We start from the raw sequence: 288,358 nt of genomic DNA, 5'->3' as shown, positions 1-288,358 counted from the left end.
TCGACTTTATATATTACACCTTAATCGTTTTTGCGACACACAGGAACAATGCTGTGCTATTAATGATGTGACTATCAAAAATATGTTTTGAACACTCTTTCTTTGTCCAACATTAACAAAGCTTCTTTATCTGCAGGCTTCTGTCTCCCAAGCTCTTCTCCACATTCTCCTGTGTAATCTAATACGCATGGTACATCATGTGTTTTGCTAAAAGGAACAAAAATACTTAGCAGTAGTTATGCTTTAATACCTCTTTCAGAACTGAACGCCTGGCTAAGGATATTGTAAAAGACATTGGCTACTGTGACATCATGGTCCTGTGTGTGCTTAAAGGAGGTTACAAGTTCTGTGCTGATCTCGTAGAACACCTGAAGAACATCAGTCGAAATTCAGATAGATTCATCTCTATGAAGGTTGATTTCATCAGACTAAAAAGTTACAAGGTAAGTTATTTGTTCTGTTTTCATGATAAGACCTTGAGAATGATCAACTTTATGGAATAAAGGAATTAATACAATGAAAGTGACAACTGTAGTTTTTTTTAATTTGCAAGATATTGCAACCTGTTATTCAAGTAGTATTCTGTGAGGTGGGGGGTGGGGCTTCTGCTATCTATTTTCACCTATATGGAAAGATGCTTCAGGAATGATTTGTGGGTTTTTTTGTTGTTGTAAAGTGGAGTGGTTATTTCCTGGTGCCCAGCTTCACAAGTGAGTGTGTTAAGAAAGCCTGGTGAACACCAGGGTGTCTCTGCCCTGGTTGTTACTGTTGACCCTGGGGACTTGTGCGAGGATGTCCAGCTGGGAGAGGAGAGTCCTGCAGTCATGGCCATGAGGTAGAGAAGGGAAGGAAGCCCATAGGGACAATGAGTCGGCAAGTGGGATAGACAAGCCCAGGGAACTTGCAGTGGAAGGCCCTTCCATCAGTCTGTGCCCAGCTCTCTTGGCCACCACTGAACTGAATTGAAGGAGATTATTCTCCAAAGACATCATCCCCTTAGCCTTTCCCTCTTCTCTCTATGATGTTACCTTTTGTGATGCTTTTTGATTCAATGTATGTAAATTACTAACACTGGCTTCACAATCAGGTGAGGAGCTGTTGGAGTCGAAACAATGAAAGTATTCACATTGATTAAACTGCCTTGCGCATTTAATTCCCTGTTTGAATTGGCTTTCTACCGCTCCATGACAAAATCACCATGAACCTAGAGGCTTAAACCAGCACTCACTGATCTTATAGTTCCTCTAGTTCAGAACCCCGGGCATGGGTTCTCTGCTCAAAGTCTTCCCAGGCTGAAATCAAGGTGTCAGCCGGGACTTTGGTCTCATCTGAGGTTTGGAGTCCTTTTCCAAGATAACTGGCTTTTGGCAGAATTCAGGTTCTGTTTCCCTGCTGCCTCTAGGCTGGAGACCTCTCAGCTCCCAGAGGCTGCCCTGGGCCTTTACCTGGAGACTCCCCCTGGCAGTCCACAGCATGGAGGGAGACCCTCTTTCAAAGGCCAACCTGGTTAGGGCAGGCCTAGCCAGGATAAGCTCCCTTCTGATGAACTCAGAGTCAGTTCAGCAGTGTCCTGATCATGGTAGTGGATTCTCTTGGTATTTACAAGTCTCATCCACACTCAAGTGGAGGAGAATATAAAGGATGTGTATACCAGGGGAGAGGAATGGGGTGGGGACATCTTAGAATTTTGCCCACCCCTCTCTGTGACTCAGTTTTCTCAGCTATAGAACAGCTGGCAAATGATTTCTAATTTCTCAGGCCAGGATAAAGCTGTCTTTTGCAGACACCTTAACCATAATTTACTGTTGCCATTGTCTCTTTGAAAACCTTTTCTCTCTTTAGGTTCCTTTCATCCTGGATTAAGTAGCTGTGCTTCCTTCTTATAAGCTTTTTTTTTTTTTAAAGCTCATTTACTTGGCTCTGATCCTCAATATATTTTTCCAAGCAAACAGGTTACTAAAATTTTTTTTAAATCTTTTTAAAATTAAAGTCAGCTTTATTGAGGTATAATTTACATGCAAGGGAATTCATCTCTTTTAGTTTATAGTTCTGAGGTTTGACAATAGCATGTGGTCATGTAAATCACCACAGTCAAGATATAGAACAGTTTCTTACCCCAAGAAAAATAACCTTGTGTTCTTTGAAGTCAACCGCTTCCCTAACTCCCAGGCCCTGGCAACCACTGATATATTTTCTGTACTTAGAGTTTTGCTCTTTCCAGAATACCATATAATGTAATCATATGCCATGTAGTCTTAGTAAATCTAAATCTTAGCATAATTCATTTGAGATTCATTCATGTCATTACATGTACCAGCAGTTCATTTCTTCTTTTGTCAAGTAGGATTTCACTATGTGCATATACCACAGTATCAGCTAAAAGATATTTAGTTTATTTCCTTGTCAAGGTCAGTACGAACAAAGCTGCTACAAATATTCACACACAGGTTTTTGTGTGTACTTATGTCTTAGATTCTCTTGAGATTGCTGGTCATATGATGAGTGTATAAAAAAAATTGCCAAACTCTTTTCCTAAGGTTGAATAATTTTCCATTCCCACCTGCAGTAGATAAGATTGGCAACTCTTTCACATTTTCAGCAGCACTTAGTATTGCCAATTTTTTCTTTATTTTTTGTTTATTTTTTTATCTTACTCATTCCAATAGGTAATGGTATCTCATTTTGGTTTTAATTTGCTTTTCCCCATTGAATGATAATATTGACGATAATTTTATTTGCCTATTTGCTATTCATCATGCCCCTTTGATGAAGTGTTTATTCAAATACCTTCCTCCTTGTTAAAACTGGGTGGCTTATTTTCTTATCGTTGAATTTTGAAAGTCCTTTATATATTTTTGGCCACAAATACTTATTAGATAAAGGAATATATATATTTGAGTGTATTTTGAATACATTTTCCAGCTGGCGGGTTGCTTTTTCATTTTTATAACTGCTTTTTATTCAAAGAGCATGCTTTAAAAATTTTTATAAACTCCAGTTATCAATTTTTTCTTTTGTAAATTATGTTTTTTTTTAATGTATCTATGTAACCTGTGCCTAATTCAAGGCCACAAAGATGTTCTCTGTTTTCTTTGAGAAGTTTCATGATTTTAGATTTAAAACTAGGTCTGTGGTTCATATTGTGTTAGTTCATATGGCAGAGGTCAAGGTTCTCTCTTTTTTTTCAAGTGAATGTCCAGTTATCCCAGGATCATTTGACTATCAACTGACTGTGTGTGAGTCTATTTTGGAACATTCTCTCCAGTTCTGTGCAGGTCTGTGCTTGTGCTTTGGTCAGTGTCCTGCTGTGTAGATCATTGTAGCTGTACAATGAGTCTGAGAACCAGGTAGCATGTGTTCTCCCAACTTTGTTCTTTTTTTTATAACTGTTTTAGTTATCCTACTTTATTGCCTTTCCATATACATTTTAAATGTTGATTTCTGCAAAATAACCTGTTAGAATTTTTGTTGTTTTGACTCTGCAGATCAATTTAGGGAGAATTAAAATCTTAACATTATTTAGTCTTCAATCCATGGACAAGGTATACTTTCCAACTTATGTAGGTCTTATTTAATATCAGTTGTTTTCTAGTTTTCAAGAGTCAGATCTTAGACGTACCTCTTAGGCTTATACCTAAATGTTTAATTTTTGGTCCTATTATAATTGATAAGTTTTTCTTTGAATTTTAATTTCCAATTGTTTATTGCTTGTATATATTGTAGAAATACTGTTGATTTTATATATTGAAAACTGACTTTTCAAAATTCTTATTAATGCCAACAGTGTTTTTGTAGATTCCTTTGGATTTTTTATAAAGAAAATAATTTCTTCTGTGAATAGAGATGGTTTTACTTCTTCCTTTCTAATTTATATAGTTTTAATTTCTCTTTATTGCCTTATTGTACTGGCTAGTAGTTTCTACACAATATGACCAGTGTTGCTGAAACTAACAATGTTACAGCATTGTAATCCATGTCAGATGAAATAAAATTGCTATAATCTCTCACTGTCCATTTCTTTAAAAATCCTATCTATTTTGTCAATGTGTTAACCTAGAGGCACACATTCTAACATTTATTAGTAGTCATTAACACTTACTAACACTTAATACTGCTGTTCACTCATGTTTATGTTATACTAGTTCAGAACAGACATTTGTAATTCTAAAACTCCAATAATATTGTGATCATTATTGCTGCATCTAGACTGATATTTTCAAATCAACATATTTTTCCTGGGAATATGGATGTGGGGACCCTCACCCAGGGTTCTGATGGAGGAAGACAATGCTAGACTTAAAATCTTCTCCAGCCTCATCCTTTCTACACACTGTGTATTTTAGCTTTCATCCCCACACTTGCATCTTGTAGGACGCAGGAATGATGTGGTGTCTTTCTCTTCCCTTCTAACCAAATGTCTATCACCAGAGTGACAGACCATCTCCTAAGAGATTACCTGACACAAATATCCATAGAAATGGTGGAAAAATCATAAGCATAGTCTAGGGTACAAAGGGAACAGTTTTTTTTTCTCATAGCACATAAACTGTCCTCATCCAGAGATGAATTAATTGCTGTGTCTGGTTAGGCTTGAGAGGACCTTCTTTAACATACTTGAGCAATTTCAACATTCCTGAGGGCAGAGACCTATTATAAAAACCAGACTAATAAACATCACCAAATAAGGGGAGCAGGACTAGGTCATTTTCCTCTGAGGCTGCTTGGTGCTCCTGCATACCTTCAAACCTATTCACAGGGAGCAGACATCTCCAAAACATCTCATCAGGAACAATGGCCACTGAAGTTTTCTTTTTCCTCCTTTAGAAATTTCTGGAGGGAGATCAGGAGTCTGTGTACTGTTATGGATTCTGGTAAAAAGCAATGGGTAGTTTTACCCTCTCCTACCTTTCTGCTCTGTGGTTCTTTTTAAATTTCTTTTTTGATGGGGGAAAAAGATAAAGTTCAGTTAACTTGGAGGCACAATTTCTCTCCTGGCAGCCATCACAGTAGGAGCTCTTTCCCCAGGAGGGTCTCATTGTTCGATGCCCTTCCCTGTTTACTAAGGGACCTTCCTGGGGCATCGATGGCTCCAAACATCTCAGGGCCTCAGGCAATGTGACTTTTCCTTTTGTTAAATTCCCATAAGACAGGAAACAAATTTACATGAATGATAGCAATCTAGACAAAGATATTTAGAAATTAGCATTGGGCTAATTCATTGCAGGGGGGCAACTTTTTCCTATTCTTTAATGAAAATGAGGGCATTGGCAACCTGAATTCCTTAATATTCAAGTTTTTCTTACCCCCTTTCTCTTTTTCTGCTTCCTTCTGTCTTTCCACTAACGTTTATTCAGCACTTGCAATATGAATATATTGTCTCATTTAGTCTTAACTACAAATCCTGCCAACATATCTCTCATCTCTTCTTTTATTGATGAAGAAAAGGAGGCTCAGATAAGATAACTGGCTTGCCTAGTGCGACGCAGCAATAACCAGGAGAAATGGCCTCAGAGCCCAGACTCACCAGCCTTTCAAGCCTGTGCCCTTTGCAGCACATCGACATTTCCGGCAGAATTTTCATGTCAATATGTTTGTTAACACTGATAAAGGAGTTAGTTATATTTTCTCCTAAAATACATGTCAGAGAAACATTAAGTACCCGCATACAATTATTTTGCTCATTAGGTAATAATTTGTCTTTATAAAATGATGACCTTAATTGAGAAAGTCTACAAGTTGTATGTGAGAGAGAACGAATTACATGTATGACATCTCATAGGCACATAAGTGGCTACAGTTTGTAACTTATAAGATCAACAAATTTGTGCAAGTATTCAGTATTTATTTAAAAAAATGATCAAATGCCATTTTTTTCTCATCAGGGTGTATTTAGCTATGAGGCCTAGTTTTTCAGCTGCTCTAATCCAAGGATGCATTACATCTCATGAATGCCTTTTTGTGTTAGCACTACATTACACATTTGAAAATTTTTTTCCTACACTAATACATTCATGTGGATTAACAGATCAAAAAGAGAGAATTTGATCGTGGCAATTTTATGGAATAGACAACTTGAAAACCCCTTGCTACAAAAATGCTATGTGAAATATAATTTAAAGGCCTTTTCAATGCTTGCTGGAGTTCACAACAAGGGAAAGGGTACCTTAGCGGCAGAAATGAAGTATCTGAGAATCAAAGTGTAAGTGTGCACTGTGGCCTCCCAGGAGTAGGGTTGCGGAGGAGTGTTGGCCTCAGTAATCAGGTTCCCACATCCATGCAGAGGAGACAGATGATAGAGCTTTGGCCCCACATGAAATGGGCAGTTCAGTGAGACCCTCATGTAAAGCCCGTGCCTTCAAAGATGTTTTCGCCCTTGGTGAAAAAAGCCACCCATTAGTAATGAGAGATGCAAAGAAACCGGCTTGTCCTTCTTCACCTGGGCTGTAGTGGAAAAGTAAACTATACCCCTTGGGAATTTTTAAACATGAATATGTACCACATGCGAATTTGAGATTTTTAATTTACTTTACCTGCACAGCTTGGGAAACCCCCACCAGAGTATTTACTATTAAAATTGATTGCAGGCTGAAATAACCCCCACCCGGGCGCCTGGTAGAAGCAAGTTGCGAACCAGTCTAGAGGGAGCACCACGACCTAGGCAGGGCTCTTACAGATAAGCTTCACTTAACTTGCACTCACAAACCCAAAGCAAAAAGCATGAAAGCAATCCACATGGGCAAGATCGGCTACCTAAAATAAATAGCAGAAATAGATAAGCAAACTGTCTTAAAAAGAATATAAAATGATTCTATTTAATATGGCTAAAGACATAAATGTCAGTATTTAAAGAAAAAGTAAGATAACATGAGAAGAAAAGATAAAAGGACTTTTAGAGCCCTGACCAGTATGGCTCAGTGGGTTGGGTGGTTCCCCGCAAGGCAAAAGTTTGCTGATTTGACTCCTGGTCAGGGCACACACCTACCTGGGTTGAGGGTTTGGCCCCTGGTAAGGGCATGAATGATAGGCAACCAATCTATGTTTCTCTCTGACATCAATGTTTCTCTCTCTGTCCCTTCCCCTCACTCTAAAATAAATACCATATTTTGCTGTGTATAATGCACACTTTTTTGCCCAAATTTTTGAGGGAAAAATAAGGACATATATTATATATGGAAATTAGTACTAAAACACTGGTGTGCATTATACACAGCAAAATATGGTAAATAAAATCTTTTAAAAAAGAATTTTTAAAAGTAATGAATGTCTAGCAATGAAAAAGGTAATAACTGAATGGATAAGATATGCAACAACAAATCAAGCAACAGGATATGCAGAAGATTGAATATTATTATGGATGTGAATTTTGAACTAGAAGATAAAGCAGAGAAAAATTATTCAGAAAGCAGCATGGATATAAGAGAAGGAAAATAGGAGATATGAAAGACTGAATAAAAAGACCCAAAATATGTCAATGGGAATTCTAATAAGGAAAGACTATAGAGAATTGAGTAATTTTTTATAAGTTAAGGCCTAATCATATTCTAGAGTTGATAAATATTCAGATTCAGGAAGTATAGTGAGACTAGACACGACAGTCGAACTAAGAAAAAAAGTCAAATAATAGATTGTAAAGGCAAACAAGGACGAAAGAAAAATTGCCTCTGTAGGTGTTACCACTATGCAATCAGCAGTCTTATCAAAGGCAATCATGGAAATCAGAAGGCAGGGTGTAGTATTGTCAACATACTGAGAGAAAGTAACTGTTAACTCAAGTGTGAGTGCCAGTGAACGACATCAGTAGTCTCATTCTGAAAGTTTCCTGGGAGCAGATGCTGGCTAAAAGCACCTTCTGAGGGGTATATTTTAGTAAGAATAAAATTGAACCCAAAAGAATGAATGTGATACAAAGAAGTTAACAAGCATGTAGGTAAATCAGAAAAGTTTTGATTATTTAAAATAATAGTTGATGAAACAATAATAGTGATTATGATGCATTTTGGTGGTAAAACAAAGAAGAATTAAAATACCAGTTCTACTCAGTTGTAAATGATCACAGTAAAACATTCTACTGTCCTTTTACTCTTTAGGAGAAGCATAGAGATGTTCATGACTTGGGAACTTTAACTTAGGCATACCTTTAAAAGGTTAAGGGTATCCAACGAAAGAATAGAAATATTGTGTATGTTATGTTTAACCTCCAAGTAGGTAGAGGATGAAAAGTAATAAGGAAAACTTAAAACTTGATTGATTTTTTAATAGTAGACAGAAAATGAGAAACAATTAAGTAGCCTCATTATACCCATTCTACAGAGAAGGAACTGAAACCTGAAATGTTAAGTAACATGTGCAAAGTCAAAGGGCTTGTAAATGGAGGATCTAATATTCAAATCCAAGTTCAACTCCAGAGCCCACGACTGAGAGCATTAAAACATGCTGTCTCTGTAGAGATGTGTTGATGTGTTGGGATGTATTAGGCTGAAGGAGGAAATTTTCACCAGATGAATCAGGATTATTTTTCTGTGAACTTAATTTTGATCCTTACTGAACCTGGTTAAGCCAGCTCCCATAATTCCTCGAAGAATGGCAATATCTCTAAATAAACAACTGCTCGTTTTTCTGAGATATTTTGTTACATTAGTAAACTATGGAGAATTACCTTCCAAGAAAATAAATAATATTGACACTTGGTTTTCCTGTAAGTTACGGGAGACTAGAAATTTCTTTTCCTCTTTCCCCCTACACCATGGAGGTTTCCCACAGATATGAACCTTGGTGACACTTGCTGCCTCTCTGGGTTCACTTCAAACTGCCACTCTTGGGAAACCAAACCCAGCAGAAGTGCACAGAAACCCCTGAGAGACAAGCTCCCTACCAACTCCCAAGGGTCTAGGAACCTGAATCAAAGAGAAACAGAGGTAATTCAGCTGCCCCTTGGCTACCCAGTTTAGTGTGTTTTGACAAAGCTGTTTTGGGGAAGGGATGGGAGGCCTTTTGGAATATCTATGCTAAGGGGCTTGGGAACAGAGAACTACAAGGATTTCAGAAGTTGGCAGGGAGTGGATGTCAGCCCATGACTTCTCAGCCATCCTGGTGACAAATTTTTGTATGGGGATGCCAACTTTTCCCCCCTTTATTCCCTCTTAAACGTCACCCTCAATTAAAGGTTTATTATATACAATCCAGTGTGAGGATAAATTACAAGTCAGGATGCAGTACTTAACATTTCTTTGCTTTCCACCAATTTTGCTCTGAGCAAAATAAAATCTTCATTGAACTTTGAGGCTTTAAAAACTAAAGAGAAGTTTTATTTTAAGCAGCTGCAGTTGCCCGAGATCCCTCCCCTATGCTGTTGGAACATGCACTGCTTTGTATTAATTGATACTTCCTGTCTGTTGGCAGCACCAAGAAAACGCTTTCTGGAGATAAAATACAATCCAAAATGTGGCTGCAGTAAGACTGAGATTTGCCATGCCAGGGATGTGAGCCCCTGGGGAAGCTGGCATCTCCATTAAAGAGGCTCATGAGAGCTAAGGGTTGGCCACAAACCTAATCCCTTGAGAGAAAAGCTAAAATATATGCTTTTTCTCTCTCATTCCCATAGTTCAGAACTAAGGGTCTACAGCAATGATTGATGATCTATGCTAATGAGGACAGATAAGCTAGACTGAGCATCCTTCGTTTTAGTGAGTAGTTTTTACTTTGCTCTACTAGAGGACTCTCACTGAACTTCTTTCATGTGATAGGGGACCTTGAGATGAATGACCCCTTTTCTTTTAGAGACAGAAAGCCCACCTTTTTCAGAGTCCCATCTTGTACATAGATGAGGAGAAGGACTCCTCATCTTTGGAGACAGACAGGTGGAAATGAGAGGTCCCCTGTTCTTTGGGGTTGCTGAATGGGTCCAAGACAGGTATATGTCTGTGCATGTTTATTTATAATTTATATATGTCTCTCTCTATATATAATTTGTGTGTATGTGTATATATATTGTCTTTATAATAACTAATAATGTTTCTTTCTTTATTTATTTTTGTTTTTTAATTGTTGTTCAATTACAGTTGTCCCCATTACTCTCTCCTGCCCTACCCACTGCCACTTCCCACCTTCAATTCTCCCCTCCATTGCGCCATTGCCTTTGTCCATGGGTCCTTTATACATGTTCCTTGATGACCCTTTCCATTCTTTGTCCTGTTATCCTCCTTCCCCCTCTCCTCTGGTCACTGTCTGTTTGTTCTTTATTTCCATGTCTCTGGTTATATTTTGCTCGATTGTTTGTTTTGTTGACTAAGTTCCACTTATAGGTGAGATCATATGGTATTTGTCCTTCACTGCCTGGCTTATTTTACTTAGCATAATGCTCTTCAGTTCCATCCATGCTGTCATGAAGGGTAGGAGTTCATTCTTTCTTTCTGCTGAGTAGTATTCCATTGTGTTCAGTGTACCACAGTTTTTTGATCCACTGATTTACTGATGGGAACTTAGGCTGTTTCCAGCACTTGGCTATTGTAAATTGTGCTGCAATGAATACTGGGGTACACAGGTTCTTTTGAATTGGGTTTTTAGGATTCTTAGGGTGTAATCCCAGCTGTTTGTGTGTATATATATATATTTTTTTTAAGTAGAAAGGGAGGAAAACTAAAGGAATAGGAAAGAGAAGATAAGAGACCAAAGAAATTATAAAACTTTCCACATTTCATTAAATTTAAGACATAATAGATTTTAAAGTACGCCATTATTTACATACCACTAAAAAAAGAAAAACTGCTATAAATTAAACCATGACCTGACATGGATTATAAGATGCATCCTGCTTTGGGGTACGTTAAAATGGGAAAAAATATACCACTTGAAACTGATGAACTGGTAGTTCCCCCCTTTTTTTGCAACATCATTTGCAGGTGTTCAAATAGCTGAAATGTGACAGCAAAGATTGTCTTTGAACTTTGGTTATTCTTTAATCTTGGGTCCTGTAATATTATCCCAGTGCTCTTTTGCAAATGGTGGGGTATTCCTTTGAGGCTGCAGATTTTTTCCACTTAGTATCTAAAAAATTTTTAACTTCCTCATACTACTTTTTCAAACTTCAAAGGGAAAGATAGATACTAAAGAATAAATCAGAGAGAGGCCTGGGTGGTTTGAATCAATCCACATAAATTCTTAAAATTAATCAACAGCATTTATGAAAACCAGAACATAATTTCTTTGCAACCTCTGGAAATAGATGCTGAACCATCTGTCATGGTCATACGTGTCCTGAAGCAAAGAGTGTTGACATGACCTGTTTTGTCTTTGACCTTTAGTCCTTAAGATATATTTACTACTAGCTTTCAGCATGAATGGGTGAAAAAAATTGGCATGAGGCAAATCTCTATTTCAGCTTAGAAGAAATCATTTAGCTTTTCCTAGATAGTTCTAGGAAAGTTATTTTACTTTGAGATTTTTGATTCAATTGAATAAAAGATTTTTTAAAAAGTCAAACCATAGCCTATTTTTATTTATTTTTCAATTTTATTTTTCAATTGCAGTTTACATTTACTATGATTTTGTATTAGTTTCAGGTGTAGAGCATTGCAGTTAGACAATCATGTACAAAGCCTGTTTTTATAATGAGGTGAATGGTGGGGCTTATAGCAACATTTTTAGTTATCATTCTTTACTATTTTTATTTTGTAAATATCTATACATTTTATTATTACACATTCTTCATTTTAATCCTCACCCAAGAACATTTTTTATTACTTTCAAGGGAGAGAGGAAAGAGGAGAGAACGTGAGAAAGAAATGTTTACGTGACAGACAAATATCAATTGGTTGCCTACCATAGGTGCCTGGACCGGAGACCAGAACTCACACCTAGGTACATGACTAGGTCGAACCCGTAATATTTCAATTACCGCAGAATAACCTAACCAACTGAGCCATACTGGCTAGGGCTTAATATACATTCTTTGTACTCAGATGCAGTTGTCTATAAAGATACTTATTAAAGAATTTATCTTTTCTTATGAAAAGCAAACACTGAGAGGGCAAGTAAGAGAATAATGCAGAAGTAATTATTAAATTACTGAGGCAGACAAATTTTCAGAGACCACTCTGGAGATAAAGCTGTGCTTAAATCAGTGACTGCCACAGGCTGGGGTTGAATCTGGGCTAAGGAACATGACCCAGCCTGGAGTGGGGTGTGTTGGGAGCACACTCTGCTACCAGTGCAAGTTGAAGTCCAGTGCAGCACACAGTTAAGAGATGGGATGAAAGATGACACCTTTAAGAGCTACAAAAACTAGGCTGGTTGTATCAGCAAGCTTGTGTTTTACTATTGGTTTGACTATTAGTAAAATCTAATATTCACTGAGTACTTTTATATTATGGCCTACTATTGTTCTAAATGCATTATAAGTATTAACTCATTATACCCCCCACAAGACCCCTATGAAGTTGGTGCTACTAGTACCCCTTTTTATAGGTGAGGACATAGAAGCCAGAGAGGTTAGTTGGAGCCCCTAGAACACATGACTAGAAAGTGGAAGTTGATCAGACTCCCAAACTAGGGCCTTTAACTTCAACACTGTTGCTGCCTGTTGAAGCTATGGGTGAGAAAAAGGGTCTCAATGCCTAGGAGGTGGACAAGCAGGAGAAGGGAGCTTCCCAATTTTCTAGGAGTGCTGGGTGAATTTCCGGGAAGGGGCTTGGACCTTAAAGACAGGACAAGGCAAATACCCAGCACACATGAAGGCCTCTGGATCTTGAGAACAAGGCAGAGCGCCAAAGCCAACAGGAGAGGCAAATACTGAGTCATGGGGCATTAGGCTCTGTTGCCTGCCAACTGTTCCAGAGTTCCAATCCCATCTAACTTTGGGTTTGTTTCTAGAGATTTGCTGAGGCTGAGCTAGTAGATGAGGTGGGGGCTAGGGTGAAGTGACTTTCCTATTAGGAGAGAAGATTGCTGAACCTGGGAACTAGGCAGGACCTACCTGGCCCACCAGACAGTGTGCGCAGAGCAGTACTGATCCCATCAAATGCATCATGGTTCCAATTATAGCTCATGTCCCTGTATTGCCCCATTTAGCTTTCTCATGCATGCTCTGGTCCCTGGAACTTAGCATGCTGCATCTATATAATAAGAATGCTGTTAATCATTTTCATTTATTTGTACCAGTCCTTTCCCAAGAAGGACACAATGTGGTATTTTAAAATTATGTTCATATATTAATTATATATTACTATATTATAATACATTGATTATATAGTAGTTATATATTAATATATTATTATGTTATAATATATAATTAATATAGTAATGTATTAATTATATAATTTATTTTTTTTGGCATAAAACTAATTGCAAGCAGCAAAAATCCTTGCCCTTACTTTATGTTAGGGCTATTTTTAACCAACATTTTGTAACCAACATAAAATATAAAACCTAGCATCAAGGCCATAAAAGTCTATAAAATTACAAATTCCATATGTATTTTATGAAACACATGGGCTTTTTATGCTAAGAGAGTTACCAGGAAATCATTTGGATTTAGAGGGGAAAAAATAGTTGGATATAGTAAAATCACTCAGGCAAAGTATTTATGGGAAATTAATCACTTTAAAAATCTTTCATGATGGTCATTGTGCTATAATATGGTTTGAAGTTAATGTTTTTTTTCTCATTTTAGATTATGTAATGAGTTATTTTATGGCATGCATTTTCATTATTAAATATAATATTATTGTTAGCAATTTAGGTAATGTCAATTTATATTAAAATGTTTGAGACTCATAGCTTTCAAGGACAAGAATTATTTAATTTTATTTTTTATGAATTTGGCATTCAGTTAGAAGAAGTTTTGAAAATCTTTCTTTTTTTTAATTTATCTAGCATTATTTTCTTCTCAGCAACAGAAATGGAATCCAAACAGACATTGAAAAATTAGAGAATAATACCATGAAAACAGTATGACTCTTGGTGAGAAAAAGGGCACAATAATACATGAAGGGCCCTGTAGCTCATGCCACCAGAGAAATGACTGGGAAGAAATGCCTCAGGGAAAGGCTGGCCAGTCACAGTAGACCTGGAGTCTGATGAATCAGCAATGCCTTTGCTTAAAATGTCAGTCTAATACAGTAGCGGGAAGTGCTGGTAGGGATGTGTTATGCAGAAGCCCCAAATTACTTTCTGCTCTCTCCTAAGCTTCTGCTGAAAGTACTGAAATGGACTTCAGTGTCCTACTGACTTCTGCATGTTGTTTTTGTTGAAGACTTTCTTCAAATTAGGAAAGGTACTAACTGGAAGGGACAGTCAAAGCTGCTCCAACTAGAATTCTGGTACGGGAGCACTTCTGAAGTTCACCATGGCCCGTGTTTAAGAGATCTAAGAAGTGCAAATGTATTCTGTTACCTCTCCTCCTCCTATTAAGATAATTTCTTAACATGTAACTAGGTTTTTTCCCTTATTCCACTGCTTTCTGAGCCCAAGTCACCCAGAAGGATACTAGTTATGCCTGTTGCTTAATTCCTTAAATTACTTTTAACTGTTGTTGAATTACAGAAAGAAAAATACTGGATTATGAAGGAAACACATCCTAGCTTTCTATCTTTATGTAAAGCAAAATCCACTCACTTTTAATGCAGATCAATTTGGACCAGCAAACAGGAATAAAGCCTTAGATGTTTTTAGATAGTGTTGCTGTAAGGATTAGAATTGTTAGTAATTTTAGAAGATGAATGAGTATATTTTCATTGGAAAACCATTATGTAAATTCAGTTTGTTTCTTTTATTGGATAAATTTAAACACATTTTAAATGGATTAATGTAGGCTTTTCCCAAAGATAATGATTTTTCTGTAAGCATCATTAAGCTATTACCTACATACAAAATACATATAGAATAGAATAAATAGAATAGAATAAATATCTCTAAATTACTTATACAAATTCTTAAATTCAGATCTCTTCATACAGGGTAGTTTCCTCCTGCTGAGTGAAGCCCTCTGTGTAGAGCTCAGTTCCAGGCTTTTTTCTCTAGAGCTATAAAGTTCAGAAAACACATCTCAGAGATATGACTCCAGGACCATTATATTTTCTCCAGGAGTTTGCTTGTATCAGACTGAATATGCCATGGAGGCAATTGGGCATGCAGGCACCTGTTTAGAAATTTAGCAAATGATAGTGTTTTGCTTGCAGCAGAATGACACAATATCCACAAGCTTCTTGATGAAGTCTTTTTTTCCAAAAAAATTTATGAGCTCACTGAGGACATGGCTTGCAGTGTGGCCAGCATAACTTCTGATGCTAATGTTCTGACTGATGAACTGAGAGGCTTGTTGCTCAAAGGTATTTATTACAGTATCAGGAGCCAATTCCTTGTGACTGGTTGGTTATAGCACTGTGTGATATCAAATGAAGTTATACACAGTTTGAAGGAAAACGTCCCTTTGGTGTCTCACTGCTCTCCACTGGCTGAGATAAGCATTATGGCTTTCAGCAATATCAAAGTGACCCTAGCCGAAGTCATGGGGGATGGAAAGCCACATGCATTGGAAATAATGATGCAACAGCCATGTCAACGTTCAAACAAAACTATAAAGGAGAAGTGACTCTGAAGTCAGCACTTGCTTAGCTATCGGAGTCCTCAGTAAGACCATGGATATGAGCAAACTTTCTGCTGAAAAAGTGAAAATTGCCACACTAATGAAAAAGAATGGAAAGATGGTCATTAGTCATCAGAGGGCTCAAACAGAAGGAAGAGGAACAGTTGATCAAAAAACATGAAGAAGAAGAAGCTAAGGGTGAGCATGAGAAGAAAGAAAGAGAACCAAAAGAAAACAATAAATAGAAGATGAAATTGAGGGCTTTATAACTTGTTTGGGCATCATGTCAATGGGAAAGCTGTCCTCTTCCACACTGAGAAAGCATTAGTTTTCTTAACCTGCACGGTGGAAAAGTAAGATGTTATCATCTGATTGAGCCCTTGATCTTTCTGTCAAGTTGAATGATGATTGCTCTTCATGGACCTTTTAATTCCCCTCTCTCTTCTTTGGGAATAAAACTTGGAAAGAATGGAAATGGTGAAGGAAAAACAAGGATCTTTCTACTATAATAGAACCATGCATGGGATTTTTAAAAGCTAAGTTATATCTATTCATATAATATATGATTGATTGATTCATATAATAATATCCATTCATCGACTACTGTGTAAAGTGCTTTATTAAGTGCTTTGCAAATATTAATACCAACCACAACCTGATGAGTTAGGTAACTATTATTATCCCCATTTTACCTATGAGAAAAGTGAGCCACAGAGAGCTTTAAAAGCTATTCCAAGATCACAGAACAGGTTGAGACTAAAACTGAGATGCAAAACTAGGCAGCCTGACTCAACAGCATGAAGGCCTGGCAAGGTCTCCACAATGCCTCCCAGAAGAAGGACCCCATGACTACAGTTCACTTGGACAGGCACTCAGTGTTCTGTCCTTTTCTTTCTTCTTTTATAAAATGATGAAGATCAGTAGGATCCCTGACAGTTTTGAATTTATATAACCTTTAAAATTATGGAATATCTGTAAAAATGGCAGATTGATGACACACATTTGATTTGCATTTCTCCACTAAAATGACATTTAAATTACATACACACACACACACACATATATATATATAGATAGATAGATAGAGAGAGAGAGAGAGAGAGAGAGAGAGAGAAAGATATAACAGTTTCCAAGATAATAGACCTAATGGCATGGAGGTGAACAGGATCCAAGTGCCTGCAGCACAGGGACAGCAAATAGCAAGTTAAGCAGGTTCTTGAGAGATTCGTTGCTCTGGAAAGTCAGGTGTAGCAGATAGTGGGCTGATGCCTATACAGACCATTTAGACTTCTGGTCACCCTACCTCACCTTGTCCGAAGTTAGGTAACTGCTTTCCTCCCCTCTCAACTAGCCCTCACCATCCCCCCATCTACTGTTGCAGGAAATTGAAGATTTATTTTTCAAAAAAAAATTAAGCAAAGAGGTACAAAAATGTGGACACCAAGTAAAGCAGAGGCCTGGGAGAATTGAGCTCAACTTTCTATATAAGATTTGGGAATATCATCCCCTACCTTAACAGCCCAGGACTATGACCACTGCCACTCCTACCTATGAGGTTTGAGAGTGAATATTCTTCTTTGAAGAAACTGGATGGTCCTGAAGTAAAGACCTCCACATGTTATTTATTGCCTTTGGGAGTTCTCCACTGAAAAAGACATGACCCCTCAGGGAACCCTGTAGAAAATACATCTGTTATTCTCTGACCTTAATGGATACATAACTCTTTCCAATCAGCTTTTCTGGTATCTTTTAAATAGGAAAAAAAAAAACCAAGAAAAACAGTCTCTAACATGGATGAGAAAGACCACACAAAACAGAACAAAAAACACATAAAGGGAACTCTAAGAAAAAAGAGATAAAGGAGGGAGAAGAAAACTTCAAAATATTTTATTTAACAATATTAAACATAAGAGACAAAATAAGATATTATATCTCTAAAGCCACAGCAAGACTCTGTAACAGAAACAGATGAGTAAGAGGAGAATAACATTTCTTGGAAGTCAAAAATATGTGCACTGCATCAGATACTCTTGCTTGCCCCTTTAACGGTCATCTCTGCGCCTGACCACAATTTCTGTCTCCCAGTACTGAGATTACTGATGCCAACGACTTGCTTTTCCAGCCTCCTTTGCACGTAAGAACTGGGCATTCAACACAGTAAAGGGAAGCCCACTGCATTGTATTCCCATAGGGAATGGTTTGTTTCCCTAATGAAAAACAAACAAACCCTGTGAGGAAATCTCTCTTGTTGTATCAAGATGTTTTGTCATAAAGTGACCCCTGGAACTGTGGCAATTGTGGGACCTCACTAAAACAAGTAAATGGCTTAGCTAATTACTGAGGATGGCGGAGAGGTAGGGGATACAGCCTGGTCCTCCAGGGCACCACTGAGCTCAGGAACTTACTTTGACCCTGATAGGACAGGGTAATGGGAAGAGGAACATATAGCAGTTAGACCATAAGGAAAGGTCCAAAGTTTAGGTTAAGGAGACATGAAGCCTTGTCAGAAAATAGGAGATGATGATACTGGAGGCTCTATGAGCACAAAATAGCCATACTTCAATCATTGAACAAAGAATATTGATCAAGTCCTGATGTAGGTGCTAGTGAGACAGGAGTAAACAAAATAAATTTCTTCCCATTCTGGAGTTCACATTCTAGGTAAAACAGACAGGAAATTAAAAATAAAACAAAAACAGGAACTATGAAATGTATCAAATAGTGAAAAATATTGTAGGGAATAATAAAGTTGGGTCAGAGAGATAAGATGGGTTAAAGTGTGTTGTGGGTGCAGTGGTCAGGGAACATAGTCTCTAACTGGGAGTCATTATAGTCTCTAACTGGGAGTCATTTAAAGCAGAGACTTGAAATTAACAGGAGAGCAAACCGTGTAGACAAGGAAAGCAAGTTCTGGGCAGAAGAAATAGCAACTGCAGTGGTCATTAGGTGAAAAAGTGCTTGGTATATCTGAAGAAAATCCAGAAAAGAGTAGCAAGGGAAGAATAACAGCAGATGATGTCAAAGAAGTAATGAAGGATAGAACCATGTTAAATCTGGCAGGCAAAATGTGGACTTTGCTTTTTGCTCTGAAGAGGTGGTATAGTCTTATGAGTGTTTTAGAAAACAAGTCTGTCTGTTGTGTTGAGAATGGAATGAATGGGGTAAAGGTTTAAGGAGGGACATTTGGAGGGTCTTTGCCATAATCATGGTATAATAGCTTGAACCAGGGTGGTTACTGAACAGGTGAGGAGAAGTATTTGTATTCTGTATGTATCTTACAGCAAAACCAGAACCATTAGCCAGATTGGCTGGTGGATTTACTGTTGCTTGTCAAGAATGACTCCAAAGCTTTGGGCCTGAGAAAAAGTAAGAACTGAGGTGCCATTTACTAAAATACAAGAGAGTGTAAAAAAGAGGTTTAGAAAGGAAAACAAATGTGGATATTTAACTTTATAAAAAACTTTGGACTTCTGGTCAAGATGAAGGTGTAGGTAAACATGCTCTGCCTCCTTGTGCAACCACAAAAAGGAATTACAACTAAATCTCAAAACAACCCAGAAGTATCAGAAAATTGAACTGTATGGAAATCTGACAACCAAGGATTTAAAGAAGCCACATTCATCCAGATGAAGAGGGGCAACGGAGATGCAGGTAAAGGGTGGAGAGGAGAGGAGAAGCTGTGTGGTGAGGAGAGGCAGCAGCAGCAGTGGTGGCAGTGGCAGAACAGGCATGGGTAGTCCCACAATGATGTGTGATGGGTAAAAATCAGGAGGGATACCTTGGGATCAAGCGATTCCAACCCCAGGCCAGACCTCACAGCCCATGGTTTCAGTTCTGGGAAGCTAAATCCCCATAACTTCTGGCTATAAAAACCAGTGGGTGTTGGGGCAGCAGAAGAAACCTCTGGATTTTTCAGAAAACTTCACTTAAAGGGCTGACACAGTCTTAAAACATAGGTAAACCCACCCACTCTGGGACTCAACACCAGGGAAACAGCTGGAAGGACACCAGTTGCATATGGGAAGTGGGTAAAGTGCCTGCAAATGGGGTGAGTGCAGGGTGAACTTCCAGATGCCAGGCAGTGACACAGTCCCCTCTCCAAGCCCTCCCCTGACACAGATCCACAAATTGGTGATGCTGGTTGCCCCAACCCTGGTGATTACCTAAGGCTCCACCCCACATAATTAACAGGTGCCTTTTACAGGGAGTCAAAGCAGCTCTATCTAATACAAAGAAACAAACACAGCGAGGCTGCCAAATTGAGAAGACAAATGAAACAACAGAATGAAATGCAAAAAAAAGAACTAAATGAAATGGAGATAGCCACCCTATCAGATACAGAGTTCAAAACATTGGTGATTAGAATGCTCAGAGAACTCAGTGAGTATGGCAACAACATAAAGGAAGAAATGAAGGTTACACTAAGTGAAATAAAGAAAAATCTACAGGGAACCAATTATAAGGGAAAGGAAGCTGGGATTCAAATCAATGATTTGGAACATTAGGAAGAAAGAAATATTTCAACCAGAACAGAAAGCAGAAACAAAAATTTAAAAAAAAACAAGAATGGTATAAAAAGACTCTCAGACATCTCCAAGCATGCCAACATCTGAATCATAGGGATGCCAGAAGGATAAGAGGAAGAGCAAGTAATTGAAAACTTACTTGGAAAAATAATGAGAGAAAACTTCCCTAATTTGGCAAAGGACATAGGCACAGAAATCCAGGAAGTACAGAGAGTCCCAAACAAGTTGGATCCAAAGAACACCACATCAACATACATCATAATTAAAATGCCAAAGGTTAAAGATAAAGAGAAAACCTAAAAGGACCAAGAGAAAAGCAAATAGTTACCTACAAAGGAGTTCCCATAAGACTGGCAGTCAATTTCTCAAAAGAAACTTTGCAGACAAGAAAGGACTGGCAGGAAATATTCAAAGTGATGAAAAGCATGGACCTACATACAACCTAGATTACTCTATCTAGCAAAACTATGATTTAGAATGGAATGGCAGATAAAGGGCTTCCCAGACAAGGTAAAGCTAAAGAAGTTCATCATCATCAAGCTATCAGTACATGAATTGTTAGCAGGGGTTTCCAACCTGTGGCCCATAGGCTACATGCAGCCCAGGATGGCTATGAATGTGGCCCAACACAAAATCATAAATTTACTTAAAATACTGAGATTTTTGTGTGTGTGATTATGTGTCATAATGTATTTAATGTGTGCTCCAAGACAATTCTTCTTCTTCCAATGGTACAGAGATGCCAAAAGGTTGGACACCCCTGTAAGGGATTTATTTAAGAAAAAGAAGATCAAAGCTATGAACATTAAAAAGGCAACAAATTCACAGCTATCAACAACTGAATCTAAAACAAAACAAAACAAAACAAAACAAAAACAAACTAAGCGAACAACCAGAACAAGAACAGGATCATGGGCATGGAGATCATTTGGAGGGTTATCAGCTGGGAAGGGGAAGGGGAAGAATGAGGGGAAAAGTGCAGGGAATAAGAAGTATAAATGGTAGGTAAAAAATAGGCAGGAGGAGGTTAAAAAAAGTACAGGGAATGGAGAAGCCAAAAAACTTATGTGCATGACCCATGGACGTGAACAAAGTGAGGGTTTTGCTGGAGGGAAGGATGGTACCTGGTGGAGGGAGGCAAAAGAGGAAAAAGTGGGACAAATGTAGTAATCAATAATACATACTAAAAAAAACCCTTTATGTTTGTTTTTGCACTGTTTCCTCTTGAACATCCAAGATAAGCAGTCAGTTGCATATAGCAACCTGGAGTTCAAGGAATGTGTTGCAGATGAAGGTAGTGCAGCAGGTCCTCGAAAGATGTCGTTTTATTATGATGTGAATAAGAGATAAAGAATCTGTTTCTCAGGCCACTGTGTGGAGTTTCCAGGTTCTCCCCATGTCTGCATAAGTTTTCTGTGGGTTCTTGGTTTCCTCCTACATTCCAAAGATGTGCAGTTAGGTGAACCATCGTGTCTAAATTTTCCTAGGTTAAGTGAGCATGGGTATACATGTTTAGCCCTGTGATGAAAGGGTGACCAGTCCAGGGTTGAGGGCCGCACCCTGAGCCCTTAGCTGCTGGAATAGACTCAGGCCACCCATGACTTGAACTGGAATAACAGGATGGGAAAATTAGCTTACTTGTTTTTATTAATTGTTCTTAAATGTATGCAGTGCTCACATTGATTTCAGTGTTTAATATTGGAAGTACTTGGGGTCTTTATTTAGAAATTTGGTAATATTTTTGTGACCAAAAATATGCCATCGGTTAAGTAACTCTTGTTTATATCAATTAGCTTGTGGTAAAATTGGCATACATAGTTCTGCTTAAAATTGCAGTTTCCAAGAACCTATAAAGATTGTTAAGTGAGGACTTATTGTTATGTGAAAGTGGTCAATATATAGTAGGGACTTAAAGCCATGATACAGGATCTGGTTACGTGGGGAGCGAGAATAAAAGGAGAAGTTATCTAAGGACTGAGCCCTGGGGCATCCCAATAATTAAAAAGTAGGAGGACAAGAAAAAACTAGCAAAGGATCCTCAAAAGGAGCAGCTTAGGGAAGCAGCTGATAGATCAAACAGGAATACTGAAAAATTGACCACCAGATTGAGCAAGGTCCAATTTGGTAGTAACCTTGACAAGGGCCCAGGTGTCTTTAGGATCAAAGAGGGAAGGACAGTGTCAGCAAATGATGATCTGTCAGCAAAAGCAGCTAATCTAGATAACCAGTCACAGGAAGTAGAGTGCAACCTTGAAAATGACTCCTTGCCCGGGAGGTGTGAGCAATTCTAACATTGCCTATGGATATATGGAAGCCAAAGGTGGGAAAGTATCATTCAAAGGAAAATGAGAAGCTCTGGTTTTACCATTTAAGTTGAATAGGTATGCTCTTTGCAGCTCATATTTATTCGGAAGCATGGTAAAGGAAGCTCTATGACCCATTTTTTCTGTCCAATTCTCAGAAGTCTTTGAAAAGGCAAGCATAAGAAAGAAAAAGAAAAGAATATGAAACCATAAGCACAAACTTTCAAATTCAAATGCATCATATACAAATTCCAATATTATATTCTAATTTTGATACCAAGTTAATGAATCATTTAGATCTTAATATTCTTCCTCTGTAAGATAAGGCCAATTAATCATGCTTATCTCATGAGATTTGATGAGCAATAAATTGGCATATGGAAGGCCAGTAGTACAGAATCATGCAAACAGATGGTCAATAAATTCAACTATTGCTATTATCAATATTATTAGATCCATATTAGGCCTGAGGTAAAGGCCACTCACTGTGGTGTGGAAAAAGATGAAGTATTTGTTGACATGAACCTTGTTGGAGAAGGGGCTGGCTGTGCTTGCAGTTTTAACAAAATTCTTTGAAAGGCATTTATTATGACCTAGACCTTGTAAGAAGCAGAGCAGGGCTCAAAGCCATATTTTTTTGATATATTCCAAAACAAATTTCACTGACTTCTCTTAAACTCTGCTGTTTAAACCAGATCCTAGCATGTGTAAGGTTAAGATAATACCACACCCCTGGGATACTGAGGGCAGAGAAGAGAACACCTTGCTGCCTAAGAATGCAGCCTGCCAAGAAATACATCTGTGTGAGGCACTAATGGCCCTGTAAGCTCACCTTCATTCTATGTGTTCAATCTAAACCTATGTATTCTTACTTTCGAACATGATTGCACAGGATTTTGGTTTTGTTCTCACTAGTTCACCAACTAGAAAGCAGATAGCAAATGCATAAGACATCATTTTGTGAAAGCACATCATGACTTTCTTTTTGTTTTCACAGTAACTCAGACCAAATTGAAATATTTCTAGTAGAAATAATCACATTCTTCACACTTGAATAGAATATTTGAAAATTGAGCAAATGGGTTCTTTGTCCTAAAACAATGTTTACTTGTAGCTATTATTAACTTCATTTTCTTAAATGTATGAATTTGAGTCCTGGGTCTGTGATTCATTTTTTCTAGCAGACCTGATTATGAAACTTTAAGGCATGAAGAACTTCAGCCAAGAGATTCACAGGGCAGTGTTAGTTTTGTATTACAGTCCATGGTCATTTGATTTATCAACATAAAAGAATAATTCAACCAAATGGGTATTCCCAGAAGTCAAGTAGTTTCCCCAGAGGAAAAAGAAATTTTTTTTCAGTTCCCAAATTTTTAAATCTCCTAATTCTATTTAAAAATAACCATGGAAATACTTTTCCTTCACATTTGACTCAAGGAAAGATTGTTTTGTACATCTTGAATGTCCAGTGGATATGTTTCCTGACCTTCACTTACATGCATTCTAGTTCTTATGTTGGAGGTAAATAGATTGTAAATTTGCTTTAAAATCATTGCCCTAGTAGTCTTCCTTTTATTAGCATCTAACTATAATCTGAGTGAAAATACATCCTAATAGGGGCATTGAAAATCACTTAAAGTCATTTCAGCCAGAAATGACAGAGCCTAAACACTTAGATTAGATGCATTAGCCTGTCTTAATTATAACCTCTCTTTATTGTGAAGATTGCACCAGAATTTTACTTAACAAATTCTCTGAGCATGAAGAATTGTCAGTTTGGGGCTGAAATATATTTAAGTATTTGGAGACACAGGAAGAAGCATGTCAGTGATACCACCCAACAGAAAACTTTATTACAACTAAAACTGTGTAATGGATGAATCATCTCATAAACCTAAATGAATACACATGAAGTTACTTAAAGAGTCAAGCTAAAAGGAGCAATAAGTTTGCTTGACATTATTTCCTGACAGCATTATACTCCCATCTCTTTGCTAACCTAACTTTGAATGCAATGAAGTGATGCCAGTTACAGTGTTAACCTTCTTCAGCTCAGAGTTTACTAGGTGACTGCCTTGGAAGCTGTGCGGCCCTAGAAAAGTTAGCGTTTTCTCCATAAAGTGTCTGAAATCTCAATAGCAAATGGTATTAGAACTTCTAGATGCCATATTGAAATGCTTTACATTTGATTTAGTGGAAATATTTCACTATACTGAATATTTTTAACTCATATTTGGGTTCAAAAAATATGAATGGCATTTTCTCTTTTTATTATAACTCTACAGTTTTTGCTTTAGTAAAAGCCTTTCAAGAATTCCATGTAGCGAAGTGACATATCTTATTTATCATTTAAGAGGATCACTCAGGAATCTATGTTCAGAACAGAATGAAGGGGATAGGCAGAATCAAGGAGACTAGTTTAGAGGTTTCTGAGTAATCCAGGTGAGATACAGCACAGCTGTATAGCAGCTGTGTAGGTGGTGAGAAGTGACAGGTTCTGGGTACATTTTGAGGTAGAATCATGGATAGTGAATGTAAATGGAAACTGAATAAGAGTTTTCAAGGAGGACTCTTAAGATTTGGGACTCAGGCACCAATTAAAAGAAAATCTTTGTAAAATGTATCTGCTAAAGATCTTATATTCACACATAAAGAATTCTTACAACTCATTAATAAGAGGATAAACCATTTTTTAAGGCAAAAGATTTGACTAGGCATTCCAACATAGGAAGACTCCCAGAATCATTAGCCAGCAGGAAAATGCAAATCAAAGCCACAGTGAGATGCCTTTTTTACACCATTAGAATGCCTATAAACAAAAAGTCAGAGAGTGACAAGTGTTGGAGAGAATGTTGAGCAATTGGAACCCTTATACACTGCTGGTGGGAATGTAAAATATGTAGCCACTTCAAAAAACTTTTTGACAGTTTCTTATAAAGTTAAACACGTACTAGATGATCCAACAGTCCTATTCCCAGGTATTTATACAAGTGAAATGAAACCATTTTTTACACAAAGACTTGTATACAAATGTTCATAAAACTTTATTCTTAATAACTCAAACTAGAAACAATCCAAATGTCTATGATAAGATAACAAAACTGGGGCCCTGGCCAGTGTAGCTCAGTGGATTGAGTGCAGGCCTGTGAACCAAAGCATCGCTGGTTCAGTCCCCAGTCAGGGCACATGCCTGCAACCCCCAGTATGGGTTGTGCTAGAAGCAACTGCACATTGATGTTTCACTCTCTCTCTTTCTCCCTCCCTTCCCCATCTCTCTAAAATGAATAAATAAAGTCTTAAAAAAAGATAACGAAACTGGGACCCATTCATGGGTAGACTATTACACAGCAATAAAAAGGAATGAGTTACATGCAAGGAATAATACAACAGCATGGACAAATTCAAATGCATTATGCTAAGTAAGAGCCAGACTTGGAAAATCTACATACTATGTAATTTCATGTAAATGAAATTAAAGAAAAAACAAAACTATCATAACAAAAGAGATTAGTGTTTGCTAGAAGCTGCCGTTGGAAGGGAGGGGAGGGTAATGGGCGTATTCTGTATCATGATTGTAGAGATGGAGACATGACTGTGTATGTTTGTCAAAACTGACTGAATTGTCTGCTCAAAAAAATATATATATATATAAATTAAACCTCAAAGGAGCTGTTTTTTGAAAAGCAGTGCTAAATATTACTGTCTTTTTTTTTTTTTTTGCCTTTCCTGGTGTGGCTCATTTGGTTGGGCATTCTACCACAAAACAAAGTGTCACTGATTTGATTCCCAGTCAAGCCACATGCCTGGGCCGCACATCTCGTCCCTGGTCAGGGCATGTACTGACTGATGTTTCTCTCACACATTGATGTTCCTCTCCCTGTCTTTCTCCCTCCCTTCCCCTCTCTCTAAAAATAAATAAATAGAATCTGAAATAAGTAAATAAACAAACAAACATGATTGCCTTTTTTGAGGTTAGCACATTTTAATTGGTTGGGATTTGATAAATAAATGCACAGCTGTACTGCGCATAAGAAGTCTTGGGGGAAAACAAAACAAACCCAGCCCTCCGGGCGTGTCTTTTCAGCTGTACATTAGAGACCATAGTTCTGTAGTTAGTGATTTTTTACATCTGAAAAGGCAGGTCTAATAGGTATTTTTGTAAATCATATTGAATTTTAATTGCTTCAAGTTCAGTTTTTATTTAATGGAATCCGATGGTGATTCATTTTGTAAAGTAATTCAATCCCACTTATTTGATTTATTTCTATTTTATAGACTTGTATCATTGAATACCAATTTTTATTAAAGCTGGATGTATTTAAAATTATATATTCTTGAGGGGAGAAAAATGCTTGCTCTCATACTGACAACCAGAAATTCTAGTTTCTTATTTATTTCATACTCAACAGACATTGATTGTGGTATTTACTGTGATCATACATTGTTTTTTTACATTAATTTTTAATCTCCCACAGCCTGTTAAAATAGGTATCATTATGCCCATTATACATAGAATGAGATAAAAATTTTGAGTTGTCAATGACTTGCTCATGGTCACCTTGCTTGTAACTGGAAAAATCAGAATTAAATCTTAGATATTCTGGCTTTATGTTCTTTCCTCAGCCAAAGCTGACTTATTCCCCTGGTCCTTAAAATATATGTAAGTTGTGCTGAATGTTCAACCTCTACCATTGTTCAGCACACAGGGCAAATTTATGCATTTTATTGGAATATATTTGCATGGAAACCCAACAATATTAATAAAGTCTGGCCTTGGGTATTGGGAAAGATACAACTGCTGAGCTAGCCCCCAACCTAATTTCACTGAAGTGTTAAGGGCGTCATGGGCTTCCAGGAGGAGGCAAGGTAAAAACAGATGGCATTTTCCATGTAGAAGGTAAAATACAGCATGAGAACATTTGAAATTTATATTTAGTGTTAGGTATACCCTATTAGTCTTTCACTACTAGAAAAAAGTGATTTTGTTCTAGAAGATATAAATATTAAGAAGAAATACATGTAATATTTTTAAATCCATCCATTCAATCTATACTTGCAGACAGTGGGTATATCAATGATTCTGCTAGATCCCGTGAATTCAGGAAAACATAAGCCATACACAATCCTCTTCCTTAAGGGGCCTTTAGCTAAATAAAGAAACAGATGTGCAAACAAATGAATGCTGAACAGTGAGAGTGTAGGTAATGGGTATTTTTATAATAAAAAGACAGCTTGCATCCTACCTACTTATTAAAGGCCCCACAATATTGCATTCTAATCTCTGAGGTATATAGTCTTATCTCCATTTAAAATATGAGATGACTGAGGTTCAGGAAGATTAGAGGCCCCATGTAGGGTTGATCACCCCAAGAAGGGAGTTTATGTTTAAAGCAGGGGTCCTCTGTCCTACAAACTCACCCCACCCAGAGATCTTCTATTTTTCTCAAAGTAGCTGGAATAGAAGGGGCTATTAGCAAGAGAGATTCTCTGCGAGCGCTCACCCCACATCCACACTCCACATTGGTTACCAGGGCCAGAGTGGGAACAGACCCAGTGAGGTGCACGGCAGCCCAGGGCGTGTTCCAGCACTCAGCCCCTTCCCCACCACTTCAAGCCCTGGCTCCACCAGCAGTCCGGAGGGGAAAAACCAGACACTTTTCACTTGATAGCATATTTCTTCCTGCCTGAGATTATGGAAAATATCAAAATATGTAAAGAAACATTTTTAAACATTAAATAGATTGCCTTGAAACACACTGTGGTGGTCTTCCAACTCTTTATTCAATACATAGCAGAAGGCACGTTCAATTAAATGCAATTGGATAAAAATGTACTGAAGATGTTCTGCACCACAGTGGAGGGGACACAGCCCTCCATGAAGCCCTGGGCCTCAGAAGATCTTACTGCAAGTCAATGAGACTTCATTCTAAAAGGCCCTATTCATCATTCACTTTCAATGTCCTGGAACAAATCCTAGAAAGCAGTGTTGCCCTCAAGTAAAATTTTCCCACATTTAGCGTTCGAAACACTTGGTTGCTAGAAAACTCTCTAAAGAAATTTTACTGAAAATCAAACTCTTAGGGCAAAGGTTATGACATTTTATTGCCTGGTTCCAAAATGAAATAACCTTTTGTTCTGTGTCCTTTATTTATTCTGGGTTAGAATACTTTACTTTGAAATACATTTGGTTGTAGTTTTAAAATGAAAGATGACAAAAAGAAGACAATCACTGCAAAGATTTTTTTTAAATTGTTAGATATTATATTTGAAAGAATTTAACTTCTGCAGTGGTGTTGGAAGCTGCCCAGGATTTTCAGAACTCAAATGAAATGATGTCATGACTCCAAAAATGACCATGTTACTGTATTCAAAGAAATAATTCTTTGAAGAATTTGCCCTGAAATGATTCAAGTCAAATGCTTTTATCCTGCGGAAATTCTAACGCATACAACTTTCTCTCCCTCGGTCTCCATTTCCTGGGTAACTTTCCATTTTTACACTTATTTACACTACCCTATTTTCTGCAAAGTGTTCATGCAACATTTCTGTTCAGGAAAGTAAGACATAAGCTGCTTTATATTCTAAATGGATATAACTATAACATAACTATATGCTTAAATTCCAAAGAAATTCATTTAAGGAAAGATAAATGAGCAATTAAGCCAGGGAGAGAGCCAACATCTCCTGACATCTTGTCCTTTTCTCCTCTCCTTTGACCCCATGCCTTTCAGAACTAGAGCCTGCGATGCTCAAGTGGAAGCAAGCAGCTGGTATCTCTCAGGATTGCTAAGGAAAATTTCTTACCTGTGAACTTTGTAGCCACTCTTGCTCCCATGAAATGAGATCTTGTAGGAATTTCACTTTTATTTCCTTGACAAATAAAATTGTTCCAATTCATTGGTTTATTAGTAGAAATACCGAGGATATCAAACAAGAAAAGACAACTTTTAGTGTTCCCTCTGTGTGGTCTATATTCTGTCCACTTACCAAGGGAGATATGATTTTCTTTGTTTTACGTGGCAAGACATGTTCATTTATACAAGTGGTTTTTGTCTAGGAGTGTGTGTGTGTGTGTGTTAGGTAAGCATTTAAATTATAACACATTTCAAGATTCTTATATTTCTTCATATTTATCAGGATCCTTATAAATGGGTGACCCAGGCCTCTCTTGATGTCGAAGAGGACCTGTCAGTCAAAATGCAATCAGCACTGTAATGAGGCATATATACAAAGTGCGGGAGCAGAAAGGGGTTTGGGGAGACTTCCTGAGCTGAGGAATGAACAAGGAGTAAGGCTCTCCATGGATACAAGAGACGATGGAGAGCTTGGGGCTGAGAAAGCAGCATTTACAACTGTAAGGAACAGGAGGAAACTTGATTTGGGATGGATGGATGACCACGTACATGGATATGGTAGGAAGCAGATCTGCAGAGATGAGCCCGGTCTGCTTGTGAGGAATTTGCCCTGACACTCTGGGTCTGGAGGATGAGAAACCATGGAAGGATTTTAAGCAGGGAATTGATATAATCAGCTGTGGCATAGAAAGTCATACTGAGGGTGGTGGACCATTACAGGCAAAAGAGACTAGGGATGGGGAGGCTTCATCCCTAGGATAGACTCCAGTTAGGAGTCTATTGTAATAATCCAGGCAAGACATGATGAGGGCCTTGAACTAAGGTGAAGTTGGAGGGGAAATCTCAGATACAACAGGCTTAGCTTGAGTTTTTGTGGAAATATCTTATAAAGTAGATATAATAACTCTTACTTTGGAGAATTATCATCAGAATCACATGAGATAATGATCACCACTGGTGAGCTTTCCATAAAAACCCAAAGAACAGGTTTTCAGAGCTTCCAGGTCAGTGAACCTGAGTGCATCCATGTGCCATCCCACTTGGCCCAAAATTCCATGTCCTGTGTTCAGAACCTTGCACTGCGTAACACTTTGTCTGGCCATTGATTCATATCCTTCAATATCCTTTGTGATAAACCAGTAATCTAGTGAGGAAGCTGGCTTCCTGAGTTCTGTGCACTGCTCTGGCAAATTGAGCAAATCCATAGGGAGGGTAGCAGGAACCTCTGATTTTTAGCAGAAGCAAAACCTAAATTTCCCATTGGCATCTGATGTAAAAACAACCTTGTGAAACTGAACCCTTAACCTGTGGAATCTGATGGTATCTCCAGAAAGCTAGTGTCAGTTGAGTTTAATTGTAGGATAACCTGCTGGTGTCACTGTGGTGACAGGAGAAAGCTGTCTAAGTTCCAGTGTCACTCTCTTTGGTCCAAAGCGTGAAGAAAAATGTGAAAGTCAAGTTCCCCTGAGACTTCTAGGACCAGTCTCCTTTCCTAAGAGAGGCAGTTTGTACAGGATTAGATTTATGAGTTCTAGATTCTAGCCCTGGTTCTGATGTGACTGAGCTTAAATTACAAGGTCTTGGACACAAGTTGACTAGATCTGTCATCTGTGAAAGGACAGAACTGGACAATTGCTAGAATTCACTCCAGCTCCAAGATTCCAGCAACAAACACTTTTCGCAGTGACTGGCTGTAGCTAAAGTGCAGTCTGTGGCCACAGAGCAGATAAAAATAAACTGGGGCCTTGCAAAGGTGAGCCCTTTGGCCTTGGTCCACAGCTTTATCACCTGGCTGATCAAACAAACCAAGCAGAGATTATTGCCTAAGTAAAAATGTGAACTGTTGCTTTGTAAAACAGCAATTTAAACCTTAAGAAAAACAGTTCTGGGGCAATCGTATTGCTCTACCATCCAGCAAAATGGGCAGCTTCCTTGAGTAATCCCTCTATTACTCTAAGCCATCACTTTTCTTTTTTCACCATCTTTTGCTGCAGCAATTTTTCACTGCCAAAAGCAGCTCCAACTCAGGTGACCACCAGCCTACCAAACACCACCCACTCCATGTATAAAGGATACTGAAAGTGCATTGATATTCCCAGGAGGAAGCCCAGGATTTGGCCCTTGTGAACAGACACCACACCTCTAGACCATCTCCACTGGGGGAGTGGGAGGTTTATAGATGTTCAGGAAGAGAAATTCGCTACAAATGCAAAGTGTTTCAACACAGCCATAAGACATTATAGGTGTGACTAGAGCAACAATATGGGAAAGATTAGAAATGCTCTGTTTTAGCTTTTAAACAACATATTTTAGTGTGTATTAGTAAGGCTAGGCATGACACCCATTTCTCTTAAAAAGCAACTTTCCATCTATAACTTCTGTTTTTATCTTACAGTTACAACATGGACATGGTCTTACCCGGCTTCCCTTACTCTTCTAATCACTGACATTATGCTAAAAAAAAAGAAATACCCACTTAGTTTTTTCCCTACACAATTGCAGTTTCCTTTTTTCTAACAGTCTTTATGTTACCCTGCTTGGCCATTCAAGAAACATGAGCCTGACAAATGAGAGATTTTATTTTATTTTTTATTAAATTAAACTTATTGGGGTGACAAATGGGGGTATTTTAACTGTGACATTATGATCAATTACACATCCATAAAGGAACCAATATAGACTTTTCTGTTAAATTCTGTGATGATGTCTGAGGCATCGGATTCTGAAGCATTTTAGAAGACTAGACACCTTTCCAATGCCAAAATGTGATTTCCAGGTTATAACTTCTTTGTGCTTTGATAATTTGAGGTTTGACCTTGAGACTAGAAATATCCAATACCTATTAGTGACAGGTGGCCATGAAATAATTCCTTTTTTAGGGAGGTTCTTCCTTTTTAAAAATGGTCTTTATGTATAAGTTTTATTTACATAAAATGTTTATCCCAAGTCATTATAAAAATGCTCATGCTAGTTATTGGTTCTTTAATGCTAAAGATAAACATGTACAAAATTTAGCAACTAAAATCCATACTCACTGGGCTTGCAAACAATGTTACATAGATTTGCTGATTTGATTTGTAGGAGAAACAATTAATTTTTTTTAGTCCAATGAATGGATTTGATGACAATATTTAAAAAGAATAAAGAGATGTATATCCTAAGAGCATATTTTTCTTCACCAGGTTACTCTATTATCATTGGTTAGCACATTCTTCACTCTCTGTCTCCTCTCAGGATTCTAGAAGGGTCTGAAGTGTTGACTCTCTGTTAATTGACCAGAGTAAGAGAGAACTTCTCTGGAGCTGCAGAAGATTATGGGGAAAATTCACTTGCAAAGATACCAAGTTATCAAGGTGATGTAAAAAGTCCGTCACAAAGCCATGATTCAGAGTTGCTGGTTTTGGGGTTTCCACCCCTTTCTGAACCCAGGCATGAAATGGCATGTGAACCACACCCCCAAATCTCGAGGGGGATCTGGGTCCCCACCACCACTATGTTCCATTTCTTACATCTCCTCAGTACTGGTTTAGGCTGTCACAAGAATTTATATTGGAACAAGACTCTGAAGAGGCAAATATTTAAATTCTCTCTCAACTTAGTAATGCGAAAAATGATGTAAAATAAATGCTGTGGTTTTCAGAGGGGCGGTTAGGTGGCATCAGGTAAACTGTGGCATTTTGCCTGTCAGTGGGCAGTAAGAATCTCTAGTAGATAGGAATCCACACTCTCCATGTCTATGTAATAAAGAGAATCTATGAAGGCAACATTATTGTTTAATTCAGAATGTTTCCTGCAACATAGCTGGCTATTATCTGATGAAATTACAGCATCTCATTGTTGTGGTAACATATTTTAAATGACTATCATTTGCCATAGTCATCCGTCTCTATCATCTTGAAGTCTGGGGTTTTTTAAGACTCATGTTGTAGTTTTCTCTCTTTCTCTCTATGTAAAATATATGGTTCAAATATGGCATCTCTAACGATAGCATCATAGAGTTCACTTTTTGGTTAGCTAGAAACCGGTATGTTTTAGGAGTGCTCTGCTGGATTTCTACACAGTGGATAAATGATTGTTTCGTATAACCAGTTTTTACCCGCTAAGTTTCATGGAGACTATGAAGGCTTTTGCTAGTGGTGGCAGCTCACCTGCCTGGTCCCACTCACACAGTGTGGCTGGGACAGTCATGCGCAGTTCCAACAGTATGACCCCTGCCCAGTGCCCTTTTTTAATCCAGAGGACTTCTCAACTGCAGAGTCACAAAGGAGTCCCTTTTCTTGAAATAAAGTAAGACAAAACTACTTTTTAACCTCACAAGAAGACTACTAAGCCCAACTTTTGTGGAAAGAAAGCACTGATAAATAACATTATAAACTGAAACTGTGGGAGACAAACTGAAGTGGCTCCCAGCCCCAGAAGCCCTGACTGTGCTAGTCTGTCCCCTCCATCCACTCCACTCCTCTCACAGGGGGTCCACATTGTCCCTCAGTCACAGTAGTTGATCTCAGGGTAGGTACAAGGCAAAATTGAGACTTCAAGTACACCTGGCTGCAGTCGTTGGTCCAAGAAGTACACGTGTGATCCAAACCAGACCAAGCAAGTCTTCCTTGCAGGTTTTCACACTGGAGTTTCCAGGGAAGATTCCTTTCCTCTTGGGTGATGAGATCATTAGGATGTGAGCCTGCAGCTGAAGTGGAAGCAGAGACAGAAGATAGAGAGTCTTGAGGCCATCTGGGTCCCTCTACCTCACTGGCCCTCAGACCGCCCTGTGTCCTCTCTGCCTAAGTGTGGTTGTTCCACTCTTCCTTTACCTCAATCACCTTCTGTTTAAATTCACTCAAATGAGATTCCTATCACTTGCCCTTGAGAAAGTCCTGAGTTGAACACATCGAAAGGATGACAGTGTAGTGATTGCAGGAGGAAGGAAGGTCTAAGGGGACTAAATGGTAATGGGAAAAAATATAAAAACAATCCAGAAAAGTACAGTTAAAAACGAAAAAAAGAGTATAATGTCACTTTAAGTGGTTGGTAAGCATCTGTTATGTGCATATATTTACAGGTTTGTTAAATAATCCTCTATTATTGAACAGTTAAATTGCTTAGTCTTCTTGCATCATAAGCAATGTCATGATAAACATCCTTATTCATAAAATGATGTTCATGTCTCTGATCATTTCATTATACTTGCTCCTAAAACTGCAGGTACTTTAATAGCTTTCAATGTGTTATCACCAGATTTCCAGGTTACAGTTGTATTTAATGTGTATGCCCCACTGCACCTCACAAAAGGTCTGTTTTTTTTCCTCATTGTCACCACCTCAGGATATGATCATTCAGTTTCTTTCACATGTTTCTCAATTTTACAGGCAAAAAGTGCTACCTCATTGGGTTTTTTTTTTTGGTTTGACATCTTGGAAAAAATAGGTCATTGTTATGAAGAAGGCTGGACAGCCATCACGATTTACAGTGTCATGCTCACGGTTCTCTTCATTACCGCACTGTCCTCCATGGCTGACTCACTCACTCTATCAAAGAGCTCACAGTTTCCTGCCTTCAGAGGGTTTTGTCAAAACATCATGTTGCCTCATTTTAATCCCAAATACCAACAACCTTCTTCATTCTGGGAGGAGGGGATGATAAATCACCAAGTAAATATCCTAAGAGATGATACAAGGCAGAAGGAGTATTTTCACTTTATTTTGTTTGGTTTTGTTAAGTTTAGACTTGGTGACCGAGGGGATGGGAAAAAGCCTTTAACTGGCCTGGAAACCAACTCAAGGGAGACTTTCTTTTGACTGAGATTGCTGTTGATTTTTTTTAATGCACTCAGAGTTGTTTGTCTTTTGGTATGGAGTTGGAATGACCTTGAACTTCACAGAGGCACTTTTCAGGACTCTTCCACGTCATCTTTTTGCAAAGCATTTGCAATGCTTGACCGCCCAGTGCTCCTCACAACAGACTGAATGACACACTTTCTGTCTTTCCTCTGTAGTGGTTCCAAATAGGGTGCATTTGTTCTCATCTTTTTCTCCCCTTCCATTAGCACAGACTAAAACTAGCATTACATTGTCAGATTTTGAATTTAGTGAACTCTGGGGTTCTCTTCAAGAGGTTCCAAGTGAAAACAGGCCACATCCCATAATTAAAGGCTTGAAGAAGCAACCTTTAGAGCACATACTACTGACTTCTGTCATCCAGGACCAAAGCCCTCTGTGCACATGTGGTGTGAGTGTGATGTGCCCAGAGTTCGCTGATGCTTCAGATTTTTCACTGGGTCAGTGCAGTAAAAGAAAGAAGAAGGAGGTGCTATTTTCCTCTTACTTTTAGATTAAGTATGCATTGACCTAGTTTTCAGTGGTCTGAAAATTACGATGTGTAAATTTTTAATACAGTAATATTAATACATCATTATTGTTGATATAATAAGTTTAAAAGGTTGTATTAAGGCATATTGATTTTCATTTTTAATCATATATATATTTTTTGCCAGCCTCAACTCCAACTCTCTTAGAGGTTTTCTTTCACTTGTATTCCATTACTATATCTTTTCCCTAAGCTTACATCAACCTCATTCCCACCCTCCTCCCCCCATATACCATGTATATAGAAAATGACTATTTATTTTAATAAGAAAGCTTAGAAATTTCTAAAAGGAAGCAAAAACTTATATGAATATAGAAATAAAGTGGTTTTATTTAACCTTGGTATAAGTCACAACTTCCCTAGACCTCAGTTTTCACATTTATACCAGGAGAGGGATTGAATTTTTTTATGGTGGCATCCAGTTTTATAATCAGAAGACAACGTACAGGTAAACCCTTCTCTTTACTTCAGATCTGTCTGTGGAGCCAGGCTCCCAGCTCTTTCTTTCATAAACTAGTAGGTATTTCCCTTCTCTTTCTGGATTTTAACCTGATTCCCCTCTAGTTAACCTGATTCACCCACTAATAGGAACAGGCAGCAGTGTTAATTACTGACTTCTCCTGGTGCCAATTCTGAGCCAGAAAATACATGTGAGGTTCAAAAAGATGGATTAATTTGCTGTGAAGCACATAGTTCAGGGATGGTTGAGCCTAGACTTGAACCCATTTTATCAAGCTCCAAAGCTATGATCTTAACCACTGTGTTATGCTATCTTCCAGTAGGCTTGTGGTTATCAAATATGTTAAGTGGTAACTTCCATAAAACCTCAAAAGCAGAGCTCCTCTGGGTACAGCAGAGTGGGAACCTGGCTGTCCACCACTTTGCCTTATCTACAAGGCTAGGTTGGATCACAGCGCTTTCACAGAACCCCAAGCTACGTGAAGTTGAAAAGAAACCACTACACTCCCACGATTAGACATGACCATGACAAAGCAAAGCCCACTTTGCCTTCTCTCCAGAGTCTCTGGGTGAAGATCAGCTGATCACTGTCCACAGAGCCAGAGGCCCAAGAGCATGACTCGCAGCTTAAGCAGCAGCTCCACCAACCAGCAGAGCCGCCTTATTTTAATGCTTCCTTTCAGGGCCACAGTAACATTATCAGGAGACAGGCAGTTTCAGCACTTCCTCTGTCTTGACCCCATCATGTTTCCAATAGACACGATAATGCAGGAGCGTACAGGCTTTCATTTTTAAGCACCACTTCCATTACCATTGCAAAATTGATTATTATTAATTTATATCATTTTCGTGAAGTTCAACATAATGGTTGAGAGAGAAGTTTGCTGTGAGCAAGCCTGGCTTCCCATTCTGGCCCTGCCAATTTCTGAGTGAGCTTGGGCCACCTATTTAATTGATTCCATTTTTCTCATCTAGAAAATAAGTATGTAAAACCCAACACAATATCTATCAAAACAAAGATTGGCTATTACTACTGTTACTTTAAGTTAACAAAACATATTCTTTTAGTTATAAAAAAATGAGAAGAACCAGTGTTTTTAAAAAATTTCCTTAGCATGTATGGTTACCTAATTATTAATAGATGAACCCATGAAACTATTTCTCCTTAGTTTCTTTCTAAATGTCATTTGAATTTTTTTTATTATCACCACAGTACGTCTAGTTAACATCTATCACCTCACATAGTTACAATTGTTTTTCTTCTTATTATGAGAACTTTTAGGATCTACTCTCTTAGCATGATGTAATGTATAGCATGGTGACTATAGTTAATAACAATGCTGTATCACATATTTGAAAGTTGCATTTGAATTTTAAGTGAGTTACTTTCTCAAATATCACCATCATATGGTATAGAAAGTGCTTCTTTTTCCTGTTCATCAGATGTGCATGACAAAGACAAACGGTAGATGATCAGGGTTTGGGTGGGTTTTATTATCTGTTAATCCAGGGGTTTTAAGAGAATTTGGAAACTCCTTCTCAACCCTCTCAGCCAAATAAAACGCAGAGTTATAAAAGTCAAATATTCTGTTTGGCAGGTTTGAGAATCTTTACTGTATCCTGAATATGTAGGCATGTCTGCCAGTGGTCACAAAATGTGCTTTTAGGTTTTAAATGCTCCAGCGATAACTAATGCTTTAACAGAATCTGAAATGTCAGTTTTGTAACTGACATTTTGTAACTGACAAAATGAAGGATATTGCCTTCATTGCCTCTTGCCTCCTGAGATACCTCTGTCTCTTCACACTTGTGAACCAGTGTGTTTATAGTACCTGAGATGTGTTGCTGAATTTCAGTTGTGGAGTTAGTTGTGCTGGAAAGGCAGGCAGGCACAGAATCATGGCTGCATCACCTAGTTGGTCCCAGTGGCATTTATCATAAGTTAAATGGGAGAAGTAAGTTTATATTGATGGTGGGAGGAAAAATAATAGTGCATAGCCAATCTGAGCAGATGAGAATCAGGGATGACTGTGCAGAAGAAACAGATGGTGATGAGTAAAGAGAAGCAGGGTAGAAGGTTTACATAAAAAGTGACAATTACAACTTGGGTGACTTTAATGAATTTAAAAGGCCCACCTGAAAGAGGTTTGACTTGTTGGTCTCTATGGTGGAAATGGACTTGAGGATTTGGAGCAAGTTCTGAGAACTTTTGGCTACAGTAAAATGTAAATTATTGAACATAATCAAATATGTTTATTAATTTTTTTAAAACTGAGCTTTTTGAAAAAAACTTACAAATACTGAAATCTGGTGTGAAATACTCTTTGAACATGGCCAATCAGCAGGAGAGTGAGGTTTTTTTCATTTTCCATTGTCAGCACCTTGCTCTGAGCCCACCTGCTTGGCACCTATAATGGATCTGTGGGTAGTTTACAGTTCAGGGGCTATTATAAATAAAGCTTCTATGAATAACCATAACAGGTCTCTATAAGGGCATATGCTTTCTTTTATCTTAGTTAAAAGCTAAGCGTGAATAGCTAGACTTTACAGTAGATGCATATTTAATTTTCTAGGAAACTAACTGTTCCCTAAAGTGACTGTTTTTTTATATCCCACCAGCCTTGTGTGAGTTCCATGTTCTCTACATCCTCGCCGACACTCAGTGTGGTTATTAAGTTTAGCCATTCAAAGAAATAGAGGTGTCTTGTTGTGGTGTTAATTAATATTTCCCTAATGATTGCTCACTATTCATATGTCTTTTTTAGAGAGATGTCTATTTAAGTCTTTGGCCAATTTTTGCTTTAAACATTTCACCCCACCCAGAATCTTCCAGGCTCTAATGAAAAAGCAGTTCAATCTTCTAATATTAGGGCTCAATGTAGTCAAATGAATCAGATAAGGAACAGTGTTCATATGACCCTCCATCTTCTCTCTTTCCTGCCACCTCTGGCTCAAACTTATTCTCCTGGCCATCCCAGTCCCCTTACAAATCAAAGGTCCTTATGCTCATCAGTCAATGACAACAAATATTTGACAGAGGCGACGAGAAGGAAGATTAGGTATTTTGTGTATTAGCAGTATCTATATGCAAGAAACAGACAGCCCACATGCCATGTTCCATAGCTGCTGGCCCCTTTAGGCCACATTTTGGGGACATTCTGACATTCTCAGCACAGAGATCATCAGATCTGGAGCCTCAGTTGAATGTCTGATTGAGGAGTTTTCCTTCAATCATTCAGCAAGAACGGAAAGTGAAAGCCACCCTCCATGGTGGGTTTTCATTCCTCGTTGGCGATCTAGAATAAGGTACACTACAGTAGCCTTTTGCATAGAACCCTACATCTCCTGTATTTAAGAAGGTACAACCACTCTAAGTCAGACACAGCTGTGGACAACTTCCATCTCCCACTGCACCTCCAGGCTTCCACTAACACATTGGTACAGCAGAGCCTCATTTCCTTCGGTGTCCTGGAACTTCCTTTCACTGTGATTATAAAAACACTTCCTGGGGAATAATTTATTTCTCAGGAGCATTAATGGAGTCCAGATTCTGTTTGTATAATACGAACAGACAGATGTGCAGTATTTTGTGTTACTTTTAGATGAGCAATGCTGTTTACACAGAATTTTTCCAAGACCACCCAACTCCATTCACATGTAGCCTTCAGCTACTTCCAAGCCCTGGCCTCCAGAGGAAAAGGGAAAATTTAATAACTCAGAGCCCCGCCCAGTTTTGAAGACATGACTTAATACTGAAGGAATCTGCAAGCCTACACTGCCAATCAACATGCCTACATCAAATAAACCATCTTTTCTTATTCTAAAATATATAAGGTGGCTCTAGAAGCATTCTACTCTGTGACCTCCTTACATATTACCCGTGTTAAATTAGATATCTGGAGAGGGTTGAGCAAGGACTAAATCTAAAAAATAATAATAGTAAGTGAAACATTTGACTTTTGACTCTCCTCAAGCCTTCTACTTTTGGTTTTATTTCGCATAAATCGCCTTTGCTCATAGCTCTCTATTATGCCTAAAGATATTGCTAATAATTTTTTTTACATAAAAAGTTTGCTTTATTTTTCATAGTATTTGCCAACTTTGGCAATATGTTTGCTCTTCACATGAACTCCGAAAAGCAAGTAAGGCAGGCAGTCCTAGCTCCATTTTCCAGAGGAAGTCAATGACAAATCAGGCCAGTCTGCCAAGGTCTCTCAGTGAGTAAATGGTTAAGGCAATTATAATGGCTGATCATAATCATTTCTTCTTTTCTTGTATGATCATGTTTAATCTGAAAACTATTGCCTAGTTTCAAATTTGATTGTTTTGAGTTGCACAGACATGCCATTATAGATGTATAATAAATATATTATGTTGTAACTTTGGTTTGCCAAGATGTAAAGCTACATCAATGCCTATTATTTCTAAGCCTTATTTGAATTTTAGTCAGTGATTTGCATAGAAACTGTGAACCAGGAAATAGTATTCTAGGTTTCTTCTGTAAATACTGATCCATTTTAGTTACATCAATAACTAGGAGTTACATAACCAAGTGTGGAAAGAGTGGAAAAGTCATTTGCATAAAAGTTAAGACACCTGGTGCTATGCCCGGCTCTGTCATTAATTTTCTGGCACACCCTCCCCTTTCTCTAATATGAATAATAAAAGAGGAAAATTGGATTCAGCAAATATTTATCAGGGGTCTACTGTGGGGGAAACATTTTATAAATGACATTTAATTTAAACCTCACAACAATTCTAACAGGTTGTTATTGTCCCTATTTTACAGAAATAGGACAATTATCAGGGAGCTTAAAGAAGGGGCAAGGCAGCCCCTTTCCTTAATACGCCATGTTCCTTTCTGCATGAAAGGCCCAGCTCAGTGATGGGGGTCCTATAAAATGCATGACAAAGTCCCTATCCACAAGTGAATTTCAAAATTGCAGAAGATTCAGAGGGAATGAGTGAGGGATAGCTAATATAACAAGGAGGAAACAGGAGCTGCATGAGCTGGTGCTAAATGCAAAGGAAGGACACTGGCAGAAGAAATCAGTTCCAGCTAACAGTGGTGGGGGGGTGGTGAGCATCAGATGACAATTTATCATGAAAGTTGACCTTTATTTGTATATGTCAAGAAGATTATGATTCTGAGAGGCAGAGATATAGCAGAAAAACATTCTGGGTGGAAGAAGCATTGTAAGACACAAAGATGATAAAAAGCATGGTGTGCCCTGGATGCAGCCAGCTTGTTGGCTTGGGTGGAACTTAGACCCTGGTGACTCTGAGTGTGGTTTATGGGACCTGCTCTATCGCCATCACCTGGGAGCTTGTTAGAAATGCAGGTTCTCAGGCTGCTCCCCACACAGGACCACAGTCTGCAGAGGTGACTCAAGTGCACATTATGAAGCACTAGGGAAGATAAAATATAGTAGCAAGTCACACAGAAAGCTAGATTCTGATCAGACTCAAGAGAGAAGCTCTGGAATGTATGGGTAGGTGGAGGCTTGGGAGCAAGACAGAGGATTAATCTCTACTGAACCTTCAGCTCCATCACTTTCCAATTGTGGGGCCTTGAGCAAAGTTACTTAAGAAAGGCACTTAAATTAAAGTGGTAACAGTACCTGTTACCTCATAGGATTTTTTAATGGGTTTTATTTTTTAGAGAAGTGTCAGGTTCACAGCAAAATTGTCCCCACACACCCACCGCCTCCCCCACTATCAAATCCTGCCCCAGAGTGGTATGTGTTACAACTGATGAACTTGACATCTCATGACCACCCAAAGTCCAAAATTTATATTAGGGTTCCCTCTTGGTGTACATTCCATGAGTTTGGACAAATGTATAATGACATGTATCCATCACTGTGGCCTCATGGAGTACTTTCACTACCCTAAAAGTCATCTGTGCCCCACTTATTCATCCTTTCCTCCCCCAACCCTGGGCAACCACTGATCTTTTTATTGTCTCCATAGTTTTGCCTTTTCCAGAATGTTATATGCTTGGGCTCATATAGTATGTAGCCTTTTCAACTTGACTTCTTTTACTTAGTAGTATGCATTTAAGGTTCCCCCAAGTCCTGTCATGGCCTGATAGCTCATTTCTTTTTAACAGAGTAATATTCCATTGTTTGTATGTATCACAGTTTATTTATCCATTCACCTACTAAAGGCCATCTTAATTTCTTCCAAGTTTTGGCAATTATGAATGAAACTGCTATAAATAGCCATGGGTAGGTTTTTTTATGGAGATAAGGTTTCAGTTCCTTGGGGAAATGTGAAAGAGCATGATTGCTTGATCATACCTCACAGAATTTTGTTAGGATTCCTGTAAGTTATATGCCTATTTAGCATCATACCTGGCACTTAGTAAGTTCTCAATAAATGGTTCTCAGAGTGAGGCTTGCCCCTGATATTTAAGGGGCTCAGAGCAAGAGTAAAAATGCAGATCTACAACCATATGACTAAATAGTTAACTTTATACTTTAAGTATTTAACTTGAAAACTTTATAGCTTTGTCCATGGCCAGCTCATGTTTCTGTCCAGATCACCTGAGCAGAGCCACCTGTCTGCTGGGCAGGGCAGGGCCTATGTTGGGCCTAGAACCAGCTCCTGGGGGTGACTGAGCCTGCCTGAACCATGCACAAGACTGACCTGGTTAAGCTCTTCAGAGGTCTGGGGCAGCTAAGATCTTCTCTGGGCATAGCTTTCCAAGTCAGATGCCTCCTTCCAACTCAAACTCTACCTTCTGAATTGAGAGACAGGAGGGAACATAGGAGTTATCTGGGGAGTCTGGTCTCTTATTCACCTGCTTGGCCAATTTAGGGTGGCCAACTTGAAAAATATCAGCTGCTCTTTGGTATCCCAAGATAACTCTGTACTTTTCTCCACCACCTCCTCCCCACCAAAAACTTAGCCATGAAAGAGGGGTGGGGCAGGAAACAAGGCCCAGTTCATCATATATGTGCTTATTGTAGAATTCCCATGAAATCAAACTCTTATAGAAGCTTCCAGAAAACCTCCTTATAAGACCAAAAAGAAAATAGCAAATGTCTTTGTGTTTCAGTATCTGTGATGTTCGGGGCCATCACAGGGTGGTCCTGCCCACTGTGATAACTTTATTTTGAGAGCATGGCCATGGGCCAAAAATGTTTTGAGCTGAGAAGTGACACAAGATAACAGAACTTTTTAGACCCAGAGTGCCATTGGTTGGGAATGAAGACAGATGCAGTCTAGTGCCAAAAAGCAGTGTGTGAGGTTTCCCCAGTGTGGGCCCGTCCAGTGGCCCATCCTGTTCACCATCCCATCCCCTGACAACCTTTAAAAAGATTCAGTAGAACTGGTTTAAGATATCATTACTGTTGAACAACACTTTTTCTTTGATTACTTTTTTGAGAGTTATAAATCCGTCCCAGGTTTTTTAGGGGGAAAATGTGTGGAAAAAATGGTCTAAGAAAAAGTCACCCCTGATTTATGGTGGTGTTGGTACACATTTTAAAACAAAAATTGTACTGAAGTCTTGTGGGGCCATTCAGATGTGTTCAGAGGCTCAACTTGTTTACCCTTCTCATCCATAATTTTAAAATATAATTTAAACTGAAACAAGTCCATACCAAAGGACTTGTCCGTTCAAAACAGAAGGATATCCTGCTTTGAGACTGCAAACAGAGTTCATATAAAGCAAAGTCACTGAATCTGTTTTTAAACTGAGTTTCCTCTTTACTGGGGTCTAAGTTGAAGTAAAGAACTATTTTATTCTCCCTCCTCCACACCCCCCCTTTTTAATGATCCTGCATTATTCCTACTAGCCTTTAGCTTCTTCATGTGATTGCAGTCCCTTATTCTGACCCACATCACTTTATTTTTCATAAGAAAAGTGCCTTTCTCTGTTGGGTGGGGATTACTCTTAGCTAACTAGTACTGCTTTCAGAGACTGGGTGGAGCAGAATACCAATCAGAACAGAATAATAAATTGCTGTCAATAAACAGAAAACCATGTTGTCTTTGAATAAAGTCATATCAAGTTTGCAAAATTAGACAGAGCACATTGGGGAAATGCAAAATGTATGTGTACTTTCAAATGGGCTAAACTGTATATGCTAAGATATTTTTTTCTGGTTAAAATGCTAGTTTGAATTTAAAATGTATCCTTTACTAATCATGAAATGAATTCTTGGTATTGAAATATCTTAATGCAAAATTTTATATTTTTAGTGTTCAGAATTCTTGTGTATTCTTGTATCCAAGTGTTTTAAAATGTAGAGGAGGTTGTTTAGGAACTGAGATAATAAAATAAAAATCATGAGGAAAAAAAGTGTAGTTTGGGTGGGAATCCCTCAGACATAACAAAGGAAGGTCAGTTTTGTTTTTTTTAAGTCTTCCCATCTGCTGAGTTACTCAAGTCAGCTTCATTTATGTCCCTCTTACTTGAGTTTCATAGATATTTGTCATGTATATTTATAATTTTTGTTTGTTCTTTGTCTACCACTGGGCATGAAGCTCCTTCAGGCTTTAGGACAGCTGGAGAAAGAACTTAAAGCAAAGAAAACTAAGTTCTGAGTATTAGAAATATAGTTAACACATATACTAAGATGCTTAAAATCTAACATCTCAGCAAACACTGGATACCACAATGTGCCAGCCCCTGGGTCTACAGTTAGGATCAAAACAAGGCTGCTATGCTGAAGGGCTTCTTATTCCATTGGCAACTGCTGCATACACAGAACATTCCATTTGGACATTGTCTATTAACATGCAGATATGCATAGAGTGTTTACTGATATGCAGATGAAGTCCTGGGGACTCCAGAAAAGCTTGATGATGCCTGAACTGAGTCTTGAAGAAAGAGTAAGAATTACCCTTGTGAAGAAAGATGGAGAGGTGTGGCAGGAACTACCGTGAGCTAAGACATAGAGGATACAGCAGTGTGTTGTGTGCCAGAACAGGCACTGGTGTGATGTGACATGATGAATTTTTCATTAATAATATTTTCTAAAATTCTCAAATATTGACTTTTCCTGAAAATTAGCATGATATTGCAGTCAAGGTTATTTTGTTTACAGGTAGTATAAACCTATTTTAAATGAGCATAAGCTAAAATGGTGGATTTATAGAAAGGAATTGGGGTATCTCATGATCCGCAAAGTAAATATGCAGCCAGTCTTGGAAGAATACCAGCATTCCAGCCATTAATTCTCATGTTCTACCACGGGTCGCATGCTGCCATCTTGTAGAGCAGTTTCAAGGTTAACTCCTTGCTTAACTGACTATAATAAATGGCTCCATGGAATAACAAACATGATCTGATAAGAGATTCTAGGTTCAAAAGTAGATCAGAGCATGATCTTCAGGTGGCTTCTGTCTATTGAGGAAAAGGATAGAAACAGCAAAGTGGAATGGTACAAAGTATACCCACCAAGTGGTCCACATTAAAGCTTTAGATACCACAGCATCCCCCCAAAACACACAGACAGGGTTGTTTTTAACCAAGCCTCTCACCAGAATACAGAGTGGCGAAGACATTACACATGTCCTTCTTACACGTGACCACATGCTTCCTGTGATGTGGTCAGCCTCAGTAAGCCCACCCACAGAGTACATGGCATGCACATATTAGTAATGTACTGAGTGAGCTGAGCTAAGGGTATATCACAAGCTGATGTTAGAAAACTGAGGTACATGTGCAAGCTTTTCAAGACTAGAGGTAGATGGTAAGACACAGGGCCTACTTTATGTTCTGTTTATTATTATGTGTCAGGCACTTTTCTAAGTGCATAGTGCATATTCTTTTAGTTCTTCCAATAATCCCATAAATTAGAACTATTAATATACTCTTTTTATAGATAAGGAAACCCAAGCACTGATCAGTACTGAAAAGTGACTTCCTCAGTGTCCTACAACTATTAGAAGGTGGGGCTGTGACTGGAAACCAAGTCCCAGAGTACAGGGGACACCAGCCGCCTCTGTACTTCATATAAATAGTATTCTTTCTCATAACTCACCCCATACAGGGTGTCAGAATGAGTCTGTAAACATAAATAACCTCAGAAGCAAATGGATAATTAAATGAATAAGAAACCCAAAAGAAAGTGAGTCCATTTCAAAGGAAGAAAACATGGTAGTTTTCAAGCTTGTTTTGCCCATACCATCTTCCTTTCAATTCAATCAATATAAACAGAAATAGTAGAGCTGGTCTGGTTGAAGCACTGATGCACTGTGCACTGATGCACTGTGCTCTCCACTCTGGACTCAGCAGCTTAAAGGACTAAGGGGCTCAGTTAACAGTCATATCCTACATCAACCACTGGTTGAAAACCTGGGATACTAGAATTAATTCACCTGTCCTTTTTGACTTGGTATCAAGTATTAGAGTAAAAGAATTTTTTTAGCAGTTTGCAACATTTTAATTAGTTTGATCATTAAAATTTCTAATAATGAACTGGTTTGGTATTGTTTTGCATTCCTATCCATTTTATATAATCTACATGACCTCATTAGGCACAGGAGAATAGCTGAGAGGAAGGATTAGGCTGAAAAGCTGGGAGCAGGAAACAAAATTAAGGCATCTGTGGACTATGAGAATATTGAGAAAGCTTTGGTATGTATAGATCTTAAAGCAAGTAAGTTCTGACTCTGGAAATGAATAGCTGAGAGAGCGGTTCTTTTGTTTGTTTTCTTGACTTTTCCCCTTCAAGTTCCTCAAAAGGACAGGAATCCAGGATATTTATTCTTCCTCTGTTATATTCTCCCTAAACGTTGTCTACGCAGTCCAAATTCTCTGCATGAGGCATCACCACATCTGCTGGGCTATTTGATGTGCTTCTTCTTTTTTCTTTTTGTACCTGGAAATCAGGTCACCTAAGCTCATATAGTTTCAAAATATTTTTTGCAAGGATGCCTAGACTCAATGACAGAGGTTTCCTTTACTACTTAAATAAATCCACACCACTTTTATCAATACTTCTACCAAAATGTTGGTTTCTCCTAGTCATTTCAACTCATGTATTTACTTCATTAATACAACCAGGACCCACTTTTTCTCTGTGTTACTCTCAAAGATGTATAATGTGCTTCTTTCTTCTAGGAATATTGGGGGTGCAGGGTTTCACCAGAATAACGTGGAGGCAGACAATTCTAGGATTGAACTGGATTTCTTCACTTACTAGCTACATCTCTTTGGGCAAATAACTTAAACTCTCATTGCCTCAAATTTCTCATCTGTTAATTGGAGATTAAATAATATTTATTCTGAACTCTACTGAACCTTACTTAGCACAACAGATAAATCCAGTCATACGCAAACTGTTTAGACCATAGGAGAAAAAATAAAGAGGGAAATCCAAGGTGGTGGAGTAGGTAGAAGCTGCACTCACCTTCTCCCATGACCACATCAAAATTACATCTAAATTACAGAAAAATCAACCTAAAGAACCAGCTGAACACTAGCTGAACAGAAATCCTTTAACTAAGGTTATAAAGAAGTCACACTGAGATTTGTAAGAGGGGTGGAGATGAGAATGGACAGACCACGCACACACATGCAGTGGTTGAGAATCTGAAGGGATATCTCAGCTGCAAAGTTTCACCTGGAGGAATGAGGGCTCTCAGCCCCACACTGGCTTCCCAGCCCAGAGCACCAGCCCAGCCCAGTGACAAAAGGAACCCACATAACATCACACTGTGGAAATCAGTAGGGATTTTGCTTGCCTCAGAAGATAGAAGGCTGCTAGAAACCCAGGTGTCCTCTTCAATGGCCAACACATAATTCACTCACAGACACTCACCCTGGGCTCCATCAGAGGAACAGCAAGCTCAGGGGGATGCCAGAGTCATACAAAGAGAGACTAAGTTGTGTAGCTTCAGGGCAAGGGCTAAAAGGACAGCCTTCCAATGTCCTTGTATGGGGTTCTCCTACTACATGGTATATGGGCACCATCTTTCCTGGGATAAGCACTCTCCCAGCAGGCAGTGGTCTGACACTGGCTCCACCCTAAGGCCCCACGCTAACCAGCTTGAACATGGCTGAATATGGGGGCCATCTTCTCGTACTGCCTCCAGGCATCACCCATTTTTGTGTGGAGTCCTTCCCACACATGACGTTAGCCTGGTGAACTACACTAGCTCCTTCCTGATGACTCCCTGAGGTTCTGCCCTAAGCTGCTCACACACTGCCAGAGGCTCTGTCAGTGGTGGCTACTGCCCATGTTGCATTCCTTCTTTAAAAGTTTCCAGGAATTCTGATCAAGCTCTGGAGTGCCAGAGCTACAGGTAGAAACTGAGTTGTCTAGCTTCCCACAGGGCAAGGGCCATCTTCCCACAGGTTACCTGTCTTGTGTTAAGCCTTCAGTCCATACAGCCAAATCTTATCTGCTTTAGCCTGGTGAACTCTACCAGCTCTACCCTGATGACTCCCTGGCACTGCCTGTACCACAGTCATCCAGGTGGGTGGTGGCTGGCCTTAGTATACCTGAGACTTTTGCTGAGTGATCTCAAACCCAGCTCAGGTGCTGAGCCTGAAACAGTATTAAACTGGTAAACACCACTTGCCCCTACCTGGTGACTCTTTGAGAAGTAGCCACTTGCAGCTCATATATAGCCCAAGGCTCCTACAGTGGTTGAGCCTAACCAGTAGGCAGCATCAAGTATTGGGTGCCTTGAGCCTTTTGCTCACCTGCCCTAGGATCAGTAGGGGTGGCCAATGTCCTCAATTCACAGCTTGACCCCTCCCACATGCAGCCAGGTCCAGCAGAGGCAACTATAAATCATGGATCACTTTGTAGTCCATAACAGGTAGCCTAGAACTGATAACTGGCAGGGTCTGACATTTACCTGCATGAGACTCCCAGGAGATCCCAGAACAAACACAACCAGAGGATTGTTTGAGACTACAACAGAGTACCACGCAATTAGCTCCACAAGCAGTACACTAAAAGAGAGGTCTCAGTAGGCACTGAATCCTGCTGGGGAAAATTCCATTTCATGGGGTCAGCTCCTGCACAGTAGGTCAGATACTATTGTGGCCAATCCTCACAACCAGCCATCCTGAGGATCAACCCCACTCAAAGATGTGCCAACAGCAGTCAACTACAATGGGAGGGATCACATAAACCCACAAGGGACACTTCTGAAGCACTCAACCAACATGATCAGGGAGACTGCAAGACTGTCTCACAGGACACGTACTACATAAGGCCACCCTACCCAGACTGGGAGACATAACAGATCTACTTAATACACAGAAACAAACACAGACAGGCAGCCGAAATTGAGACAAAGAAACGCCTCCAATGAAAGCACAGGAGAAATCTCCAGAAAAAGAACTAAATAAAATGGAGGCACATGATCTACCTAATACAGAGTTCAAAACAATGATTATAAGGATGCTCAAGAAACTTAATGAGAATGTCAAAATCAGAACAAAAGACATAGAAACCATAAAAAAGAACTAGTCAGAAATGAAGAATACAATAACTGCAGTGAGGAATACACTAGAAGAAATGAACAGCAGATCAATAAAATAGAGGCTCAAATCAACAATTTGTGAGCAGAAAACACCCAATTGGAAGAGCAAAAAGAAAGAAGAATTTTGAAAAATGAGATGAGGATAGTTTAAGGAAACTCTAGGACAACATCAAATATAACAACATTCATAAGAGTACCAGAAGGAAAAGAAAGAGACCAAGGGATTCAAAACCTATTTGAAGACATAATGACAGAAAACTTTTCTAACTTAGTGAAGAAAATGACACACAAGTCCAAGAAGCACAGAGAATCTCAAACAAGATGAACCTAAAGAGTCCTCCACCCAGACACATCATAATTAAAATGGTAAAGGTTTAAAAAAAGAATTCTAAAAGACACAAGAGAAAGGCAGTTGGTTTCCTACAAGGGAGCTCTCATAAGACTATCAGCTGTTTTCTCAACACATCTCTTCAGGCCAGAAGGGAGTGGCATGAAATATTCAAAGTGATGAAAAGCAAGGGCCTACCACCAAAGCTGTTCTACTCAGTAAATCTATCATTTAAAATGGAAGGAGACATACAGGGCTTCCCAGACAAGAAAAAGCTAAAGGAGTTCATAATCACTAAAGCAGTATTGTAAGAAATGATAAAGGGACATTTTTAAAAAGAAGAAATGGAATATATGAGATGAATAATAACATGGCAATAAAGACATACCTATCAATTATCACTTTAAATGTAAATGCTGTAATCCAAAGACATAGGATAGCTGAATGGATAAGAAAACGAAACCCATATATATGCTGTCTACAAGAGACCCACCTCAGATCGAAAGACACACATGGACCTAAAGGGATAGAAAATGATATTTTGTGCAAATTGAAACAAAAAAAAAAAGAGAGAAAGCTGGGATAGCAATGCTTATATCAGGCAAAATAGACTAAAACAAGGTTGTAAAAAGAGACAAGGAAGGACATTACATAATGATAAAGGGATTAATCCAAGAAGAGAATATAACCTTTGTAAACGTTTATGTATTTAATATAGGTGAACCTAAATATAGAAAGGAAATATTGATGGACATAAAGACAGAGGTTAACAATAATATAGCCATAGTAGGAAATTTAACACTCACATTGATGTCACTATATAGATTTTCCAGATGGAAAATCAACAAAGAAGTAGCAGCCTTAAATGACACATTACACCAGATGGATTTAATTAATTTATTTAGCATTTCACCCCAAAGTAGCAGAATATGCATTCTTTTCTAGTGCACATGGAACATTTTCCATGATAGATCACATGTTAAGCTACAAAATAAGTCTCAACAAATTTAAGGAGATTGAAATCATATCAAGCACCTTCTCTGACCACAATGGTATGAAACTAGAAATCAGTTATAAGAAAAAAAAGAAAACACAGAAACATATGGAAGCTAAATAACATAAACAGAACAACCAAAAATGTACGAGACGCAACAAAAGCAGTCCTAAGAGGGAAATTTATAGAAATACAGGCCTGCCTCAAGAAGAGGAAAAATCTCAAATAAACAATCTAACCTTACATGTAAAGGAACTAGAAAAAGAACAGCAAATAAAGCCCAAAATGAGTAGAAGAAAGAAAATAATAATGAAACCAGACAAGAAATAAATGAAGAGTCTAAACAATACAAGAGATCAATGAAACGAAGAGCTAGTACTTTAAAAAGATACATAAGACAGACAAACCTTTAATCAGACTCATCTAGAAAAAAAGAGAGAGGACCCAAATAAATATAATCAGAAATAAAAGAGAAGTGATGACTGACACCAAAGAAATACAAAGGATTATAAGAAAATACTATGAACAATTATATGCCAACCAGATAAATTCCTAGAAACATACAACTTTCCCAGATCAAATCAAGAAGAAAGAGAAAATGTGAACAGACCAGTTACAACCATCAACATTAATACGGTAATCAAAAAACTCCCAACAAAAAAAGTTCTGGAATGGATTGCTTCACAGGTGAATTTTCCCAAACATTCAAAGAAGAATTAACACCTATTCTCAAACTATTCCAAGAAAATTCAAAAGGAAGCAAGTCTCCAAAATTCATTTACAAGGCCAACATTATCATGATTCCAAAATCTGACAAAGACATTATACAAAAAGAAAATTATAGGCCAATATTCCTTATGAATATAGATGCAAAAATCCTCAACAAAATATTAGCAAGCTGAATACAGCAATACATCAATAAGATCATACACCATGATCAACTGGGATTTATTCCTGGGATGCAAGTTTGATTCAATATCTGCATTCAATTAACATGGTATATCACATAAACAAAATGAAGAATAAAAATCATATGATCATTTCTATAGATGCAGAAAAAGCATTTGACAAAATCCAGCCCTCATTTATGATTTTTTTTAAAAACCCTCAGCAATATGGGAATAGAGAGAACATACCTGAACATATTAAAAGCCATATATAGCAAACCTGCAGCTAACATCATATTCAATAGAAAAAAGTTTTAAGTGGTTCCTTAAGATCAGAAACAAGACTTCCAGCCAAGATGGAGTCATAGGTAGACATACTGTGCTTCCTCTCAAAACCAAAAGAAGGACAACAACAATTTAGAAACAAAAAATCAACCAGTACTAACAGAAAATTGAACTATATGGAAGTCCAACAATCAAGGAGTTAAAGAAGAAACATTCATCCAGACCAGTGGAAGGGGTAGAGTCCGGCAGCCAGGTGGAGAGGACTTGTGGCAAAGTGGTGGCTAGCGGACCCCAGGTGCACAGGCAGCAAGGGGCAGACCCAGTGAGGTGGTGGATTGTGGACAGGCATGGAGTACAAGGCAGCTGGTGGAACAAAAGGTCCCACATTCATGGGCAGATAAACCAGGTGAAACTGGGAAGCGAGACAGACCACTCAACCCAGGGTCCCAGCACCAGGAAATAAAGCCTCAAAACACCAATTAAAAACACCTGTGGGGGGTTGAGGTGCCAGGAGAAACTTCCAGCCTCACAGGAGAATTTGTTGGAGACACCCACAGGGTCCTAGAATGTATACAAGCCCACCCACACAGGAATCAGTGCCAGAAGGGCCCAATTTGCTTGGTGGAAGTGGCGGAAGAGACTGAAATCCAGCAGAGAGTGAAGAAAGCACCATTGTTCCCTCTCAGACCCCTCCCCCACATACTATGTTTCAACCCAGAGACTGGATTGCCCCACCCAGGTAAACACCTAAGGCTCCTCCCCTCACTACATAGCAGGTGCATCAAGACAAAAAAAAAAAAATGGCTCAAATGGAAGAACAAATCAAAGCTCCAGAACAAAAAACAACTAAGCCATGAAGAGATAGCCAAGCTATCAGATGCACAGTTCAAAGTATTGGTGATCAGGATGCTCACAGAATTGGTCGAATTTGGTCGCAAATTGGATGAACAAATGAAGGCTACGCTAAGTGAAATAAAGAAAAATGTACAGAGAACCAATAGTGATAGGTAGGAAACTGGGACTCAAATCAATGGAGTGGACCAGAAGGAAGAAAGAAACAATCAAACAGAAAAGAATGAAGAAACAAGAATACAAAAAATGAGGAGAGGCTTAGGAACCTCCAGGACATCTTTAAATGTTCCAACATCCAAATTATTGAGGTACCAGAAGGAGAAGAGGAAGAGCAACAAGTGGAAAACTCATTTGAACAAATAATAAAGGAGAACTTTCACAATCTGGCAAAAAATAGACTTCCAGGAAGTCCAGGAAGCTCAGAGAGTCCCAAAGAAGTTGGGCCCAAGGAGGAACACACCAAGGCACATCATCATTACATTAGCCAAGATTCAAATGAAGGAGAGAATCTTAGAAGCAACAAGGGATAAGGAGACAGTCACCTACAAATGAGTGCCCATCAAACTCAGCTGATTTCTCAAAAGAAGCCTTACAGGCAAGAAGGGGCTGGAAAGAAGTATTCCAAGTCATGAAAGGCAGGGACCTACATCCAAGATTACTCTATCCAGCAAAGCTTTCATTTAGAATGGAAGGGCAGACAAAGTGCTTCTCAGATAAGGTCAAGTTGAAGGAGTTCATCATCACCAAGTCCTTATTATATGAAATGTAAAGGGACTTATCTAAGAAAAAGAAGATAAAAAACATGTACAGTAAAATGACAGCAAACTCACAACTATTAACAACCACTCGTGAAACAAAAACAAAAAGAAACTGGGCAAACAGAACAGGAACAGAACCACAGAAATGGAGATAACATGGAGGGTTATCAACAGGGGAGTGGGAATGGGGAGAGAGGGGGAAAAGATACAGAGAATAAGTAGCAAAGATGGTAGGTAGAAAATACATAGGGGGAGGGTGAGAATAGTATGGGAAATGTAGAAGCTAAAGAACTTGTAAGTGTGATACATGGACATGAACTAAAAAGGGGAAATGCGGGTGGGAGAGAGTGTTCAGGGTGGAGGGGAGTGAAGGGAGCAAATAGGACAACCGTAATAGCATAATCAATAAACTATATTAAAAAAGATCAGAAACAAGACAAGGACATCCACTTGCACAACTCTTATTCAACATAGTACTGGAAGTTCTAGCCACAGTATTCATATCTATTCAGAAGATGTCTATTCAGGTAAGAATAGAGAGCCCAGAAATAAACCCATGTCTATATGGTCAACTGACATATGACAAAGGATGCAAGAACATACAATGGGGTAAAGAAAGTTTATTCAATAAATGGTGTTGGCAAAATTAGATATATATAAAATTGAAACTACTTTCTTATACTGTGTACAAGAATAAACTCAAAGTGAATTAAAGACTTAAATATAAGACTTGAAATCATAAAAGTTTTAGAAGAAAACATAGGCCGCAAACTCTCTTACATTTCTCTCAGCAATATTTTTCTGATATATCTCAGGCAAGGAAAACAAAAGAAAAATTTAAAAATTTGACTACATCAAACTAAAAAGTCTTTGTACAGCAAAGAAAATCATCAACAAAATGAAAAGACAACCTACTGAATGGAAGAAAATATATGCCAATGATACATCTGATAAGGGGTTAATGTCCAAAATTTATAAAAGACTCATACAACTCAACACCAAAATAAAATCCCCAAACAATCCAAATAAAATCAGACAGAAGACCTAAATACTCACCTCCAAAGAGGACATAAAGATGGCCAGTAGACATATGAAAAGATGTTCAGTATCACTAATCATCAGAGAAATGCAAATTAAGACCACAATGAAATATCACCTCACACCTGTCAGAATGGCCATCATCAATAAATCAATAAACAGCAAGTGCCGTCAAGGATGTGGAGAAAGGGGAACACTCGTGTACTGTTGGGGTGAATGCAGATTGGTGCAGCCAGTGTGGAAAACAGTATGGAGAGTCCTCAAAAAATTAAAAATGGAACTGCCTTATGACCCATCAGTTCCACTTCTGGGTATATATCCAAAAAACCAAAAACACTAATTCAAAAGGAAATACGCACTCCTATATTTATTGCAACATTATTTGCAACAGCTGTGATATGGAAGCAACCCAAGGCCCATCAGACACATGGGTAAAAAAGTAGTGGTACACATATACCATGAAATATTACTTAGCCATAAAAATAATGAAATCTTACCATTTGTGACACAGTGGATGGACCCAGAGAGTATTATGCTAAGAGAAATAAGTCAGACAGAGAAAGACAAATACCATATGATTTCACTTATATGTGAAACCTAAAGAGCAAAACAAACAAGCAAAATAGGAACATACTCATAGATTCAGAGGACAGGCTGATAGTTACCAGAGTGGAAGGGAGTTTGCGCATGGGATGAAAAAATAGAAGGGATGAAGAAGTACAGATTGGCAGTTACAAAATATTCATGGGGATGTAAAACTCAACATAGAGAATGTAGTCGATAATATTGTAATAACTATGTGTGGTGCCAGGTGGGTACCTGAATCAGGGGGATCTCTTTGTAAGTTAACGCAGAATAATATTGAATGCTGACTATAATTTTAAAATAAAATTAAAAAAACAGAAAAGTATATAAAGAACCACTCTACTCATTATATGAGGCCAATACTACTTTGCTTTAAAACTATAGGCCAATCTTATGAAAATAAGATGAACAGTCCCAAATAAAATATTATCAAGTCAAAACTAATGACATTACAAACCAGTAGGGAAAAAGTAAATGATTCAATAAATGTTATGACGACAATTGACTGTATACATACTTGGAAAATATAAGGTCCAGAAGAATTAAGGACAAATCTAATATTAAGAACATGTTATATATAAACTTGGACTAAGTAAAACCTTCTGAAATAGGACTTGCTTGGCAATACTGTGTGACTTAGAGCACGTTATTTAGCTTTCCGATGTAGTGGGTGTTTTTAGTTTTCAATCAATAGAATGGAGATGATAATGGAAGTATTGTGAAATATACTATGATCTGGCAAAGTATAAACCTAATTTATTACATTAAACTTTCTGGTTTAATAGTTGTATACAGTTCTGCATAACTCATTCCTCTGGGGGGTACTGAAATCCTATTTTTTCCTCTTGCTATTAAGAACATATTTGAACCTAATATGCAAAAATTCTCCTTATGTTTACTACCATGATAACTCCTATATCAACTCCTATATTTCGGCACACCTCTAAAAAATTTTCTCCTTTGACATTTTTGACAAGTTCTTGACCTATTGACATGATTGTTTGTAGATATATGCTTATATATGCCTGTACAAAAACAGAAAAGGTCTGGGAATTCCAGGTATTCTTTGATTTTCTCCTTTTTTGATCTCTTCTCATAACATGAAAATTATTGGTTTTTTCCAACTTAGTGGGCCACTTTCGAGCACTCTCTCCACTTCTCTGCAGTAAGGAGTGAATGCTTTACCAAGCAGAAATGAAAACATTTTAAGGTCATTTATTTTTTCTCTTGAGCAAAGAGGTAAAAGACAAAAATCTGTTTCATTGGTAACACTGTTATATTGGTTGTTTGGCTGTTTTTTCCCTTCCCAGATGACCAGTTCTATGACAAAGTGAGTCTGTATCTACATCGGCACTCACTTTCAAGAGAGGAAATCCAATTCAAACCAACCCAAAACACATTCCTAAGGAAGTAAATTGGCTTTTGTAGGTGGAAAGTTCAGGGTTGGATATATCTTCAGGCATACTGGTTTGCATGGTTAAGGCCTAGCCTCACCTGATCCATATGGAATGAACTCCTCCCAGAAAAAGGTGGGGCCTTCATTCCACACTTTGTACACTTGGTGCCTACGTCATCATCTGCTCCCTTAGGCTATCGTATACATCAAGAGGTTGCAACATTCCAGCAATCTTTCTTGGTCATAGAGCCAATTGTCTGTAGGATATCTGCTACAGTTCTTTGAATGTGTCTCCATAATGAGGCTAGAAAACAACTTGTTTTCTGTTTCCTGTTTAGCCCCCATGTTATTCTATTGTGATATTCATTAAGTAACAATCCATATTTGGTTATTGTGCACGCATGAGTTTGATGAGAACAGGATGACATACCACACATAAACATTGTGAAAGCAAATGCTCATAATCTCTTGTGGGATTTGAGTGAAAAGTCATCTACAGACGGCTCTGGGTCTCATTTTCCTGGGACTGCAGTAGGTTCCTGAGGCTTTGCCATCCATGTCTGAAAGTCTCAGTGTGGGAGTTCTTGATCCGTGGCCTGTTAGAATTGCCCTGGACATCAGCTGAGGGAAAGGACTCGTGCTAGTATGGAGTAGAGGAGGCCTCTAATTGCTTTGGAAACCACAGTCTACTTGTTATCCACTGCAGAGCTATGATCGTGACATATTGGCACGGTTGGCAAATGCTTGGCCCACTCCTGGGGCTCCCGTGGCCCCACCCACCCCAGGAAATTCTGGGATTATGACTGTCATCTCCAATTCCATCAGCCTCAGGAGAGTTTGTGGTACTTTCCAGATTTGTGTTCCAAAATTAGGTTGGTTTGTTCTCTCTCCACTCCTTGCATCCCCTCTCTCCATGGTCTCTCCTTCAGCCATTAGAATGATTTGTCTAACGCACAGGAGCAGCAAGTGGCTGTTGGTAACCATAGGCAACCACGAACCTGCACTAGCTATTTGTGCTGTACCACTGTTTGTAAGGCACAATCTAGCCACTAGTTGGGAAGATGGGAAAATGTGCTCTGTGGGTTATCTTGTACAGTAAAACATCGGCTTCTCTTTTTTTAGAATGACCAGTCCATGGGTGAGATGCAGATCATTGGAGGCTATGACCTTTCAACGCTGGCTGGGAAGGTTTGTAAATGTAACTGTTCAGTTCACATTGATGTCTGATGTTGTGGGGAGATCAGTGACCTTCATGTCAAGTCAGCACTTGCAATACATTTCAGACACTCTCCAGGGTTTGCTAATTCATGCAAATGGGTGTGTGAACTCTTTTAATGATTTCTCCTTTATAAAACTCTCCTTTTATAATGCTTCCAGAACGTGATGCAGACTGTATCTTTCATCTGCGAGCTTCTTTCCAATCTCATTTCAGACAGCCTCATATTACATACCCCCTTGAGTCTCCTTGCTCTTTGTTTTCTACTCACCATTTCAGGTACCTCCTGAAAAGGAAGCTTTTCTTTTCTTTGTCTGCTTTATGCCTCTCATCCATGCCTAAGAACCCAGGCACTTCAGCAAGACATTTAATAAACAGGTTTGTTGAAATGTATAAAGTTTGGGCAGAGAATAAAAAAGATTTTTGTGACAACCCATTTTTCAGCCATTGGCCTTTTTCCCCTATTAAAATGATCTAACCCATTAGATTATAGGGGAAAAACCTTCAGTTTTAATATGGAATTCCAAAACTCACCAATGCCTAGTAATCAAGTGAAAAAAGTGTTTGAATTCCGACATAAGTGCATGCATCAGAAGGAGGAGTTGTGTCATAAAGCAGACACTCTTTGTGGCAATGTGACCTGAAACTAAATTTTTGCTGTAAATGAAAGCAATGCAGAATTTGTTTTTGTTCAGCTCTACTGACATATCTTGTATTCATTGTCTCTGAACAGCTTCAGCTTTCTAAATAAAATGGCTCCGTCTGTTACACAAGTTTAATCTCTCATATTTGTGGTTGTTATTGTTGTGCAACACCTGGATGGTGAACAGGAGCACCAGTCACATTTAATGAAAAAATGAATAATAACACAAGAGACACTCCAATGCTAAAAGGACTCTCTCTACAAAACAGCTTACTTCCACCAACTCTGAAGGCCACATAGTGGCATCCAAGTGTTAAATTATTATCTAGTAGTAAATTACATTCCATAGAAATTGAAATTACCTTGTTAATGTATTACTAGGCTACCATTTGGTGTTACTCCTTCAGTGCATAAAATAACATCCTAGAAAGCTAAAATGCTCCAAACAATTTCCATAAAGTCATAATTTTTAACGCCCTTGAAGTGGTCTTTAAATGATGTCATTTTATTTTTTTATCTTTTAACTTACCTTTATCTTTATGAAATGTATCATTTTATCAATATTCAAAAATCTGCACATAGTTCAGAATCTCTATAATGTATCAGTGCATATGTTTAATTGACATGTGTGATATTAGATCACCCAACTTCAACATTATGTTTTTTTAATATATTTTATTGATTGTGCCATTAAAGTTGTTCTATTCCCCTCTTCATTCCCCTCTACCCTGCACACCCCTCCCCCACCATTACCCCCTTTAGTTTATGACCACGTGTCTCAAGTTCTTTAGATTCTATTTTTCCCATACTATTCTTGCCCTCCCCCCTATCTATTTTCTACCTACCATCTATGCTACTTATTTTCTGTACCTTCTCCCTCCTTCACCTCCTCCCACTCCCCTGTTGCTAACCCTCCTTGAGATCTTCATTTCTATGGTTCTGCTCCTGATCTAGCTGTCCTCTTAGTTTGCTTTTGTTTTAGGTATGGTTCTTAATAACTGTGAGTTTGCTGTCCTGTCACTGTTCATCTTTTTATCTTCTTTTTCTTAGGTAAGTCCCTTTAACATTTCATATAATAAAGGTGATGACGAACTCCTTGAATTTGACCTTATCTGAGAAGCACTTTATCTTCCCTTCCATTCTAAATGAAAGCTTTGCTGGATAGATCAATCTTGGATATAGGTCTTTGGATTCCATGACTTGGAATACCTCTTTCCAGCCCCTTCTTGCCTGTAAGGTGTCTTTTGAGAAATCAGCTGGCAGTCTGATGGGAACTCCTTTGTAGGTGACTGTCCCCTTGTGTCTTGCTGCTTCTAGGATTCTCTCCTTCATTTTTATCTTGGCTAATGTAATGATGATGTGCCTTGGTGTGTTTCTCCTTGGGTCCAACTGCTTTCGAACTCTCTGAGCTTCCTGGATTTCCTGGAAGTCTATTTCCTTTGCCAGATTGGGGAAGTTCTCCTTTATTATTTGTTCAAATGAGTTTTCCACTCATGGCTGTTCCTCTTCCCCTTCTGGTACCCCTATAATTCAGATGCTGGAACGTTTAAAGATGTCCTGAAGGTTCCTAAACCTTTCCTCATTTTTTTGAATTCTTGTTTCTTCATCCTTTTCTGTTTGGTCATTTTTTTCCTCCTTCTTATCTACTCCTTTGATTTGAGTCCCAGTTACCTTTCCATTATTATTGGTTTCCTGTGTATTTCCATTCATTTCAATTAGTTTAGCCTTCATATGTTCCTCTAATTTGTGTCTAAAATCAGCCAGTTCTGTGAGCATCCTGATCCCCAGTGTTTTGAACTGTGCATCTGAAAGTTTGGCTATTTCTTCATCGCTTAGATTTATCGGCTCTGAGTTGTTCTTGAGCCATAATGTTTTGATATGTTCATGCCTGTTACATATGAGGAGCTGAGCCTTAGGTGTTCACCAGGGCAGGGCCACCCAGGTCACTGGTTTGTGATGCTGTATGTGGGGGCAGGGTCAGAGAGGGACAATAGCAGTCCCCTCTGCTGCTTCCCATTGCTGGGGCCTACGTGGCCCATCTCACTGCTCGCTCCTTCACCAGTTTATCTGCACGCGAATGTGTGACCATGGTTAGCCCTCAGTGGGTCCACCAGCTGCTACTCCACACCTGGGATCCGCCCACAGCTGCCAGTGTGCCTGGGTCGCGTGCCCGTGTAGGTCCGGTGGATCTTTCCTGCCCAACCCTGCTCTGCTGCTGGCTCTGCCCCTCTTACTGGTTTGGCTGAAGGGTTCGTTGTTGTCAGACTTTCATATAGTTCAATTTTCTGTGATTTGGCTTCATTTTTGTTGCTAAAACTTTGTTGTTTTTAAACTTGGTTGTTCGAGAAGTCACAGTGTGTCCACCTACGCCTCCATCTTGGCGGAAGTATCAACATTATGTTTTTGTCAAATGCAGAACTAAAAATCAAAAATAAAGTTAGATTGCAGCCTGTAACACTGTGGAAATATATCATCAGTATTCCTGAAGGTCAAAAATTGGCAAGTGATACTGAACACAGCTCAATATTAAACTACATTCGTTTTATGTTTTTGTATGCAAATGTTAGTTGAATAAAAAGTACTGCCTTTATTTAGGAAAAGATGAGGCAAACATAACTTAAGTCATTACACCAAGCTATATTATGACTGTACTTTTTTCTCCTAAGATCTGAAGTCAAAGCTCAGGTTATTAGGTTTATGAATAGCAACTGTATTCTAAGTTAATGCACATTTTTTTAATTGAGATACAATTGACGTATACCATTATATTAGTTGCAGATGTACAACATAATGATTCAATATTTGTATATAGTATGATCACCACAATAAGTCTATTTAACAACTAGTTAACATGGTAAGACATTTTAGTACTTTGTTGTGAGATGTTGCCTCTTACAGGTTTATTACACAAGAGAAATATACCTTGTGCTTTTACCATGGGGTCTGTCAGAACAGCAACTCTAAGAATCTCAAATGAATGCCTCCATGAAAAAAATTGCACATAAAATGGTCATCCTTCTGTCCTTCCTTCTAAAATCCTCTTCGGTTTCCTTTCAGAGTGACTTCCCTCTTGTGTGAGCAGTGGAGTCCCTTCCTCTAAGACATAGAAAAGAGGTCAAGGAAAGGGTACTTTCTTACTGGGAGTAGAATGAGCACAAGGGCTGACAGCGCTGTGCCTCAGTATCCCCTTCTATAACTACTACAAAGACCTTCAACCACCACCATAAGAAAATAGAGATCATGGAATTTCACATAGGAGAGATGGAAAACCAGCCAGCAGTGAGAATGACAGGAGTCAGCTTTAACCTTTGTTAGCATGACAGATGTTTCTTTCAGGTTACCAGGTACTATTCCATGATATCTTTACACTCTCCATGAGTACAGAGAGGCCTTTCTATATATGTTTCAACATATGCCAAGTAAGACCCCTTCAGCTTAGAACACACTGGGTTGATATTTCCAAGATGAATCAACTGTCACAACAGCTTAAGGTTAAAGATCCTGCAGCTCATAGTGCCTAGGCTCACATCAGATGGAATGCTGAGTATGCAAGTGTAGACCACACTCTGTGCCTTCAGCTATATCTTGAATCTGCCTAGTTCTCTTTATCTCCTTGGTAATCTCCCAAGTCTAGACCTTTGGTACTCAAAGGAGTCAGCAAACTTTTCAGGTAAGGACCAGATAATGAGTCTTTTAGGTTTTGTGGGGCATATAGTGTCTGTTACAACTGCTTAACTCTGCCCTCATAGCATGAAAGCAGCCATAGATAACATGGAAACAAGTGACCATTTTTCAATAAAATTTTATTTACAGCAGGCCAGATTTGGGCAGTGGGCCACAGTTTGCCAACCTTTGATCTAGGAACGAGCAAGGTCAATACCATCTACAAGCTTAGTAGAAATGTAGTGTCTCAGATCCCTCCCAAGATCTTCTGAATTAAAGTCATTTTAGCAATATCCTTAGAGGATTCTTATGGAATTGAGGGTTTTAGAAGCACTGGTCTTCTAGGGCAAGGCCACCACCATCCCTCCTCTGGGTTGCTATGACAGACTGACTTGTCTCCTTGAACTCCAGCCTTTATTTAACTTGTACCACCCTTCAAACCATTTTCTACAAAGCAGTCAGGGGGATCTTCTTAAAATACATATTGGATCACATCACTTGGCTACCAAAAACCTTTCAGCAGCCTCTCAGTTAGGGTTATCAGACCTGGCAAAAACAATGAAAAAACAGAATACAAAGTTAAATTTGATTTTCAAATAAACTGTGAAAACATTTTTAGTATAAGTATGTCCCACACAATATTTGGAACATACTTAAAATAAAAGGTTAGTTGTAATTTATTTGAAATTCAAATGTAACTGGCTGTTCTGTATTTTACCTGTCAGCCCCACACCCAGTGCTCCACATTATAATCCAAATTCCTTACGGCAGCTTGCAAGACCTGTGTGATCTGGCCTCATCTCCTTCCCAACATCATCAAATGCCCCCAAATGCCATCCTAACCTCCTCACAGTGCTATAACCACACTGGCTAAGCACCTTTTTGCCAAGACCTTGGAATAGGCTCCACCTGGAACCTATTCTCCTCCTAGCCTTCAGGTCTCAGCCTAAAGGAACACCTTCTCTAACTGTCTAAAATGAGCACACGCTCTTTACACAATACTCTCTTCTTGACCTTCAAGAAATCCAAAGATGGAATGATTCCTTGGGGCTGTCATTGCCTTAGTGAGAAAAGGAAGAGGTTTCCCTTGGGGCCAGAAGTTCTGGGAATAACGCAGAAGGGGGAGGAAGAACAGCATGGACTGAAGGGAGAGATAGCAGAGCCAGAGGACGAGTGTGGACCATGTGACTAAAGGACATTAGTCAGAAACAGAGAAATAAAAATTTCAAATGCTGAATGTGTGAATTGCATTTGGTCTGTAAAATATATTGAATTTCTCAACAAAGAGAAATTCATTTGACTTGCTCAGAAAAGCAAAGAGGAGCCACAAAAGTTGTTGAGCAGAGGTGATATCAGGAAGCTGCGTTTGGGGGAAATGAACCTGGCAGGAGGGTAGAACTGACAGAAGGAAGGGAGGGAAACTACAAGTAGAGAGGCCAGCCAGGAGGTAGTGTGTGTGGAGCAAACCCTAGTGTATAATTGACCTACATGCGCAAAGGAGTAGTGTCCTCCAGGAAGCAGAGACAGAGTTGAATGATTAAATGAAGGCAGGAGGTTTTCAAATTTGTTTATGAAAGAACTTTTAGAAACATGGGAAAATCGCTTACCTGTGTAATTTTCCATGCTATGAGTTAGAGGTAGTACAAGCCCCCAACTTTCCTGTGTAACTCTTAAACCCTCTAAAGACATGTCAGTTAAAAGATTTAGAAGAGGGACACCCTAGACAGCCCCCACGCATGCACCTTTCTTTCTTCTATCTTTTCTTTCTTTCCTTTTTTCTCTTTCTTTCTTTCTTTCTTTCTTTCTTTCTTTCTTTCTTGCTTGCTTGCTTGCTTGCTTGCTCCTTTTTTTTGTTTTTTTGGAAGCAAAGAGAGAGAAGCTCACAAGGGAGGCTGGCTGAGTCATGGTTCTAAATAGGTCATGGCTGTTGAATAAAGGGAGCCCTCAATGATGAAGTTAAATGGCCTCTTTGCTCACAATGTTAAAAGCATTTTGCTCAGTGAGTTTAAACTGTCCCTGCACCATACTCTCTGGCTGATTTTTTTCAAAGTAGATTTAATCCTGGCACTTCATAAAATTTGTGTAAAGCAAGATTTTATTCATGTTCAAGGGAAATCTCAGAAAGGATGGAATAAAACCAAATGCATAGAAACAAGCTCAGACCTGGCAACAAGAGAACACAGATGTGCAGGTTAAGTGCAAGATTCAGGAGACATGTCCCCCTGCCCCCAAATAAGTTTCTAATCAAATGCCAGAATGAAACATTGGAACTTGCCAAAATTTCCTACTTGGCTGCCTTTACTCTTGAAACCATTCCTTTTTATTGCATCTGACTAGGCTGAGAAAAATAATGGAAATGCCCACCGAGTGATGATTCTGGCAATTTTGTGAATTATTGCATAAAATGAAATACTAAACTACATTCCTTTCTCCATGGGGTTTATACTCGCACTCCTACTCATGCTACACATCCTACTCTTCACCCTACTGCCATCCCTCTGCTTGGTTTGACCACAGCCAAAAAACTGCACTGCTGAGGATTAGACCGTGATACACTAGTCATTTTGCAGTCTGAAAGAGTAAAAGTAGGAATAACCTACTTAAGAAAACCATTTAGATTTGTATAGTTCTTTCCTTCTCTTTTTGTTCCTTTAGTAAGCTCGATGTGATAAGATTCAATTAGGATGTGCAGTAGCACAGAAAGAACACACTTCAGAGATTCCCCATAGAATCTTGCCAGTGGCCCCCAGGCTGCAGATTTTACCGGCTTTCTGGGAGGAAATGAGCTAGATATAGTGAGATGACTAAGACAGAAGCTGGTGAACATCTCAGATTCAGTGATCAGAGTTATCAAATTGCAAGTGTTCAAGAGACACTGTGTTCTGAAGAAATTTCCAAGGCTGCCCACTCAAAAAAAAAAAAAGAGAGAGAGAGAGACAGAATTTTAGGAGATTTCTGAGAACAAAATTAAAAACAGTAGACATTAAGTATAGCTCAATTAAGGAGGAGTTGTACATCATTAAGGAAAAATGTATCAAAAGTATAATGAACTAGAGAAAGTAAAAAAATTGGCTCAAAATTGTTGATTTGTTCCACAGGCATTTCTTGAGCAACTACTGTATACCTGTCCCCATATTATATATCTGTCGTTTAAAGATGAGTTGGTTAGTCTTTGTTCCTTGTCTCATGGTGTTAATCTTGGTGCATGAGAATATAAAAAGATTAGTTCTTTTTGGACACTTGTGAAAATGCTTCCAATTTGGAATAGCTGCTTTCCCTTTCCTCTGTGGCTACTTCTTGTTTCAAATGACAGAGTCAAGCTTCCAAAGGGGCGAAAGGCATTGCTTTGGTTAGAGGTGAGCTTTCACATAACATTTGGGCCACTGAAAAATCCAGGTAGTGGCATATATTGCTAATGAAAGAATTTGAAAACATAGTGTAATGATCTATAAAGGAAAATAAATATATATGTAATGACTGCTCTATATCTCACTAAATAACTCTAGATATTTCCATAGTTCCTTTTCAAAAGCAGTCAGTTTGTCTAAATCAGCATTGCCTGCCCTTCATGTATGAACCCACCAAATAATTTTACTTTTTAATACTGTTCAATATGGTACATAACAGAGAGGGCTTTGTATTGTTACAGATATCATCAACCCATTCCTTAATCCTCCAAAATCCTCCGAGAAATATAGTTAAACCATAACTAACTAATGTTTCCTCATAATAATCCTTCCAAGAAAGAAAAGCTTACTTAAAAAAATAATAGAGGATTGTTTCAGCATAAAACACTGCAAAATGATAGAAAAACCAATTAAGAATTCCAAGAAAAGTATAAACAAGATCTAAAAGGAGATATAATTATAGTACACTGCTTGACTCTTTATTGGGAAAAAATGTTAGCAGCATAAAAACAGTCACACCCTGGCTGTTGTGGCTCAGTTAGTTGGCTGGAGTATCATCCCATAACCGAAAGGTTGAGGGTTTGATTCCCAGTCAGGGCACATACCTAAGTTGCAGGTCCCCGGTATAGATGCATATGATCCCCAGCCCAGCTTCTCTCTCTTCCTTCCTCTCTCTCTAAAAAGCAATGAAAGCCCTGACTGGTGTGGCTCAGTGGGTTGAGTGCCAGCCTGCAAACGCAAAGGTTGTCAGTTTGATTCTGTCCGGGCACAGGCCTTGGTTGCAGGTCGGGTCCCTAGTTGGGAGCATGTGAAAGGCAACTACTCACACATCAATGTTTCTGTCCCTCTCTTTCTCCCTCCCTGTCCCTCTCCCTGAAGGTAAATAAATAAAATTCTTTAAAAAATTAAAAAATAAAAAGCAATGAAAATATGTCTTCCAGTAGGTATTTAAAAAAAATTTTTTTAAAGATAGTCATAACAAGGTAACTGCATTGGGGGTTTGGGGGAAGGAAGTGAGTTAGTGTGAAAGAACTAAACTCCCATCTATTATATAACATAGTAAATAGGTAATGTCTAAAATTATTAAAGTGAAAAATAGAAGTACAGAAAAATAGAGTATTCTAAATTAAAAGAGAATTAAAAATCCAGTGCATGGTCTTAGATTGACAAACAAGCAACAAAATCCATTTTAGTGACAACTGGGAAATTTAAATATGTACTAAGGTTTACATGATATTAAGAAATTGCCATTTTTGTAAAGTATGATAATATTTAGCTATGCATAATAAAGGCTATCATAACTTTCATGCATTTTAAAGTACATAAGCAATGTATTCTAAGTACATAAGCATTTTTAAATATTTTAAACAGGGACCCATCAGCAGTTAGAAAAAAACTTTCCTATTTGGTTTTGAGCATGCATATATATTACCTGGATTTTAAAATGTGTTGAAGTTATTTTGACAATATATCTCTGGACTAGGACACTTCCAAGCTCCCTCTCCAGCCACCACTGTATCTTACAGTTGAAGCTAATCCTTTCAAAGATGACTTTTGTTTTGCAATGGTTCTGAACTTCCAAAAAACAGATTTAATCACATTCAGTCCATTTTACTTAATTAGTCAAGAATGCAGAGTAACAGAGTTTAGAAAGGTTATTCGTTATCAAATTAAAACAAAAAGAGACTGTGGTCTAGGAAATTAAATTAACCAAGTCTTCTTCAAGTATTCTGGTTGGTTAATAGACACAGTTGGTAAGTCTAGATTAAACTAAAACTGTGCATCTTAACTAACTGTTATGGGTTGGTGGTTAAGACAGAGACAATGTGCTTAGAATGCCAAGGGGACTCCTATGTCAGTGTGATTTTCAGGGCAGAGAGCATACTCAGAACATGTCCTACTTTAAACATTGACAAAATTATCTTACATTTTAATGATAAAATTAAGAGTTTTAAAAACAGATTGAATGAATACAATACCAAATACCTCAGAGAAAAACATTTCCAGAAAGAATTTCACCTCAAAATGCTTTTGACACATAAAGTAATATGGTGCAAATTTAACAGTTTTTATTGGTTGGTTAACATTTTACTCACTTAAATCTCTTTTGCATTAGCTATATGTAAGATACGTAAAGTGTAAGGCTTGATCCAATTTTTTAAACTATTATATGAATCATTGGGGTAAATGAAAACTCATCTAGAGGAAGAAACCATTACATTGAGGGAGTATCCACACCATTAAGTTAATTGGAATGGCATATTAACACAGTCGTATTTTAATTTGGTGAGACAGTATTGACACGTAACTACTAATCCATTTAATTGGTTGATTTTAACTCATTAATAAGTGTAATTAGTTATTATTCCTTAATTCAACACATAATTACTTAGTACCTATATACAGGTATTTATGCCCAAGACTGAGAATAGAGTAATAAGCAAGACAAACATGACTCCCACCCTCATGGACTTTATACTCTAGTGAGTAAGACAGGTATCAAATAAAAATTTTAAATGAAGCATAATCAGTGTCCTTGGGAGAGAAGGCAATGAATATCTTAAGAGCACTGAGTAAGGAATCTAACCATGTCTCTGAAAATATAAACTAGACACCTATCTATCCCGACCCCCTTCTTCAGGGTTGAGAATTTGAAAGTACGGAATCCTCACTGATGTTGGTGGCTCTGCAGGAATAGGGCTGTCCCATCTGAATGCATAACACCTCTACAGAACACTCTCTCCATTAGCAATGCAGTTCATGTTGGCTTTGTTCTCCTGGAAAATGCAAAGTAAGCTTTGTACCCCAGAGAATGCTGGGTGGAGCACTTGCCAGAATTACGAAGGTGGAATGAGTATGGATAGCTCTTCAGACAGGCAACCGGGTCAAAGATAAGCCTGCTTTTAACCTAAATATAGATATTAATAAATATTGAAGCACTAAGTAATTCCAGAGTCTGTTAAAAAGGATCTGGAACACATAGATTACCGCTAAGCATTTACTTGTGTTAGATGGATGGCGGGGGGACCAAATAAGCAAATCGCAAAGTTCCAATTGTAAGCAAAATGTATGTTTAACTTGTGAGCCAGATTTGCCTTTGATTCTAAATAACTGGTGTTTTTTGTTTTGTTTTGTTTTTCAGAATGTCCTCATTGTTGAGGTAAGCCATTATTGAGGTAAACTTTTAAAATCCATATTTGGAAGTCAAAAGGACCAACAGTGAGTTTAAAATAAAGAACTTTTTATCTAATAGGCCAAGGATTTACTGAATTTTCTCTGTGCACATGGCTCCTCAAATTAATTGATCAGGAGCCAGCTAGAATCACTGACTTGAAATAACTTAATGAGAAAGCTTTTTAATATTTAATTTCACACATGTCCAAATGGGTTATTATTGGTTATTTGTGAATCAGACATTTTTACAGAAGAGAAAACTAACCCACAAAACCAGATTTATTTAATAGTTAAGCCAAGGTTAGAACTCACTGCACCCTCAAGTCAATGTTCTTTCTAAGGAACTCTAATGACTTTAAGCAATTCTGCCTTCAGCATCCAAATCATAATCAATTAAAAAATAGCAGTCCAAAGGAAAGCTATGAATTGACTTAATTGGTTCTGTTTAAAAAAAAGAAGAGAGGGAGAAGGGAAGGAAGAGGAGAGAAAGAGAGAAAAAAGGAAGGGATGGAGGGAGGGAGAGAGAAAGAGAAAAAAAACAGGCCCTGTGGCAGCAGTGGACTCACACGCAAATGTCCATGTTTCTTTCCTTCAAGAGCACACCTGCCTTATCAGCTGGCACGAATCTAGGGGAGCTGTTTTCACGCCTTTGTTACACAATTGCCTGTGTGCCATATGTATCTGCAGTTCTGGCTCGGACATAATCATGAAGTAGACCCTCTAACCAAATGAATTGCCCAACTCTGGCTAAATCCAGACCTCTTGTTTTGATAATCAACTCCTGACAGCTGATTTCTGTCCTGAGGACAATAAATTTCTGCTGCCCATTCTACTCTAATTGCGCAGCAGCTCATCAGCAGAGATGAGCCTCAGCTCACTGCAGGCTCGCACCCTCAGAATTCAAGGGCTGTCACCAGCTGCTGTCCAGACACATCTCACTTCCCAGCCATAGAATTCCCAATTGAGTGGGGAGGGCAAGGGGGAGGTGTTTATCCATTCAGTGTATTCAGATGTACATCCCATGTCCATGAAAATTTATGCATCCTGTATTGTTATATAACCTCAGGGCCAAATGTAGTCCTTGAAGGCGTGTGAGCGAGTCCGAATGTACTCAATAAGGAGCCCCACATGCTCTCCAAAGGCTGAATTTAGCCCTTCAACCCAGCCCAAGGACTCGAGGAAATACTCACCAATGTATTTTCCCAAACCCAGCTTCCAAAAGGAAGCACCTGTCTAAAAAATAGAACTAATTCTGCCTCCTACTTTGAGTCCAAGTTGATTGCAATTCTAATCACGATGCATTATTAATAAGGAATATAATTATCTGTCTGAATGAAAAATCTATTATGCTGCCCAAATGTATTTGGTTGAATTTGTCTGTTCTCTTTGCAAAGGATGTCGTGGGAACGGGGAGGACCATGAAAGCGCTACTCAGCAGCATAGAGAAATACAAACCTAACATGGTTAAGGTGGCCAGGTAAGTAAAATACACATCATCATTGTTTCTGTCTTTCCAAACCAGCCCAAGAGGGATGCTAACACAGGATGCTCTTTTCAGAGAGTGCAGTGTGTTCCACCAGTGACCTTTTGCTCTGGGGTGTTACGGTTTGACCATACTATACACACAGCCCATTTGACTGCTGGCCCGAAAGAGGAAAGAGAAGTGGATGTGCTTTGCTATGGCTGAGCTCCTCTATATGTGCTTCTAGCTGTTTCCAGGAGCAGCTGGCTGGGACTTGGTACCAGTGCCCCCTTCCTTGCTAGAATCACTGAGGTGGTATGCAGTAGCAGAAGCATGAGGTAGGGGGCCTATGACGATACCCCATACGCGCAAGGAGGAAAATACATATTTTAAATACATATTTTAATGATGTTTAATTCAATTTGCAATTCACAGAGATTTTGTTTGGATCACTAAAACTCTTTTTTTAATGGTAGTTTGCTGGTGAAGAGAACACCTAGAAGTGGTGGCTTTAGACCTGACTGTAAGTGTTTTTGGTTTTTGTTTGTTAAGGGGTTGATTGGTGGTGGTGGTTTGTATTTAAGAAATTCCTATTTGATGACATTCTGTGTGAAGTGGAAGCTGAATAGGCTTGATAGACCCATGGATTTCCCCCTGGTCTCCTCAGCTTTGCTAGTGAAGCTAGAACTCTACAAGAGGGGCTTAAATTTTCTAATTGGCTTCTTTCACAGGCACTCAGTCGTGTGCATGAATATTTCGATTTGTAGGTTTTCCATAGCACCTTAACTCCAAAAAGCTCAAATAATAGGTTTCAGGTGGTGGAGGGAGACTTGACCTCTCTAGACTGACTCCGATGTAGGGGATCCCTGCCTTCACCACTGTCCCCAGCAATCACACATGGACAGGTAGTTGTAAAGGTTTAGAGGTATTTTCATACCATATCCAGGAACTATCACCAAACAATGCACAATGCTGACCTTCAGGGAGCCTGAGTTTTAGCACACAGAAGGGGAAATCCCCCCACCACCTCTAAACAAAAGTTCACTAACACAAAGAATGAAATGCATAGCATAGCAAAGATAGTCAATGTTGTAGTAACTTTGTATCATGACAGATAGTAACTAGACTTATTTTATTCATTTTGTAATGTATGAAAACATCAAACCACTATATTGTATGCCTGAAACTAATATAATATTGTATGTCAACTATAATTCAATTAAACATGTAAAAATAAAATATAACTTCACAGAAACAAAACAATAACAGGGGATTAGCAGAGTAAATATCTATAGATACTATCTTTACACTTGTCTTCAGGCATGTGTTCTGGAAGACTTCTTATCTAGGGCAGAAGGATAAACTAGCAGCTTGATTATTTATTATTCTAACACTGGAGGTGATTTTTTTTCACTTACATAGACAGAGTTCAACTTGAATTTTATAACTTACATTTGCTCTAAAGCTTCTCTGATAATTTGGCCACAGTTCTGATTAGCAAGCTGAACAAACATTACAGCAAGAAAAACATGCTCTATGGATGGGTAATGTGCCAGTGATGTTTAGCCAGTGACTCGCTTTTACAAAACAAGTTTCATTCCTATGCAGGATGTATTAAATCTAGACAATGTCAGTTTGGGGCAGAGAGACACAATAGTGTGTTTCTATCCAGTTACTGGCTCAGAAAATATAATCTGGATGTAGTTAAAGTTGGACAAGATTAGTAAACAGAAATCTAAGGAAATAATGTAAGACACTGTATAGAAAAGGTTTCAACTGAAACTGAAAGACATTCACTTCAGACATCCAGTTAATTACAAATTTCTTGTGTCACTTATACTAACAACATTAATAACAAAGTAATGACAGCAAATAACAATAAATAATAGTAAGAGGTTATGATGTGCCCCAACACTGTTCTAAGAGCTACACAGAGATGTAGCTCTTATTTAAAATAGGTGCTACACCTATTTAAAATAGGTGCTACACCTATTTAAAATAGGTGCTATTGTCATGCCCACTTTGCAGACAAGGAACTTGAACATAACCAAGTTAAATAGCTTGCCAAGGTCATATAGCTTTAGGTTTCGAGTCAGTATTGAACCAGGCAGTCCGGTTCCAATCACTGCTCTTGTGCTTGCACATCTGCAATTGCAAACAGAAGAGTGGGAATTGCACCCATTTCTCAGCTGGAGATAGGTCACTCTGGTTCCCATCCTTCCCCTCCAAGTCCTCCTGTAATTCTGAGACAGCTCTTCAGGTTTGGCTTTCCCAACCTTCTCCTCCAGGCCTGAGTTGCCACACCTATTCTGGGGTTTGCATTGCTCACTCTGAAGTCATTCTTATTGTTATATCCAGGGTTTCTTGGGGTTGGCTAATATTCTTTTACCTAGCTCAGAATCTCTGTTTCTTCTTTTTCACAGATTTCTTAGGCTTTGTACTTTTTGTTCCTTTCTCCTAATTGACTCTTTCCTCTATGCTCAATGACATCTTTTCTTCTCCTCTGATTATTTTTTTCAAGAACCTACAGTTTGGAGAATCAAGTGGGCTTCCTAACACTGACACATGATGTCATCCCCCAGAAAATAAGTTTCTCCCTGCTAGCATGTCCAGTGAGCATGAACAAGTTGGTTTCTGCCTGTGAAAGCATCTTTGGTCACAGGGATCACAATGGTGGTGGGCAGTACTGTGGAGGTCACTTTCTCTGCACTGTGCCACTGTAACTCCCCACAGCTGCACTGAAGTACAATTTCATAAGAGTAAGCAAGTACATCTTCATCTGCAGCACTGTGATAAACAAACATAGATTCCAAATAACTAGAAGGAGTTTGAAAAATTACTGTACCAAAAATACATTTATTCTGTTTCAAGACCTTCAAAAAGGACAGCTCTGGTCTGCGTCTTAAGGATCGTTTTCAATAAAAATCATCTTCCTGTCCATAAATTTCTCTTTTGATTAACCAAAGTACCTTCTACTGCATTTAAATCCATTTCCTCTCCTTCCGTTCTTCATAGAGGTAAATAGCTAATTACTGTCACCTGCATTCTGTACACACATTCTCTTCCTCGAGCTCAACCATCCCATTTCCTTTCACATTGCCTTCCCAGTTTTACTTCCAAGCCCTTTATCCCGTCAAGGACACTGAATACAGTGCTAAGATAGCCTCTCAGTTGCAACTGCCTGCACACCTATGCATGTAGTGCGGTATCGTCATACCTTCTGTGTGAACTGCACTTTGTGCTGTCAGAAGGAAGGCAGCATTTTGTGTATCCTTTGTCATTCCACCTTTGGAACAACAAGGGTACATGACTAACGCAGGCATATTTCTAACTCTCCACTGGGCTGCCTGTGCCCTTTCTCAGCTCTGGATACCAGGAGTACAGTCCTTCTTCATTATATGCTGTTTGCCTTGTCTCCCTGAGTACTCACTCCGGTCCAGGTTCCCGCTAGGTTCATCCTATGCATTGCTTATCACTTTCCTCATTGCTTCTGCCTAAATGAAAAGTCCTTAATGTTGAAGTGTCACCAAGAACATATGGTGGCTTTATACTTATGTTATCTAAATTTTATTTCTTTGTTTTCTCATTCTCTTTGCTCAGATGCTGGATTTGAGATTCCAAACTTATTTGTGGTGGGTTATGCCTTAGATTACAATGAATACTTCAGAGATCTCAATGTAAGTCTTGCATGTAAGTCCCTACCTCCTTCCCATTCACAAGAACTTGACAGACCCATCATTTAACAAATTATTGAAATAGGAGTAATGATGGCTACCATTTATTGAGCAGCTTCTGTGTCAGGAATGTTAAACTCAATTCACCCCCCACTACCCTGCAAGTTAAGAATTAGGGTGATAGAAGCAATTATTATTATCTCTAATTTATTTATTTTTTGGTACTTTTTTGTTTTTTCTTTTCGGTTATCCCTGTTTATACTAAAGAAATAAGGAAGATAAAAACAGAACTACTGATATTGATTTTATTCAAGCCATTGACTATCTCCACCCGCCCACAGTAATAGTCAATATTCTACAAACAGTTTTGTATCAATGCTTGAAATCTAGCAGGTCCAATTAGAGTGCCATGCAGCTAGCTCATAACCCTTCCCAATTCGGGGTCGGGAGGAAAGAGAGAGAGAGACATTGATTTGTTGTTCCACTTATTTATGCATTCATTGCTTGCTTCTTGCATGTGCCCAGACCAGAGATCAAACCCACGACCCTGGTATATCAGGATGATGTGCTAACCAACATATATAGATGTGGACCCCCCAGCTGTGGGACCCTGTCCATTACTGAACGATGTAGAAGTAGACATCTTGTCTAAAATGGACCAATTTGTCTCTCTCTCCTAAAAATTAGAAATTTAAACCAAAATTACAGGGACCAAAGGGGTAAGCAATGGGCTAAGGTCTGGGGCCACCCCTGTTTCTGCCTTCCAGCTCCTTCATTGCTCAGCCCTTTCTTCGCTTCTATGAGCTCAGTATCTCACCAACAAATCCCCTATTTTGCTTAGGCTAGCCTGACTTCGTTTCTGTTGCTTACAATCAAAATATTCATGACACATTTTTGATACCCAAAAAGGGTCAAATAAGAGTCAATATTATTTGTATTATGGCTATTTCTCCATTCATCCTAGTGATTGTAATTTTACTGGTAGACTTCTATCTCTGTCACAGCTAAGCATACTGTTCCCTCAGAATTTCTGGTTGTTATCCTAGGGAGCCAAATTCAGCAAAAGGCTCAAAACTGAAACAATGAAGAAATTTTTATCAAGAATTTGAGTGGGTCTCTTTAGATTTCCCACACATACACATATACACACGTAAATACACACATATATTTAAAATAACAGTAATGAATTACAAGGTGATAGTCTGTTATTATTGTATATTATTTTCTGCACCTCATATTTTGTTAAGAAATGGATGCATTATTAAATGCTTTATTGTTTCAGCATATATGCGTGATCAATGAGAAAGGCAAAGAAAAATATCGAGTGTAAAGAAGTCAATTCTCACCCTTGAATCTTCAGATAACATCAGACTTAGAACTACATTCAGAAAGCCACCGCATACAGTCTGTCTCCCCAGGCGTTTTCACTCAGCAGAAAAGAAAAAATGTTTTAGTGAGAGAGTTTTCTTTTCTGGGATTATAACAAAAAATATCAAAAGTGCTTAAGAAAAGGAAAACAACGTTTTTATCTGACTGGTTCCAAATTAAACACCCTTTGTACTCCTGCAACACCTTTTGTTTTGACACAGTCATTGTGCTCGAACACTTTACCCCCACCTGGTTACTCAAATACTTCTCACTGAACTGTTTGTTTTTTTTAATATACTCAAGTACTATTTTGCAGTCTTAAGAAACTGGAAACTTTTAAGTTAAGCTCTGATCCCACACACTGGAAATTCAGCTGAATTCCCATACTGAAAAAGGAGAGAAAGGACAATTTAATATAAATTTTTGTTTGCGCTTTTCTGACAGGCCATTATTATCTGCTTTGACAAAGCCTTTCTGAACCACAGCATACAATGAATGTTAATGATGTTATGAAATAGGCCTTGCTTAGTGCTCTTGATTGGAGCTTCCGGTATGTGATAACAGTATGTCATGGATGCATGGATGTACTCAACTGTGCTTAATACTCTGAATTTTAATTAAGAAAAATACAATGGCAGCAAAGCCCTCATTTCTAAGTGGCATCCTTTTATTCATGTGGGACATGAGCAAATGGCAGGATTTGGGGGAGGGGCAAGTGTTTTTAATGCTGAAAACTAAGTACAAATAAATTTTTCCTCTTATTTGCACCGAAGGAAAACCATTATTATGTGTTATCCTAAACAGGAACACAAAGGTTGAATTATTATTTTGAGTGGCCTTATAAGACTGATCATACAGTCCAAGGCACTATAGAAAAAAAAAGCATACTCAAGAAAGTTTTTTCTGATTAATATTCTTTCCTTTCCCCCTGTGTTATGAGATGTTTTTTAATTTATGGGAATTTTAATTGAAAATAAACCTGAGTGCCAATAGAGCTGTTTTTTTCTCACTTCCTAAAAGGAGCAAATGGAAAATAAATAACTCAGCAGCCTTTGTTTTGTTCTGAACTGTATGTGGCATATTATTATCAGGTTCTAGCTTCCTTTAAACTAATAAAGACTAAGAAACCATGTTATGTTTCATAACTGCTTACTGTTTTTCTTCCGCCTTCATATTTTTATATACTTTCAGCCATTAAAATGTGTGTGAGCTGGTAGCTTAAATATACTACTGCATATATTTTCCCCATGGCTTTATTTTTGTTAACCTGGAAAAAATCCAATATATGCACCAGTATAAGCAAACGATTAAGCTAGTCTTAATCTGCTGCTTTTTTTTCTCCTTAAGTTTGTTTGTAAGAACAAGGAATTTTAGTCCTGGAAGAAGATTTTCCTGCATATTTTTGTTCCAGCCAGAGAAGAAAATAAACCACGCCCAGATATCCTCAGGGGGAAACCAGCAGCAGGAATTCCTTCTAGCTTTGCTGCATAGAACAACCAGAATCAAAATTATGAACTGATAATTCTAACTGACCTATTTCTTGATCTATAAAAAGTAATGCTCTAAACATAATAATAATTTTATTATGCCACATTTATATCCTAAAATAATCCAGACATGTTTAATTTTAAATTTAAAATTACCCATAAAGTATGATTTATTAAAATATTTTCTTTAAATTTTTGGATTTTAGTAACCATCTATCATTTTTGAGGGCTTTATATTTATTTGATTAAAAAGGAAACTATACAAGATTTTGAGGACTTGCACTAGTTGATGCTGAAAAAGAAAAAATTATTAAATAAACAAGAAATTTAGATTCTTGCAATACTTTTCTATCAGATAATATTTTGAAAGTGATATCCAAGAATGTCATCTTGGGAAAAAGAGCATTTCCTTTTCTCTTGCAAAATCTAATCTATTTAATACCACTGAGTTTATTCAACCTACACCAAAAATGTAAAAGCTTATTACCTAATTAATAACTGCTAAATTCATTAAGTTTGTGTTCCAAAACTGATAAGTAGGTGGAAAAAGATTGTGTGGTATGTTTTACTGGAAAAATTTGGATTTAGTTATGAGAATTCATAATACTTTTTCTATAGTCATACCATAACAACATTAGTACTACTTTGGAATCTTCCAAATACATCAAAGCCCCTCATTGTAAATTGGACCTTTCTTTCTGGACAGTACTGTATCACATGTTGAACTATGTAGCAACCCCCAATGTGAACTGCAAATACAGTTGACTCTTGAACAATAAGGTTAGAACTGCTCGGGTCCACTCACCTAAAGATTTTTTTTAATATGTATATTGTAAAACATTTTTGGAGATTTGTGACAATTTGAAAAAATTCTCAGATGGACCTGATGCTTTTCTTAATAATGTTTTCTCTAGCTTACTTTATTGTAAGAATATGGTAAATAATGTAAGAGGTCTGTCCAGAAAAACTCCAACCATTGTTAATAGAACCAGAATGGTTTGCATGACATCACTGTAACCTGACAGCCAAGAAGAGTGGAATGCGCATGCGTGAACAATGATGACTTCACTATACTAGTTAGTAGGGGCAGTAGATGCCCTTGAGTAAGCATGTGTACTATGTGTCTATTGTACTCAAAATGACTGAGTGAGTAGAGCAACAAATCTGCAACCAATTTTGCATTAAGCTTGAACAATCTTCCATGGAAACTATTCAGATGATTCAAAAGGACACAACTATAGGCAACTGGTGATTGGCAGCTTCATCACAACAACGTACCCACTCATGCATCACGTCCTGTGCAGAGTTCTTTGGTGAAACATCAAATCACTCAGGTGATTCAGCCCCACTACAGCCCAGATTTGGCACCCTGCAACTTCTGGCTTTTACCAAAACTAAAATCATCTTTGAAAGGGAAGAGATTTCAGACTGTCTGATAAGATTCAGGATAATACAATGGGCCTGCCGATGGCAATTGAGAGAACTGCGTGAGGTCCCGAGGTGCCTACTTTGAATGGGACTGAGTCATCATTGTCCTGTGTACAGTATTCCTTGTATATTGTATTTCTTCAATAATTGTCTTTTTTTCATAATACATGGCTGGATACCTTTTGGTCAGACCCCACTGTATAACACACAAAATATGTGTTCATCAGCCGTTTATGTTATCAGTAAAGCTTTTGGTCAACAGTAAGCTATTAATAGTTAAGTTTTAGGGGAGTCAAAAGTTATACATGGATTTTCAACTGTAAGGGGGTTGCTGCTCCTATCCCCAGCAATATTCAAGGGTCTACTGTAGTCAGATCCTGATGTAACCTGTTTAACTTTTGGATGTCTTCAGGTATAGCATGTTTGCCATGTTTCAGGCCTTCTGGGACTGAAAACAGCCCTCCAGAGCACAAGGGAGAGAGAAGGTAACCTATCCCACCTCCGGAGACCTGGTGTCATGCAAATATTTCCTCACTTAGGAGATAGAGGCAGTATGTTCTGGCATATTGAAGCCCTAAAGCACATTCTCCACCCAGATGTCTGGTAAATTTGAACAAAAATAGCACTGGGGGGGTTTACTTATTTTGCTAAAGTTACTTCGGGATTCCCCAGATGCTGTTTGAAGGCTGGAGGCAGGCTACTTTTACGAAGGGAAAAGGGATGATAGTGAAAAGGAAGTTGTTTGCACATTTATGCTAGGAGTTGTGCAGAGAGGAAAGAGGGTGTACATGGAGAGGGATGCACTGTTTCCCGGCCCAGATCCTCTTATTGATGCTGAATCCTATGAAAAGAAGTAGACCAGGATGCCAGCTGAATGAGCTGTTTTCATGGTAGCCTCTGTGCCACACGGTGGGGCAGACAGGTCATTCTCCATGTTTCATTGAGGATCATGGCACAGCTCTGGTGCAGGAAGCAGTGAGAAAACAGCTCCATTCCGGGATCCCAAGGATTTTGCAGTTTGGAGGGCACTCTGGGCTGGAAAGTGTATCAACATCCAAGATACTTAACAAGATACCACCCTCCAAAGGTTTCATGGGCCAGAGGCATCCACAAGGAGACTAGAACTGCCCGTGAGAGGAAAGTTAATGGATTTAAGTGAGAAGTCTCTGAGCATCCCAGAAGCACAGCTACTGCATATGGTTGTACTGCCTGTGCTGTTGGCGCTCTGCACAAGGACACCTGGCTGAGGGAAGCACCAAGGTGCTGACACCCTGCCCACGCTCTACTTGTGAAGCCATGAACCCTGGCTGAGGACTGTATCAGCCCTCTAGAAGAAGTGGCTTTTTCTAAAAGGGGTATCTTTGTCTAATCCACTAAAAAATTGTTTTGTTTTGTCTGGTTGGTTGGTTTTTGTTTTTTGTAATTTGTCGGCCAGAACGAGGTTGATTTTTTGTGCCAAAGTGGGGTTCTCTCAGAAGTAAGTAGGGAAGAGCATAAATGCAGGGTGGGGTACTGAAGTCCTGCATTTTCCAAGAGGGAGAAACAAGCTTGAACTAATGTCACCGTGACCTCATTTGTTTCCAGAGCCTAGTGGGTGTTGACTAATGAAGAAGCTGTGAGTAAAGATGGTAAGTGTAGACAACTCATTCGAAAGCTGGCTGTAAAAAGAAGAGGCATGTAACCATTGCCAGAGGGCTTCTAAAAGATGGAAGAGATCTGTGCATTTTTATTTGCTGTAGAGAACATAAAAACAAACGTGGGGGAAAAAACTATACAAAGTGTGTATTTGTTATGGATTGCTGTGTCACACTAACCCTAAAACTGAGTGACTTCAACCAACCGTATTATTTATTATCTTTCCTGGTTTACAAGAGCTGGGAATACAGGGAGGGCACGGTGGGAATGGTCTGTTTCTGCTCCGTGGTGTTGCTTCAGCTGGAAGACTCGAAGGCTGGGAGGCTAAACTATCCAATGTGACAGCCATTAGCCAGATGTAGTTCTTAAATTTAAATTATCTAAAGTTCAATAAAACTTGAAATTTAGTCCCTCAGACTCATGTGTGGTAAGTTATCACATTAGACAGCACAAACAGGAAATTTCTATGATCACAGAAAGTCCTACAAGGATCTGCTCTGGAGGCTTGTCCAGTGGTTGATACGAGCTGTTAGCTGGAATCTTAGATGAGGCTGTCAGTTGGGATTTTTATGTGTGTTCTCTCCTTGTTTGGGCTTCCTCACAACATGGTGGCTGGGTTCCAAAAGCAAGTGCAGAGAGAGACAGAGACAGAGAAGCAGGTCGACACATTGCCTTTTATATGCCAGGCTCACTCCCACCGCTTTGTTAGTCAAGGCAGTTACAAAGGTTTGTCTGCGTTCAAGGGGAGGGATCACCGCTCAGCAGGAGAATAGCAGCATCACACCATGAGGAGATCAGGTGGAACGAGATACACACTGCTGTGGCCATATTCAGAAAACTGAAGATGAAATCTGCCTCAGAAAGGTTATGTTCCCTGCATATTTTTCTACTAATCAGATTAGTGAAGGAGTTGATTATTCAGTGGTCACAATGCATCATTGAAAACATGCCTGCTGACACAGCTTCTTAAAAACTACAAATACTACCTGGCCACAAGGAAAAATGTGAGACAACATACAGAAGAACACCAGATAATAGCACACCTTGATTATAAAGATAGAAATACCTGTTTGCACACTTTACTTTTATTAAGATGGTTAGGTGTGAAACATAAAAAATATAGTTAGTTTTTGCTTGCCAAGTGTTCCATAAATGTAACTTCATAAGGAAATTTTTAAAGTACTTCTACTTTTATTAGAATAAATTGCATAATAATTTTGTCAAGAAACTCAACCAGGATGAAAGCACCTTAAAACATAATAAATACAACTAGGTGAACTGAACCTAGTTCAGATATATATATACACACAATCTGGATTTATTGTGTTATATATATATATAATCTTATACTTAAAAGCAGTAATCAAACCAATTAATAAACATTTTTAAAACAAGAGATTACTGAATACCAACCAATAGGGCTTTACAATGAGAACTGCTCATTCCGATTTATCTAATCTAATGTTGAGTGACAGAGTTGGTTGACCAGAAAAAAACATTGATGTAATATTGTCTTACCTTTATTTTACCAAGGCTTTTCATTTCTGCCAGGTGAAGAATATTCATCAACAGCCTGAGAAAATGACTTACACTACATAGCTAAAAAACTATAAAAAGATTTCTCAAAAATGTGCTTTTGGGGTGTAGAAGGAAGTGGATGGAGGGTCATAGAAGTGATGGTGCAAACCTCTCAAAGTCCTTTCAACCATATCAACCTATTAAGATTTTCTAAATGAGCCAGTAAAAGACATTTCTCTCTCATGTTTAAAATATACATGCTGATGAATTTGTCTATGTCACAACACACTTGATAAACAATCTTGAGGATTATCAAAAGCCAAACGTCTCCCAAGACGTGTTTAAATTGATTGGCCCCAATGCAGGGTGTTTTGGGGTTTTTTTAGGTATTGTTGACATATAGCATTTACTAGTTACAGGTGAACAATATAATAATTAAACATTTGTATAGATCTCAATAGGTATAGTTACCATCTATCACCATACAAAGTTACAAATTTACTTTTTCTTACAATGAGAACTTGCAAGATTTACTCTCTCTAGCAGCTTTCAAATATGCAATGCAGTGATGTTATCTATAGTCACCATGCTGCACATCACATCCCCAGGACATGTCCATTTTATGACTGGCAGTTTGTACCTCTGGACCCCCTTTACCCATTTCACCCCTCCAAACCTCGCTGACCTCAGGCAACAACAAATATGTTCTCTGAATCAGTTTTATATTGTTTTGATTGTTCACTTGTTCTGTTTTTTAGATTCTACATGTAAATGAAATCATACAGTATTCACCTTTCTCTGTCTGACTTATTTCACTTAGCATAATACTCTCTTGTCACAAATGGTAAGATTTTACTCTGTTTATGGCTGAGTAATATTCCATTGTATATATTTACCACATCATTTTGTTATCCATTCATCCATCAATGGCCACTTAGGTTGTTTTCATCTCTTGGCTTTTGTAAATAATGTGGCAATGAACATGGGGGGGTGCAGATACCTTTTTGAATTAGTGTCTTCATTTTCTTTAAATACCCAGAAGTGAAATTGCTGGGTCATATGGCAATCCTGTTTTCATTTTATTTTAGGAACCTCCATACCGTATTCTCCAATGCAGTTTTATACTCACACACTGTGTATTTAATCACTGTTCACTTCAATGGCATCTGTCTTCAGTACCGTTCAAATGGCATCATTTTCAACATCATGACTTAAATCATATTTTAAATACATATATTTAAGTTTCCATTCAGTAAGGAATCCACATTTTCTCATTTTTAACACTGTTTATTACACATACCACAACGTTGTTTAATTAAGAGAGCTGCTAAACTTTGCTTAATTGTGGTTGCACCCTATGACTCATCAGCTTTTTTTTCCCTATTTTAAATTCAGTTCAACAACATCTGGTAGCTTATACAAGGAGAGAGGATGTTCTTTACAATCCATGATTTTTCTGGACAACATGTTTCTGCAGTTGGCAGACTTCCATTTTTCTCTTAGTTGCTTTCTTCATGTAGTCCAATTTAGGCATCTTATTTTTTTTCCTAAATATGTGTAATTACCATCAGTCATGTGCTGGAATTTGGTCTAATCTCGCATAATAAACTTCATAATAATTGGTTCCTAAATCTCTTTTATTAATATCTTCTGAGTTGGTCCAACCTTGAAAAGGGAAAATGAGGAATAATTGTGAATTAATTAGAAGACAGCAAAAATATCAGCCATGTACAATTTACATGCAGAGTAGCATTTCTTTTAGGGAATTTTTATTATGAAATCTTTTTAGTCTCTTTGATAAGCATTAACAAGAAGATAAGGATCAGATGTTGCAAAATGTATCTCTAGATACTATTTTTCCCTACCCAGATGTTTTTCACATCCTTTCTGACTCACAGTCCTTCAGACAAAGATAAACTATGCCTGATAGTCACACTACTGAAGGTTCTTGAAATATGTCCCTGGGTTTTTAAATATTTCTGCTTTAGTCTGGTCTTCTTTTATCTTGGAAATGAGAATGGGGGAAATAGTCTTGTTCTCTCCAACAGGAATTACATTCACTTAAATAAGATTCTTTGAAATTTTTCTACTACTGTTTCCTCAAGCAGAAAAAAACACAACATTAGCTCCAGCTATTTACCCTCCATCTGTTTGCATTTGCATTTTGCTGAGGAAAAAGAAGGACTTCGGGAGTTTAAAAACGCACTGTGATCAAACTGGGCAGACAACAAGATAATAATTGACTCCAGATACTTAAGAGTATCAAATGACTTTTAGAAAAAAAGATGTTGACATCCAATATAGATTAATATTGATTATCGAAAAGATGCTGTTCAAAAAACGCTATTTAATACTTTTCTTTGCATGAAACTATTCTAACTTTCAAATAAATGGATGGTTCATTTGAATATTTGGTGGTGTGCAGAGTTTTAATAAATATAATATTTCTACTTTGTCTTTCAATTTTTATTTCTGAATATTTCACTAAAGAATAAGTATGTTCCTTGAGCCCAAGAACAAAAAGTTGGTTTAAAATTTTTGTTTTGAAGAGAAACTTTGAGATACAGCAAAATAGTTTTAGGTCTTGACATAGTTTCAAATGTTGGTGATGTTTCCAAAAGTCACCAGTAGTTCCACTCCCCCATTTCCACCCTCACCGAGTCCTGAAATCCACTCATTCTTCTCTGGGCAACACAGTACCTACCTGAGGTTGAGAAATTGCTGTTTCCTTCAGCACTATCCACAATAGCGGTGGGAGAGGTGGAAGCAACCAAATTGCCCACGGATGAATGATAGATAAGCAAAACATGTTATTACATACAATGAGGTAATATTAGTCATCCTAAAAAAGAAGGAAAATCCGTCACATGCTACAACACAGATCAGTCTTGAGAACATTGCGCTCAGGGAAACAGACCAGTCACGAAAAGGCAAATGTTGTGTGATTCCATTTATATCAGGTACCTAGAGTAGCAAAGTCATAGAAACACAAAGTAGAATGGCGGTTGCCTGTAGCTAGAAGAGCAGTGAAGGGGGATTATTTAATGGGCACAGAGTTTCTGTTTTGCGACATGAAATGAGTTCTGCGGATGGATGTTGTGCTTGATGTACTTAAAAATGCCACTGAAATGTACACTTAAAAATTGTTAAGATGGAAATTGTATGTCATGGGTTTTATCACAATTATTAATAAATTAAAAATGTGTTATTATTTCCTCAGAAAGATTTTTAATTAGAAAAGTTGATTTTACTTTAAAATTTCCCATCGTGGGGAGATAGGAACAAAAATCTTCCTCTGTCTCCAAGTGCCTTAAAAATAACAGATGTCTCTATTTCTTCTTTACTGGCTTCAAAGTTGTTACCTAATTTTTCCTGTCAAAACCCGACTGGGTTTTAGAAGTACTCAGATTTCAGGCAGAAGGATTTTTAGAATTGAAATTTAGAAAGAATTCTGCTCTGTATTTCTTTAAAAGGTTTGGAGACTTGCCATTAGCCCCCACCCTCACTCACCTAGAGAAATGTAAATTCTCGTGAAATGTGACGCGTGATTAGTTTTTAGATAAAGAGAAAGGGACTTGGAAAGAAGGGAATAATGGTACGCGGTACAGACAGACACCAGAGCATCTTCCAGGATTCTCCCAGTTGCTCTGCATGTCTCTCGTGCCCAGCCAGTGCACTGTGAGCCGTTTGTGTTGTGTGGGTGTTTAAGGGAGAGTCAAAAATGAGTGAAATCTCAATTTTGAATACTCCCACGTGCAACATGTAATAATCTGACATTTAGTCCACTTCCTAACCTACTGCTGGTACAAACAGACGTTAGGCAGCTGAGTATATTTGTTCTGCACTGCAGTCTGTAGGCAGGAAGGCTGAAAGTGACCTTCATCAAAGTGTTTCTATGCTCCCTCCACTTGCTGCCCTCAGCCAGGGTCTTTCATAAGTCTAAATTTTATTTATGCAGGAAGGGCAATGGTTTCTCCACCTTCCAAATATACTGAGTATTTTACCTATGGATTAGTTCCTAGTTTGGGGGGATTTGAGTAGCCCTCCCAGGAAAGTTCCTAATAGTATGCAGTTTCACTCATTCGTGTAACAAATATTTATTATTTAATATAAACTAGGCATTGTCCCTTAACAATACTTGTCTATTTAATATAAGCCTTTAATATCTGAGATATTGGCCCTTTATTAATTAAGAGACTATCTTGAGAATGACTTTCTATACTTAAACCAAACAATGATCTTGACCACCAACTCAATGCTAGATATATAATGAGACATGTTTTTAAAAATTACACAGACTCGCCCTGACTAGTGTGGCTCAGTTGTTTGGGTGTTGTTCTGCAAAGCAAAAGGTTGCTGGTTCGATTCCCAGTCAGGGTGTATGTCTGGTTGCGGGTTGGGTCTTTGGTTGGGGCATATATGAGAAGCAACCGATCAATATTTCTATTTTAAATCAATGTTTCTCTCCCTTTTGTTCTCTCTGTCTTCCCTTTACTTTATAAATAGATAAATAATTTTTTTAATTGCATAGATTTTTGAGTCACTGGGAATAAAGAAACCAGCTATCTTCCAAGTGTGATACTTCCTAAAGTACATTTGGAAGGGCTGGTCCAAGCTTGCTCGCAGAAGTCTAACCTGGCCTTGAGCACTGACACCTATGACCCAGCTCTACCCCCAGGCAGGCACGTACAGGCCCCCAGACAGGAGCAACATGCAGACAACCTCCAGACTGGTCCTGCTGGGTGCTGGTGCCTCCAGGGCTGAGGTCGGTCCTGACTGATCAGCTGTTTTCTGGCCACCTGGCCTTGGCCTGCAGAGACTCTGTCTGCTCACCTTGCTTCTAGACCTGAGATCACCCCACAGGACAGGCCCCTTGGCTTCTTAGTATCCCCAGCCTGCTCCTGGCTTTGTGCCCTGCCTCCAGAGTCCACTGCTGCTCAATGCTATGCTTGACAGTTGTGACTAATAGGGGGCAGGTCATCCTTTCAGCTCCAGAACAATCTCCCATCTACCTCATTCCAGCCTATCTGACTCAAACCAAGGCATTTTCTTCCCAGCCCCAGCAACCCAGATCTTCCTTACAGTGTGAGTTTGCTTCCTAAAGTCTAAAAGCTAATAGAGAAAGAAGTTTCCTTCATATAATGGTAACAGATTTACTAGAAATTACTCTATAGTTTTAATCACCTTTCACTGTCTATGTTAGTGACACATTATTTAACCTCTCTGGAATTCACACTTAAAATGAGGGAGCTGAACTAACTCTGTACCTCCATCTCTCAGACTAAAACACTAGAATCAGAGTTAAAAGCACAATCTTTGGAGATATGCAGGTTCGTGTATGAGTCCAGATTTCTTACTTACTGACTGTGAATGATGCACAAGCAGCTTAACTTCTCAGTTAAATACAGAAAATATTTACCCCCTAGTATTGTTGTGATAATTAAATGAAATGATATATGTAAAATTCTTAGCACTTAGTATTAATCAATACAGTTATATATAATATACAAATACATGGTTGTATGTAAATACTTAGTGCTGACCTTTTTCTTGTACTTCAATTCGGAACATTCCCTTCAGCTCCATCTCAATCCTTGCATCTACCTCACATTAAAAATAATTAGTGAAAGCCCTGGCTCGTGTAGCTCAGTGGATTGAGCACGGGCCTGCAAACCAAAAGATCAGGGTTTGATTCCCAGTCAGAGCACATGCCTGGGTTGCAGGCCAGTTCCCAGCAGGGGATGCACCAGAATCAACCATACATTGATATTTCTCTCCTTCTCTCCTTCCCTTCCCTTCTAAAGATAAATAAATAAAATTTTTAAAAATTAGTAAATATTTCTATGTCCAAGTAATGTCTGCCTGAACCTTAATTTTGTTACGAGGGTCCAAAAATCTTAGTTGTTGAAATTATACTAGTCAAAATTATGGTTAAAATAATTGTGGTGCTGTTCTAACTTGAACGGATGGCTTGTTTTATTTTAAAGTAAAAGTTATCTTAGCAACTATCTTTAAACTGACTATAGTTAAAATTTTTTTAAAGAACTTTCAGTTTTTAATCAGAAAGCCAAAACAACTTGGAAAATTGTTTTCACACTGGGAAGAAACCACCAGAGGGGCCGGGTCTCCGCTAGTTTAGGGCCATGAGTTTGTGAACATGCTCTTGACAGCAGTCTTCAAGGAAGTGCACCAACAGTGAGGGGAACAAAGAGAATTTTGATCTTAGCATGATTCTAAGCCATAACTTCAACAATTAAGAAGTAACAGGTTCCACTCTTCCAGTCAGAGGCAAAGAAGTAAATACTGAAGCCAAAACTCTGAACGCAAGAAGTTCTGACATATATGACATTGAGCTATAATTCGGGGCCCCAGTGGGTCCTCTCTAGGCCTTCCATTGCTCATACAGAAGGCCAGGACAATCAGTCCTATCATAGAATAGCTATGATTAATATTAGTTAATAAAGGAAAGGTAGATCTATTGACAATAGTAAACATCAAGATGCTATAATCATTTGCGAAAATAAGATGGCTGAGATGCCTACCTCAATCAGGAGCTGCTCTCCTCTCTGAGGCAAGGCCACAGAACTGCTAGCATTTGGAAATAACAAACGTCCTGGAATTCATAGAAGGTCCAGGGCATAATTGCTCAATATGAGACAGATCAGGCAAGGTCACACTGTGAACAGAGGCTCTAGAAGTAAATGCTGACGTGCAGACAACAGGCTGTTCATGCATTCCTACTGTGGTCAACAGATCAATGGTCTCCCAGGGATATCCGTGCTTTACGAGGTAAAAGGGACATCACAGCTGTGATTACATTAAGGCTTTGAGGTGGGGAGATTCTCTTGGATTGTCCAGGTAAACTCAATGTAATGATGAAGGTCCTTATTTGGGAAAAGCAGGGAGTCAGGATGAGAGAAGGAGATACAAAGGCAGAAGGAGGGGATCAGAGGGTGAGAAACTTGAAGCTGCTCCACTGCTTGCTCTGAAGACAGAAAAGAGGGAACCACCTGGGAAATGCAGGAGGCCTCGGAACTGGGAAGGGCAAGGAGGTGGACTCTCCACTAGACTAGAAGGAATTCTCCACTAAAAAAAATGCAGCTTGATTTTAGCCTAGCAAAAGCTGTTTTGGACTTCTGGTTCCAGAACTGCAATATAATAAATTTGTGTTGTTGTAAGTCACTAAATCCGTGGTGATTTGTTGTAGCAACCTATGAAACTAATACACTTACTATATAAGGTCCGGCAAGAGTAAGGCCTGCTTGAGTGTGGTTGGCAGGATAATAATATGGGTATAATAATTTATAGTTTTAAACTGAACATTTCACCTAAAATATCATATGGTGTGCTTGAGTGTGATATTGTTATGTTACAGAATTACATGCCTATGATTTTGTAATAAGAGTTTATAATAAAAAAGGGGTGTTATTTGTGCCAGACCCATATACCAGTACTAAGTGCCAGAGAGTCAAAGATGAGAAGACACATTTTTCCTCTGGGTATTTGTTCAACAAATATTTATATATTGGTTGCTCAAAATTGCATGGTATCTAATATTTATTTATTAAGGGCCCATTATGTGTCAGAAAGGATGTTAGGTGCTTTGAGTGCATTTCTCTGACCCTCCTGCCCATACTATTATATACATTGCTAATATTTATTGAGCACCATGTGCTAGACACTGTCTCAAACACTTAACTTATATTATCATATTTAATACTTAAATTCTTTGATATAGATCACAATTATTCTTCCCCATTTTACATAAGAAGAAACAGCCTTAGGAAGGTTGAAAGTAGTTTCTCAGGGTCAAACTGCTAGAAAGTGATAAAAATTTAAATTGATCTACCTCCAGAGCCTGCTTTGCATTTTCCCCATTATGTAGATGAGTAAACTGAGGCTCAGAAAAGTTGAATTATTTACCAAAGCCAGACAGCAGATAAACGGTAGGGCCAAAACTGCTTCATCATCCACTGACTAGCTCTGACTTCCACTGCACACCTCTCCCACCTTTCCTGAGCCTTCCGACTCTAGTCCAGAACTTTTCAGGAAACAACGTGCCATGTAGTAACCAGATCCCTCCTAGCCTGATACTCAGTTGACCAGTTCTGATACAGAGATTTGGGGGCAGGGTATCCCAGGGTGGATGGCCCAAGTCCTCCTTGTTGTCTTCATCTCCTTTTAAACTGGGACTAGTTGAACTGCCCTGATAACGCTTTCCTCCTTTGGAGGAGAAGCCATTATTCTGATAAAGTCCCTTTTCCCCTTCTCCCTCCACTCTTGCCATAATCCCTTTAGGACCAAGAGTTCTCCATACAAAATTCTCCATGCAGGTCCTAGAAAGCTTTGGTTTTCAGAACTGGGAATATCCAGATTAACATAACCTCCAAACTGTGAATCTGCAAACACTCGTGGGGATTGAGGAGGAAGGAGGAAGGAGGAAGGAGGCTCAGCTGCTCCACTGCCTTCAACACCTTCACTCTCACCGTATCCTCACCTCTCCCTCCATGTGTCCTTGCTGGTGGACACGCAGCAGACCACAGAGCCAGCGCTTTGACCTAAGCTTCTTGGCTTTCCATGGGAAAAAACATGGGTTAAAGGAAAAGTAAAGAAAGACAATAAGGGATAAAAGGACTAAATAAATGCACATACCAATTTCTAAACATATCCGTTTCTACACTTCAAGTATCTGATTCTGGTAAGAAATGCAGTTTTGGAGAAGAAAAACAATAAGGTGCTCCAGACTAATTGGTTCAAACACATGCTAAGTACCTAAGAAATATTTTTTAATTGAACTGGTTTATTCAAAATAAAATGATGTGCTAGTCTGGCCTATTGTAATCTAGACACACCCCCTTTCCCCACCACCAGCCCCCTCTCAACAGGAGGGAGTCTGTCTAGTCCTTCAGTAGAGACATTTTCCTTATTGAAACCCAAACTCTGTTCTTGTCCAACCTCTCTCCCCCACACACACACCGCCCCTACCCGCCAGCTACCTTACTCCTTCCCCTTAGTTCTGGTTTACAGCTCGAGGGAAATGCCTGGTCCCTGACTGATCAAAGGAGAAAGCGGATGAGGACGATTACCCAAGGCTGTCCTCTCAGGGGTTCCTCCCTTGGCTCGGGAGCCCTTGGCCTGACTGCTCCAGGTGAGGCCCAGCTGAAGTCTGTGCCTTACAAAGTGGTAGCCAGGAATGTCCACAATAAAAACAGTCCCATAACCACAGAATGGCCTTGGGTCTTTGCAGGGTGAGCCCGCCCAGAAGTGGCGTCAGGCATAGGAAGGCTGCCTGAGTCTCAGCAGAGCACAAGGAGTAACACATGGAGGCCTGTTTCTCTCTCGAGTCGGTGACAGGGCAGCAGGTCCCCAGTGGCTTCCTTCACTGGTTGAAACATCTATAAAACTTTGATTATTTACTGCTTCTGAGAATTTCTAGGCCTCCTTATGTTTGAATGGCATGCGGAGTGCTGATTTTTCTCCTGGAACTGTCAAGACAGAACACCACTCTAAAATACACACTCTGAGTATGTCTTGCTCATGGTACCTGTGGAGCCCAGCAGGAACATGGTAAGAAGCCCATCACCAACCTTGACTGGTTTTTATGTAGCCTGGTAACAGCATTATGGTCACTGAATTGTTGTTAGTGTGTGCTGGGAAACAAGGCCAGTAATCTCATTGTTCTGCCTGTAACTGGTTTTGTTCCTTAGCTATCAAATCAGGGCAGATTCTTCAGATTCTCAAATGTCAGACAGCCAGCTGCCTCAAGATATGACAGGAATGTTTTTAAGGTTGGTTTCTCTCCATGACATCATTTCTCATTACTCGTTGATACATACCGTCCTGACCAGTCAGACTCGCCAGTTTTCTGCCCATGTTCATGACTCTCACTCATTGCCCCTTTGTCCTTTAGCACAAGTGGTATGTATTTCCACAGAATGCATTTTACTTTCTCTCTACCCATGCACATCCCTCTCATCTACGTCAATGTAGAACAGGGCACACTTTCAGAAACCCTGTTGGATTACTCCCACCCTACCCTGATTAGCCCTTGGTCATGTCTCTCTGTTCTTCTGTGTGCTGGATCCATTAGGTAAGTGGCCATGTTAGTCCATTGGAGCTTGAATTTATGTAATCCTGTGTATCCCCAGGGAAACTTGAAAAAGGGAGGAATCATCTCTTCTATTTCTTTCCTGTCACATCCCTGCCAAGACATTCATTAGTACTGCTTTCAGTTTTCAGTTAAGTTCTTAACAAATCATTTTTACTGGGTGTGCTCTTTTATACAGGCAGAGAGATGAGACCTCAGTTTTCCTCTTGACTCTGTCTCAAGCCACCTGAGTGGTATTAGCCAAGGCACTACACCTCCCTGACACTCGGCCTCTCAACAATAAAATAAAGAGGTGGCTGAATGATCTCTAAAGTCTCTTTCAACTGTGACAGGTGTGGCTCAGTTGGTTGGAGCATCGTCCCATAAACCTAAAGGTCACAGGTTTGATTCTTGGTCAGGGCACATGCCTGGGTTGCAGGTTCAGACTGCAGTCAGGTCATATGCAAGAAGCAACCAATTGATGTTTCTCACATCAATGTTTCTCTTTCCCTTGTTCCTGCCCTTCCCCTCTATCATAAATCATTAACCGTGTCTTCAGGTAAGGATCTAAATAAATAAATAAATAAAGTTCTCTTTTAGTTCTAAAGTTCTCTTTCTCTATGTCTATATATTTCTGTCTTGATGATGTTCCCTGCAACCTGAACAATCAGAAACACTCTGTGGGCAGTGCCTGGCTTTCTGAGAAGATTCACAGAGAATTTCTTGGTGTCCAGTTAACTGTCAACCATGGAAGTAAGCTGTCTTGTTGGGGCTGCAGCTCCAAATACTTTCTCCTCTCAGACTCACACAGAAGAATGCTGGATCCCCTACAGAAACCAACATGAGCTTTTTTCCTGTTTCTCTTTTGTGTCTCCTCAAATCACTCACCATCTTGGGAGCCCTCTCCATGTTTACTCAAAATATGCTTCTCTCATGTAAGATCCTAGTGATGCTGTTTCATCACTGATATTGGGTGAGGCAGTTACCTGCACAGGTAGAATGCTGCCCAGCAAAGTGGGTTCATGGGAAGCCCTGAGCATTTCATGAGCTTGGGTAAGTTGCTTAAACTCTGCCTCAGTCTCCTCATCTATAAAATGAGACTAATAATGGTACCCACTTTACAACATTCTCATGAGGGTTCAAGCAATTAGAACTGGGCCTGTTGCATAGTAAGTGGTCAGTAGGGGTTAGCTCTCATCATTATCATTATGACTATCATTATCATTATCATCATGGCGCTATATTAAACCAACTCCCAGAAGGGCTTTCCCTACATGAGGATGGAAGCTCAGACAGGGTGGAGAGGTGAGGTCACATTAGAGCCAGCTGTCTTGCCAGGAAGCAGAGAAGCCCAGGTGCCACATTGTAGTATTTTTAGCAGTGATAGTGAATCATGAGCATTTAATGTCAGAAAGACTTAAAATTGAAATAGCTTCTAACACCTCTCTAGTATTTTTAACACACTATTTTATCCAGGCATAACAAAAGAATAGTTTTAATTATATCTTGCTCTGTAAGGGAAGGAAAAAAACCAAACACTTGCCATCTCTCTTCTTTTTATGTGTGTCTTTCATTCTAAACAAAAAGCAGGCCTCTAAAATGACGGCATGACTGGAGTGTCTCTTGGTCAGGTGGAATCTGCCTCCTGGGCCTTGTTTAGCCCAGTGTTATTACAGGAAATGAATGCATTGTACTGAAGCTGTTTGTCACCCCATTGTTTCTCAGGCCCAAGCCAGTGTGGGACTGTTTGTACTCCAGCAGACACAGCAGCCATTATGTCCCTGCAACATCCTTCATGCAGCTGTGAACACCGGTGCCCAAGCCAGTTTATCTGCAGCGGCATCCCTCAGAAAGGGATCGTGAGCAACATCCTAAGTCAGGGCCCTACTTTGCTGTGGAAATATCCTGACCTCTCCAACATTCCTCCTCCCACTTGGCCAAGAAAAACAAGCAAATAGAGACCCACTTTGCTGTGTGTACCTCTGGGGCATGTGGGGTAGTGATTTCCAATCTCTACATGGAATCTCCATTCACAACTCCCTCACCCAGAGTAGGAAACAGTAAAGCCCCTTGCAGGAGATGGCTTTTCCCTAAGGCAACGGAGTCTAACGACTGCAACGCTCTGTGTCCCCACTGCCGATAAAGTTCAGGGGTGCCCACCCTGGCCATTTAACTCTCTGATAGACCAACCTGTGATGTGACTCCATGAGACCATGTGATTCTCTTAGGTTTCCTTTAGCCCACCTACCACAGGACACATATTTAAATAATCAGGATGAGAAATACTGGCTTCCAGGCTAGAAATGAGTATCAGGGAAGACCAAGGGAGTGGATTCAGAGGTGGGCATTTATTTCAGGTCTCAGAAATTTCACCAACTACCTCTGAGTGTTTAGAAGTGACAGCCTTTGGTCCTCACCTTGAGGCTTGGGTTGGCAAGGGCAGCCCATTCTTAGGCACGGTGCCTACAATTTTGGTTGATAAACGATGGTGTTTGAAGGCTTGGTTGTATAAAGTGAACCAGCCATCTGGGGTTTTCCTAGAACTACTGGACAGAACATTTATCACAAGGAACTGCCATAAGTTAAATATTTCCCATAAAGTGTATGTGTGTATGGATATGTATTTACATAGAAATATAAAACTGTATGAAGTTACCAGGATAAATATCTAACAAACACAATTTATCAACCTTGGTCAATAAATTTTGAAGTAGAAGTCGTTTAGAACATGACATATAAATACAAATACCTGGATGTAAGTTAAATTTTTTTGCTGGCTAAACCCCATTTTCACTGTTAAATATGACTGGTGTTTATTACCAGGATAAGAGGAAACAAATTTAACTTGCTCCTGACTTTTTAAAAAGAGTCTGGAGCCTTCTGGGCTTATGCTTAGCTTCTGTACAGCAGTTTTGGTGTGAAAGGCTTGAAGGGAACCAAAGTTTTGCCACCTGAAGCTTCCTGGGGGGATATTGATTTAAAGCTGTTTATTAAGAAACAAGACTCAGAAAGAAATTTTGACCCTCCCCTCTTGCCTGCCTAGGAGATTCAGGCAGAGAGCAACCTGCTTCAGGGTCTGGTAAATAAGAGGGCTTCAGGCAGAACTGTTACCTAGATGCCTCCTGTGTTGCACCATGCCTGAGTCACCAAGCATGGATTTGCCTAGCATGGACGTTCTTCTCTTCCTCAACTGGCTGTAAATCGCCTTGTCTCACTTCTGAAATCGAACATACCATCCCCGTTTCTTTCTCCTTTGCCCAAAATGTCTTTTTTTTGTCCAGTTTTCTTTCAGAAGACAACCACTGTCCAGTTTCTTTTGAATTTTTTTAAATGTGTTATATATAACATAAATAAAAACGTACTGTTCTGCACCTTTCTTCTTTTGTAGTTTTACTTAATTTTTTATTTTTTAATTTTTATAGAATTTGTTTGGATGACATTGGTTAATGAAGTTATATTGGTTTCAAGTATATGATTCCATAATACATCATCTGTATGCTGTTTTGTGTGTTCACCACCCAAAGTCTCCTTCCATCACCATTTATCCCTCCTTTATCCTCTTCTACTTTCTCAATCCCTCTTCCCCTCTGCTAATCACCACACCGTGGTCTGTGTCTATAAGGTTTTTTTTCCTTTGCCTCATCCCTCCGCCTTTTTCTCCCAACCCCCAAATCCCCTCCACTCTAACAGGTGTCAGTCTGTTCTCTGTGTCTATGAATCTGTTTCTGTTTTGTCTGTCAATTTATTTGTTCATTAAATTATACATATAAGTGAAATCATATGGTATTTTTTTTTGTCTGACTGGCTTATTTCACTTAGCACAATACTCTCCAGGTCTACCCATGCTGTTATAAGAGGTAAAAATTTCTCTTTTTTTTAAATATATGTAACAACTAAATAGTATCCCATCATGTAAGTGTACCACAGCTTTTTTATCCATTCATCTACTGATGGACACTGGTACTACTTTTAAACCTTGGCTATTGTAAATAACACTACAATGAACATGTAGGTGTATGTATTCTTTCAAATTAGTGTTTCATGTTTCTTCAGATATATTCCCAGAAGTGGACTTGTTACAGTAGGTAGTTAGTTATTACAAAGAAAGAGAGCAAATGATGTCAGACATTAAGCCTGATTAACTAGGAAATAACAGCCTCCCAGATACTCCAGGGAATAGCCACATTGCCTCACCAAAGGGATTAATGTCTCACCATCCCTTCAAGTAAGGAGAAAGGACTGGCTTTCCAATCACCTTAGGGAACAACCAGTCCTTTCACCCAGGTTACTAAGAAGATGGATAAACAACAAGGGGGAAATTCCTCTGCTGAGGCATGCATAATAGAAGCCAGATGACAAACTATGAGAATGTACAGTAGGAGCCAAAATGGTGACCATAAAGGGGAGGAGTCTAGCCTGGGAAAAGCTCAGATAGGATAAAGGCATGAAACCCCAGAAGATCCAGGAAAAGGATTGGTTAAGGGAAGGCCCCAGGAAGATCCGGAAAGAAATTGGATAGCTTGAAAGAAAGCCTGCTCTCTTCCTAGCCCATGGAAATATAATCAAAGCTTAACAAAGGCCTGTCCTGACAGTACCCATGCATGCTTCCTCTCTCTATAGCAGCCAAGCCGACCAAGGCATATTGCTGGCCATGGGCTGGACAAGAACAGAGACTAACCTAGACTACTGAAGCCTCAGATGCAGCAAGTATGGGTCCTGGCTTGGTGGGGACAAGTGTGGGCCTGCAGCCCCAGAGGCAGTACTTCTTCCACAGCAATACAGAGCTGAGCCACCTGGCAATGGGTGAGACATCGGGCATGGTGCACTGAAGGCAGTCCTTTGTTTTTGCACAATAAATCTTACTGCAACACCTCAAATCTTTCTATCTGTGTGTCCTTGAAATGCATTTACTGCAATAATGTGGAAGAATGCTATTTCCTCCAGCAACAGAATCACTGAGTCATAAGACAGTTGCATTTTTAATGTGCTGAGGAAATACCATACTGCTTTCCACAGTGGCTGTACCAGTCTGCATTCCCACCAACAGTGCACAAGGGTTCCCTTTTCTCCACATCCTCACCAGCACTTGTTTGTTGATTTATTGATGATAGCCCAAAATGTCTTATACCTCACTGTCTTTGGAATGTTCATGCTTATGTGAATTCCCAATATGCATATATTAAAACTTCTGTTAATCTGTTTTGGTTAATTTGATGAGTAGCCCAGCCAAAAGAACTTAGAACTAGGGGAAAATGTATTAATATGTTTTTACCCCCAACAGTGTAATGAGCCTTGACAGAAGTCACTGGCTGAAACATGGCTAACTTCTTGGACTGCTGCAGTTGAGAGATCATGGACATCTACCCACATCTGGTAGAGGTGGTAAGCATTTCACCCTGTCAGCATATCTAATCATTTGTCTGCAGGGTTTGGTGGAATTTGGAAATGGTAAGTTCTTTTCTCTCTTCTAAATTTAAGTTGGCAAGAGAAAATATTTATGAATGTTGTTCTTGGGCAAATGCACTTCTGGTAAAAACTTAGTTTGAGTACCCTTATATTGATCCCATTCCTTCCAGAGCTGCTCTCTCTGCCTCCTGGATGATGTATATGCATCTGGTGGGCAGCCTGGTAGTCTGTGGATCCAAGTTTAGGGGATCTTAAACTCTATTATGTTCAAAGAGGGGAAAATACATGATTCCCTGTGTTTAGGACAGCTGTTGAGACACAGGGCTTCCCATCTTTCTTAGACTGTCTCTGGGAATAGACTGTGAGGGATATCTTTTGCTTTATGCTCTTTATGAAAGCATTTTGCTTGCCTAGTTAGTACATAAAATACTTATTGATTTGGATTGCTGTTAAAATTCTACTGTCTCTGAGTGGATGATAGATGTTTTCAATTGAAAAAATTTTTAAATTAAAAAATTTCAGAGAGCTCTCACATTGATATAATAACTAGCCATTAAGACACACTTAATGGCTGGTTAATGGCTAGTTAAGGGTGGAATTTCTGTCTTTCCATTAAGATGGAAGGACAGAAATTAGAACAAAAATCAAAGTCTACTCAAACCCTTTCCTAATACCTTCAGATATTTGCAGATATTGTAACAAATTAGGACATTGAAAACACAATTGCCCAGCACTTCAGAAGAAAAAGAAAATAACAAATACAACAAAATATAACATGGCTTAAAACTTTTAAATTTGCTATTTAGTTTTCTGGGTTTTACAGATGCTAGTTGAGTTAATTAACAAGAAATTTAATGGGAAAAAAGGCCGAGGGGAAAGTTAGAGATTTCCCAAAAAAGTGAAAAAAAATTATGTTTATAGAGATACAAGTTTCTAAGAATTGGTATATCTGAACAAGTTTTAAAGGATTTAATGACTGATAAGAAATTTGACAAAATTGGAAGTTTATTTTTTAAAGTCCAATAGTAATTTTGAAAAAGTTGTCAAGGAGAAATAAAAAATTTTGAAACTACTCTATAATTACTCGTAATTCTGTTTATTTTTATCTGTTTACAATATGTTTGCCTATGTTTATATATGCATAGTATGATGTTTTCTGTCCTGATGATATTACTAGTTTATACTATTTAATTGGCTCAAAAATTAAGTATTTATATAAATTAGGAAATAGAAACTAACACAAGTGCTTTTTAAGATTGTATGATCTGGGAAAATATTTGGTATTAAAGCTAGTTTAAGTTTTATTTCATTAAATAGACATGTTTTTTTAAGATTTACTAATATCAACTATGCTATGTTTTGTTTTACCTGTATTTACAAAAATAAGTTTATGTTATCTCTGTTACAAAATTTGTGAAGAAAATAGAGTGACTGGGTAATAATCTGAAATTGCATAGAATTGTTAAGAATTAATGAGTAAACATAAATAAAATAAAAGGTTTTCGATAAAACTTTTCAGTAATAATTATGTTATATGATATATGTGCTTAAATGTAATTTACCAAATTCTTTTGGTAACTTGAAATTTTACAGCTTTACTAAGTTAAATGATAAAAATTATTGAATATCTAGATATTTCAAAATAACATTCTATACTGAAACATTAACTGTTGGGTTATTCTAAGTTTACTTATTTTTGGCTTGTTATTACAGAGAAACTAAAAGATAAATTTGAATCTCATAATGAAGATGGGTTGCACTTTCTTAAAAATATATATGTCTTAAGAAGTCATGAATATATTTGCCCATGAAAGAGCTAATGATTCTAAAGATTATAGCATGTATTTATAAATTTGCAAATTTGAAGAATGCTGATTGTTTACATTTTAGTTGTTACCAGAAATTAAAATTTCTGAGTTTAGAATTCTTATTAAAATGGACAAAAAGTATGTTTTGGTATTAGAGGATATAAGGTACACTTTTAAAGAGTTAAAAGAATATTTTTATTAACATTGGTTATTCCTGAATAAGTTTGGAAGAGGCAAAGTAAAAGGACAGTGGAAAGTTGTGAAAGGGTTTTGAAAGAAATATTGAGAGAAAATTTTATATATGAATAAGATTGGAATAAATATAATTGAGTAAATAAATATAAATATCAAAAGTAAGCTAATATAGAATCAGAATTTGGTTCTTTTTCAGTCAAGGGGCCAAAGTGTCTTTTTTGTATTATTATTCTGCTCCAGGTATTATAAAAAAATGTTTTACATAGAAAACTAAGTTTTTATGTTCTATTAAGTTTTTTTGTGTTGTCTCAATCAGTTGGTTCATTACTTAAGAAAACAATTTTCTCAATCCTAAGAATTAAAGTTTTGCTAACCTGTATTTATGTTCGATACCTTTTATTGTCACTTTGGGTGAATAGATAATTTAATATTGTTTCATAATGATACATGATCTTTTTGGTAAAGTATGTTTGGCAAACTTCCCAGGATTCAAATTGTAGGAGATGTTTTCTTAACCTGAAAATGGCTTTGGGTTATTCCAGTGGGCCCCTGGAATACATCAAAGATTTGTTCTCTCTTTATTAAAAAAAATTTTTTAAATAAATTAAGCCAATTCGATATGCTAAAATTATATGGGAAGATTTGTCAAGTAAATAATAATGTTATTAATAAAATGAATGTTCTAGAGATTACATAAAAATCTTTAAATCACCCTGGCTGGTGTAGCTCAGTGGATTGAGCACGGGCCTTCAAACCAAAGAATCGAGGTTTGATACCCAGTCAGGGCACATGCCTGTGTTGCGGGCCAGTTCCCAGCAGGAGACACCTGAGAGGCAACCATACATTGATATTTCTCTCCCTCTCTCCTTCCCTTACCCTCTAATGATAAATAAATAAAATCTTTTAAAAAACTCCAAATCTACAAAGTTTTGATATATTTTCATTTGTAGTTCTAATTGTTATCTTAATATACTGTTACAGAAAAGCAAATTTATTTGTTAATTGAATTATAATCAGATGTATAACCATGTGTCATGTTAAATTTTGCCATTGACAGTCACCGTTTTACTCCAATGCTTTTGTAAGTATTTATCTTTATAAAGAAACATGGAGAGGACTAACTTACTCTAAAACACAGGTTTCTGAAAATAAATTTTAAGATTACATCTTTAAACTGGATGAAGATTTATAGAACTGTAAGGAATAACTGGATTCATAAAATGCTGACAAATGATCAGGATAAACAAGAATTGATTATATGGGACTGAGTGAACTGAGGATGATTATAATTTTATGACTTATTTGAAATATTGCTGGTCTTTTCAATTGTGCTTTTTCTCCCCAAATATAAGAAAACATGTTGTTCTTAGAGCAATTTGGTAAATGATAGCTTTGTAAGCAGTGATGATACATATTTTTCTTTTTACTTGATCTCTTCACACTTTGAAAACTCTTAATGAGTATTCTTTTTAAAGAAATATGTTTGTTTGCATAAATTCAATAACAACCTGTTCTTTTTTTTTTATATATTTTTTTTTTTTTTTTTTTTTTTTTTTTTCGCTGGTTTTTTTTTTTTTTTTTTAATTTTTATTTTTTTTTTTTCTTTTTTTCCTTCTCCTCCCCCCCCCCCCCCCCCCCCCCCCACCACTACCCCTTCTGTTTTTTTTGCTCTCTGGCTTTTTCTTCCCCTCTCTTCCTCCCCCATATCTTCTCCTCTCTCTGTTTTTACGTTTTTTTTTACCTCCCCCCCCCATCCCCCCCCCCCCCTCCCCTGTTGCTAACCCTCCTTGAGATCTTCATTTCTATGTTTCCACTCCTGAATCTAGCTGTCCTTTTAGTTTGCTTTTGTTTTAGGTGTGGTTGTTAATAACTGTGAGTTTGTTGTCCTTTCACTGTTCATGTTTCTTTAACTTCTTATTCTTCGATAAGTCCCTTTAACATTTCATATAATAAGGGCTTGGTGATGATGAACTCCTTGAATTTGGTCTTATCTGAGAAGCACCTTATCTGTCCTTCCGTTCTAAATGAAAGTTTTGCTGGGTAGAGCAATCTTGGTTGTAGGTCTTTAGATTTCATGACTTGGAATATTTCTTTCCAGCCCCTTCTTGCCTGTAAGGTCTCTTTTGAGAAATCTGCTGACAGCCTGATGGGGACTCCTTTGTAGGTGATTGTCCCCTTAGCTCTTGCTGCTTCCAGGATTCTCTCCTTCATTTTAATTTTGGCTAATGTAATTATGATATGCCTTGGTGTGTTTCTTCTTGAGTCCAACTTTTTTGGTACTCTCTGGGCTTCTTGGATTTCTTGGAAGTCTATTTCCTTTGCCAGATTGGGGAAATTTTCTTTTATTATTTGTTCAAATAGTTTTTCCACTGGTGGTTGTGTCTTTCCCCCTTCTGGTACCCCCTATAATTCGGATATTGGAGCGTTTAAAGATGTCCTGGAGGTTCCTAAGACTCTCCTCATTTCTTTGAATTCTTGCTCCTTGACTCTTTTCTGTTTGGCCCTTATTTGGTTTCTTCTGGTCCACTCCATTGATTTGAGTCCCAGTTTCCTTTTCATCTCTATGGGTTTCCTGTGGAATTCCATTCATTTCCCTTAATTTAGCCTTCATATGTTTCTCTAATTTGTGGCTATAATCCACCAGATCTATGAGGAAGCTGATGACCAGTGTTTTAAACTGTGCATCTGAGAGTTTTGCTATTTCTTCGTCACTTAGATTTATGTCTGGGGCTTTGAGTTCTCCCTGCGACATTTTTGGTCTGTTCTGGCCCTTTAAGTGGGAGAAGCGGCACCTTGGAGTCCCAGGTCGCTGGGGCCGGGGTTCCTTTGTTTAATAACAGGACACAATTGGTAATTGGCTTTATTTACAAGACTTTGACTGGAATGCCATGTTTGAAAGACATGCACAAACTCTGGGTGTCACCAGAAAGCTTTAAAGAATTAAGACTGACTTTGGAGGCTGATCAAGTCCCTTTGTAAAAACAGCCTGGTACCTGGATTACATGTTAAGCAACAGTATTTCCAGGTAAGAAATGGAGGTTTCTTCTTTGGGAGCTGGCAAAAGAAGAACCTCAACACATTCAGAGACGCTTCAAGAACCTGAGGAAGCCACCACAATCTATAGGTATTGCAAAGTCTTGTGGCAATTATGTGGTTTGACTTCTTAGCCTTAGAGGCTAATTAAAGTTAAATCTGGAGATTTCCTATGAAATTTCAGCAAAATGAGTTTAAAAGAGCCTGCATAATCAATTAGTATTCTTGTTGTGTTTATGAAAATAATCAGGCCAAATTTATTGAAACTAGACTTATGCAGTAAAATAGTCTCAATTTGACTTTCTTTTTTTTTAAAAAGACTTTTTTGACTTCATTTTTTAAAAAAAGAGGGTGATTTTAGAGAGAAATTACTGAACTATAGTTATTTTTTTAATTTTTAGAAAGAAAGGGAGGGAAGGAGAAAGAGAGTGAATCAAATGTGTGGTTGCCTCTTGTGCCCCACTAATGGGGACCTGGCCCACAACCCAGGCATGTGCCCTGACTGGAAATTGAACCAGTGACCCTTTGGTTTGCAGGCCTACATTCAACCCCTGAGCTATACTAGCCAGGAAGTGAATTATAGTTTTTAGTGAAATCACATTTCAGTAAATTTGTGGATATTGGATTCTAATGAAGTTGTCTTAAGTTTTTATTTTTCACCTATAAATTGAACTAGATCCTGAATATTTCAAGTTTTAAAAAAATATTTGACTATTACTCTCTGAACTGTTTCATTTTTCTCCCACCATGTGACTTGGAACTACTGAGAAGTAAAACTATTTTTGCTGAAATTACATGACCTAAACTTCAGAAAAATTGCCACAGCAGCTTATGCTTAAACAATCTCAGTGACTAACGCTGTGTAAACCATGCAGAATTTACCTGAGAATGTGATGACATCACCAGAGACATTCAAACTTCAGACCAGGAGAAACTATCTGAATGTCACTGCCTGTCTTCATCCCAGCACAAAAAGCTGAGCCTTTTAAAAATCTTCTTGACCGACATCCTTAGAGACTCAGAAACTGGTTTACAATTTGCTCTGATCATTAACCTTTGTTTTTATTTTTGTGTTCATAGACATACCCCTTATTAAATACCTGGTTGCTTTAATTGACCACTGATCCCAGGGACCACGATACTCTGCAATTCCTCTGCTAAAAGAAATCCTTTTCCTTCTGCCCACAACAAATGCAGCTGGCAGAAGTTGCTCTTCATTTCCAGCCCCTGAATGCTGTCTCTCTTGTAGCCAACAGAAAAGTGTGTAAAGATGTTCATGGAAAACTCATTCCCATAAAAGTTTTTCCTGAGACAACTATTTTTTTTCTGATCAGGAAAGGATTCTCTTAATAATGAAGATACTGATTTATTATCAACTCTTCCCTCCCCACTGATATTTGAGGCTTGGAATGGCCATAAAAATAAATTCACAAAGAAAACTAAGGATTACTCACTAATTATATTCCTTTCCCACTCATCCTCATTGCCAAGTAATCTCCAGTTTTGCCTCCTTCCTTCCTACCTACCTTCTTTCCTTCCTTTCTTCCTTCCCCTCTTCTTCCTTCTTTTCTTTGTTTCATAGTTTATTAAAAAGTTGAAGGGGGCAGCAAAGAACAAGAACATATTAGACTTTAAAATAAACATGTTAATGTGGTTCCCTACAGGGAGTGTTCCTTCATCTAGTGATCATGGTAATATGAGGTACGCTTGCTTTGAGCAAGTGTCTAGATAGCAGTAAGTTGAGCAAGGCTGGAGGTTGAGCCAAATCAATGTACCTATCTAATGTAATTATTGTTCTTAAGGGTTTACAATGAAAAAGTAAATTTAAACAAACATAAAACATTTCAATGAAAAAAATCTATGAAATAAAATTAATAGAAATCCATTGTTCAGAATATATTTTCAAAACACTCTAAATTAAAATTCCTCAAATATTTTTTCTCACAGCCTCTCAGCCCCCAAATAAGAACTTTGAAAAGCTATGCACTTTCTCTTCTGTTTTAAAGACATCAAAAACTTTGTGACACTTTGCCTCCTCACACAACCAAAAGAAGAACAACAAAGATAGTAAAAAAAAAAAAAAAACCAGAACTGCTAGAAAATCACACTATATGGAAGTCCAACAACCAAGGAGTTAAAGAAAAAACATTCATTCAGACTGGTAAGAGGGGAAGAGATGGCATCGCCATAAGTGAGGTAAAGAGGATGTGCAACAAGGCAGCACCTAGAGAACTCGGTGGGTGAGACTGAAGCTGGTAGACCAGGTGGACTAACATTTGCATGTGGATAAACAAGGAGGGACAACTGGAGAGAGAGACAGACTGCACAACCCAGGATTTTAGTGCAGGAAACTAAAGCCTCAAAACTTCAGACTGAAAAAACCTATGGGGGTTGAGGTGGTGGAAGAAACTTCCAGCCTCACAAGAGAGTTTGTTGGAGAGACTCACAGGGTCCTAGAATGTACACAAGACTACTCACCCAGAAATAAGCACAAGAAGGGCCAAATTTGCTAGTGGTTCACAGGAAAAGTGACTGAAAGCCAACTGAGAGCCAAGCAAGCAGCATTGTTCCCTCTCTGACCCTCCCCCCACATACAGTAACACAATGCAGTGATGTGGGTTGCCCAGCCCTAGCGAATACCTAAGGCCCTGCCCCATACAGTGTAACGTGTGTGCCAAGATGAAGATATATGGCCAAATAAAGCAATAGATCAAAGCTCCAAAAAAAGAACTAAGCAATGAAGAGATAGCCAACTTATCAGATGCAGAGTTTGAAACACTGGTATTCAGGATGCTCACAGAAATGGTTGAGTATGATTGCAAAATAGAAGAAAAAGTGAAGGCTATGCAAAGTGAAATAAAAATATATACAGGGAACCAACAGTAATGGAAAGGAAATCAGGAATCATCAAATCAATGGTTTGGAGCAGAAGGAAGAAATAAACATTCAACCAGAACAGAATGAAGAAGCAAAAATTCCAAAAAATGAGGAGAGGCTTACGAACCTCCAGGACAACCTAAACATTCCAACATCTGAATCACAAGTGTGCCAGAAGGAGAAGAGGAAGAGCAAGTAACTAGAAACTTATTTGAAAAAATAATAGCCCTAGCTGGTGTGGCTCAGTGGATTGAGCACTGGCCTATGAACTGAAGGGTCACTGGTTCAATTCCCAGTCAGGGCACATGCCTGGGTTGCTGGCCAGGTCTCTGGTTGGGGGTGTGCAACAGGAAACCAGTTGATGTTTCTTTTCCTCTCTTCCCTTCCCCCTTCCTCTTAAAAATAAGTAAATAAAATCTTTTTAAAAAAATAATAATAAAGAAGGACTTCCCCAATCTGGCAAAGCAAATAGACTTTCAGGAAGTCCAGGAAGTTCAGAGAGTTCCAAAGAAGTTGAACCCAAAGAAGCACACACCAAGGCACATCATAATGACATTACCCAAGATGAAAGATAAGGAGAGAATCTTGAAAGCAGCAAGAGAAAAGGAGACAGTTACTTACAAAGGAGTTCCCATAAGAGTAGCAGCTGATTTCTCAAAAGAAAACTCGCAGGCAAGAAGGGGCTGGAAAGAAGTACTCAAAGTCATGAAAGGCAAGGACCTACATCCAAGATTACTTTAACCAGCAAAGCTATCATTTAGAATGGAAGAGCAGATAAAGTGCTTCCCAGAGAAGATCAAGTTAATGGAGGGCATCACCACCAAGCTCTTTATTATAATTTCATATAATAAAAGTTCCTTTATTATAGGAAATGTTAAAGGGACTTATCTAAGGAAAAGAAGATGATCAAAAATGTGAACAGTAAAGTAGCAGCAAACTCACAGCTATCAACAACTGAACCTAAAAAAATAAAATAAAAACAATCTAAGCAAACAACAAGAACAGGAACAGAATCACAGAAATGGAGATCACACAGAGGGTTATCAGTGGGGAGATAGAGGGAGGTGAATAGGTGAAAGGTACAGGGAATAAGAAGCATAAATGGTAGATAGAAAATAGACAGGGGGAGGTTAAGAATAGTATAGGAAATGGAGAATCAAAAGAACTTATATGTATGACTCATGGACATGAACTAAGGAAGGGGGATGCTAATGGGAGGGTGGGTGCAAGGCAGAGGGGAATAAAGGGGAGAAAAGGGGACAACTGTAATAGCATAATCAATAAAATATACTTAAAATTTTTTTCAATATATGTTTAAATAGTTGTCAAAGATGTAATTTTTAGCAGATTGTAAATGTTAATATATTAAACCAAAAGTACATAGTACTTTAAAATATAGCTGATGGAACCTAAGAATTTGGACAGTTTGACACTCATTTTCATCTACTTAAAAAATATATGAGCCCTGGCTGGGTAGTTTAGTTAGTTAGAGCATTGTTCTAACATGCCGTGTGGGTTCAATCTCCAGTCAGGGCACATACAAGAAGAAACCAATGAATGCATAAATAAGTGAAACAACAAATCAATGTTTCTCTCTCTCCCCTTTAATATATATAAATAGAAATATACACGAAAAATGTATTTAATATTTAGAAATGATATCTTTTATTTTTCTTCTTGAACTAAACCCATTCCACTTCTCCACACAATTCTATGCTAATGCTACTTATTTTTATTCTTAAAAGTCTTTTATTAATCATACTATCATGCTTCTCCGTGACAAAATAGGTTTACAAATGGCTTCTGGCTAGAATATGGAAGGAGGCTGAGACATATATGTATGGTATAAGGAACTGAAATATCCCCAGGAAGCAGTCTCCAACTTGGTTCACCTTGTTCATTGTGGGAGGAGCACACAGCTTGGTGTCTGGGACATATATGATTCATTCCCAGTATCAGCACTGAGAAATATTCATTTTACCAATGAGGAAAGCAAAGGTTGCAAAGCTTTGAGAAATTGAATTGAGGGTTAGGAATAGAGTTTGGATCTGGCAGACTCTGGATCCTGGGCTCTTTTCAGCACAACACAATTCTCCTTAGGAAGCAAATTCAAGGTTAGGGCATCTTTAGGTCTTTTCACATGTGCTGACCTTTGGCTCCTATGTGCAGCACCCTCTCCCTGCCAGCCTTTCACCTTGCCTCAACATCAGGCAAGGGCTCAAGGCTACAGATAAGCCAGAACAAAGTATCTCACCTTTCACAAAGGCTTCACACCCGAATCCATAGTTAGTCATGGTCTTCCAAGCATACTGTGTCCATTTATAGAAAAAGAATCAGATAAGAAAGGGAATTTCCTGAAGAGAAGGGAAAAGGAAATCTAGGGATATCACGTGGGCACGTAAGGAGTTCCTTTGACCCATTCCATTCACATGTGGAATACTTGCTTTATTAAGCAAACTTGAACTTTTGCCTTGGAAACATTGACAACCAGTAGTATAAAAAAGGAGCATGGCGGGCCTTCAGAAAGGGGTCTCCTGTACATCATTTGAAGCTTGGTTGCTAAGGAATTAGCTGTACATCTTGTATTTGATCAATAGCTATGACTCCAGATCATTGGGTTTTGTGTTTCTCTTAATGCTTAATGAGATTTTCTTTTTTAAAAATTTAAATCCGCACTTGAGGATATGCTAATTGATTTTAAAGAGAGAGAAAGGGTAGGTGGAGAGAGAGAGAAACATTGATGTGAGAGAGAAATATCCATTGGTTGCCTCCCATACTTGCTCTGACTGGGGATCGAAGCCACAGCCTAGGTGACTGGGAGAGATTGAACCTGCAACCTTTTGGTGTACAGGAAGATGCTCCAACCAACGGAGCCACCTGGCCAGGGCTCTAATGATTTTCTTTAAAACCACATTAGCAATCCCAGCATACTGTCATTTGAAATAACAACAATAACCATAGCAAACCCTTATATTTAAAATGTATGAGATATTAAGTTAATTTTAGCCTCACAATTACCCTATGAACTGGTTACTATTGTATGCCCAATTCGCAGATGAGGAAACTGTAGTATGAGAGATTAAGTGTTTTCCCCAAAGTCACAAGGTTAGTAAGTGATTGATCCAGTATTCAAACCTAGGCAATTGGGCTATAGCCTGTATTCTTAGAAACTCTAGGAAAGATATAGTACTCTGAATTAGAAAGACATCCAATATAGAAAAAATATCAAATGCATCATCAGAAATATAACAGCTATGGTGGTATCACAGTGTCAGCATGTTAATTTTCTTCTTGCCTTTGCTGAAGTTGTTGTTTTAAAAATCAAATTCAGAGTCAGGTATCCTTAAGATGAAGTAAGTAACAGCTGGTCCCTAGGATTAACTACTTTTCACAATCTCTGTATTTAGGTCTGATTTGCAAATTAGCACTCACAGTGACTCCTAGCCTATATTGGCCAGCCCAGTGATGTAAAATACTAGATCCTTCTTGCTGTTAGCAACCAAAGAAGGGTTGGTAAAGTCAGCAACAGATAAGACTTGAGGCAAGAGGGAAAAGCTAGAGTTCATTGGTATCACTTACATCATTTGCTTGCAGGAGACAAGGAGTTAAGTTTACTCAAGAAAAGAGAAACATTATTATTCCTATTATTCCTATTCTCTGTCCTGTCCTGAAATATTTCCCCAGTAACTCATTTGAAACCAAACTACAGCATTTCTGGCTTCAAAGGCTCACTCTAAAAGCTCTTTAGACTTCTGATTAAATATTATGGGTTTAACACAAGCTTAATAAATGTGATAAAATGTCGGGAATTTTAAAAAAATTAAAAGTCCAAAAGACAGAATGAGTGATATGTTAACATCTCTTTGGATTTAAAAGGAAATGAATAGACGAGACAATATGCAGAATGGAGAACCCAGCCATTCAAATGCCTCCAAGGGAGACAACAAAGAGAGGCGGGTGAGTTTTGAACCAGCAAGAAATATGGAAGGTTGTGTGAGGTATGAAACTAAAACTGTGGATGAAGGACTGCATGCACAGTGCAATTTCTCTCATTTTCCTTGTACAGCCAAGCAAACTGGCTTCCTCCCTACAAACACAAACAGAGGAAACAAATTATTTTCAATCTGAGTCTCCAGAATAAAAAGTACATGTTAGTCACCTACCACAAAGTTCCCAAACCATAAATATCATGGGGACATCAAAAATATAGAGGAGATCCTAAAAATTTTTCAGAGGAAAAATATATAAAATAATTCACTTAAGAAGTATCGGGATCCAAAACAGCATTGAACTTCTTATAATAATAGAAGTTAGAAGTCAATGGATCACTGCCTTCAAAAATCTGAGGAATTATTTTCTGACGTAGAGTTTTCTATCCAGCCAAAATATTAACCAAGTATAAATACAAAAGGAGACTCAAAAAACAAAATTTATTTATAAAAAATTGTGCATTTATTTTTACAGGTTTGAACTTTGGTTACCTTCAAAGTACTCTCCATTTGATGCAGTACAACTATCAAGACGTTTTTTCCACTGCTCAAAACAGTTTTTGAACTCGTCAACTTTGATGCTGTTTAGTGCTTCTGCCATTTTTGTTTGTTTCAAATCTTTTACATCAGCTAAATTGTTCCCTTTGAGGACTATTTTCACTGGGGAAACAAAAAAGTCATTCTGGTGAGATGGGGTGAATAGGGAGGATGGGGCACAGAGGTCATGCTGTTTTTAGTCAAAATTGCTGAACACTCAGCGTGGTGTGCATAGGTGCACTTGTGAATCACCCACCATTAAAAAAATTTCACCGGAGCCAAATGCAGCCTCTCACAACAATTCCAGATGGTACACTGATACAGATGAGTTCCTAGAACACTGACCTAGCAGGGGGAAGCCTATACTACAAGAGGCCCATGCTCCAGAAGATAATTTGGTTTTTTGGGGAGTCCCCCAATAAAAAAATTTCTTGTTAGATATATGAGCATATAAATCCTAAAATGTTTTATCTTTTGTGCACTCTTTTTTCCTTTTATAAAATTAACTTTATTGTATTATTTTCATTACCATTTAGTCCTCTTATACCTCCTCCCTCTACCCATAATCATCACACTGTTGTCCATGTCCATGAGTTCGTTTTCCTTTTTTGCTTGATTCTTCTACCCCCTAACCTCCCTTCCCAATTGCTGTCATCCTGCTATGAATCTCTCTATTTTGCTTATTAGTTCAGTTTTTTCATTAGATTCCACATATGGATGAAATAATATGGTATTTGCCTTTCTCTGATTGGCTTACTTCACTTAGCACAATGTTCTTCAGGTCTATCCATACTGTTGCTGAGTAGTACTCCATTGTATAGATGACCCATAGTTGTTTTGTTCATTCATCTACTGATGGACACGGACTGCTTCCATATCTTGATGAGTATAAACAATGCTGCAGTGAACATAGGGGTGTTTGTGTTCTTTTGAATTAGTGTTTGGATTTCCTTTGAATATATTCCCAGGAGTGGGATTGCTAGGGCAAAAGGTATATCCTTTTTTAATTTTTTGAGGTATCTTCATACTGCTTTTCATAGTGGCTGCACCAATCTGCATTCCCACCAACAGGGCAAAAATGTTCCCCTTTCTCCATATCCTCATGAGCACTCGTCTATTGATTTGTTTATGATGGCCATTCTGACAGGTGTGAGGTGATTTCTCATTGTGGTTTTAATTTGCATTTCTCTGATGACTAGTGACATTGAGCATCTTTTCATGACTATTGGTCATCTGCATATCCTCTTTGGAGAAGTGTCTATTCAGGTTCTTTGCCCATTTTTTAATTGTTTTTGTGTGTGTGGGGGGGTTGTGTATTGAGTTTTGTAAGTTCTTTATAAATTTTGGATATTAACCCCTTATCACATGTATTGGCGAGTATGTTCTCCCATTCTGTGGGTTGCTTTTGTTTTATTCTTTTTGATGTTGTCCTTTGCTGTGTAAAAACTTTTTAGCTTGCTGTCGTCATATTTGTTTATTTTTGTTTTGTTTCCCTTGCCTGGGGAGATACATCCAATAAAATATTGCTGAGTTATGTCCAAGATTTTGCTGCCTATGTTTTCTTCTACAGTGTTTATGGTTTGATGTCTAACATTTAACTCTTTAATCTGTGGTGAATTTCTTTTTGTGTGTGGTGTAAGAAGGTTGTCTAGTTTCATTTTTATGCATGTATCTGCCCAGTTTTCCTAATGCCATTTATTGAATAAACTATCTAGCCTGTTCATTGTGTGTGCTTGCTTCCTCTGTCAAATATTAATGTGGGGTTATTTCTGGGGTCTCTATTCTGTTCCATTGTCATATGTGTCTGTTTTTATACCAGTACCATGCTGTTTTAATTACTATGGCCTTATTGTATAGTTTGATATCAGATAGCGTGATTTCTCCAACTTTGTTCTTCTTTCTCAGGATTTCTATTGCTATGTGGGGCCTTCTGTGGTTCCCTAGAAAATTTTGTAATGTTTGTTCTACTTCTGTGAAATACATCATTGGAATCTTGATACGAGTTGTGTTGAATCTATTCCCAATTGATCATGCGTATGATCTTTTTGACTCATTGCTGTTCATGTGTTTTTTATCAAAAAACGCTGGTGTTTTTTAGAAAAATAAGAAAGAAACCCAAGCAACAGAAATTATAAGGACCAGAAGATTCAACACAGAATGACATCTGTACAGGAGGCCTTGGTTGGAACATGAGGAGAGAAGGCCTTAGGCAACAGGTTTCTTGGGGAAAAAAACAAAACTAATCTACCTGCTTGGATGGAAAATAGAATTGTGAGGCATATTACAGAGCTATTGGAATATTCAGAATTAATGATTGTATAAGTTAAGAGAAAAATTTAAAGTCAATAAGTCTAGAAATATTTTTAAAAACTGAATAGGAGAGAGAATATAATCATGCTATTTTACTTAGCCCAAAAAATTACATAATCATAATAATGTAAGCTCTAAATGTTGTTTTACTAAAAAGTTATGATATAAATAAAGAAGAATGTGAATTACTATTAGATTTCTAAAACTATGCTCATGAATTACTTTAATAAAAACAAAGATTAACTGACCTTAAAAGGCAGAGCACACATGCCATTCCCAGCATGTCAGATGGCAGAGGCCATGTTCATGTTCGCTAAGCCTGCAGGGACTGCTGTACATGGGGAAGAAAACAATACTGGAGAAACAAGTCTCTTGGGGTGAGCCAGTAAAGTGTAACATTCATAAGACAAAATGCATAAAAATGAGAAAAACCAAAGTGCTCAAAGAAAAGGTAACCAGCAGTTTGTACTTAGCTTAATTACTGAAATAATCACAGAGCACTTTACAAGGTAATTCAAGAAATAGTTAAGGTAATTTGAAGAGTTTACTTTCATTCTATATACTAATATATGTATATAAAAGTAGCATATTTTATATATGAATATATGCATATTTATTTGTAGTCAGTTATATATGTATATGCACATATATTTCGCATAAATTTCATGTATTTCCAAAATGTTTGCAGTGTTTGGTATTATTGTGATTGATGTTATTTTGAATGATCTTAGATTTCCCCTATGTTCTAGTACTATAATAATTTAAAAAACACAACTTTTTTCTTGTTTTATAGATTTTTTAAAATTACAATTTACTTTCAGTATTATTTTGTATAGGTGTAGCATGGTAGTTAAACAATTATATACTTTACAAAGTGTTCCCCACATTATTCCCAGTACCCATCTGGCACCATACGCAGCTACTACAATATTATCGACCACATTCCCTATGCTGTCCTTTCCATCCCCATTACCATTCTGTAACAACCACTTTGTACTTCTTAATCCCTTTGCCTCTTTCACCCAGTCCCCTGACCTCACTGTCCTAGCAACCACCAGTTCACTCTCTGCATCTATAAGTCTGTTTCCATTTTTCAATTTTGTTTATTCATTTATTGTGAGGAAAAACACAATTTTTGGCAGTTTTATAACTTTATTCAACAATCAGCAGTTAGGTCTCACTGACATTAATTGCTTGTAGATTTTTTAAAGTGGACACAGGTACATAGGTGACACATGTATAGAGCTTGTTTGTTGAATTGTCATCCTCTTTATGGTTTCTGGACAACCACACCTGATAGCAATATGGGACATTCCTGTTCCTTTGGCTCTGATGAGCCTGGTGTCAGAATGTAAATCTGGACCTCCCATCTCTTCATGGAAAATTTCTGGACCTCTTCGAGTGGCCAAGGGGCACACTTGTTGAAAGTCCCTCCAGGGCCATTGATGGTCAGATGACCCTTCTTCTTGCCATCTTACTTGTGGGAGCCATTAAGCCAGGCCCAAGTTTGAAAGAGAGCCAGGCAGAAAACAATCTTAAGTGAGTTCTTTTTGTATGCCTGTGTGTTTTCTGTTTACTTTTCCTCTTGTATTTCTCAAATTAAAACATTAAAAATTGGAAGAGACAGGAGATTGAATTAAGATGGTTAGCTGAGCACAGATGCCTAAAAATGACAGAAAAAGATCACATGTTTAACATCATAAAACCACAATATGACTGGAAGCCAAAATGAGATATTCTTGCTGGATCAAAAATAAGAAAAAATTCCTAAATAAGAGAAGGCAGGCAGGATTGGGAGAGTAGAGGAAGACGTTTTTCAAAAATTAAAAGGCTGTTGTAGAAAGAAGAAATCATTCTGGAATGTTCCAAGCCTTCAATCCCAAACTTGGAGGTGGCAGTTACAAGGAACAAGAGTGGAGCCTGGAGGCAAACCTATGGGTGACTGGTTATGGATGTCAGGTCGAACAAGCTCTTACCCCTCCGTGTCAAGTAGAGATGTCTGCCTACAGGCCAGAGCAATGAATGTGAGTTTTGGACGTATCCAGAACTAATGGGAAATCCCTTTTCCCAGATGACTAACTACTGACACACCCAACCTGACAGTAGGTAGGTCCACCACTCCCATCTGAGAATGCCAGGAAGCAGAGAAAGCATTCCCAGAAAAGCTACCAGGAGATTCCAGCTGCGGCAATGAGCTCACAGTTAAGAATGGTCAATCACCTGAGAAAAACTAATATTCTGCAGGGTCGATGTTCCCTCCCCACCCCAAGGACACAAGGGTAGTGTTCTCAGAAAAATAAGAGAAGATATTGTATGCCTGAAACTGAACGGAACCTTTTTTTTAAAAAAATAGTTATTTTATTGACAGTTGTCCCAATTTTCCCCATTTGTCCCCCCCCACCCAGAACCCCTCACTTCCTCTAGAAATCTCCCCTCCTTTGTTCATGAGTATAAGTTCTTTTTCCCAGAAAGTATGGGCAACTCTATTTCCCATACTTGTTCTTAACATTCCCCTGCCTATTCTTTAACTACCAATTTGTACTTCTTAAACTTACCATTTTTTTTACCTATACACCATGCCCTCCCCACTGGCTACCATTCCAATGATCCCCATATCTATGATTCTGTTTCTGTTATGGTTATTTGCTTAGTTTCTTTTTTAGATTCGATTGTTGATTTCTTTATCTTTAGCCTTTGTCATTTTAATTACAATGTGTCCTGGTCCTCTTTTACATCCTCTGTGGTCCTCTTTACATCTCTTGTTTAGGACTCTCTGTGCTTCCAGGACATGTCTGTCTATTTCCTTCACCAAATTAGTGAAGTTTTCTTTTATTATTTTTAAAATAAGTTTCCATTTCTTGCTCTTTTTCTTCTCCTTCTGGCACCCCTATGATGCAAATGTTGGAAAGTTTGAAGTTGCCCTAGGGGCTCCTTACACTATCCTTGATTTTTTTGGATTCTTTTTTCTTCTTTCTATACTTATTGGCTGTCTTTTTTTTTTTCTTATGTTCCAAATCTTTGATTTGATTCTTGGCCTCTTATGCTCTTCTGTTGATTCCCTGTTAATTGTTCTTTATTTCAGTTTCTGCCTGAATCTGTTTTATGCTGTTGAAGTACCCACTGATTTCCTTGAGCATCCTTATAACCAGTGTTTTGAACCCTGCATCTGACAGATTGTTTATCTCCATTTTGTTTAGTTCTTTTTTTGAACTTGTGTTCTGTTCTTTCATTTGGGCCATATTTCTTTGTCTGCTCATTTTGTCAGCCTCCCTGTGTTTGTTTCTATGTATTAGGTAGAGCTGCTTTAACTCTGTGTCTTGGTGGCCTGGCCTAATATAGTAAGTGTCCTGTATGGTCCTGTGGCACAGTCTCCCCTATCTCTCAAACTGTGTCTCAAGGTGCTCCCTCCAGGTGGGCTAAAGATGAGTCTTCCTCTTGTAGATGAGTCTTGATTGCTCTCAGCAGCTCAATGGGAGAGATTTACCCAGTCTAGGTAGGACTGGCTGTGACCCTTGGCCAGCAATCTCCTCCCTCTGTAGAGTGTTGGAGGTATTGGGTGGTGCTCTAACTTCGTCTGTAACTATCCAATGGGTTTGCAGGCTCTGGGATTTCCTGGGTGGTGCAGGCCAAGGTCAGCCTCCACCTGTGTTCTGTCTAGGGACCCTTGGCATAATCTATAAATTGATCTGCAGATGGCTGCTGCTAGTGTCAGGCCTGGGGCCACTCAGTGAGAGGTACAGGGAGCTGGGCTCAGCTGTTGCTTGTTTGAGCAGATTTAGGAAGGGCTGAAGCCTGCACGTAGCCCAGCCCTTCATGTGGAAAAGTCACTGTTACCAGGGCGGGAGAGTTGTTTGTGAGGGTCGCTTGGGTAGGCCTGTAAGTTGTATGGGGTAGACCCTTAGGCAATCATCAGGGCAGGGCTTACCAAGTGAGCCAGGTTGATGGAGATTTGGATATGGTACCACCACTCTGTGGTTCTGTGTGGGGGAGTTCTTAGCAAAGGTACAAGGACCACTGTCTAAAGTTCTGCCTGGGGAGAAGCTGGCCCCCAGCTTATGCCCTGATGCCAGACACTTCAGTCCCCCCCCCCCCCATATGCCACTGGTGTCCTTCAAGCAGCTGTCTCAGGTGCCGGAGCACAGAGATAGTGAGTCTCAGTAAGTCCATGTGTGGTGCGAGGCCCTTTAAGAGAAGGGGCAGAGAATCTCTCACTTTCTTCTGCTGACCCAAACCCCACTAGTTTCTACAGCCAGGAGTTATGGGAACTCATCTTCCTGGCACTGTAATCCTGGGCTGGGTGGTCTGGTGTGGAGCTGGGTTCCCTCGCTCCCGAGGTATCCCTCTGTTTTATATCAACCACGTGTGGTTTGGGGACCAGCTGCCTCCGCATCTCCGTATTTCCACCCCTGCCTCCCTTCTACTCATCCCGAAGAATGTGGTTTCTTTAATTCCTTAGTTGTCAAACTTCCATACAGCTCAATTTTCTGATGGTTCTAAGTGATGGTTGTTCCATATTTTAGTTGTAATTTTGCTGTGGTTGTTTGAGGACGTGAGCCACATTTACCTATGCCTTCATCTTGACTGGAAATCCTCCAATCAAAAAATCAGGACCTTTTTTTAAAGGAAACTATCAGAGACTTGGAAATTAAATTGATGATGATCAAAACAAGAATCTACAGGGTCTGGTCTGGATTTCCCTTTCTAAAACATTTCTAACCATTTCTTGTGTTGGAAACTCACTATCTTTTCAAGAAGTCTATCTCGTTGTTTAAGAAGCTCAACTTTAAAAGTTCTCTCATAGAGCAGGCTGACAGCTCTGGGGGTAAGCGGGTAGCGGATGGAATAGAGCAAAAGAAAGAACGTATGACCATGGACAACAGTGTGGTGCTTGTGGGGGGAAGGGGGTTAGGGGAGATAGAAGAGGGTATAGGGTTGTGGGGTCAATACATGGCTCTCCCACCACCCACGCTGAGGGGTTGGCTGGGGATCTCTGGCCAGAAGGAATGTGTATTGTTTGGGAAGTGGATGGTAACTTCTTCCTTATCACCTTTTGGGAGTGGCTTCCTGTCCTGTGACTGCTTCTTGACCTATTCTTTACACTGAGGTAACGTAGTTTCAGTCACGTAGGACACATGCCTCCTCCGTCTAGGACCCTTTAAAACAAGTCTCAGACACATGGGGTTGCAGTCCTGTCATGTGAGTAATAAAGGCAGTGTCTGCTCCATCCATTCCTCCTTGTGGATTTTTCAGCTTATCAGAATGGACGATCGAGATCCCCTGGCTTGACCTCCTGCATTGCAAGATGGGATAAATTGTAATGGAAAAAATACAATAAAAGATGGTGGCCATTAAAATAATAATAATAAATTAAAAGTTCTCTCATATTGATTTTGTCTCCTTGCTCTTAAACCCATGGCCCTGGATCTCCCTGTGGAACTTCCTCCTCTGTAGGAAGCCTTTCAAATATTTACAAACTCTTATTAAATCTCTTTCTTTAGTCTTTTTGTCTTCAAGCTAAATAGTCAACTCATTCCATTGTTTCTCACTTGACAGCTTCCAGAGTCTTTATTTTTCTGCCTGCCTGTCCCCTGAGCCTTTTCTAGATTATTCCCAGCACCTATGATAGAAACTACTTACGACAGGCCTGGAATTGCTCATGATGTTTCAGATGTGGCCTATTTTCCCACAATGGTATTATTACTTCCTCTGGTTACTCAACTACTATTAATAACATCTAAGCTGACACGATTGTGGTGCTTTCCTTAAGGAACTCCAGGAAATGAGTAAGTAGGTGTGTTTCTCTAATTTTTATTATTAGTTTTATTTATCTAGTAAATATTTATTAGCCATAAGCCGTGCTCCAGAGACTGTGCTAGGGGCTGCTCTGCCTTCAAAGATGAATGCGGCATAGTAGCTGCCCTCAGGAAGTTCACAGTTAGTAGGAAACTCGTTATGTATAAGCAACCTCCAGTGTAGAAAATGGTGTGGGTGGTAGAACAGTACAGAGGTAGAGCTATGGAAACCAAAGGAGATACGTAATCTACAATCAGGAATTCTTCCTGATAAACAGTATTTCAGGAATCTGGGGCAGAGTTCCCACTGCTCAAGTGCATTGACTTAAATACTGTTTGCCCAGCCATCTCTCCCTATTCCTCCTCAGTTTCAGTGCTCACTTTTTGTCCCTATTTTTTCTTATCATTCCCTCCTGGGCTTGAAAATGGCATGAGGCCTACCTTTAAAATATTTTTTTCAATTTTATTTGTTTTCTTTTCAATTTTAAAAATAAATTTGAAATGTAACATTGTATTAAAAAGAGAGAGAGAGAGAGAATCAGCCCATCCAGCCCTGACTATTGTGGCTCAGTTTTCTGGGCATCATTCCACAAAGCAAAAGATTGTGGGTTCGATTCCCAGTGAGGGCACATGCCTGGGTCCCCAGTCAGGGTGCTTATTAGAGACAACTGGCCAATGTTTCTCTCTCTCTTTCTCCCTCCCTTCCCCTCTCTCTAAAATTAAATACATAAAATCTTTAAGAAAAAAAAGAACCAGTCCATCCTACTATCCTACTTCTGTGTAATTGACCCAAAATATTGAGAGCAGGAACTGGAATAGATAACTTGTACATCCATGTTCGTTGAAGCATTATGTACAATAGCCAGAAGGTGAAAGCAATCCAACTGCCCATTGATGAATGATTGAATAAACAAAATGTGGTCCATACATACAATGGAATATTTTTCAGCCTTAAAAATGAAGGAAATCTTGACATATGCTACAACATGAGTGAACCTTGAAGACATTGAAGACTTTCCTATATGAAATAAGCAAGTTATGTAAGGACAAATACTGCTTAATTCCACTTATATGAAGTACGTAGACTAGTTTACTCTATTGAACCAGAAAGTAGAATGTGGGTTCCAGGTGATAGAGAAAAGGGAGAATGGGCCTACAGTGTTCTACGGGTGCAGAGTTTCAGAGTTGTAAGATGAAAAGAGTTCTGGGGATGGATGGTGGCGACGGTTGTACAACAATGTGAACATACTTGATGTTACTGAACTATACACTTAAAAATGCTTAAAATGGTAAGTTTTGTGCTGTGTATATTTTACCATAATAATAATAATAATAATAATAATAATAATAAAAGAATCAGTCTGTCCTTAGCCCTTAGATATTGCATAAAAATTATTCACCTCTTTTCCTGGCTCTGATTCACAACCTTGCACTTCCTTCTAAGTATTGTGTTGATGTATAGATACTCCTGACATTGGGCTGTTTCATGGCTGCTGTGGTTATGAGAAAATGTTAGCCAAGGAAAAACTATGTACCCACAGGAGGTACTTGTCTTCAGGGTCAACAGCCAACAAATTTATGCTAGAATCTTCTGGGGAAAGACTCACTGCCACTTAAAGACTCATCTGCCCATAAACCTGAACGAGCAGGTCCATGAATTAACCACAAGCTTGTTTGGCTCTAGTCTAGATTGTGCCTAAAGTGAAGGGTCCCCATTCCCATCCTTGCCAATCTGACATTCTTCAGAAAACTCATTTTGCAGAAGGCTCTCTGCCAGCGTTTCTTGCTCCATTCCCTGAAGAGGATGTCACGGCCAGCAGCCGCAGCATCTGCTGTTGGAGTTTTCAAGTCAGTGAACAAACCAACAGACTTAAAGAAACTGAAGTGACTGTGTCATAAAGATCACTCTATTAATTTATTTTGACAAGGGTTGTTTCATTTCAATTATTTATGATGTTTTATTGTCCACTAGAGACTGCCCACAACTCATTCAATAGGAGGCAATTAGCAGAGTAACCTGAGACCTTGCTTACCTCTAAACTGTCAAATCCTTCTAACAAGAAACAGCCAGTCTTTTTAAGAAAGAAGAGTTATTCATTTATTCAACAAATATTTATCAATATTGATATAGTTATAAGGTATGTGGCAATAATAGGGTTATGATAATAAATGGGTCTGTGATTGGTTTAAATGAAAATTCACTGGTTGTAGGTCATAGATACTGTTTTTACGTGGAGGCTGCTTTACTGCATTCTTACAGACACCAAAGCAATTGTATCTCCTAGGTATACAGGGGGGTCACTGGTGGCCTTTTATGGGTTGAAGTGTGCTCTCCTCCCACTTCATATGTCGAAGTCCTAACCCTCAGTACCTCAGAATATATTTAAAGATAGGGTCTTTAAAGAAACAGTTAAGGTCAAATGAGGTTATTAGTGTGTGTCCTGATCCAATAAGGCTGGTGCTCTTAAAAGTGGACATTAGGACAGAGACACACACAGGGAAAAGACCATATGAAGACACAGAGAGAAAAAAGCCATTTATAAGCCAAAGAGAAAGACCTCAGGAGACACTAACCCTGCTGACACTTTAATCATAGACTTTTAGCCTCCAGAATTTCGAGAAAGTAAATTTCTGCTGTTAAGCCTTCTAATCTGTGGTACGTTGTTATGGCAGCCCCAGAAATAATATACTCCATCAGTGCCCATTCCATTTCACTACTAAATAATCCCATTCTGTTCGGTAATATCATATCCAGGACACTAGAACTAAACTATTTAGAGTCATGAAGGAGCTGAAGAAACACAGAGCTAATAAATCTTCCTAGCAACTCAGTGTGCATAGGAAGAAAATATGGTGGGAGGGGGTGGGGATGTACCATGCCACAGCTCAGCAAGCTGTTGATCTATTAAGAAAGCATATTTGTTATTACTCGCATTTCCTCCCAGAGTAGGACTCCTCCAGTGCAGGAGGGCTTCCAGGAGTTGGCATTGCTGCATTAATAGCTCAACACTCAGGCATCTATTTACCACTGTCACAAGCGGCTCAGTCAAACTGGGCAGTCTCTAAATAAGGACCCTGCTTTGATTATAATTTATATGAACGTGAAAGCCCGCAACTTTTAATCCCCAAGAAGGATGCCATTTCCAGCAGTCAGAGAATGTAGGTGGTTAGCTCCTTTGGTTTGCATTCCTAAATGTCTGCCTGGTGCTTCTCCCTCCACCACCACCTCCAGCACACCCCACTGGAGCCATATGGCCACATGCCTACTCAGCCGTCCATGCCAAGATTCACTTTTGCTTTCTCAGGGAACATTACAGCATCCTGGTTGAGTCAACTCTTTGATTCCAGCTCATTCCTAGTGCTATGGACTCTAAAATTTGTTTCCCAAATTTTCTTGCTGGGATTTTAAACTGTTTTCCCAGCTTTTCCCCTAATTTCCTGAGCTCTGTGCCCAGGATGCTTCTTAATCTGTTACAATCTGTTGCTCTCCATTCCAGCTTTGTCCTTGACTGCTTTCCTGACCCTTGCATAGTCCTATCCAGTTTTTATCTGCTCACCTGGATGGGGCCAATGGATATTCGCAGTTGAGGGTTATGGTCCTGATCTTGATTTTCTGATCTAAAACTGACACTACCTTTCCAGACCTAGGAAGAGCTCCTGGGCCAAACAAATTCTTTGTGCTTGTCACCTTTATAACTGCTCTGTGTCTGGCCAACATCTAAATACTTCCCCCTTCCTCTCATTTTGTAGAAAGAATCTTCGTGCCCAATATAATGGCAAAAATGACTTCAATATTTATTGAAAGTCAGACAAAGTTTCCTCCCTACTGCTCTCTTCCGACAGTGTTAGTGATAGCAAACCTGCCTAGCAAACCTGAGAACCCAGCCTGCTTTCCAGTGGAATATATGTTAGATCATCAGAAAAAAATTATTCACAAGATGTAAGCTAAGAGAATAATGCTGTTCCCAGCTCTTATTAGAATCACCCCTTTCTGTTTTAGGGGGTTGTCTCTACTGGGTGAGCCTAACCACCTTTTGTGAAATCAATGCTCATCTAAACCCTTCACCATTCAGTCTAAGGACTGGATGACAAGTTTGTTTCTCTCATTTTGCTCCCCATTTGCCTCTTCCTTGTCTAGTTAGCAGCATTCATGCTGTCCCCTAGAAATCTGGGTGCCTGCTTTGCTCTTCCATTTCTCCCTACTTTCTTATCACACCCTTTCTCCTTGTTCAAAACAAGAGGATTGTGTATGTGAAGCTGTTTATGCCCAAGGCTGCTCAGGGTCTGTTGGTAATAAGGTGGATTCTTTGCCCTACAGAACATTAATCGCCACTCTGATAAGTGGAGAAAGAAAAAATGCCTCAGGCACAATGCCAGGCACATTTTAAAATAGAATCAATCCTTCAAGCTCATCTCCAGAAGCATCAGATTTGTAAAGAAAGCAACCCTTTTCTCTCCCCCAAATTTTTACTTTGGTTTCATCCTCTTCTCTTAAGCCATTGTAGGATAGTTCCTTACTACTTGAACAAGGCATCTCAAGCTAAAATAAACAAACAAAACAGACCTCAGAATGATGATCTCTGCTATAGTCAAGTTCAGGATTAGCTGGAAAAACACTGCCTTTCTGGTCTCCTCCCCTATCCCGAAACGCCATTTTCCCAAGACATTCTCGTAATCCATTGTCATTCACCAATCAGAGAGCCCAGTGGGGTGATATTTAATTCATGTCTGTCAATCACCACACAAAGAAAAGGCCTTCAGCTGGCCACCGAGAGAATCTTCAGCTCACAGAACAAAGAGTCGGCAGGGATCGGTGGTCCCAGCCGCTCACTGTGCTCAGGGGCGGCGTCCTCACCGCTGCCTCCGGCGGGTGCGTGGTTTCAGAATAATTGAGGTGCTGAGAAAGGCCGGGCAGATTAAAGAGATTAAATCGGCAGTGCATCCCTGTAACACAGTCAAGAGAGCAGAGAATACGATTGGGACTTTCGTGTTTCAGCTCCTCAATCGCAGATCAGCGTGTCCTTGGCCTTAGACCTCTGCATCAAATCCAAAGATTTGAATTTTAGAGTAACTGCTGTGGCCTAACCCTGTCGACTGGGGTTGTATTTGCCTCGTAACTTTTAAACTGACGTATCAGCAAAACAAAGTGGTTGAGATATGAATCTCGTGTGTGAGAATGAAAAAAGCTTCACTTCCATGCCCTGCATTTATCTTTAGAAGTTGGGGGGGATATGAATAATAAATAAATGAAATGAAACACTTCCGTGGCAATTGTCGGTAACACAAACACAGGATTCGAAGGCAGCAGCTGGACAACAAAGGAACAGTGCCTCACGTTCAAGATTAGCTCACCAAGGATTCCCCCCCCCCAAAAAAAAACAGTCACTGGGAAAAGTACAGCGCGTTTTCCCAGTCTCTCCTGTGCTAAGAATGGAATGAAAATGATTTCATATGTTGCACTAAGTGTGGGGACTTAAACAAATGTTAATAGATCATGCAAAACCCAATTTCGAGTTCCTTTTTACTGCAAGAAACTTTTACATATATTTCACACCTTTCTCTTTCAAAATATTTCACATTGGTTCACTCGATTTTCATAAAGGTAGGGAATGCTTTAGGGTCCCTTTCTAGTCCCCTTTTGCAAATGGAAAAACAAGTGGGGGGGTGGTTTAGAAATGAATGAGGGGTGGGGGTGGGGAACAAAAACGAAAGCAAGTGGATTTGCAGATAGGAAGCTCTGGTTTTGAATCTCAGTTCTTTCCATCTCTAGTGCTCTGACTTTGGCAAAATCCCTAACCTCTTTGATCTTCATTTTCATCTCCTGTTAAGTAGAAATACCTTTCTCATAGTATTTCTACAATTAAGCCAGATAACACAAGAGTTTCTGGTACACAGTAGGCTCTTAGAAATTGTAGTTTCTTTCTTAAGCCAAGTACAGTTGACAACAGGGTTGGAACCTCTGCCTGTAAGGGGGGCGCCTTTTTCACTCACTTTACTCGGGCAGCTGATTGGTGCTGCTTGCTGCCTTTGCTCAATAGGCTGGGTGCTGGTCAGTTCCCTCTCTGAACAGCAGCCATCCCTTCCAGAAGTTTCCCTCTCTTCTTCCGTAGTATGTGCTGTCGCTCTCATGGAAACAGGATGGGAGGAAACATTAGTCCTGTGAGAAATTTCAGAAAACATTAGTCTTGTGAGACCCTGGGGCTTCGCGTTCTGCAACATGTTCTTATCATCTTAGGATATAATTACTATTTCAGAAGTAGAAAGTCTTTAGGAACTTTGCTTTTCAAGAGTACCTGCCTTACAAAGGAGGGAGCAAAAACAATAATGTTATTTTTTTTTTCATGTAAATGCTAGTCTGTATAACCAGCCTTTCCTCCCAGCTTGGACTTTGAACCTGAAGACGTATTTAGTTTTTCCAAAATCTCCGTTCTCTGAGAAGTAAAATGAGGTGCTTGAATGAGAATGTTTCCTTGTACATGTTTATTCTTTATGTAGCCTCCATTTTTTTATTTAATTATTTTTCAAGTAGCCTCCATTTTTAATTACTTTAAAATAAGGGCAATAATACCTCATATGTAAGTCAATATGAGATAATAATGTGGGAGGGATGAATCTCAATCCACAAATTCTGATGTAAAAGAAATATCACACATACATATAATTTTTAAAAAATTATATGTTTTCTGAGCCCTGTCGCTCTGGGTTACCAGAAATTTAACTTCAGATCGTCTTAAAGCTTTCTCATCCACATCCCCAGACAGAGTTGCAAGGCCTCATGCAGCACCAGGAAGTGGTTGAGGGTGAGGAAAGGATGCTTGTCTGCATGTCAGATGTCTATTGCCTTGGCCCACATGGGCATTTCACTCATTCTCCTGCCATGCTTGGCATAAGAGAATCTTTAATTAGGCTGAGAAGTCCAGCGCCTTTGGTCTCTTTCCCCCTCTGAAGTCTTGTCCCCTCCACAGGTTCCTGCCAGTAAGCAACACTTAGTCCCTGTGGCTCCGAGACCCTTATCTTCTCATCACTGCCGTACATTTTCTCCTGTTACGCATGGCAGGACGGTCTTCACTGCCTGGCCTCCGCCTGTTTCCCCAACACATCTCCTGTCATCTCTTTACATGTATCCTCTGTGCCAGCCGGGCCAAGGAACTACCTGCATCTCACCAGGGCTGCGTGCTCTCTCATGTTTTATTGCTTTGCCTGAGCTGTCCCTCCTACCTGGAACATCTTCCCATGCACAACTTCTAACCTGATTTAGCTGTTAGTCATTCTCAAGCTTAAGCTCACCTGTCATTTCACTGAAGGAGACTTCTTTTCTGTTGCCTACAGACACCCCTCCCTCTGCTACCTGAGTGGCACTAGGTCCATTTTATTGTACTGCCCTCTACTTACTGAAAGGCAACCTGAGTTTTATCTCTGTATCTCCAGGCCCTGCCAGAAACATAAGGGCCCAGTGTAGATTAGTCAAGTCAATTTTCTTCTTAACACCAGCCCTATCCTTAAGCTTTTCTAGTCCTCTCTCTTCTAAGAACTCGTGCTCTTTACACATGAATCCATGGCAGCACTACCCAGTTTGGGTATTAATATGACCACTAGGCACCCACAGATTTTAATGAATTAGCATGTTCCCTCTCCCAGCCTCCTAATTACAGAGCCAGGAAGGGATCTCAGTGATCAGCAGTCTAACCTCCTTTTTATTGCAGGACCATCCTTAGGGGTGGTCACTCAGTCTGTGCTGAAATAATCCCTAAGGCTTTTCCATTAAGCAGATATAATGGAAGCATCATGCAGATACTAGCATGCCAGGTGAACATTACCAAGACAACATTCTGGCATATAGGAGCTGACTCACTCTGTCCATGAGGATGAGGCAGTCTAGAACAGACAAATGCTGAGAAAAAGGAAGTATTCTGTTTTTGACAGAGTTAATTTTTTTTTCCAAATTACAGTCCAGGTAAAAAAGATGCTTGACTGCCTTAATCTTGTGCGCTGTGTCCTGTGGGCTGGTTTTGGTTTGAATTCTGCAGGTAAAATGATTGCCTTCTGCTCAATCTGCGAGGAGTCTTTGTTATCTCCACAGTGAGTTCTGGACTCTTTAACGGCTTTTGAAGAAGGAAAAAAAGGCAAGGACAGTGGTTCTTTGTGTCTTTCAAAGGCAGCACTGTCTCCTTGGGCTGGCATGGCCCAGGGACAATGCGCTGCTCTTCCCGCGAGATTGTTTTATTGCCCTGACACACGGACTGGCCGGTGCCAGCCTTCGTGTAGCAGAGGAATGCTGGGGGCCTCCAGTGATGTGAGGACAGCTTACAAGGCAGCAAGTGGACTTCTGATGATGACTCTCAGTAATTCATCTTCTCCTCTTATGTCCCAGGCAAGCAAGTTTGGTGGAGCACTTCCTGTTACTCAACTGATTCACCCCACTATTGACTGCTGCCTCAGTTAACAGTGTGGTCTGAAGCTCAGAGGTGGAGTTTCTAAGGACCTCTATCACATTTTATTAATTGAGATTCATTTTTAAGAGTTTAAAGTCCACAGATAGTTAATCCTTATAAGTACTTATCTGTTAATGCAACCTGAACTACTAGAGTGATTCTATACCACTCACGCATGTTTAATAGGCATTTGTTAAGGACCAGCTCTGTGCCACGCACTGCGGCAGTGAGGCAGTGAGAAGGAACAGTTTTCAGGGAGTTCATAGATGAGTGACCGTTCACTGGGATAAGTTACAAAGGGGCACTGGGAGCCATGAGAGCCCAGAAGAAGGCTCATGGAACACAGCCAGTGGGAGTCATGGAGGCTTCTCAGTGAATGTGGAGACTGAGTTGTCATGGTGAACAAACAGAAGACAGCCAGGGTCTGACAGGGAGGAAGGGTACACTGCCTTGTGCAGGTAGTGAGAAAGCAGGGTACATCGGGGGACTGAACTGAGCTCAGAAAGGCTGGAGTGTGAGGTATATATTGGGGGAATGGCAGGAGATATTAATGAAAATATATAGAGATTTTAAAGACAAGACTTGGCCTGGCTGGTGTAGCTCAATGAATTGAGCATGGGCCTGTGAAGCAAAAGGTCACCCATTTGATTCCCTGTCAGGGAACATTCCTGGGTTGCAGGCCAGGTCCCCAGTAGGGGACACATGAGAGGCAACCACACATTGATGTTTCTCTCCCACTCTTTCTCCTTCTCTTCCCCTTTCTCTAAAAATAAATAAATGAAAAAACAATAAAGCTTTAAAAAATAAAGATGAACTATTAGATCTGTCTCTCATGTCAAAAAAAAAAAAGACAAGACTTGGGAGCCTGTTGGATTTTATATTTTATTCTAAAGGTAATTGGGTGCTTTGGGAAGACTTTTGCTGGATGGTGTTATAGTCAGGTACAGTGTGCAAACCATGAGTCTGGCCTGTGAAGCAGTTCCATACGGGAGGCAGCACAACACCAGCCCAAGGAAACAGTGCTGCCACGAGAGACATAAATGCAGGTTTCAGAAAGCTGGGAGTTGACCTATATCTCCCCTAGACTGTATGTTGGGGGCAGACAGAATTGCTTTACCTCTGTAACCTGGCTTATAAACAGTGGTATGTGCTCAACAATTGATTGAAGGAAGGAGCAAATGAATGGGTGTACCTTCTGGGAAAAGAAGAAGCAAGAATAATCTTTCCTTTATGGGATTTCATTTCACTCTCTCATACTCTAAGACCCCCAGTCCTTTAGTCTCATGTTCTCAGGCTCTACATGCTTAGACCTTCAAATGGCCTTCATGTGATGTGATTCTCCCCAACTGTGCTTATTAAATTTATTTCCATTTTTCATTGCCCCTTTGATTAAACTGTGGTCCTGAGAACTAAACACAAAGCTTCAGGTTAACTCTGGTATCAGAGAAGGCTCCCAGGAGTCTTCATCTGATTGTTCTTCAACTCAGGTTCTTCTGGTTATTTCAGCAATCACTTAACACTGATCACTGGAGTTGTAGTTATAGGAATATTTCCTATGTGTTTGGCTTCTAAGCCATATCTCTTTCCAAAAGAATAAAAGAAATTATTAAAATATTTTTCCTACTTGATATATACGGTTTACACATTTCCAAGTCAAGTGTACGGTTATATATTTAGCTCTTTAACACCTTAACTTGCTTTCTTGGGCCCACCGTTGCAGCCTACTGAGGCTGTATTAGCTACATCTTCCAATCTGGTATCATCTGCAAGCATGATCAGTGTTCAATCAATGTCCTAATTCCAATGACCAAAGAAACATGTTCGACAGACTAGATCCTGATGGCATCCCAACTAGAAACTTCCCCCAGGTTAATGTTTTTCAAGCTGTGGTGATAATCCTTAGTGGGTGATGGAAGAACTTAGTGGGTTGAAATCAGTGTTTTTAAAAACTAACATGGACTAGAATAGAATAGAACACATCGGAGTTTATTGCATGCAGGAAAGGCAAATGATATGTTGTGAAACTTTTGTCTCCGTCAGACACACATATTCTATTCTATTAAGATATGTAACACAGTCATGGACAGGTAGAAATAATATTGTCACATGAATCACATAATTAAATTGGAGAATGAATATTGTCTCTTCTTTAAGAACATATTAAATAGATTAACATAGAAATGAACTGAAAACCCCATTATCATCCTTATAATTCTTGACTTTTTAAAATGAAGACTCCCATTGTTTGAAAATTAGACAATTTCCTTTCCCTGAGATGTGTTCTTAAAGCTGCAGCGTAGGGTATTTCAGGCTTTCTGAAGTGATTCAGGACCACTGCGGGGCCTCTGAGCCTCCAAACCCAGGTCAGTAGCTCCCCCCCACTTTTCTGTTTTCCAGTGCCATGTTGTCATAAGATTTTACTTCAGAGGCCCGATGGGGATAGAAGTTTCCTCGGGATTAAAAATTAAAATAAAAGGTTAAAGTCTACTGACAAAGATAATACTTCCTAATAAAACTAATTAGAAAATTTCTTTGACTTACCAAGTAAGCGTACAGAGAATACATTGGTAGACCAGGGAAGTGTTGCCTGATGTTTATGTTTGGACCATTTCTCAGGACTACCTGTAGCCTTCTGTTCAACCTAAATGATACATTTTCTAGATTCTAATGTCAATGTATTGATTAGCTATAAATGTAGAAGTTATTCTTTTAAAGTGAACAAACACATTCCAGTTGTTGGTATTAATAGTTTCCATGGACTCTACATGTAATCGTCCTTGATCTACCACTAATTTTTCTTACATGTCAAATGTGTAAAAAATGATGCTATAGTCACCAAAGTTGTTCACAAATACACATTCTGATTTACCTTTTCCTGGGCAGACATAGAGTAGAATTGCACTTCACACTATTGAACTTAGTTATGGCCATGTGACTTGTTTTGATCAATGAAATGAAACTGAAAGTGCTGCTTGTCATTCTGTGTGGAGGCATTTATCTGACAGGGCCAGGTACTATGGTGCTGCCTCCCCTTCCCACACTGATAGGGAAATACTGGCGACAAGGGTGAGCAAAGCCTTCTTGCAGATACCCATGCCAGGCATATAGCATGTAAAAAATAAGCCTTTATTGTCTTGAATACCTGAGATTTGGGATTTATTTGTAACTGAAACATTAACTAGCCCATCTTAATATGTGGTTTACCACACATGGATTTTCCTGTACTTTAACCCATATTTATTTTTTTGTTTTAATTTGTGTCTTTGCTTCTGTAGTGATAAGTCTTGGTAATTTTTCTTATGTCTCCATACTATTTACTGAGCTGTAATAATCCTCTCTTTTGAATTTTCAGTGTTTTTTTTTCTGTGAAAGAGTCACATTACAAGAATCTTTCTTGAATGAGTATCAATAATGGGGCAGTTGGAAGGCATACTTTTTTCATTATATTTGGCAAGAAAAAATATACTTCTTTTTAGAGTATCTCCACCCTGCAGCTGCAGCTCATTACTGTCTACCTAAATGCACTAACCTAGCCAGCAAGCAAATGTTTCCCATTACAAATGACATTTATCAGCTGGTCTAAGGAATAGGTCTCCTTCAAAATTGATCCAGCTTGGGAGTAACAGTTATGACTCACTACTGGATCTCTCAGTGCTTTCCAAGTGAAAAAATGCAATGGATGATATGATTAACATTGACCTATTGCATCTTTTGTATGTATACATCAACCATAACATTTATTTTTCCAATAAGACACTTTTTTGGCTACCAGTATTAGAATGTCTTCCTGAATATGTCTGGTGGCCTTCCATTTGGATTAGTGCCTTATATTTTGAAGATTTTTTTAAGGTTCAAGTTTTTTTTTATTAATAAAACATTTTATTTATTTATCTTTAGAAGGGAAAGGAAAGGAGAGAAGGAGAGAAATATCAATGTATGGTTGCCTCTCGTGTGTCCCCTGCTGGGAACTGGCCTTCAACCCAGGCATGTGCCCTGACTGGGAATCAAACTGCAATCCTTTAGTTTGCAGGCCCATGCTCAATCCACTGAGCTACACCAGCCAGGGCGGAAGCTTTTGTCATAAAACATTTGTTATTATATTTTATTTTGCATTGTTGCTGAAAACTGAATTATAAAATGTTTGAATTAATATAATTCAGACTTTAAACCTGATTAAAATATAGGAAGACCCCAACTTGCATGTGGATGGTGTTGTTTAGGAGCTGGGTTAACATTTCTCAGAAATAAGTTTGAAATCCATGATTAGGTCCAACCTTAGCCACCCAAAGCCAATTTAACCCAAATGTATGTATGTATACAGTGTGTGTAGATCATCTTAGAAATCTAAGCACCATATAATAATGTTTGTGGTAATCAATTCTTTGGCATCAAAAAGGCACATATTTATACAGAGAAAATGCTTTCATATGAGAAGGGAAGAAATTTTGTTTTTCCTTCTTAAGGTCACAGAAACTATGGTCTGCTGATATGTGTTTTCTTTTAAAAAAAAGTATGGAAGTATAGGAATCTCTTCTCCCTCTTCAGGTAGTTAAGGTGAGCCCCTAGAACTTGAACTTCCAGAGAGGGCTGGTAAGACCAAGAGTTCTTTTTAAATAGATATTTTTTCAAAATACTCACACTTAATATCATACATTAGCATAAAAGGTATAGATTCATGTTGAAGCAACATAATGCAAAATTAATGCAAATGGTGCCTCACCTTCTCATTCTGATTTTCCACCCAGAAAGTATCAACCACGATCTAATATGAGTAGTAATCTAATAATATTTTAAATAAAGTAGTGTGGCTGCAAAATTTATACTTTACCATTCCATCTCTACCATGTCATGGAGACCAGGATTTGAATGATTTTGAAACTCTTACATTTGGAGATGTGGAACAAATAGCATGTGTTTATTTAGTGATAAATGGTAGGTGGACTGTATCCTGCCACCTTGACCTAGAGATGAGCTAACTCAGTGCTGAATCAGCAGGGATTTTGTTTTTAGGGGTTGTTCACTGTGTTTTGAAAGCAGTAAAGTGGCAGTTCATGAAAAAGAGAGCAAAATCTGTGACCCGACAAGGAATTTATATGATTCTGCTTTTAACCATAAAAATACAGTATTATAAGCTCAAGAAAAAGATCGTTCCCCTGCTAAGAAAAAAACAAAAGGAAACAATGTTTGAATTGTTGACATCTCTTAAACAGCTATGCTCCAGACATTTAGTAACAATGAATGCAAATGTTTCCATCACTTCTTGAAGAGTAAAACTAGAGTCAAACCATGAGGTAAAATGGTCTTGAAAAGATTATCCTTTTGTAAAACTGCCTAAACAGCAAGTGGGATTTTCTATATGCTGCCAGTATTTAACTTGTTTGCTAAATTGAATAGAGAATGCCAGGCAGTTTGAAAAATTTAGGAAAAGGTGAAGCAAAATGAAATATAGTACAGGAGATTAAACAGGGCCCTGAATTTTGAGCCAGTTGATGCTGGTTTTAATTTTTCTTCTATACTAAATTTCTGGTCATTTTGATGACCAAGACTTAGTTTAACCCTCTGCAACTGTATCTTATTAAATTACTTGCTCTCTAAGTATCATTCAACTTCAGCATGTCCATATCTCAGTGATTTTTCACTGCTCTACTCAGTCAGATACAAGCATTGCCAGATACTAAGGGGTGGAAACATTTAGTCCTTTGTGTCACTCTTCAACAATGGTAGTAGCAACAGGCATGTCTGCCATTCATTGAAAATTTACTGTAGGCAAGATTCTATGCTGAGTCCTTTACATGCATTATCTCACTTAATCCTCGAAATATCACGGGAGATTCTTATGTAATTTGCCCAAGTCCACCCACTATAAAATGACTAATGTGGAAAGAAGTAGTGAATATTGATCTGTTTATCATCTGCTCATAAACTAACTGCCATAGCAGCTTTACTCAAAACATAAACCTAATATGTCCATTTTTACTGGAAATCACATGTCTTATGTGTATTGGAAACAGACTTTGGTTTAGGTAACATTTGGACCCACTCATGTCTGTTACGTGCACTGAGTACATTCATAAAATTATATAGTATCAGAACTTTTAGGGATCTTAAAGACCATCCAGTGATGTGTTGTCCAATATAGTAGTCATGAGCCATATGTGACTGTTTAAATTTAAATTTAATTAATTAGATTAAAAACTTATTTCCTCAGTCACCAGGCATATCTCAGTGGACGCATGTGGCTACCATATTTGGCAGTGCATTTTTAGAACATGTTCATCATTATAGAAATTTCTATTGGACACTGTGGCTCTAGTGACTATGTTCTTATTCAATCCCTTTGTAGCAATTAGAATGCTTTTGGTTCCAAATAGGGGAAAACCTGGCCAAGACTGACTTAACCAAAAAGTAAAAGAGTGGGACATTTATTGGCTCATATTACTGGATAATCCAGGCCCTGACCAGAAGTTCTTAAGGCCATATGGGCCCCTACTCCGGTTATCTGTTTATCTCTCATGTCTCCCCTCCTCTCACTTCTTTCTCACCACTCAGTGCTTTGTCTTCAGGCCAGCTCTACTCATGGTGATAATGGCTCTACTAGTTCTAGACCTTCTCACCCAATCCAGAGGAAAAATTATCCTTTGAGGTAGTTTAGAAAAGTAAGGCAACTAACTTCTCAGAAACCTCATCATACATCTAGTTATGTCTCACTGACTCAAATCTGATGATGTTTATCTCTGAGGAATCATTATAGACAGAACATAGGATGTCCTGTATGGTTTAAATCATTCAAGCCTATGCCCAGGTCAGTCCCACTGTAATTACTGCAATTTCATGACTAGTATACTATGGATTAACAAAGAGATCCCCTTTCCCCCAAAATACCTCAGAGTACTTTAAGCAAACAACAGAAGATATTTTGGTGGATACCCCCCTAAATTTCCACTACACCCTTCATTTTTACCATTTCTCCAAAATGGTGTATAGGGATGTGTTTAAATGCCATACTGAAGGTCATAGAACTCAGGCATTAGTGTAGCCTGGATTAGGTTTCCCAGGCGGCACACTTTCCACTGTACCTTAATGGCTCCCCATCCTGATATATGTATAGAAGATACACAGCTTTGAGTAAGCATCATAGATGGTATAAAATTATTAGGTGCACCACAGTAAAGGAAATTCAACTTTAAAAGCTTTGTTTAGACCTAAAGGAGGTGGATTCAGTGAACGCATGACCTATGGACTCTATAAACTTGGGTCATTCAATTAACCTCCACTAGTTAAGCTTTTACACCGCACTTCTCATGAATTTTCTGTAAGCAAGCCAGTACTGTAGCCATCACACACTAGAGGTCTCTGAGTCTAAATTAATATTTTCCTAAGGTCTTTGACACTTTAGACCACAGAGTGTTATTTAGGAAAAGAATATTGTTATCCAGTTTCACTAAAAGTGAAAGGAAATAGTGCCAATACTCATCAATTACATTTCTTTCCAATATTTTCTCTCAGTTTTTAATAAATATGAAATCCCAGCCTTGTTATTTTAAATTTCTAAAGGTTATATAAATGTAGAAAAAAAGGAATAACCTTTTTTTCCCACCCTTCTCTTTCCCCAAATATAAATATACAAAAGAAGAATCCACACAAGTCTGTTTACAATTTAGAGCAAAAATAATAAATTGAAAAAGTCATGGTGAGAGTCCAGAATGTCCAAGCCAGTTTTAAGGCAGCTGGCCTTTGAGTTGCTAAGTGTGTTTATTTTTTCCATTCTCTTCTGAAACCATAGTTGCTACAAAATTCCAGAAACAGAACTGCACTGAATCTACAGAACTCCTTTATTCCATCAAACTCCAGTCACCAAACTGTGATTAAATGGGTGTGAAAAGTAGAACAGCCCAAGATTCCTCAAATGTCACATATTTGCAATTTGACCAAAATGGAACCAAGCCCGTAGGCTTGTCTCATTACTTTTTGGCAAGGGAAAAGTGAATATCCATGAGAATGCTCTTAAAATTGTTCTTATTTTCTTATGAAAAATAGTACCAATTTATACAGTAAATTTTAATTCTAGTTAAAGGGGTTGATAAACCCACTGAACAGAGACTCTAAAAGAAGAATCAACCTACCCAAAACTTTGGTGTTAGGATTATGCCCTGAGTCAGTAGTTAGACAACTACACATATATTTCCGAACATGTTCTCAGCCTTTTTAGCTGAATAGAGAGCTTTCTTTCCCTCAAAGTAACTATCCTCTTTTTGTGAGGCCTAGACATCAGCCTTTTAGGACAATAATTGCAACTCTTCTCCAAACTAAATGAACCAACCCCTTTCATGTAATAGAAAGCGATGGGGTCAGTTCCTCCTATGTATAAATGTCCATCATAGAAATCAATGGACTCAATATTCTACTTACCAGATTCCAACACTAGATTCTACAGGTAGAACAGTTATTTTCTTATTCATTTGTCTGTTTATTTGTTTTACAAGTTTTTTGAGATGACAATAACACGTATTATTTTCTAACACATAGAAAAGTTGAATAGCACAAAGACAAGAAAAACCATTAGCTTTAATCACTAGATAACTAACAAACTTCAAGATGACTTAGTCACTTGATTTGATTCTTAGAATAATTCATTAGAGCAAAAGGGTGGCATTATTATTCTCACTTTGTAGGTGATGAAACCAAGTCTCAGAAAGTTCAAGTGGCTTTCTAGAGAAAACTGAGATATGAAACATCAGAACTAGGTCTTTATCCCAATTTAATCCCTAACGTTGTCTCCTAATACCAAGCAGTGTCTTATTCTTTATAACATTCCTCAGAAAAATGTATTCGTTCTTCTATTTTATAAGAACTAAGGTCTATATTTTATTTTTATTCATCTCATTATTTCACTAGGAAACATATAAAAAAACACTTGTCTTGGATCCTGTCAGTACAAAGAGCAATATTTGAAGTTACTGAAATTATTTTAAAGGACTCAAATTAAACTTCTAGAGCTAAAAATACAATATATGAGATGAAACAATTCTCAATAGGGCTAACAGCAGATTAAAAATTGCAGAATAAAAGATTAGGACATTTGAAGGCATAGTAATAGAAACTATACAAAATGAAACACAAAAAGCGAAGAATTTCTTAACATGGAAATATTTACATTTCATAACATAGAAAATATGTACATATGGTGACCCAGTGCAGTAATGCCCAATCTTCTCCCTCTGCCCCCTCCCCTGGCCTCCCCTTCCCGTAGTCAATCCCCACACCATTGTTCATGTCCACAGGTAATGCATACATGCTCTTTGTCTAATCCCTTCATATTTTCTCAACCAGTCCCACCCTACCACTCCCCTTTTACAGCCATTAGTAAGCTCCTTGTTTCTGTGCTTCTGAGTCCATTTTGCTTGTAAGTTTATTTTGTTCCTTAGATTCCAATTATAAGTGAGATAATAAGGTATTTGTCTTTCATTTCCTGGCTTATTTCACTTAGCATAAGTCTCCAGTACCATCCATGCTGTTGCAAAAGCTAAGCATTCCTTGTTTTTTAGTGCTGCATAGTATTCCATTGTACAATTGTATCACACCGTTTTTATCCACTCATCTATTGATGGGTACTTGGGCTGTTTTCAAATTCAGGATATTTTAAAAAGCACTGCTATGAACATAAGGATGCATACAATAAGAACTGCCCTGAAAAAGTCCAGCCATTGTTAATATGACAAGAATAGTTTTCATGACATTAATGTAACCTGGCAGCCAAGGAAAGCGGAGTGGAATGAACATACATGAATAATAACGACTTCACTGTACTAGTTAGTGGGGTCGGTAGACACCATTGAATGAGTATATGTACTGTATGGCTGTCACATTCAGAATGACTGAGCACAGAGCAATGTATCTGCATCAGATTTTTAGTTAACCTTTAATATTCCTCCATGGAAACTATTCAGATGATCCAGAAGGCTGGAGATATGGGTAACTGGTGACAGGCAGTTTCATCTCACCAACATGCCTGCTCATGCATCATATCTCATGTAGAGTTCTTTGGCAAAACATCAAATCACCCAGGTAACTCAGCCCCCTACAGTCCAGATTTGTTGCCCTGCAACTTCTGGCTTTTCTCAAAACTGAAATCACCTTCGAAAGGGAAGAGATTTCAGACTACTGATGAGATTTAGGAAAATGTGATGGGGCAGATGACAGTGATTGGGAGAACTGTATGAGGTCCCAAGATGCCTACTCCGAAGGAGACTAAGAAGTCATTGTTTTGTGTACAATTTTTCTTGCACTTGTATCATCTTCAATGTCTCTATTTTTTGTATTGCGTGGCTGGATATTTTCTGGACAGACCTCATACATTCTTTTGAATTGGTATTTTGGGATTCTTTGAATATATTTCTAGAAGTGGGGTTGCTGGGTCAAAAAGTAGAAGAAAAAGAATATTTTAAAATTAAAAGAGCATCAGTGAACCATGGGACAACTTCAAGTGATCTAATATATGTGCAGTTAAAGTTGCCAAAGGAGATGAGAGAGCAGAAAAAAATTTTGAAGAAATAATGTCCCCAAATTTTCCACATGTTATGAAAATTATAAACCCACAGACCCACCAAAATCAATAAACCCTTAACACAAGAAAAAAGTTTATGGACAAAATACTCAAGTAAAAACAGGCAAAAGTTGATAGATGTACAAGGAGAAATAGACAAATGCAAGAATATATCAGAGAACATTAAGGGAAGTTTTCCTCTTAAATTTAGATGCAAAAGTTCTTAACAAAGTTTTATCAAATTAAATCCAACATAGTAAAAGCATTATGGTCAAGAGAAATTCATTCCAGAAATACAAAATTGGCTTAACATTCAAAAATTAATCAATGTAATTCACTGTATTAACAATCCATAAAAGGAAAACTATGTAATAATTTCAAGAGACACAGAAAAAAATTTTGAAAAAAATCCATTCTCTCTAAAATCAGGAACATGGTAAAAATGTCTGTACTTCCACTCAGCTCTATACTAAAGTTATAACCAGTGCAAGGGGGAAAAAAGGCATCCACATTGGCAAGAAAAAGCCAAAACTATCATTATTCACAGATGACACAACAGTTTATGTAGAAAATCCAATAGAATCTACAAAACAGAATAGAGTCTAGAAAAAGAGCCACACATACACAACAAATGAATTTTCATAAAGCTTTCAATATAATTTAACAAGGAAAAGAAAGTCTTTTTAACAAATGGCCCTGGAATATCTGAGTAAGCAAATAGAAAAAAATAATCCTTGACAGCTACCTCAAGCCACATACAAAAAATTAATTTGAGCTGGATTGTGAAGCTAAACACAAAGCTAGAATTGGAGGTTCCCAGAAAAACACATAGGAAAATAATTGGACTTCATAAAAATTAAAATCTACATTTATCAAAAGACAGAATTCAGATTTTAGAATTTAGAAAATGTAAAGAGAAGTCACAAAGTGGGCGAAATTACATACATGTATTTATATTCTATATATTGGGTTGGCCAAAAAATCTGCTTAGTTATTTCTGTAAAATAAAAGACACATGTTTTATGTTGACCAATAACTTTATTGATTTGGATATTTTGAGTGTCAACTACCTCCCGCTATTGGCTTCTTATAGTTAGAGGCCAGGGGTATTGCTAAACATCTTCCAATGCATAAGACAGCCACACAACAAAGAATTATTTGACCAAAATGTCAATAGTACCCAGAAACTTTGCAAACCACTTTTGACACATTCAACCAGCCACAGAACCCTCTCTATACACTGCACAAATCTTTTTTTTGCATTTCAGTTGCATTTTTACCTTTGTTGAAATAGTAAAAGAATAATACATAGAAAATGTTGAATATTTTCTTCCATCTTCAATATTAAAATGGCTGCAGAAAAATCACCAATTTTGATAACTTTTTTAAGTGCATGCTAATATGACAGCTGTCACAATACAATCTAACTAAATTGTTTTGAATGAAGTTAAAGACAACTAAGCACTACTGGAGTCATTATACAAAAAAAAACCAAAACAAATGAACTTTTTGACCAATCCAATATATTTAACAACTATATATACATGTATATATTATTGTACATATAACAATGTATATGTAAAACAAGTTGCTTGTATCTAGAAAATATATGTAAATGAACTACGAGTCAATATTAAAGATAAACAACCCTCTTTTTTAAATAGCAAAAGTCTTAAGTAGACAATTCACAAAGAATGCCTCTAGCAATGGCAAATAAACACACGCAAAGATGCCCAGCATTATATGTCACCAAGGAAATGCAAATTAAAACCACAATGAGATGCCATTTCACATACATAGAATGATTAAAATTTAAAACTAACAATATCAAATATTGACAAGAGTGTGAAGCTACTGAAACTCTCATAGGACTATAAATAGATACGACCACTTGGAAAAATGTAAGTTTTAAGTAAAGCTAAACATATACTCTGATTTAGCAATTCTTCTAGGGATTTACCCCAAAGAAATCAAACATGGCTACAAAAGACTTGTACAATTATGTCTGGCTTTATTAATAATAGCCAGAATTTTGGTTTCCAGTTCCACATGGAAGGAGCTTTGGTGTCGCTAAATTATCCTAACAAGTAAAAAGTTGAACAGACTGAAAAATCAACAACTCTTCTTAGACACATAAGAGAGCGGGTGTACCCACAAAACAAACCACTGTCCCAAGACTGTAGAGACAGACAGATGAATACAGGGAGTGACAGCTGGTTAGAGCAGGCTCAGGAGTGGAAACTAGTGTGGGAACCAGTGCCATGGTAGAGAACCTGAGCTGTGATTGACAAGTTTGTGGAAGCTCAGTGTGGACTACTCTGAGAGAAAACGTTTCCTGGAGCAGGGCACAATATAGTGAGATTGACTTCTGGGATTCTCACCTGGTTTCCACAGTGAATGCTGAAGAAAAGCCCTTTTGTGCTTCCCACAGGGGAAGGGAAAAGGAACCATTTTGAAATGGTTCTTAGTACTCTGTCCTGGGCAATACTTGCCCTTGGGTAAAACTGTAAATCAGAGTCCAACCTCCTGGGGTATTATCAGAGCCTAAGTGACAAGGGAAACACTAACTCCAACTCTACCCTACTCTAGCCACCCAGTTCCAATTACAGAGGGATTAAAAAAAAAAACTGAGAAATACCATGAAATTCATAGTACAAAGTTCATACACTGACTAAAGACTGAGACCTAATTATAAGTCTATAGAACACCTTACAACCACATTTCTAAAGGCCTCTTTACAGCAGTTTCTTTTACTCAGTACATGTCCAATTACCAAGAAAAAATTACAAAGCATACCAAAAGGCAAAAAAAAAAAAACCCAAAACAATTTAAAGAAACAGAGCAAGTATGAAAACCAGACATGGCAGGAATGTTGGAATTATCAGATCAGGAATATAAAATAATTATGGTGAATATGCTCAGGGCTGTAATGAATAAAAAGGATGACATGCAAGAAGAGATGAGCAGTATAAACAGAGAGATGGAAATCTTAAAGAAGAACAAAAAAGAAACTCTAGAGATCAAAAATACTGTAACAGAAGTGAAGACTGCCTTTGATGGGCTTATTTGTAGACTGGCCGCAGCTGAAGAAAGAATCTCTGTGTATGAGGCTATATCAATAGAAACTACCAAGACTGAGAAGCAAAGAAAACAAAGAGGGAAAAAAAACAGAACAGAGTATCCAAGAACTGTGGGAACTTTAAAAGGTATAATATCTGTAGTGGGAGCACCAGGGCAAGAAAAAGAGAAATGAGCAGAAGAAATATTTGAAACAATGACTAACAATTTCCCCAAATCAATGTCAGATATCAAACTACAGCTGCAGGGACTGAGTGTATGTGAAGGACTATATATGCTAGAAACCTATATCTAGACATATCTTCAAATTACAGACAATCAAAGATAAAGTTAGGAATCCTGAGAGAAGCCAGAAGAAAAAAGCCTTACATATAGAAGAACAAAAACAAGAATTACATTTAACTTCTCAGAAACCATACAAATAAGAAGAGAGTGGAGTAAAATAACTAAAGTGTTAAGAGGGAAAAAAACCACTTATAATTCTGGACCCTGAGAAATTATCCTTCAAAAGTGAAGGAGAGCCCTGGCTGGCGTAGCTCAGTGGATTGAGCACAGGTCTGTGAAGAAAGGGTCACCGGTTAGATTCCCAGTCAGGGCGCATGCCTGGTTTGCAGGCCAGGTCCCCAGTAGGGGACACATGACAGGCAAACACACATTGATGTGTCTCTCCCACTGTTTCTCCTTCCCCTCCCCTCTCTCTAAAAATAAATAAATCAAATATTTTTTTTAAGTGAGGGAGAAATGGAGACTTTCAGACAAAGAAAAATTGAGAGACTTGTTGCCAATAGACCTGCCTTGAAAGAAATGTTAGAAGTTCTTCAGAAAGAAGAAAAATATTATAAGTAAGAAATTCAAGTCTACATAAAGAAAGGAAAAGCATAAAAAAAGAATAAATGAAGGCAAAATAAAAATTTATTTTTCTTAATTCTTAATTAATCTAGCAGATAACAATTTCTTGAAAATAACACTTCAATTATGTATGCTTATGCATATGTATTTTCCATATGTGTCTATATATACATACACATGCTTACAAATAAATGAAATGAATCACAGCAATGATACAAAAGATGGAATGAGAAATTAGGATTATTTTGCTGCTATAAGGTATTCACACTACCTGTGAAGTAAGTAGCACATTGTTGTCTGAAAGTGGACTTGGATTAGTTGTAAATGTATACCTATAATAATCAAAAGCTAGAAACAACCCAAATATCCATCAACAGTTGAAGAGATGATCAAATTGTAGCATATTCCATACAATGTAATACTTACTCAGCAATAAAAAGGAACTACCAAATACACAATATTGATCAATCCCCAAAATGTTATATTGATGGAAAAAGACTCTTTCATACATAAGTTTAACAACAGACATACCTAATCCGTGCAGACAGGAGTAAAGAGAGTGGTTGCCCGTGGATGTTAAAAATTAATTAGAAGGATAAAGCAATCTTGGTTGTAGGTCTTTGGTTTTCATGACTTGGAGTACTTCTTTCCAGCCCCTTCTTGCTTGTAAGGTCTCTTTTGAGAAATCCGCTGACAGTCTGATGGGAACTCCTTTATAGGTGACTATCCCCTTATCTCTTGTTGCTTCTAGGATTCTCTCCTTCATTTTAATCTTGGCTAATATAATGATGATGTGCCTTGGTGTGTTTCTTCTTGGGTCCAACTTCTTTGGGACTCTCTGAGCTTCCTGGATTTCCTGGAAGTCTATTTCTTTTGCCAGAATGGGGAAGTTCTCTTTTATTATTTGTTCAAATAAGGTTTCCACTCGTAACTGTTCCTCTTCCCCTTCTGGTACCCCTATAATTGGGATGTTAGAAGGAGATACAAATTTCTTGTTGTCTTGATTAGGGTAGTGGTTTCATGCGTATACATGTTTATCAAAATTTATCAAAATGTATGCTTCAGATTTCTGCATTGTATTCTATATAAATCTTGCTCTAAAAGTTAGATAGGTATTAACCTTGTTAGGTGATAGGTTATGACTGACAGTTTGTAAGGTTCGTTTGTGTTTCTGTGTAGTTATTTAATTTTTTTAAAGTAGGTTTCAAATTTCTACTCTGCAAAACATTAAAGACACATCATCTTTATACAGACTTAAAATATATGTGTTTTTAAAACACATTTCTGAGCCTTTACTTCATCAAAGAGTTAAAATTTTAAGAAGCCATGTGTAAAAACTGAGAAACTATGCAACAAATGTTACTGCAACATTGGAAATGAAATGGAGTAGACCTCGAGACTGAAATAAAACTCCACAGTAACAAATATAAAGAACACTAAAGAAAGAGAAGAATGATTAAAATTACAAGAATAATTCAACACCCTAGGATTAATCCAATAGAAATCATGGATGTAAATAACCAACCAGCAATGATCCATTTGGAAGAACATAACTCAGGAAATATGCACTACAACTGTGAGCCCTGCAATGACCTTGGGTCCTGTTCTCATACCATGCATACTTCTCATTCCATGGGACATAAATATGCCTTTCATATTAGAAAGAGGACTATTTCCTATATGCTCAGCTTTTCCAGTGGCCATCAACAGGCACAAGGACAGGCATTTGGACAGAAGCTACTTGTATTTTATACAACCTCTATTTCTTCTTGGACAACTACATATTACTCTCTGAAAGTTTCTTCACTGAACTCATTAAGTGCTGTACTTGAGAACAAGATTCTAATAGGAGTTTCTAGGAAAATATAAAATTTGAAGATTAAGACCTGTTAATGCAATGTAACTAGAATGGGGGATGTCATGCTGGCTACAGCCTCTTTATTATGGTTTGCTTTACATTAGGGTTGTTTGTTTGCTCTACTTTCTCTATTCAGCAATAAGCAATGCGAGGGCAAGCACTACGTTTTCCTTATCTAGAGATTAACAGTTATCTACTCTGTTGAAATGAATCGAATTGCCTTTCACTTTTCCCTCCACATTTCCAGAGCTCTAATGTCTCTCTGGCACAAGTCTTCCTAATCTGGTTCCTTCATTACTCTCTCTTAGTGTGTTTTAAAGGTGTTTTTTGTAATTCATTCACACATCTCTTACTGATTTCTTCCTTCTTTACCAAGGAATTCAACAGCTACATAGATAAAGGTTTCTTCTGAGGTCTGAGTCCTGTGTTCTCTGTGATTTCCTCTAAATGAAAGAGCAATAAATAAAACAGGCAAACATGAGCTGTGTCAACACAGCAAAGCACCTGCAGAACAACTCGAAGCTGACAAAGGCTTACGTAACTTTTTAACGGTTTGTCCCAGACCCAAGATTTCCCTGACAGTAACTCCCTCCCTGCCAAGGAGATCGTGTCCCTTCAACCTGGCAGGGAAATTAAGTGTAATAATACTGTAGTGTTGCTTCTGGGAATGAGAGAGTAAAATATGTGGTTGACGCTTTGTCACAAAAAGATGCTGAATATGAACTATCACACAAGGCAGAAAATGATAATGATGATAGCAACCAAGACATCTAAAATATATATAGGATTTAAAGTGCACAAAGTAATTTTACATACATTATAAGCCCTCCCCAAACACACATATTAATACAACAAACTAAAAGGGTGGCTATAATTCCATTCTAACACAGTTGAGGAAATGGACTATGAGGAATGAAGGTATCTACTCAGTCACAAAATCATATTCCTCCTTGATATTTCTGACTCCTATGCATTAAGCATCTAATTCAATTTAGGTGATGGTTACCGATGATGGCTGGGAATTGCAAGGAAAAATAAAAATCTCCCAAGTAGTACAGATACACCCAGGAAAAGTTACTTAAAAAAGGAAAATTAGGTCTGCATCAAAATAGTTTTTCTGTATTATGATGTAACAGAAAAGAGTGATGTCATTATTAAAATTTGGTGAAACCATATAATCAATTTTATAAAATGCATATGAATTCTATATAGTAGCTAAAATAATTGATGCCTCAAAACAAGGTAAGTGTTACCGCATTTTGCAGGTTGGAAAGCTAAGGAAAGAGAGACTGCTCAAGTTTGCAAAGCCAGAATTTGCACTTGGGCCATGTGAGAGCAGAACTTGACATCTTAATTGCTATCTTATTTTGACCTACCATAGGACACATGTGGTACTTTTTTTCCTGCTGCTGCTAGATATAACTAAAACACTAGACATTATATATAAACATAAGAGTATGGGAAAAGATGTTCCATATCAGTGGCATTAGGGAAATGCAAATTTAAACCACAATGAACAATTACTACACACTTGTCACAGTCGCCACGATAAAAAAATAACAATAACACCAAATGCTGGCAAGGATGCCAAGAAACTAGATCACAGTCACTCTGCATTGCTGCAGAGAATGGAAAGTAGTAGTGTCACTCTGGGAAACACTTTGGCAGTTTCTTTACAAAACATGTAATTACCATATAACACAACAATCACACTCCTAGGTATTTATTTCAGAGAAATTAAAATTTATGTTCACACAAAAACTTGTACACAAATGCTTTTATAGCAGCTTTATATGCAAAAGCCCTGAACTGGAAACAACCCAGATATCCTTCACTTAGTGCATAATAAAACAAAATGTGGTCTATTCATAACATGGAATACTACTCAGCAATAGAAAAGAACAAACCAATGATACACACAACATCTCCAGACAATTAGGCCAAGCAGAAGAGGTGTTCCCAGAAGGTTACAGGCTGCACATTTCCATTTATATAACATTCTTGAAGAGACAAAAATATATAAATTATAGCCATGAATTAAGAAGGGGTTGGGAGTGGGAGAAAAGCAGGGGTCACTAAACGGAGGACTCCTGGCGTGATGGAAGTGCTCCCGACGTGTCTGTACCAAAGTTAATGTCCCGGTTGCACACGATGTTACCGTTGGGAGAAACTGGGAGAGGTAACAGCATCTCTCTGCATGATTTCTTAAAAGTGCATGTGAATCTACGGTTTTTCCAAAATAGAAAGTTTAGTTAAGAAACAGATAATGTTCCTAACTCTAGAAAACCATATTTGGGCTCAAGGACAACGAAAAGACGTGTTCAGATTTACCACTCCAGCACCCTTTATGGCTGAGGCGGTAGCGTGGGCGGGGTGAAGTGCGCTGGTGCCAGAGCTTAAAGACGTTCTTCCAATGAAGAGGTTAAGAAAATAGAACTCACAAAAGCAAATGAAAAGCCAATGAAAAGAAACAACATAATTAATCAAGTAAATAAAATAGTGTTAGGACTAAAGAGTTGATACTATGATGATTACCTTAAAACACATGACCCACCAAGTGATACTTGACCTGCTAAGGAGCATATTATGGAGACCATTTTCCTCCTCACCTTACCTACCTGGATAATGATTACTGCTTCCAACTTGGTGATGTACCAGTCAAGTCCTTCACACATTTTTAAGTTGTTTCAAAACAGTTTTAATAGTGTTTCAATATTTATTTCAAATGTCCATTAATTAGATTTATACATTTCTGTCCATGAGAATAAAAATGGAACTTTATGTTTTTATAAAAGCCTTTGAAATAATAGCTTATTTTATTTTTAATATAATAGACACAATTAAATTAAATCTTAGATTTAGAAATATTTTCTATAAAACTAAGGGAGAAGGAAAAAGACCTCTTTGGAAAGGATGGATATCCTTCTGTACCACTCAGAAAATCAAAGCCATTTTGATAAGTTTTAAATGCTGCCTCACCTCATTTTCTACTTTATTCAAAACTAGAATAACTCCCTGTTGCATTGCCAGATCGTTGAGGTGACTTCATGGCATCATCAACCATACGTGCTTTAATGAAGTCTAAACAGAACAGCTCACATTTCTGGACTAAATCGGTACTCCTAAAATGCCTTCTGCTCTAAAACACCAGAAAGCAGAGAGATAAGGACCTCTGCACGTTTTATTTTTTAAAAATCTTTACCTGAGTTTATGTTCACAAATTTTTTAGAGAGACAGCCAGAGAGAGAGAAACATCAATATAAGAAACATCATTCGTTTGCCTCCCCTATGCGCCCTGATCGGGGATGGAACTCACAACCTAGATGTGTGCCTTGACCAGGGATCAAACCTGCAACCTTTGGGAACGTGGGACAACACTCCAACCAGCTGAGGAAGGAACCTGACCAGGGCTTGCCTTCCACACTTTTTGAAGTGTCACATTTCTGAAGCCTTCTGTGTTGTAACTGTCCCTTTTTCCTCTCGTTGCTTCTTGGAGCAGCGATTGGGTCTCAGTCTTCACTGCAGGAGAGGATCACCTGAGAAGCTTTCAAAAATACTCATGCCTGGGCCCCAACCCCAAACTGAATTGATCAGTTTACAGTGTGGCCTAAGCCTCAGGAGTTTTTAAATCCCATAAAAGTTTCAAATGTGCAGTCCCTGTTGAGAAGCACCAAGCATTATACATTCAATCATATCCAGGTGCTATTTAATTTGCACTTCTAAATCAACTCAACTCCTGCCCTGGCCAGGTAGCTCAGTTGGTCAGAACATCCTCTTGACACACCAAGGTTGCGGGTTCCATCCCCAGCCAGGGCACATGTAAGAATCAACTAATGGATGCTTAAGTAAGTGGGACAACAAGTTGATGTTTCTCTTTCTCTTTTCCTTCCTTTCTCTTAAAAAAAAAATCAACTGAACTCTTAGTCTGATGAACCTGCATTTTGCAAAACTGTAATTGGAATTCCAAATCAAACTTTGCATCAAGGTTCTAGGTTCCCTCTTCAGTAATTAGGCAGCTCGATTTTAAATCAGTGACTTAGTTTTCCTGATGTCGGTAATCATTCCATGATGTACATCAAGTCATTGCATTCTGCATTTTTAATATGAACAACTTTATGTATTTGTCAATTATTCCTCAATAAATTAAAAAATAAACTAAATGTTCCTAGTTTTACAAGTAAAAATATTAGTTAATTAGCTTTTGCAGCTTGGGCACTCATGAGCAAACACGTAGGATGTTGTAATTCAGCTGAAGCACAAATTGAAATAAGGTGTGCTTCAAGGCTAGAAAACCAAGCATCTACATCTCAGCTCACTTTTTTGCACTATTCTACTTGGCATGGATCAGTTTGTTGCGTAACACCTTTGTCTTCTGGTTAAAAGTAGCCTCCAAGTGGGAAAGCACATGTTGGTGAGTGTGAAAAGAGCAGTTAACTTTTGCCAGGTATAACTTTAAATAGATATATAAAAACCTTTAAATTGTAGCCCTGCCTTGTATAGCTCAGTGGATTGAGCGCTGGCCTGGCATTGAGCTCTGGCCTACAAACCAAAGGGTCTTTGGCTCAATTCCCAGTCAGTGCACGTTGCAGACCAGGTCCCCAGTAGGGGTCTTGTGTGAGGCAACCACACATTGCTGTTTCCCTCTCTTTCTCCCACCCTTGCCCTCTGTCTAAAAATAAATAAGCAAAATAACTCTTTAAAAACCCCTTTAAATTGTAAAACATTTCCATAACTATAGAACTCATGGACTTACTTCCCCCTCCCCCCACAACACACACACACACCCACCCACATGCACACACTCATTCTCTATCGTCTTCAAGAGTCAGTCACATTTCTATAGTCTGCTTGGGGAAAAAGACAAGCAAGTTTATCTAGTGTTTGTCCCCAAGTCATGAAACCATGTAGCTGTGTTTGCACTGCCCTCTGTCCCCTTTCAAGTCTTTCAGCTTTTGTGTTAAACTTCTGTTCAAATTACAGCTGTTTGCTGCTGAAAACCTTGGTGCCACCAGCCTTCCTTAATAAAACTTGCTACAGTCATGCTGGGCAGAGGGGATTAGGGGAGGCCCAAAAGTCATTTAATGCCCCACCCTTTGGTTCTTTATTCTGCCCCAACCTGAGTACATGAGATTTACTGAAGGTTTGCAACTAAGGGGAAAGAAAGACAATGTAGGCAAAGGAACTTTAAACAAGAGGTGAAATGTGGCTGTTTTAAATCCAAGGCAAAAGGAAAGGATATTAAATGCTTCTCACAGTGCCTTTCTCCTGGCACATTCAGACAGACCACTGGCCTATCTTCCCTGTTTCAACCTCTACCTTCCTGTCTCTCTCTCTCTCTGCAGAAAGGCCTTCCTCTAATTCTTTAGAGTGCTGGAATGTCTTCCCCTCCCTTTGAAATCATGCCCCCCCAACCAGGGCAACCTATAGCACCCAAATTCGCCCAGTACATTTCCCAAAATGAAGTGGCAGCATGCTTTCACTTAACTTACTCAAATTCAACTGTGTACTACGCCTCCTTAAAAAATAGGAAGCAACGACTCTTTGATACTGCACATGATGCTTCCTACTTTCTTTATAAAGAGCTTTGGACCAAAAGTAAAGATGAGATGGGGTACATGGGTCTTCATTTCCCTCAGCTTCTAACTGCCCTGTGCTAAGGATAATTCTGCTGTTAGATATATGCATTTTTCACACAATATGGTCCCTAAACATATGCCAACCATTTCATCAGGCATTCAGTTTAAGAAGCAATGCCGTCCTCTATCACTGGAGGAAACACTGGAAAGGGCTTATTAGATGATAACATATCATCTTTATTTCCTAAAGGATTTTCAAGGGTAATGTTGTTTATATGCAATTTTTCTTTGGAAATGCTGACTTTAGACCAGGGGTCAACAAAATTTTTAGGAAAAAGGCCAGATAGTAAATACATTAGGCTTTATGGGCTATGTGGTTTCTGTCACAACTATTCAAGTTTACAGCTATGAAAGCAGCCATAGACAAGATGTCGATAAATGGTCATGGCTGTGTTTGTTCCAATAAAACTTTATTTACAAAAGCAGTCAGTGGACCAGATTTAACCCAATAGCCCTAGTTTGCCAGCTCTCACTTTAGATAATACCTCACAGTAAGAGGCCAGTTAGTGGCCTCCACAAACTAATTCAGGTGAGCTCCAACAGGCAGAACTGTCCAGAGTTGGTCTGGCACTTCAGGGTGCCTAGCCTTTGAGATGTTTGTATCGAAGTGAGGTGAAAGTCCTCACCACTAGCCCTCGTTGAGAGTAACTGTGGAAACATGCTCAAATACACTCCTACAGAAATAAAACCACTTATGTCCCCACACACATTCACATATTCTCCTCCCAAGGACAAACAATCCTCAGAGACAGACAACAGTCTGCATCCACATTGGGGGAAAGAAATGGTTTCCTAGAAGCAAGGAAATCTGCACCACCGCTCCACTCACAGTAGAGAGCACATTCTGCATTACAACGGAGATGTTTTACTGCTTTTCTTCTCATTTTTTTCCTCTGGGCCACACCAAGGGGCCTACCTGTGGAGGGGAAATGAGGCCCCTCAACCCCTTGGCTAAAAGAGCAACTGCCTAGGTTGTGAAATGATGTTCTCCTTTACTGTATACAAGCCTTTGGTCCATTCTAATTGTCTCTGGAGGAGAACTGTAGAAAATGTGTTATCTTACCCTCATTTCCACCCATGGTGAGCCCTTAGAAGTTATCCCTGCATGTTCCTCCAGCAATACCTGTGAATTTGGGTATTGGTTAACTTATTAATAGCTATCTCTTGGGAATACCAAGGGCTTGCCATACGGACATTACGTGGAAATAAGGACCTGTATCTCTGTGAAGAGTGCGTGAACTCTTCAAAGTAGGCTTTCTTCATGGGGCAGTATGGGGTCTTGCACAACCCATCACACAGAAGAACACACTCATCCTGTTTAGACAATCCTCCTTCACCCCCAATATTTCACTTGGATGGAAATATGCTAAAAAATATCTCTTCTCTCGCAGCATGTCCGACCTCATCACCATTCTGTCCTTCAAGAGGGACTGGCCCTCTTGCCTGATGGCAGAACCAAGTACTGTATAATGGCCAGAAGATCTGGCAGCTCTGTGCCCACTACCACCCCTATATTCCCTTTCTCCGCACAAAGCAAAACCAAAAAAACCTCTTAGGAAATACCGTTGTTCTTTTTCTGCTTTCGGTTCTGGTGAATTAAATTCTGCAATGTAGTGCATATATATATACAGTGTATGGGTATTTTCTTTAATGACTAGATTTGAATTTCCTTAGAACTTGGTGCAGTATATAGAACCTCCCACTTAACCAATTGCATGTTTGATTTTGACAAGATTAGTTTTTAAAAACTACAAATTTGTTTAGCAAATGCTTTCAAACATTTTTCTGTGAAGATCACACATATTTTCTTTGTTTATTCATGACAAAGGAAAAATGCATGTATTTCAATTAAAGCAGAAGAGATTAAGATCAGATTTCCTCCTTTTTCAGTTTTTAAATCAAATATTATTTTAATCTAAAATTAATACATATTCTTTGCAAAACCCTGTAACATTACAAAAACATAAAAAGCACAACATAGCATCCATGCTGTCTTTTAATCCTCCTCCCCTTATTTTAAAAATCAATATTCATAGTGAATAGTCTTCCCAACACTGTGATGTCTTTTGTTTGTTTTTACTTGATTACAGTATATTATGAACATTAGGATAGATGATATTGGGTTCATCTATATTTGGTGCTCCCTCCTAAGGTGTGAGCAGAAATACGTATCATTTCCAAGCAAAAGCTTTGAAAGCCAGCTTAAACTTTTGTTATGTCTCTCTTTTTCTTCTTCCATGAGGTCAAAAAATTTAGATAGAAGATGTTTCATCAGACTGAATTCTAGAGTTAAGATGATGTAGAGAAAATGATGTAGAACTGATTAATGATGGATATGTCAAATGAACAAGAAAGAAGCCTTTGAGATTTAGGAATCATTTGCTACCATAGCATAAATCTTGCCTATCTTGACTGATATAAATACATTTATGTGTAAGTGCATATAACTATACATTTTTAAAGCAGCTGCCTGGTATTATTTCATCGTAGGAAACAACAATACTTTATTTTACTTAAAAATTTTTATTGTTCTTCAATTATAGTTGTCCCCATTTCCCCCATTGCTTTCCCCTGCCCTGCCCACCCCTCTCTCCCACATTCAAACCTCCCCCACCAGCAACATTTTATTTAATATTCTGTATAGTTGTTCTAGCAGTTGTTGAGAGAGGGTATATCGATGTCTCCAACAAAAATCATAAATTTATGTTTCTCCCTTAATTTCTATCCGTTTTTTGCTTCACACATTTTGCAGCACTGTTGTTTGGTGCATATGTATTTAGGATTGCTATGTCTTCTTTGATGGACTGCCCTTTTTGTCATTGTTTAATGTCTTTTTCTGTCTCTGGTAATTTTTTTTTGCTCTGAAGACTACTTTAGCTGATATTAATATAGAAACTCTTACTTTCTTTTTTATTAATGTTTGCATAATATATATTTTCTGTGGTATTTTACTGGGGCATTTATTGTTTCAAAGCTCTATTTTTTACTAGGCTGCCCCTTTTCTGGTTCTTTGGTGAGAGAGAGCAGGCTTGAAATGGAATGGGACCTCTTTTATCGGTATCTGGGAAGCCATGCAGTGACATGACCTGACTTAGGTCTCAAAAGGGTGACCTTGGGTCTGGTGTTGAGAGTGGACACTAAGTCAAGACAAGGGCAGAAGATAAAGGAGAAATTAGACTGTTGTCATAATCCAGGTGACAGATGACTTCGCCTAGCTTTGAGTGGTAGCTGTGGAGGTGAACAGATTCTGGATATAATTTTTCCCCCAGTTTTCTTGAGGCTACAATTTGATGTTAGAGCTGACAGGGTTTACTGTTGAGTTGCGTGTGCGGTGTGAAAGAGTAGTCAAGTCTCCCTTGCAGATTTTGGTGTCAAGCTGCAGGATGAACAGATTTAACTGCTCAATGTGGGAAACATAGATGAGGGCATCTTAAATGTGAGAACTTTATTGAATATCAAGGTGAAGATAATAGTCATTGCAGATTTTGAAGACAACCCATGGTTTGGAGCCTGAGCAACTAGAGTTGCCACTTACTGGTTTTATGAATTTATTTTCCACCTGCAGTGTGTAAGAGCTGCTATTTTAATCACTTCAGTATTTCAACACTTCAGCACTTGATGGTATCAGACTCGTTTTGAACTCAGTTTGATGGGTTTGAAGTCGTCTCATTATCATATTAATTTGCATTATCCTGATTTCCAGTGATATTAAACATTTTTTGTTACAGATTGTGGCCACATGTGTTTCCTTTTTTTGTAGAATGCCTATTTATGTTTTCTATTTTATTTATTCATTTATGGGGACTCTTTATATACTCTCAGTGTAACTCTTTGGTGGACTATATCAGTTGCCTATACCTTCTGCTAGTCTGTGGCTTTTCTTTTCACTTTATTACTAATTATTTACTCAACTATTCTGCCTTAAATAATAACAGTGTTATTTCCAGAACTCTCTATAGCTACTTTTTCCATCTGTCTTTCCCCTTCCACCTCTTAATTTTTTTTTGTATCCTTATTTTTGTTCTGGTATATTATAGCATTATTATGTTTTATAGTAGTACTTTTCTTTCAAAATTTATAACACATACATTTTATATTATCATAATAATAATTGTTGTTTTGGTTTCACTTGCAGTCTTTTTATATTTACCTTGATTCATCATTTAGTCAATTACATCATTATATATAATTATTTTGGTGAAAGGTGATATATTTCCCAAACCTTTACATAGTTGAGTGTCTTTCCACTGCTTTTAAATGTAGATCAGTACATGATTGCATGTGATCTTTAAGTCACTTTCTTTTTTCCTTCAAGTTTCTTTTCACATCAATTAATGCTGACTAGAGTTCTGAGGCCAGTAACATTTTTCCTTTGGGTCAGAAGCCAGCAACCTTTTTCTGCAAAGGTCCAGATAGAAAATATTTTGGGCTTTATAGGCCACATGGTCTCTGTTTCAATCACTTATCTATGCTATGACAGTGCTAAAGCAGCCATAGACACGTAAACAAATGAGGGTGACTACATTCCCATAAAACTTTGTTTACAAAAATAGGCAGCAGACTGGATTCGGTCTGTGTGCCACAGTTTGCCAAACCCTGCTTTAGGTGATTCACTCTGATTTGTTTGTAGAATTCCATTCTTTATACCCAAAGTTTAATAACTTCCCCTAAGTAATTATGCTCTTTTAATGACTTCCTGAAACATGGTAAGTCCTTTTAATCTTTGGAATTGTAAAAAGTTTACACATGTCTGTTAAGACAAAGGCTGAGCTCCTGTACAAAATGATCTTGAAAATACCACAATCCTGATACAAGGTGGGGCAAAAGTAGGTTTACATTTGTGATTACACAAAACTCAGGGTTAATAAAACTATTGTAATAATCATAAACTGCATGTCTTTTTTCATATGAGTAACTGTAAGCCTACTTTGTCCCACCCTGTATGTAGAAATCGCAATATAGAAAGTTACGTGTTTTTTTTTTTCAGGAAACAAGCCAGAAGTAGGCAATTCAGGCCTGCTCTAGTGTGTTTGACATCTTGCACATGCAGCTTCCATCTCTGGGTCGTAGGTGGATGCTCCGCTTCTCACTATTTCCAGAAGAATTCCCAGGCAAAATATAGGACATCCAGTTCAATTGGAATTTCACATAAACAATGCATACCGTTTTAGTATAAATGTGCATCATGCAATAATTGAAATACACTAAAATTTTGTTTATGGGAAATCCAAATTGAACTGGCCGTTCTATATTTTTCTTTGTGAAAATGCAGCAATGCTTATGTCCACCCACTGGGAAGGGGGGAGAGGAAAAGGACTAGGAAAGCACAAGTTTTAATCCTTTTAAAGGTAATTCTCCAGGGGGGCAGATACTCATTTCTGCCCACATTTTATTGCCTAGAATTTAGTCATATGGCCACACCTAGTTAGAAGATAGACTGAAAAATGAAGTCCAACTTGTTAACCACGTTCTGGGTAAAATGCTATCCTTATGGGAGAGGAGAGAATGGATATAGGAGAGACATTTAGTAGTCTGCCACCTTATATCTCTGAATATTTTTTAGTTTCATCAGTTCTAAACTCTTTGTTAGAAACATCAATTTCTCTAAATTTGATTTCTATTTGTCCTCATTTTTCATCTCTTGTCTAATCACTTTGTCATTTTTATTCATATTTGATGGGCTTTTAAAATGCCTGTCATCCATCCTCCTAGATTCTATTTTCTGCCAGTTATTTTTTCTCATTCTTTCTTATTTCTAATCCATTCATTATTTCTGCAATGGTGTGATTTTTTCCCCCTTCTCAATATCTTTTCTTAACTCTTCCAACCACTTTTATGTATTACTCATTCTTTTGTCATTTCACTGTTCTCTCTATTTTTCTGTTTACTGGGGTTAGTTTCTTCTATAATTCTTTCTTTCTCCTTAGAATATGCTCTTATTTCATTTTCCTCTTCCCCCACAATTTAAAATATTAAATTATTTTAAATAATTATTTAAAATATTTTATATTAAAATACTTAAATATTTAAAATATTTAAAGTTCTCTTCCCATTCATTTGTGGTCCTGATTTCCTATTAGTAGGAAAACAGAGTAAATACATTATCTTTGAGTGCCTTGGGCCTCCTGTTGAAGCTAGCCAATGAGGGGAGCCACAACAGGAGGCTGGAAGAGAGCAAGAGAATGGGTTCATAAATTGTAGTATGGAATTGGGCCCTTTCATTGTTGCAATGTCTATTTTTTCTTTTTTATGTTGCAATTTTTAAAAATTAAACTATAACTGAAAAGGTATTTGAGGAATATGTTACGCAGGTCTACAACTATCCTACTTAAACCCAGATGTGAATTGCCACATACTTTTCTGCAGTCCTTTCCTATCTGCAGAAAGAACCCTCGGTGAGTTGACTTTGGATTAGTAGAGAATGCAAGCAATTATAGGAAGCGAGAAATGGAATCTACAATGCTAGAGAGTATTAAAGCGTACCCAGAGCTTCCATAACTCAGAGAACTGAGAGGTCGTTACATGTCTCTTCTACTTCTGTACTATAAAGATAAAAGGGAAAGCTAGTATATTTTCTTCATTATGATTAAAAACATTGGGTCATTCTGATTAGGCCTATAATATCAAAAATCAATTGTGAGCACTGTTCCTAGTTAGAATGATAGGAATTTAGCATTCTATTCCAAGATGATAAAAACGCATTTCAGTTCTCCAGTTGTAATATGGGTTTCTATCCAGATTACACAGTGTTTTCACAGGATGTTCCAACTTATATGTAATGGGGCGGGTAGAAACATTTTATATTTTTAAGGAAAATTGGCATGCTTATAAATAAAAGTTATGATTCTTAGGATAAAAAAATTTTTAACATTTTTATTTATATTTTTTCTTAAATTGTGGAAATGAACTCTTAATGATGCAGATGAAAGTGACTGCCATACCATTTGATTTTAATTATGGAGGTGTTGGTGCTAAAAAAATAATTTTATTTCTGAAGAAAATGTTTAATACATAATTATGGATAAACCATGGGCTGAACTTCTGTAATTACTTTCCAAATGCAAGTAATATTAATTTTTGGCATGGTACTATTGCCACAAAATATCTCAGCCACTGGAGGTGAAGTTAGGTAAAGAGATAAAAGGTGGCATTTCTGGAAGTTGACACCCATACCACATGTTCTCTTTGTGGACACCTCTTAAAATTGATACTGTCCATTTTGGGCATGTGCACACAGACATGCAATGACTATCTCCCTGCAACCTGGAGAGTTGTTGGTCAGCCAGGAATTTCTTGAGTATAAATATTTACCAATCATAGTGACACATCATTAATTTCTTGCATAATTTTATAGTTATTTTTACATGGAAAAGCTGTGATGGTTATTATGGGGGCTTGAAAAGAAGTAAAAGCCTTAGGAATCTGTCCTAGAGACGTTTATATTCTAGATAGGGAAGGACATAATATTCCATTAAAAATAAAATGATTCTTTATGATCATGTAACTAATTAATACCAAAAAAAACCCAAAAACAAACAACCCCCAAAAGAAGCACCAAAGCAGAGTGCTAGTCCAGGGAAGGAAAATACCACAATGAGCTTAGGACAGAGAAACTAGTTAAGGGTATCTGTTATGTGTGGCACTTTGCTGGGGACTGTGTACGGTGAATTAAGTAGTGCCACTAGAACTAGATTAGAAATTAATAATTGAAGATATATAGTAATTATATGGACAGAAATAATAAGTTGTAAATCTAGCAAATGCAGAGCATTAAATTAGTAAATTATTTACATAATTAATTAAAAAGATGATGAAGGAAGAAAAATTTTAGAAATTTTCTATTTTGGAAAATCAATCCCTTCTTTTGATTACAGTAGTTAAATGCTCTACTAAAGAGGTGAGTTTTCTGTAGTTATTCAATTAAACAAGAAAGCCTTTTTTTCCAAAGAAGTATTAGTAGATTATGTTTTGTGGTATTGTATAAATAAGAAATAAAGTTTACACTATTTTAGTAAAACGAAAAACGTTCACTCCTCTGAAGGTCATTGGTCTAACTGCCTCAGACACATAGTTTTGCAAATGCTTCAGCCCATGTTACACATTTCATTTGTAGAATTCTCTGGCAAACACTTATACTGCTTAGAATTGCCAACTTCTATATTCAGAGTAGAAATCATCCATAGATTATCGCAGAATGACATTAGACCAGGGCCTAGGACATTTTGGTTCTATTTCTGGCGTTGACATTTTTCCTTGATAAGGATGCACCAAAACAATATTATCGAGTCACAACAAAGTCAAAACTTACATTTTGAGGGTATAGTTCCCAACTTTAAAAATGTCTTGCCTACATTGCAAGAAGTATGGTGTATAAGGTTTTCTTGCAGTTGTTATTAATATAGCTGCAGTAACTTTTGAGGCTCTTTCAAGGGGAACTCTAAGTTGTTATTTGATAGGAAAGCCACATATATATTAACTATGCTTAAAAGAGAAAAATTAGTAGAATTTCAAAGTAAACAAAGCAAGAATCACTGTTAGCTCTTGCTTGTCCATGATATTTGGGATAAAGAAAACTATCAAGGTATTAATTGTGAAACCCACAGTTAATTTCAAATCTCTCTTCATTTGTAATGATCTCTAAACCTGTTGTTTCACAAATTTTTTCGCTGGAGTGCTTATCCAGTAGCCACATGATGTGTACGTTTGACTCTTTTTCCTTTCTCTTGTCCTCCCTCTGGTGGAGGTGTTAATGAGTGAAATGCCCAAGATGGGCAGCTCAAGACAACTCTAAGGATTTGTACCCTGAACTAGTACACCATTAGCCTTGGGACTGGAGAGTGACTGTCTGATGGCTGCCACTTCCCAGAAGCCTAGAGGGCGTCCACTTTAGTCAATTCAGAATTCATCTAAATGAGAACTCACACAGTTCTCAAAACATTATTATTATTACTCATGCCTTCAAAAAGGAATAGACCTAATTTTTAACTGGGTTTATATGTTCCTAATAAATATCAATAAGACGTTATAAAGAGTAGCATTCTTGTTGGGGAACAAGAAAAATTCCTGCTTCAAAATAATATTTTCATCAAAGTAATGTTTTTACCTTTCTAAAGCTCCTTTACCTGTATGATCTTGTTTGATGCTCTCAGGAGGCCAGCAAAGTAGACATACTCTGAGGTCCTAGTAGAGAGCTAGGACCCAGGTTTCTGAAATCTTAATACTGTGCTTTTGTCTTTCTCTATTCAGATCCCTTAATATACATAAGATTCATAGGATACCAAATTATTGTAAAGGTTTTGAAAAACACTCCCAAATTTTAGAACATTGTAACCATACCATTACTGAACTCAAAGGGTTCCTAGCTTGGGTGTTCTATTCGAGAACAAGAGGTGGCTGTGGTTAGATATTAGATAGTTTTATTTACTTGCAGCAAGTAAAGGAGGCTGGGGATTCATATCCAAAGCTCTGTCTCCCCAAAGGGAGGCTTAGTCATGGTCTATATACACTATTTGGTTAATTACATGTTGATTTCTTCTTTGCAGCTGGCTAAATTTATCTTGTTGGGTTGGGTCAAGTTCATCTGGTTTCAGCTGCCTCTGCAAAATATTGTGCTATACATTTTAACCTTTAGCATGAAGGACCAATCTTGAGACCCTGCGTCTTAACAATACCTATCCTAACTCAGGTAAGTTACACATGGTAGTAACTTATAATAATGGTTCTTAAAAACATTCCCAAATACTACGACATCACACTCACACTGATCCCAGGAGTAGGATTAAATTAGTATTCACAAAGCACAATAATTAGCATATATTAAACTAAGTATTGGCTGTTGTTATTAAAAACCATGTTAGAGGTAGTATAGCTGTGAAGAAACTGTGAACTCTGAAACTGACTCCCTGAGCTTGAATCTTGGCTCTGCACATCTATCTCACTGAGTTGTGTGTAAGCTTTTCAAGGAATACTGAGCACAAAGGCAGTGCTATATGGGCGGTTGTTACTATTATTATTTGGTAGCTCTAGTACATATACATATAAGTACTAACTTGCCCTACGTCATATGGAAAATAATGGAGCTGGACTGAAATCTAGATTACCTACCTTTTGTAGAAATGTCTTTCTATGTTATGCTAATTTTTCACTATTCCTAAAATGTGTTTTACCTCCTTTTCATGTCATGAAATTTATATTTACTCTCCTTTACCAACCTGAAAACCCTTTTTAAAATCAACCCTTACAAAAACCTTAACCCTAAATGTCAACTGTTAGGTTAGTTTATGCCACGCATGCCCACTGGCATTTGTAAGGAGCTGTTTTGTGCTTTAAATTGTTTTTCCTTTCTAGACATATTCTGTAAGTCCCGGCATATTCTGTAAGTCCACTAGAGGTCTGCTACTTGAAACCTTCATTCCTATTCATTTCTTGTTGATTTACTCAACAGTACCTAGAACTGGATACTGCTATAGCCCAGTGGGCTGCTCAGTAAATTACCAACTGACTGGCAGTCATTCCCTCTAGTTTACTTTTTTTTGTCTTTGTTATTGGCTTAGTTTTGTCAGGGGCTGTCAAGAACATGCACGTTTTATCATATAAAAATGATCTAGTCAAAGAGTTTCCTCTAGTTGAGGCTGAGGATTTAGTCGTACATTCTAAATATTTGGCACATTCCACTCTCAGGAAGGACTAAAAACCAAGGAACAGGTAGGTATTCAGGCTCCAGGGAGTGTTTTTAGTGTTTTGTTTTGTTTTTTACATCATCAAGAAACAGGACTTGAGGCAGCGGGCAGGGGGAGGGGTGGGAAAGATAGGAGTGGGGTGGGAAGGTGTCTCTAAATCCTCTCGGGATAGTGTCGTAAGAAGGTAAACAGACTCCGTAGCTTTTTGGTTTTGTTCCTCTTTTCTACCTCAGGATGGTAGTGGTGGCAGCGGATCAGACACAATAGCTGGCAGTACCCCGGCCTGAGCGCGGATTAAAATGACCCTCAACAGCACCCGCAGGAGGAAGGGGAAAGGGAGGAGGGGTGCGGGTGGGAAGGGGCGAAGATGAAAGCAACAAGGTGACAAACGCTGCCTCTTCCTCAGGCTACTCTACTTCCACCCCTAGATGATGAGAGCTGCGAAGATACCTCCCTAGAGCCAGGGTGGGGTGGGAAGGGGAGACAAAGGGGAGGTGGCTTTTCCTTTTGGGGGGCGGGACAAGGGTGGAGGGAAGCTTGAGTCAGCAGCTCCTGACTGGCTCCTGCTGTCCCGACGCGTCTCCGGATTGGACGGTTTGCAGCGGGAGATGTCCCGAGGCCGGCGGGGCGGGGCAAGCCGCCAGCGGTCTGTGGCCAGGCCCGGGAATTGAGTGCGGACTGGCTGCGGTGGTCCTCTAAGCCCGGAGGCGCTGTGATCGGTAGTGTGGAGCACGCAGCCACCTCTCCTCCGTTTCGCCTACACCGCCGAATTTTTTCAGCTGCTCTGGAGATTTGAAAAGGGGAAAAAAACTGAATGAATAACGCTTCGCTGCTACCCTTTCCCTGTTACCAGAAGCTGGTTTGCCTTGGGACTTGAAAAGACACTCCCTTATCTTAGTCCCTCAGCGCCTGGCAGCCTCTTTCCCCTCCCGCTGCGAAAAAGGGACAAAAATTCATCAAGGCTTGTCCCCTTCGGTCTGGGACCTGTGATCCCTCACTTCTGCACATTTAGCCATATAGTTCCTCCCCCCCCCTCCGGCTCTGACGCCGAGCACCGAGTCTTCCCAGTAGAAAGCTCTGTTCCTGGCCGCTCCCGCTCAGTGTTCGGGAGATAGGAGAAGGCGGGGAAGGTTTTATTTGTGTTCGGACTTAGGGTGGTACCGGGGGTTGGGCAGCGTGGGCTTGTAGGTCCCGACATACACTGGGAAGCTGGTGGCGAGCAACTCCCTCCCGCCCCCCAGGCTAATCCCCCTTCTCTAGGGTCGGTTCCCGGGACCCTATTATTCAAGACAGAAAATATTCAGCCCCCGAGCCTCCCCTGGGGAGGGGAGGGGAAGGAGGTGGAGTAGGAGGAGGTGGATCTAGGGAGGAAGAAGCGAGAAATCCGCCCCCGGGAAGCAGCTCGGCTTCGCAGCGGAGCAAAGCACTTCTGTCACTTGGCGATCGCGGGCGCTCGAGCGCGGCCCCGGCCCGGCCCCGCGAGGCGAGGGGAGAGTCCGGCGGCCGCCGCCCCGCCCCACGCCCTCCCGCGGCGGCCGAGAGCCCGGGGCCGGCCGGGACAGGTCGCGGCGGTGTCTGGGAGCGGCCGGCCGGGGGCGGCGGCCTGGGAGCGCAGCGGCGGGCAGCGCCTGGTCGTCGGCCGGCTGGGACCAGCTAGCGCTGGGCTTGCTGGGCGCGCTGTCCCGGAGCCTGGTAGTCCCCTGAGGATCCAGTAGTCCGCTTCCTCCGGTGCGTTTCTCTTGATTTTCCGCTTTAACCGAGAGGGTGCAGAGCCCGCGGGCGGGGAGTCCTGTTCGCCGCGGGTTCCTTCCCTTCGCGCCACCTCGGACCACCCCGTCTGGTCGGTCCAGGCGCGTGGCCGAGGAAAGCCCACGGCAGGCGCCCGGTGGGGGCGGAGGGGCCGCACCCGCGTGTGCGGAGCGAGAGAGAGCCGGAGGGAGGAGGGAAGGGCACAAAGGCCGGCGGCGGGCGTAGGGGTCCGGCCGACCGCCGTGGAGGAGGGGCGCCTCCCGGTTGCTCATGAATATTAACCGAGCCTGCGGCCTAGCGCGTCCTGGCGGGGCCCGGCGCCCGGCTCGCTTCCCCGCTCCTGTTGGCCGCGGAGCCCAGCGGGCGCGAAGGCTGAGCCCCTAGCTTTTTGTCTTTTCCCCACTGGGTTCCCAACACCTTTTTAAAGTACATATTTGGGCCGCCCTTCGCCTGAGATCCAGATCACCGACCCGCCTCTGGAAGGGGCGGAGGGAATCGTGGTAGGTGGGTGGTGGTTTTCTTTTTCCAATTTTTTCCCCCTAGGTGGCCACAGGGAAAGGGAAAGATAATGTCGAGTGGTAGTTTGGGGAGCAGCAACTACATAAAAGTTGCTTGAGTTGTAGCTTCATTTAGGTAGCTCCGGAATCATGCCCGGGAGAGGGAGTTGCGCCGGAGTCCCGCCCGGCCCGGCGTCGTCCCCACCCAGCCTTGCCGCGGGCCAAGGAAAACAGCCGCCTCCTCCGGGACTCGGGCCGGGGCACTGGAGCTCGCTGCGGGCGCCTGGAGGCACCCAGAGGGCGCTGGCTGAGTCCGAGGCTGGCTTTTTGTTTTTATTTTGGAGTGGGTGGGAGGGAAGCGAGGAGGGTTTTTGTAAAGTATTATCCCATTTTAGTCTCGTGGAAAGAAAACTTCCTTTAAGCGTACTATCTGGGTGATGCGGAAGAACGTCCATACTCCTTCACTTCTGCATAGCAAATACATTAATTAAATGCACTTGAAAAGGGAATGGTTTTTGTTGAAGGCTGCACAACAGCCAGGCGTCTTTTTCGCAACCACCATGCAGTTATGATATTTCTTCTTTCTCCCGATTTATACATTTTTCTCTTTTTAATTTTATTTTTAATACGGGAAGCTTATTTCAGCTTTAATTTGTGAGGTTCATCAGCATGGATCGAATTATCTTTCCAGGTGTTGGAAATGGGCACTTGGGGTAGACCTGTGGGCAAGGCTAAGGTCAGCGTCTGGAGAAAGTTCACGCCCTTTAATTTTTTCCCGTTCCAGGAGCGATCTTGTTGGGAGCTGACGCTCAAGCCTTCACGACCTACTCAGATTCCAGTTGGATTCGGGAGGAAGGGGACCGCTTTCTGCCTTTGGCTTCACTAGCTGCCAAGAAGCCTGTCTTTGTTTTTGAAGTCTCTAGAAATGGACGGAGACGGTGCAGTCAGTTGAAGTCCGAAGAAATCATCAGGACATCCTTCAGGGGCTTCATAAAAACATTCCTTCCCTGGCACGTTGTTGCACCAACCCTGCCCCTCCTCAGAGCCTAGTGTGGAATTATTCCCCCCCCCCCTTTTTTTTTTTTTTTTGCTGTGTGGTGGCATTCCTACCCCAATGTGGGCTCCAAAGGGTTGGTCCCTTCTTTGTGATTTGAAATGAAATGATGGCCACACGTCGGACTGGTCTGCCTGAGGGAGATGGTGACACACTCAAGGCCCACGGGCCCCTCGCCTGTGAGGTAAGTGCAGAGGCAGCATTCCAGGTCCCCTGTGGCCTGTTTGCATGAGGGTGCCCTCTCTGGGAGCAGGGTACTTGTCACTGGACCTAAGAAAAGGTTTTTGGGGGCTTTGAGCTGGTCGGTGGGAGCACCCCTGCCTGACCACTAGCGAGGCGAAGCCTCATTCATTTTTATTTCCAAGAACTGCCCATGATTTCTTTGCAGGAATGTGTTCCTCACTTTGAAATGTCACCATCTTAGTCACCTCTGAGTGGGGAATTCTCCCATTTCAGTTGTTTGGGGATGCCAAAAGTCTGTTTTCCGTTGATTCCCATCCTCCAGTATTTTTGGAGTTGAGCTGGTTAGGGGGTGGCTTTGTGAATTTTGTATGTGTGTATCCAAGGTTTATTCTCTGAGGTGGTGCCAGTTGGTGTTTTTTTTTTTTTTGCACCTGAACCTTCATCTCTCTTTTATACCATTGGGTATCCTGGCTGCTGTTGGTGTGGATCTCTGTTTTGGGTAGAAAAATAAGTGTTTCCTCTTTGCCAGTTTAGGGACAGCCTTGGAAAACTTTAGAGCGTTGTAATTCCACCTGTCTGAAAAATCTCCTCCCTCTGCTGTTCTTTATTTTGCTCTTCACTGATCAGAAAACCTGTGAGCTGCTCTGGGGTGTCAGGTGGCTTGCATTGCCTTCAGGCCAGCATCTTTGGAAGGGCCCAGAAGATTTTATGCCAGGCTTCCTGAAATTGTTTGAGCAGACAGGACAGAAATCGTAGAAGATCCCATTGATTTATGACACCCATATGCCCTATTGCCTCTCATTATCTTTTTCCCTTGTATTTGGATTTTTTCCTCTGTAATGACTATGTTGTGTTTAATTTGTTATCAATAGTTTCAGTAATCTATTTTCTAACTATATTGAGTATTGTTATTCTTATAAACTTTATTTTTGAGATGCTTGTATTTTTGTTGAAAGGTTGAAGGTTACTTTAGATAGCAGCGGCAGCATTCCCAAATGAGCTTTCACTCACATTCATTTTGTGCCTTGTAAGTGTTAAATTTTAACTTTGTGGTTGTTGAAATAAGGTCTGATTCTAAGTGTGCGGGTTTTGGCATTTTAATAAAAATGAATCAAGTTAAATTTTTGTTTGTAAAGCATGCAAACAAAAATTACATCATACTGTCAGCTATTATATCAGCTTACTTCATATTGGATTAGAAAGTTTAAGCAGAAAAAATAGGTAGGTAGAATTTATTAGAACTATAGGTTTACAAGTAGAATCCGTGTTTTACTCCTTGACACCTGTAAACACCTGCTTGCAGGTAAAAAACATGATTAAGTATAACACCACAACCTCTGATCATGGTAAACCATAATCACTCCTTTTGGAAGGCCTACCTACAACTTGGTGATTGCTTAATGTGTATTGTAGTTACATAATAATATGTACCGAGGTCCTAAAGCCTTATTTGTCATTGTCTTCTGAATACTTAAATTAGCATTCATTTGCATTATATTTGCAAGAACAACGTTATTTGATTTTTTTTTTTTTTTGTCACGTAAAGGGTGTCCTGAAACTGAGAATTTATAATAGACACATCTTGTTCTTGGCTTACAAGGCAGTGTTTCCAGTTGCAAACTTGGCTTTTATTAACAATGACAGTTATGTATTTTTCAAGGGCTGTGAAATTTGTTTTCACTTGGCTCTTGCTGCTGGCATGGCCATATTGTTTTTAATCTGGGAACCAAGGAAACACTGGATTGTCTGTATTTTGCTCATTTAAAGACTATATACATACCTGAGTTTATATTAAACTAAGGTATTGTTGGTCTTGTAGTGAATAGGTAGATGAGTTGCCTCTGGAATACTTTGAGGATCAACTCTGGGTTGATAAATACTAAAGTCTTTGAACACCATGTTTAATTTTGGTGCTTAATTTTATCAGAAGTATTATATTTTACAGTAGTACTCTCATTATTTAAAAACTTTAAAAAATAGCTAGGTTCTAAATGTGCATTTGAATAATAAATTTGTGTTTTTGCCTAACCAAGAGGTGAGCATATGTCTTAATATTAATCAGCCAAAAAACTTAACTTTGTAGAACAGAAGAAATCTACATAGTGAGTTAATAGGATTCACTGTTTGGTGGCTTACCTAATTAGCTAACGCCACCTTTAATGGATAAGATTTGTTGCTTTGTTGAAAAATGATCAGAAGTTTCTTGTTCATTTTAAGAATCAGAATCTAGTTCTGTTGGCATATGAATAAATGTAGACACCCTTCCCCAAGAATATACTGGAAAGTTAAAAAACAAATAGCAATCTTGTTATGTAATGAAGAACTGTGACAGCCCGGTAGAATATATCTACATTGGCATTATACAGTGAGATGACACAGTGTGTACACACAAAATTATATACTTTGCACAGCGAAAGATATATTTTTCAAAATTGGTTTCACTTAATATGAGCCACATAATAGTTTTTTAGGGTGTGTCTATGTGTTTGTAGTTTGATCTATAAAGTATTCTGACACCTAGCCTTGAGTAACTTGGCTCACAAAGTGCCTTTTGTAGACTGAGTTCTCTGATATTCTCTCGCCCTTCCATATCATATAGTATTGGTCCTTTGAGGTCCAGCTTGCTTTTTCTTATTTATTTTTTATTTTAGCCAAAGGTGAAAAGTTTGGCTTTCAGTTTTTTAGACCACATCATTTTTCCCATTTAGAACATTCATTTTGCTTTTTATCTGTAGTTCATAGTGTTGTCAAGTGTTTAGTACTTCTACAGTCCATTATTAAAATAAACTTACTTACTAATGCTTATTAATTTATGTTTTGCTTCTTCACCTGGGCTAAGATTATCCTGTGACTAGAATGTATTATAGCTGGCGAAATACATTTGTTGGTTGATTTTGGAATAGTGTAAATAATAAGGGGCTTTCCATGTATGAATTCATACGAAAATTCATACTTTTGTTCTTCTTTCTGGAATACAGACTATACACTTTGCTCTTACCCCAGATTCCCTTGTTTCCTGCCTCCCCCCTGAATACCTCACCCCCTTACTCTTTTTTTCTTTTTTGTAGGGTCCTTCCTCTGCTTCCCTCTTCGCCTTGGTTTTAAGCAGAGCCAGGCCCCCCCAGTTAATCTGTTCTCTTTTCTCATTTCCTGCGTTTCATTTTACACTCTCCCATGGCTTTAATTTATATGCCAGTGATTCCAAATTTACAACTCTATTTCAGATTTTATGGTTTGTTTCTAGACCTATATAGCCAGTTGTCTACCAGTTTTGTTTTGTTTCAAATAGCCCACAGGCATTTCAAACTCGTGGAATTGTTCCCCTACTATCAACCTGTGTTTCTTCTATTTAGTGAGTAGCGCCACTATCTCCTTCTTTGTCCAGGACAAAAACTAGGTTATCATCCTGGCTCATCTCATTCCTTCCTCCTATCCAAAGTCCTCTCGAGGGCACATTCCTGATCCCACTGTCACTACCCTTTGTTCAGATCAACTGTATCTCCGAGATAGACCCCGGCCACGCCTGTCTTCTTCCATTGCTCTATCCCTGCCTCCTCCTGCAACAGAAAGCTAATTATTGCATTGCCCTGTGTAAAACCATTTTTGGGTTCCCTATTGCCTTGGGAATAAAGTTCAAACTCCTGAGAAGTCTTACAGGACCGTGACTGTCCGGCCTGCCCCTCTCCTGTCTCATTTGTTTCCTCTTTCTGAGTGTCCTACACAAAGCTGCTTTCAGTTTCCCTGGGGGCATCAGTGTCTGTTCACTTCAGGTCCTTGTAAGTGGTCCTTATAAATGCTGCTTTCCTTCACCCTCCCTTTAGCCTCCCCTCCTCTGCCTCCACTCCTCCTGGGCTGATTTTTACTCATCATTTTTGTCTTTTCTTCAACATTACTTCCCCAGGAAAAGCCTTCCCTGACCTTCCGAGGTTGGATTAGTAGCATCCTGTACCTTGTTAGGAATAGGACTTTAAAAAAGTTTATTATCCGTATTCTCCTGGATTGCAGGCTCCATAAGACTAGGGACCATTTGTGTTTCTACAGCAGTTGGTACATAGTAGATGTTCAATAAATATTTGTTGAACGACTGAGTGGATATGTAGGAAAGGCCTTAATTTCTATTAAATGTTCACCTAGGTTTCAGTAAACTGTAGTGTCTTGTTTACCCTCTCGCCTCATTGTTTCCTCCTTCTTAGTCTCATTGAAGTTTGTTCAGCTTCCTGACCTATTAAATCTTCATATACCTCTGGGCTGTTGGACACTCTTTTCCTTTTGCTATAGCTAGTTTCACGATTTTAAATATCAAGTATAAACTGCTAATTCATATATGTACATAAATACACATATACTTGCATGTATGAGTATGTATGTGTATGTCTACCCTGACCTATCCCTTGAATTTAGGTTTCAATAACCAACTATGTGATTTGACTGATCAGTCCTTTTGGATATTAAGGAGGCATATCTAAAACCAAGTTTCTGCTTCTCTACATCCATTCCCCCAGGTCACCTTCCCAATTTGCTCATTCTGCAGTCTTCATCTTAAATATTAGTAATCTCACCCTTTCAGGCCAGGCATCTGGGAGTGATCTTTGATCTCTTATTTTTCTCAGGCATAGCATTGCAAATCTGGTTGACTGGTCTCTCAGCCTCAGTGCCTGCCAGCCTAGAGTCTGTTCTTCACACAGTAATCAGAGTGGCCCTTTTATAAAACAGATCATGTCACTTCTTTGCCCAAATTCCTTTAATGGCTTCTCATTTGCCCCAGGATAAAAGCCAAAGTTCTGACTGCCCAGCAAATCCCTATATGGTCCCCCCTGCCCCCTCCCTGACCTTACTTTCACCTTCTGTTACCCTCACCCTCCTCACTCTGTACTGGCCTGTCTGGACTCCGGCTCTTGGGCGCACCCAGGGCACATGCCATTCCCCAGAGCCTTCCCACTTGCTGTACCCTCTCCTTTCAACATCCCCCACCCTAAGGTGTCCTCACAGCTGGCTGCCTTGTCTGCTTCTGATTTTGCATAGAGATTACCTCCTGAGTGAAGCCTTGACTGGCCCTTCTGTTTATTGAATACCTCTCCCCTGCTCCTGTGACAAGATCTGCCCTCCTTCCTTGCTTTATTTTTGTCAGTGTCACATAATCTCCATCTGATGTGCTTATCCTCATTTTGCTTATTTATTTGGACAGATAATGTATCTAGAACATAAGTGTGAAATGCAGTTTGTGTCCATAACATATTAACATTTCTTGTGCCTAGAAGAGTACTAAGTACATTGTAGGTCCTCAGATATTTTTTTTCTGGTGAATGAATGAAATGAGGACTAAGAAACACTCCAAAATGTTACTGAGTTTCTATCTAGGTATGTAATATGTGAGTACTTAATTTAGATTATACAAAAATATGTAGAGTGTGAAGAATATGTTCTTTCTGAGACCCATATTTCTAGTAGCACTGCTGTTAACAGTTTTGCTGCCTTTTTTCTTTGCATCTTACCTTTGGGGAGCTAGTAACCAAGGTAGCGTGGAGTACAAATGTATGAAATAATTTGTATCAAGAAATGAGATAATAGTAATTAACAGAATAGTGGATAGGGAATTAGACTAGTAGAGAAACTATAGAAAGAAACTGTGTCTGTATTGACATAATTTTTTTTCTTAACATGAATGAATGGCTAGTAAAGGAATGCTCCTTATTATATTTTTGATTTTTAACGTCAAATATTTTATTATGAGCTAAAAATAATCACAACATTGACAAAATGTTGACAGTTGTTAATTTTGAATGATGAGAATTTGGGGATTATATTATTTCTGTATTTTCTCTTTTTTTGTTTAATTCCAAAACTATAGTAAAAAGACACCATTTACAGATTTTAAAAATAGGTAGTTTTTTTTCAGTCTGGTGAAAATCTGGTTTCTAGAAAATCTACCTTGCTTAAAAAATGGATAAATACTTTCTGAAAAAGATACGCCACTACTAAAAGCAACATTTAGAAATTATTTTAGAAGCTTATGTTTTCCTAATTGGAGGCCTAGGACTTTTCTGGCCTGGTTATAGTACAATATAATATAACACTATCATTTAATTTTAAACGTGTGTTCATCCATGCTTCTGAATCTGTCAGAATCCCATAGCATGTCAGAAGCTTTATGCTGCAACTAGGATTAAAGATAAAGCCTGCTGGAGTTAAGAGTAATGGCAATGCCAGCCCTGACCAGCATGGCTCTGTGACTTGGGCATTTTTCTGCCAAATGAAAGGTCATGGGTTAGATTCCTGATCGGGGCGCATGCCTGGGTTTTGGGCCAGGTCACCAGTTGGGGGCAAGCAAGAGGCAACTGACTGATGTTTCTCCCCCTCTTTTCCTTGCTTCCCCTATCTTTAAGAATAAATAAATCTTAAACATAAAAAAAGAATAGCGGCAGTGCCAGCTGCAAGTATCTTTAAGTGGCATTTCAGCAGAAGTCTGGATTTGAAAATGTGGAGTGGGACCTATCACTAGATGAGGTCCATCAAGAAAATGAGTGCCCAGGTCTAAGGAAAATATCTCCATACATTGTTTATGATCCATAGCATTCATTTCTTTTAAGGTAAACGTGTTATGAAGTCCTCGTTCCTTGATTACATAATCTCTGACCCTTCACTGCTTTAGCTGTGACCAGATCAAATAATCTAGTACACAAGTGATGTTCGATTTCTTTTGTTCTTTGCTCTGTGAAGAAATTTGTCATCTTACTATGACAATGATATGTTGATTTAAGTATGGGTACTGCTAGTGTTGATAGATATGCGCAGATGCTGTTATTGAAAGCAGCTATTTTCTGTTACAGAAAGACCATATGGTAGGCACTTATTTTTCTTTCTGGTTGATGTGATTAGATTAGTAGAACAAAAGGTTATCGGACTTAAAGATTGTTCAAGTATTTAATTTTAATTGACCATAAGGAATTAAATATGTTTAGTAATCATGAGCCTTCTATATATATATGTATTCTGTTGGTTGAAGTAGGAAGATGTCTTCAGGGACAGTCTCAATTTTGGATTGCTGCCACCAAAATAGTTTTTTTTTTAGTTGTCATATTCTCTAAAAAAAGTGAGTATTGTGCAACTAGTGTATTTCACAATAAAATCTGGAAGATGGCCTTTGTGCCTGTAAGATAATCTGAAAGACGAATGGACATGTTATACTACAGGATGGAGAAACTTAATGTGATAGAAATTATTTTTTATACGGCTGCTTTTTTTCCTAATTGTCTATTAATATGTGAGTTATTCCACTGTGTAGATTGTGCATAAAAGAATAGACTTAGGACCCAAATTTGATATTTCTGAATATTCGTCTATTGGGAATGTTTTTAGACAGACCAGAACAAACAGTTATATAAAAATGGCAAGTTGAGTTTACTTTTCCATAGTCAGGCTAGCTGCTGTCGAGTTTTCAGTATGATATTGGGCATGTTTTTGATTCGGAATTGATTACTTGCTGCCTTTTCCCCTATTGCCTGTCTCTGTTCTGAAGAGACATCTGGCGTGGTTATGAGTGATGAGATGCACTGTGTTGCTCATAACCCCACACCTTATTTTTCCTTTTAAGCTAATGAAGACATAGCTTCTTAATTTCTCTTTTGTTTACTGCCTTAATCTTTAAGATATCTTGACAGGACTTAATATTGTTAAGAACATTTTGATTTTCTCCTTATTTAAAATGTGGTGACTATCTTTAAATATTGGTACATTAGAATGATTACATTTCTTTTGGATATGTCTCAGCTACCTTGATTTGGGGGATTAATTGACATCATTTTTTAAAACCTTGAGATATCTAGACATCGTAACCCCTAATATTTTGTAGTAAATAAAGATTCTGTATGTAAAAGAACTTGTATTAACATGATCAAGACTTTGCTTTTTCTTCTGGTTTCTCCATATTGGCTTCTGGAAATATATTTTATATACAAGAGGAGGGAATTGTTCTGGGCACCCAGTTTAAATCAGATTTTAATTGTAATGCTTTTAGGAAACTTTTTGATGTATTTTCTTTTCATTTAATAATGTATGTTAGATACTTTTCCTGTAAGGGGATGGAGATTGATCGATTGCCATTTATAAAATTGATTTTATATATAGAGAATAATTTTTTTGGTAAATCTTGTATTTATTCATTCATATTAACTATCAAGAATAAGAAAACTTACAATGGAAAGAAAAAAATACAGTGTTCTTTACCTAGGTATACATTGTGAATGGTTTCAGAAGTCAATATAACATTAATAATAAACAAATCATTAACAAAATAATTCGCTCTGCACACCCTTTCTTTTTTAACACCAGCAGTTATTCTGTCTGTCCATTGGATCAGTCTTGTCTTTCAGTCTCACTGATTGTACGATGCATTGGCTAATACAGTGCACATACGATGTAAACTAATTACAGAGTCCAACTGCCAGTTCTGCAGTAGAAGCAGGATTTCTTGACGTCAGTGAGAGTGATGTTGGAGAAGGAGTGAAGCTACTAACAAAGAGAATCTGGCAGAGTGAGACCAGTGGACAAATGAAGAAAGCATAGGCGAGGTTGATAGGCATCTTAAAAGAGAGTGATTTGAATGTGAAGGATTAAGAGAAGACTTTGAGAAAACTGATGTTCTTGAATGTGATTGCATATAAGGGGATGTATTGCTTTTCTTTTAGGAAGTGATCTTCAGTTTGGACCCCAGTAATTATGCCACTGAAAGTATTAATAGGAAGTCCTAGCTTCTCTAGTTGACTTTGAAAGGAAGCTGTTTAAACAGAGGTCCAGGGGTAGCTTCTTGAAAGGTCCTACATTTATAATAGTTCTTAGATGGCCAAATATTTCAGAGTTCTGAATATTTTAGATAACTTCATTTCTTATTAAAATCCCTTTATTGGGGTATGATTTAAATGTGAACAGCTGAACATATTTAACTGTGAGATTGTGCATAACACCCGTGAAACCACCCCACCATCAGGGCCTCCCAAAGTTGCCTCCCGCCCGCCTTTATTATTGCTGTTGTTACTATTATTATTTTGTGGTAAGAACACAATATAAAATCTGCCACCTGGGCAAATTTTAAGTATAAAATATGGTATTGTTAGTTATAAGCCCTGTGCTGTATAGATCTCCAGAACTACCTAAAACTTTGTGCCCTTTGACCACCATCTCTCCAATTCCTGCAGTATGCTCTGTGTTTCTATGAGTTTCACTGTTAGAGACTACACCTACAAGTGAGGTCATACAGTATTTTGCCTTTCTGTGTCTGCCTTATTTAACTTAGCACATTGCCCCCAAGTCCATCAGTGTAGTTGTAAATGGCAGGATTTCCTTTTTTAAGACTGAATGATACTCTCTTTAAGGTTCTGATTTCAATCCCTTTGTATAAATATGCAGAAGTGGGATTGCTGATTCATATGATAGTTCTATTTTTTTATTTTGCGGCAGCATTCATAAACTGCTGGCTGTAGGAATTTATATTCCCACCAACAGTGTGCCTAAGGTTCCCCTTTCTCCACATCTTCACTAGCACTTGCTATCTTTTGGTTTTTATCAACAGCCATTCTAAGAGTGTGAGATCATATCTCATTATGGCTTTGGTTTGCAATTTCATTCGTGATTGGTGAAGGTTAAGCACTTCTCATAGAAATATCTGTTCAGGTCCTTTGCCCATTTTTAAATTAGATTTTTTTTAGCTACTTTTATTTTTTATTAAAAATCAAACTAGTGGAAACAGTTACTATTAATACTGTAGACTCAGTGGGAGAGACTAGGTACCGCTGGAGTCTTCCTTGGGGTGGTATGAGCCACGCAAGAACTCTTAGCTGAAGATATTAATAGGTCATGTTAGTTTATGGCTGCTAGAAATACATCTGTTCTAGACAAGGGGTAATGCAAATTCTCTTGAGTTGAGAAGAACTTGGAAAAGAATAATTTTTCCCTGTTTAATGCTTGGCTACTGTTGCCACTCTTGGCCGTCTTTTTATTTGACCACCATGATCTATTATCTAGCTTTTACTTTCAAACAAGTTACTGAAGCATGGTGTTTGGATCAAGTGGGATTGCTAGAAAAAGGGAGGCAGATATTTAAAACCCTAAACTACACATATATTTGGGAAGCATAAGGATACCCAAAATCACATGGCATAGCAAGTGAATACTGCTGGATATCTCTCAACTGTGGTGAAAGTTCGGCATCTTTTTGAATGGAAAAAATATCTTTTCTTTTATCTTTTTTATTTTTTAATTAGTTTTATTGAAATAAAATTTTTATACAATTAAAGATTGACATTACCTTTAATTACTCTTTTAAAAAACATTTTGTGGACTTCCAGCCAAGATGGAAGCATCAGTAGATACACTTTGCATCCCTGCACAACCAGAAGGACAACAAATTTAAAATAAAAATAACTGGAACTGCCAGAAAATCAAACTGTATGGGAGTCCAACAACCAATGAGTTAAAGAAGAAACATTCATTCAGATTGGTAGGAGGTACAGAGATGGGCGGCCCAGGTGGAGAGGACTTGGCATCATGGTGGTGGCTGGGAGGATAGTGTGGTCCCACATTTGCGTGCTGATAAGCTGGGAGAAACAAATGGGCAACAAGATAGACTGTGCAACCCAGGGTTTCAGCGCAGGGAAATAGAGCCTCAAAACCTCTGGATGTAAAAATCTGTGGGAGTGTGGCAGGCAACTGGAGAAACTCCCAGCCTCACAGGAGAGTTTGTTGGAGAAACCCACAGGGTCCTAGAATGTACACAAACGCATCCAGGGGGAAATCGGCACCAGAAGAGCCCAATTTACTTGTGGCTAGTGGGGGAAGTGACTGAAAGCCACTGAGAGCCCAGCAAGGGGTATGTTTCCTCTTAGACCCCTCCCTCACAAACAGCGCCACAATGCAGTGATGTGCGTTGCCCTGCCCTGGCAAACACCTAAGGTTCTGCCCCTTACTACATAACAGGAGGCTGAGACAAAGAAATATGGCCCAAATGAAAGAATAGATCAGATCTCTAAAAATAGAACTAAGCGATGAAGAGATAGCCAACTTAATCAGATACAGAATTCAAAACACTGGTAATCACAGTGCTCACAGAGCTGGTCAAGTATGGTTGCAAAATAAAGGAAAAAGTAAAGGCTATACAAAGTGAAATAAAGGAAAATATACAGAGAATCAACAGTGAAGGAAAGGAAACCAGGACTCAAGTCAACAATTTGGACCATAAAAAGAAAGAAACATTCAACAGAGCAGAATGAAGAACCAAGAATTCAAAAATATGAGGAGAAGCTTAGGAATCTCAGGGGGAACTTTAAACAGGGGTGCCAGAAGAAGAGGCAGAGCAAGAAGTTGAAAACTTATTTGAAAATGAAATGAAGGAGAACTTCCCTAACTGGAAAAGCAAACAGACTTCCAGGAAGTCGAGGAAGCTCAGAGAGTCCCAAAGAAGTTGGACCAAGGCACATTGTAATTACATTACCCAAGATTAAAGATAAGGAGGGAATCTTAAAAGCTTCAAGAGAAAAGCAGACAGGTACCTGCAAAAGAGTTCCCCTAAGACTATCAGCAGATTTCTCAAAATAAACCTTACAGGCGTCAGGGGCTGGTAAGAAGTATTCAAAGTCAGGAAAGGCAAGGACCTATATCCAAGATTACTCTATCCAACAAAATTACCATTTAGAATGGAGGGGCAGGTAAAGCACTTTCCAGATAAGGTCAAGTGAAAGGAGTTCATCATCACCAAGACCTTATTATATGAAATGTTAAGGAGACTTATCTAAGAAAAAGAAGATGATCAAAACAATGAACTATCAACAACCCAACCTAAGAAAAAAGAAAAACAAAAATAAACTAAGCAAACAACTAGAACAGAAACAGAATCACAGAAATGGAGATCACATGGAGGGTTATCAGCAGGGGAAGGGGCGCATAATGAGGGAAAAGTTAGAAAAAGAAGCATAAATGGTAAGTAAAAAATAGAGAGGTTAAAAATAGTATAAGAAATGGAGACACCAAAGAATTTATATGTATGACCCATGGACATAAAATAGGTGGGGAATTTTGGTCGGGGGGGTGGGTACAGAGTGGAGGGGAATACAGGGGAGAAAAAATGGGACAACTGTAATAGCATAATCAATAAATATTTTATTTATGCTATTACAATTGTCCCATTTCCTGCTTTGCCTCCTACTACCCACAGTCTCCCCCACACTCTCTCATTCAGTCCCCATATCATTGTCCATGTCCATGGGTCATGCTTATATGTTCTTTCTTGGCCTACTGTATTCCCTGTGGTGTGCTTTACATCCCCATGACTATTCTGTAACAGCCAGTTTGCCTTTAATCCCTTCACTTTTTTCTCCCACCCCATCAGATACCCCACCTATCTGGCAACCATCAAAATGTTCTGTCTGTAATTCTTTTTTGCTTATTTATTTTGTTTTTTAGAATCAGTTGTTGATAGGTATGTATTTATTGTCATTTTACTGTCCATATTTTTTATCTTTGTTTTTAAAAAGACTCTAACATTTCCTATAGCACTGGTTTAGAGGGGGTGATGAACTCTAGCTTTTTCTTATCTGGGAAGCTCTTTGTTGGTCCTTCAATTATAAATGGTAGCTTTGCTAGGTAGAGTAATCTTGGTTGTAGGTCCTTGCTTTTCATCACTTGAAATGTTTCTTGCCAATCCCTTTTGGCCTGCAGAGTTTCTTTTGAGAGCTGACAGTCTTATGGGAGCTCCTGTGTAGGTAACTGATTTTCTGTTGCTGTTTTTAAGATTCTAACTTTGTCTTTAATCTTTGGAATTTTAATTATGTTTCTTGGTGTGGGCCACTTTGGATTAACCTTGTTTGGGACACTCTGTGCTTCCTGGACTTTTACGTCTATTTCCTTCACTACGTTAGAAAAGTTTTGTTGTCATTTTTTCATGTAGGTTTTCAATTTCTTTCTGTCTCTCTTCTCCTTCCAGCATTCCCATGATGCAAATGTTGTTGTGCTTGAAGTTGTCCCAGCAACTCTTTACACTGTCCTCAATTTTTGGATTCTTTTTTCTTCTTGCTTTTCTGATTGGGTGGGGTTTTTTTCCTTATATTTCAAATGGCTGATTTGATTCATCCACTCTACTGTTGATTCCCTGTAAATTACTTTTTCAGTTAGTGTATCCTTCATTTCTCACCGGATCTTTTTTTTTGTTGTTAGGGTCCTCACTAAGTTCATTGAGCATCCTTACAACCAGTGTTTTGAACTCTGCATCTAGTAGATTGCTTGTCTCCATTTTGTTTAGCTCTTTTTCTGGAGTTTTGTTTTATTCTTTCATTTGGGGCATGCTTCTTTGTCTTCTCATTTTGGTTAGTCTCCTTATGTTTGTTTCTATGTATTAGATCGAGCTGCTACATCTCCCAGCCTGATAGAGCAGCCTAATGTACTGGGTGTCTTGTAGGATTCCGTGGCACAGCCTCCAATGTCACCCGAGCTGAGTATGCCAGGTGCATCACCGTGTGGGCTGTATATACCTTCCTGTTGTAGTTGAGCCTTTATTGCTTTTGGCATTGCCAAGGTCAGCTACCACCTATGTTCTGTCCAGGGTCACCCAGCATAAGCTACAAAGTGATGTGCATATTGCTGCTGCTTGTGTTGGGCTTGAACGTGTCCTGGTGAGGCCCAGCTGCGAACTAAGACTTAGGGCCACTTACGGAGAGTTATGGAGCTCACTGTGGACAGGTGCTTGTTATTTGAGAGAATTTAGGAAAATCTGAAGCATGAGCCAAAGCAAGCCATTCTTATGGAAAAGCCACTGGAAACAGCTTGAGTAGGCCCTAAAGTTGGTTAGGGCAGAGTCTCGGGGAATCACCAAGGTGGGACAAACTGTGAACCAGGTTGATGGAACCTCAGATATGGTGCCCACATGCTGGCTCTTTGGTTCTGTTGGCTGAAGGCTTAGAAAAGGAACAGTGGGCTCTGTCAGCACTTTTGTTTGTGAGAGCGCTGCCCCCAGCTCTTGCCCTGATGCTGGGCAGTTCAGTTCCTCCCCATAAGTCCCTGATGCCTTCTAATCTACTGCCCCTGTGGTGAAGCTCAGAGGGGTTGAGTCCGCGTCAAAGTCCGGGTGCAGGCCCTTTAAGAGGAACTGGCTGGGACTACAGCATTTTCTGTCTTCCACAGCTTAAAACCCTGCTGGTTTTTACAGCCAGAGGTTATGGGCACTTATCTTTCCTGGCATTGGTACTCTGGGCAGGGGGTCCTGGTGTAGGCCTGGGACCCATTAATATCCACCACCTGTGGATATGGGCCCAGCACCTTCTGTAGTCTACACCCCTCCTATCTTTCTGCGTGGTTTTGAATTCGGAAAAGTCAGCATTTGAGCTGCCTGTCACCACCAGAAGCAGTAAATAGAGACAAGGATTTAATCTGTATGGGCACTTTATTTAGATGCTGGTGATCTGAGAATATGGTGGGTTATATATCCTCAACAACCATCTTAACAGCATGTCAAGCCAACCTTTTTATAAGGAGAAGAAAAGGGTGGGGAGGGGGTTTGGAAAAAAAGTTAATCAGAAAGGAGTTGTAGTACAGCTTGGAGATTTTCCTTGTATTTCTTTATCTGCTGATAAATAGTGCTTTATCTGAATCTTCATCTGTTTACCCTTCCTGGAAAACGGCTGCTTAGATACTATCTGATAGAAGGCTTGCACACTGTCTGGGTCACAAAAGTTGAAATCTTGTCAACCTCTAGAAGTCACGTAGGTCATGCATTCCATTTCTTGGAATAACAGCTTTCCACGTGCATTAATCACTTAAGCCTATCAACTATAACTACAGCCCAAATCTTTAATTCTTGAGTTCCCCTATCAGTTTCTTCTTTAATTCTGTAGTTGTGGGACTTATATTCAGCTTGATTTCTAGCAGTTCTGAATGATGGCTGTTTTGTAGTTTGGTAGTGATTTTGATGTGGTTGCACAAGGAGGCGAGCTGTGATTTCCTACTCTGCCATCTTAAATTGACCTCTTTTTTTCTTTTTTAAAATTATTTTTAATTTTTAAATTACAGTTGACATTCAATACTATGTTAGTTTTATGTATGCAGTATAGTGTCTTTTCTAGTTGGCTTTGAATTGACAGAATACTAGATAAGGATCTCCTGTTAGTTTCTGAAAAGGGTTTTGAACGTAAGAGAGCAGATTGTGTGATTAAGACGACAATACAGTACCAGTATCAGGAATAAAACAGGGGGCATCATTCAGAACCTACAGACATTTAAAAAGATAAAAAAGAAATATTATGAACAACTTTATGCCAGTGAATATGACAACTTAGGTGAAATGGGCAAATTCTGTGTAAGGATTCTGATACCAATTAGATTTGAGTGTGTGGGGGTCCCACACCAAACAGCTCTCCACCAGTTGAGTGCCCTTCAATTCAACTTTCTGACACTCTCTCCCCAAGGCATCACGGCATCAGATTCCACAGGTAAAGGCTTAGTCTCCACCTCCATTTCAGCTGCCAGTGGCAAGTCTAGATAGCCAGTCACCTGTGCTTCTGACTTAACAGGTTACAGGTGGGAGTTTCCAACAACCCCCTTCTTGTATTCAGTTAAGTTGCTAGGATGGCTCTCAGAAGTCAAGAGGAACATTTTACTTACTAGGTCACTGATTTGTTATAAAAGGATATAACTCGGGAACAGCCAGATGGGAGAGGTACATAGGGCAAACTATGCACGAAAGGACTGGAGCTGCCACGCCCTCTCCAGGAGCACTGCTCTTACTGCATCCCTGCGTGTTCACCAGCCCAGAAACTCTGTGAACCTCATCCTTTTGGGTTCTTAGGGGGGCTTCGTTACATAGGCATGATGGGTGAAATTTGATTCAACCTCCAGTCTCTCTCCTCTCCCAGGAGGTCAGGGGCTTGGGACTAAAAGTTCCAACTGTCTAATTATCTGGTGGCAACCATCCTTTGGTGTAGCCCCAAAATATACCTTATTAACATAACAAAAGACACCTTTGATGCTCTCATCACTTAGGAAATTGCAAGGGTTTTAGGAGCTCTGTGTCAGAAATGGGGGTGGGACCAAATATATATATTTATTATGAATCATAGTACCATGCCATAAGAGATACAAATGACAAAAACTGCCACAAGAAGAGATTAAAAAAAATTCTCACTAGTGCCATAAATGTAAAAGCAATTGAGTTTGGAATTAAAAACCTTCTGACAAAGAAAACTCTAGATCCGGATGGATATATTCTGTCACACATTTATGGAAGAAATCCTACCAATTCTATGCAAACTCAAAAAACAGGGAGGGAGGGAACACTGCCCTTCTCCTTTTATGAGCCTGGCATAAACCTGGCAACAGCAGGCTGAGAACATTGTAAAAAAAGGAATTCAGACCAATAACTCTCATGGTTGTAGATATAAAAAAATCCTTAACAAATTGTTAGCAAATAAAATCTAACAATATATGCAAAGGACAATATATCATGATTAAGTAGGAGTTATCCCAGGAATGAGAGGTTTATCATTTTAGCATATTAACAGTCCTAACATATTAACAAAATTCATACAATTATCTTAGTAGATACACAAAAAGCACTTGACAAATTTTAACACTCATGCATCATAAAAACTCTTAGAAAACTGGGAAGATAAGGAAACTTATGCACTTGATAAAGGGGCTCCTTTTGGCTATCAATATCAAAATATTGAATGTTTTTTTACTGCTGAGACCAGGACCAGGACAAGGATATCTGCTGTCCACACTTCTGTTGAACTTCAAAGTGGAGACCCTCTTTAGTGCAATGAGTCAAGAAAAAGAAATAAAAGGAAGGAAGGGAAAGGGGACAGAAGACAAAACTCGTCTCTTGTAGACATGACTGTGCACATAGAAAGTGGTAAGGAATCGCCCTGGCCAGGGTGGCCCAGTCGGTTGGAGCGTCATCCCATTGCCCAAAGGTTGCAGGTTGAATTCCTGGTCAGGGCACATACCTAGGCTGCAGGTTTGATCTCTGGTCCAGGTCCATGAATGATTTCCCTGGTCTGGGTGAATACGGGAGGCAGCCGATTGAGGCTTCTCTCTCATGTCGATGTCTCTTTCTGTCTCCCCTCTCTCTCTAAGAGCAGTGAAAAATGTCCTCTTGGTGAGGATTTAAAACAAAACAAAACAAAACCCTGCTTGGTATTGCTCAGTGGATTGAGTGCCGGCCTGTACACCAAAGGGTCACAGGTTCAATTCCCAGTCTAGGGTTGTGGACCAGGTCCCCAGTAGGGGTGTGTGAGAGGCAACAGCACATTAATGTTTCTCTCCCTCTCTTTTTGCCCTCCCTTCCCCTTTCTACAAATAAATTAATAAAATCTTTAAGAAGAAAGGAAGGAAAGTAAGTAAGTTAAGAAGTTGTAAGGAAGCTATCAATAAAATTTGCCAGAACTAATAAGGTCGCAGGATACAAGGATACAAAGATATAAAATTACTACAAAGAAATTAATATTTTCTATATACTATGAACAAACAAAGAGAAAATGGAATAAAAATAATAGTATTATTGTTTTAATATTTTAAAGATGACCTGAATAGAGATACTATGTTTATGGATTGGAAAACTCACTGTTATTTAAGATAATGACTTAGCCACAAATTGCTATGTAAATCCAATTCAATCCCAATTAAAATTCCAGCGAGGCTTAAAAATTTTTTTGTTTGAAATAGACCAGTTGACTATAAAATTTATATGGAAAGGCAAAAGGACATAGAGTGGTCAAAATAATTTTGAAAAAGAACAAAATTTGGAGGACTCACACTGCTATTTTGTAATTGTTAGTCAAAATGCCACAAAATCAAGAAGGTATAGAATAGGTGTAGTGATAGATATGCAGAACTATGGAAGAGAATGGAGAGTATGGACATTTGAATTCAGGGGCTGAATTCAAGTGCTGCTGGAAGAAGTAAATATGTCTATGGCCGAAGGGGAACCTCCCTCTTTACAGGTTAGCCCCAGATAGAACACGGAAGTAAATGTAAAAAAAGCTAAGACAATAAAACTTGTAGTCAAAGGCAAAATACGCGTGGCTCTGGGGCACACCAACATTTCTGAGACAGGACACACAAAAAAGCTAACTGGAAAAAGAAAAACCCATGATAAATTAGGCTTAACAAAATCAGGAACTTTTGCTCTTTGTAAAACGCCAGTAAGAAAACAAAAAGTCAAGCCACAGATGGGGAAAAAATATTTGCAAAACATGTATCTGATCAGGGACTTGCTTCCAGAATATGTAAAGAACTGTTACAACTCAATAGTAAGTAGACAGACTATCTCTGAGGGGAATCTTAAAGTCTGAGTTTCAGGCAGGAGAGCAGTACAGCCAGGCAGAGAGTGAGCATGATTAAGAAGAAAGCCACCAAATTAAGGGAGAAAAGCCATATTCCAATAAATACTTGTTATTCTGTGAATCAGTTTCCATATAAGATTTTCTTTGCCTTTCCAAAGGTGATATGGTTGTTAACATATAGTTTGTACCTTTTTTTTTGGTTTGGAAATGGTCTTTCGATTTCTGGCATGCAGTATATGCCCAGTTGTGAGGGTCACGGCCTTTCAATAGTCTTCATTCTGGCTGCACTTCAGGTATTAGTGCTACTGACACCTACCAGCCTTAATATGTATTTACTTGTAATATACTATTTGTAAGTGCTAGGCTGTAATGTGTTTTCTGGAAATAGACAGTGATGTAAAGTGGATTTTAGATCATTATTTAGGGCTTTCAGGGAGAACATTAAACTCTTATTACGTACTGTACCTCATATTATTCTCACAACAGCCCCATGAGGTATGTATTTTTATTTTACCCATTTTAACGGTGTGGAAACTTGGGTACGGAGAACTTAGTTAAGGCTATGCAACCAGAAGAGGAATACAGTGATTTAATGGATTGAGTGTTAACTTACTATCCTAATAGCTTTACTAGAAAGAAGAAAAACACTTCAGGGTGAAAAATCCTTACTTTGTTCTAGATTTACCAGTTCCACATAGATTGAAATTGTTTGTGTTCTGTTACCTAAGTGGTAAACAGTTCAATGGCAAATTAATTGACAGCTGGAAAATTTTATCAACCCTGCATTGTCTTTTGGCAAACTAGGAAACTTCATTTCTTGACGTCTTCGAAGTGTCAGCTTGTGGTACACAAATGAATGAAATCTTCTGTTACTTCAAAGTGTTACATTAGTGAGCAAAAGCCATTTGCTATGTGTATTGTCTCAGAGTTGGTTTTTAAGATTAACTTTTATCTTTTGGAAGATAATCTTCTATAGGTGTCTTAAGGTCCGAATATTATTTCTCTAGAATAATAGGTCGATAATATTTTATAGGATTTTCTGGAGAAAGCCTGTGGTTCATTTAAAGCTGAGCAACTGTAAAAAGTTTTAAAGTGCATATACTTCTTGCGTGTAATGTCTTACTGTCCAACATAAAAACATTCACTCGTAGCAAATGGCAGATCCTTTGTCCCCTGAATGAATATACACGAAGTCTAAAGTGTTTTCATGTTTGCTCACGTCCATTTTTGTTTGAAATGCCTTTCCCGAGGCTTCTTATTTATGGAAATCCTGCACTTTCTTCAAAGTCTGATTCAGATTTTACCTGCTTGTAAAGCTTGCTCTGACCTTAGTGACCCGAGGGAGAAAAGATGTTCCCATTCCCATGGGCGATGGGCAATGGCCCCCCTCCATTCTTTCTTTTCTTCCCAACTCCTGCTGTCTAGGTACTCTTATCTCTAATGTTTGCGCAGATCTGTAATTCAGTATCCAAAATGCTTGGGTTTTTCAGAGTTCAAAAGTTTTTAAATTTAGACGTGTAAGATGATGTAGGTTCTGAGATAACACCCAGCTTTTAGAGGAATTTCTGCTATAAGTGCATGAATATTTGTACTGTGGGGAATAAATAGACTTGGAAAGAGCTTCATGTTAGCTCAGGGCAGGGCAGGTTTTGCCATCAATGAGTTACAAAACATACTGATGTTCAGACCTATTTGAATTTCAGAAGTGTCCTTATAGGATTATAGATATGTATTATTCAGTAGTTTTTGAGTATAAATTGTGTATAATGAAGGGAAATCTAGTAATCTTACGACTTTATGATTTTTTTTGCCCTACATTTACCTTTTTTTATAGTACTGAATCAGTTCAAAAAGTGACTTACGTGTATGGTATGTGTGTCTGCCTATCTGTCTCTGTCTGTTATCTATCTATCAGTATTATCTGGTAGGAACAAATGTAAGTCACATGGTTCAGTTCTTATTGTAGCTCCAGTTGTCCCGTTTTTGACAAGCGGTTGCCTCTTCAAGTTTTCTCAGAAGTCTTTTAGACATAAGCCCAATTGTTTTTGGCAGCTTCCTGTCCAGTATGATTTCCTAATTTGTCTTTTGTGTGTATTTCCTGCCCAAGACCTGGAATCAGCCATTTTTTCGATCCCTATATTCTTTTAGTGGGGAGTGATATTTCAGGATCATGTCTGGGTGTTAGTGGTGTCATCACTACTAAGTTGTAATTGTTCATGGTCTTTTTCATACTAACTTTTAATTTTGAAATAACTTTAGACTCAGAAGAGTTGCAAAATAGTACAAAGATATTATTATACTATAGAGGTACCTTGTATCCTTCATCCATATTTCCCTAATGTAAACATCTGTTAAATAACCAAAGTACAATAATCTAAACCAGGATATAAGTATTGTAACAATATTAATATTAAATTACACAGTGTGTGTAGGATTGATTTATAAAAGCTTGATTGTTGTTGTGCCTTTAGTCTCCAAGTCCTTTATTTCTCCTTTGGTATGAACTTTTGTTTAGTGGTTCTGAACTACAAAGAAAGGTCTATCAGATCAGATCACTGAGAACTTTTGAATATAAGATGCCTGAAACCCTTCCCTCCTCTCTTTCAGGGTTGTTTAGAATCTCAGGCTGGAATAGAATAGATAGTATCAGTGTAGGTATGCAGGGATTTTGCTAGAATTCCATCTGACCTAACCGCTTAGTGAGATCATTTTGGTAAGGAAGTAATTTGTGTTTGCTCACAACTGGTAATAATGACCCCTGGGCCCCCCAAGTAAGTTTTGTTATCTTAAATGATTCAAGTTTGATTCTTCTAGTGCCAAAGATTCCTATCATACTTAGACTTGCTCTTCCACATTTATTAACTCATTTACCAAATATTTATTGAGCATCTTCTTAGTACCTGACACTGGGGATACAGCAGTGAAAAGATCCAGGCATGCCTGGTCTCTGCCTCCATGGATGTACACGGGTAATGAATGGGGAGTGCAAACAAGTGAGCAGGTGGATTATAATAGAGTGCAGTGAGTATTATTTTGGGAGAAGAGCAGTGAGCTCTGAGAAGCAGGCAGAGCTCACCTAATGTTGGCATCAGGGAAACACAAACTTCTGGGAGATTGTATTTAGCTTAGTCAGGTAGGAGTTAGTTAGATTAAAAGAAGGGAAGAATGTTCTGGAGGAGGGAACAACCTGAGTTTCTGAATATGTCTAATGGCTGCAGCTAGAGAGCATTTTTAGTATCTTGTGGTAGAAAAAAGTGTAAGACCACAAGACGGAGGATGGGGAGAATATGGAAGTGAGCTGCTTTTCATAAAGTGAGTCTTTTCAGAGCATTCAAATTTTTGTAGAAATAATTCATTTTATGCACATTTTATCAGTTGCCACATCATCTCAGTTACATAATAACAATAACACAAATCAAACTGACATAGAGAGGTTTGTGGAAAAATAAACAGACTGCCATATTTTTTCATGCCATATTTTTTCATGTATAATGCACCCCCATGTATAATGTGCACCCATGTTTTTGGCCCAAACTTTCAGGAAAACAATTTTTGTTTTAATTTCTTAATTCAGTTTTTTTATTTGTTTATATTTAGAAACAAAACTGATTATCATATTCCAGGGTATTATTTTGCATATGGATATCGTTATTGTTTTCTAGAGTTATACTTTTAATGCATAAGCATAAATAAAAGAATTAAAAACATTTACATATCTACCGAATTAGTACTACTTATGTATAATGCCCATCCTTATTATTTGAAGAAAAAGTGAGCATTGTATACGGCAAAATACTGTATTGTCAAGTGTCTCATTTGGTGGCAGCAGATGTAAGTGGCTGGGGAGTATCTTCCCACGCATAGAGTTAGCCTGCCAGTGCTCACACTCTGGGAACTGAGCACTTTTGTTTGTCTGGTGAGTCAGTTAGGCAGCAGTCAGATAAGCCTCCATCTACAATTACAGTTTTGGGAATGGATGAGCTCCTTGAAGGAGAAGACGAGAAGAGGGCCACAGGTGGAACCTCAGGGGACAGCACCAATTAAGGACAGATAGTGGAAGACAAACCAGCTGAAGATTTGAAGGACTAGTTAGAAACAAGCTCTTAGGAGCTTCACTTTTCAGATTTTGAGGCATTTGAATCTGACCTTGCAACTTTGTTTTTTTTTCCATTTAACCTGGCTTTTGCGAATTTATTTTGCCATTGGAGATTTTTCTCATTTAACCAATTCCTATTCTGTGTTCTGTTGAACAAGAAGGAACATACTTTGGGAATCTCTGCTGGAGGCAAAAAGGGGCAAGGAAGGGGTTTAGGCAGGGTAATCAAAATTAGCTTGTGGCCTCCGAGATTCTTTTGGTAGTTCTGTGGAGGCAAGATTCCAGAAAGGAGTGGGGCAGGACGTTTGGGAGATCAGCGGGAGGCCCTGGTGGTGGTCCAGGAGAAGGTTGATCGGGAGACCCCCATCACTTCAGGCAGAGACGAGAGGGATAGAAAAGATTGGTTCAATGTGCATTTTAATTGAAGTGACAGGGCCTGGTAATTAGATGTGATGTAAGGAAGAGGATGTGTAGGATCTCTGGTGTCTTCTGTTTGAGTGACCCAGGGGATGATTGTGCTGACCTTATGCAGCTGAGGGTTTGCAGAGCTGGTACAGGTTGTGAGAGGGATGATAAAGAGTTCTGTTTGGACATGTAGTATGTATAAGGTATCTAGGTTTACATGTTTAGCAAGAGTCTAGACATGTGAATTTGGAACTTGGGAGAAAGGGTGGGGTAGAACAGAGGTTTGGAAGTAATTGCTAATTAAAACCGTGGGTCTGGAGGATATTATCTAAGAATGGAATAAGAAATGAGAGGTAGAAAAATTCTAATTTAGTAGAGAGGGAAGCCCATCTTAAGAATATTAATAACCTTGATTTATTAGGTGTCTGTTAGGCACTGCTTTAAGCATGTTATAGATGTTATTTTATACAAAACAAAAGCAAACCATGAGAGCAGGTGTTTCTTTACAAATGAATGAGTAGCTAAGCCCTTGGCTCCCTGTCAGACATCTGGAAGACAGTAGGTGAGGAAGTGGGTGGAGTCTATCTTGCTAAGTAGGGTCTGGGATTTCTTACTTTGCTGCACTGCCTCTTTCAAAAAAGGGGTGGTTTGAGAAGTGGGAAGAGAACTAGGAGAATGGTGATATGGTGCTCAGGGTAAGAGACGTTTAAGGAGCTGATGGCAGTGTGAGATGTACTGAAAAACTGAGAGGAGGTAACCCTTTGGACTGAGTACAGTGTATGGGTCAGGGATGCTGCCATGGCCTTGTGTTCAAAGCTGGTTTGTTGTGGGAACAGTCGTCACAATGTATTTATTGATTTATTTTAAATACATAATCTTTATTATGTTTTCCCATTACCGTTTAGTCCTCTTATTACCCCCCTCCCCAGCCATGACTGATTATTATACCACCTTCCCAAGTTGTATTTTCATTGAATGAATAAATGCTAACCTGTGATATCCAGGACGGTAATAGCCATCATCGTTTAAAAAATTACAATAATAATTAATATGGAATAAGACTTTTATGCATAGTATTTCCTTTGTGATCTAGTAATTTGAATGTACCAGTGTTAGAAAGATGCTGTCCTGCCAGTCAGTGTTTGCTGCTGAGAAGGAAAGGGAGGGGGAAGATCCTATTTGTGGATAACATCACTGCGGAGCTCTCGTAACAGCGCCCCGGTGCTGACAAAAGCTGAGTCACAGAGGACACGCAGACTGCGCCGTGGCAGGCATGGCCCAGTTCAGGATTTTAGACTGCATGATCAACCACAACTGGAGTGTACTGTGCAATCTGTATTGTGCATGGAGCGGGCAGGTTTGTTGGATAAATATGTATACATACTTTGCTTTTTTATTCAAAACTGCTATATAATATACAGAGCAAAAAAAAAATCAGTGAAAATGGTGGATATGAAATCACTGTCTTCCTGTAACAATAAAAAAAGTAATCTTTTAGACTATTTAATTAAAATACTTGTGTACCATTACATAGCTCAACCCTGATGATCTGAATTTCTCTAAAAGAATTAACTCTTGAACTGCACTGATGAGACTTTGTAAGCTTTACGCGGTGGGGGAGGGAAAATAAAACTAGCAAAAATGAAAGCAATAAAATTGTAAGATGAGTTAAATGTTACATGTTTTTGGAGACATTTGCTGTGTTTATAAGAAGGTAGGCAAAATTTTGCAATGAGTTACTTTTCAGCTAGTTTTTCACTTTTAATAAAATTTGGTTCATGATTTCTTTTATCATAGTATTAAATGGAAGTTCTTTTTGTGGGTTTATTCTGTTACTAGGCACTCTTTTGAGAAAGTAGTTATTTTGCAATAGAGAAAATTTGCTGAGTCTATTTTTCATGATAGTTACTATTTGTTTTTGAGTGTTCTTCCCTAGGGAGCAAAAACTCTTTATTTTTTCCTTTAACCAACAGTCAACATGGTTATTTCAGGTATAGACTGCTTTTGTAAGTCTTAAGTAATACTGTACATATTTAGCATAATGGCTTCTCTTCAGAACAGAAAGAAACCTGCACGGTAGCTTTTTGTTTCAGTTATCAGTGAATCTTTATGAATTATGAATTATTTACTTGTAGGGTTATTCATCATTGTGAGTATTCATCTTCCTTATTTAAAAAAGTTCTTTAGTATTGTTTGAAATTTAGGAAAAAAACTCAATTTAAAATATTGAAAGCAGTGAATGATAAATGTACCAATCCCCCACCACACATATACTGCCATTTATTCTCCAGTTCTCCCATAGCCAATGAATGGACAGATGTTTACGAAACATAAACTTAGTTACATAGGGGACTTTGGGGTCTCCGTTACATTCCTTTATGCCCTATTCTGTCTCCTAGAACGGTGTAAAGATATTTTCATAGTTTAGGTAGGGCACAATAGACTAATGTATCAGAGAAATCAGAGATGGAGGCCATTTAGTCATATTTCTTCTAGCGTAAGATTGATCTCTCAATGCACTTTCTAGTTCTCTCCCTAATGGATTTACATTACCGTAAAAATATGGATTTCAAATGGCTGCTTAGAGAATAACAGATATGGCAGTTATCTTAGCATGTAAAATTCATAGTATTGGGAGCCTATTAAAGGTGAAACAGAAAAAATAGTGGTTAGTAACTAGTTTGCAGCTATTACTAAACTCATTTAGTCTCATCATCAGAAAATGTTCCGATTTGAGGCCTTGGACCTTATGAAGACTTCTTCATTCTGGCTAACCCCAAAGGAAGAATTGGGTTGCAACAGCATTTAGGGATGCGTTGATCCATTCGGCCAGCTGTAGAAAGTCTTTGTGGGCATGCTGTGGCCTGGGGTTTTGCAGGACTGCTATTACTACTTTACCTGTGGTTTAGACCCCACAATTGGTCATTTTGTTGCTGGCATCTGTCAGAAGATTGTACAGAATTTAGATTAAGTAAAAATGGCCTGTGGCTTTTATGCCATCATTAAAGCTATTTGATGGAAGTCACAAACTTGGTGCTTTGGGGGCTGGACAGTTTCTGTAGAACAGTGAAGAGAGGTGAGGACTCAGGTATAAAATTGCAGGGGCTGGTGGCGATTGTAGCTCACTGGGATCGGCCGCAGAATATTTATGCTGTCTTGTACCTACTGTTGTCATATCATTTAGTTTTCTGGGGAAACTAAACTTCTACATTTTTTATATAAATTCATCCTAACATTTAAATGTTGACCACTAATTCAAGTTTTTAAAAGACTGTGCAGATGTGGCTCAAGGTTCCCAGTGTGTAACTTCTGATTTATGGAAAGACTTAGGGTCGGAGTTGGTTTTCTTTGAGTTTTCCTGTTGAAGCTAGGCAGTGCCCAAGGATGCTGATGGATATCTTTGGAAAGTTTGTGGTATATATAGGTAGGTGAGAAGTATGAGGGAAAATAGAGGAGTGAATGAAAAGGCTGGGTGAGGAGCGAGGAAGGCCAACTGAAGACAGAGTGGTGCTATGATGGGAAATAGGAGAGGGCCACAGCTGGCGAAGTCCTCAGTAGGCACTGTTTCGGCATACCACTGGAGAATTCTGACCTGGGTTTGTTTCTTAAATATTTCCACACTGCTGTAGGGAGGGAGTACAGGGTTGTAGCTAAGAGTGAAGATTTCAGTGCCCAGGAGCTGGCTTCAAGCCCAGTGCTATCCCCGCCTCGGTGATGAGTCTGGCAGCACTCACTCACCTCTGCTTCTTTATCCCCAGTAGTAACTACGTCATGGGTTTTGGTGAAGATCAAATGAGATAACTTGGATACAGAATTTAACATAGTGCCTGGCATAATAAGTTCTTACTGCGTGCTCACTATTATGATTAACATATTCTAGGTTGCTAATTAGATACATACTGCTACATGAGATTTTTCTTCTCCACATGATCGTTTTTAGTACTAATTTAAGCTGTCTTTCAAGCCAGCCCTGTTTTTTAATTAAAATTTTCTCAACTACAGTTTATATTCAGTATTATTTTATATTAGTTTCGGGTGTACAACATAATAGTTAGACAATCATATACTTTATAAAGTGTTCCCCCTGATATTTCCAGTACCCAGCCGGCACCATACATGATTACTACACTATTATTGACTATATTGTTAAATGAGATTTATCTTAGAAATAAAAAGATGAATAAAGACATTCCTTTATTAATTTTTTATTGCAAATAAAATGCATGGTCATTTGTAAAAATTAGAAAATGTAATTTAAAATTGATTTACCCATTTCAATCATTCAAATACAAATCCTGTTACTATTTTGATATGTGTATTGCCAGTTTTTCCCCTGTGCACAGTGTTTTTTCCTGTGTGGATATGTATGTATTTTACAAATTATATTGTGTACATTTTGCCATGTTGTGACATCATTTTTAATGGCTGCTTAATATTCTAACTATAAAGGAGATATAATGTTATTATATTTCCTATTTATATTAATGTTTAATCATCTGTTGAACATTTAAATCGCTTCTAGTTCTTTTTGTTATTATAAATAAAATATGGCGAAGATCTCTGTGATTGAAACTTTTTCTTTTTAGGATTATTTTCATAGGATACAATCTCGAATGAAATTACTGAGTCAGAGTGGTAATATTTCTAAAGCATGACTTGTGTAAAATATACTTCTATAGTAGTTAAAAGATTCTTTGAAAAGAGAACATTTTTAGGTTTTGTGAAAGATGAGTGGAATTTTAAATTTTATAGATTGTAATAATGTATATACAGTGCCTGGCAGAAGTAACGCCAGCTTGAATGTGGTTGGTAGGGTAATAATATGAATGTAATCATTTATAGTTTTAATTTGAACATTTCACCTCAAAAGTCATTGTGTGCATGATCGTGATCATTGTTAAGTTACAGAATTACATGCTTATGGTTTTGTAATAAAAAGGGGGCATTGTTTGCGCCAGACCCTGTACACTGTAACATCACAGAACCATCAGGAAGAGAGAACCCTTTGTAGCTCTCTCTTTTTTCCACCGTGGGGTATGACAAATTTCAAATTCTAATCATCATTTAGAACTGAAATGGTGATAGTGGAGTCAGATATAAGAAGATGGACATAAAGTTTTCATCCATGGGATATGTCCTGTAATCTAGTGCTGGGGTTTTCCCTCAAATCCAGGTGACAGTTGATATTGCGCAGCTACATATATAGAGAATTCAGAGGGAATTCTGGGAGGACCGGTCATGGGAGATCCTGGGGTGTCATCATTCGTTGTGTGTGTCTGTGTGCAGCCTACAGTCTGTTTTTAGCCTGGAAGCCAGCCTGGTCCTGTTAAACATTGGAGCATGCTGCTCCACGGGAGCCCCTCACAGGTCACCTGTGTCACTGAGCATAAACGCCAAGAAGCCCTATGTGAGTTACTTCTCTTCCTCCATCATCTCCATGGCCTTGCCCTTGTTTCCACAAACTCTTATGTTTGCTCTGCTCATTCTTCTCAAATGACACTGGGCTCCTTGCCATTTCCATTCCAAGGCCTTTGCACTTATCGTTTCCTCTTTTTCTGAAATGCTTCACATGGCCCTTCTCAATGGAGTGTTGTGTTCAAATTTGTTGTAAAATGTTGTGAAAGGAAAATAATTGTACCATTAAAGAAGATACATTTTTTTCCTTTGAAAGAATATGTAAAAATGACAGGAAACATTATTCATTAACAGAAATAGTTATTCTGTATCAGTCCATTTTAGGGAAGAAGAGCCAGAAGAATCTTAGATTGCATTCGCCGAATTGTAAATTAGGAGATAGCCATACTGAGGACCAGGCAGCAGTTTGTCCTCTCTTCACTGGGGAAACCAAATGAAAGCTAGAAAGAGACTGTAGAGAACTTTTTTTTAATTGCTTCCCCCTTGAAGCTCCCCTGCTCCTTCCTTTATTGGTAAGAAGCACTTGTAGCCTAGGGCTCACTTTGTTCCTTAGAGCTGTTAGAACAGGTCCTGCTTCTAACACCTTAAAAGGAGGCTTAAAATTGATAAGCTAGGAAACTGGGAATAGGCCTTTTGACACTTAAAATATCTCACACTCTTGCCATTCTAAGTGTGGTCCTCAGACCAGTGGAATCTGCATGACTCGGAAGCCTATAAGAAATGCAGACTTTCAGGTGCCACTTCAGACTTGTAAAATCAGAATTTTCATTTTAACAAGCTCCTTAGGTGATTCTCCTGCCCATTAAAGCTCTGCCTTAAATGATGAAAAGATAACGTTTTTTTTAATAGATGCTTTATTTATTTTTCCTTAAATATTTACATTGTTCTTCTTTTAAAAATTAGGGCGCCCTGGCCAGCATAGCTCAGCTGGTTGGAGCGTTGTCCCATACACTGAAAAGGTGGGAACTTGGTTCCTGGTCAGCACGTACCTAGGTCGTGGATTCAATTCCTGGTCAGCACGCATGTGGGAGGCAACCAGTCAATGTTTCTCTCTCACATCAGTGTTTCTTTCTCTCTCTCCCTCTTCCTTTTTCTCTAGTATCAATACACATATTTAATTTTTTTTAATTAAGGCAAATGCACGGTACCAGTGTTACCACTTATTAAGTTCTTTAAATATGTTTATAAAATATTATAAAGAGTTATATACTTCTTTCTTTCTTAGACCAGTTAAGCCAGAATACCTGAGTATTAAAAGGTTAAAGACGCTGAGGGTTTGCCTTGCTAGACACAATAGTGTAACAACTTACACTATTTTGGGGGGGGGAGGGCTTGACCCCCGGGACGACTGTATGTGTAGCTCTCGAAATGCTGGAAGTGGCACAGGAGAAACTTGGTGGAAGGCTGGGTGCACCTGGGATTAGCAGAAACACTTACGTGTGCAGGGATACAGCTAACGTTGCCAAAAGGCACAGATGGCTCATTTTCCACAGGTAGAGCTAGCAGGTGAAATGGGGGTGCTGCAGGGAGGCTGAGAATGAAAGGACAGAGGCCTTTTAATCATTGTTAGAAATCCAAATAGCCACATCTGTATTCTACCAGTAGTATTTGAGAACTGTTGAGTTACAGCTTCAGAAATGTAGCTGTCAGAATTGGTGGCTTTAGGTAGAAGAAGAAAAATCCTGTGCCTTGTGACTAGCCCCATAACACCAAGCTGCTGAAATGCTGAAAAATATCACAGGACCCTTAGTTCAGCATTTTGTGAGAGGAAAAAAATAGGTAACATTAGCCCTGGCTGGTATGGCTCAGTGGTTTGAGTGCTGGCCTGCAAACCAATGGGGCGCCAGTTGGATTCCCAGTCAGGGCACCTGCCTGGATTGTGGGCCAGGTCCTCAGTGGGGGTGTGTGAGACAGGCAACCACGCGTTCATGTTTCTTGCCCTCTCTTTCTCCCTCCCTTCCCCTCTCTAAAAATAAAGTAAGAAAGACATTTTTTTTTAACAAAAATAGGTAGGTAACATTAAGTGAATACTTACTGTATGCCACTTTACACATGGAACCTTCTTTAATTCTTTTAACAACCCTATGGAAATGATATTTTTCTATTTTCACTTATTGCCAGGAAGACAGATTAAAATCTGTCACTTGGCCAGAGCTAGATAGTTGAGAAGCTGCAGAGTAGCTTTCTAACCCAGGTAGTCCAGCCCTAGAGTTCTTGCCCTAATGCCCACAGTATATTGAAGGATGTAATACAGTATTCAATTTATCGGCTTTCAAAACTAGTACTTCTACAGCTGTATTAAGAATGTAAAGCAAATGATAAAACTTCTATGTATGTATTTCCAATTAATGGCAACTTGAGGGAGTAGTAGAGAAAATGGACTGAAAAAAGGAGTTAGGGGGAGGAGGGAAAAGATAGAAATGTCTGCCATGGTAGATACATAATATTGAAGGAGAGAGAGAAGGTTGAAGAGCAGGCTAAGAACACAGAAGGAGGGAGAATTAGGTTTTGCAATAACTTGGTGAGTTGTAGGTACCTTTTGTAATGTAAGTTAGTTGATGAGTCACTTTCTTAGCTCTTTTTTTTTCTTAGCTCTCCCTTTGTTGATATTGAAACCTTTACATTGCTGATTATGTAGGACTGTATTGTGAGTTGGTGACCAAGTTATATAAGCAATGTAATTTTAAACATTACATCTATGTGATTAGAGTTTAATGTTGAAGTTGTTTTTTTAATTGATGTATAATTGACATACAAAGTTATATTAATTTCAGGGGTACAACATAATGATTTGATATTTGCATATATTGTGTTAAGTGTGGTTAGTATTTGTCAGCATATATAGTTACAGATTTTTTTCTTTTGGGGAGAACTTTCAAAGATTTACTCTTAGCAACTTTTAAATATGCAATGCAGTATTATTAACTATAGTCATCATGACTTACTTATTTTCCAGCTGGAAGTTTGTACTTTTTAACCACCTTGCCCACCCCACCCCATCTCTGGCAACTACCAATCTGTTCTTTGTATCTGTGAGATTGGGTTTTTTTGTTTGTTTGCTTGCTTTTAGATTCTACATATAAGCGAGACCATACAACATTTGTCTTTCCCTGTCTGGCTTTTCATTTTGCATAATGCCCTCTAAGTCCATCCATGATGTTGCAGATGGCAAGTTTCCATTCTTTTTTTTTAAGGATATTTTACTGATTATGCTATTACAGTTGTCCCATTGTTTTCTTCCTCTTTATCACCCTCCACCATGGATGCCCCCTCTATCCAGCATTCCCCCACCTTAGTCCATGTCCATGGGTTGTACATATAAATGCTGTGGCTTCTCTATTCCCTATACAGTTCTTAACCTCTCCCTGTCTATTTTATAACTATCATTTATGCTTCTTATTTCTATACCTTTTCCCCCACTCTACCCCTACTGGTAACCCTCCATGTGATCTCCATTTCTGTGATTCTGTTCCTGTTCTAGCTGTTTGCTTGGTTTTCTTGGTTCAGTTTTTGATAGTTGTGAGTTTGTTGTCATTTTACTGTTCATAATTTTGATTTTTTTTCTTAGGTAAGTCCCTTTAACATTTCACACAATAAGGGCTTAGTGATGATGAATTCCTTTAACTTGACCTTATCTGGGAAGCATTTTATCTGCTCTTCCATTCTAAATGATAGCTTTGCTGAATAGAGTCATCTTGGATGTAGGTCCTTGCCTTTCATGACTTTGAATACTTCTTTCCAGTTCCTTCTTGCCTGTAAGGTTTCTTTTGAAAAATCAGCTGTTAGTCTTATGGGAACTCCTTTGTAGGGAACTGTCTCCTTTTCTATTGCTGCTTTTAGGATTCTTTCCTTATCTTTCATCTTGGGTAATGTAATTATGATGTGCCTTCGTGTGTGCCTCCTTGGGTCCAACTTATTTGGGACTCTCTGAGATTCCTGGACTTGCATGCCAATTTCCTTCTTAGATTGGGGAAGTTTTTCTTCATTATTTTTTCAAGTAAGTTTTCAGTTTCTTGCTCTTCCTCTTTTCCTTCTGGTACCTTTATGATTCAGATGTTGGACTGTTTAAAGTTGTCCCAGAGGTTCCTATGCCTCTCTCATTTTTCTTGAAATCTTGTTTCTTCATTCTGTTCTGGTTGAATGTTTATTTCCTCCTTCTGCTCCAAACCATTGATTTGATTCTTGGTTTCTTTCCCTTCACTGTTGGCTCCCTGTATATTTCGCTTTATTTCACTTTGTATAACCTTCACCTCTTCCTTTATTTTGCACTGTACTCAATCATTTCTGTGAGCATCCTGATTACCAGTGTTTTGAACTCTGCATCTCATAGGTCGTCTGTCCTTGTCCCTTAGTTCTTTTTCTGGAGTTTTGATCTGTTATTTCATTTGGGCCATTTTTGTTTGTCTTGGTGCACCTGTACATTGTCAGGGTGGAGCCTTAGGTATTCGGTTGGGCAGGGCAACCTACTTCTCTGCATTGTAGTGCAGTCTGATTGAATGTTTCTTTAACTTCTTGTTTGTTGGACTTCCATACAATTGGATTTTCTGACAGTTCTGGTTATTTTTTGTTATTAAATTGGTTGTTGTCCTTCTTTTGGTTTTGAGAGGAAGTAAACCATATCTACCTATCCCTCCATCTAGGCTGGGAATACTCCGTTCTTTTTTATGGTTGAATAATATTCTATTGTGTATATGTACTGCTTCTTTATTCATCTATTGATGGACACTTAGGTTGTTTCCACATCTAGGCTATTGTAAATAATGCTGCAATGAACATAGTGGTGCATATATCTTTTCCAGTTAGTTTTTTGTTTTCTTTGGATAAATACCCAGAAGTGGGATTCCTGGATCATATGGTAGTTCTATTTTTATTTTTTTGAGGAACATTCTAATTGCTGCCAGTGGCTGCAGCAATTTATATTGCCACCAACCGTGCACAAAGGTTCTTTTTCCTCTACGTCCTCACCGATGTTTGTCTCTCATCTTTTTGAAAATAGCCATTTTAACAGGTGTGAGGTGACTGCTCATGGTGGTTTTGATTTGCATTTCCCTGATAATTAGCAATGTGGAACATCTTTTCATGTGCCTCTTCACCACCTGTATGTCTTCTTCAGAAAAATGTCTGTTCAGATCCTCTGTTCATTTTCACTTGGGTGGTTATTTTTTTGCTGTTACTTTGTATAAGTTCTTTATATATTTTGGATTTTTAACTCTTTATCTGATACATGATTTGCAAATATTTTCTTCTCATTCAGTAGGTTGCTCTTTCATTTTATTAATGGTTTCCTTTGCTGCGTAGATGCTTTTTAGTTTGATGTAGTCCCATTTGTTTATTTTTTATTTTGTTGCCTTTGTTTTTGTTGTTAAATCCAAAAATTTATCAGCAAGACTGATGTCAAGGAGCTGATAGCCTATGTTTTCTTCTAGGAGATTTGTGATTTTAGGTCTTACATTCAAGTCTTTAATCTATTTAATTTTGAGTGTGGTATGAGATAGTGGTCCAGTTTCATTCTTTTACATGTGGCTGTCCAGTTTTTCCACCACCATTTATTGAATAGATGGTTCTTTCCCCATTGTATACTCTTGGCTCCTTTGTTGCAAATCAATTGGCCGTATATTGTTGGGTTTATTTCTGGGCTTTCTGTTCTGTTCCATTGGGTCTTTTTATGCCAGTACCATACTGTTTTGATGACTACATAGCTTTGTAATACAACTTCAAGTCAGGTCCTGATGCCTCCAGCTTTGTTGTTTCTCAAGATTGCGTTGGCTAATAGGGGGTCTTTTGTGGTTTATACATATTTTAGAATTGTTGTTCTATTTCTGTGAAAAATGCCATTGGAATTTTGATAAGCATTGCATTGAATTTGCAGATTGCTTTGAGTGGTATGGACATTTTAATAATACTAAGTTTTCTCATCCATGAGCATGGAATGTCTCTATTTATTTGTGTCTTTTTCAGTTTCTTTCATCAGTGCCCTATAGTTTTCAGTGTATTAGTCTTTCACCTTTTTGGTTAAATTTATTCCTAAATATTTTACTTTTTTGATACAGTTGTAATTGGGATTATTTTCTTAACTCTTTATGAGAGTTTGTTATTAGTGTATAGAAACACAACAGACTTCTGTATATTTTGTATTCTGTAACTTGACTAAATTAATTTATTCTAACATTGAAATAGTTTTAAAAAGTAACATCATTAATGTCTTTTAACAACGTGTAATTGCTTTTGTTTCGAAAAGTGGTTAATTCGAATGGTTAGTACTTAGTTCACTATCTAGTTCTTATTGATGGTTAACATCCAGTTGCTCTGGATCTGTAATTTAGGGCTCGGTGACTAACCTTCTTTGTCATACCCATGTTTGAGTTGCTGGTCTACCTCGGGGCTCTGGTTGATGGGTGAAGTCAGGCTTAAATGAGTAAGAAAGACAAAATGGAAATATCTGAAGAGGCAGATCACAAAAGGGCAGACTAAATGATATGCGGAGGAATGGAACAGCAAACCCAATCTGTTTTGACTTCTTGATGATTCTTGGACTTATTGCCAGGAGAAGAGAACTTAAAATAGTAGCTTTTGAATGTTACCTCCTCCCCAGCTTTGGGGAAGACAGTTTACTTGAGAAGTTGGATGGTCTGGTGGAAAGAGTCTTGACTGAGTATGGAGGCCCTTGTGTACACACCTGTTCTGGCACTACGAGGTGGTGTGATTCTGAACAATTCTGTGCATTCTCTGGGTTTAAGTGTTCTTACCTATTAACTGGCTCGGTTATTTCCAGTGCATCTTTTCTGCAGTTCTAATAAAAAGTATTTCTCAGGAAAGCAGGCTTTGTCTTATATACTACATATACTACAATGTACTTGAGGAATGACAGTTTAACTCCTGTATTATACCATGTTTATTTGACTGATGAGGACAGTTGCTTATGTAGGATATGACTTATACTGACTTTTGTCTAGAGAATGAGTGTGAAAATCTGTTATCTAATACAATCGTTATAGTAAGTGCATTGAAGTTTGCGGTACCTAATTTTCCCGTGAATGTTCATACATAAACAAATATAAGAGCAACAGACTTTACTAGCTTTATCAACAGAATGTTTTGAATTTCCCCCCAAAATGTATAAATTTTACTTTCAAATGATACTGCTTCTTAGTTGAAGGATTTAGCATTTAACTCATCGACTTCAAAAATTAGAATTATAAAGCTGCATTCAAAATATGAAAAAAGCATATTTCTAATTGGTGGCCATTTTAGGGAGTTCTGGAGAAAATGTGGAATGAGAGGGGATAAAAGGATAGGGAGAGAAGAAAGGGTGGGATAGGAAAGTGGGCAGAAAGCGCCAGCTAGGCAAAAGGGTAAGGAAACAGAAAGCCAAAGTACGGTCTTTTTTTTTCTTTTCCTCTTGCGGGAAGGCATCCCTTTATTTGCCCCTGATGTCCCCATCGCTTCTCACCTTGCCCCTTTGCCCAAATCCACTTTGCAAGGCCATTTCACCCCTCTCCCAGTAGCTAGCAGCTCCAGCTGCCCCCTCCTCTAGACAGTTTCCCTTGGCTTAATGAGACGTCTGTTCTGGGACATTATACCTGCCTTCCCCAGGGACAGGTGAGCACTGGTAAGGAGGAACAACGTGTTTTAGTACCCATATCTGTAGATTCTGGGCCAGGCATCCTAGAAGCCACTCTGATTTTGACACTCATACTTAAATTTCTCTACCTTGACTCTGAATGTTAAATGCTGCCGCCTGGCCTCTGCTAACATCCTCATTGCTTCTCAAAAAGCCTGAGTCTGTAGCAGTATTCCTTGTCAGTGTTGGCTTGCAGGGGACAGACTGCACCAGGTTTCTCTGAGGAGCTGATCAGCCTACATCAGGACTCTCTGTATTGCATCTGTAAATGGAGTGTCCTTGGCCCCCCTGAGGAACAGAGCAGGTTGGGTTTTTTGGACTGTTATATTAGACCCATTTTAACATGCTAAGTTCTCTTAGTCTTTATTATTCTTTTATTTCTTTTTTAAAATATATTTTATTGACTATGCTATTACAGTTGTCCTATTTCCCCCACTTCATTCCCCTCCACCTTGCACACCCCCTTCTACCCACATTTTCTCCCTTTAGCTCATGTCCATGGGTCATAAGTTCTTTAGCTTCTACACTTCCCATACTATTCTTGCCCTCCCCTGTCTATTTTCAGATCTGCTGCAAGGCTTGGATGTGACCACTGAGCACTCACCTCCGAACACCATGGAGGATCAGCTATGCAGTGGTCCACTCCACAGAGTAGGACTTACTTCAGCCGGACTCTGGTGCCTGCTTAGTCCACCCCTTGAGTGTGTCACTTACGGTAGTGATTGGTCTGACATGGTCTGTAACTGTCCACCTGGTGCAGGACATACAAGCCAAGGATAGCCACTGCCTCTGTTCTGTTTGGGGCCACCTGACATAAGCTACAAAGCAATCTGCAGTTGGCTGCTATTGTGCTGGCCTTGGAGGTGCATAAGCAAGTCCCAGCTGTGAACCGGGGCCACCTGCTGCTGGGACGAGCCCTGGGGCCGCTTAGCAATAGGCATGGGGCACACTGAGGCCAGATGCTGCTTATTTGAGAGAATTCAGGAAAATCTGAAGCATCAGCCAATTCAAGCATTTCTTACAGAAAGCCACTGAAAATAGTTTGGGTGGGGCAGAGCTTCAGGTAATCACCAGGGTGAACAAACAGTGTGAACCAGATTGACAGAGACCCGGATATGGCACCCGCCAGCCCACTCTGTTGGGGGAGGGCTCAGAAAAGGAACGGTGGCCTCTGCCTGCACTTTTATTGGGGTAAAAGCTGCCCCCCCAGGTCTTGCCCTGATTTTGGATCCTTCAGTTTTCCTCATATGTCTCCATTGCCTTTCAGTCTGCTGCCCCCGTGTTGGAGCTCAGAGGGAATGAGTCTGAGCAAATCTGTGTGCAGGCCCTTTAAGAGGAACTTCCTGGGACTCTATCAGTTTGTCTTTTACAGCCTCAGTCCCCACTGGTATTACAGTCAGAAGTTATGGAGACTTACTTCCTGGCACTGGAACCCTGGGCTCAGGGGGCGGATGCTGGTGTGGCATTGAGACCCCTTGCTCCCAAAATACTTCTTCCAATTTTTATTGCCACACATGGGTTCGAGACCAGCCTATTCCACATTTTGGATCCTCTTACCAGTCTGTGTGGTTTCTTCTTTAAATTCGTAGTTGTAGGACTCCTATTCGGCTCTGTTTCGGGTAGTTCTGAATAATGGTTGTTGTGTAGTTTAGTTGTAATTTTGGGTTTGATGTTGTTGAGTAAGGAGGTGAACTACGCTTACCAATGCTACCATCTTGAATGAAAGTCCAGTTCTCTTAGCTTTTAGATATGTCTCTTCCAGCAGAGTCTGGCATCTTTACTTCATTTAATATGGATCTCACTTTCTCTAAGCCTCCTAGAGCCTGATAGTGTGTTTGAGCCTTTCTTGTCTTAGCTTCAGCCTCAGTGCTAAACCCTGTGTGAAGTGAGTACCCCATCTCAACCTTCCCTCCACTCTGTTCTCTACCTGACTAACACCCACAGATCCACTCCCAGATGCACTCTCCATTTACTGGTATGTACATTGCCCTGAGTTTCCTTCGGATATAATTTCTTTCTTCCTCCTCCTCTTCTTTTTTTTCTTTTTTTGAGTCATGTATTTAGGCTTTATTGGCTGAGACCAGAGCAGCTTATAGTCGAACGCTAATTTTGCCCCACTAGTGAGGCAGTAGACTTCAGAATGTTTTGCCTGGTCCTCCACTGATTAGGTTTTCCCGACTCTGACTGGTAGGAAAGAGAAAACAGGCACTGTTCCTGTGCGAGTTTCTGGGATTGGTCCCATGATTCTTTTGGAGGTTCTTTCCCCTCAGGCTTATGGCTGAGTGGGGAGGCCCCTTGGCACATGTCCAGATCTCCTTCTCTGAGCTGCTTTCCTCTCTCTAGTTCTCTTACCTACTCTTTCCTGTGAACTCCAGCCACCTTGGCCTCACTGAACTTTAGGGAGACCACAGGGCCCTGCCCGAGTGCCCCTCCCTGCACCAAGGCCTTGAAACTGTCTAGTAAGCTAAGGGCAGTATGACCTGCTTGGTTTTTGTTTTTTACTTGTGTGATGTCCAGTGTCTGGAAACCATTGTTGCGTATGTTGTCTGGCCTTGTTAGTTGGTTTAGGTGATAGAATGTGTTAGTAATGTTTTGCAGAATAATAGTGACATAAAACAATAACATTTATTATCTCACAGTTTCTGCAGGTCAGAAATCCAGGTGTGGCCTCACTGGGTCCTCTGGTTCAGAAAGTTGCACAATGCTGCACTCTGGGGACACCCATAGCTTCAGTCATCTCAGGACTTGCCTGGGAAGGATCTGCTTCCAGGATCACTGATGTGGTTGCTGGTGGGATTTGTTCCTCACAGGTGGCTGGGCCAAGGGCCTCAGTGATTTGCTGCTGTTGGCTGCCCTCACCTCTTGTCCCAGGGGCCTCTCCAGAAGGCAGATTACTACATGGCAGCTTATTTCGTAAGCAGGAGCCAGGGTAAAAGGGCCAGGGTGTGGACAAGACAGACATCACAGTCTTTTGTTATCTAATCTTAGAAGTGACAACCCATCGCATTTGCCGAATTCCATTCATTAGAAAGAAATCTCCAGGTCCAGTCCACACTCGGTGGAGATGATTGTACATAGGCACGAATATCAGAAGGCAGGGATCATTGTTCTCTTTCTCCTGTTTTTCTACAGTCGTGATTGACTGTAATCCATTTCAGAATTGGGAGTTGTGTTGGAGAGCCCCCAAACGACCCCCTGGTTCAATAATTTGCTGACCGGACTTACAGGACTCAGCATGTAGTGATATTCACAGCTATGCTTCATTACAACAAAGGGTACACAGCAGAGTCGGTAAAGGGCAGAGGAGTATGCGACAAAACTCAGAACAAAACAAAACAAAAGCCACGCCCAAGCTTTCAGGACGCATTTAATTCCTCCAGCAACAAATTGTGATAGCACGTGTAATGTTGTCCACCACCGAAGCTCATTCAAGACGTTTTTATTGGGGGCTGGTCACATAAGCACCTTCTGATTAGCATGGACCCATATTCCAGACTCCCACAAGGAAGGCGGTGCTCAGCGTAAACCACATTAACAGCTTATACACACTGAGCCACTTCGAGGAACGAGTGAGAACCATCCAGAAATCCAAATTCCCAGATGCCAGCCGAAGACCAACCTTGTAAGCAGACCTTTCTAAAGATAGCAGTCTTAGGCCTTCTTTGTTAACTATTTATGCACAGGAGGGAATGGGAGTTTATGTTAAGCTTACCCTAAGTAATCGTGGTCAGTCAAAATATTTATTAATTTGGTGATTATGGCCTATGCGTGGGGATGCAGGGAAATGGTGCTTTTTAGGGCCTTGAGATTAAAGGAGCTTCATTCAGGCTATAATACTAATGTTTAGATCCTGACTAGGGTATTACCATGCCTATTGGTAGACAGCTTAGAAAAAATGAAGTTTTAGTGGTACATTGCTATATATCATTTGCTTCTGTACATATTTATTCAGCAGCTGATTTTCACCCCGCTACTATGCTAGGTATTGCCTGTGACATGGTGAACATGTGTGTCTGTATTCCCAGAGATTATAATTAGTAGGGGAGACAGATATTAAGCAAATAAACACAGAAATAAGTATATAACTACCAATATAAAAATCTCCTTTTCAGGAAAAGGAAATACTCATTTACTATTTATTCATTGCAATTTTTTATGTACCTACATTGTGCTAGTGTTTTTGTGTGAACAAAACAAACTCCTCCTATTGACCATACATTTTAATTAGAGGGTGGAAACAGACAACAAATGAATAAACAAATTAGAGGGTGGAAACAGACAGCAAATGAATAAACAAATATATGTATAATATTCTTTCGATTGTGACGAGTGCTTTGAGGGGGGTAAAACCGGGTAGAGTGATGGGGGGGCTACTTTAGATGTAGCAGTCAGGAAAAGCTCCTCCAAAGTCACTTCTCCGGATAGGTGATGGTTACACAAAATCCAAATGAATTAAGGAAGCAAGTCATACGAATATCAGTGCTTCAGTTAGATGGAATTGCAGATGGAAAAGAGATTGGTTGGTTGGAGGCAGCCGGGAGGTTTCTGTGTTGGGGGTCTGTGAACAGTCCTGTCCAGGGCTGGCTCGTAGAGGGTCTGTAGAAGGGCTTTGGAGTTGCTTCCCCAGTGATGGGAGGCCTATTACAGAGGTTTTAGCATGACATTGGGGTAATCAGATTCATGTTTAAACAAACACAAACAAGTTTGATGAACATGTAAACATTTTCAGTGGAAATATAGCGGTATGTTATAGATCATAAATATATAGCTGGGTGAATTTTACAAAGTGAACAGGCGGACCATTGTTTCTGATTGAGATATAATGGTAATAGAACTTGTCAGTAGCCTCTGTTACGCCCCTTGAAGTCATTAAGCCATGCTCCTATAAAGATAATCACCATGGCTGGGTTTGCTTGTTCTGAATTGTAGTGTAAATATTATTATATTCTGTATTCCCTTTTGTATTTGACTTTTTCACTGTTATCTTTGAAATTCATGCGTGTTGTTGCATTAGCTTTAAAAATTTATTTATGGTAGTTCATTGTATGAGTTTACTACAATTTATTAATTGTACTCTTCATGGACATTTGACTTGTTTCCAACTTTTGGCCATTATAATAACACTGCTATCAATATTTTGCATGTGGCTTTTTATTTATGGATTTCTGTTGAGTATATACCTAATTGTGAAGTTACTGGGACACCAGGTACTCATATTTTATGGCCAGATTTTAACAGATACTACCAAGCAGTTTTTCAAAGTGGTTGCACCAGTTTACTCTCCCATCAGCAGAATTAGAGAATTCTTATCACTCCAATTCCTTGTCATAATGGATTGCCAGTTAAAAGCATTTTTTTTGGCCACTTTGGTATGTGTAGCTTATGCTTTTAATTTGCAGTTGCCTGATGACTAATGAGGTTGAGCATCTTTTCTTATTGTTCCTGGCCATTTCCATTTTCTCTTTCTCGAAGTATCTGTTCACATCTTTTGCCCATCATTCACTAGCTGTAAGAGCTTGGATAAGTTATCTAAGTTCTAAGAGTTTAGTGTTAAAAGAATAGGAATACTGTCATGTAATTGTTTCCTTGAGTATCCTCTATTTGAGTTGCCAAAGCACTCAGAAGTCCTTAAGGACTACTTAGTATTTTCTGTAATGATGACATCTACTTGAATATAAAGATTTTTAAATATAGAAGATCCAGAAAATGAATAGAATAGCTGTGCTAAAATGGATAGAGAAATCAAATAAAAAAGATAAGATTATAAGAAAATGAACTCTTGTTTCTTCCTATGGAAATTATTTAATGAAAATTTTACTTACTCCTACAACAATATCATTAACAAAAATCTGGAAATTTATTTGGGAGTTGATCCAGCCAGCTAGTGTTTAAAGAAACGCCCTGTGGCATGCCATGTAACCATGAACATTTTCACTAAAACCAAAGCAAAAGAGTAAAGGAATGTAAAAAGCCCTTTTTAAAAATACACAGTTCCCTTTGGCTGTTCAGTCTGATCTGAACGATTAATGTTTCTTACTTGTAACTTATAAATTTTTAGTGAAATTTATGGTATGTTGGATTTGTATTTTTATGAGTATTGTATGTACTTTATAATACTTTAAGAACCTCCTTGTATAATATACAGCTGGTGTATTTGTGCTTACTTTAAAATCGTAACAGTTTGCACTCATAAATGACTTTAGAGGGTTCTAATTGTTACAGCTTTGCTTTTCTGATATATTTTTGAATCATTTCTGTTTTGATCAATTAAAGCGTTTTCTCTAAGTAAAAATATTATTTATTTTAAAAATCCAGTTTATAATGTAGTTAGCAGAAATACACTATATGGAAAGGCCATGTATTCTTTCATGGGGCATAAATTATGACATAATTAAAATAATTTATTCTTTTCCAAATGGCTTTATCCCAGGGTTACTTTAAATAGGAAGTATCACAATGCCTTTAAAATGTGTATAAAATACCTTTTGATATTTAATCATAACTTTTCTTGAACACGTTATAATGTAAGGACCCCCTGCATTGGGAATTTCTTATTTAGCTGGGATTTGGGAACAAATAAGACAGAGTTCAGCCTAGAGACGGTGTGCATTCGAAAGGGCGTCAGTGGGCAGTGCGTTGCCACATCAGCAATCGGATTGCAGCCGAGTTGCTCCATCACCGAGCCCTGTCTTCCCCCAGGGACCGTGGACGTTATAAGCCCGCTTTATGTCATTTGTTTTTGCTCGACATGGACCTGCTCTGATGTCGCCACCTGAACTTAGGGTACATCCTGGGGCTCAGACTAATCTGAATTTGAGACGATTGGACCTTTCTTCTTTGTGGGGGGAGGGGGCTTGTTGTCTGTTCTCTCATATTGAGGGTGGCTCCCCCAGGTGGTCACCTCTGAGTTCCTCATTATTTTCCATTTTCTTTACAGTTCCCAGGGATTTTCCTTTGGTTTCTGTTACTGATTTAAGATATTACGGTGAATCCTTATTTATAATTTTGTATGAGGACTATTTTCTGAATTCCAGTGACAACATGCTCTTTCGTAATGCAATCTTAAGCCTAGAGAGCTCTGACCAGCGTGGCTGGCTCAGTTGGTTGGGCATCATCCTGCAGAGCAAAAGGTTATTGGTTCAATTCCTGATTGGGGCACTGGACAGGGTTGCGGGTTTAGTCCCTCATTGGGGCACTTGTGAGAGGTGACCAGTCGATGTTTCCCTCTCATGTTGATATTTCTTTTCTTTGCTTTCTCTCTTCTTCCTCCCCACCCTGTCTGTAAAAATAAATAAATAAATCTTTAAGAAAACAAGCTAGAGACAATCTGTATGTTCTTTTCTATATAATTTATATTATAGGTCTTTAAGAATTGGATGTTCCGTGCAAAGACATTTAGCCTCAGTAATGAAACACAAGTTAAAATAATAAGAACAATTTTTCATCCTAGTATAATTGTAAACATTTAAAAATAACTCCTCATGCTCTGGTCGGTGTGGCTTACTTGATTGGACCGTTGTCCCATACACCAGAAGGTCACTGGTGTCATTCCCAGCCAGGGCACATGCCTAGGTTGTGGACTCGCTCCGCAGTTGGGATGCATGTGGGAGGCAGCAACCTAAGAATATTTCTCTCTCTCTCCCTCCCCCTCTCTTCCCCTTTCTTTACCCCTCTCTAAAAATCAGTGAACATGTCCTGGAGTGAGCATAAAAAAAACAAAACAAAACTACCTAATGTTAGCTAGTATATGGCTATAGCAGTCTCATATGCTGTCAGTGGATTTATGACTTTGTTACCAATTTTATAGGCGAAACTCTGAAATTTTGTGTATAAAACTAAAACAAGCGAAAAATAACTATTTGATCAACAACTCCATTCTTGGGAATTTATGCTAATGAACTAGTTATGATTTTTCAGAGATTGACCTATAATGTGGTTGTAATAATAATAGTGGCGGTATAAAAAAGTTTAATGAACAGTATACATCCCTAAATGACATAGGAGTGAACAAATAAAAATATGACTTATTCATATGATAGTATGCCATGCAGTCTTTAAAGTGTAGCTATATATTAACATGCAAAGATACTCAACATATTAAATAAAAATAAGGATTAGAAAAGCATTTTTTTAAACTGTATATGTATATAAGGTCAGTCTGGAAAAAATCCAGTTTTGTTAATATAATGGGAATGGTTTGCACAACATCAGTGTAACCTGGCAGCCAAGGAGAGTGGACTGGAATGTGCATGTGTGAACAATGAGAACTTCACTGTACTAGTTAGTGGAGGCGGTAGACGCCATTGAGTGAGCATGTGCACTGTGTGGCTGTCACATTCAAAATGACTGAGTGAGTAGAGCAACGAATCTGCATCTAATTTTGCATTACACGTGGACATTCCTTCAAGGAAACCATTTGAATTATTCAGAAGGCCATAGCTATGGGCAAGTGGTGATTGTTGGCAGCTTCCTCAAGCCATGTATCACGTCTCATGCAGAGATTTTTTGGTGAAACATCAAATCACTCAGATGACTCAGCCCCCTACAGCCCAGATTTGGCGCCTTGTGACTTCTGGCTTTTCCCAAACTGAGATCACCTTTGAAAGGGCAGACCTGTCAGACCCTCAGTTGATTCAGGAAAATATGACAGGGCAGCTAATGGTGACTGAGAGAACTTTGTGAGGTCCCAAGGTGCCTACTTTGAAGGGGACTGAGACATCATTGTCCTGTGTATAGTATTTCTTGTATCTTGTACCTTCTTCATTTAATGTCCCTATTTTTCATATTATGTGCTGGATACTTTCTGGACAGGCCTCTTATGTTTGCATATGAAAAAGTCTAGGTGGATATATATACACCAAAGTAATGATACCAATTTTCTCTAGAGGGAGGATAGTAGAGAGTTAAATTATTTTCTTTTTACTTAGCTTTGTTTTCTGATTTGTCTTTAATGAACATATATATATCATTCATATATATTCATATATATATCATTATATATATAAATATAAATAAAAGGGAAAGGAATGGTTCATTACCCGTTAGCTGTTATGCCCAAATTGCAAAGCCAACCTGTTAGTGGTGTTGTGTAGTGGAAAAGTTCCAGGATCAGGAGCCTGAAAACATAGGTTCTAGTCTAAGCCAGGCCATTAACGAGCTATGAGACAGACCATCAGCAAGTCTCTCTGGGCTTTAGCTTCTGTGTTTGTAAAATAAATTGGTTGAACTAGATCTCTGATTTTTAAGCTCTTTAACAGACTGTTTGAGTTGCTGAGAAATGGGCAGAATGGAGCAGGTTTCTGTGCATACTCCCCTGCCTTTCTCCCCAAACAGCAGTCTGTATTTTTGATATTTTATACATTGAATATCTGGTTTAAGCTATTGTTCAATGACAGGTAAGGGAAAGAAAAAGAATCTTCTACGATTCAATAATTCTAAGTGCCTTTCATGCTTTATCTAAGTTCCCTATCTTTTTCCTGTTCACTTTTTCCTTTTTCCTTTAGATTCTCGTAGGACAGAACTTAGCTAGTATCAGGACACTTTTGCTCTCCTGGAAATACCATACTATGATGGCCTACATCCATTGAGTACTAGTGAGTAAGCGAATAACTCATGTCTGACATGGGGTGCCTTCTTAGTTGGCCGGCATATAGAGACCTATATAGTTTTGCACATACAAGAAAGCATTTCAGCATCTTTTATGAATCGGTTTTCCATTTGCCCCAACCTCTTTCTGGTCATCAGTTTGAACCCTAATGAATATTTTTGGTCACCAATAGTTGTATAACTTTTGGCAAGTTACTTAACCTCTCAGAGACTCAGTATTTTATTCTATAAAATGATGAATAATCAGGTTGCTTTATATGAGCTCCAACGTCTAGCTATAAAGATCCATGAAATAATTTAGTCTCTATAGTTTAGGTTAATGAAACTGAGTCAACTATTTACAGTTTCTAATATAGTATCATTGATAATCTAAAATTTACTTAGACTTGGGAAAGTTATTTGTTGCACATATATTTAATGAGATGAGTCTCTGTTTTTCTAAATTACTACAATGCTTTAGAAAAAAGGTACAACCTTATGACATGGGTCTGACCTCCTGTGCTCATCTATCCCTCCTGTAGCCTGTACACATACATGCTCAGTATAGCTCATGTCTGCTCACAGGGCACTGCATAATTTCATTGGTAGCTATAGAAAAACCTGAAATGCATGCTTGACTCTTAATTTGGAGACTCTTGTGTGCCCAAAGGATAGGGAGATCATTGTTTTTAAAGATACAATCTGTTCTCTGATTCATAGTAAGCAGATTTTATTTGTATGAAAAACCAAGGAGCTTCTGAAAATAACTATTATATTACCCGGTAATAGAGCTTCTTTACAAGAAAATATGTAAAAAGTAGACACTAGCAGCAGAAGGACCCATATCAATAGTCAACTTAGATAAATGAATATCCAAGTAAATAATGTACTTAAGCCATGGCTGGTATGGCTCAGTGGATTAAGTGCTGGCCTGCAAACCAAAGGGTTGCCAATTTGATTCCCAGTCAGGGCACATGCCTGGGTTGTGGGCCAGGTCTCCAGTAGGGGGTGCTTGAGAGGTGATCACTCATTGGTATTTCTCTCCCTCTTTCTCCTTCCCTTCTCCTTTCTAAAAATTAATAAATAAAATATTTTTTAAAAATATATGGAAATTTTAAGGGTTATATGAATATTTTTATTATTTTATTTTATTTGTTAAACCCTCACCCAAGAACTTTTTTTTTACTGCTTTTTGAGAGAGAAGGGGGAGAGAGAGAAAGCATTGATGTGAGAGAGAAACATTCTTTGGCTGCCTTTTTTAGGCGCCCTGATCAGGAAGCTAACCCACAACCTGGGTATGTGCCCTGACCTGGGAATTGAACCTGTAACCTTTTTTGTCTATGGGAGGATGCTCCAACCAAGTCACACTGGCCAGGGCTTACAGTTATATTTTTAAAAATTAAGTTTGTGTTTAATTTAAGATGTTTTGGAGTTAAATCTTCTAGATTTTCAACTTGAAGTCATCAGAGTGTTAAAATTTCTTTGGTCATGCTTTAAATATTGAAATATCCACTAAAATCAGAACTAGTTCTTAGAAAAAAATATATTTATATATTCAACATCAAGGTAGTTCCAATTGTTACCAACTTGGAATAGCCAAAAAGAAACAAACAACAACAAAAAAGACACCCAGATCTTGGCAGACTCCATAAACAGGAGCTGAAAAAGTCAGGAGATGCCAGGTACATAAGAACTTAGTCAAGAGCCTTTTATTTCAAACAAACAAACCTTTTTATTAAAAATTTCACATTTCTGCTTGTGCTAAAATATTTTGCAGAGAAATGCCACATTAAAGAAATTCCCTATGTGAGGAATAATTTGCTATAAGAGTAATTCTCTGTGGCATTAGGACTGTGGAGAAAGTAGTTTAAAGATAAATAATATATAAATGTTTAAAAATCATATTATTTCCTTTCCAAGTGTGGCATAGAGCAGGCAGATAAGGTTAGCTGTATCATGTATAAATTGTGGGTTTTTTTGTTTTGTTTTGTTTTAGAAATTGCCCAGCCATCGTGAACTTATTTCTCATTTAGAATTAATGATATACCTAAAAATCTAATAAAAAATTTTATGGATGTGCAAGATTTTGTCTTTCCTCAGATAAAAAATTGCATTTTATACATTGTTCTCCTGAGGTATGAAAAGTGTTATTGTAATCTATTTTTAAAACAAGCCCTTATGTATTGGTAACCTGTGGGTTGTTGGTTTTTTTTTCATTTAATTTTTATGTAGTGCTTACTGTGTGCAATGTACTATTTTAAACATTTTACACACTTTAACTTATTTAATCTTTACAGGAAACATAAGTATGTACTGTAATATCATCCTCATAGTAAAGTTGAGGGACCGAGGCACAGATGTGTTAGGGGACGTGCCCAAGACCCACAGCTGGTAAATGCAAGATCAGGGCCCAGGTAGTGTGGCTCCAGGGTCCGTGCTCTGATCCCACCTGCCCGGTGCATGCCATTACCCCAGGTAATAGAAGAAAAAACATCAAGCCAGTTAACTATCATAACTGTAATAGTTCAACAGTTCAACTATATAAAAGAAAAAATTTCAAGGGCCCACACATTCAAAGCCTGTCATTTCTTAGGAAATGACATCTTAAAAGGTATTGCGTCAGCATGAAAAATCTGGCCCTGAAATAAGGAAAAAAACCTTACTTTAAGGAGCTGGTACTACTATGATTATATAAAAAATATTATATAACAAAATGCTTTCAAAGAATCCATAGAAGTAGGCCTCATAATCTTAGGGATAGGATGGAATCAATATTAGAACCTTTCCGTTTGAATACAGGATACTTTCTGATCCTCCTTCATGAAAGATTCCTGGGAGGAAGCTCTCTATGCCCATTCTACTTAAAGTACAAATCATTACAAAAGGTAGGTTAGAGGCTATATATGTATTATGCATACAGGTATTTTTTCCTAAATCCTGCTTACTTTCATGGCAGCCTGTGTCTTTCACCTCTGGCTAACATTTAGACTTTGTACTTTTTACCTGTGAGAAGTTTTTTTTTTTTTTTTTAATGTCTTTTCTGAAGTATAATTTCCATACCATAAAATTCACCCATTATAAGTATGTGTTTGACTGGTTTATAGTAAATTTACACAGTTGTGGACTTTCATTGCAATCTACTTTTAGAACATTCCTGGAAAGGCCCTCGTGCTAGTTTGCATTTCCTTCTATGAGGTTTTTATTACTTTTATTGTTGTATGATTAGTGTTTCCCCCGTATATGTTGTCTCATTCCTCTTTCTGGTTGCTTTGTCTGGTTGTTTTATCTAGGTATTATGGAGTCAGTTTTTATGCTTTATTTTGGTTTCTCTTAACCTTGAGTTATTACTCAACCAAGTGACTTTTTTGTGAAGATTTTTAAGGGAATCAAATGACAGTTCTTAGTCCACAGGAATTTTTAACTGCTCTTACTCCAGTCACTTCATGGCTTCTTGCACCCCGATGCTGTCGGTACATGCTTGGGTGCTCCTGGTGGGAAGGTGAGACACGTATAGAGAGTTATGTGTTAAGGGAATCTTCTCAAGTAGAGAACTCTGTGACAACAGCGTCCCTCCCTGTGTGCCTGCATTTGTCCTTGTTAGAAATCCAGTAGGTCAAAAGCCTCTGTGGATAAGTAGAAGGAGTGAAAAAGGCACATATGCATATTTCTTTTCAGCTTTTTTATCTATGTAGAAAGAAGTATTGCCTCCCTTTTTTCCTGTAGGGAACAGTGAGGAGACTGGAGAGGATTCAGTGTGATGCTTTGGGGAGGATGGAATAATTGAGACACCTAAGCCATGTTGCATTCAAAAATCTTAATCTTAGTTTGCAGGGGGCAGAAAAAGAACTTGCTTTAATTTCAGCCTATCTTCTCCATTTTTGTGAAAAACTTAGTAGAGCAAGACACAGTCGGCTCATTTGAGAACGATGTGTGAAACCATGATCCAAGAGAGTTATCCATCTGATTCAAAGGAAGAAGAAAGAAAACTTGAATGTGTTTGGGAGCTGGGAGGCCAAGGCATAGTAATGTACCAGAAATAAACTTAATAATGTGAAATTTTTTGTAGTGCTAAAATTAAAGTCCTGCAGAAAAATAAAAATGAAAAATATAATAAAGTAGATCAAAGAGCAATGGGTTCAGAGGAGGGAAATCTATGCAGACTATAGAATAGATGATGAAACAGGAGAAATATTCTAGTTTCAGATTCATAAAACCATAATTTTACTTCTTGCCCTGATACTAGTCAATCTTGAATAAATCACTTTAACTAATCTGGGCCTCAGTTTCCTCAGGTGTAACATGAAAGGTTCATGTATCTTGACCAAATCCTAAATATTCTTTGTGATTTAAAAGTATATAATGAGGTGCCAACTAAGCACATGAAAAGATGTTTATCCTTAGCCATTAGGGAAATGCAAAATCTTAGCATCGATGCAGACATGTTAAGTTTGGCACACCTATTAGACTGGGGAGATGTCTGGACCAGAGGTAACAACTGAGGAGTTGTCTGTTCATAGATGGTTTGTAGTGCATGAGACTCTATGAAATCTTCAAAACCTAGGCCAGACACCTGAGTCCTAGGTACTTCCAAGGTCAGAAATTTAGCAGATGAAGATATAGTGAAGGAGACTGAGAAGAAGGAGCCATGAATCAGGAGGAAAACCCGTGCGGGAGGTCAAGTAGATTGAAAATCTTTCAAGGAACAAGTTATTCTTATGCCAACTTAAAAATCAAAGATGAAAACTGAGACTCACTATTCATTTTAGCTAGTGGGAGGTGACCTCCACAAAGCAGTTTTGGAGAGTGTGGAGGCAACAGCTTCATCTGAGGTGATTCAAGAGAAGATGGGAGGAAAGGAATTAGAGATAGTAACTGTTTTTCTAAAGAAAGGCAGACACACATAACTGGGAGGGGACTGTATGGTCAAGAGGATTTTTTTTAAGACTAAAGAACTTACAGAATGTTTATATGCTGGTGGGAATGATACAGTAAAGAAGAAATGACACAAAAGAGAGAGTGGAGATGTGAGATTGTATCTTTGACTAGTGAGAGGGAGTGGCATCTAGTACACAAGTGGTGGGCCTTCGAAGGCTGGCAAGTTCAGCCATTGTAATGGGAGGGAAGACAGGAGAACAAGGGCACCGTTGCAGGCAGGTGGGTCAGTGCACAGGCTATTAAGTTGTCATCTTACTGCTTGGGTTGTTCAGTGTGGTAGAGAGCAGGGTCATCAACTGCAAGTGAGAGTGGGGGAGAAGGGATGAATTAGTCATTGAGTTTGAGTAGGCTGGAAAGATTTATCATTGACAGTTAACACTAATGACTCTAGAGGTTAGTAGTCTTGAACTTAGAGTGAAAACAGCTTAGTTTTTTTCTCCACTCCTATTCAGCTCCATAGGTGCAGGCTCAGAGTAGGCATTGATTTATCTAGGGTTAGGTGACTTTGAGGAAGTTAGAGGAAGGCAGACGAATGAATTAAAGCTGGCTTAAGAGGGAAATGAGGATATGGGGTGGTAGGGTCAGCTCAGAATGAATCACAGGGGTTGGGGTATGAGAAGGAATGAAGACTAGAACCCTGGATTTGAGGTTATGAATGGTTTTCAGTCATGACCAGAGAAAAAGCCTAGACTGGAGGAGAGGAGATCAAATAATGGTAAGGCCAAGGCAGTAGAAGGATGTCTGTGCGGATACTAAATTTACGCTCCGAACCTGAAGACTGTATCTTATTTGCTAATATCCCTTGTTGCTGTTGGACTGTCTGGTAACAATAGCTCTAGTACTTGTGCTTGGTAAGAGTTTCACGTCTCTTTGTTCGTAGCTTCATAGTCCTTAGTGCTCTACATGGTTTTCTTGGTGTTATCTTTCATTTCTCCCACAGAATTTAAATTTTAGCTGTTAAATTTCTAGTTTCCAAGCATTCTTTCTTCTGATTATCTTTTCATAGCACCCCTTTCTAGAAAACAAATTGGTTTTTGGTGCTCTGCATGATTTGTGCTAATGTGTATAGTTCCTGTACCAGAATATTTTTTTTTCTCTATTAAGATTATATCTGCCTTCAGGTATTATATTTTTTATATTTAACTTTTTCTAAGTGAGGAAGTACATTGTGTTAGTAGTTAACATGTCAGTATCTTTTCATTTTAGGTATCAAAAAGGAAAGATGGAAAAGAACAAAGTGAAACTGTATCACCATCTGAAGATGAAACATTCTCCTGGCCAGGTCCCAAAACAGTTATGTTGAAAAGAACATCTCAAGGTTTTGGTTTTACATTAAGGCATTTTATTGTTTATCCCCCGGAGTCTGCAATTCAGTTTTCATGTAAGGTAAGGGAAATAATTAAAGTAACTTGAAACAAAAACAAAGCTATTCCTCTTTCTTGTCTTCCTCTCATTGTCCCCTTATTCTTTCTGTCTTAGAAGTGTTATATTTTCATTTTTATTATATTTCTTTAAGTATTTTTCTACCTTCTAGAGCAGAAATTTTAATTTTCTCTGAAAAGTTATTAACTCCAAATCTTTTTTTTTCCTTAGTATTTCTAATTCTGAATCATTCTACTTTTTCTATCTTGTAGCTATTTTTCCACTGTCTAGAAGGGTGGTGAGTTTTCTGGGCAGAGAATAGAGAGGAAATAGTTTATTAAAATATTCTGGCAGTTATAAAAAGTTATTAGGATTAGAATAATACCTGACTTGAAGATATGTAATATAATGGCAAATCAGAATATGTAAACATAGCTTCTTACCAGGCTGAATTACATTTATATGATTCAGTGTATAGTAGTAACATGTGCTGATGAGGGGCAGCATGGGATAATTACAGTGGCGGCTGACACACTGAGTCTGTGCTCTGTGTTCTTTACCATTCTTTATGAGCGTTACTTCTCTTGTTATTAGCCCTGTAGAATGTAACTGAAAACTGGTCTGAGTCATGTAATGAGTAATTTGTGGACCCAGGATTTTAACTTGCCAAGATGAATGCCTAATGCTTAGCTATTGTACAACAGTATAAGAAAGAGTGATATTTGTAAGAGTTGTGAGACTTTGGCCAAGCCCCTTAAACTTCTTTTGTCTTCTAGATATCCATTTTAATTTGAAGGAATTAAATTAGAAGATTAGAAAACCCTTTCTAACTCAAAATTTCTTGACTCTAAGGCTATCTTTTAAAACCTAGTGTCAAATAGCTTCTGGAGACCACACCCTTTATTATATCTTTCCAGTAAAAAAGTCTTAAAGGGTAAGCTTCTTAAAGTGCTGAATAGTTTTTAAGTTACCAACAATGACTACTTTTGGAATTAAAATTTGCCATTTTGGGGTTCCTGAAATGTCTATAAAACTACTGAACTAGACTTTCCGAGAATCTATTTACCCCAAGATGTCTAACATAGTATTCCTTATGTGTTAGGGCGCCTGCGAGGGTGTGTGCCAGTTTAGGAGCCCTCTCCTTTAAGTCCCTATTAACACTGAATCTGTTTTTGTCTTTTTATTTTGTTTTGAAGAAGAGCTTTTGGTCATGATGAACATAGAGTTAGTATAATTTTATAACAGTTTCACCAAACAGAGGTTAACGTAATGATGCATTATTATTATTACTTCTGTTATTGGAAAACACTTCCAGAAGCTTAAGTAACACAGTATAATTGTTAACAGCAGAAGAGTCGAAAGAGCCTGGGCTGCATCCTGTGTCTGCCCCTCGGTAGCTCCGTGACCTTGGGTCAGTCACCTACAGACAGTCACAGCATCTTCCTCACAGATTGTTTTGTTGTTTAAATGATATGATATGTGTAAAACACTTAGTACAGGAGTTGTATAGAGTAATCACTTAGTAAACCTTAGGAGTTAATGCTAAGATTATATAACAGGTATATTTGCCAATAGGTCTGTCTTGTACATTTTACGTGGAAAATACATATATTGAAATTGTTTCCTTTTTAATTATGAAATTTTGTTCATTCATTTTAAAGATTTAAAAAATTTCTTATTGTATAGCTTTTAGTAAATGTGCAATTTATATAATAATGTCTTAATTATGTCACTTGGCCAGCAACCTTACCAGTCTCAGAACAAAGTTTATAACCAGGAAAAAATATATGCAGCTGGGACAAAAGCAGGTTTAATTCATATGGAAAATAGTACAATAATTAATTACTAATAACACAATAATAAACTGTGTTTTGCCTATTCACAAATGTAAACCTATTTTTGTCCCACCCTGTGTATTTGGGCAGCCAAAATAAAGGTCAAAGTTGTATAATAAATTATCAGCCCTTTACTAAATGTCTTTTTTTTCTACAGTAGATTGTAGCTTTCATGTAAGAGGCTCAACAAATGTTTGAATAAATGTATTTGTATACTAGTTTTTCAAAGTTGCCTTTCTGATTTCCCAGCTAGAAGTGGGTAAATAGTAGCAGGACAGCCTGGTAACAAATAGATAAACCTCAAAATGGAATACAAGAAACTAAACAAATAGCATTTTAGAGCCACTCAATTTATATAAAGACACTTCTGGGTCCTGTAATAGACCCTAAAGGCACATTTTTTAAAAGGGTAGTCTAGCGAGTGATGACTAGCCTAGCCCTTTCTCCCAAGCTGTTGATCGATCTCTCCAGCTGCCTGCTTTTGACACCTTCACCGTGGGTGTCTCCACACTCAGTGTCAGAAACTGAACTCTTGATGTCTTCCTTCTAAGTTGGCTTCAGCCATACTCTTCCTATTTCTCTTTTATGAAGACCCCATCATTCTGGCAAAAGGCACTGTTAATGAGATTGTAATTGGCAAATTTGGGGGAGGGCAGTTTGAATTGGACTGAGCCTTGCTACAATTTATAGCAAGGGTTTATAAATATGTATTTATATATGGATATGTTTTTTATTTTGTAGGATGAAGAAAATGGCAACAAAGGAGGTATGCTATAAAAGTTTTAAGTTTTCTCTGAATGTTTTTCTATTCATTTGTTTCTGTCCTTTAAGTAACACTAAATAAGGTTATACAGTTTTTGGAGTTAAAATATATAACAATTCTTAGAAGTGATGGTCATAGAAATTAAGCATTTTTACTGTAGATTTCAAAGTTTTATGAATTCATTGTCTCATCATAATTTGAACAAGTGATGATTTTATTGTTAATTATATATTAGTGTTTATGAGGGGATATGCCATGATTTTGAGGAAAGTAATTCTGAGATTATTATTCAATTAAGTAGTCTAACTTACATTTACTTTTGTTTTGTTTTAATTTTATATGAACTTTTTTGAGTTAAAATTTAGATGCAATAAAAAAAACATTTTAAAAAACTTTTAATTTTAGACTTAAAAACGTCGCCACAGTATATATAAAGGAATTTTCATATATACTTCCCCTAATGTTAAACACTTATATAACCATGGTACAATTAACAAAGCTAAGAAATTAGCATTGGTCTGATACTATTACCTAAATTACAGACTTTATTTGGATTTTTACCAGTGTTTCTACCAGTGTCCTCTTTCTGTCCCAGGATTCTCTATCACATGCCCTTGTCATGGCCTCTTAGTCTCTCCAGTGCCTCATCCTCCCCATAGTTCGTGTCTTTGATACTTTTAAAGAGTACAGGTCAAGTATTTTGTAGAGTGCCCTTCAGTTGGTGTTTGCCTGATGTTTTCTCATCATTAGTTTGAATTTATGCATTTTGAGCAAGAATATACGAGTATAGTCATCTGTGGAAAGTTTTATAACTACGTCCTTCTACATATACTAGAAAGCATATTTCTCCCACTGAAGATGAGCACATGACAGGTGTGAGGCTGTAGAGGCTGTGCGTCCAGGGGGTTGTCTGGGCATCGGCACACTGTATTCTGTAGGGTGATGGGGAGATCGAGAACCCATGGCCTCTTTTCTCTTGCTGATCCTGGTTTTATAAACTTTCCTTTCCTCACTAATGCATATTTCTCACCCATGTCAAGTAACATTTGGACTTCTTCCTGAACCCTGGTGCCTGACAGATGGTGACACAGAAGTGGCCCATCTTGCACAACAGCAACAACTATAAAGGGTCCTGCCTGGCCCTACACTTTCAGATTACTTTTGATAGTGCTGAAAGAAACTATTTTCTCTCATTTTAACCCTTAAAATAACCATTTCTAGATTTTAAATCTGAAATCAGTATTACAAAGGTTTATCAGCAGGTGAGTGGATGAACAATTTGTAGTATATCCATAAAAGGGAAAACTACTCAGCAAAAAAGAAGGTAGTAGTATTAGTACCTATACATACAATGTAATGACTCTTAAAAATATTGTGCCTAGTGAAAGACACAAAAAAGTAAATGTTGTATTATTCCATTCAGAAGAAATTCTAGAAGAGACAGAACTAATCTACAGTGACAGAAAGCAGATTAGTGATTGCCTAGGACCAGCAGAGTACTGAGAGCAAAGGGGCGCCGGGAACTCGATGGAATGACAGAAAGGTTCTTGAAAGCATCATCTTCACTGAAATGGAAGTTTCACAATTTACGCATTATGGAAACACTATACACTTAAAATAGGTGAAAATACACAATACCCGTAAATGCACGCCCTGCTTTGCTCTGGCTTGTGCCCAGAGGCCTACTGGGCTAAAGGATAGTACTTGTAATATACCGTGCTAATCAAACTGGCCAACTGCCGGATCATACTCGGTGTGAGGAAAACTTCTCACGTGTGCACAATTCTTAATAGATCTGCTTTTAGAATAACCTGTTTAGAGACAGGCTACATATAATTTATTATTTTAATTGAGCCACATATGATTTTTAAATATCTCACTTCTTTTAAAATTTATTTTCAGACATACTGAGATTACGAAATCCTTTTATGTGACTCTTGTTTTAATTAAATAGAATCCCAGCCTCTAGTGTGATGATCTGAGTCAAAGCCGAGAACCACTGGAGAGACAGTAATTGCCAGAATTGCATTCAGACTTTTAAGAGATCCTCTTGAAGGATCTTTGGTTGGTCCTGAAATGCCAGTATTCAGTGAAACAATGGAAAGATTTTGTTTTGGTATTCTTTTTTTTTTTTTTTTTTGTCAGTAGAGGGGAATCTCTTTGCCACGTAATTTTCTGATTCTTCTTCTTACCCAATTTTCCATTCTGTTTCTTATATCCTATATAACTTTCTTGGTTTTTTAAAAATTTATGTTTTATTTCTGTTGGTTAGTTTTTTACACAGTAATGCAAATAAATTTACAACGGAAAAAAAGCTGTTAGGGTAGAAAAATATTTTTTTGGTGATAATAGTTGCTTCTGGATAATTGCTATTTGTTGATATCCTGTTGTCCTTAGATGTCTGGAGCAAATACTCATAATCAAAATAGAAATAATTGAAAGTTTGTAATTACTGTTATTTTTTATTTTATGGATAAAATTTTCTGTTTATTCATAGGAATATATTAGTGTTCTAAAACAGTGATTTTCAATCTTTTTCATTTCATGGCACACATAAATTAATCACGAAAATTCTATAGCACACCAAAAATAATATTTTTTGCTGACCTGAACCCCCCCCCCAAAAAAAAGTGTTATTTTGATTCATTCACACTGGCTGGCTGTTGTTGTATTGGCTTTTGTCATTTGTTTCTTTGACAGTCTAAGGGAAAAGAGGTCAATGCCCTTGACTAAATATCCAAGTCTTGCATGTTTTAAAAATTCTTGCAGCACACAAGTTGAAAATTGCTATGCTAAAATGTTATGTCATTTGTTAGCTGCTTAAGTAACTATTGGATATTTACTATGGCTTTAAAATTTGTATTCAAGCATTTTAATAGTAGAAATGAAAAGTAACTGGGGATTCTATGAATTTTCTCAATAGTAAAAATTTATATTTTGTTTATTGCCTTTTTTTCTGAATAAACAATTCCATAGCCTATTAGAGTTTTTTAATAACCAAATCTCTTTTAGTGGCAGGAATTAAAAACTCCCTCAGACCACCTCAGGAAAGATGTGTTTATTCTAAAAACCAACAGGGCATTTCCAAAATCAAAGTCAAGTCAAGGAAACCCAGGGAGCCACAGACACTAGAATTAGGACCTGAAAAACTAGTAAATACAGAGTAACAACACAAAATCTTGGCTTTTGATCTTCTAAAAACACAAACTCGGTTATTTGTAAGATGATTTGAATGACTTTCACAGTTTATTTTTATTATGCATGATTTTTTCCTGAGCTGACTTTGTATAAAGTACAATCCTTAGTGTATCCTTTTTTCTTCCTCTCTAATTATCATGCATACAAATTCCTGAGAGAAAAATCTGATTGGCCTGCTTCATCATTTTGTACCAGATGTACAGTACCCACTGTGTTTAGATATCAAATGTTCTTCATTTTCATGAAGAGGCAAATTCTGTTAAGCTGAGAAAACTGGGTATATTTTAAGCCATTAGTTTTCATTAACAGGTTGAAAATCTATTCTCTTAAATTAATATTACACTAAAATATGGACATAAAAAGTTGTGAGAAGATATTTTTGTTATGGGCAGGTTTAAGTCTACGGTATAGTGGTATAGTATCAGAATCATCCTTCATTACTTGTAAATACAGCAATACTAACTGAGCTCATGATCTCTTCTGATGTCTTTGGAAAGGAGTATTAACTGAACCATTTAGGATCCATTTTTAACTGTATCGATAGTTTAAACTATTTGTGTTTCTCAGGTAGGTAAATATTCTCGTTATTTACATATTTTTATAAATTTTTAGTATGTTTTAGTAGAATAACCACAGGTGTCTGAAGTTTTGTTAAACCTATTTTAGGAAGTAGGGGTGGTGATGATGATGATGGTGTAGGGATGGTGATGCTGATGGAGGTGGTGGTGGTGATTGGTGGTGATGATGGTGATAGCCTGGTGGCGGTAGCAGCTACTAACACTGTGTCAGGCAGTGTACTAAGACTTTCCATGGATCAACTTATTTAATCCTCTCAACAACTTTTTGGGTTGGGAGGCAGATATTATTACTTCTACTTTTAGGGGAGGAACCTGAAGCACGAAGTTTTCGTACAACCAGCAAATGGCAGGGAGGGGCTATGCACTCAGGCAGTCTGGTTCTAGAGTTTTCTCTCGATTTCTGCCGTGGCTTGTCAGAAAGTTCTTTACTCTCACATGATTCACTCTTGAAAACCTGTAAGAAAGATGATTGTTCCTTGAAGGGGAAGGAGTGTTAAAAAATCCTTATTTTAATTTCCATATACAATTTGGCTGATATAGTAATTAGCATTTAATACTTGTTCTTAAAGTTTCTTCTTTATCCTTGTAACATGTCCTGTCGGTGTAAGTCTGTTGAGCTGAAGGATAAAACATTGCTTTAATATCTATAATTGATTTATATTTTTGGTTCAGCTATATTTTTGATATGTAATGTTTTGGTATTGTTTTTCACTTAGTTTTATGAAATGATAAGGGCACTCCTAGGAATTTACTAAAGATAAATGAAACATTTGTCTGGAAAAATATTTATACAGACATGTCCGTAGCTGTTTTATTCATATAAATAAACATGGAATTCCACCTAAATATTCATCAATGTAATGAATAGATAACCAAATTGGGGTGCATCCATACATTCTAATACACTCAGCATTATGCATCAGCCCCGTTAACATTTCATTGGTGGAATCCATGTAACATCAAATTTGTTGTTTTAAAGTGAACAATTCAGTGGCAGTTAGTTCAGAATTAAAAGACACATGTGCAGTGCTGTGCATCTGTCACCTCCGTGGCTCCCAAACACTGCATCTCCCTGAAAGGAAACCCGTGCCCGTTCAGTAGTCGTTCAGTATTCTCTCCTAAGTCCTTGGCAAAACCACCAGTCTGCTTTCTATCCATAGGGACTGGCTTATTATGGATATTTCATATAAATGGAATCATTCATTACTATCCTTTTTTTTTTCCTCAATTAAAAATAGATTTTAGAAAGAGGGAGAGAGAGAGAGAAACATTGATTTTTTTGTTGTTGTTCCATTTATTTTTTGGTTGGTCCTTGTAAGTACCCTGACCAGGGATCAAACCTGTAACCTTTGTGTATCGGTACAATGCTCTAACCAACTGAGCTACCTGCCCACAGCCATAACCTTCCTTTGTATGTCTTCTTCCACTTTTATAATGTTTTTGAGATTTCTCTGTATGTGCCGTGCATCAGTACTTTGTTTCTTTTAATGGCTGAGTAATAATTCTGTTGCATGTATATACCACATTTGCTTATTCATTCATCTACTGATGGACATTTGGGCTTTTCCCACCTTTCTATTGTGATTAGTGTTGCTGTGAATATGTACAAACATGCATCAGTTAAAGAGTCTGTTTTCAGATCTTTGGGGTGCGTGTCCAGGAGTGGAATTGCTGCACTGTACAGTAGTGCTGTGTTTAACATTTTGAGGAACTGCCAAATTGTTTTCCACAGCAACTGCATCGTTTTACATTCCTAGCAGCAAATGTCTGAGAGTCCCGATTTCCCTACATCCTCATCAATGACTGTTATTGTTTGTTTTTGTATTATCGTGGACCTAGTCAATGTAGAGTGGTATCTCATTGTAGTTTTGCTCTCCATTTCCTTACAAATTAATGGGGTTGACCATCTTTTCCTGTGTTTGTTGGCCATTTGTATATTTTCTTTGCAGATGTGTTTATTCAAGTTCATTGCCCATTTTAAAAACTAGATTTTTTGTCTTTTTGTTTTTGAATTGTAAGTGTTCTTGATACTAAACCATTATCAGATCTATGACTTGTATATATTTTCTTTTATTTCAAAGTTAGATTTGGAAATTTTTGTATATTTACATTTAATATAATTATTTATTTTTTAAGCTCCTAATTTATTTTGAAATTTCTACTTCTATTTTATTTTGGATTTTTTATATTTCTATTCTCTTTTCTCTTTTTGAGATTAAATATAACCATTCATTTAGTGGTTTCCCTAGAAATTATAATATGCAAACTTATTAAAGTCTAATACTAACTAATATTTTATTCTCCTGAAACAATATAAGGATCTTAGAACATGTTATTAACTCTTCTTGCCTCCCTCCTACCTACATGTTACCTTAATGTTGTGTTGCAAAGCTTTTGGCTTTTGTTTTTTTCTGAAAGGTTTGTCTTTTACCCTCATTTTTTAAAGATATTATTGCTGCTACAGAATTCTACATTGATATTTTCTTTGAGCACATTGAAGAAGATAATATTCCACTCTCTTGACTTCTATTCTTGTTAGTAAGAAGTCGTATTTTGATTTATTGGTTCTTTGAAGGCAAACTTGTAAAACGTCTGCTGGTAAGATTTTCTTTATGTCTATGGTTTTCGGCTATTTAGTAGTGATGAGTGTATGTGAGAACTTATTTTTATTTGTCTTATTTGGGATTCATTTGAGTTTCTTGTGTCTGTGGATGGATTGTCTATCACCGGTTCTAGAAAGTTTTCATCTAGCATCTCTGCCCCTCTGTACCCCGGTGCTCTCTTTAACTCTTCCAGGGTCACAAACTTACTTTACTTTTTTCCCCTCCATCCCCCATGGCTCCTAAATTCTCTGTTTTGGAGGCTACATTTTAGATAACTTTGTGCAGTATATTTTGATAATTTAATTTTCTTCTTAGCTATTTGAGTTTTACATTTTTGTTTTTGTAAGTTCTCTAGAGTACTACACCAGATGAGCTCAGTCACTTCTTATAGTTTTTACTGTTCTTAGGATTACTTTTCAAATTTCTTCAAAGATAGTAAACAGTTGTTTTATAACCTGTCTGGTAATTCCCTTATCTGGAGAATTTGTGAATTTCTTTATTTTTTGATGTTTTTCTTGCCTGTTCTAGCTTGGAGTGGTTTTTTTTTTCTTCTTCTTCTTTTTTTTTTTTTGAGTATATGTGGTGCCGACGCGAGCACTAGAGTGGGTTTTTATTTGCTGTGTATATTTGACTATTTTATGTTTGTTGACCTTCAAAAATTACTACTGGAGATACTTTGAGGTTGATTGATACTTGCTTTCATCCAGAGCCAGGCTGTTACTTGATTTGGCTTACATATCCACGTAAAGTTTGGCCTACAGTCATGTCTTAGAGATTGGTCTTTCCTTCCTCCCTTCCTCCTTTTCCTATTTTACATGGTGCCAAGGTAGCCGCTGAGGGTGGGAGCATTACTTCTAGTTTCCTTACTCATAGTGTGGGGAGAATCTCCTAATAGAGTCCTAACTGGGCAGGTTTTGGGCTTTTTTTCTGTCTGCTGGTTGAAGAAGCCCTTAAAATGGAAGCTCATATTCACTAGCCTGGACATATATTATTGATATTAGTAGTATTTTGGGTATAATTTTCTGGTAGCTAGGCATACATGTGTATATTTGTACTGTGGTTCTAATATAAATTAAGCATTTCTTTATTCTAGCCCAGTTCTCCAGTACATTGATATTTTATTGGATAATTGGCTGCTTATGAATTTGCCTTATTAAAATATTTTAAATAATCTTATGAATGTAATTCTAATAAATCACCAAGTTATTTGCAGTTTGCTATTGTGGGCAATGTTTCCTAATGTAAAAATGCATAAGGTTGTATACATATACACATATATACACATACACACACACAGATAATAAGTGATTCTGTATGTTGCTCGTGACAAGTTAACTTCAGTACACTTACTTTGTTCCTCCCCATTTTATAGGTGGGCAGTAGGGTCTTCTGATTAAGGTTGAAACACTGGGGAGCCTCATATATGAAGGACAGTGATGACAAGGTTATATGTAAATTTTGAAACTATGATATGTATTTTTTAAGATTTTATTTACTTTTGGGGAGGAGAGGAAGAGAAGCATCAGTGTGTGGTGGCCTCTCTAATGCTCCCCATTGAAGATCGGGCCCTGCAACCCAAGCATGTGTCCCAACTGGGAATTGAACCAGCAGCCTTTTGGTTTCACAACCCATGCTCAATCCAGTGAGGCACACCAGCCAGGGCTGATATGTGTTTTTTTTAAAACACACTGAAAAAACTTGAAACTTTCTTTTGAAAAAGTGTTGCGGGGCGGGGGGGTGGTGGAGTGGTAGCTGTTTTCACATGTTTGAAAAGATCCTTTATACAAGACAGAGTAGATTGTTTGATGTTTTTCAATTAGTGAAAGATGCAGATAAACTCTTTTCTTAATTCTCTGCGGGAAAATCCCTTCTCCTATTTTGGAGACAGTTCATCTGAGTAATTGCTCACGCCATGCAATAAACAAGTAGAGACTTTCTGCCTCCTGAAATACCCATCCCTGGGAGGTGGCGAGGGCAACACCAACCTGATACGGGAAAAGCAGAAGCATAAGGGAGTGATTATATCTCTTGTCTAAAATTGGTTGTTAGAGTATGCAAGGTACAACTTTCCTACATACCCAGACTATTTATTATGTTTATGAAAAGGAGAAATATTTTTGTATAGTACTTCAAGAACAAAGATCATTTAGGATGGAAGCTGTCTTTTACCGTTGAATTTTCAGTGCCCCGTATGTTCCTGGTACGCAGCCACAGCTCACATAGTTGTGGAGCGAGTGGATAAAGGGAGGTGCCACCTTGACTTGGCAGCGCTCCAGAATGGCGGCTCCCACAGCTGCGGGAGTGAGCGTGTTCGCATCTGCACCTCTGCTGTCGAGGAAAAGCCTCCACCTCTGCCGCCGTTCTCTGTCCCTTTCAGTTTTCTCCCACCAGCCAGCCACCTTCTAACACAAAGTGTCAGTGACGGTTTTTAAATGTAGAAATCCTATTTCACATAGCTGCTAAATTGGCAAACTAGGACAACATGTTACTTCTGGACTTGAGTAGGAATTTGAGCATTGTTTTTTATAAAATACAGTGGTAAGGTAGTCAAGTTAAATGGGAAACAAAAAATAATTTTTTAACTTTGAAAGTTCAGGAACCAGTGGGGTTCCATGGTGTAATGGTCAGCACTCTGGACTCTGAAAGTTCAGGAACCATATTCACAGTAATTTGAAATGAAGGCCGTTTGGATTAACGTAGGCATTGTCAGAAAGCCAATTATTTGTAGTAGATTTAAGACTTTGAAAGCTACACTAAGTAAAGTTACTTTGTCAGAGTAAGAAGATAATACGATTTTAACAAATCTCTTCAAGGGTTCTAAACGTTTAAGAAATATGCAATCTAGGATTTCAGAAAACCAGGTGGAGGTACTGAACAGATAGGGCTAGAAAGATGAAACATCAAGGAAAGTACTTTGTTCTGTTCTAGACTCTCTTCTGGAAATAACTTCTCTGTAGGAGATGTTGTTCCATGGTGACTCTGTGATTAGGTGATTGTGAGTTGTCTTTTTCTGGCTGCTCCGTAACTTAAGACCTTGAACACACACCCCTAGCTGCGTAGTCTCATTTTTTTTTCCTCATTGTTCTCCGACTGGTCTACATCCAAAGTATGTGATTCATATTTCCAGGTAATAAAAAGTTAACTTTTATATAATATAATAAATAGTTTATGGTCCCTGCTTCCGAAGTTTAGCTGATAACTGTTTGCTTCTGGTGTAAAGCTAGAATAGAAATATTTTAGTATGAATGTGAAATACATTGTCTTGAAATATACTTCTGGTTGTTTGTTCATTCACTCAGCAAACATTTGTTGAGTCACTGCCATGAGCAATTGACTAAACTGACTGTTGGAAAGGGAGCCCTGTGGCTTCTCACTTCATCCTGCGGAGAGTTGTTCAAATGTCTCATGTTAGAGAGGACTTCCCTGATCATTTCATAAAAATAGTATTTCAGCTCTGCCTTTCACTTTCCCTTGCTTCTCACTCTGCTTATTATTCTCTGTAACACTTATCACTGTCTCTTACACTACTTGTTTTTTGTTGAACATTTGCCTGTCTCAGTCGGAATGTAGAGCAGAAAGTTTATTTGATTCATTCCTTTTCCCTTAAAACCCAGAACAGTTCCTGGCATGTATACTTTATGAATAAATATGATGCAGGCTCTGGCTCTAAGAAGCTCCTATTCTGGTGAAGGATGAAAGTATAAAATAATTACATAAGTGGAAAAATAGAGGTATGTACTGTACAGTCGTTGCAGTATCATAGCACAGGGAGTAATCTAACCACCAGGGAAGGGTTTTCAGGTGAGGTGTCTTTCGTGCCTTTGACAGATGAATAGGACTTTATTCCTAAGAAGGAAAAGCAGTATTCCGGAACAGACCTTGGAGATGTGTGTTACCAGCTAAGGATGCCTTGTGAAGGGTTACTCTGAGCTTTTCTGGCATGAACGAGTGGGTGGATAGAGGTGCCATTAACTGAGCGATACCGGGGGGATACGTCACCTGAGATAGAACAAGAGGAAGTAAGGATGAGCAAAAATTAAAACAAAAAAATGAGGATATAGCATTTGTGATACAGTTAAGAAAGAGACAAGGTTATCCAAACAGTGGCAGGAAATCTGAATGGAATAGCAAGTTTCAGGAGGCAGCCTTGAAGGAATGGAAATTAAAATGTGAGTCAAAGGCCTGGTCAGTGTGGCTCTGTTGGTTGGATCATTGTTTTGTAGCCAAATGGTTGCAGGTTCGATTCCTGGTCAAGGTGCATACCAGGTTGCAAGTTCAGTGCCAGATCCAGGTGCTTGTGATGCTTCTCTCTTGCTTTGATATTTCTCTCTTTTCCTCTTTCCCTTTCCCTCTTTCTAAAAGCAGTTTAAAATGACCCTGGGGGAGGATAATAAAAAAAAAAATACAAGCAAGAGACTTCAATGAGCAGTGTCAAGAACTTTGCTGAATTGGGAAACTGTAAGCCAGTGGGTTATACAGTTTTGTTCAGCTTCAGTAGAACAAGGACAGAGCAGGCAGCATGTGGTTAGTCTCCTCCACGGTTGGAGATTGGCATGTTGAATGGTTTTTAAGGTCAAGAGGGAGAGGAAGTTGAGGTTGCTGTTGAATTCTGTTGAAATATTGGTGCCTGGGTAAACTTTGTAAGAAAGAAAGTGATTTCTGGAGGGAAACTGATAGTGCTGGAGAATAGAGGGCCAAAGGGAATGGAAGTCTTGAAGAGTCGAGGAGCAAGTTCAACAGGGGAAGTGGTGGGGCCATGGTCAGAGTGGTCAGAGATGGAAAGATAGTTGCTGGTGGTTAGAGCACTGTAAAAGATTTTTGGGGGTAGAGTAATTAAAATTTAGCGCAACAGAAATAACAGGGCTGCAAATCTAGGCATGATACAGTTTGTGAAATTTCCTAAAACTTTAGAGAGCAAAACTTCAAATACTCCAGAAGGCAGATCACAGGACTCTTTTGTTCATTGTAGGACAGTTGGCACCTGGCGGCATGGTCAGAGCTCAATAAATATTTGTTGAATGAATAACACCCTTCCAGAGTCTTTGTTGCCTGGTAGTTTATACTGCCAGAAAATTTTGATTCATGTCTGACACCTAGTGGTATTATATTCAAATTACTATTAAGTGGCAGCATTTTCCTTTTACCATTTGAAGGAAATTGTACAGATCACTTGTAAAACAGTGGCTTTGTTCCTGAAACAAGTCTCTGAGTTGGTTTGGGGCAGTTTTACTGCTAGCGTTTATTTTCTAGGGCTGTAATTTGAACCAGCCAGCAGTAGATTCTTTATTGAGTATCTACTATATGCCAGGCATTATTCTATGTGTTGGAGATGGAGGGTATGCTCTTCTGCTTATGCGAACTCACTGAATTTGAACACATAGCCTGAGCATTCCATTGGGAACTTAATTTAGGGTACTATTGTGACAACATGTGAAACTTCTAAATTTGTTTCATAGCTGTTGGTGCTCTCATCTCTGTCACGAGTTACTACTTTTCCTTAATGTTAAGTGAGCATTTAGGAAGCCGAAAGTAGGATTAAGTTTGTTGTCAAACTTATATTATCCACCCTGAACTGAAGACTACGTACTCTACAGAACCATCTGAGGATTTTTTTGTCTTTCCTTTCAAAAAATAAAATAATAAAATAAAATAAATAAAATCCAACAGTAAAATTCTTATTTGTTAGTGATGTATGCTCAATATTTAAAGTATTTATGAATGAATATACATGATATCTGGGATTTGCTTTGACATTTTTTAGGAAAATAAAAAAGCAGCGCAAATGAAACAAATTGACAGATCCTTCATAAGTACTTAAGTTGTATTCTTGAGGGTTTATTCTGCTGTTTACTTTTGTGTATTGGGCATTTTCCACAAAAAAATTAGATGTGTGTGGGTCAAAACAAAATTTATCTTGATCAAGTTAGAACATGTTCTGCTTTTAAACAGATTTTCTTGGTTCATTTTGTCCTATTTATTGTTACTTGAAAGTCAGATCGAGTAGAGAGATGGTATGTGATTGCCTATAATAGACAACGCGGCTGAGACCTGACAGGTGACTTGGTACTGCAAGTGTCCAAAGATTATTGGAATTTTGGTTCTGAAGCTCATGGTAATTGTTAGAGCTACAGATTGGAGACTTGGGAGATTTAAAGTTCTAGCCATCACCCTGAAAGTGAGAGCCTCTTAGGTGGAATTTTGGGGAGTGCCTAGATTAAATAAGCTGGCATATATGAGGTCTCTCGGAGAAAAAAGTCCAGCCATTGTTCATAAAACAAGAAAGGTTTGGGTGATATTGTTGTAATCGGGCACCCAAGGAGAGTGGACCAGAATGCGCATGCATGAGCAGTGACGACTTCACTGTACTAGTCAGTGGGGGCGGTAGATGCTACTGAGTGAGTATGTGTACTGTGTGGCCTTTGCATTCAAAATGACTGAGCGAGTACAGCAACAAATCTGCATCCAGGTTTGTGTTCAGCTTGAACATTACTTTGTGGAAACTGTTGGGATGACTCAGAAAGCTGCAGCTATGGGCAGCTTCATCAAGACAACATGTCTGCTCACACATCATGTCTTATGAGGAGTTTTTTGGTGAAACAACAAATCACCCAGGTGATTCAGCCCTGCAACAGCCCAGATTTGGCACCCTGGGACTTCTGGCTTTGCCTGAAACTAAAACCATCTTTGAAAAGGAAGAAATTTCAGACCATCGGAGTGTCAGTGAGATTCAGGATAAGATAGCAGGGCAGGTGATTATAATTGGAAAAACTGTGTGAGGTCCCAAAGTGCCTACTTTGAAGGGACCTGAGACATCATTATCCTGTGTACAATGTATCTTGTATCTTCAATAAATGTCTATTTTCACATTGCATGGCTGGATACTTTCTGGACAGACTGTGTGTGTGTGTGTGTGTGTGTGTGTGTGTGTGTATTTCCCCCCGCCCTTTACTGCATCTGCCTTCACCAAAGGAAAAAAATACCTGATATTAAATTGGATTCCACTTAATTATTTATCATATCTGGATATATTTGTCATTTGATACATAGATAGTTTTAGGTTAGGCAATATGTCTCTCTTAAGACTCTTAAGATAATTTTGTGTGCCGTCAACAAACCCAACTCCTAGAATAAAAATCAGAAGCCTGTTTTCAACAATAAAAAAATAATAGTATGAAATATTTCAGGCAAACAGAAAATATAGGGGGAAATGTAAGTTCTAAATGCTTGCTGTCTATCTTTGTTATCTCAACATTTCAGCATTTCTCCCCTAAGCCTCTTACACACATCTTCCCCACCCGCCCTTAGACATAAATGACTGTAAAAATGTATTTTCTACTACCTTCCCCAGTTTCCCCCCCAGAGGTAATCACAAGCCTGAATTTGGTGTTTATTACTCCTTCTGTTAGTTTTTTGCCTTAGTGGTTCCTTAATTCCTAACTTTTCTCGATAATTTTTTTTATATGCCCCCATTTCCCTGTGGCAATCTGTTATCCATCATAGAGAAGTCAGGATCATTTGTCATCGATCAGACTCAACTTTGATATTATTTTAATCACCATTATAGTTTCAATTATTTTTGGTCTGAAAAATATTAATTTCAATAAGCTATTTAATTGATTTTCTTTAAATAATTAATGCCTGAAGCTCTAATATTCTGTTATGTGATGTGCCTCTTAAGCATCCCACCTCTTTGGAGGGTATACCTTTTCAAAAGCTAATTTATAACTTAGATTGAAGCATAGTTTAATTTCAACTGCCTTATCTTATATATAGACAGAGTTGTTTTTCTACAGCAAAGAAATTAGTAATTGGAACACTTGAAAAAAATAAAACAGAAAATTTGGTTCCATTAAAAACATTAAATAGCAAATTTGAGAATTATAAGAGAGAAGGGAGAAAAGCTTAATTTTAGTGATAGTCATTATTTTCTGTTGCTTTACTTTTGGCTAAAATACAAGTATTTTTTTGTGTAAAGGATATATTTTTTTCAATGTGTTAAGAAATGTATTTCTCTTGTCACCAAAGCTGTAGGATTCTTGACCAAGGCTGATCTATTTTTCTGTGCATCCTCATTAAGGGCCCTTTTTCTCATTGGCATATCTTAAATTTTGTGATTTCTTACAATAATCTATTCACTTTTCATCTCTTTGCTTTGTATGCTTAGTATGTTAATTTGAAATAATTTAAATGTTTCAAGTGATTTTGACTTTAGCACTCTTCAAGAGGAGGGCCATTAGTGATTTAAGTCATCTTTCTAACGAAGAAGCCCTCTGGTTTTAGTCCCTTTGGAGATAGATGTGTAGTTCCTGTCAGCTACTGGAAATCTTTTAGTACAGTCTTTCTTACTTCTCCACCTTCTTTTCTTTAGTGTTCCTTTTCTTTGGTCTGTATTCCTAGACTTGCCCATAATATGACAGTTAAGGTTGTATACTCCTTGAGCCAGTCAGTATTTATCAAGCACTTGCAGTGCGATGAGCACTCTGACCTCGACCATCCTGATTTGTATACAATCCTTTTTGTATAAAAGCATCCTGATGAAGGTTTGTCATCAGCTAGCGCAGTAGTAAGTGTATGAGGCATTATGTAAGCATTTTAAAGGATTACCTGTTTTAATATAGCAACCTTACTGGGTCGGAATAAATAAGTCATTTGTCTAAAATCACTTGGTGATAAGGTCGCCAGATAAAATACAAGAGGCCCAATTAGAGTTGAGTTTCTGATAGACTAATTTTTAATACAAGCATGTACCAAATACTGAAGAATCTGGAAATCTTACTTGGAAAATAAGTGGTAGAGCTGAGATTTTATTTTTTTGTTTTGATTGTTGTTCATAGAGCTGAGATTTTAAACTATGTAACCTAGTCATAGGGCCCACTGTCTGTGGGCCCTATTCCACTATACTCCATATGGAGAATCAAAATCAGGTCCACCTAGGTCTTCATCCAGTGTTTGGATGGCAGTTACCTAAGTTATTTTTTCTCCAACTGACTATACTTATAATAATGTAAAAGTGTGTGCATGCTTTCTTATTTCAAAGTCTAATATTCAGCTTCAGGTAAATTCATGTATACTTTTTGTCTTCTTGTTTAAGTCTTTACTAATTTTACATTAAGTCGCATAAAATGAGACTTTTTTGTACTTGATAATCAAATTTTAGCCATTTTAGTGCATATAAGATTTTTACTTCCTTTATCATATATAGAAAGATTTAGTTACATGTGGGTGCTAAAAGGAAGCGTTTTTCTTTCTTTTGATAAGGTCAAGGAAATGACACATGAATAAGGTATTTAACATGTCCTATGTGTTTTCAAAAAATGGGGAGATTATAAAATGCAGATGTAGAATTGAAAGAGGCTTATGCTAAGAATTGCCAGGAAAGCCATCAGACTCTGCCAAACGATTGTCCAGGGAAGTGAAGAATCATTTTTCCTGGGGAATAGTCAGGATTCAGGACTGGGCTTTTAGTTTTGCATGTCTAGAGGTTGACTTGCAAAAAATAGAGACATAAGAGATTGAATAATACATATGATAAATTTGATACCATTGATTTCCAGTTCTAGCAGAATTGCAGGCAGCAAATATTAGACACTGTTCAAATTAAGGAACTAAGTGTTTAACTCAAGACTTGGAGTCAAAGAATATGGAAATTGAAGAGAAGTATATTTCTTAGTGAACCTACCTGTAGCTAAGGGATATCTGTGGGAGATGGTTCTATTGTCCAGAGGAATTGGATAATACCTAGGTAGTAATAGCAAGTCGGAATTTTTGGAAAAAGTCCAGAAAGGGAAGCCCAGAAACAAAAATCAGAAGTGTAACTTTCAGAAGGTATGATAAGACTTGCTATAGGATTGGCCTGTTGTTTTAGTGTAGTCTGTATGTTTTTTAAGTTTATTCCTGTGTTTTTAGGCATGGGATATTGAGAGATTTGTTGATGGCAAAGTGTCATTTTTTACACAAGCAGTCATTGCAAAATCAGTATTTCCTTTATGGAAATTAGAACTGAATTATTTTGGACTACATACAAATTGTTCTGTGTACATGAAATTTTCTATCAAAGATTTTCAAAAGTCATTACATTGCTACTCAGCTAGTTTTTTATTACTTGTAGAATTCATTAATGGTCACTGACATTTTATATTTTTAAATCTAAGTCTGGTATTACCACCTTTGGGACACAGTAGACTAGAACACATTAATAAGAAAAGTGTTTCTTCTCTTTTATTACATAAATCTTTTCTTGAAAGCAATGACTTGATACAAACAAGACTTACTAAACCCTCATATCTCTAGCCAAGAAAAACTAGATGGCTTTCCTTATGCCAGCTGTTCTGAATGGCAAGTGGGCCACAGAGGGACCTAGCCTGACTACCAATTGGAGTTAAGTGTTTGCATCCTTTCAAATTAATTGCAAAGTGTACTGTCTACTTGTATTTGGTAAAGCTTGACAAATGAGTAAGTAGTTCAATTCCTTCTGAAGCTGCAGGGAACACCATGTTTGGAGTCCAGCCTGTGTTCAAATCCCTTCTCCATCTCTTTGCAAGTGCAAGGACTTAGTCTCTTGTTTTCCTCAGTGCAATGGTGATGTTAGGATCCTAAGCCCATCTTGAAGTCTTGTGAGACTTAAACCAGATCATACATTTTTTTTCATTAATTGAATAATTACTTATTGAATGCCTGCTGTGTGTCAGGTATTGTTGTAGGTGTCATGGATATCAGGTAACATGACAAAATCCGTGCTCTTCGTTTTAGTGGGAGAGATATACAGCCAACATGTAAGCAAAATAAGACTGTAATATTAGGTAGCGAGTGATAACTTAGGCAGGAAAGTAAAGCCTGGCACATAAAGGAAAATTCCCCCAGCTTTTAACAAAAAATGACTTTCAAAGTACAGCAAACAAATGCTGTCCATCGTGACTCAACAATTTACATGTGGCCATGTTTGCTTTAACCATGTGGGTGTGTGGGTGTCTTGGTTTATTTCACCCCCAAACCATTTGAAACTGAAGTTGCTGATATAATTAGCCCCTAAGTACTTTAAGAATTAGGACATTCTTCTTTGTAGTAGGGATTTAACTAATATCTGTTGTCTTTACTCCTAAATCTCATGGAGAGAGCAATCATGGCTGTCTGTCATATCTGTCATCGCTCATCAGAAGGGACAGAAGGATTCATAATATTTTCATGTTACCTGGACGTAGAGAGAAGGCTGTTTGAAGTTTTTTGGGGAAGATTATATGGTGTATAATTAGTGTAGATTTATAGTATTTAAAATTGGATAGAGATATTTTGAAAGGATGTTTTTATAACTATTCAAAATTTTAATTCTTGAGAACATAAAAATAGGATAATAGTCCTCATTTAAGCACTATGTAAGGAAGAGTGGGAATATACACCTACTGAGAAATTACTACAGTTATTTGCTATACTGAGTGCTTTTACCTGTTTTCTCATTTAGTCTTTGTAGAAATCCTTGAGGAGTATAAAAACATAGAATAAGTATTTATATTATAGAGGAAAAAGTAATGATTTCTTTAAGTACAAAAATTTACTTAATTGCATCTGGACTATCAAGTGACAAGGCAAGGGTTTGAATCTATGTCTGCTGGTTTTTAAAATAAGCAATTTTCACTAAACCTGTTGCTTTTTTAGTAGTTGAGTTAGCTGTTCACAAGTTAGGAGGACTTCTTTCAGTATAAGTAGGTAAATATGTAAGAGTAGCCATGGATCAGTATTCCTTTACTGGGAAACTTCTTTTGAGCGACCTGTGCAATACAGCATTATAAAAATTCAGTTTTACGTGGCAGTCATTAGAAAGCCTTTGTATTTGACATGCAGTCATTTTATGCTCAGCACTGCTGTTTAACAAGTAATGTATTACTTTGGGCATGTTACCTGTTATATTCTTTAAGGTCAGGGCTGGGATTCTCAAACTGGAGTGAGCATCAGGCACCTCAGAGGTTTTTTGTTTTGTTTTGTTTCCCTAGTAGATCTGGGGTGGGGTCCACAGATTTGCATTTCTACCTCATTTCTCGGTGATACCCATGCTGCTGGTCTGGGGACCACTCTGAGAACCGCTGCCTACCTTTTTGTTCTCCCACAGTACTTGTCATGATGCTTGACATTTGGCTTAAATGTCCTCTTATCTATGAATCTTTCCCTGGCTTCTATTTTACTGAAACTGTTGGTCATCTTCAAGTGTTAGCGGGTGTATGGTTCACCTGGAAAACTTGTCGATGCAGCAGATTTCTGACTGGACCCCACTGATTTTTAGCTGCAGGTGTTACTGCAGGTGGTTCATGGACAGCAATTTGTGAAGTACTTGACTTGCAGGGTGGTCATGTGCTCCTCACTGTCAGGGCTGTATGCTTTTTGTACTATAGTGCCCTTCTTTGTTTTTCTCTTTCCTCCCAGAATCCTTAAAGGGGAAGTACTACGTCTTGTTCATCATTATAGCTTAAACCTTAGCACAGTGCAGTATTAAAAGTGGTAGAATACTGCCTGTGTAATCTAAGGATGTGACCTTGGAGGATTTATTTAATCTCTCCGAGCCTCAGTTTTCTTTTCTTATGCATTGGTTATAGTAATACATACTTGCTATAGGAATCAGCCCTGAGCTATGCACAGTACTTAGTGTAGTACTTACATTTACTGGGTACATACAGAATGTGGGTACATAGAGAACATGCCCAGTAAATGGAAACTGTTACTACTGTTGTCTTATGGAAGAAACAAAATAAATTTTTGAATTAATTAAAACCCCTAAATTATTATTTTAGCACCCAGATTTAGGGTATGTATTTACTACTTCATTAAGAATCTTTGCTTAATTGTTTCAATTAAATACCATTTTACATTTTGGTATTTAATAAAGGATTGTCAAGTACAACCATGCCTTGGGCTTTTTTGTCTCCCACAGGAAAACAGAGAAACCGCCTGGAGCCCATGGATACCATATTTGTTAAACAGGTTAGAGAAGGAGGACCTGCTTCTGAAGCTGGACTATGCACAGGTGCTGATACTCTTCTTTAAACAACACCTTTTGACTTCTCTTTTGCTTTTTAAAATTTTTCCTTAGCTATCTTTTTGTATGTTTCTTTTTCTTCACATATGTTATTACTATTTTTGAGACCTCGGTTATGTTTCTTGGTACCCAAATGGAGGTGTTTGTACAGAAGTAATATGAATTATAAATTGTGGGCCATTTTAGTTACCACTACCACACTGCTGGAGTCTTGGAGGCCCTTTAAAGAACCTCTTTTGCACACATTTCATTTTGACAAAGGTTTACAGCATAGGAAAAGGAGAATGAAGATATTTACTGACATAATTGAAAATACTCTTCTTGGATCTCCAAGTTCTGAAAAGTACATGGACTGAATTAATTAGTTTGCTCCACACAAAGTGCCTACATTTGTACTGCAGTGCAGGCCTAACCGCATGTGGTGTCAGTGGATGTGGTCTGATAGTGGTTCGTTCTGAAAATATTTTCTGATTGGTGATTTTTAATAAAAACTAAGTGGAGATTTCATTTAGATTAATGCACACTCTAAAATAGTTGCTCTTCTCTCATGTTTTTAAACATGGAATAATTTTAAATGGGTATTAGTGAAAAACTATCTTTTGTTGCCTTTTGAATTAAATGTTATCTTTTTAGCTATAAATATGTTGTCTTTCTAGCTACAGGTATTACCAAATATCAGTAATGAGTGTCATTGTTAAGATTTATGAGAAGGCACTGTTACCTACCTTTATTACCTACCTTAATTATCTTTTTTATCATAAAGTAAGCCTAATTGCAATATCATTAATATATAAAATGTGCCTGTCAGTGTACGTATGAGATCCCATTTCCTAGAATGTATCACCTGTCACATTCTAAGCATCACAAGATTGAGAAGATTAAATAGAGATACTGTGATCAGCACAAAGGACGTTTTTTCCTTTATTCCTCTTTCACCTGTCCTTTCTCTCCCAGGCTTTTCCTTTCTACTCCCCCAAGTTTTTCTGAATAATCCAAATGTCCATCCATTTCTCCATTAAAATGAAGAACGAGTTAACCTGTGTAAACATCAAAACTTTATGCAGACCCATTAAGTCTAGAATAGAGCACCAATCAATAAACTAAATAGATTCAGAGAATACTACAAGGAACTCAGCTGGGCTGGATTTGGAGGACACTGAGGTACTAAAACAATCAGTTGTGTAATCTGTGAAATAATGTTTCTCTCTCACAGATGACAAAGTAAACAGGAAAACTGCAACTCAGAAAATAGCTGTCAGGGGCATAAATAGTACAGTAGTGCTGTGGTCACTTAGTAATTATACCTTTTGAGGTGTCCAAATTCATAAATGACTGGAACTCTTATTTAAAACTTGGCTATATTTCATAAGAAGCTGGTTATATTAAAATTTAGATTCATTTTTAATAGATACTGTAAAAATACCTTATAAAAAGATGTTTTAAAAAACAATGAGCTAGGATTCAGTAAAAGATGTTTCTTAAGATATATTTCATGAAAAACAATTTTTAAAAATTATTTCAAATTAATAAATTAAATAATTAAAAGATATATTTCAGAAGTATTCAGAAGTGACTTTCTGTAGGAATTCCTCATTTGATATATATATATGTTTTGTTTTGTTTTGTTTTGTTTTTTTACTTCTTCTTTGAAGGTGACCGAATTATAAAAGTCAATGGAGAAAGTGTTATTGGAAAGACGTATTCCCAAGTAATTGCTTTAATTCAGAACAGGTAAGATTCTTGAAATATGATTAATTTTGGCTACAGATGGGTCTAAACCAGCGGAGTGTTGCACTCCTGTGGGGAACCGGTGTGGTGCTGAGATGTGGGACCTGAAATGCGTGGCGCAGGTGGGCGTGGCCGGGAAGAAACTCCAAGGACAGCTTAGCTGGTAGCTTTGCTTCGGAACCAGGACTTGTCAAACTTGTGATTAAAACTCCAGAGTTTAAGAGGCACACATTTTAGATTTTTTGTAAATGTCCCACTTCTATTTGAAGTGGTAAGTGTTAATATGTGTATAACATATAACTAAATGTATTTATAAATAATCATAAAACCTCTTACTAAGATAAGTTATCTTTATATAACTTACTGAATAATAGTCTTGGCTCAGATTTATTCATTTGTTTTGACCAAGACAGCAGGATATTCTTACAGTTTGTTAGTTTACTTACATTGTACAGAATGATAGAATTATGAGTTTTAAAGGTAAATAAATATTTGTAGAGTGACTATCTATAGGACCTCAAAGATAATTTAGTCCTACTCTCTTCCTCTTTACCACACACCTAGAAAGGTTTTTTTTTTTTTAATTACAAATAAAGAAATCGAAAGCCAAAGAGGTTACCATACAGAATTTCTGTCAAGAGTAGGCGTAAATCTGGGGTCCAGTTTCTAGATCATCACTATTGTGGGAGGATCTTCTCAGATTCACATATAGTAATTTCTAGATTATATATTGCCTTATGTTAGCCATACTCACTTGTCTGTCATTAAAATGAATTTTTTATTTTATGAAGATATTTATCAAGTGCCCCTACCCATGACTATGTTATTTACACAGATGCCCTAATACAGTATCATTTTTGCAATTAGATAATGTGACCATGATTTATTCATCTCAGAATATTCTTACTGTTTTAATATATAATGGCATCCTTAGAGAAAGTGGATCTTAAATCTGTCCTATAATGTTGAATTATAGGTGTTACTTACAGTGATACTAATTGATTTTAAGGTATGGAGGAGACTTGGGGATTGGTAAAGCCTTTAAAGTCTCTGCAGAGGCACTGGGGAGATCCACCCCAAATTTCTCTTCTTTAAAATAATGTAGATCATCGTAAATATACCAGTATATTTTGTCAGCCTAAAGTTTGAGGACTTTTACTATATTTGTTAACATCTCTTTTTTTTAAATATTTTCCTAGTGACCATAACTTGTTCTTTGTTTTCCTGAAAACCTACATTAATTTTTTTGTTACTGGTACATTTCATCTTTCAGAGTAATAACACTTTGAAATGATATTCTTAATTTTTCAGCCAATAAAGCTATTTGAAAAATAGAGAAATACTGTTTTTTTTGTGATCTTATTTCTTTAAAAACAAAAACAAAACTGTGTTCCTTTTGTCTGCAGTTGGTAGCAAATGGATAATGCAGCAGAAAGCCATTGAGATTCTGCAGTGTATTAATATAAAAATGTATCCTTGTAGAAGAATTTATCGAAACATCAGTATGTATTTTCTACCAACTCTAAATATTGACATACATGTGCCTACATATTTTAGTAGTTACATTCATTTGAACCTGTGGTTCTTACTGGTTTTCTATCCTCTTAGCATTTATGAACCTTCCTATAAGGGGTTCAGATTTATTGAAAAGAAACACCAGTAAATTAGTAGATTTTGCTTTCTTTTTTTTGTTGTTGTTCATTTGATTGTTTTTTTAATCTCTTGATTGTACTGGGGGAAATTCTATCTAGTATTGTTAGGTTAGATACTGAAGCATCAGTGGGGATAGCACCACTTCCCTTGCCTTATCTCAATGCAATTCCAGGTCACAGGACTCAGCGTGATTTACCCCTTTGAACTTTTTCAAATGTAGAGAAACTCTATTATTTTAAAGAGGAAATTTGCAGTACCAAAATGAAATGAGACTTCTAGTGTTCTTGTAAAGGCTCTAAAATTAAATCACAGAGAAGAAAGCAAATATGGTAGTTGAAATGCTATATAGATTTTAAAAACAAGTTGTAATGGTCAACTCTGATTTCCTTCACCTCTGAGGCCAAAAGGGATATTTCAAAATGAGAATGCTTGATTAATATTGCTTGAAATATTAAATTTGCAGGATCTTTGGTTATTTTTATGTTAATATACTTTTAAATTGATAAATAATGGGAATATGTGCTAAAAAGGTGTGATTTGTTTTGTTACTTGACATAAAATAATAACAAATTATGAAACCATGAATACAGGGCCATTTAATACAAGTAATATACTTTGTTTCTAAATTAAATTATTTCTAAATAATAAAGCAGTCATAACTGATTGTGATAGCTCAAACATATGGTAGGCTGCTTTTTCATACATAATTAGCATATGTGTAAAAGTTATTTCACTTCATTTTAATGGTTTGCTTTTGAAAAGTAAAGATTTAGAAAAACCAAAACTCTTAAGCAATTTAAGAAATATTTCTGAGTTAACTACTTTTCCTTTTATGACTTCTTTACACATTGCACTTCCCCTAAAATGGTGTTTTGTATATTTAATTTCAGTGATACAACATTGGAACTTAGTGTTATGCCAAAAGATGAAGACATTCTCCAAGTGGTAAGTTTTATTTATTCAAATATGAGTTGTTTTTTAGTCATGAATATTAATTTAAGAAATTTAGAGATTTTAAAGAGGAGGTAGATTGAATTTTTTTTAATTCTAGGGAAAGAAAACCCAAACTCTCTGGTTCAAATAGCAGAGTTTGGAATTCTCCACATTTTACCAAAAATGGGGGGGGAAAGACCATTGTCAATATTTCACAATTAAGTGACACGAAAATGTGTTACTGATTCCCTAGTGAACTCTCCCGACTGCTGGCGTTTGGGGTGAGATCCCTAGAGTTTAGCCCAGTGTTACTTTCTAGGTGGTCATTTGATGGGAAGTCAAACCTCAGGGTGCAAATGCACATCCCCAGGAATTAGAATCTTTTTATTTTCCTAACGGGAGGAGTTTTGGGAAGGCCATCTTAATTTTCCAGTAAGTATTACTGTTCATAAATTAACTTGGCAAGCAGTTTTGTTTAACAGTATCAATTTATTCCATTAGTAATATTCACAATTAATGGAATCTACAACTTAAGGGAAAGATATATTAAGGTCTTAGAGAGGAAATGAAACTGTTATTGAGAACTTGAGCATTTAGTTTAAAATATTGTTCTTATTTAAAAAAATATTTTACCTATCTATATATTTATTTTAGAGGGAGGGGAAGGAGGGAAAAAGAGAGGGAGAGAAACTTAGATATAAGAGAGGAACATCCATCCCTGACCAGGTACTGAACCCGTAACCCAGGCATATGCCCTGATCAGGAATCAGACCACTGGCCTTTCTTTCGCTTTGCTGAATGACACCCAACCAACGACGCCACAGCAGTCAAGGCTAAAACATTTTTCTCATTTTTATAAAGAAAATAAATGGAATGGAATATTTACCTCCTTTATTAAGCTTAAATATTGCTGGAAGTAAAAAGATGATAAAATATATAAATTTCATTTGAAAAATTAGTACTTTTCCTCAATTAACTTTGCAGTTCTGTAGAATAAAGTAGCTTGAGCAAAACTGTTTAACTAAAAGCTAACAGTTAGATCTAGGAAATGGCAGTGACCACTACAGTTTTTTGGGGTTTGTTTTTTTTTACTGAATGGTTTTTTTCTTATTCATGAAAAATAGGGAACTTATGCAATCTCTGTGTTGGAAATGGAAATGGTTCAGCAATGTTTTTCATTTGTAAGGCATTAGTTTGAACTTAGCTCAACAAAAGTGCTAAATAATCTTCTTGTAAACACTTATTTTTACAAAAAAAAAATGTCACTAATGGTTCAACTTATTCACTGACATTTAAATGTAATTCACTGAAGCCCATGGAGCTCAACCTTGTGTTTTCAAGGTGTGTTGATTTTATTCAAAAATGGCTTTTTACTGATAGCAGATTACCCTCCTTAAGCACACAGTTCTGTGGGGTCGGGACCCTCAGTAAGGAAGGTGCACCTGTCCGAGGTGGTCTTCCTCGAGCTCTAGTGGTAGAGTGCCTACCCTGGTAATTCAGCAGAATGAGAGAGTAGCAGACATAACCGTCTCAGTCAGTGGGAGTTACAAGATTAGAAATAGAGAACCTCCTCTAATGTTCTCCTAGCACAGAGGACTAAGATGATAGATGGCAGGGGAAGCTTTACCTTGAAGCCTCCTTCAATCTGATGACTCAAAAACAGAATGCACTTCCAAAAGAGAACTTATTTCTCATCTTCAGTAGACAACGTTCCTCGCCAAAGTAAAGGCACTGGTTGGACGTGCTTTCTCCAACAGTGCACGTTTCACAGAATGGCTGGCATTGTGCTGAGGGCCCAAGGAAGGAAGCAGGCGGGAGTCACTGTCGGGGCCTGCTGTGTGGTTGGCAAAGCGCAGCAGCGGTGGGAGGAGTAATTTTCTAACGATGTGATAAGTGGAAAATTAGGTTAATTAATCTGTCTTGTTATGTTCCATTTAAGATAAATACATTTAAAATAAAGGTAAAATACAAAGTATTGCAAACAAAGGGAAAAAATTGGTTCCCTAGAGTGACATGAGCACACAGATCTTCAAGGTTTATCAGTAAAGGGTTCTGGTATATTGTAACGGATAATTCATTTTTAAAACATGTTATTTGAATTTTAAGACATAAAAGCTCATACCTGTAATAATAAAAGAAAACTTCACTCTAAAGTCTGGCTTTATTCACATTTGGATGTACTATAAGTCATTAGGGAATTAAAGGAATATATATAATTAATGCACACTATGCATTGTTCCATAGAGGACATTGAGATGTGGCAGCTTCTTTTCTGTATAACTGATAAGTGTTTTTAGCTAGAATAGCTACAAGTGTCATTTTTTAAAGCTATTAATAAAACATAAGTAGAATCTGGGATTTAGAAAACTGAATATGCAAATACTTCTAACAGATTCTAGAGCTAAAAAGTTCTATAAGGGGCCTTCAGAAGCATTTATGTCGGTCTTAAATCTGATACTCAAAATGTAAGCTTTTGAATATGTGAGGTTGAATCTTCATTATAAATAAAAAGTAAACATGAACATTTTACAGCCATGTAAAAATTATTCACCCAGGGGAAGAATGCTTGTCATAATTCATGTATGTTTGCTTGGGCACCGACGTCGGGTGTCCACGCAGTTGTGTTTCTGAAGTGATACTGGGTTGGCCAAAAAGTCTGTGTGTTTTTTTTCCTGTAAAATAAAAGACATTTTTTCATTTTCACCAGTAACTTTGTTGGTTTGGGTATTTTGAGTATATTGGCTATCTCTCAGATAGTATAATGTTAATTGTCTCAATTTGATCTCTATCAACTACAACTGGCCTACCCGGCTGTGGATCATTATTCGGAGAGAAATCTCCAGCACAAAACTCAAGAAACCACTTTTGACACGTTTCATCAGTCACAGCACCTTCTTTATACACTGCACAAATCTTTTTTTGCACTTCAGTTGCGTTTTTACCTTTCTTGAAAAAGTAAAGCATAATGCACTGAAAATGTCGCTTATTTTCTTCTATCTTCAATATTAAAATGGCTAAATGGCTACACAAAAATTCACCAGTTTTGATGTTAATGTACTCTGATGTGACAGCTATCACAATACAATCTTACAAAACTGTTTTGAATGAAGTTAAAGATAACTAAGCGCTCACTTGCTCCTAGAGCCATCCATCTTATGGGAAAAAAACCCAAACTTTTTGCCTAACCCAATGTATGGACCACATTGTTCTAGAGGTGCTCAGCTCACCTCTGAGAGGTGACAGAGAAAATGTAATTTGGTTTAAAACTTACATAAGGAAAAGTATATAATAATAAATTTCTTAATTTACAAGTGACAGTGATAGAATATTCAAACACATGAAGTAAAATTAAGAGTAATTCATTATGTTATTAACTAGTGCTGGTCATAGTACTCATGTACTTGGCAACCTCATTTTTTAAACCAACATATATTTTTTAGATTAACGATGTGACTAGTGTTACTATTACATTCATGTTATTTCCTTTGACAGTATTTTATAGTTTTATGTTAGACTGTGATATCTTAGGTTCATATTTGTAAGGTACTATTACAAAGTAAAAAGCAGTTACTGTTTTATTTTCCAAAAAAACAAAATGGTTTTTTTAACTTCTCAAATGTCTGCAAGGGAAAAAAATAGCCACCACCCATCAAATCACCTGAACAGTGATGCTGGCTGATTAAATACTTTCTTGAATAGACTGATGATAGGAGAACTCAACCTGGGCATTCTTTTCAGTGGTTGCCTCAAGCTATTTTGTGAAGCATTTGGCTCAATAGGTTCAAAATTAAATTTTAAGTTGATCAGTCCTGATAGCTGTGGAGGTGCTTGGGTGTGTCTGATGTTTGGCCAGGGCGTGGGTGCTGGTCCGAGTTAAACACAGCAGGGTGACGCACCTTTTCTAGTGTAACAGGGCAGAAAGCAGTGGCACTTGGATTTGAACCCCAATAGGTCAAAAACTAAAGCCTGACCTCTAAACTTCGGTACCAGTGAGGAGTTAGGGTGGCTTACCCAGTCACACTGCTGGTTAGCTTAGAGCTGTTACTCTGACACACATCTCATCTCTGCTGAGAGTCCAGTGCTGTCTTTGCCACTGCATGAAGGTGTGAAACAAACTCAAAGGTGTGACTTAACCCAAGTTTTTCCTTAGATTCATTAGGACTGTGTGTAGGTGCCTGGCGGGTACTGGAAGTATCAGGGGAACACTTTGTAAAGTATATGATTGTCTAACCACAATGGTGTACACCTGAAATAACAGTGTACAAAATAATAGTGACTATAAACTTTAATTGAAGAAAAAGTTACTTTCAGAATAACCATTTAATATGTTTTATAATCAGTAGAATATTCTATTTGTAATAAGATACCCATTTGTCCAGTGTGGATCAAGATGGCTGTGCCTAGATAAGCGAAGTGGGAGTAGGAAATCTGGAGGGATTTGTTCACATTTGGCAAGTTTGTAGCAGCTACTTTGTTCTTTTTTTGATCTATTTTTTCATAATATAAGACTTGTACTTGCTTGTTAGAAAAGTTTCAAATAATTTGGAAGGGTATAAAATGTCTACACCATCCGCTTCTCTCATGCCCTGCTGTGGCATGGTTGGTGTGTATTTTACTGAACAGACAGACGTGTAGTTATTTTTGCTTTCACTATAGTTAATAGCATTAAATTAATGAGTCAGTTTGTTAAAGTGAAATGGTAGGCAGGAATTTTATTCTTACGAGCTATGTATTCTGCAGGGTTTTTATTTGTTGTTTGTTTTTACCATTTACTAGACAGTGTAAGTATCACTGGTATGATATTAGTGATTTTGATGCAACTCCTAAAACTGAATTGAAAGATTATTTTAGGATTACTTAGTTACTGTTAGGCACTGTACATATAATGAAGTTCCAGGTTGTTAATATTAAATGATACATTTTTATTAAAACATTGATATGTTAGACCATGTGTCTCAGTGAAAGATTTGGTGCTTTTTAACCATACCCTCAAGCAAAAGTGTTCCACAGTCACATCGATGAGCAAGTTAGAGTGTTCAGTTCTGTTCCGAGTATAAAACTTTATTGGTGTGTTCCGTGTTCATCTCAAAGAGTTGCACATTGTAATTCACTCCAGATGGTCCACCCAGTGTTTGCCCAAGCCCTGATGAATACTTTCCTCCTTGAAGGAGTCTAAAGCATGCCATAGTAGGTATTTTCTAGTGGAGCAATTAAAGGCATCCTGGGAGAAGAGGGTTGATTTCTTAAGTCATATTGCCTGTTCTAACTTAGTTCCCTAAATTTATTCAAAGGCAGTTTGTGTCTGTACCATATCTCTCAGAATAGCCGTAGAAGTTCCAGAATTATTCCCAGGTATGTCCATGACTTACTTGGAACACATTCTAAACTGTAGTGGCCTTAGGGCACTGCTAATTTCCTCAGGATGGTAATCCAATGGTATTGGTTCCCAAACTTTATGAGAATGAGGAGCTCTTAGGAAAGATAGATAGATAGATAGATAGATAGATAGATAGATAGATAGATAGATAGATATAAACAAGCTTTTTTAGTGTTTATGAGCTGAAAATGTATGAGGAACTTCAGTGATGCTCTGGAATGAAATAATTTTTATTAATTGCAACTATATCTGCTTATATTAGACAATAATCTGTATGTGTAAGACATTCTATTTACTCAGGCCACTGTTAATTCGTGGTGCATGTGGATGTTTCTAAGGACCCCTGGCCATAATTGTACCTAGAAATGAGAACCCCTGAATATAGAGTATTTCATATTTAGGGTTGCTATATAGGAATCTTAGTGATGTCTGAAGTATGTCAGATAATTTTTCAAATATTTGATAGTTCCAGTCATATATTTTTAATTAAAAGATAATATTCCTCCCCAAATTTAAATGAAGGAAGTATCTTTAAATAATTGTTTCTAGAACAGCATTTTCTAGCAGAAATTGTAATCATGAGAAAACCCCTAGAAAAAGTGGGTTCCACGGCCAAATCGTAATTTTTTCTTTGAGTTTTATAATGTACATTAATGTAGTAGAGGTCTTGAGAAGTCGAGAAACTTACCCACCAGCCTTCCCCTACATCACTGACCACAGAGAATACTCCCCTCCATCGCCTTTCAGGTGATAGCTAATAAAATTGCACAAACAAGTTGTAGGAAATACTATATCAGAGAGTTCACTTATCCAGCCACAGTTTTCCTTTCACAGAAAAATATTGGTGCGAATAAAAACTAGCATTTAAAAGATCGGTTTGTTATGTCAATGCACATATCCAAAATGCATGTTTTGATCGACTGTATTCATGCATTGAAATATTGTGGCATGCACATTTTCTTTTATCTATTTAGCTTTAATTTCTCACTGCAGTCAAAGTTTATGTTTTAGAATATTAATTGTAAAAGGGTTGCTCTGGCAAGAATGTTTTTTGTCTGTTCAGTAGTTATTTTCATAATAAAGCAGGGTGAAAGGTGCAGTGTTGAAAGATCTTAGTTTTTGAGTGAAACCTATTTAATAAAGCAGTCATTCTTTTATTTCCAAATCATAGTAAAGGCAGTTGCAGTCAGCTGACTGCTTGTGGTTATGCTCTGATTTACAGGGGAAGGAGGAGGTTGTACTATTTTAAATGCATAATAGCGCGTTCGTTTCGTCATCTGGAGGCAGAGATGGAAGCAGCTCAGGGGAAATGAGAGACATCAATGTTGCTCCTGTGCGGGGAAGCTTTGTAGCACACTGTCAGACAGCAGTGCGTGTCGAGGAAGAGCGTTGTTCAGCATGCATGTCACCAGATGTATTTTGCTTTCAAGAATGGTAGACAAATCAAATGAGAACCAGAAAAAAGCCTGAGAAAAAGATGCTTAGAAGGATACTGAAGTTATTCTTTATGCTTCACTGCCCTTTACCTCTCTTGGTACCTTCCAGAGAAATCAGTATAGATGTATTTTTAGCTTGCTGTTTCCAACATCAATATGACATGATTCTGTCTTTCTATCAGTAAGCAGCTTCTACTATGTTTTCCTATTTTCTGCTAGCTACAGTTTACAAAGGATGTCACAGCTCTGGTAAGAAATACATAGAAGCCATTTCCTTGTTTTTTAAGTCATGTTTGGTAGAGATTTGTAATAAGCCAACCAATTAAAACTGTTAAGTGTGGTTAGAGAAATCTCTCCATAGTGTTAATCTTACTAACTTGCAGAATGTGTTTGTTTGTAGTACATGGTTTTCTTCATTCTTTTATTGGGTTTTGTGTTTTGGGTTTTTTTTTTTGGTATCCTGTGCATAACTGGTGTTAAGACATGGTATTTATCTGCATCTGTGTTTTTTTAAGTATCTCACCCTTCTTTTTCCTTAGTACTTTGCTGTGATGTTGTGTTTGCGGATGCGTTTGATATTTGTGAGCTAATGCAAAGACAGGACATGATGATAGCCTTGAATTCAGACTGTTTTGATTGGGGGAGGATGTGTAATATGACACCACACCTAACTGTCTCAGATGCTGAACAGTCCTGAGTTGCATTGATTAGCTCTGTTTTGTAGACTCTGTCTAATTTCAGTTTTTTTTAAGTTATAAAAATACTGCTAGATAATTTCACAAATAGTTGATAAAAAAATAATTTGAGCTGCATGCCTGCTTGTTAATAATAGAGAAATGTCTCCTTATAACAAGTAAAAGAGACCAAATAAATTTGTACATTAAAATTTTGCATTAGCTTAAAATAAAATAAGAATCATATAAAGGTGAATTACCTTTTTAAAAATATTTTTATGCCTTTACTATATGTGCTTACTTTCTTAAAAATGCCTATTTCTCTCATTTTAAATATTAAAATATTTAGCATGGCTATTGAAAGACCTGATCTATCAAAATTAATTATTTTCTGGGACTCAGTCATCATTAATTGACAAGATACCTTATTTATGATAGCAGTAGTGCTTAAAATAAAAATGTGTTTGCTTAAGATTTTTAATATTTTCACCTCTGTTTTGGCAAAAGATCAGAATCTTTCGCTGAGATGTATTAGGCAGCCATTTAACCTGTCAGCTGCTGAAAAATGATAAAACTTAAAATTTTGGAAGTAATCTGGCTATATCTAGTTGGTGGGGAAATTTTCGGGTGTGTTTCTGATCCTTTGAGAAAATAGGCAATTGTAATTTTCATTTGTTGCACATCCTACAATTTATTTGATTTCTGAGATACTAGCCCTTTTCTAAATTTGTGGAGCACCCTTCTGTTGCATTTGCACGCATGCTTTAGTGGATGTCATTCAGGAATGAAGTAGGGCACAGTAAAATAAAATAGTGTGTTGCCAGAATGGGAATTACTGTTCTTTTAATGAATTTTTAATGACACTATTCTCTCATTTCCCTGTAGGCATATTCTCAAGATGCCTACCTGAAAGGCAATGAGGCCTACAGTGGCAATGCCCGCAATATCCCTGAACCGCCACCAATTTGCTATCCCCGGCTGCCGTCTGCCCCGTCAGCCATGGCACAGCCAGTTGAAGTGTCTCCTCCAGACTCATCATCCAGCAAACAGCAAACCAGTACTCCAGTACTTACCCAGCCGAGCAGGGCCTATAGAATGGAAATACAAGTGCCTCCATCACCAACAGATGTTGCGAAGTCAAACACAGCAGTGTGTGTTTGCAATGAGAGTGTGAGGACTGTCATTGTACCTTCTGAGAAGGTTGTAGATTTGTTAACTAACAGAAACAACCATACAGTTCCTTCACACAGGACTGAAGAAGTAAGGTATGGCATCAGTGAGCAGCCCTCTTTAAAAACAGTGTCAAGAACCACATCGCCATTGTCGTCCATACCCACTTCCCATCTAATTCATCAGGCTCCAGGATCCAGATCATTGGAACCTTCTGGAATTTTACTGAAATCTAGCAATTACAGTGGACATTCAGAAGGAGTCTCAAGCAATAGATCTCAAGCTGTGGATTCTCCTTCCGTATCTGTTAATCACTATTCTCCAAATTCCCATCAGCACATAGACTGGAAAAACTATAAGACTTACAAGGAGTATATTGATAACAGACGATTGCACATGGGTTGTCGGACAATTCAAGAAAGATTAGATAGTTTAAGGGCAGCATCTCAGAGTACAACAGACTATAACCAGGTGGTACCGAACCGCACGGCTCTGCAGGTACGGCGCCGAAGCACCTCCCACGACCGAGCGCCCCCGTCCACTCAGATCCGACAACGCAGTGTGTCCCAGGAGAGGCTGGAGGACTCCGTGTTAACCAAGTATTGTCCACGCAGTGCCTCACAAGGAGCACTGACAGCCCCGCCCGTTAGTTTTAGCAATCATAGAACTCGTTCATGGGATTATATTGAAGGACAGGGTGAAGCCTTAGAAAATGTCACTTCTGAAAGTCAAATGCCAGATTCAAATGGAGAACGAAAACAGACTTATAAGTGGAGTGGATTTACTGAGCAGGATGATAGACGAGGTATTTATGAAAGATCTAGGCATCAAGAAATCCATAAATCTTTTCGAGGTTCCAATTTTACTGTGGCTCCGAGTGTTGTTAGTTCTGATAATAGGCGAATGAGTGGCAGAGGAGTGGGATCTGTGTCTCAGTTTATAAAAATTCCACCAGATCTGAAAACACCGCAGCCAAACAGGAATTTTCAAACTACTTGTGGAATGTCACTCCCTCAAGGTATTTCACAAGACAAGTCACCTCTTGTGAAAGTCAGAAGTAATTCTCTGAAAGCACCTTCGATGCATGTCACAAAACCATCATTTAGCCAGAACTCATTTGTTTCCATCAAAGACCAAAGACCAGTAAATCACTTGCATCAAAACAGTCTGTTGACTCAGCAGACACGGTTGAAAACTGAGAGTGCCCTGGATCACCAGATGGAGATGGGGAAAAACCCCTGTTTGTCTGCAGCTTCTATTAAGCCTGTTCCTCAGCTGAGTGAGAACTTGGGCACCTCAGAAGTAGAATTATCTGTCACTCAAAGGAATCAAGACTTAAATTTACAAGAGGCTGAAATTCACCAATCAGATACGTTAGATAATAAAGAAACTGTCATCCTAAGAGAAAAGCCTCCATCTGGTCGCCAGACACCGCAGCCTTTAAGGCATCAGTCTTACATCTTGGCAGTGAATGACCAGGAGACGGGGTCGGACACAACCTGTTGGCTGCCCAATGACGCGCGGCGGGAGGTCCACATAAAAAGGATTGAGGAAAGGAAGGCCTCAAGCACCAGCCCACCTGGTGACTCCCTGGCTTCCATCCCCTTCATAGGTGAGCTCATTTAGAGTCATTGGCAGTATGTCCAATATTTAACATGTATTTTTAGCAAAGTATTATTTCTAATTTGACACGCACAGACATTTTGCACTGTGATTTTAAAACATTCATTCTGAATTTCCCAAGTTGTGCTAAAACCAGAGCCATAAGCTTTTACTCTTCCTTTCCTTTTATTTTATTTTATTATTTTTTAGACTTTATATATTCAGTCCCCATTTTTTGTTTTTGTTTCAATGAAACAAATTCCCACTTTCTGGGGCCAAGGTACTCAGCAAAGCAAATTGTACCTAGTTAGTGAATTATCTAAATTGAAAACCAGGCAATAATCAATCTTTCATATAAATAGTACTTTTTACTTTCTAAAGCTTGTTTGTAAATTTAACTTGAGCTGAAAGAAAAAAAAATACCTCTTTGTTATCATATTAACTGCTGGTATAGATTTGCGCCCAAATGGAAAACACCCACCACATGTCTTTAGTTTGCTCTCACCTGTCCCCACCCAGTTATCTTCTCCATAAGGCAGCCAGTGTGATGATTCTAAAATGTAAATCTGATCATGTCACTCCTGGGACCAGAACCCTTTGTTTACTTCCTGGGTTACCCGAAATAGAATCTCATATCCTAGAGGCATCCCATAATCTGCCCCCAACCCCGTGCCCTGTCTTCCATGTATGTGCATTCAGCTGTGTCTGCTGTGCTATCCTGGGACGTGCCAGGCTTGTCCTGCTCTAGGGCCCTGGCTCTGCCAGTCCCGGGTTACTCCCTGACTCGCCCTCACTCACCACATAGGCCTCTGCTCAAGTATTACCTCATAAAAGCACGCTTTCCTGATCAGCCGATCTGAAATAGGTACCCCCCACACAAACACAGAACCTGGGAATTCTCTATCCTCTTAAGCTACTTACCTTCACATCACTTGTTTCCACTTTACATGCTTTGTATTTTTTATTACATGTTTCTTTGCTGTGCTAAAACATAAGCTATGTGAGAGACAGGATTTTAGATTTTTTGTTCAGTTCTCTGCCCTCAAATGTCTGGCATATAGAAGGCACTCTCTAAATATTTGGTGAAATAATAGCTAAATGATAAATTTGAGATATAGTTAAATATGTAGCAACCCCCCAAAAAAGTTCTCACCATAATTACTCTTCAGCTCCATAACATAATCTGCTAACAGGATTATCACAAATGTCCTCAGTATTATCTTCATTTAATAAGTGGGACATTTTACTGATGAAGAGGTCAAGTAACTTCCCAAAAGTCACACAATTAATAAGCAGTAGAAACAGGGCCTAGCGGTTTCCCTGATTCAGCCACATCACAGAGCACCATTTATATAGAATGCGTTGGGAAGAGCGCCCCCTAGAGTTGTGTGTTGTAGGGGCCTCGCTTTGAGGCCAAGACCCATTCTGTTACTATTACCCCATAGGTTCATGAAGAGTTCTCCACAATTTGACAATATAACGTGCTTCTCTTTGAGTAATTTAGTTTTTCTTTTCTAGAGAAACTTTTTAAGCTTCTCGAACTACCGGACTGTCAAGTGCTACTATCAGAATCAGCTTGAAAAAAATTCTACATGATTTATCTGTAATAAATATGATATATTCAAGCTGTACACATTGTGGGGAATCCCAGCCCAATTGTAGTCATATTCATATCTGTACCCTTAAGGTGAAGAAGCTCAGAGAATAATAGAGCTTTACTGTAGGTCAGACCGCACACATCACCTAGATGTTTCGCAGAATTAGTGATTGTTTTATGACTTTTTAAAACATAAAGAGCCCTACAACCTGTGACTATATTTCATAGGCCTGTGAGATCTTATCAGAATACTGGTATCATAATTTCTTTCTACTTAATAAGAATAACAATCAGATTATATTAAAATAATAAAAATGTGCTAGTTTAGCTGTTAATACTTCTTCCTACTTACTACTAAATACAGGAATAAATCAAAAAGTTAATTGTGTTAATAAGAGAAAACTTGTTAAAATATTAAATAAAAATCTATATAATTCTACATACATATAGATTTAGGGGAAAATGACTAAAATAAATAATTTTTTTTATTCATTAAAAACAAAAATAGCCCTGGCCAAGTAGCTCAGTTGGTTAGTGAGTTGTTCTGATATGCCAAGGTTATGGGCTCGGTCCCCAGCCAGGGCACATGTAAGAATCAACCAGTGAATGCATAAGTAAGTGGGACAACAAACTGATGTTTCTCTCTCTCCCCCTTTTCTTTCTCGCCCTCCCTCCCTCCCTCTCTGTCCCTTTCTCGGTCACTCTATCCCTTCCTAATCAATAAATTAAATTATTTTTCAATGCTCACTGATTGGATCTGATCAGATTTTACTTTAGGTACTTATTAGAGTCACCTTTATAGTTACTATTAAATATCTTTCGATTAATGAATCATGACTTTTAAATGTCACCCAGCACAGAAATGTTTATATAGTTCATTTATTTCCTGTGTGCCTCCCAGGACCTTAATGTGCAGCACACGATGACTGTGGTCCATCAGTTTCACAGCGCCAGTGGAAGAGGGTAGAATAAAGGACTGAAATTAAAGGAGGATTCATTTCACTATTTGTACTGTGAATGTTGTCCATGGTTATAAGCATTCTAAAAAATTCCTAGGCCCTGAGGTTGAACACCAGTACCTCATAGGTTTTTATATTATTTTATGGTTTTTATAAAATTGAATACTGTTTGAAATAAAGGTATGGAAAAGAATTTAGTTTTAATACTTCATTTTTGGAGTATAATATCAAAAGTATATTTTCTTTTACATAATATACTTGCCTTTTTACTGTGAAAACCTTTGAACTCTTTGCTTTACTAACATATTATACTGTAAACTTGAAGTCCAAAGAAATACAAGGGTGGGCAAAAGTAGGTTTATGATAACAAATACACAATAATTAATAAATAATAATACAGGAATAAACTGTTTTGTGTACTCATAACTGTAAACCTACTTTTGTCTACCCCTGTATTTATTGGTCTGTTCTAGTGACTATGTTGTTAAATATATGAATAACCAACCAGTAAAAGAACTTTCAGCATTTCATTAAAGTTACAAAATTAAGTACTAAAATCCTTTTATTATTGAGCGTTAAAGTTTTATCTCTCCAATCTAGTAATTTTTTTAAAATGCCTATTTAGCCCTGGCTGGTGTGGACTGAGTGCTAGCCTGCAAACCAAATGGTCACTGGTTTGATTCCCAGTCAGGGCACCTGCCTGGGTTGTGCACCAGACCCCTGGTAGGGGGTGCACGAGAGGCAACCACACGCTGATGTTTCTCTCCCTCTCTTTCTCCTTCCCTCTCTCTAAAAGTAAATAAATATCTTTAAAAAATACATATTTAAGTGGAATAAGTGCCAGCATTGAAATGGAATAAAAGAAACTATTTGCAGTTTCCCAAAATGTTTTCCAGGAACCCTAATTCCATTTAGTTAAAGGGAAAAAAAATTGTCAGTGATCAAATAAATTGAGAAATGCTGGGTTTAAATAAATGAATTTTGTTCATTTTAACAATGACTCTCACAATCATTAATGTGTTATTATATATTGTCAATTTTCTAGGTAGGATGTAATTCTTCTCAGAAGTATTTGACCACGAATCCTTCCGTGTAGAGTATCTCATTGTAGTAATACCATAACACACACTTTGGGTTATGGTGCCCTATATCCAATGCTATTATGTGGAATACTTAAATTAAGAGGAAAAAAGAAATAAATTAAGGTTTGCTTTTGTATTGTCACCCTCCAGAATACCATATTCTATGACTTTAATAATTACTTTGTCATTTGAAAACATCACACACTAATGCAAAACAGTAATAATTGAGTGCCTTGGCTTTATTCCCAAAATATCAGATAATGGAGCCAATTTATTTATTAACTTAATTATAATAAAAATTAACGATATGTCTACAGAAAGAAAACATTTCAGTATTTTTACACCTTTAACATCCAGTTTTTTCTGTGTCATGAAGATTTAGAAAGATGAAGAAAATAGACCCATTTTATTTGTTTTTAAATTAGGAATGCCAGTCACTTATGGTATTTCATTTACCCCCTCTCCACACACACATTTTTAAAGCTTCACAGTAAATTCTTAAAATAAATTTTAATGTTATTTATGAGTAAACACAAACACCAAATGGATGAGTTTGTAGTAATTTGACATTTAGTAGCACATATTAAGATGTGTTCTGTAATCATGACTTTGTACATTGATTTATACTACTTTCAGTTATTAACATGAAGAAACTATAGCTGTATTACTTATATCCAGAATTCATCTCACATGTATTTTCCCCTCTTCCTTTGCTGTATTTCTGATACTCTTTGTTCTTTTCACCCGAAGTGTGTGTGTGTGTGTGTGTGTGTGTGTGTGTTAGCCTAAGTAAAACTGAGTTACGTTGGTGTAGCCTTATTGACACTGCCACTTTAAATCAGTTTAGAAGTTTTAAAGCTGGTAAATGACAGTGTCTGTTCAGGTGAGCTTAGCTATCTGAAATTTATCCAAAAGGAAATGAGTCACCTTATACCCAACATCTTGGTTTGTGAGCTTCTAGTCTTTAATGCCAGCAGTGATACTGTAAGAGGGTACACTGAGCATTCCAGGCCGTCTTTTATACTAAGTACGTACTGAGTCTTCCTGCAAAACAAATCTGTAGCGAGAAAAATTGTATGCTATCATATTAGACTCTTCTTCATATTCAGCTTTTCCAAAAATGTGACTCCATTGGTTCTTTTTTTAATCTTTAATTTTTTTTACTTTAAATAATGTTTTTGTTTTTCAGTTACAGTTGACATACAATATTATATTAGTTTCAGGTTTATGTATAACAAGGTTATAACCCTGATAAATCTAGTACCCAAGTAACACCAGACATAGTTCTTAGAGATTTTTGCTTAGATTATTTGAGTGATGATGTGAGGTAGTTTTTAATATAATAAAAGCAGCCCCAAACTTCTGTAGTACTTTATAACCTATTAAGTATTTCATGTACCAGTCCTAATGATAGTCTGGTAGGAACTTTAGGTCAGGAATTAATAACCACTTTATGGATAAGGAAAGCTCAGTATATTGCCTAAGGTCTCTCAGCGGTAATGGACAGAGCTGATTGCCTGCTACTTCCAGATCACATATTCTTTTGACAGTGCTCTAAAACCATGTTGCACTTAAATCTTACTTTTTACTCTTTTAAATCTTAGCCTAAAAAATAAGTCTGAATTTAATATTCAACATATTTAGCTCAGATTTGGAATCTTTTTGCTAAATATATTTGTTTCAGTTGTTAACTCTGTTGTTCACCACAGAATGATTTTAGATGCTCGTTTATCTTCCTTTTGATAGTAACACTAGCTTTTATCCTAAAATATTTCAAATTTATCTGTAGCACACCTGAGAGATTACTGTGCTTAATTATTTAGGGAAATATTTCTTTAACTTTGCACTTATGAAAACTATGTAATTGTTTCCCTAAAGTGGGTTTTCTAGATTTTCAGCTATTTCTTTAGTGTTGGAAATAGATCTGATAGTAACTACACTGTCAGCTCCATCTGTCAGTGTTTTAAATAGATCTGAACCCTGAAAACCCCATAGCAAATCCTTGTTTGGAAAAACCTAGGATTTTATATTATTACATAAAAATAAACATGATGTTACCCCTTTACTGGATTTATTACTGTCAGCCTCTTGAGCTAGAATGGACCCTTCTGATAATCCTAGTGCCACTTCTTTATCTTACAGGTAATTAACTTAATACCCAGAAAAATTAAGTGGCTTCACAGAGTAAAACAAGATAGAATCTAAGCCTCTTGATTTCCCACTCAGTCTTCCCCATTCCCAGTGGCTTATTTTATGTGTGAGAATTAATAATTTTGCATATTAATGAAATCGGCGCATTAAAATTCTTTTTAAGTAAATGTTGAGTTTCTCGGGATGCTTACTTGCAGCATTTGTCAGCTGGCAAGCGAGGTCATTTTTCATACACACGTGCCCCCTCACTTAGACACAAACCTACTCTGATCTGTGGGGCCTCAGAAATTCAGCAAAGTAATTGTAACCCACCATCTGTGACAGATCTAAAAGTAATACTTCCACTTGACCTTCTAAAATTTAGAGCAATTACTGTGATAATATGGTGCATCCTGCCTTCTGGATGAGCTGCTAGGCCCAGAATTGACCATGGCATTGCACACATTCCTGCTTTTGCTCTTATTTCATCACCTGCCTTTCACATTCCTACTGTTATAGCAGTTCCTCTTACAACTCCGCTCCCTTTACTTCAGTACCAGCTGCCATATGGTCATGGTAAGTATGAATCAAGTATTCCAAATTCTCCTCTCTTTCTAACCTTTTAGAAACTCATCTATCTAGTAGGAAGATACAGCACTGAATTTCTTGGTTAGGATAATCAAATCTATAAATGGATTTCAAAAAGCCAAATATTAATTTAACTGTGTGTTTATTGACCTATTAAAAATGCTTGGTCTTAATTAAAAACCTGAATTCCAGTTAGATGAGTGGAATTATTACTATAAAAAATGGGAATATTTGAATTAGATTGATGGCACCCCCTTACCAGTTTATTTAAAAGTTAACAGGACTTAAAAAGAACTCTGTATTTTGTGTAAAAGTTTCAGTGAGTCTGCAGAGGTCTGTCACTTGATCAAAGATTAGAAGCACATGTTAATATGTTAGCGGTTTCTTTAAGCATTGTTTCTAACCACGCCCTTTTAATTTAATATAAATGGCGTTTCTTGAGCATGCCATTTTTATCAGCCCAAATTACCTGACGTGCACTAATTGGTGTTAATGGGATTGAATAAAATTTGCCTAGGGAGTTCATTTTTTTAGGATAGCTGTATTTCATTGCATTTAAATTTAAATTAGATTGAAATTTAATGGTATTGCCAAAGGTTAATAAATTGTCATTTGTAAAGAAAGAGTTTATGTTTCCCTGTTGAAGAGATAATTCCACCTCAGAATGCAAATAAAAACAAAGGATAGTTGTGCCAGTGCCACTGAATTTCTTTTAAAATAGAAAGTCCATTAGCTGTGTTTATTTTCCTTTTCCATAAGGACAAGGAAAAATCTCAAAAAATTTTAAATGTGTTTTGTTTGAGATACAGATTGACTTTTTAGGTCATTTGCAGTAAATGTCCTCTCCTTGTAGGACTTGGAAAAAAAGTTTTCTCAATCCATATTTTTAGTAAAAAAAATACATATACATGTTCTCTTGCATTTTGGGAACATGAATTTGCTTTCATATTAGTTACCATTTCTTCCAACTTAAACAAATTGATCCCCCTTCATGTGACCTATAGTTTGCTCCGTCTTTGAATGTTACAATGTTCACATTTCTTAAATGCTTATGCTGTGATTTGGGGAGCGGTAGCATCACCTCTTTCTAGCAGAAGTGAAAGGATCTGACTATTCCACAATCTATGCCAGAAATTCTGATAATTTCACTGAGTTGTATAAAATTATCCTCAACTATAATTATAAAGTACAAAGTACATTGATGATGTGTTCTTTTTGAGTAATTAATGCGACCTGTGAGAAAAATTCCACCTAATCCAGCTCATTTTAGAAGGGGCCTTTTTTTGCTCTCTGTTCTAACCTGCAGCAGTGGACATTGGGTGTATGGTGCTTGTTTGTGAAAGGGAGCTAGAAACACATTGCATCCTACTTTCGTTGTTCTGGTCAGAATTCTTTGGTTACAGATAGTAGAAACTTATTTCAAATTAGCTCATGCCAAAAAGGAACATCTCACAATGAGAAAGTTCTGGGGTAGACCTGGATCTGGATGCTCAGTGTCTTGACATCAAGATTGTCATTTTCCCCCCTCAGTTTTGATTTCTTTATTCTCAGGTACTCTTTCGGCACATGGTAAAGAAAGGTGGCACTGGCAACTCACCGTTTATGAATTGTTACAGTTCTTATTTCCTGAGAAAGACCGTAATTTTCTCAGTGTCTGTATATCAAATCTGAGGTGAAGATGCTATAATTAGTCCCAACTAGATCGTGTTCTCACCCCTGGGCCAGTCACTGGGGATAGGATAGGGCCCTGTGGTGGGTCAGGCCTAGATCATATGCCTGTCACAGGAAGGCGGAGTGAATTCCACTGAACCTCAGATGTAGATGGGCAGCTACACAACACATACTCTCTGTGGTCATCTTGCAGAATATGAAGAGGAACTATTAGAGTAAGAACATCATGAAGTGAAAACATTTTGCCAGTTTATTAGATGAAAAATAGGCATGTTATCACTATTTTACTTTATATTTGGTTATTTCATTAGTAGTCAGGTTTTCACAAGTTTTTTTCTCACATTTTTATTAGGTGTTTGTATTTCTTCCATGAATTGTCTTTGCATGTGCTTAATTAATTTAAATAGAATGACATATAGTAGTCTCCATTTGGATAAATCCAGATGGAAGTATGGAGTATATATTATCTGTGAGAATTAGTTATTATTTTATGTTTGGAAAACACTGTTTTCTAAAAATATATAACAGCTTCAAAATCCTCCTTCACCTTTTAAAGTTTTGTTCACTTAAGTGAACAAAGTTAATTAAGGCCTCATGTTTCTTCACTTCATTCTTTGATAATGTAATTTTATCATGAATGATTATGTCACTTGATAATAGGAAGTTCAGCCCTAATAGTTCATGCATGCAATGCCTAATATATGTTTTGCATGCATTATTTGGTATCTTAATGTAGCAAGTGACATCCTAGGATAAAGATAATCAGCTATTCACATCTGACAGAATATTTAAGTTTATTAAAACTTTAGAGATTTCTTGAAAATCTGACAGCACACTGATTTTGAAGTTTTTTGTTTTTCCTTTGGTCAACTTATAAGTTCTATTTTATTACATTGGAAAATGAGATAAACCTGAATTATTCCTGTTTCTATATAGTCCACACATTGGCAATAATTAAAACAACAAAGTTTTTCATATTTTTATAGGAATAAAGATTGGATTTATAGTAGAATCCATAATTATAAGGTAATATAATTTTGTGTATTTAAAAAACAGACTTAGGGTTCCCCCCGTTTAACTAGTAGTAAGTGTATTTATTCTAAAAAATGCAAACAGTATTGAGTGTGTAAGGCAACGTTCCAGTGTTCCTCCTGCATCTCCTCCGTTAACTCTTACTGCCTAGAACAGGTGGGTGTCTACCCTTCCAGTCCTTGTTGTACTCATGTACTTGAAGCAGAGATTGTCATATTTAATATGGCTCAGAAATTTTCTCCAAAGTGTAGTAACTCAAAAGATACTGAATGAATGAACACCTCCAGGAAGTTCAGAGTATAAAACAAGTTGCTTTTGAAATTTTCTTTAAAATTCCTTTCTAAATATTTTTTCTACCTGGATTTATGCAATAGACCTAATATGAACCAGTCTAGGTAATGTTTTTACTACAGAAATATCTTCAAACAATTAATTCTACATAAACCAGATAATTCCTAAAGAAAACAGTATTTTCCCATTCATGTCAGTACTCATGTATACGTATCAGAATTGTGGACCAGCAGGTTCTACAAACCAAACTCACTTTATACATATGTATTAATTGAAAAAAAAAACTTTGTTTATTGCAGTGATTTAAATACTAATGACATTTTTAAAGATGAGTCAACCTTTAGTAAAATTAAACTTTTGTCCTTGATGAATTAAAGGCCTCAGTTATCTCCTCGCTCTTGGAAAAGCATGATTGCACTCCGAGTGAGTGTCAATGGTTTCACAGGGAAATTTTCAAAATAATTTTTTATTGCTCAGTTTTAAAGAGCTGCTTTTAATGGAAATTGTAAAAACAGAAAATAAGCTTAAGATACTCTGAATTTACTAATTTTGGCCATAAAATGGAAGTGTTCAATTTTGTGTCATTATTATCTTGATTATAATGCTGATCATTAAGATGGTAGAGGATTCTTAGGATTGGTCAAAAGTAAAATATTTGACCTTTTAAATCAAGGACTCAAAACCCTGTTTTATCATTATATTCTTTAGAGTCTTTTTAATGATTTTCTAAGGGTTGGGACATTTAATTTTAAGGGTTGTAGTTCTTGCATTCTGTTAAATTACATTCTCTTGGCCTACGGTATAATTTAAACTCCTCAAATATTTACAAAAGTAAGAATTTTGAACAGAACTATTGTTAACCAATTTGGAAAACAAAGCTAATTTATACTTACAGAGCAGGAACCCTGGTATCAGACTGTCTGGGATTACATGTCATCCCTAGGGCTTGGTAACTTCACACAGGTTGACCCTTTATCTTGTTTTTTTAAAAGAGTACTTCTATAGAACAATCTATAAAATAACATTTAATCGAATTTCATAAGAATTAAATGAAGTAGCCCTGGCTGGTATAGCTCAGTGCATTGAGCACAGGCTTGCGAACCAAAGGATCGAGGTTTGATTTCCAGTCAAGGCACATGCCTGGGTTGCAGGCCAGTTCCCGCAGAGGATGCATGAGAGGCAACCATACATTAATATTTCTTTCTCTCTCCTTCCCTTCCCCTCTAAAGATAAATAAATAAAATCTTTTAAAAAAGAATTAAATAAAGTAATATTTGTATTTAGAATGGTGCTGGTACCTAGTAAGCAATATTAATATATTAACTATTATTACACATGTGTGTGCATTCACATATACATTTCTGCCTGTGGCAGGCTTTTGAGGTTAAAATTTATAACACCTAAAATATTTATATTTTTGGAAGTGTTCAAGGGAGCAAATGGTGATTTCTCTGAGTGAGGGCCTACATCTCCCTGGGGAGGAAGGTCCTTTTTCTGATTTGCACAAAATGCCAAATAAACCAGCAGTGGCTTTCTCAGTCCATTCGGGCAGCTGTAACGGAAATACCATAGACTGGGTGGCTTAAGTAACGGAAATTTATTCCTCGCAAATCTGGAGACTAGGAAATCTAAAATCAAGGTGCCAGCAGGTTCAATATCTGTTGAGGACCCACTTCCCGGTTCATAGGCATGTTCTCCCATGGTGGAAGGATCAAGGGAGCTTCCTGGGGTCCCTTTTAAAAAGTCACTGATGTCATCCATGAGGGTGGAGCCTATTCATCTGATCACCTCCTAAAGGCCCACCTCCAAATACCATCACAGTAGGTGTTAGGTTTCAACATAAGTAATTGTGGGGGAGGATACGTAAATATTCCATCCATAGCACTGGCCTTGATAATGTGCAGCTTCTTCTGGCAGCTATAGACTGTTCTTTCTTAATCTTCTACAAAAATTGAAGATACACTTGAGACTGGGGGTGGGGGAAGGTAAGATTTTAAGAATTGGTACTTGGAAAGTTACCATATTTTGCTGTATATAATGTGCTCTCCTGTATATAATGCACACCCATGTTTTTGGCCCCAAACTTTATCAGGGAAAAAAATCTTTCATTATAATTTTTTAATTCAATTATTTATTCATGTTTATATACTTGTGTTTTGTGGGGTTTTTTGTATTATAAAGGAGTTTTAGCATTTATTTTTTGAGCATACAAAGATCCTTATTGCTTTCTAGAGTTACACTTTTAATGCATAAATACAAGTGAACAAATTAAAAACATTTATATAGGTATGGAATTAGTACTACCTATGTATAATATGCATCCTTACTTTTCCCTCACAAATTTGGGCAAAAAAATACACATTATACGCAGCAAAATATGGTATGCCTCAGCCAGTCACCTTGCTTAGCTGCCTGAAATGATGATATGCAATGAATTTAAAATTGGGAAAATAATTATTTTGGGTAGTGTATGATTGCTCTGCTTTTGTTGATTTAGGTTTCGAATACCTAAAAACTTTGGTATCTTCATGATCAGTTAGTGAAGGTCTTGGTTGATGGGTAGAAGAAGCAAAAGAAGCAACTCATTTAATTTCTTATACCATATACTCAGAATTATTTGGAATTACTGGAATAATAATTGTCTAAGTAGATTTTTTAAGAAGCCGAATGTACCATTTATTGGTACTTAGTGGTTAAGTGTTAAGATCTTTATCTGAGCCTTCTAATAATGATAAATGATTACTCTGTTATTGTTAATAACAATTAGATCATTCAACATTTCAATTTTTATTTTATCTAATAGATGAACCAACTAGCCCTAGCATTGATCATGATCTTGCGCATATTCCCGCTTCTGCTGTCATCTCAGCCTCTACCTCTCAAGCACCCTCTCTAGCAACAGTCCCTCCCAGCCTTACAACTTCAGCTCCTTTAATTCGACGTCAGCTCTCCCATGACCAGGGTATGTTTCAATGAGTGCTTATGTAAACCATCTTTCATTTTCCATTTTCTATTTAGAATACTATGACACACTGTGACCTTGTCACCATTAAAAGAATCCGAAAACTATTTGCAGATGTCTAAATGTTGGGTTTTAATTCCAGAATCTGTTGGACCTCCCAGCCTGGATGCCCAGCCCAACTCAAAGACAGAAAGATCAAAATCATATGATGAGGGCCTAGATGATTACAGAGAAGATGCAAAATTGTAAGTCTCAAGCATATTATTTTAAATATTTACTTGTGGGTGTTCAGCATCACTTTGACATACAAATATTGAATTTAATGGTGTTTTTTGTTTTTTAACTTTACGATATTAGAAATGTAAACAGAAGCAAAGTTCCTACTATATTCTCATTGAATTGTCAAATTAATACTTAAAAATCAGCAGTATATAAACAAAAATATGTATATTAATCACTTCCCACTCTAAGTCTCCAGCCACCCAGTTCTACTTTTACATATAACTGTATTTTTGTTTTCTTTTGTATAATTTCCAGAGTTATGCTCTGCATAAAATCCATACACACAATTTACCTATGCTCATGTGTCTATTCCAGTTACTTTTTATAAACAAATCATAGGGACTCTACACACTGTCCTTGGAGATAATTCAGTGCATACATTCCTGACTGATTCTATTTCGTGACTGTTTAATTTTCCATTGAATAGTTGTACTATATATAGTACCTCCAACCAGTGTCTTATAGACATTTAGATTGATCAAATCTTATTCTACCACAAACAGTACTTCAGTTACTATATCTGTATATTATTTAGCATGTGAGAATGATGGTTGGAAAAGGATTGTTACAGGAAGGGGTATGTATATGTTTTATTTTGATAAGGGTACAAGGGAGCAACTGGTAATTTCTTCTCTGAGCGAAGGCCTGTATGTCCCTGGGGAAGAGGGTCCTTTTTTCTGATTTGCACAAAATGCCAAATAAACCAGCAGTGGCTTTCTCAGTCCATTCGGGCTGCTGTAACAAAAGTACCATAGACTGGGTGGCTTAAATAACAGAAATGTGTTCCTGTTATTTATTCCTCAGTTGCTCACTGTAAAGATCATACCAAACCACATTCCCGCCAGCAGTGTACAAAAGCCTCTGCTGCCCCCTCACCAACACAGCGTGGCAGTCGACCTTTGATCGCTTTGTGACTCTAATGGTATCACACTGTGGTTTTAATTTGAAAACTTTCTTATTCTTAGTTGAACACCATTTCATGTATATTTAAGAGGTGTTTTTTTTTTTTCTGTGAACTGCTTTTTAGCGTTTCCTACTGGTTTTTCATACTGACTTCTGGGGGCTCTTTATATAAAAGAAACTAGCTGGGTTTTTTTTTTTTTTAGATAAGTATTGCAAGACTTTTTCCAATTTATTATTTTCCATTTGGTTTTCTTAATTTTTTTAACCATGAAAAAAGATCAAACCTTTTATATATTTTTGCAGTAAATTTAGAAATATTTTTAATGGTGTTTAGATTTTGAGTCATACTGCAAAATCCTTTTTGTCTCCTCTAAAATGATAAAAAAAGTCTTCATTGTTTACTTCTCAAATTTGTATGTTTCTCTTTTTTCTTTTTGTATATTTATAACTTTGATTCACCTGAAATTTATTTTATTCTAATTAATGAAATAAAGAGCCAACTTTATATTTTCCGGTGTCTCTCAGTTGTCCCCAAAGCATCTATTGAGTGTTATACTTTCCAGTGATATTTCATCTTTATTATAAACTAAATTTTATTTATGTTTAGTTTTATTTTTTATTTATTTATTTTTTATAGAGAGAGGGAGGGAAGGAGGGGAGAAGGTGTTCCGCCTAGTTTTATTTTTAGACTATTCCATTCAGTTAGTTCATTTGTTTATTCGTGTGTACCAAATTCTGTTAACTATAGTGGCTTTACAATGTTTTAGTATATGGGGTTATTCACCCTAATTACTTCGTCATTGCCAAATTGTCCTGGCTATTTTTATTATACTATTTGAACTTGAAAGTTAATTTTCTAGTTCTTAAACTCATGAATGTTTTCATTGACATGATATTTAATTTATAGATTAATATAGGGAATATTAACTTTTAATGATGTTGCACTTTCTGCCAAAAAATAGTTTGTCTTTTTTATTATAGTATTTTTGCTTGGATTCTGTGAAGTTTTTATTTGATGATTATTTATAGTCCATTAAAATTACTTCTTCCCATACCACCAATTTTAAAATTTAATTTTTGATTAAGTTTATCAGGGTAGCATTGGTTAAGAAGAATCTACACGTTTTAAGTGTAGATTTGTATAACGCACAATCTGTCTTTTGCACCGTGTGCTTGCTCACCAGCAGTTTGAGGGAAGTTTGTGTGGCCAGTGCAGAGGTCCGGGCCAGCAGGAATTTTCCTAATGATGCAGGATTTCATTCGTGAGCTCTTTTAACATTTATTTCTTCCTCACTGAATGATGTCAGTAGTTGCCACATTTCAGGGTCTACTTTACCCTATGGCACTGCTTCTTGCAAGATGGCAGAACTGTGTGTTTCGTACCCTTAGTTCTCACCTCCCCTGATACTCATGGTAATAAATGAGACTCCTGTCACCAGTAAAAGCACCCTCCTTCTCTTCGTTCCAAACCAGGGAAGGTTGATTGGATCTCCCAGAGAGCAGTGCCCTGAAGTTTTTGTTTGAGGTGTGTAACCAGTGGCATCCTTTCTTCCTGTATTCATTTTTTAGTTCATTGCATTTAACCACTTTTCTTCATTTTTTGTAGTGCATGGCTACAGATATCTCCCGGTAATTGTTGGAGATTGCGTATGTGTATTGTTTCTGGTTACCTTGATGTTCGAGGTGGTTTCTGAGAGGAAGAGGACAGTGTCATCTCCAGTTACATCTTAAAATGCTAAGTTCCTTAAGTGAATTTGGAATTTAAAAATAACGAAAAACTTGCCCTAACTGGTGGCTCAGTCGGTTGGGCATCATTCCACAAAGCAAAGGGTCGCTGGTTCAAATCCAGGTCAAGGCACATGCCTGGGTTGTTCGGTTCCGGAACCCACAGTCCAGGCATGTGTGCACAGGCGGCTCATCGATGTTTCTCTCCCTTCCTCTCCCCCCTACCTTTCCTTCTCTTTAAAGATAAATAAAATCCTCTCTAAAAATAAATAAAATAACAGAGAAACAACTTTTTCCCCTAAAGTTTAATGACTTTAAGTAACTGGTGTGACTTTGTCTTCTGAAGCCCTAAGACTTTGTAGGGGCAACAGTTCTTACTGAAATCATCCATGATGTGCCTGGATGGGCAGAGTAGCCACTGGGACCAGCCCTGGCCGCACTCCTCCTGCCACGTGTAGGGCTCAGAGTGTCCGCAGGCTGGGCGGGTGTAGACCTGCGGCTCCCTCTGTCTGACTATTGATGGCAGCTACTTACCTGTGATTAACACTGTGGAAATCCTTTTGCAACTCTGGTTGACTAATAATAAAAAGCTCAGTGTTTATCCTGAGTAGCTTTTCTTTCATCTAAAAAAAAGGATAAGAAAAATCTCATACTTTATGCAGACATAGGTTTCATGTACCAGATCAACTAAGAAAGCTTCCGTCACTGTATCAAAAGTTTAAGTGATTATAAAATTAGCTGTTTTCCTCACTTGTGTTGAATAGTGGACATTTCATATGGAGATGATGATATGTTGTTAGCACACTGACGACAGGTTGGCTGGATTATAAAACTGTTCTTAACATCTTAAAGTATTTTCTGCACTATTGAAAATACTTACATATTTCTTTTCCAACAGGTCTTTTAAGCCCATTTCAAGTCTAAAGGTAATCAAGGTCAGTATTGGATATTTTAAACATATCAGCAAATGATAAATGTTTCTATTTACCTTAGTTTACTTAGCTCTTCATAGAGAATGATTTCTTTTATTTATTAGATACATTTCATAAATCTCATAATCCTTTATTCTGTTTCAAGTGCATTTGGAAAATATACATATAAAGTATTCTTTTCTAATTTCTAAACATATTTTATAGGGTGGGGCTAAGGTGGGTTTACAATTGTGAGTTTACGTAAAACAGACTTTATTCTTGTATTATTATTTGTTGTTGCTTTTTCCATACAGACAGCTGTAAACCTACTTTTGCCACACCCTGCGTACTACTGTACACAAATTATGCTGGTTTTTCTCACTCTCAGTTTATGGTCCCAAATCGAACTGCCCAGCAGTCCTTCTGTATTTTGTTGTATGTCTGTTTTCCTAGCCTCCAAATTGTTACTTCAGGCCTTCCCTCTGCCCTGCCTCCTACAAGCTACCCTCATCCCCTCGCATTCTCCCTTTTCCCATACTTCACTGGAAAAATAAAAGCTGTTAGACAGGAATTTCCTTATTTTATTTTCCCCCAAATATTAGCTACCTTCATTTATACCTACACTTTCTGCCTTCTCTACTCTTATCTTTCTACTTGGAATATCATACTACTAAAAACCAACATCCACATTTCTTCTTCGGATTCCACCATGTCTCATTTTCTGAAGACCCTTCTCTCTTCTGCAAAACCGCTCTCCAGTGGCTTATTCACCATCATACATAAGTATGTTTTACTCTGTAAGCATGTTCTAAAACCTTTCTCGAATCCACATTTCCCCTATTTTTTCTATTTGTAATTTCCACTATTCACTACAAAACTCTGAGGAAAAAAATTGTCCATTTTCTACTTTGTGTCACACGTGCACCTCAGCAAGGCCTTGCTCAAGCTAACATTGCCTGTGACATTCACGTTCCGAAACAAACAGTTACTTAGATTTTTAACTTTTTTGACCTTCCTGTAACCTTCAGCACAAATTTCCACTCCCTTTCTGAAACACTTTCTTCTGCTGGTTTCTCTGCCTAATATTTAAAATGTTGGGAGCTGGTCCTGACCCCTCTTCCCTCTCTATCTGGCCTGATTTCCCTGATGAGCTTACAGAGGTCTCCCAAAGTTTACATTGCTGGCCTTGGCCTCTTCCTCGAACTGGAGTTCGCACGGACTGTGCCTACGTAACATCTTCATTTGGATGTTTAATAAGCAGTACAGGGTTTACAGGCCCCATAGACCTCGATCACCCCCAGACACATTTATCCCCCAGATTTTTCTGACTAAGTCCACTGTAATTCAGGATTTAGCCTTTTGTCCCCTTTCACCCTCTCCTGTATCAGGTCCAGTCCCCACTATCTCCTGATTCTTTACATTCCTCCCTGTCTTCACTTCTGCTACTTGAGTCCAAGATGTCTTCGCTCCTCACCTGAATTCCTCCAGTAACACCTTTGTCATGGCTGCCCTTTCAGAATCCGTTCTCCATGTAGCAAGTAGTGACTTGTGTTGACTACATAATGCCACTCCCCGGATTCATTTTCTGATGGCTCCCTTCACACTTCCTACCAAGGTCTAAAAGACCCTAAACCATCTAGCATTTTCCATTTCTGTTACTCATATTGAACAGTAAACATTTAAAATGATATTGATAAAGACTGTATGTTGCCGTGTATAATATGCTCACATATATAATGTGCACCCACATTTTTGGCCCAAACTTACAGAGAAAAATGTTTTGTTTTAATTGTCTAATTCAATTATTTATTTATATTTAGAAACAAAACGATTATCATTCCAGGGTATTATTTTGCATACAGATATCATTATTATTTTCTAGAGTTACACTTTTAGCACATAAGCATAAATAAAAGAATTAACATTTATATAGATACAGAATTAGTACTGTATATACTAATGTATACACCATGTATAATATGCATCCTTAATTTTCTTTAAAAAATTTGGGCAAAAAAGTGTTCATTATACTTGGCAAAATATGGTATGTACATTCATTAACTGTACATTTTCCCTGAACTTTTCTTTCCCTAACCTATCATGATTGGCTCTTTTAACAATTTTTCCTCCAGATTTAAACTTAAATGCTCTTTCTTCAGAGAGGCCTTGCCTTAGCACCACTAATTTATAGCTGCTGCTGCCATTCATTACTGCATCTCAGTGTTTTTCATTCTTCAGAGGGCACTGCTCACAACCTGATCATTTTCTTGTTTCTTTTTAAATTCTTCCTTGTCTTTTTGCACTAAAATGCGACCTCTTGAGAGCAGGAAAATTATATTATTTTTATAATTTTTTAATAACTACAAATTTCTTCAGATGACTTAAAAAGGATGGTGGTCAATTTACATTTTTTAACAAGACCAGAAATTTTTCTAATGTAATTGATAAAGTTAGGATTTTTCAAAAGTAGCCCTTCACTTGGAACACTAAATAAAAAGTCTTTCAGCTAAGTAGTTTCATTGTGCAAACATCTATACAGGAGAAAGCTGACATTTTGCTCCCCTGCCCTTTTTGGTCTTTTCTGTAGATCACAGACAGCCAAAAATCATCAGAAGACTCTGGATCCCGGAAAGATTCTTCCTCAGAAGTTTTCAGTGATGCTGCAAAGGAAGGTTGGCTCCATTACCGGCCACTGGTCACCGATAAGGGCAAGGTAGTGCATTTTCTTAGTTCCTGCAAGTGGAAGAGAGACAGACACTGAAAACTAAAGCATGGAGTCTGTATATAAAATGTCAACATAGCCCTGGCTGGTGTGGCTTAGTGGATTGAGCGCGGGCCTGCGAACCAGACAATCGCGGTTCAATTCCCAGTCAGGGCACATGCCTGGGTTGCAGGCTGGTTCCCTGCAGGCCACTTCCCAGCAGGGGGCCCACAAAAGGCAACCATACATTGATGTTTCTCTCCCTCTCTCCTTACCTTCCCCTCTAAAGATAAATAAATTAAAAAATAAATAAATAAATAAAATGTCAACATATCCAAGGCCCTGGCGGGTGTGGCTCAGTGGATTGAGCGTGGGCTTTGAACCAAAGGGTCATTGCTTTTGATTCCCAGTCAGGGCACATGTCTGGGTTGTAGGCCAGATCCCCAGTAGGGGGCGCACAAGAGGCAACCACACATTGATATTTTTCTCCCTTTCTCCTTCCCTTCCCCTGTCTCTAAAAATAAATACATAAAATATTTTTAATAAAATAAAATGTCAACCTATCCAGAATGAAGAATGGAAAATATCTTTTATAAACACCTTTTTCCATATGAAGAAAACATTATTTTTTTAAAAATTCTAATCACATTTAATTTTCTACTTTTTTTTAATTCTGTGTATCATCTATGGAATATATTGTCTTATGTTTTGGTAATGTGCAAGAGAATTCAAACTATTTAAGAAGAAACTTTGCTTTTATCATTAAAATTTATTAGTTATTATCACAGAGTAATCTTTTAAAGCGTGCACTTCTTCATATTAATAATCTTAAATTATTTATTTATTTATTTATTTTTTAGAGGGGGGGGAGGGAGGGAGAAAGAGAGGGAGAGGAACATCAATGTGTGGTTGCCTCTTGAGTGCTCCCCTACTGGAGACCTGGCCTCCAACTCAGGCATGTGCCCTGACTGGGAATCGAACCGGCGAGCCTTTGGTTTGAGGTCGGCACTCAATCCACTGAGCCACACTAGCCAGGGCTCACTTTATTATTTTAAATTTTCTTTATAATTTCCTCTTTTTGTTTAATTTTATAAATATTGAGTTATATAAATGAATATCACAATATCACTATATATTTCATTAAGTAAATTCCAATACAATGAAAATTTTGCCATAAAGTTTCCTACAATATTCAGGCTGCTTATTTGTAACAAAACTTTAATGTTGTCAAAGAGTTTAACAATTTAAGAAAACTCACTTTGGTTGTGACTGTTATAACTTGACCATATGAAGTTGATCAATTTTGTTAAGTCATTACTTAAAGATACTGTTTTGGGATCTCCTTAGCAATGTTTTTCATTTTCATGACCTATGACTTGTGTTAAACCTGACTTTCACTCAACAGAATTTTCTGGCTGATTCTTTTATTTTTTTCTATTCCTTTTGCATTTTAAATATATTTTGCAGTGCCTGTTTTTATCTAAATTACCTTGTTTATTTTCCTAACCAAATTGAAGTTGAGATTTCACTGTCCTTAATTTTGATGTGAATATATTGCCTAACTTGGTTTATGCTCCACAAGTTTTGTCTTTCCTCTCCTAACAAGTATGTTTTGAAATAAATCAGACACCTGCTGCATTTGATATGTATTTCTGCTTAACCGTGTTGCTTAATGTGTTTATCCTGTCACTGCAATTTAGCCAGGGATTAAGTACTTCTGACCTGTTCCATGTTTTCTAGCGAGTTGGTGGAAGCATCCGGCCGTGGAAGCAGGTGTATGTTGTACTTCGGGGCCATTCACTTTACGTGTACAAAGATAAGCGAGAGCAGATGACTACATCTGAAGAAGAACAACCCATCAGTGTTAACGCTTGCTTAATAGACATCTCGTACAGTGAGACCAAGAGGAAAAATGTGTTCCGGCTCACCACACCAGACTGTGAATGCCTCTTTCAGGCTGAAGACAGAGACGATATGTTAGCCTGGATCAAGACCATCCAGGAGAGCAGCAACCTAAATGAAGAGGTGTGGGTTCTAAACGATGTTGATAAAATCAGACAAGTTCGTTCACATTTTTCTTATTTCTTTTTTTAAGAAGACTGAAAGTATCTAATACATTATTTTTACTTATTGGAATATCAGCTGTAGAAATTTGAAAAAATAGCTTATTTATGTACTCTGCATACTGTCTCAGAAGCAGGGAGCCACAGATCAGGAGACTGGTTCCTAGTTCTGGTCATTACCTTTATGGCTAAATAATTCCAGATCTGTCTTCTTATACTTCAAACAGGAATGTTATAGTGATAGTGCTTATGAAAACAAATTCCTATGTAAATCTAAAGAGACAATGACGTGATGGTTTTTGTTAGTGGAATCATGCAGTTAAGAATATCGTATCACCTATTATAATAGATTAATTGGTTTTAGGAAAACTTGAATGATCAGAAATCATGTTATAAGCCATTTTTAAAATAAGAAATCATGTTTAGGGATTTAGAGAGTTTCTAGCTCACAATCATCAAGATATTTTTATAGTGTGAATTTCAGCAGCAAAAGTAGTTTTTAAAGTGTATATAATGAAATTCTAAACCAAAAATTCAGCAATGATCATGTCTAGCTTTTATTTGACCTTTTTTGTGTCATTTTGACAGTTTTGTGTCAAAACTGTCACACAGTTTTTCTAACACATTGTTTTCACTTTTTGTGCCCATTGTTAGCACAAAAAGGGAAGAGCAACTTTCTTCAGTGCTTAGGAACACATATATTAACTATAAGGTTATGCAGTTTATCTTCTTTAATTTTAGTCGTTCTGTTATATCCAGTTCATATTATGAAAACTTACCTATGCCTGTGCTTTTTTTCTCTGATAGTTTACATTCTCCCTTGTTTGTGGTTAAAAGTTGCTACACCAGATTGTATCAGTACAACCTGTGTTCTACAACCACCACTACAAAGAGAGCGTCAGACCTGAATTTTTGCAAAGAAACAGGGAGAATAAGAACTTGGTGTAGATTTCAGCTTTGATAGCCACGTTTAAGAAGCACCTGCTGCGTGCTAAGCATTTGTAGAGTGTCCCTGTTAAACTTCCTTCAGGTGACTTCATCTGTAAAACATAGAGGGCTGTTTTGAGGACTTAATGAGATAGTGCTTCTGAAAAACGCATGCTGCCTGGTAGATAATAAGCATTTACTTAATGTCAGTCATTGTCATCATCATTATCATCCCAAGTTAAGACACAGGTATTTTTTCCTGTTTTATAGATAAAAAAATAATAATTCACTGAGCACATACCATATGGCAGACACTCTTTTAAGCATTTTACATGAATTAATCTCAGCAGCCATATGAATGTGTCCTATTATTATTATCATCATCACACCATTTCACAAACAAGGAAACCATGTAGCAAAGACAGGTTGTGTAATTTCCCCAAGGTGACATAGCTGATAAGGTCTGGGCTAGGATTTAAACCAGGAAATCTTATCCTCTAGATTAACCGTATGGTGTCTTTGCTGGGAAAAGAGTCATTTTGAATTTGAGATTGTTTGACTCCAAAGCCTGTATATTTTGTAAATTATATTGTTGTAATCAAAATGAGACAACTAAAAAAAAATTTTTGAGGACATATGTCGATATATAATTGAAATCAATAGGAAAAAAATCATCACTTTAGGGTCAACTCTCAAGTTTTCCATATAGCATGTTATAAAATTTAACTTGTTGGGGTGTTTTTTTTAAAGAAAACTTTTGAGCTTTCGTCTTCTGATAATCTGTCACTTCTGGCACTTAATTGATCCTCAATCTCATACTCCTATAACCATGAACAATTTTGGCCATATTTTTTCATCTTCAATCCATCTGAGTGTTTTGAAATGCTGGTCATTTCTTTCTGGTATTAGTGAGAGAAAAAACTGACTTTCTGCTTCCCAGTCATTAATTTAAAATGACAGATTAATAAGTTTGAGCACTGGGCTACTCACTGGTACTATTTTTAGTATTACTGTGGTACAGAAAATAAACAGAAAACTTTGTCAGTGAGGGCGGCACTTGGAACATTGGTCACACAGTGCCTGTGGGAGGTGACGTTGAAGAGAGGCGTCATGACACCACCGTGGAGGGTACCTATAGTCTTTACTGAATATGCAAGTAGAGAGGCCTATTGTGGGGCAATGGAGAGCCTCCAAAAATTAGGGATTCCTATTTTTAGAGTTGACTGTCTAATTTTACCTTCTTTTTATTCTGTAGGACACTGGTGTTACTAACAGGGATCTAATTAGTCGAAGAATAAAAGAATATAACAGTCTGATGAGGTGAGAATTCCACTCTGTGCATAAGTTAACTTGGGTATAAAATACGTAATTGTTAAGAAACTTCATTTCTTTCAGCAGCAAAGCAGAACAGTTGCCAAAAACACCTCGCCAGAGCCTCAGCATCAGGCAGACTTTGCTTGGTGCTAAAGCAGAGCCAAAGACGCAAAGTCCACATTCTCCAAAAGAGGAGTCAGAGAGGAGGCTTCTCAGCAAAGGTACTGATGTTGGCATTCTCAGATAAATGTAGCAAATGAAATGGTTTAAAATTGGGGTTTTAAAGGCATTTTTATATTTTTCTGTACCAGTTTTGCTAACCTCAGCCCAGTGTGCACTAGCTCAAAGACCACTGTGAGCCTAGTCTAGGCCAATGGGACCTTTCCCTTTAAGGTGAGATCTAAGGTACCCTGACAAAGGCAAAGTGGAGGGAAGTACAACATATACATCTGCACTGCAAATTTGATTAATGCAGAGGATCAGGCGCTCTCATCTGGAGATTAATTGTGCTTCTTTCTGTAAAACTCTCACTATAAAGTTGTCGCATGGATTCTATTTTCTTGACTATTTTAAATAAAATCATGGTACAGATTGTAAAAAGGTAAAGATACATAATTGATAGCTACAAAATTATATGAAAACTTAAAAGAAGTGCTATATTAGGAAGAGAAGATAATACAATATTTTTGATAAATATAGGATGTATTAGTTATAGTACAAGACGGATTTGCATAAATATTGATAAAGGATTTTTTAAATCATGATTTAAATACTCATGTTTTCATTGTCTTTCTTATGTTGTTTTATTTTGAATAACAATCAAAAGATGATACCAGTCCCCCAAAAGACAAAGGCACATGGAGAAAAGGTATCCCAAGTATTATGAGAAAGACATTTGAAAAAAAGCCTGCTGCTACCGGAACGTTTGGGGTCAGACTGGATGACTGCCCACCAGCTCATACAAATCGGGTAGGAGACACCAGCAAGCAGGGTTTCCTAAAGTCATTCATGTGGTTGTAGTCATAATAGGACCCGTGCACAGAGTCATTCGGATAACAGAGTACCCGTTGATTTATTGAACCTTTTCCTCTTCATAGCTCATCTTAATTTCCCCAAGCTTTTCTGATCTGTGTGTGTTGAGTAATTTTATCTGTATTGCTTTTTTCTAATGTATTGATTCTAAATAGAATAATTTATTCAGCCATTAGGAATGTATCTGAAATGATCAGTAAGAATTTATTTTCAAATCATGTGTGTTTCTGCTTTTAGCATCATAAAAGAAGGATGAGAACGAGGACCTGATTAAGAAAGTATAATAAGTGTAATTGTGTGTGTGTGTATAATACCCACATTAGGATTCATATCATGAATTGATTGATGTTATTTGTCCCTCCCTTTTTTTTTTTTTTGCTTTATTCCTCTTTATTCAGCTGAACTGTTCTCACACTCTCCCTACTTGCTCTTGTTTCCTGTTTAGACTGTTACCTCGATGTGGACCCTTCCTTTCCTGTCTTGACCTATTTTCTTTCCCCATTGTCTCAAGTATCTCTTGCTGGTTTTATCAGTTCCAAATTCTGTAGTATGTATATTTTTTATTTTCTCTATCTAAAAGCAGTAATTTATGCATTTTCTTTTGGGTGAAAATGGCCTTTTAGCTAAGGTATACATCTACTAACTAAACATAAAAATTTGTACTTATTAAATAAAATGCTTATTTCTTGTTTTGCAGTATATTCCATTAATAGTTGACATATGTTGCAAATTAGTTGAAGAAAGAGGTCTTGAGTATACAGGTATTTATAGAGTTCCTGGGAATAATGCAGCCATCTCAAGTATGCAGGAAGAGCTCAACAAGGGAATGGCCGACATCGATACTCAAGATGATGTAAGTTGTGTGCTTCTGTGTGGGTAATGGATCTGTGTTTTTTCCTTTGGTGGTATTGACTGTAAAACCACTGTATTTCTATTTTGCCACCTAGAAATGGAGAGATTTGAATGTGATAAGCAGTTTACTAAAATCCTTCTTCAGAAAACTCCCTGAACCTCTCTTCACAAATGGTGAGTTAGTGCCCACAAAAGAAACCAGACAAAACAGTTAAAAATTACGTTGTTGGAAAGCCATAGAATATGAAATTCAAGGAGGAAAAAATATTTTTGTCAAAGGAAATGGGAGATTTTGTTGAGTTCTTATTTATATATAAAGTATAATTATGTGCTATTTTTGTCGTTTGTATTTTTTCCTCCTGGTATATATTAAAGGAAAACAGATTTTTAAAAAATTATTTAGGCTCAGTAAAATATATAGTATCCTGTCCATTCACATTTGCAGTCAAGCTAAAGAGATATTTGATTGTTTTCAGGCAAAAGTACTCAGACCCTATTAAGATACAATAAGTAGAAAAATGCATTTTTACTCAAGGCAAATATTTGACTTATAAAAGACACTGAACTAGATGTGGCAGCACAGGGCAAAGAGAAAAGATGTACCAGGTGTACAAATACAGGATGGTGCACTCAGGGGACTTACATCATAGACAATCGTATTTGGCAATGAGGGTTAGATGATTGTTAAAAACTATAGCAGTTTTAGAGACTGACATGTCAAAAGTTATTTGGGGTCTTCCCTACAATTGTTAAATTGTGATATGAAGTTGAACCTTAAAGGAAAACTAGATTACAACTCATCTAAGCAATTTAAGATTTGCTTTATTGTTCTTATTGTTGTTGTCAGATAAATATGCCGACTTTATTGAAGCCAATCGTAAAGAAGATCCTCTAGATCGTCTGAAAACGTTAAAAAGACTAGTAGGTATTATTTTATATTTCTAGAGGTATACCTAAAATTCAGCATCTAAATCCATTGTGAAAATAATATGTTTCAGATTCACGATTTGCCTGAACATCATTACGAAACACTTAAGTTTCTTTCGGCTCATCTGAAGACAGTGGCGGAAAATTCAGAAAAAAATAAGGTATGTAAAAAGTGTACACCGAAGCAGTGTACTTCCAGTGGGTTTAGGTAAAAAGATTTGCTTCACTGCTTCATGCTAACTAATCAAATACAGGGTTATAATTAAATAAAAGCTCTAAAATACAGCATACTGGCCCATCAGTACCCCTAAAGATCACTGCTAAAAGCAAAAGATCCCCCAAATCAGTTATTGGCATTTTTAAAAGACACTTCTGTTTACAAATATCTAGCAAGAACAATGAAAAAGCCAGACATTTCATTTCTTATATTTTTCAGTTGTATACCAATGTTTTGAATAGACAGTATTTGCATGATACAATAGTCAAAATGTACCAAATAATACTACAGACGTTTTTATTGTTTTGTTTAGTTTTAAGCACATAAGACCTTTCTGTGTCGTTTTTAACACCATCACATTACCTTCATTAAACACATGCAAATTTTTGAATCCTTAATATCTTCTAATACTCAGTTCATGTTTGGTTTCTTCAGACTGATACATGGACCTTGTTTGGATATTAATTTAAACAAACAACTGTAAAGACTTTTCTTTAAATCGTTATCCAAACAAGGTCCACATGCTGTGGTTGGTGCATTATAGTCTTAACTTCTCACCATTCGCCTCACTCCTTGGCGATTGTTGCCTCAGTCCTTTATGTCACTAGAGGTGGCAAAAGAGGATTCTGACTTTGAGGCATTACTTCTCAAAATACTTAAACATAGGCACTTCGATTTCTGGAAAAGGAAAAAAAACAGAGTACCACAAACTCAGGAATACTGCTATCACTGCTTTTTCTGAGGATGATAGTCTGCTTAAAGTGGACAAAAACGTTTTTGTTCAGGTCAGTTTAGTGGCTCTGCATGTTCTGGAAGATAGTTGCTCCCAGTTGTAGTAAGACTGGATTAGGGGAACAGTGTTAGCCCCTACTACCTAAAAATCAAGAAGATTACATGCAGTCTTATAATTTCCTTTAGACAGTTTCCTCAAGTGATAGGGCTATAAAAGAGGGAGAGAAAAGAAAGCCTATAGTAATTGGTTGTACTGCTTCCAGAAGCTTGTAGAGTAGGAACCAAAAAGTTCTCAATGTAATTATAGTTGAAATATTTTCTAATTGTTTCAGCATTTTCCAAAGTATAGTACATCATTCATCAGTTTTGATGGATGTTAGTAAGAGTTATGGGAAAATAGTGTTTGAGGGTCTAATTAGTTTAGAAAGCACCAGATTAAACAAAATACAGCTGATTTTACTGTAGGTTTTTAAGAATCTTTAATATATTAACACTGAGTCTTCACTAAGGACATAAGATATTTCATTCCCCAGACTTATTTGACTACACAATGTGGAACGTCTTTCAAAAAATATAGAATTAGTTTTAAGTAATTAATGAATTCATAAAATGTGAACTACATTTTACTAGTTTTATACGAAAATCAGCTAAAACTGTATACCCACGTAACACTACTGTATATGTAAAATAAAAAGCCATATTATCATTAATCTAAAGACTTAATGAAATCATAGACAAGAATCTAGTAAAAAATTTATGTAAGACCTTTGAGATGCTGGACTTTTATTTTTTGCAGAAGGCTGAGGTGACTACACCTTTTAGAGGGAAAATGGGAGACATGCCTGGCGTGCCCAGCTTGAGTAAACCCTTAATGCAGCCGTATTTTCTTCCACTCAGTCAACTTTCTATGGAAATACTGACCTCAATTACAAGTTAGACACATGACAATTGCTTCAGAATTGGAAAAGATCTCTGGGTTATCCACTTTCTACCTCGTATCGTATCTGAGAGGTGTGCGTGTGCGTGCCTCTCACGAAGTGGTGTAGTAGTGTGTTTCCCTAAACAGTATTTTTTTTTCCAGTGTGGCTTTTCAGTTCTGTGGTCATTTGTAATCCCTTGGTATGTTTTCAGGGTTGGTGAAAGTTACTTAACATTTGAATCAAATCCTAAGTTCAAAATATTACAGCAGATAGTATAAATATAATAAAGGAAAATGAAAAATCCAAGTGCTTGGTAATTGTATAATTTAACAAGGAATAGAAATATCATGGGGATGGATCTACAAACATGTATCGAGGCATTCAGATTGGTGCAATAATAGGCAAAGAACTTCAGAACATTTGGTTGAAGTAAAAATTGCTTCAGAAGGAATACTTCCAGACGTTTGGTTTTACATATTAGGGGTTTCACTATACTATTGAGGCAGGTTTGGAAAATTTATGTATCTTTAAGCAGTTTTCTACTTTGTAGTTTTTGAGGGCAGAGGATTTCCATGTTCTTTTCTAAGTGTTTTCCCTTTGACATTAATATTTTTGTCAGTTAGCTTCAGTAATACTAGTCTTGAACTGTATCAATTGCTTTCTATCAAAGACCTCTTGGAAGAAAGGAATGCCAGTTAAGCATTGTACATTGTCATTAAAGCAGGGAGAAAGTTGGGTAGAGGTTAACTCAGGGAAATTATAACTAGGAAGCTTTTAAAAAATTTTGCACATGCATCAGTCAACCATTCTTCTTGGAATTCTTTTTCACCAGAAGAAACTGTCAGAAATAAAATGCCAAACATGCAATTGGACTTTAAACTTATTTTCTTAAGGAAAATTGTGATATTTCCCAATATCATCCTTTATTGCAGATGGAACCAAGAAACCTAGCGATAGTTTTTGGCCCAACTCTTGTGAGAACATCTGAGGACAACATGACGCACATGGTCACTCACATGCCAGACCAGTACAAAATCGTGGAGACCCTCATTCAGCACGTAGGTTCATGCTTCACCTCATCCAGAGAGGTCTTTCTCCGGGAGCAGCTGATAGGGTAGAATTTGGCTGTAATATATATTTTTTGAGATAATTACCTATTTCTATATTCTGTGCTCCAAAATATAGATCTATTTAGGGGGTTATTTAATTTCTCCTTTTACCTTTTTTATTTTAAATTTTAGCATGACTGGTTTTTCACAGAAGAAGGTGCAGAAGAGCCTCTTGTAAGTATTGTCAAGCACTTGCGCTCTGTTGTTTTCACTGGGACACCAGATCCTGACGCTCCAACAATGTCAGCCTCCTGCTTTGTATGCTCTTGCCCACTTTGCACCCCGGAATCAGGTCCATAGCTCCTCAGTTTCCAACCTAAAGGAAATAGAAGTGTGATGCTCATTGCATAGTTAATTATATGTAAACAAGGTAAAAAATTATGCCCGTGTGCTTCACTCAGTAATGGGTCTTTTATTAACTGTTGCTTGGTTTTAAAGAAAGTATCTTTGAAGAAATGATGAAGAGATCTTTGTTTATTAACCATAGACAACAGTGCAGGAGGAAAACACAGTGGACTCCCAGCCAGTGCCCAACATAGATCATTTACTCACCAACATTGGAAGGACAGGAGTGTCCCCTGGAGATGTATCAGGTAACTCTTGCCTGGGCAGTATCAAGTTCTAGGTTAAAAGTTAAGTTCTTGTAACATGAAAGCAAATCAATCATAAGTAACAATTCACTGTGATTTTTTTCCTTTTCTTCTTTTCTTTCAAATAAGAAACTTGATCTCCCTTTTCTGATTGGTCTTAATTTTCTTCCAGCGACTATAATGCCATTATATGACTGTAATGCATGGAGTTACAGTGCTTGTCAGAATGGAAACATGAGGGAAATGAGCATGCGAACCACTGTTTTGTTCTTTTTTTTTTTTTTAATTCACAGTTTCCATGTAATAGTCATCACAAGGTAAAACAGATATATGCTACTGAATATGTGGTTGCTGTGATGGCAGAAAGTATGATCTTTCTAGACTGTATATGTAGTTCTCATTCTTGGGCTTGACGTTCTGTTTAAAAGCAGCAAGGAAAATGTTGAACTGCTAATGGGCACCATTTTCAGAAATGCAGTATATTATTTGTCACTATAGATGTCACAATAAAAGTCAACGTATTTGACATTTTCTTCTGTTTTCTCCTGCCACCCTACCGTTTGGTTAAGTATTAGTTCTCATAGGCTCTTTTGATGAAATTTTTCTCCTGCCAAACTGTTGCACTAACCTAGCATGTTGTTTTACACAATTGTTCTCCCTTTGTCTCTAGTTCTTGTTCTAGTCCTAAAGGGGTTTTTCAGCACTTACTGACACAGGCAAATCTATACTGATGTTGAACAGGCGAAGTGGGAGGAGTCTATCACACGGTAATGTCGCTAGTGGATTCTGTGGTGTCCCTGATGGACAGCTGGAACTGTAGGAAGAAGGAGGATTGCTGTCCACACTGTAGCTGCCTTGTCTGCAGAAACCCCCGATTCTTGTAAATGCAAAACATCGTTGATCTGTGGTGTAAATTTTCTCTTAAGATTCTTGTAAACAGATCAATACTACTTTCTTAAAAGTTTTTCTGCTGTTTCTTGTTATTTCTGAAGCAGACCATGAGGAGAAATAGCATGGTATGGTCTACCAGTTCCTAAAGTCATACAGCATTTAGCCATGTGTTAAAAGGGGCGTGGCATGGGGCTCAGCTCATTAATTTTGAAAATCAGTTTCCCTAAAGTCAAAACATAAAATCTCAAAATTGGTGTGATCCGGGATAGTGCTAGCCCCTTCCTACCCTCTTTGTAATTGTATAATCTGAGTTTTTGCCAGACAGTAAAATTATGGTCTCCATTTTTCCATTTCCATAATAGCATTTGTAGTAGATAATTATAAAACTGGTAGCAATTTAAACAAACTAGTCAAAAGGATCCCTGACTGCCAGATATGAAACTGAGGTCTCAAGCACAAAGATCAGCATTATTTAATACAAAAGCAAAGTGACCTGAAACGGGGTTATCCTGATTCCTCTTTTGCATCCAGATGCATATAGTATGTGCTTATAAAATTTGAGTTGGACAGTCTGACAAAAATCAACATAAATACACCCAGTATGATTGTCTCAATTCGTAGCTCAGGGTAGCAAAGAATCTTAAAAGTTCTACATTGTGTATCAGTTTCGGATACAGGATGTGGTACATAGTACAATCCTTAAAAAGGTCTTCAAGCTTTTTTATTACTAGATTTAATACTAGAAAGTTCAATGAGCGCTAGCATTTCTGTTTTTGTTAGTATAGGGCTCCTTTGCCATCCTCTCATTGAGCTGGTTCTGCCTACAATTCACAGCACTCTCTCATGGCGGTGGCTTTCTGTGGTGCAGCTTGCATCTTTGTGAGCTCTGACTATCCACTGTGTTCAATGGTTTTGTTTGAGTTTTGCTTTCCCATTTTGTTCTGTGCCTGTCTTTTCCATAAGTTCTGCATTGTTTGTTGAAAGACATAAAGATGGACTAATACTAACCATGTTTTATTTAACTTCTCACAGATTCAGCTACTAGTGACTCAACAAAATCTAAGGTAAATTGTTTTGTACGATTGTGAAATATTTTAGGGGGGAATTGTTTTTTGGCTAATTGTTATGATTAGTATACAAATGTATCCCTGTCTGTATCTAAAAACACAGACAAACAAGATCTCATGAAGGGAAAAATTCTAGGGATTTTTCCTAGAGGGAATTCTAGGAAAAATTCTAGGAATACTGGATTGCAAATAAAATATTGCAGAATACTGGAGTTGGAATGTTGGGCTTCTCTCAGCATAGCTTACTATAATTCAGAGATGGGCTTTACTTCCTCATTCTTTAATGTGAAAAGTTTCGAAAATATGAAAGTACAATAGTGTAATGAGTCCCTATTCCCTCATTATCCATTCTCCACGATTAACTCATGGCAGAGTTTATTTCATCTGCACTCCACTCAAATCCCAAATATCATTATATCTGTAAATATTTCTGTAGTAATACAGATTTTTGGTTATTATTATAGATTTTATAGAAATTGTAGATTTTATTTTAGCAAAATCACTAATTTTGTTTTTATGATCAATATTTTAAGCATAATTTGTGTTCCACTGACAACACCAACAAATTACACAATTTTTTGAGTAGTTTTGGGGAATATTTTATACTTCATAGAAATAATTTTTTTAAAGATTTTATTTCTTTCCAGAGACAGGGGAAGGGAGGGAGAAAGAGAAGGAGAGAAACATCAGTGTGTGGTTCCCTCTTATGCACTCCAACTGGGGACCTGGCCTGCAACCCAGGAATGTGCCCTGACTGGGAATTGAACCAGCGACCCTTTGATTTGCAGGCTGGCACTCAATCCACTGAGCCACACCATCCAGGGCTAGAAAGTATTTTATTAATTTAATCTATTCAAACTTTGTTTAACTGAGACAGTAGCAACTAGAATTGTCAATAAATTTCTTAAAAGTTTTCTATTCAGAAATGAGATGTGAATTTTACTTATGTTTAAATATCATAATGGGCCATATACAATTAAATTATAATTTTTACAGAAAATATTACAAAATATTATAATCATATTATTCACTTTCACTTATATTGTTATCTTCACCATCTTTTTGCCTTAACCTTTTATTTTGGGTAATTTTAAACCTATAGAAATGGTATTAGAGTAGTAGTTAGCACCCAAACCTTTTACTCTAGACTCATCAGTTGGTAAATGTTGATTGTATTTTATTTCTGAATGGTTTTAGAGTTACTGAATAGACATGATAACACCTTACCCCTAAATATTTTCCCAATTGTCCCAATAATGTTCTCTGTTGACATTTTATTTCCTTATACAGGATGCAGTCAAGGATTATTCCTAACATTTAGTTGTCCTGTCCCTTTAGACTTCTTCAATCTAGAGCAGTTTCCTGTCTTTTTTTTGCCAGAATATAAGATTTGAGATTTCAGACCTCCTAGAAATCCATACCTTCCCTGTTATTAAATACATATTTCTTAACCTGTTGTGAAAGCCATCTATCTCTTTATCTTAATTATGGTGATGTTGATGCCATGCCTGTAAAATAATGGATATCCAAATGGTATAATTCTTTGTAACAGTTTCTCAATTGTAAAATAGTCATTTGCTCAACACATACTTTATGTTCATACAGTCACAGAAGTTTAAAGGGAATCCTAGTAAATCTCAAAGAAAACATAATCTTATTTCTTCTTACCTATATAAACAATCAAATTGAGATGTTTAGAGGTGAATCCCTTGCTCAGTGTTATACACAGCAAGCTGCAGGCAGGAAAGTCTGGTCCCCGAATTCAGAGCTCTGTCCAAACCATTATCCATACCCTACCGTCTAGCAGGAAGTGTTAAATGTCAACGGCCATTAGAAATGTACAGGGTAATGACAAAGTTCTTTATAACTTATCAAAAACACAGTTCTATTAATAATCTTCGACTTCATTTTGGTGAATTCTTTTTTTTTTAAATAATTTTATTTAGTTATTTTTCAAGTACAGTTTTTTGTCTATTTCTCCCATCCCAGCCCCCCCCCCACCCTGTGCTCCCCACCTCCCTCCCATTTCCACCCCCCTTAATTCTTGTCCCTGTGTCCTTCATGTTTGTTCCTCCAAATCCCTCCCCTTTTTACCCCTTAAATTCCCTTCCCTCTCCCCTCTGGTCACTGTCCCCTTGTTCTCTCTTTCAGTGCCTTTGTTTTTATTCAGCTTGCTTGTTTGTTTTGTTGTTTAGCTTCCTGTTAAAGGTGAGATCATATGGTATTTGTCTTTCAACTCCTGGCCTATTTCACTAAGCATAATGCTTTCCAGTTCCATCCATGTTGTTGCAAAGGGTAGTAGCTCCTTCTTTCTCTCAGCTGCATAGAATTCCATTGTGTATATGTACCACAATTTTTTGATCCATGCATTTACTGATGGGCACCTAGATTGCTTCCAGCTCTTGGCTATTTTAAATTGTGCTGCTATGAACATTGTGGTGCATAGGTTCTTTGAAATTGATGTTTTAGGATTCTTAGGATATAATCCTAGCAGTGAAATTGCTGGGTCAAAAGGCAGGTCGATTTTTATTTTTCTGAGAAAATTCCATACTGTTTTCCATAATGGCTCTGTATCATTCCAATTTTAGTATATGTGCTGCCAAAGTGAGCACACATTTTGGTGAATTCTTAATATGATAGCCTAAATTTTTATTTTTCGAAGACTTCAGTACAGTAGTTTTGGCAAGTCTAAGATTTTTATGACAGAAGAAAAATGGACTTTCTGTTCCTCAGCATGCTTCCTGCCTGCCTGCTTGTGTTAAATGGTGTGTGGTAACCCTACAGGGGTGTATTGACGCCTGCCACTACCATTTAATTAGCATATAAGCATTATGAACAAATTAATTGAGTAGTTGTCAACAAGAACCTGTTGTAAGTATCTAACAAAGCCAGTGATCTGCAACACAACTTTACCAATAACAGTGCACTAAAGTGTTTCTTTAGTTAAGACTCAAGGTCTTTCATTGACCTTATGTTATTTGAACTTTCTGATTTTGTTACTACCTTGAGATAAATGAAGACATTACCAACCTGATTTGTCTGAGGCAAGACAAGTTCCTGAAGTCCAGCCTTGCCAAAATAATGGAATCTCTTTATCCCAAAGAATCCCTTATCTTAATGAGCTGATCATATACAGTATCTGTACCATTTGCTGTATATAATTGGAAAATTGATGTCATGAGATTTTAGTAACCAATTTCATAATACCGTATTTAGCTATGTTGAAATATTAACCCTTATATCTGAAAGAACCTGAAGAATGAGCACTGCCAAGCAGGGAAAGTCAGTAGATGCAGAGAAATTAACAAGCACAGGGTCACAGTGGGCACGAAATACTCCTTTCAAAGCTGGATGCCTGTGAGCTGAGACTGGGCAGTTAAACAACATCTGTATGACTTGGCGAGAAACACTACTAGGCAGGAAATGGGACTAGTTAAATCAAAAGGAAAATTTATCTAAAATTATATATAGACGAATAAAAATATATCTTAAAAGGGGAATGAAAAGCTAATTATATTTTGTTAGTGTTGGTAGGGCTTTTGTAACTAATTCAGTAAGAAATATTTTGGGAGAAATCCTTTCAGAAAAGGATCTTGATAATGTTCTCATGCTCATCGTCTCATTTCTGATTGCTTTTTAGGGTTCTTGGGGATCTGGAAAAGATCAGTATAGCAGGGAACTGCTTGTGTCTTCCATCTTCGCAGCCGCTAGTCGCAAGAGGAAAAAGCCAAAAGAAAAAACACAACCTAGTAGCTCAGAAGATGAACTGGACAATGTGTTTTTTAAGAAAGAAAATGCAGAGCTGTGTCACAACAGTACTAAAGAAGAATCTAAAAAAGAGAGTGAGACATCAGGAAGAAAACAGAGGATCGTCATTTCCAAAGAAAATAATACTAAGAAAGACAGCAGTGCAATGAAAGACGAGAAGACATCACTGCAGAAAGAGAGTGTGGCATCCGAAGAACCCTCACCCCCACACAATGCAAAACACAGCAGGTCACCCACTCTCAGCTGCCGCTTCACCGTCCTGAAAGAGAGCCCCAGGTCCCTGGTGACACAGAAGTCCTCCCACTTTGAAGAGACAGGGTCGGACTCTGGCACTTTGCTTAGCACATCTTCTCAGGCTTCTCTGGCAAGGTTTTCTACTAAGAAGTCCACCAGTCCAGAAACTAAACATGCTGAGTTTTTGGCCAATGCCAGCACCATCACCTCAGATTATTCCACCACGTCGTCCACTATGTACTTGACCAGCCTTGACTCCAGCCGACTCAGCCCCGAGGTACAGTCTGTGGCAGAAAGTAAGGGAGACGAGGCTGATGACGAGAGAAGCGAACTGATCAGTGAGGGGCGGCCTGTGGAGACAGACAGCGAGAATGATTTCCCCATTTTCCCCACCGCTTTGACTTCTGAGAGGCTTTTCCGAGGAAAACTGCAAGAAGTGCCTAAGCCGAGCCGGAGAAATTCAGAAGGGAGTGAAGTAAGTTGTACTGAGGGAAGTTTAACACCCAGTCTGGATAGCCGGAGACAGCTCTTCAGTTCCCATAAGCTGATTGAATGTGATACGCTGTCCCGGAAAAAATCCGCCAGGCTCAAGTCAGACAGTGGGAATCTGGCAGATGTCAAGAGTGAGAAAGAAACAACTTCAATAACCAAAGTTTTTGACGTTATGAAGAAAGGGAAGTCAACAGGGAGTTTACTGGCCCCAACCAGGAGTGACTCAGAAAAACAGGAACCCACTTGGAAAACGAAAATAGCAGATCGGTTAAAACTGAGACCCAGAGTCCCAGCAGATGACATGTTTGGAGTAGGAAATCAAAAAACGAATGCTGAGGCTGCTAAAAGGAAAAACATCAGGCGTCGACATACACTCGGTGGGCACAGAGATGCTTCTGAAATCAGTGTTCTGAATTTTTGGAAAGCACAGGAGCAGAGTGGGGAGAGAGAGTCTGAGCTCTCAGCTGTGACTCGGTTAAAGCCTAAGTGCTCAGCCCAGGACTTGTCCATCTCGGACTGGCTTGCAAGGGAGCGCTTACGCACCAGTACATCTGACCTTAGCAGAGGAGAACCGGGGGACTCCCAACAGGAGAGTTCTGGCACATTAGAAATTTCCATGACGGACACACCCATGTCTTTTCAGTCTGATACAGGCGGTTCTTCCAGTACCTTGGCTTCAACTAACAGGCCCCTTCTTTCCATACCACCACAGTCACCTGACCAAATAAATGGAGGAAGCTTCCAGAACATGAGCCAGAATGCTAGTTCTGCAGCTAATGCCCAACCTCATAAACTGTCTGAGTCCCCAGGAGCTAAAGCACAGCTTCATCCCTGTCTTTAAACTGGGGGTATGTCCACTATAGCAAATAAAAGGCTACTGTTACACGTTCCAGTAACTCTGTAAATATTTTCTTGTACCAGAATTGTTATTATGCAGCCCTCATTTGGGCTGGTTTTATCATTTTGCACTGTGAAATAGCTTTACAGTGCATTACTACAGCCAGAAGAACATATATATATATTTAAAATATATTGGATAGTTGTATACAAATGAGTAAGGTATTTGTTGCAACTTACTACATAGTGTATACCCAAGATTACTGAAGAAAATAGCTGGCAATACTGTGCAGCAAATTTGTTCTTTTGGTTCCATCACTAACAGAAGTGCCTCATCATAAAAATCCATTTGGTTTTTAGGGTGCCATATTATAAAATTAGATAACTTACATTGAATAAATGAATGCGTTTTATGGGTAACAAAGTTCATTACATGTACCAGTTTTAACACAGGTGGATACAGAACCTCCATTCTTTAGTCATTCCAGGTGGATCTCTGAGTTTTATATTCAAACTTTTAATACAGTTTTTGAGTTTTGTGTGACTTGAATTTTTAATCTTTCTGTACAATACGTAACTTAAATGAACATATTATATGTGTATCTTTTCTTCAGATACCAGATTTGATATAAATGTTGTAACATAGGTGTGTAGATAGTGACCTGGATAGAACTGGCTTCTGTATTGAGAAGAATATAATTCTGCATGAGGACTTCATGAATCCAAACCCATGTCATGCCTGTGTGCATACCCAATTAAACACTGGAAATAAAAAATTGTTTTGGTGAACTTTGCATGGCTTGGAACTTATTCTCATATATTTTTAAATGTGATCCATTTATAGCTACCTTAATTGGTCCTGACTTTTAAAAATTACCTACTCATTATATTCTCTCTCTCTCCTCTTTTTTGCTGTGGTTGGCAGGAATCTCTCTTAATAAATGTTTACATTGGCCTAACCCCACTTTTGTACACAGATAATTTTCTAGCTAAAGTAATGTAACAGTCTTCACTTAATCTGGAAGATAATGTTCCGAGAACTCCAACAGGTAGTACCAAACTCTAATCAACTTCTCTGCTGGGAATGTGGCAGCAGCTTCTCTCCTGGCAGACAGCCTCTCCAGTAGTCTCTGTATCTGTCAGTTCAAACCTGTTCCTGAATCTCTGGGCCCATCCTTTACTTGCAGTAAATGACTTGCTGTTGTTTGTCTCGGGATCCCTGCAGGCTCACTGCTTTCTGGTGCAACACATTGCCATCAACTGAACACATTCTCAGTTCATGTCTTCCACCCACTCATTTAATGCCTTT

The 288,358-nt window shown here is 38.0% G+C and overlaps 3 protein-coding genes, 1 long non-coding RNA gene and 1 pseudogene across 14 annotated transcripts in view; 3 read left to right on the top strand and 2 right to left on the bottom strand.

Annotated features, from left to right (window-relative positions):
* PRTFDC1 (phosphoribosyl transferase domain containing 1) overlaps positions 1–76,484 on the top strand; it is an 89,345-nt gene extending 12,861 nt beyond the window's left edge. The window contains exons 3-9 of one of the 3 annotated variants that reach the window (XM_037125790.2): positions 260–443; positions 57,789–57,854; positions 68,738–68,755; positions 70,164–70,246; positions 70,708–70,754; positions 73,832–73,921; positions 75,188–76,484. In XM_037125790.2, the coding sequence (XP_036981685.1) occupies positions 260–443; positions 57,789–57,854; positions 68,738–68,755; positions 70,164–70,246; positions 70,708–70,754; positions 73,832–73,921; positions 75,188–75,207 (508 nt within the window). In that variant the 3' untranslated portion in view covers positions 75,208–76,484. The remainder of the gene's footprint in view (positions 1–259; positions 444–57,788; positions 57,855–68,737; positions 68,756–70,163; positions 70,247–70,707; positions 70,755–73,831; positions 73,922–75,187) is intronic. The other 2 variants (XM_037125791.2, XM_053654721.1) reach the window with 2 other exon arrangements.
* On the top strand, positions 14,893–16,595 carry LOC119034690 (proteasome subunit alpha type-4-like; annotated as a pseudogene).
* Positions 76,485–82,074: 5,590 nt separating the features above from the next.
* LOC119034694 (uncharacterized) lies at positions 82,075–87,948 on the bottom strand. The gene is made up of 3 exons (XR_005079609.2): positions 87,884–87,948; positions 84,046–84,183; positions 82,075–83,006 (listed from the first exon to the last, which is right to left on the bottom strand). It is a non-coding gene; the product is annotated as an uncharacterized LOC119034694 (long non-coding RNA).
* A 70,534-nt stretch (positions 87,949–158,482) lies between these two features.
* LOC128628608 (translation initiation factor IF-2-like) lies at positions 158,483–160,578 on the bottom strand. The gene is made up of 2 exons (XM_053673472.1): positions 159,506–160,578; positions 158,483–159,234 (listed from the first exon to the last, which is right to left on the bottom strand). Exon 1 carries the CDS (start codon positions 160,469–160,471, stop codon positions 159,812–159,814), a length of 660 nt encoding a protein of 219 aa, XP_053529447.1. The 5' UTR covers positions 160,472–160,578; the 3' UTR covers positions 158,483–159,234; positions 159,506–159,811.
* On the top strand, positions 160,087–287,838 carry ARHGAP21 (Rho GTPase activating protein 21). 9 transcript variants are annotated; one of them, XM_037125811.2, is made up of 26 exons: positions 160,087–160,178; positions 161,481–161,934; positions 213,517–213,696; positions 216,249–216,273; positions 235,566–235,658; positions 237,323–237,401; positions 239,942–239,996; positions 247,017–247,046; positions 248,357–250,253; positions 262,397–262,555; positions 262,698–262,800; positions 266,364–266,400; positions 268,964–269,089; positions 270,818–271,102; positions 273,323–273,387; positions 273,466–273,602; positions 274,208–274,350; positions 275,111–275,266; positions 275,361–275,439; positions 276,113–276,186; positions 276,264–276,353; positions 278,994–279,119; positions 279,303–279,344; positions 279,658–279,763; positions 281,684–281,715; positions 285,359–287,838. In XM_037125811.2, the coding sequence occupies exons 2-26, from the start codon at positions 161,857–161,859 to the stop codon at positions 287,051–287,053; spliced, it is 5,892 nt and encodes a 1,963-aa protein (XP_036981706.2). In that variant the 5' UTR covers positions 160,087–160,178; positions 161,481–161,856; the 3' UTR covers positions 287,054–287,838. The 9 variants fall into 9 exon arrangements, with proteins under 9 accessions (XP_036981706.2, XP_053529442.1, XP_036981702.2 ...); XM_053673467.1 differs by having other exon boundaries at positions 273,463–273,602; XM_053673469.1 differs by lacking the exon at positions 160,087–160,178 and adding an exon at positions 160,571–160,699 and having other exon boundaries at positions 273,463–273,602.
* Positions 287,839–288,358: the final 520 nt, after the last annotated feature.

This window comes from Artibeus jamaicensis, unplaced genomic scaffold (genome assembly GCF_021234435.1).
Source record: "Artibeus jamaicensis isolate MK-2021 breed Jamaican fruit bat unplaced genomic scaffold, CSHL_Jam_final contig_867, whole genome shotgun sequence".
Classification (NCBI taxonomy): Eukaryota; Metazoa; Chordata; class Mammalia; order Chiroptera; family Phyllostomidae; genus Artibeus; species Artibeus jamaicensis.
The sequence above is the reverse complement of the archived record's forward strand: the minus strand, read 5'-3'. Positions and strand labels throughout refer to the sequence as shown.

Excerpts from the sequence above, each read along its gene's own strand:
- LOC128628608 (XM_053673472.1), bottom strand. The coding sequence starts at position 160,471 with ATGAGCAACCGGGAGGCGCCCCTCCTCCACGGCGGTCGGCCGGACCCC.
- ARHGAP21 (XM_053673467.1), top strand. The coding sequence starts at position 161,857 with ATGATGGCCACACGTCGGACTGGTCTGCCTGAGGGAGATGGTGACACA. Across the intron at positions 271,103-273,322 it reads GCAGCAACCTAAATGAAGAG|GACACTGGTGTTACTAACAG; the intron begins GTGTGGGTTCTA and ends TTTATTCTGTAG. Across the intron at positions 273,388-273,462 it reads GAATATAACAGTCTGATGAG|CAGCAAAGCAGAACAGTTGC; the intron begins GTGAGAATTCCA and ends CATTTCTTTCAG.